The 221421-nt window shown below is 41.2% G+C and overlaps 8 protein-coding genes, 2 long non-coding RNA genes and 7 other non-coding genes across 18 annotated transcripts; 10 read left to right on the forward strand and 7 right to left on the reverse strand.

Moving 5' to 3' along the window:
* Positions 1 to 38872: 38872 nt before the first annotated feature.
* LOC130162659 (calponin homology domain-containing protein DDB_G0272472-like) lies at positions 38873 to 40523 on the forward strand. Its single transcript, XM_056366430.1, has 2 exons — positions 38873 to 39947; positions 40069 to 40523. The coding sequence occupies exons 1-2, from the start codon at positions 38913 to 38915 to the stop codon at positions 40297 to 40299; spliced, it is 1266 nt and encodes a 421-aa protein (XP_056222405.1). The 5' UTR covers positions 38873 to 38912; the 3' UTR covers positions 40300 to 40523.
* A 42135-nt stretch (positions 40524 to 82658) lies between these two features.
* On the reverse strand, positions 82659 to 82731 carry trnar-ucg (transfer RNA arginine (anticodon UCG)). Its single transcript has one exon. It is a non-coding gene; the product is annotated as a tRNA-Arg (tRNA).
* A 1884-nt stretch (positions 82732 to 84615) lies between these two features.
* On the reverse strand, positions 84616 to 84689 carry trnai-aau (transfer RNA isoleucine (anticodon AAU)). Its single transcript has one exon. It is a non-coding gene; the product is annotated as a tRNA-Ile (tRNA).
* A 327-nt stretch (positions 84690 to 85016) lies between these two features.
* Positions 85017 to 85089, reverse strand: trnar-ucg (transfer RNA arginine (anticodon UCG)). Its single transcript has one exon. It is a non-coding gene; the product is annotated as a tRNA-Arg (tRNA).
* A 13864-nt stretch (positions 85090 to 98953) lies between these two features.
* LOC130162968 (uncharacterized) lies at positions 98954 to 123157 on the reverse strand. The gene is made up of 4 exons (XR_008826331.1): positions 122602 to 123157; positions 111728 to 111872; positions 104443 to 104593; positions 98954 to 101337 (listed from the first exon to the last, which is right to left on the reverse strand). It is a non-coding gene; the product is annotated as an uncharacterized LOC130162968 (long non-coding RNA).
* Positions 105177 to 109180, forward strand: LOC130162967 (uncharacterized). The gene is made up of 2 exons (XR_008826330.1): positions 105177 to 105697; positions 105922 to 109180. It is a non-coding gene; the product is annotated as an uncharacterized LOC130162967 (long non-coding RNA).
* A 16874-nt stretch (positions 123158 to 140031) lies between the features above and the next one.
* Positions 140032 to 143233, reverse strand: LOC130162025 (solute carrier family 2, facilitated glucose transporter member 11-like). Its single transcript, XM_056365456.1, has one exon. It carries the CDS (start codon positions 143142 to 143144, stop codon positions 141537 to 141539), a length of 1608 nt encoding a protein of 535 aa, XP_056221431.1. The 5' UTR covers positions 143145 to 143233; the 3' UTR covers positions 140032 to 141536.
* A 456-nt stretch (positions 143234 to 143689) lies between these two features.
* Positions 143690 to 147784, forward strand: LOC130161853 (RNA-binding protein with serine-rich domain 1-like). The gene is made up of 7 exons (XM_056365176.1): positions 143690 to 143785; positions 144293 to 144439; positions 144685 to 144864; positions 145242 to 145344; positions 145491 to 145644; positions 145789 to 145930; positions 146143 to 147784. Coding segments are annotated over exons 1-7 (828 nt in total). The 5' UTR covers positions 143690 to 143783; the 3' UTR covers positions 146243 to 147784.
* Positions 147785 to 147929: 145 nt separating this feature from the next.
* Positions 147930 to 149876, reverse strand: LOC130161854 (cytochrome c oxidase assembly protein COX19). Its single transcript, XM_056365177.1, has 3 exons — positions 149701 to 149876; positions 149445 to 149556; positions 147930 to 149309 (listed from the first exon to the last, which is right to left on the reverse strand). The coding sequence occupies exons 1-3, from the start codon at positions 149780 to 149782 to the stop codon at positions 149216 to 149218; spliced, it is 288 nt and encodes a 95-aa protein (XP_056221152.1). The 5' UTR covers positions 149783 to 149876; the 3' UTR covers positions 147930 to 149215.
* Positions 149877 to 151280: 1404 nt separating this feature from the next.
* On the forward strand, positions 151281 to 176862 carry LOC130161852 (arf-GAP with dual PH domain-containing protein 1). Its single transcript, XM_056365174.1, has 11 exons — positions 151281 to 151598; positions 161997 to 162124; positions 165880 to 165971; positions 168820 to 168902; positions 171941 to 172053; positions 172187 to 172333; positions 174352 to 174435; positions 174646 to 174708; positions 174908 to 174979; positions 175068 to 175296; positions 175861 to 176862. The coding sequence occupies exons 1-11, from the start codon at positions 151508 to 151510 to the stop codon at positions 175887 to 175889; spliced, it is 1131 nt and encodes a 376-aa protein (XP_056221149.1). The 5' UTR covers positions 151281 to 151507; the 3' UTR covers positions 175890 to 176862.
* Positions 176863 to 179955: 3093 nt separating this feature from the next.
* LOC130161851 (transcription factor Sox-8-like) lies at positions 179956 to 184022 on the reverse strand. Its single transcript, XM_056365173.1, has 3 exons — positions 182479 to 184022; positions 181079 to 181332; positions 179956 to 180972 (listed from the first exon to the last, which is right to left on the reverse strand). The coding sequence occupies exons 1-3, from the start codon at positions 182880 to 182882 to the stop codon at positions 180194 to 180196; spliced, it is 1437 nt and encodes a 478-aa protein (XP_056221148.1). The 5' UTR covers positions 182883 to 184022; the 3' UTR covers positions 179956 to 180193.
* A 165-nt stretch (positions 184023 to 184187) lies between these two features.
* Positions 184188 to 202584, forward strand: lmf1 (lipase maturation factor 1). Of its 2 annotated transcripts, XM_056365171.1 has the most exons (11): positions 184188 to 184422; positions 185137 to 185446; positions 186065 to 186075; positions 188834 to 188982; positions 192262 to 192327; positions 197072 to 197239; positions 198599 to 198779; positions 199975 to 200128; positions 200513 to 200696; positions 201076 to 201188; positions 202135 to 202584. In XM_056365171.1, the coding sequence occupies exons 1-11, from the start codon at positions 184206 to 184208 to the stop codon at positions 202319 to 202321; spliced, it is 1740 nt and encodes a 579-aa protein (XP_056221146.1). In that variant the 5' UTR covers positions 184188 to 184205; the 3' UTR covers positions 202322 to 202584. The 2 variants fall into 2 exon arrangements, with proteins under 2 accessions (XP_056221146.1, XP_056221147.1); XM_056365172.1 differs by lacking the exons at positions 184188 to 184422; positions 185137 to 185446; positions 186065 to 186075 and adding an exon at positions 186166 to 187655 and having other exon boundaries at positions 202135 to 202539.
* A 428-nt stretch (positions 202585 to 203012) lies between these two features.
* On the forward strand, positions 203013 to 203086 carry trnai-aau (transfer RNA isoleucine (anticodon AAU)). Its single transcript has one exon. It is a non-coding gene; the product is annotated as a tRNA-Ile (tRNA).
* Positions 203087 to 203436: 350 nt separating this feature from the next.
* On the forward strand, positions 203437 to 203510 carry trnai-aau (transfer RNA isoleucine (anticodon AAU)). Its single transcript has one exon. It is a non-coding gene; the product is annotated as a tRNA-Ile (tRNA).
* Positions 203511 to 204397: 887 nt separating this feature from the next.
* Positions 204398 to 204470, forward strand: trnar-ucg (transfer RNA arginine (anticodon UCG)). The gene has a single exon. It is a non-coding gene; the product is annotated as a tRNA-Arg (tRNA).
* A 344-nt stretch (positions 204471 to 204814) lies between these two features.
* On the forward strand, positions 204815 to 204888 carry trnai-aau (transfer RNA isoleucine (anticodon AAU)). Its single transcript has one exon. It is a non-coding gene; the product is annotated as a tRNA-Ile (tRNA).
* Positions 204889 to 206368: 1480 nt separating this feature from the next.
* On the forward strand, positions 206369 to 219506 carry LOC130161962 (sterile alpha motif domain-containing protein 9-like). Its single transcript, XM_056365366.1, has 5 exons — positions 206369 to 206518; positions 208815 to 208970; positions 210487 to 210624; positions 210924 to 210969; positions 211079 to 219506. Exons 2-5 carry the CDS (start codon positions 208870 to 208872, stop codon positions 215885 to 215887), a joined length of 5094 nt encoding a protein of 1697 aa, XP_056221341.1. The 5' UTR covers positions 206369 to 206518; positions 208815 to 208869; the 3' UTR covers positions 215888 to 219506.
* The last annotated feature ends 1915 nt before the right edge of the window (positions 219507 to 221421 follow it).

A 221421-nucleotide genomic window follows, 5' to 3' on the forward strand; every position in this document is an offset into this window, starting at 1 on the left:
TGAGGTCCGTGCTGCTGTTTTAAATCGGACCAAACGGCACCAGAACAAAACGAGGCCAAGACCTATCAAAAACTTTCCACTGCAGTGCCTGGGTCAATGAAGTCCAGTGACATAGCAAATAAATGTTCTCTGTTTGCTAAGAAAACTAGAATGACATAATAATAATCTTAACATACACTACTTGTTCAAAGAAGTTTAATATTTCACCAGGTCCCTGAGCGTTTGTCTTTCTAGCTTAGTTTTGTAAAGCTGATTTATTTCAAGGATTCAAGTGTGTTTATTGTGAGGTGAAATGTACAGAGTTGTGTCATCAAACACCAAGTACTGTAATGTGAACAGCAAAGTGACACCTCACAGTGACACAGTGATATTTTACAGGAAAACACTCCAAAGAAACCAAATCCTGCACGGCTGGATTCTGGGTCCGGACAGACCAAGCTCGGGGCATGGCTGATGGCATTGCCTGCTTTGTTGTGACATCACAAAGTTACACAAATGCAGACCGCTCGCTTTAGGGATCAGTTTCTGAATACAGGCTCTGTGCATTTCTCTGTGGACTGAGCGCTTTGATAATTTCACAGTATTAATGTAGAACCTAGACCTGCTTTATAATCAGAGAAGACAAGGAAATCTCACATTATTCAATATGGGACCTTTAATGTTTGTCTAACTTTAGCATGAGATTCCCTGAACTTTATCTATATGGTTTAGTTACCTAACCTTAACCATAGTTTTCACATATCCAGGCCTTAACCGTGGGATTTAGTTGCTTAATTTGAACAAGGGATTCCCCAATTTGCATTGGCGCCAATACTGACCTGATTAAGAAGATCAGGTATCGCAGGTGATCAACATTAGTTACAAATTCCTCATCAATGTTATTATTAAAAGTCAGTGTTTCCAAAAATAACCACAGCTATGCCTGACATCATGTTACCTTATGTATAAATGATGGCCTCAATGCAGTGAGGTATACAGTATACAGATGAAGAAAGACCTGGTATTTAATGGGTAGCCTGTATTAGCAGATATTCTGACTTGAGGTGTAGGAATTGGTTCCTGGAGAAAAAGTTGCTTCAGTGCATCCCTAACCTTAAAGTATTTGCCATGCAAAGATGACTGAAGAAAGTGAAGCACACAGTGTTTATACTAAAAACAAAAGAATGTGGTCACTGACCGTAACCAAGGGTTTTGCAGAATCGTCCAAAATCAGCGTTCTTGTCTGGTGATAGGGTTGTTGCAATAACAAGCCAATATTAATGTGTAACAGTAACCCACATTTGGAAACCCTTGAAAGCTTGCTGGAAGATTTATTATATAAATCCAAAGTCTCTAAAAAGCCCTAAAGGGCTACTAATTAACCTACTTCGAAGGTTCTTAAAATTCAGCTGAAATTGACTGTACTATGTGAAACCGCAAAGGTGAAGGAAAACTTCCCTTCATCCATAATTTGACCAAAACAGGGGGATATTTGTTGTAGCAGTCTGCTCTATCAGGTTGCTGAGCTCCAAGGCATCAACACCGGGATCAGTGAGGATGGGCCATGACAGGCAAAAGTGACTCAAGAGCAACTGGGAGATGAGAAAGCTCTGGAACAATTGAGCTTAAATGAGGTCATTGATATGCTCCTACATTGTCATAGGTTATGACCGGTGTGTGAGTAAAGTAATTGCAGACATTGCAGTGCATTACATAGCAAACTTATCAGTTTACATTACAAAGGAAAGCACTTCACAATGGAAGGCACCGTCACGTTTAGTACTGTTGACAGTCGTGCTGACGGTTGTACTGTAAAACCATGAGTACATTCTCAGTTAGCTCAATTAGATATAGAACGTATTTTAACCTAAACAAACTACTATAAGTCTGGAAGAAATAAGACAATCTCCCGCCTGAAGAGAAGAAGTCTATTCTGTTTTAGGGTTTGTCCCAAGTTCAGATCTCAAACACCCCCTCAATCTGTCATGCCTCAGTTTAAGGCCATGCTGTTAACTGTGACATCAGATGATAAGCAAACATGCATGCTGAGTATGATTCAGAGTATTCAGTGCGAGTCCAAGGTGGAAAATCCTGTAGCACTTGTTTTGTGTATCAAAATTAAGGTTAACCAAGCAAGCTGTTCAAACATGTCCCTGGCCAAATTCAAATTAAAAAAAAGAGGTGATGCACAAAATACATCCAAAGTGTGAAAGGCTTTTGACCCAGAAAAAGCAAGTGATACCATATATTACCGAATCCACAAACCTGTCAAAGACTGTAACTCTCCAAAATTATTAGTCCATGCATGTTTAGCACACGTTGCTACAGAGAAACCAAAAACTTGAACCCTAGCAGCAGGGGTGTGCACTGGGGGGAGCCAGGAGGGCAAATGCCTCTTCCTGTTTTGTTGGGGGTCCTGCAACCACCAGCAACAAAAGCTGGGTCTATGGATTTGTGTTGTTGACAACACATTCTCACCCTACCATCTGCATGCCAGATCCATCAGGCCATGCTACGTTTTTCCAGTCTTCAACTGTCCAGTTTTGGTGAGCCTGTGTTCAGATTTCTGTTCCTGGCTGATGTGGTCTTCTGTTGTTGTAGCCCACTCACCTCGTGGTTCGACATGTTGTGTATTCTGAGATGCTTTTCTGCTACTAAAAAAAATGCCTGGATGTCTTTTTTTCCCCAAATCTTTAGGCTGATGTGGTGGTCTGATTTTTGCCATGTTGGTTAGTTTGAAAAAGCAGAACTGAGAGATTTCACATGGTAGCTCTATACTGAGAGACTGCTTTTACAACACAGCAATCTTTTGAAAATGATCAAAATGACAGAAAAGATAAGAGTCTGTTTTATATTACAGTTTTATAGTTGTGTAACATTTAATAGTACTAACAGTCTCCTCTCCAGGACACTTCTATGTCCTAATGGAACACATCCAACAGTCCCTCAAGCCATTTTCAAGTACTCAATGTCTTTCTAGTGTGGTAATAATGAACATTCAGCAGCGCTGATGCCATGCTTAACTTTTCATGACTACAATTTTTAACTAGCTATCAGACAATTTGGGGAACTTGGCACTATATTTGTCTGGTTTTGATCTGGCAATTTCCCCCCGCCTCATATATTAGTAATTTAATTATCTGTTTTTGATATTGTGGCCTTTACTGTTCTGTTTCTGCTGGCCACTTTAACAGGAACTGATCCAAAACCAGCTCCACAAAAACGACTTTCAACCTGTCATGTAAAAGTGCACAATTGAGGGAAAAATTCTGTGATCTGTGATTTAAAAGAAATAGTAAATTATCTTAGCAGTCATTTTTCACCCACCTTGTTGATCCCTAGAACTTAAACCCTTGGCCTGGCAGAGGTGGGTCATGGCCGACTCTGACTAAGTGCCATTGTTCATAGGGTGGGAAAGAGGAATAAGTGAGGTACGGAGTGGAAAACAAATGGAAAGTTTCTTTTTTAAGAGAGTCATTTTCATCCTCATCCTATTTATCTTCTTCTTTCAGACTGCTGCAGAGAGGCATCTCATATATCTTAATGATGAATATGAATTTGTTGTGGAGCTACATGGAGCTTTGAAGCCAAGTGGCGCAGTGGACTGACAGCGAGACTGACCCAGACAGACAGATAGACAGACAGTCATCCTTGCCCGCCAATCTCACCTTGTCCTTTGAGAGGCTAAAGTTTCTGGGAAAATCCCACTCCGCTTGCTGCCCTGTCAGTTCCTTACAGCTGGCATGGGCATATGGATGGCTGACAGAATGAGGGAAAATGGGATCCAGTGAACTGGTAAGACAATGAGAGCGGGAAGGATGTGGGTGAAGGAGTGGATATGGTTTATTCCACGAGTGTCTCTGTGATTGGATATAATCTCCCACCTCTGGTTCTTTCTCACCTCCTCTAATTGCATCCTTTTGCCCTCGATGTTTACGACACAGACACAGAGACTCAATTAAAGCAGTTCGGACACTTCCCTGGCAAACAACAGCTCCTGAATGTCACTGTCTTTCAGCAACACTTAAATCACCACAAGTGTGAGGGTCCAAGAACAAAAAAAGAAAAGAAAAAAACACACCAACATATAACTACAGGATGCAAGCCTGGGGAAGTAAGGTGGCTGGAGAAAGCACTTGTTTTTCAGATTTTGCTTTACAATGATTTCTCTCGACTTCCGTACAAATTAGGTGCCATTATTGAGCCGACAAACCTGGGCATTTGCTCCAAAGGGGAGGGTCAGACTTGGACAGGCTGTCTAAACAAACGCAACAATGGTTTTTATTGTCGCTCTGGCTCAAACTCACCCACACACCCCTGGCAGGGAGCGCAGCTTTCAGTGGAGCAGCCCGTCAGTAAGCATAAACTTGATCTGGCTGATTATGAACCTGAGCAGTACTCTTACTGAGACATGGCTTCACTTTTTCTCTCTTTTTCTTCCACTCCAGTGTGTTCCCAGCTTTGTTGGGTGGAGAGATAAAGTAAAAGGGGGCTGTCAGAGACACAAAAGTGGTGGAAAAAGGGAGTTTTTTGTTTGTCCTTGAGTGTTTCCCAACTGTGTTTTCTTTAATATCACTCAATAATAGATTTCCTTGGAGCTGTCCATTCCCTTATGCCTTTCATATGTGTGAACAATGAATATTGGTGGCTGCCCAGCTAACACAGCCCTCCCGGCTGGCACCATACATCCATCACTGTGCTGGCAAAGTGGCTGTTTAAAGCGCAGCATGGTCGGTACTGGAAAGCCTCTGGTTGTTAGTGGTTAACCCAGGGCTCCCCACGGGGCTTGCTGCTCACTCATCATCCTGCCAGCCTCCCAGTGAATTGCATAAAGTTTCCGGTGTTAATGACGTAGGAGTGATCATTGAAAAATATAGGATGGCATATATACTTAATGGTGAGAAAAGACCATATTTTCCATGTTTTGATATTACCAGAAGAAAAACAGATTTTCTTGTAACACAAAAAAGTTTCCTCATATGAAGCTATCCTACACTGGTCCTGTGTTAATACCGTGGGAAATTCTGTCTTAAAGACCCCCTCCAATGAAAATCAACCTCATAGGGAACCACTTTTTATTGAAGCCCAGGAGCTCCTCTGTTTAGCTATACTGAAAATACTGTGCAACAGGTGTTTATTAGAGGAATCCAAAAAAAACTAACAAACAAAATACTATTGTTTGAAATCCATGCATCCTGGTGGTACAAGCTTCGTAACGTAGTGAGTTTTTGCAGGGATAGTAGGCTAGATAGCTAGTCTGGCACACTAGCTGATTGTAGCTTTCTACTTGACTAAGGAGACATTAAGTCTAAACAATATTTTTATAGGTGCTGTTTGAAAGTTTTCTCTGCTGCCAAACATGGTTCAGGCTGGGGCTAGCTGGTTAGCGTGCTAACTTCAGTAGAAGAAAAGAGGTGATAGAGACAAGAGTTAACATTGGCATTGCTTTCGACCGCTGTAGGCAGCTCTTGGCGAGTAAAGGAATGAACTTTGATGCTGAACTCTTAACGTTTCTTCTACACTGATAAGTAAGCGTTAATGCTAATGCTATATAGCAATAGCAAAACTACAAATAGCTCCTTTAAGATACTCTTCAACTCTTGTCTCGTAATTGCTACAGTGACTTTCTTGTGGAGCAGTTTATACTCTAACACTGCAGGATTAAATGCAAGTGGATGGTGTGACAAAGCTGATAAGCTGTGATAGCTTCTTCAATCGCCTCAGACGGATAGCTATTAGTGGTCAACAGTGTAGATTTGGATGTCACCAAAGTTGAATGAATGTTCACCGTTTTCAATGCTGACGTGACTAGGTCCAAAGTTACAAAACATGATTGTGTATGCAGCATATTACTGTTTTAGGCTGTCGAGCTACAGCTAGCTTGAACTATTGTATACACTCTTTCTGGGTTCGAGTCCGACCCACGGCCCTTTGCTGCATTTCATCCCCCTCTGTCCAAGAAATATGACTTAATAAAATAAATACATGAATATAGTGGAGTAAAAGGAAGAGTGGGGGGGCCAGATGAGTAAGTCCATTGAGTCCAAATAGTGGTGATGACAAAATGAAAGGTAAGGAAGGTTAACTCCTGCCCTGGATAAGATCTCATGCCAAGGTCACACAAATCCCTGCTCCTGACTAACAGATAGAAGTGTTTCCTCTCCTTCCTCTATCTGTCTGTCCTTGACTCCATTTGGACTTCCCTCCCTGCACTCCTCTTTCCTGACTGAGCTGCTTTATCTGTTGTTTTCCACCGGTTATGATTTTGTCTTTATGTAAAAGCTGTGAGCAGGAGTTTAGATCACTGACATTTATTACGAAGTGATAAGAGTCAATTGAGAAGGAAGGTTATAGAGCAGACATGTACCCACGCACGGTACAAACAAGTGAATACAGGCTGTTTAATACACCTGACCAGTGGAGCCTTGTGATGAAAAACCCAGAAAGAGAGAGTAAGAGTCTCATTGTACCACATGGAACCACAAAATAACAGACACAACCCACAAAGTGTGCCACAGAGAGCCACAAAATTCCTCAAAGTACCATATAAAATCATAAAATACCGCGAGGTATTGTACCAAAAAAATCCCCAAAGCGCCAAACTTATTTTTGAACCACGAAATAATGTAATAGCCCTTGCGGCTGTTGTAGTTTGTGGTAGTTTATGGTTCTTTATAGAAGTTTATGTTTATCAAGAGGGATAACAAGTGGGAAAAAAGTTATATCCTATCATGATCCATGAAGGCTCAGCGTACTCCCACCTTATCATCAGGATCCGACCCAGTGATGCTACATCAAGCCTAGCGCTCACGAAATGCTCACTGAATTTATTTTCAGTGCCTATACCTCAGCCTAACCACAAGTCCTGGCTGCGACACCAGGCTTCGGCTTTATTACTTCTCTCATCTCCTCCAATTCCCTCTTCTCTTTCTCTGATGATTATTTCTCCATGCCACTCTCCTGCATAAGACTGGTCTTGGGTATCGCTCTTTTCCTGAGACTTTCTGGCAAATGCAGAGCTGGAGGGTAAATGTTGCATGGTGTTTTGGTTACTGTGGCAAAGCCCGGTGCCATTTAGCACTTGAACAGTTATATTTCAATATGTTCTATGCCCATCTTGGGGACAGAATCATTACATAAAGTACACCATGCCATATTTCTTAATTATTGATGATTTGGTTTGCATAAGTGTTTGCCATTTTGTCAACCAAGCACTTACAGTAAGTTACTGAATGGGTGCCATTTTCTGTTCTAATTATGTGCTATCAATCATTTTGGAAGAGTACATGTTGCTTTTTGCCAGTGGTGTGTATATCTCTCTCTCTCTCTCTCTCTCTCTCTCTCTCTCACTCACTCACTCACTGTCTCTCTCTCTCTCTCTCTCTCTCTCTGTGTGTGTCAGAAGAGCTGCCATCAAACATCGGAGCAGAGGTAGATTGTCTAAAGGGCACGACTCCCAAAACCACAGCGCCATCAGAGGAGAAAACCACAGACGCAGCTGTTCAGACAGAACAGAGCGAAGGATATGTTTCTCTCACTCTCCTTCTCCGTCTCTCATTTTTAAAGACGGGCCTCATTAAATGGAAGTAAGGCCGCTCAGGTCCAAAACCAAAGAGAGTCATGCCCCTCGAGAGCGCTCTGCTGCTAACCATAGCGCTGGCAGAGTGCAATGTGGAAAACAAGTGAATCAAATGCAACCGCTGAGCTACAGCGGGCATACAGAGACATAATATTACATGGTATTACGTGGGTTCAGTAACAAGGGGATCAGCTGTAGCAACAGCAGTGCTGCCTCACAAAACAGTGGCGAAACACTGCGTGACACTGGCTTTTATTGGCACTGGAGGAAGTCATGTACCAGCCTGTGGAAGCACACAGTCAAGGAGAGGGGATAATACAGTCATCTCAGGCTCACTTCTTTCTTTTTTTTCAGACACACTAACAAGCGTGACTTCTAGGGATGACAATATCGATTCATCAGTACACTACTGTGTTACAGGCTGAAATATCTCCACACCTATTAAATGGATTGCCATGATATTTGGTGCAGACATTTGTTGTTCCCAGGAGATGAATCCTGATCATCATCAACATCTTGACCAAACCAAAAGGTAGTATGTCTTTTGTTTGATTTTCACAGACAGGACTGAGCTGTGTGGAGTCTAATAGGTACATTTGATACACTGTTATTGTAGAATACGAGTTATAGCTGCTTTAAAAATTATATAGCAACTATCTATTATATGTTTTTCTTTGCAAGATATCATGGGGAAAGTTATATAAAAAGTAATACAAGTCAATGACCCTGAGAATATATTAGAATTACATTTATATCATATGTATGAGAGTACTATGAGCAGAGGAACAAACTATTACACAGCAGCTCAAAGTCTCCCCATTCTGATTTGCTCTTGTTGGCAAAAAGCTGAATGACGACATTTTTTTTTTTTTATTAGTCTTAGTCTTATTATTATTTGCAATATTTGTATGAGATCACAACCTCAATTGTAGCTGTAGCCATGACAAAACATAAACCTTGCATCATTTATTTGAGTAAGTCGTCATATTTGACATACCACGGCAGCTTTAACTGCATAAACCTGACGGACAAGGAGACATAACAGGGAGACTTGATATGTTCTTGTACCACAATGTAGCAGTGGAACAGTGTTTTGTGCTACTTTATGCTTTGGGTATGCTTTGTGGTTTGAAATGGTAGCCGTCACTGTAATTTGTGCCTGTGTGATGTCCAACTGGAAAAAACAGACAGGTCTTTTATTTATTCTTTTTTGTCCTGTCAGTTATTGTTTCAGATATTGGTTATGTCCTGCAATAGATGTAAATAGTCACTGATCAGGCATGTGCAGCAGTTCAGAACTGAGTATCAAGTCCGGCGATGTGGATGTAGTGATTTGCCAGAGAGAGACGGACTTGCTGAGACTGTCAGCGGGGGGGGGGAGACACGACATAAAAAGACAGAGAAAGGGATGTGGTTAAGAGTCTGTTTGGTCAAGCTCCATAACCAACAGCCTTAAACAAACATGCATTCTTCTCCTTCTATAATCCATTGCTACCTGAGTCTGCAGGTCCTTCATGCCTTGGCTTATTCCTATTTTTTTTTTTTTTTTTTTACTTAATACTCTGTCCAATGTACACATGTCTAATGATTTCTTTTTTGGTAATGGCTAACTTGTAATCTCCAATGGTACTTTATCATGCGCTGGAACTGAAGAAGATTTACAAAAGGCCAGACTTTTGTCCGTCTTATTCTATATTAAGGTAAACTACTGCTATACCTTATTGACATAAAGTAATTATAAGTAATTCTGTGTGGATTAATACGTCTGATAGGCTTCAACATTGACAAACATAACTGTCTGGAAGGTCCCATATTTTACACTCTTTTCTGGTGTTTTATTTGAAGTGTTGATATCCATAAAAAGATATATTCAGTGTAGTTGTACATCTCCTCTCTGGAGCTCTTGCTCTTTTCTGAGTGAGTGAATAAAAATGTAGCAGATTTCAAGTGAACACTCAGAGAAATCAAATCCCGCAAGGTTGGATGGGGGGGGGTCCAGGTGGGCTGGGCATGGGGCACGCCTGAGAGTGGTGACTGCTTTGTTGTGACATCACAAAGTTACAGGAGTCCTGACGGCTTGTTTTAAGGCTCAGTTTCTGAATACAGGCTGTGTGCATTTCTCTGTGGACTGAGCGCTTTGATAGTTTTATAGTATTAATATAGAACCCAGACCCGCTTTATGATCTAAAAAAGGCATGTATACAATATGGGACCTTTAGAAGGAAATATTGCTATATAGTAAAACACATTTCACCATGAGAAAACCTCTCAATGAATAACAAGACTAAGAGTCTACAACCATGTTAGCTGCTCTGTGATGCTGCAATTAAGCACAGCAGTGGTCCGAGCTAAACATTAACATCAGGTTCGCAAACACTGATACACTAACAATGCCAACATGCTGATGTCTAGAAGGTATAATATTTACCATGTTAGCATGCCAATATCTACTCATTAACACAAAACAGAGCAGGTATGAAGTTTAGCTTGTTCGCTATCTTTGGTTAGCATGTTAGAGATGTTATATTTGTGTATTTGTGTAAGTGCAGATAGGGATGATGAGAATGTTGTAGGTATTTCTTCAAAGTTATTTGGCAAATTAAAACTGTGACAAGATGATGAAGCCAGATATATATAAAAAAGAAAGTGGTGATCACTGATCATCCAAAAGGGCATAGTAACGTACCAAATTTCATTGTAATCAATCCAGTTGTTGTGATGCTACCGAAAAGGTTGGGGGATCAGTTATTAGGATTAATCATCTGATAACCATAAATGTGTGTGCTAAACTTTATGCCAGTTCTTAAAGTGGATGTTGAGGTATTTTACTGGATAAGTGAAAACTTTGATCTGCTAGATGAAAAGTCAAGCAGATTCATTCTCAGGGGACCAAACACATCTGTACATGCCATTTCATAGTAAACCATCAAATAGTTGTTGAGATATTTCACTCTGGACCAAAGTATTTCCATCACTAGAACCACGCTTTGGTTTAAAAGAAAATGTAGTTTGATTGCCTACATAAATAATGACGTGGTGAAAGTTTAGCTGATCTTGGCAAGCTTGTAATCTTTTCTCAGTCCAAATGTAGTTTCCACCTAATTTCCCCCAGATCTCAACCAGTGAATTTCATTTCCATTTTGCCATCCTCAATTTTTTATGTTACTTTAATTTCATAAATATGACAGTGTAAAGAAAATAATATACTGTAGCTGGCAATGTCCCTTTTCTTTCAGACATTGAGTCCTCGCCGTGTGTGGTTGGGATACCTCAGTCAAGCTGAACAGCATTCCCCCCCTCCACCACAGATCGAGATCAGATAACGTCTGAGTGGCTGGTTAACACAGCCTGTTTGGCTTCTCCTGCAAACAGAGGATCAGGTTTACACGTGGATGTTCCATCACACGACTCCCTTGACAGGTTTGTTTGGTCAGTGTGTTGCCCCACGCACAAATACCTGGAAATGGAAAGCACGTACACACAGCACACCCAAAACACGGGCATGCACACACACACAACAGTGCACATGCAAGTACACACACTCTCTAGCAACAAAGAAAGAAAAAGCTGGAAACCCACAATGTTGTCTTTAATGAAAACATCTCCTGATTGTCATGGCAACTGCTGTAGTCAGCCAAGGAAATTCAAACCACAGATTTCACCATCTATCCCGTAAAGATGACAACTATTTATCTTGTCCCATATTCAACAGCAAAATGATATGGTATCAAATCTGGTCCACGAGTACATAAAAGACTCAGAAACCTCAGCTAAGCTGCTGTGAAATACATAATGTCATGGCGGGTGGAAAGTCAATTTTTGATCACCACTTAAATAAAGCTCATGGTTACAGGACTACGGGTCTAATACACAGGTAACAGTAACTACAGACAAGCGCAGAGTGCTCTCACACAGCGTGAATTTAGCAAATTAGGGCACAGTCACATTTCACTTCTGTCCCACGTTCTCCCACTTACTTAACTGAAGCCTGTACAGCTGACAAATTCAGTGTGATCGCCTGGCAAACTTCCATGTCAGAGTTCACCTTTGTTTAACTTTGTTTTGTGAGTTCACACAGTCGGCCAACACAAACATCGGTGCACTGTGTCTGAGAACTGGGAAGTCATTATTATAGGGATGAGTCATCATTACAAAGTGCAGCTTTGCTCTCATACACTTTTTATAACTTGTGATCACTCTGCTCAGTGTTTATTTGGACCTGTGACATCACACAACATCCTTTTCTGGTCTGAGTGTGGGCCAGTTTAGCGATGAAGACAAATGTGACCGTTCCCTTATGCAGATCCATCAAGGTGATGGTGAAGGTGATTGGTTCAATGTAGTTCAAGTACCTTGATTTGTTTTTGATTCATGGTACTTATTCATGTTACCCGTATTGCTAGGTGCGTAGCCTCAGCCTTGATGAATGAACAAAATGTATGCTGCTCTCTAGGAAACAGTCTAAGAGTACCATGTAGGTCAATATTACCACATTAAATGGAATATGAATGAGTATCCTTTTATAAATACCTTGGGTTCTGGAAAGATGACAAGCTGCGCTTCAAGAAACATATTGACGAAATGACTAAGTCTTTAAAAGCAAAACTGGCATTCTCTTATGAAAATAAGATATGTATTCCCAGAAATTACAAAAAGCTAATTGTTCAGTCAACCTATGTATCAGTTATGGATTATGGTGATGTAATTTATATGCACTCTCGTGCTTCTACTCTTAAACCTCTAGATGCAGTTCATCATTTCACATCATTTAAGGGCGAAGTCAGTGTAATGGCACATGTAGTGAAAAATGTCAACCCTTACCTAAGTACTGTCAAACTAATTATATTTAAATTTAGGTTGTCTTATGTTAATCAACATTTGAATGAAGTGCTCAACACTTGCAAGGTCATTTTTTACAGTAACATAAGCTTTGAACACAAATCAGTCAACATTAATGTTGGAAGGCTGTCACGAGACATACAGTGCAGTACCACTCCAGTGACATGTGTTAAGCCTTCGAGCTTATTCATCTCAACGCTGGGTATAATGTGTGTTTTTCCCCCACCTCAGGTTTAAAAGAAGTAGCTTGCATCATTGTACAGAAGTAGTGACACCATGGGGACTGAGGAATTATATAAACAACCGACTGTTCACACCTTCGTACACCATACACAACACACTTGCGTCATCCGTTTATTAACAAAACGCAGTAGCAGCAGCATTTGGAAAGGAGAAGCACTCCGGTGTTCAAGCCCCATGCCATGCAGGTGAAAATTTGCCAGTAAAAGATATGAGCTCTCATTAACTTTAACAGGGCAACAACCCCCTACCCAGGGTCCCGCCCCCGCAACAGCCAGGGTGGGATTTTACTGGCTTGTTAATGTGACTGACAGCTCAACAAGGTTCGGTCTGTTTGTCTGCTGCGATGCAACAGCTTCCATACTTCATAAAGAGGATGACGACAGCGGGTCAGTAGTGCCAGTGAATTACTGGCTGCAGATATTACAGCATACAGGTTTGTGCCAGCTGGTTGGCTATAAGCTCTGCGGTCATTAGACACGCATAGCTCACTCTCTCCCTTCTATCATCCACCATGCTTGTTAAGTCTTGACGAAAAAGAAACCAGTCGGCCATCACATAGACAAACAGCTAATGAAGTTACATTCAGAGCTTAATGCCAAACCAAACCGGGTTCTCTCATCTTTTCCACCACAACAATCAATTCCCGACAAAATATTTGTCGGTTGCTTCACGGTACAACTGCGTCCGTCTCATCTGCATTACGAAGCTTTAGTCTTGTCGCTCACTTGTAAGTCGCTTTGGATAAAAGCGTCTGCAAATTTGTAAATGTCAATGTAAATCTGCATGGCTGTGGTTCTCCTCTGCACATCTAACAGGACAGTGGACATTACAAAACACGATACAACAGATACGAAAATGCACCTAAAGCTGTTTTCAACGTGTTCAAATATGTTATTTGAAAAAAATAAATAAATACTTGTTTTATGTTTGTTTGTTGTAAACTTATGGTTTACGTGAGGATGCATGTTTTGTAATCCAGATGTTTAGCATGACACAGACATAAAACTAAATTCTTCTATTAATTCTTCTATTACATCGAAGGTTGTCTGTCGTCAGGATTTGATCTTATAATAACATGCATTTGAATTGCAGGTCAGTTCGTAGTCAGCAATCAATGACCCAATGTTATAACGCCCTAAATGCAAATTCAAAATGAGTCTCTGTGGGCGACTCTGTGAATGATATCTACTCAGGACAAACTGGTTAAGAAACTTTTGAATGAGAAGAGATCCAGAGATTTTGGAAAAGAGTAAAAATGTGTTAAGACTGAAGTTTTAAGCCATGATGTTTTGCAATAGTAAACTGCACATTATTAATAGCTACATTATTTGTGCTGTGTAATAAATGAATACCAAATCAATTTAAATATTTGAATATGTAATACTATCAATAAATAGCTGCTATTTGTAATTCCAAATATCCTACAGCCATAGACAGATTATGAGACAGCAAAACTCTGAATATGGGCATGTAAAAGGTCCACCACCCCTCCTGCAGGATGCATCATTTCTAGTCATCTCTTCATTCAGTCACTCCATACAGAGGTTCTGATGTTAACAAGACAACTATCACCTTCTTACTCTTGTAAGGACCAAGGGTGGCCAATCAGATGCCAGGCAGGGCTTGGCCACCCCTCTGGACCTGCCTGAATATTCTTGGCAAAAAAAAAGTCCTCCTCCCCAACACACTGCAGAATATTTGCAGATGTCATTAAAAAGAGATTAACACTTTAATCTGTACTTCATTGCATTGAGCACCAAGGGATTTAATATCCAAGTGCATTTGTATAAACAGACCAAGGGCAACAAATATATTTTGCTGATTTCTGTCATTCTCAATTTCAGATCTATTTCCACTAATGTCCAAACCATACAACATGTCATGAACTTTGTAATTTCACATTCAGTGTTGACAGGACAGTACTGAGTGTAAAATCAATCAAATATCGGCAAACAGTTTTGTTATTCATATTTCATAATACCATAATGTGTGCCAAATGCTGTCAACATCACAAGCTGTTCCTTTGTTGTTCCTGTTTCCTTCCAGGCTGAATGAATGCTTTGCTACAGTACACATAGACTCTGCAATTGAAGGTTTTGTTCCCTCCCAAAAAGCTAGTCAAATAAGCAAATGTCACCGGTGCCTTCGCTGGTCTTGTGACCTCTCAGTCAGTGACACTAAAAGGCTTAACATGGCCCCAATAACTGCAATGTTTATTACACAAATAAAGTTTGTAATGAAGATGCCAAAGTAAGAAGAAAAGCAGGTCAGCAGAGTGAATCAGAGAGCTGCGTAATATAGTGCGCTCTGTAGGTAGCTCAGAGGTTGAAAAATATAGTGCCAAAGCAAAGTGCTGTTTTCACAGGAAGATAAACCGCTGAAAATATATCTGCATGAAGCCTATATTTAAACCAATATTTGCTTTCCTAAATGGGAGTGCGCTGAGCAGAATCTACTGTGGGTAATGTACCAACTATTCATGAGTACCTCACACAACCCCACGTCAGACAACCAAAACTAACCCTTGAATTACATTTCATGAACATCCCCTCCATTGGATTTTGGTCCAATAGGAGCAGCATAGGAAAGCACAAGGAGTCACCAGAGCATTAGGATTTGACAGCTCAATAACATGGATATCAACAATTTCCACATCATAGCAATGAAAGGAAATGATATACACTGCCAAGTCTTTTAGTGCCACGCCAGCATGACTCAGCAGTTCATTTTGGTGCAGGTGAAACTCGCTCTCACAAAACAAGAGTATTTTTTTCTGGTTAAATTATGGTGGGGCTAACCAATATAGCGGTGTCGCTCAAATCAATGTCAGAATTTCAATGTAAATGCATAACCAATCGAATAGCACATCCCCACAGCTAGAAACACACACACACACACACACACACACACACACACAGACCAGCAGCTATAGCAGATACAGTCAAGATCAGAATGGGCCAACAAGACAAACCTGGACACACAGATCACCCAATTCAACACTGCACATTTTTCAGAGTTGTCCTACATGTAGACTACCCAGACCACAACAGAGTCAACGCACATCACCAACTAATCAAATATAGGCAAATTGGGCAACCAAGAAAAATACGCAACAACAAAGTCACCACAGCTTCCAAAAGTAATAAAAATTCTTATTCACTCACCGTTGAAGTCTTCAGAGGAGTTCAATCCGCCGGTTGTTGCGATTGGGGGCAAACATGTCAAATCAAAGCCTTCCATCCAAAGCCTTTGTTGATGGCGAACAGGGCCGAGTTGCTGTTCCGGGCATCGCCGCTGCTGTTATCCGTAGATGGTTCTTAATGCGACGGAGGCAGGAGAAGCAGAGGTCACGTGCAGCACATCTGGGGATGTTACAGATGTGAGCTCAAACTCTGGAAGAGGCTGTGCCCGTCTCCTCTCGGGTGTCCCGTCCTGGCTCACACTGGCTTTGGTGCACAGGTATACCAGTATAACGTAGGAACAAAACCACAGCCCTCACGTACTCCCTGTTTTCCTGCACGATTTTTATATGACCCGCATCCATCATATTTCCTAATCTCGAGCCATCTGTCGCTTTGCTGCGAAGCAAAAAGTTGCGTCCATCTCCACTGAATATTCAAGCCAGCTGTATGTGTAAAACCAGGCAGCATTAAGAGATATCTGCTGGTTACCTATTGGCCGTGAAGGGTAACTTTTCCTGATTGGGCGCCGAGGTCCATCTCCAGGTCGTTAGCTAATGTCAGTGGTAGCATTAGCATCATGGCTAGTGGTGCCGGTCCCTTCCCTGCTCCTCCTGTTGCTGCTCCATCTCCTCTTCTCCTGGCTCGTCCTCGTCTTCGTCCGCCCGAGCCTGGCAGGTGGGTGAAGTGGGGTGGTCCTCTTCCCCCGCAGGTGTCAATGAAGTGTGGACTCGGTAGTGACCATGACTTTTATCCAAACGCCCGCCAGTCGCGGCCGCCACCGGCATCTCTTCTTCCGCCCGACGGCGTTTGAAAATAAATCTATCCACGATACAATTTCCGCTAATGCTAACTGAATAAAACTATAAGCTACTAGCTTCAACATCCAGCTAGCTTCTTGCCTCTAGTATACTCGCAAAGCACGCTCACAAGAGTGACGTACGAACGTCACGAACGACAGGTCCCCGCAATAGCAGCACCTGAGGCTGCAGTTTCAGGACCGCATTTCTAGGACCCTAGTTTCTCGAGACAGCGCCACCTAGCGATGAGGAGTCCGGGAGGCTGCAGTTTCTGGACCGTATTTAACTGGCATAAAGGTTTATTTCACCGAAATGCTTTTTATCCAAGTAATTGGAGTTTCAAAGGTGTATTACACCCAAAATACTACAAATAAAAATGGAATCATATGCTATGAACTTTGCAGTCATCAAGATTACACACACACACATATATATATATATATATATATATATATATTATATATTATTTATATAGCCAAACCAAGCCATACCCTGGCACCGCCCATGCTCACAAACACTGTTAGACACTCACAGATAGACCTTTCTCATGTCTCAGTAGGATAATGATTAATGATGGCTGAATTCCACTTAGTTGCCATAGTTTCAGGGTCCATATTGTGTGTGCTGGCTCACTATCGCACTGTCATGGTTAATGTCATTAGTAACACCTGTGCTTTTCCTACTACAATATAATTGTACTTCAATTTGTCATTTTCTACATTTTCCAGAACGCCTTTTGGCAATTTTCATAGAAAAAAACAAAAAGCAAATGAGCATTCAGCTGTGGGTTGCATGTTCTTATGTATACTAAGACAGAGTGAAAGCCCTTTGAATGAATGGGATGCAACCAGCCTTGCCACTGCATTGCATTCCGGTCTCTTTTCTACTACTGTGGGTGAAGAAAGTTTTCTCTGTTCCCCTTCTGCCACTCTACATGACTGTTGAGCGCTAGTGCAAAATAGCAGCCCTAGAGACCACCTCTTTGTTTCTAATAGACCGATACCAACACCTGACATTTATTGCACTATTAATGGTTCAAGTCCCTCAGTTATCTACAGAAGATGTAGCATATTAAATAGCGTTAAATCGCATAAGCTGATTTTTTTTTTTTTTTTAGGTACATTGTCTTTGTCCACTATGTATGTACGTGTCTACAGATGTGTACAGAGTGTTATCTGCAAAGACAGTATCCAGCCAAAAACAAAGAAAAAAGTCTGGCTCAGACGGAGCCTGGGGACAGATTTACACAGAGGAGATTTGGATGATTACACACCATGAAAGTTCTCAGTGATTGAGATTGGAAAATCACACCGGCCAATAAATCAACTGTGGGACACAGTAGCCAGTGCTTAAAGTCTGGAACTCGCAATGCAATGTAATATAAAAGTAATCTTCTATTAATGGTACAAGCAAATAGAGACGTCCAGATGTGGAACTGTACTCATTGTTACAAAGTTCTGTTATATGTTCATGGAAATAATGCTGTATTGTTTCCAGGAGGAACCACCTGATCGTTGAAACATTAGGAGATGTAAGAGTCAATCCAGAGGTCTTTCACAAGACTAAGTCAAAACGGATAGTTGGCATTTCACTTCCTGTCTCCCAAAACAGAAACAGTAGAGTAAGGGTGGAGGGATGGATGGGTCAACAGATGGATGGATGGATGGATGGATGGCTGTTTCCAATTCTCAGTCATATCTGAAAAATACACTAGAGCACGCAATGGCATAAATTACAAAATATTTAGTCTACCATGGCTGAATGTGTAATAACTATACCAGCAGCGTACACATCCATCTGCTGTGAGTTGCTTTAGATTGAACAATTTGTTAAGTTACATATATTAAAATGTATTTTTTCCACTGCATGAAGTCATTCTAGATGCTCATTGATTGCAAATAAGCTGTTATATTACCAGCTTTGCATGAGCTGAGTTTATCATTATATTTTCCTCAGTTTATGTAAATATTGGTGCATTGTGCCAACATAAACATTGTTGTGCATATGCACCATTTTACTGCATTTGCCATCTTTATCTCAACTTACACCAGTGGACGGTGGCTGCCTGTATGTTCTCCTTCTCTGATTAAATCCTTACACAAGCTATTATTTCAACTCAGCAATATTTGCTCAGATGCTCCCGTTCACGTTACAGGTCTCAGTGATTCCTTCCTGTGTCTGTCTGAAGAGGCCGATTGTCTCCTCTGTGCGCTGGTCAGAGGCCAGCTGGCAGAGAGTTAAACAGCAGCAGCAGCAGTGCAGGACTGATCCTGGAGAGCATTAACTGAACCCAGATGACCTGATTGGCCCACCTGTGTGTGTGTGTGTGCTCGCGCAGCGGTGTAAGTGTGCTGATTAGCACTGCTCCTCGTTATCTCTCTTCACTGGAAGCTGCTTGCTATTTTATGAATCTTTCTCTCCAGGGATGTGTGTGTGTGTGTGTGTGTGTGTGTGTCTGATTGCATCTTTCTAAGATTAGTTGCTTAGTTGCTTTCATCTCAACATAGCACACACACACACACACACAGACACACACATACATACATGGCCAGAGAAGAAGACTCATAAAGAAGCAAGCCATTGCTTAACCAGTACAATTTGTCTGGGAAACACAAGCAAACATGTACATGTTCTCTGCCACACAAAACACACAGTTTGCCTCCAGGAATCTTGCACCAAACACCTTTCAGCACACATGGTATAATTATCAGTCCAACATACTGTATACCACACACCATAATGCCTTGGCACACAGCTCACATCCCCCAGTCTCTTTACAGGGCACCCTACAGCCACTGTCATGCACCGAGGGCAGTTTACGATGCATGGGAAAACGCAGCCTTGGCACCGCAGCCAACACACTGAACACAGTTCGGTTACAAGTGGGAAATGGTGGCACACACTGAAGTGTGCAAACAAAAGCAAAGCTTGTAATGTGTGTTGCTTTGGAATGTGACACAAAAACACAAGAGTTATGATTTTGCTAACAAGCTAAACTAAACTGTAGCATCACAGAGCCACTAGCTTGGCTTTAAACTCTTCGTCATCAATGTTATTAATCGATTGTATCTTTATTGTGACTTGTCTGTCAATTCTGTCTTATTGGAAACAATAACTTAATGTTCACCTCATCGCATCACGTGTATACATGTATGTATTTTGGCATCGGTATCCATGGTGAACATGTCTGACTTTCAATTTTGACCATCACATTCAAGACTAATGGAGAGTTAGCTATTTAGACATTAAGTAGATGTTCAACCATTTTGTGATGCTGAGAAAAGTTTGCCACAGCTGACCTTTTAAGTGCAAACAGATTTAATTTGCAGCCAGTTTTGAATTTCCAAATTCTTGTGGTCTCTCTTTTTTTAATTCCTTCCTTATTAATAATGTTCACTCCCTTTCCCCTCCAGTTATCTTTTCCTCTTAGTTATTGCACATTTGGAGCACAGACATTAGTAACCGCATGTGTCAGGATCCCAATGATAATAATAATAATGAAAAGAAACCACTAATTGGAGTGTGTAGCACTTTGGAAAAAGTGTACCAAATTATGTGTATTTTTGCTTTTTTTTTTTTTAATCACTCTGATATCATCTGTCCAATAAAAGCATGGTGACTCATGTGTCCCTTGTAGCCTCCTGTAGCTCATCCTCATCACCAGGAACTATAAAGAGCGTGAAGGTTGACAGACGGGGTTAAATAACATCATCGGCCATACATCATAAAATAAGATCTGTGATTATTTACCAGGCTTTGTTACCATGCTGGCTTTTTTATAATTTCTGTTATGATGAACCAGCATAAGTAACTGTTTCCTGTTTGGACGCTCACTGATGATGTCATAGTCTGAGAGTTTAGAGGTCGATAAGCACTGTGAGGCAAGGAGGTGAATGTGTGTTTGTTGTCATGCTGGCATAAGAACATAAGGTAACAGCAGGATTGATTGTGTGGCGTTAAGCCGTCAGTAGAACTGGGCTGGAAATTTGTGGGTTGTGAACAAAGAGAAAATGTTTGAAAGGCATTTTGCAAGGGAACATAGGTTGCTAAGGAAAGAAGGTAAATGGACCACACACACACACACACACACACACAAATGTGCACATCAATATTAACAGGGTAGGAGTGTTAAATAGATGTAAGTCTTAAATTTTTAAGGATAAAGTTGGTGAGTGCATTGTCCAACAGCAGTCGAGGGGAAGTCAGGGGTTTTATGAAGAATCCAGCCTGAAATAAAACTAAATGTTATAGAAAGCAGCTACTTTCAGCCAAGAACATGTTCTAATCACACCTATAATTCTTATAAAGTGAACAGTGATTTAACCTGACTTGGCTGTTGTGCTAGCTCTTGTGGTAAGTAATAACTTGGCATTCTTCCTTATTTTCCTCTGTTTTACTCTTGGATATGCAAAAGTAAAGAAAGAAAAAAAACAAAAACCTTTACAATCAGTCAACCATGAAGCCAAAAATAGTGACTTTAGTATTTATTTGTGTAAAAAAAACAAAAGTTTTGTGTTAAACTGATGGGCAGAAGCATTCAAACCAAAGCATTAACTGAAAAACGTATATGTGCAAACAATACAAATAGAAAATGTATTAAATGCTGTTTACTGTAGCTTGCATGGAAACTGGGGCCCTTCCAGGTGCCATGGATCCAACTCTGCCATTTTATTGATGATTTTCTAAAGCCCTCCCTCAACCGGCAACTGTCCAATCACAGCAGGGGCACAGCAGGCCTGTCAAGCCACATGTTGAAGAGGGGTACATGGGGCTGTAGTGAGTGATACTCTGTGTCTGAAAAGTACGGAAGGTGGAGTCTGTTGTCCTCTCCAAAGCAAAACACGCAAGTGCAAAGGGAATGGTTTAAAAAAGTGTCTTTATCTGCTCTAACAGTTAACTGGCTTACTGTTCTCTAACCCAGGGTCACTTATAAGAGCATTACTACGTTATTGTAACTTTGGTAAGAAGCCATGTAATACAGTGTTCCTCATTCTCAGGTCACACTGCTTCTTGTTAATTAGTTCATTTCATTCAGGTGTGACACGGTTCCTAGTCAGATCGTCTGGTTGCTATGGAGATTTAGTTAGCCCGTACATAAAATTCTTTTTCCATTTCTTTTTCCGGTGTGTTTTGACATCACTGAACTGTTTGATTTTATACCATGTGGTCTAAAAGGCGAGCATTGACAGACTAAGCACTGAAGATACTGATGGATATTTGATAAAAACCGTCACAAACTGATGAAGAATATGTTTACAGCAGTTCCGTTTCCTTGTCCGTCTGTGTGACATTTGATGAGACTGAAACATTCTTCACAGGACAGAGGCAAACAACAGATCAGCTGATCAAGGTCTAATAGATTTAGACGATCTTGTGGTAAGCTCAGGACTAATAGGCAACAAGCACGCAAAGGAGGAAAAATGAGTGAGGTGAAGCTCATGTCTCTTATTTCACATGTGCTGTGTCATCTATCCTCACGTGACCTGGAAACTGGTTGCATCATTCAGGACGGCGTGGGCAGAGCCGTAGTACCAGGAGAAAAACAAATGAAGAAGATTGAAAAATGAAACGGAATTTCTTGAAATGTGTATGTCTTTATATATACTGTGTTTATTACAGTATAATACTAATATAATTCACTTTTGTAAGAAACAGTCCCAAAGTCAGTCATACAGTGTACAATGGTGATATTATGAAGCTTAAAGACTGGGACTTTCTCTTTTTCAAACCTCACACTATTAGAAAAACACTACAGTTTTCCTCTTCGTGTGAGGGTTACAGGCCAACAAGAGTAATTTGACATACAACCAATTTCAACAATTTTATGAAATTTAGTGCCAATTAAAGCTTTTATAAATTTGCAATGGTTGAGATAATGCTTTTGCTTTGAAGGAGTTTTAACGTTATTGCTGCTGGCAGAGCACATGCACAGCACAAGATTTTTAGGCTCATCAAATTCATTCATGCTTCAGATCGTATTCTGGTCGTCTGTGAATAGGACATTTGAAGTTGATTACATGCTTCAAGCTGAACCCACAGCTGCATTTGGAGCGAGTCCTGGCAATATCAAACATGCATGCTTGATATTTTGTGACCCAGAGAGACCAACAGTATCACTCCGCACTACATTTCAGCCTACATGTCGCCATTTGCATATTCAGATATGCATTTTACATGCAGTTGAATGACAATTTACTTTGTTTGCAATCCAGGCATCAAAAAAATGTTGAAAGCCAACCTCATTTAACCAGGACTCCTGGAGATCTTCTGTGCTGTACATCACTGATTAGTGCTATAATCAAATTCACAGTATAAAGGTAAAAAAACAAACAAAAAAAAAAGTCGTCAGTTCACATCATGCAAATTGCACTGCTGTGCTCACGTACAAACATTCTTACTTCAGCAGAAGAAGTGACTGTGAAAAAACACTGAGATGAACAAAACAACCCCACTGCCTGTTAGCAGGTAACAGCCCGTGACAGCTGTCCTGTGACACGGACATTAAGTGAGTCACTGTAGCAGAGTAGTCAGACCATTAACCCTGCAGCAGAAACCTGTTTGTGGGGAGCTAGGATACGGTGGCATTTCCTCTACACCTTTGTACAAACATTAACTAATGATGTCATCTACAGTGTTGTATGATGGCGGCGGGGGGGGGGGGGCAGAAAATGATTAGCTTCTTTAAGAGTTTCGCCATCGGCACGCACAGAGGTAGATGCAGACAGTTGATCTGGCCCAACAAGTTAGCAGAGCTCTCAGTTCCAGTAACTAGCGGAGCAAGTCAGCAAACAAGAGTCTGTATTTCACCGAGCCTGGAGGTTAATGACAAGCACGAGCCAGACATTTCAACCCTGCCAGACAGCTCCCATCACTCTTGCCCACAGCTGTTTGACCTCTGGATGACCTCAAGGGGAAGGGTCAAACTCCCAGGGTCAAGTCCTACATTAATGTTCCTCATGACACACACTTACAAACATGTCGGTGCTCAGTCACACATGAGTAGACTCGAGTAGGGTTGGACACACACACACACACATACACACACACACACACACACACACACACTCTGGAGGGTCCAACGTGAACTGTCATCCTAAACATCACCCACTGAACTCTGTTCACCCCCATGAGATAATTACCTCACACATTTATTTATTTATTTTTAAATTTATGACTTTTTGTGACTGCCCTGCTTTAATTTTCTCCATAAATAATGAGTTTTAACCCCAGTGGGACACACATCATTTTACAAACATTCTAGGTAAACTCAAATTGATGCTTTTACACATAGTAACAACATATTTATACTTTTCATAGCTTAAAATATGAAGTAAAGTCTTAATCAAGAGCTGACTTTTTGTTCTGGGCAAAGATTGGGAAATCAAGAGACAGAATAATAAACACTTATTAACATTAGCATATCTAGGTCAGTTCCACAACAATAAAATCCCGCTTTATTGCTATTCTCATGATGACAGGACTGTGGTTCAGGGGATTTCATTTTCTCAAAGCCTGGTGCCAGTTCCTTTACTGTAGGCTATATGTGATCATTCCAAAAACAAAAAAAAAAGTCTGTGGTTGGCAGGATTTTGAACTTAAAACATTGAGGTTTGGGAATAAGACAAGAGGAAGCAAGACATAAAAATCAACCCAGAGATAAATTAGATGGAACAGAAGGGGGGAGGAGGGTGAACAAAGGGGTAACGAGGAGGTGTAAGGCCTTCGTTTGCAAAACTGTTCCCGCTTGCTGTCTGTTTACCTGACTAAGTTTTAAAAAAAAAAGGTGCATGACTTATTTCATCCAGCCCAGAACGTTACGTTCATTTGATCAGGCTTGAAAGCAGAAAAGAGACACAGTGGAAACAACTGAGAAACCGGTCGGAGGAGGATGTAACTTGCTCTTCTTTTTAATAATCCTGTTGATCTTTATCTCCTGTTTCCTAACGAGCTCCTCCTGCGTCAGGTTACAGCAGCAGAAAAGATGCCGCAGTTCAAGCAGCTTCAGGACGGAGCTAGTGACGGAGCATGTTGGCTTTCTTTCAGCTCGGTTTCAGCTGGTCCGTCTAAGCTCCTTCACTTGGAGGGTAATTACAGAGAAATCCTTGTTTCTTCTTTATTACAAACAGGGTCACTGCCTTGGGATGAAGTGTGTGTGTGTGTGTGTGTGTGTGGTTTTCTACTGTGCATTTGTGCAAAATCCACACACTGATCCGTCTCATATGTCGACCCTAAGCATCTGACCAAGGCCTGTAAAATATGAACCAGTGTGGATAAGGTCCCAGTGTTGCTATCATGTATTTGTATATTACTCAGTTACAAACCGATAAAGACGTAAGCAAGTAGCTCATTTACTGGGATGGAGCTCTCCGTCCGGTGTCCCGCCGCTGCCATGTTAGCTTAACATCCCATCAGGTTGCTGCAACGAGCTAACTGTTACATTGGCTAACATGTAAGTAGCTGGCTAGCTATCATTTTTAGGTGTGGCCCATCACAGATTAGCATGAAAAAAATGAAGTGTATTAAATTGATACACGAGCTCCCGCCCTAAGGAGGACATCGGTCTATTTCCTCCACGACCACAAACAACACATCGGCATTGTGTCCCAATGTCCAGTGTAACAGTGACACCACTGTCAGGGTTGTTAAGGAAGGTCGCTTGTAAAGCTTCCACTTTAAGTCGAGTGGAGGCAGAACACCTCAGTTGGAGTGTGTAGAACAGATCAGGGATTATTGGTTGTGGCCACAGTCCCTCAGCACTGAGTAACCTGACACCTGAGCCTGACCCTGGGCAGAGACAGATCATTGCATGATGTCAGATGGTAACACTGGTAAACTAGCAGGAGAAATACTATCTCCTCCTTTACAAGCTTCTGATAATCCTGTGCATGTGCTTCCCACCAGAGACCTCATCAGACCCAACGGAAGAGTTTGAAGGGATGGAGTGGGGGAGAAACAAAAACACATGAAGGAAAGAAACAGTGAATAAAATAAAGTGAATAAAAAGAAAAACCAAAAGAAATAAAAGAAAAAAAAACTGATTTAGTGTACGTGTGGCTGTGTGTGTGAGTATGTGTGTGGCTGAGTGTGTAAAACCGCACGCCCGGGTCCCACTGGTCTGATTGCTATGGGGGAATGAATTTGAAACGCGAAACACACAGACTGGATGATGTGGTTTAATCGTCTATTAAACTTTTTAATTAGAGGCTTTTTTAAAAGATTGGACCGAGTCGCTGAGACGTTCTCTAACACACAAAACTTGATGTAACTTCTCTTGTCGTCTCTCTGCTGTTTGGGCCGAGCGCCTAGAGAGCTGGCCTGGATGCTGGATGCTGCTGGAAGAGGGGTGGAGGCGTGGGCGGAGGCATGTTGAGTTTCAGTTTATACTTGATCCATTGAACCTTTGCTGCTCAAAACACTTACTCAGTCACTCAGATAGCAACACAGATACAGACAGCCCATTGCCACCAAACTTGTTTTGAAGAGCATCTGCGCATGGCAACTACAGTATGGTTGAGTAATAATAATAATAAGGTTAAAACATAATGGCAATAAATTACATTGTGAGGATCTCAGGCTGCATTCGGGTCATAAGGGATTAGCATGTCAGAGTTATAAGAGTTGTGTTATGGCAAATGAACTATGGCAAATGTATGGTCACGCTTGATTAAGGTTGTGCAACACTTGTTTGGGACTGTCTCGTCCACTGCATGGGAGACAGTCTGGTTAACCAGACATGCATTAGCCTAACTGACCAGTTAGTTCTCACCTTTGAAGTCTTTGCTCTTGGAAAACTGAACTATACTGTTGAGAAACACTTAAGTTAAAGACTTAAAGGAACTATTTGTAAGTTGTAATTTGCTTGTTGGTACATAGCGAGCGTTAGCATTAACGGCTCTTCCCTTACCAGTCTAGAAGAAACATTGTTCAGCATCAAACTTCATTCATTTACTCAACAACAGCTGTTTCCCGTGGTGGAAAGCAACACCAACCCATTTGCACATCAGCCAAAGACAAGACACAGCAGAGGATATCTCAGTGTTACAAGTGTTACAGTGTCTTTCGAGGATGAGGACAAACTGGTTGGTTTTGCAAATTGCGTGTTTGCGTTAGACATCAATCGTCCACTATGGATGTAATTCCTAGAGAAGCTTCCTCTGTTGCCTCCACACACCTGTCCACTAGTTGTCCCCAGAGCTCCTGCCTTTGTCACATCACCTGATACAGTAGCTCACCTGCCTGCACGCCTGTTCCCCATGACCACATTAGTCTCAGCATGCAGAGCGCCAAGCTAATTGTCAAGCTAATTGTCACTTTGTGCTAGACTTTTCAACTTTGTTGCAGTGTTTTGTCCTGCCTCGTCCCCTTCTGTCCTTCCTTCCTTCCTTGAGAGGCAAAGTAATAGCCTGCAGCTGACAAAGGCTTTAAAGTTAGAAACTCAGGAAAGAACAGCAAAAAGACCAAATCGATGGCAGCATCAAACCAAAGACTGACACATAACTTTTTAAAGCCCCATCGGGGGTATTATGGATGTTACCAACACCTCTGCAACCAAGCAACATGTGACATCTAGAGGGAAGATGCCAAACTATGCAAAGGTGTGAAACCTAACTCAAGGTCTCTGCTGTGTTTACACACTCCCGCTGTTTTCATCATGCCTCTGCAGATACATGTGCTCTCCCTCCGGACAGGCTCTGTGGACTGCTTCTAATCTGTGGATCTGGTGGGAAGTCACACTGGTCAATATTTGTCAGGCCGGCAGGTAGTGATCAATATGAACTCTGTTTTCACACAATCAATAGGAGGCTCTGTTTCATGTGAGAGCTGTGTGTGACGACCTGTTAGCTGTGACCGGGCATGTGAAGAAATATGAACCTGTGTGTTCTCCTCCTGTGAGCTGACGGGTAGATTTCAAGAGAGCGAACACAGACGGAGATGATGGATAAAATGTGCAACAAGAAGTTTTGGCAGCTAAATCACGATCTGTTCTATAGGTGTAAATCACAAAGTGGGGCCACAATGGAGGTGAATGCTATCGCTGTATATGAGACACCCCCAGGTAACCCAGAAGCCTCAGGTACACTGGTATCAGTTTGTTTTTTTACATGTTCAAAAGTGCTGCAATATTAATCAAATTAATTAAATCTAATATAATAATATACATTTTTAATAATGTTTAACTCGTTAAATAAAAAGTTTTCTAGCTTTTAGCAGTTTTATGTTTTCAAATATATCCAAACACAGGAAATAAGCAATGAATATCAGATCTATCAGATCTTTATATGCAGTTATCCTGCAGCAACTGACATGACAGCTCATGGTTGCTAGTTGTCATGGTAATGCAACAACCTTTTCAGCTCATACGAGTCAGAAACTGCGACTGTCCAAGTGAGAGACAGATACATCTCAGTCATTACAGTTGAAAAAAAAAATTGGGGTAAAATAATTCCAGCATTGGGGTAAAGCTTCCGGGGTCTCTGTCCTCATAATGAACTATCATGTATAATCTTCTGTGTGCTCTGTACATGATGAGAACTTGGAGGCATACATACATGTACATCTACACAGTCCGCAGAGTGTGTGTGTGATGCCTTCAACAGAAAACGTTTGCCCTTGTACCTGCAGAAAGGTTCATCTGGCAGTGATTTAATCCACTCGTTTCCTGTTCCTGCTCCTCACCATTTGGGGCCGTGAAAGGCTGGATCACTCCCAGCATGCATTTGGCAACAGGTAGGGTACACCCATGTCTGTTTGCCAGTGTATCACACACACATAAACACACACAAGCACATTTACGCGAATTTCGTCTCAGTTCGCCAAGAAACACGCGGAGAACAAACTCAACACAAAGTGCTTCATCCAGGAAACACCCTGGACCTTATTGCTGTGAGGCGGCAGCGCTAACCACTGAGCCACTGTGCCACCCTCTGCTGATGTCAGCTTCCAGGATCTATGAGTACTGCAGTCAAGTAGTTTCCTCCAACTGCCATTTGGCCGTCACACTTCGCCTTCCATACAGAAAAAAGAAAAAGAAAAAGAACTTGTCGCAGTAACCAGGAGACGAACACATTCAAAAACCCGGCTGCATTTCCTCTGAGTGTCTCATCCTCATTCTGTTCATCCTCTGCATGCACACATAGGCGTGTTTGTGGAAGCTACAGACACACGTGCACACACACATGCACACACGCACACACACACAAGCTTCATCTTCCCATTCATACACATACACATGAAGTACAAACACCCATACTGTACACATTTATACACACGCACACCTCATAAAAGGTCAAACCACAAAACACTGCACTGTGTTGAGTCATCACCAAAAATGGAAAGTTTTAATCTTTTCAGTCTTTTTTTTTTTTTTCATTTCATTATTTTTTTTTTTTCTCAACACAAAGAACAAACTGAGAAATAGGAAGAAAAAACAGCAATAAAAACCAGGCCATTTGTCATAGTTTCCCGCTGCCGGTAGCTGTGGACAGAATGAGAAAGTGGCGGCGGTAGCTCAGGGCATGATGGTGCATCTTAAACAGGGGAGTTCCAAAGCAAAAGGGGGGGCGGGGGGGTGGGGGGCGGGGTGGGGGGTGGCCCTGGTGTGGCCCAAAACAACGCACAGGTCCAAGACTGGAGGGACCGAGGTGGCCCCCTGATGTGAAGCGTCGAGTGGACGTGGAGGTGATAGATGGAGCTGGAGGCAGGATATCTGCGTAGTGTTGAGGTGTGTGTGTGTGTGTGTGTGTGTGTGTGTGTGTGTGTGTGTGGGTGTGTGTGTGGGTGTGGGTGTGTGTCTGGTCAGTGTATAGAGGGGCTTGTAATGATGTTGGTCTGGCTGGACTCACGGCCGTAGAACACAAGCCATTCGTTACACAGAGACAGTTACACACCAGGCTAAATGAGGCTTGTCCAACAGTCTGGCTGGAGGTGTGTTTAAGGGTGTGTGTGTGTAGGTGTGTCTTAAGAGTGTTACTGTTTTTAAGTATGAGTGTGAAGTGTGTGGTTCTGTGTGTGTGCTAATGCTCCACTGTGCCATGTCACCGAGCTCATAAAAGCCATCACAACGGACGCTAACCTCAGAACCCGCATGAAACAAAAAAGGAAAAGAAAGTGGCCCTTGATGTGAGAGGAATCAGAATTGAGCTCATTACTTTTTCCACAATGAGAAAGTTGTTTGTGTGACACTCCTAATTCTAATACTTGTGCATAGCCCGCTTTTATTTGGAAATTTCTCTGGCTGTCCTCTTTACTCTTCTCAACACGCTAGGTCTGCTCACTTTTTCTGAGCCGCATTTTCCAGAAAAGGCAATAAGTTTGACATAATTGACAATAAACAGAGCATAAGCAGATTAATTAAATCAGCTCAAGACAAACATTGTAAAATGAGCTTTCTTTTGGATCCGAGCAAAGAGACCAAAGACTTTAAAATCCTGCCTGTGTGCCAGTGACAGAAGAAGAAGAAAAAAAAAGCCCTCAAGTAGTTAGAGGACAAAATTGATAACATAATGAAAGACTGTATTCCAAAACAATAATCTGTATGGTCCTGGCTTTACAGCCGCTTTGGGCTGCAAACAAATTAACTTCTTGCCATTGATTTACTCACAAAGAAAAAGAAAAGAAAAAAAGGCTGATGCTGCAAACATCGTTTCTTTTTACGTCTGTGTCCAATCTCTCCTCTTGTCTTAGTGTTCGCTTTCTGAAGGATCATTTTCAGAAACACTTGGCTTCACGTTCAGGAAGTTATATTCACACTTGGGAGCTGCCAGTTTAACCAAAGTCGACCATCTAACAGCCCCCCCCACCCCACACACACACACACACGCACACAAACACACACACAAACACACAGTGGTCTGATCCTTTCCTCTGAACTCATTCAGTAGCCTCTAATAAAATTCTTTCATACATTACATTTGGCTTGGTGCAGGAATGTTCAGGTAATTTGGCACGAAGGTCCAAGTGTAAGTGACAATTTGGAGCGAACATAACACAGATACGGGTGAGAGGATTAAACATGATCCGGAGCATCCACATTTCATTCATTTTAAAAGGCAGTTGTCAGTTAAGAAAACCTTCGGCAGCTGGATATAATACTATGAGACAGGATTTCACAGCTCCAGAACATTATCATGGAAGCAATCGGTTTATTCTCTTTCTGGACAATCACAAAGTAAACAGTAGAAAATAGACTGTTCACTTTACCAGTGTGCACTTGTGAGCGTTTGTTGCGCCGGTGCAGCGCGATGATGGATGACACTTTTTATTTTTTTTGCCACACAAGCCTGAATCAGCTGCTGCTGGAGCCCCGTATGTTGCAGTGTGGTGGTCTCATCTAAATGATTGAGAGCGCTGTATTTTTTTCCCCATGCAGTGCTAATGTCCGACTTTAACAAGTTTTTTTTTCTTTTTCAAGATTATTTTTTGGGCATTTGCACCTTTTATTTTTAATTTTTTTGGGCAGCTGACAGTGGAGAGACAATCATGACATACAGCACAGGTTCCCGCCTGGAATCGAACCATGGATGTTGCAGTGATGTGACACGTGCTGTAATTGTTTTAACCGATCTCCGCGCTCTGTCGCTGTGAATGAATGAACTTAAACACGGCTGCTGTATATTCACTAACGACAGAGGAACCTTCCAGTGTTTGTTTCATATCACAGAAAGAATAAAAGAATGTAAACACGGATTTTGTGTCAAAAAACGCACCGTGAAAACCCAATAAAACAGCACACATTAAGTAATATATATAGTAATATTAAGTATATAAAGTAATATACACCTACACCCCACTGGAAAATTCCCCATCATCCATTCATTTTCTATAACCGCTCTTTTGGAGTACGGTGGCCCTGAAGCTCAACACACGCAAATAGACAAAACACAAGCAGATTCAGAAGATTCATCATTCATGTCACACACACACACACACACACACACGCACACACACACACACACACACACACACGTTGCAAATACACACAACCAATAAACACAAGCTGCAAATAGCAAATACAGAAACACGCTGCAAGTAGCACAGATGACACAGATGAGACGGTGTTTCCAGTGTTTAGTGCAGAGCAGTCAACATGTGCTCCTTGCATTGTGTTTGTTTGTGTCGTGTGTATTTGCAGTGTATTGATGGTTTTCTTAATTTGCTTTTGTTTTGTCTCTTTACATGTGTTTTCCTGAGTTGCAGTGCGTTGAGCTGGCACTTTTCAACGCATGCTACATCCTCCTTAAAGTGGTTTAGAGGGGGATCAATATTACATCAGGCTTAGATTAACCTACATGTGTCTCTCTCTCTCTCTCTCTCTCTCTCTCTGTAACCTCTCATCATTGATTTGTTTTCACTCGCTGAATGAAATCAACCTTCTGCTCTCTCTCTCTCTCTCTCTCTCCCTCGCTCTCAGCCCACAATTCATTTAGCTGTCTTGCCATTCCTCCTACCTTACATTCCTCCGCTGCGCCCCTCTCCCTTCTCTCTGTTTCCTCCATAATGATGTTAATAAAGTGAGCAGAATGGATTATCCAGATTCCCATGGCAGCTGGCCTGCCCTCTGCTCCGTCTCCTGCTCCCCCGTCTGTTTACTGCAGGGAATCATTCACTTAGTCTTATCGCTTTGCACCCGCGCTATCTGAGCACACACAACGAACACACACACTCACACACACACACACAAACACACAGGCCATGCAAACACATATATACTGATTAGTGGCCTGTTTACACGGCTGTGATGGGAACACAAGGCAACGTGAAGAGATGGGAAACACAGACGGGATTTGATGGAAGATTTTGGAAACTAAAGACACAGATTGAACCTGCTTGTAATGTAGAGGATCAGAAAGAAAGAAAGAAAGAAAGAAAGGCAGCATCATCTAAATGTTTTCCAAATGTTTCCTCCCTAAAACACTAAGGAGACATCAGTGCACAGAAACAGGCCCATATTCCCACCATTGGTCACGGTGTAATTGCTCTAGCAAACCTCTCCCGAATCTAATATAAACTAACGAGGCAGATCACTCCATCAGACGTTAGCAGACAGTGGACAGTGAGCAGAGAAACATGCTGTAGTTCCATTAGGACCAAGGTTTCTCAGGGCTGTGGGGGGAGGAAGAAAAGGAGGGGGGGCGGGGGGGTTGCCTGGATGTGGTATTTGTCCAGTTTTAATAAGTTAAGCTTCTACATACCGCATGCTTGTTCTTCATTACTCTCTCCCTCTGTCCCTTGTTGGTTGTTACCACAGTTACTCTTCCTGTAAAACAAGAGAAGAAAAACCAGCGTCGAAATAAAATCATATCGGGCGATGAGGATTAGAGGAGTATTAAGTGAGAAGCAGCTGTGAGAGGTGATTTACTGGCGCTGACCAGGATGCACCTCTCCCTTCCATCATTGCCCTGAATGGGAAAAGGAATCTGAAAACTACTGACAAAGGCCAGGCCAGCTGTTGTTGTCTTACAGTGAGAGATCGGGCACATCTGGAGGATATCAAAAGGAACAGGTAGTGTGATTTTCCCAGACATGCTACCCGGCGCAGCGATGCCTCCGTAGAGCAGTGGAGGAATGTACAGTAAGGACTCGAGCACTTGACCTAAGTATACACTCTACGTACTTGTACTTTTACTTTTCACAAAGTGTATCCATCATACTTGGACCTCACATTTCAGAGGTAAATATTGTATAGTTACTCATCAATTTTACACACACTCAGTTTATGAAGAGCTTGTAAAATATGATGCACTGATATAAATTGAAGAACCCACCTGTCTATAAAAGTTTAAATGAGCCTCAACTCAAACATTTACAACAGTAAAATGCTACGCAGCCAATTATCTAGTAACATTTAGAGCAAAACTTGTTGGGTTGTTTTGCTTGTATTGGCAGCTACTGTCAATCAAATCTGATCAAACCACACCCACAATGACTTCACAAAGCAGATTAGCTTCTAAGACCCAATGTTTTATTTTTTTTCAAAAGTTGGACTGTGATTGTTCCTTGTTTATCGATTGCACTTAATTTGGAAAGTCCGCCAACACAGAGTTTGTCTAATCTTTGTTTAAGATTCTAATGTTCAACAGCGCTGAATGAATGAATGTTGGACATTAGCTGAGATGTTGAAATGTTGCAAATACTCTGTAAACTGTATAAAATAGGAGCCAAATATCTAATGTCTTTAAGCAAATACTGAGGACTTCGAAATATCTTATTTTCAAATGAGTCTTCAAACATTACTCACGTGTCTATGAACACGTTTACTGCAATTGTTCCATCACGCTGACTGTGAAGAGAACTGTTTTCTTAATGCAATTCCTGTGCAAGCGATTAAGGCTAAAATCCACAGTTTGAATTAATTAAATTAAGTGGGGTTCAAGCATATTATTGTCTTTTTATAGAACCAAAAATCCCTCATTTTCTTTCTCCTTCTTTCTGTATTTGCCACTAAAAAGACTGTAAATCTGTAAATCTTCTCCCCCCCCATCATTAAAATCAATATAGGACTTTTATATTTAGTGGAGCGTTTTCACTGTGTGGTGTTGCTACTTTTACTTAAGCAGAGGAACTGAATTCTTCTGCCGGTGAGAAGTTAAATAAAACTTCTCAGACCTGTCCGACAGCTGACGAGAGAGCTGAGGCAGGAAAAGAAAACCTTCCTTTCTTTCGTGAGGATGGAGTCAGACGAAGCGGCCGTCTACCTGCGGGGGAATAACCAACACAACGGCAGAAAACAGGGTGAAACAGGGAGCAATAAGTAAGAGGGGAAAAAAGATTTGTGAAAGTAAACGCAGTAAAGAGGAATGAAGGGGGAAGAGAAGGAAACAGAGGTGAGATTGTGGCAAAGGGGTGAGAGGGAAGACGGGGGGGAGAGGAGGGGTGGGGGGGCAGGAAGAGAGGCACCAGCCAATTGGTGGAAATGGGATGAAGACTATACCTGAGAATGAATAAACACATTGCAATTCCTTAACACAGTTAGCCAGTTAGCTAAGAGGTGTGCACATGCCAGCTCCGAAGATTCGTTACGGCCTCAATCAAGTCATCCACAGTCGAATGTGCTGGCAGTCGATACGGAATCGAAATGGAAAAGTGCTTGATTGAGTTTAGAAAGGAATAGTTCTTAAAGAATTAGGAATAGGAATACTTCTGTCTTTGTGTTGGTCGCGGTACAACACTTGGATGTTAGAGCTCTTTTCACTTTGCTCTCGGAGGTCAGGATGACGCAGCAACTGAGGAGACCAATTAAATTTAAGCAAAACGGGAGGAACAACTCTTCCCTAATCCTCCCCCATCCTCCACGCCCCCCCGACAACTCTCCGGCCTTTTCCTTCCCTTCATTCATTCAGTCCCGCTCCTCTCGTCTTTCAGACATCATCCATACGTCCATATATCTTTTTCCATTAGTCAGCGACTCTATCCATCTATCAAAATATCTAAATCTCTTATCCCTGTCCTCATCGCCCCCATCTCGCTCCGCAGCGGGGCTCAGCAGAGCGCCACCGGGCTCAAGGCAAACCTAATTTGGGCTCTTAATTTCTGTCAGCCCTGTTGGACGCAGTCATGAGGAGGAGGAGGAGGAGGAGGAGGAGGGGGAGGGGGAGGGGTCTGTATGCAGCCTCGAGCGAGAAGAGGGAACAGTGCAAAATGTTCTTGCTCCTCTTTTTTTTTTTTTCTACCTCTCTCGTCACTTTTCTTTATTGTCCCCCTTCGTCTCTCTCCAAATATGTTTGCACTCCTCTCTCTCTCTCTCTGCCGCCCCCTCCTCCCCAAGCCCCCCCCCCACCCCACCCCCCCACCCCCTCCCATTCTAATTAATTCTGCTGTGAATTAATTATCAGGAGGAATCTTCCCAAAACAGAGGAGAGAGGGGCGAGAGCGGGGAGTAATAGAGAGGGGATCTGCATTAATCACCCCTCTATTCCTCAGCAACAGAAAAATGAAAAGCTTGAAACAAAAGAGGCCACGAAATGAAAGAACAGCACAACAAAAACACGATAAACAAAATTGTTTACTTCGCCCTCACCTCCGCAGCTGAAACCCCATGGGGATGTGATTAGGAAAACAGAGCTCTTTCTCTCCCTCTTCTTCTTCTCTTGTTTTTTTTTTTTTTTTTTTCCCTGCCCCTCCTTTGCTCCGCTCGCTCTTCTTTGATGAAGTTGTGGGAGTTCAGAGGGAAGCGGCGCGGCTGGGATATCGCCCGAGCACAAAGCACCATGGGAAGAGCAAACTTTGGCTCATCTGAGGAGGAGAGGGCTGGGAAGGAAGAGGTGTCTGCATTTGTGTGTGTGTGTGTGTGTGTGCGCGCTGTGACGGCTCTGTGCATGCTTATACTCAGGAGTGCTGTCATACTCGGCTGATTAAAACTTCCAAAGTGAGGAATGTGAAGTCGAAGCCGTTCACTGATGTGTTACCTCGTGCCAGATCACCTCACCGTGTCCTGCATGCTAATCAAGACGTTTGTTTAGCAGAAAACACAGAGGCTTGTCAAACTTCAGGGGGCCCAACAAACCCATGACTCAGTCTTGCTTATGTGCGTGTTGCTGAGGTAACCCAGACTCCCAGAAAGAGTGACAACGAGGGGATATGATGTCAGGAAGGCACAACCTGATTGGACACATCTACGTTGAACAATATCGCACTTTTCACATGTCGGATTTCTCAATTCTCAGCTCGGGCGGGAGACAGAAGACGTTTTAATTCTTCTCTCCCAGATGGATGGCATGTGAGTAAAATCCCTCTATCTGTGTGTATGGGGGGGGGGGGGGGGGTTGCTAGTCTCACTCACAATGAAGATGTCATCAAACCAAGCTTAGCCCCCCCCCCCCCCCTCCTCTCCTCCTCTCCCCGCAGACACATGTCCACACAGCAACTTGCCAACCCCACCCAGAACCGAACACACATTGCATTCACACACACACACACACACACACACACACACTTCGGTCTCCACGTCTGCGCCAAGCCCAGATCATCAACACAATGGCTGTTCCCCTTCGCAATAAAAGGGGGATTTGAATGAAATCCTAAACTGTGGTGCACCACATAGGAAGTGTCTTGACCCACTGTCAGAAGGAATAAAACTTGTCTGCTCAGATATCTTGACGCACATGCAAAACAAAACGGCCCCCCTCCCGCTCTGCTCCCAGGGTGGGACGACACCTTCGGGTTTCTCTCAAAGTCACACGGACTCACGGGAAGCTGCTTTATTAGTCAGGCTTCCATCCCCGGTAGCACTGAAGAAAATATGAAGCTGAATATGAGCAACCATCCAGACTGCGGTTTCCCTTTAGTTCATTTTGTTATGACCAGCTTTCCAAGCTGGAATAACTGCTGGCTATCACATGTCAACATCCGTCTCCTCATCCCCATAAAATTAAGTGATTCGGAGTTTGTTTCCTGTTGTTGGTTCAGATTACGGTTGTAATGAGAGTCAGTGTCGTTTGCGCGGCGGCGGAGTGAAAGCCCACATTTTCTGTCATCACTTGATGCAATTATTTTCATGCGGACGACAGTTCAAATGCCATCTTTACTTCACCTGGCCAAATGAAACACACTAATGGAGTAAAAAGCTCCAGAGGGTGGAGTAACACACTCCAAACGTTGCTCTGAGAGTGCGCTGAAGCTTTCCTACATGGCACCCCCTCACAACCTGACACCTTCCTGCAGAGACTAAATGAGTGGCCAGTTATTATCATAGAACAGGAGCCAAATCTTGTTATGATTCGTGTTTGCGAGGTGATGCTTGGATAAACACGGCTTGAAAAGGATTTTGGATGAAGAGTTTCTGTGGGAATAAAATGCTAAAGTGTTGCCAGCACATTACAGTAAATGACACTGCATGGGAATGAAAAATGCAGACATGTTACATAACTTCTGGTAAAGTTTGTACTTTTAACTCCAGCCTGCTTCAAAAGGGTAATCGTGTTTTGCCATGCTGGTTTGAGTGAGAGGGATAAATACTGCTGGATGTTTTTTCTTTTCTCTAAATGTCAAAATATCAGCTGCACCAGCTGAGATTAAAATTTGAGTAGTGTTAATGCCTTGCACTCTTTGTTAACCCTTTGATTCCAGCCAGGAATCTCTGCTGCCCATTGAAGATAATTGTCTGTAAATATTTTAAAGGGCCTGTATTTTACACTTTTACAGAGTTTAATTTGAAGTGTTGGTATTCATAAAAAAGATATATTTGTGGTTTTAAGAACCAAAAAACATCTAAATGTAGTTTTACATCTCCTCCCTCAGGATTCTCTCTGGAGCTCTAGTCGGCGAGCCACTTCAGAAGAGAGGCTCAGATCCTCTCTTCTGATTGGCTGACTGTTTTCTGAGTGATTGAATAAAAACTTAGAAGATTTCAGGTAAACACTCGGAGAAATGAGATCCTGCGTCCATCTCCTTGACTCTAGCACACTCTTGCATCCACTGGACTTAAATTTTATTATACCACTCACTGTAGGATTTCTTTTCGATTGATGTTTATTTATTATCAACTGTTATTATTATTATTATTATTATTATTATTATTATTATTATTATTATTATCATCAACAATGAGCTAATGGACACATGAATTTCCCCTGAGGGATAAATAAGATAAAGTATCTATCTATCTATCTATCAATCAAGTCCAGGTCATGTGACCCAGCCAACACTCTGGGTTGCCATGACGTCGTCACATTCCGAACCCCATTGTGATGTCTTATGGAACTTTGTGATGTATCAAAGCCAAAAGGAATTTCAGGCAGTTCCAATGTATCTGTATATACAAGCGCAGGAGCACAAGAAGATCATTCCACTTCGACCACACCCACGAGAACAGCACTATAAATATAACGCTATTAGGATTTCTGTGTACGGCGAAATGGAGAACGTTAGCACTTGGAGAAATGAGGTAAGACTTTCTAAGCAGAAAACACTAGTCAGTAGATCACTGCACTATTGTGCCGTACAATATAATTTCATGTGATTACACTCAAAGTTTTGAGAATTTTAACAAGGAGGGAAAATGTATTGATGGAAGAAAAATTCATTTGGTTTCATGAAAATGATGTAATTTATTGTTGGTTAAAGCCACTGAATAAAAATAGTTTTACAGTGTCTTTAAAAGCAGATGTACGTAAATGGCTAAAATTCATTCAGCTGTGTGCAAAAGAAAAAAGAGCTCCTGTTTCTTTTTGTGTATCCAAAGTTAGGATGGGACTGTATTTTTACTTGTTGCATGTGCTGTGTGTTTGTGTCTTTCAGTCACCTGGACGAGAGCAGCCTGGGGATGCTGCCCCAAAAAAACCCCTTCATCAAAGTAAGATGCTGCAGGCCCTCAGACGGGCCCTTCTGGATGCCAAGAGGCAAAACCAAGAACTGGAAGCAGAAAATGCAGCTCTGAAGCAAGAGGCAGCGACCAAGGTCGTCAGCTGGGAAGAAGAGAAGAAGAGGCTCCTGGAAGAGAAGGAGTCGTTACAGTCAAATCTGCTCATGGCCCAAAGTGAAAAGGTCAGCATGAGTAAGATAGTAGAGTCAGAAAGAGCGGCAAAGAAACACCTGGAGGCAGAGATCAAAGAGAAGGACAACCGAATGAGAAAGGAGGAGAGAGAGGTCCGCTCCTTGAAGGAACGCCTGTGTTTGCAACAAGCAGAGAAAGAGAAATTCAAAGTCCAGTGGATGCAAGAGTGTGCTAGAGTCCAGGAGATGGACGCTGGCTTTGACCAAAGTATAATCCAGTTCACTGCAGCGTGGGAGAGCCGGCTGGCTGCCAGGGAGCGTAGGGCGGTCGCCGAGCTCAAAGCGCTGCAGGAGAGCTGCGAAAAGAGGGTCGCACACATCGACCGGGAACGAGAGGAGGCCAGGGCTGAAAACCTGGTCCTGGTAGAACTAAATTTTAAGTACCAGGCCACCATCAAAACCATCAACTCTGAGATCCAGCGCAAAGAGACTGAGTGGCAAAAAGATATCAAGAGCCTGGAGGAGACGCTCAGGTGTGAGATGTCAAGAAAGGAGGAGGAGCTGCAGGAGCAGAATAGAAAAATCACCCAGGAACGAGACGAAGCCGTCGCCAGTGCCAGGGCTGAAAACATGGTCCTGGTAGACCAAAATCTTAAGTACCTGGCCAATATGAAAACTGCTGAGGCTGAGATCCAGCACAAAGAGACTGAGAGGCAGAAAGACATCAGCGCCCTGCAGGAGAAGCTCAGGTGTGAGCTGACCAGAAAGGAGGAGGAGCTGCAGGAGCAGAGAAGACTAACAGAGGAGAGCTGGCTCACCAGGCAGGCGGACTGGATGAAGAAGGCCAGCGGCACGGAGGAGGAGATCCAGCGCCTCATTTTGCAGAATGTGGAGCTGCAGGTACGCCACATCAACCCATCGCTTTGATTGGAATTCTAACTTGTTAGATTGTAAATTTCTTCCAGATTGAACCTTTGAAAGAGAAAATACTGCAACATGTGCTGTGTCTGCATCTTTTCAGGAGCTCGCATTAAAGTCAGACAAAGACAAAGCCAAGATCAGAAAGAAGGAGGAAAAGAGGCTGAAGAAGGAGAGGAAGGAGAAGAAAGAGCAGGAGAAGAAAGAGGAGATGGAGAGAGAGAAGAAGGAGAGGAAAGCGATGAAGGAGAAAAAGGAGAAAGAGAGGATGGAGACGAAGGAGCGGAAGAAGAGAGAGAAGGAAAAGGAGAGGAGAGAGGCGACATTCTTTTAACTCCTCCAACCCTCTCCCTCACCCACCTCCCAACACCCCCCCACACACACACACCTTTTACCCCATTACCCCTCCATCCTCTTAACCCCTTTCACCCCTCCCTCTCCCTCACCCACCCCACTACCCCCCCTTTACCCCTCTATTCTCTTTACCCCGTTCACCCCTCCTTATCCTCTCTCCTATCTTTTCTCTCCCTCCACCCCTCACCCCCTAACCTTTAAACATCCCCCCCTTTACCCCTCAATCCTCTTACCCCCTTCACCCCTCACTCTCCCCTCTTTCCTGTCTCATCTTTTCTCTCCCTCAACCTTCACCCCTTAACCTTTAAACATTCCCCCTTTTAAAATGAAAAATAATTAAATATAAAAAATAACGGTCCTTCATTTTCATCTTGACACAATATGTAGTGATTGTGGAGTCTGTAGGTTTTACTGCAGCTGATGCTTTTCATACAGCAAACACCATCAAGTCATTAACATTCAGCCTGACAGGAGCACACATTCACAAAGGTTGCACAATTCCTCCAATTTTGTTATTTTAACAACAGAAAGACGCATTTGCACACAGTCATAGACAGATGTGTCAGTCAGTCAGTCAGTCAGTCAGTCAGGGACGTTCACCATTATAGGGCTGGCCCTGCTGCTGCGGTTCCAGCTAAAAATGTAATATCATCTTTAAAGGTCCCATATAGTATAAAGGCAGATGTCCACGTCTTCTTTGATTAAGGATCAGGTCTAGGTTTTTTATTAATACTGTGAAACTATCAAAGCGCTCGGCCACTAGAGCTCCAGAGAGAATCCTGAGAGAGGAGATGTAAAACTACATTTAGATGGTTTTTGGTTCTTAACACCACAAATATATCTTTTTATGAATATCAACACTTCAATTTAAACACTGTAAAAGAGAATATGAAGTGAGTTTTAGAGTTTTAGAGTTAACGTGAGGATAAGATTTGACACGAATTGGCCTGGGATGATGCAAACCGATGAGAGCTGAAAATGTTTCAATATTGAGAGAAAATGTTTACGTGTGTTCCAGTTCTGCTTCATAAACTAACGGAGACAAGAGGAAAAAAGGAGACTGTGTGGGAGTTTGTGGCGAGTTCTGAGCTCAGTCACGGGCCGAGCTGAACACGACACACACCCTCTGCAGGCACGGGTGATGTCTCTGCAGCTAGCTAGCTTGGCCATTGGCTTTGCGATGGTCAAAGTCACATGAAAATCTTCTGTCTGAACACACCTTCAGGAGAAGAGGTTCAACATTTGACACAAAAAGCATCAGTCAGGTGTCAAGCTGCAAATGGTTAAAAGTAAGACAATTCCAGACCAGTGCTTTTCTCAGCCCAAGTAAATTACACAAGACCATAGATTTCCCAGACTGCCGCCATTCATCATTGCAGACACACTCCATCACACTCAGTGACGCTTCTTTCTGGTGTTTAGCGAAGAGGCTTCAACTTAGTCTGGGCTTCTGTCCTCCACACAGAGGCCTATCGACACCGTTTGGAAGCGCGGATGATCGATGAGCTACTGCGTCATTCCCCAGAGTACGTCAGAACTGTCACCGTGCGCCTCGTGCCAAGCCCGCCGACGTCCAAACACAATGTGATGCATCCGTCATCGAGCCAGATCTTTTCCCCGGACAAGAGGATCTGAGCCCAAGTTAGAGGGCGGTACATTTTCCCCTTGCTCTAATCCCAGCTACAGCCATGAACCATCAGCTGCTATCCCAACGTAGGCCACATAGAATTTAGCTCACTTTATCACCCTGGTAATCAGACCACTGCTCCTACACAGAACAAGATGTCCTGTTCCTTCCAGATTTACGCCAACACTCTGTCCAGTCCGGTGTATCTCAACGTCCCGGCTCCTGGGTCAGTAGAGACCGACATGTTTCTACCTTATGTCCAGGGAACCTCTTGTTGTCTCGGTCCTGAGCTGGCAGCCGCAGCATGTCTGGGAGGGGTAGCGGAGGAGCTGCAGGATGAGAGACATCCACACAAACGCAAACCAGATGGAGGGATAGAGCGATGGATGAGTAGGGAGGAGAGCCTGAGTCATCATCTCTCTCTCTCTCTCTTCCTCTCATTCTGTTTGTTTGAGAGGAGACGATGTGTACTGTGTTTGTCATTTCAATTGATTGGTCAAAGCTATTAGAATTGGTTCAGCTACGCAACAATCTCTGTTATTTATTCTTGCACAAACAAACATATGTTTGCAACCTCTTATCCTCTGCTCACGTTCAGCTTCTTCAGGTCCCCGTCAGTCGCTTGGATGCTTGATGGAAGTATTTCAATGCACTTTGTCTCTTTCAGTTCGAGGAGGTTGTCGTATATTTGTGATTGATTATTGGGATTTTGTGCTTTATAAATGAAAGTGAGTCGACTCTTGTCTTTTCTTTAGTCAATCAAGTTTGCATTTGTACCATTACATCTTTGAGTAGCAGAGAATTGATGTTTCAACCATTAGTCAGTATTACTTTATCCTTTTATGGCTTTTAGCGAGTTTCCATGCCGACCAGCTGCCCTGAGCCCTGACCTGAGCAATCAGACTACCATTTGTGCATATTATCACGACATCATTTCTATTTTTGTCTAATTAGTTGAGCTACTCCACAATCTTTCCAAACTCCCACCTTGTACCTGCAGAAGCACCACTAAGAGGTAGAACTACCCGTGATCTGAAATCACTGACGTAGACCTGGACTAGCTTAGCCATAAATATGAAAGTCACCATGTACTTGAACCCATTTCTCCAACCCTGTCTCCTGGAAAAATTAAGTTTCCATAAAACTAAATTGCAACAGCAAAAACAAGTTGTAGGAAACGTAATCGCTGGCTGGGTTATGTTCGGCAGCAACATATTTTCTAAATGAATGAAGCGCTACATTTATTAAAGCCAGCGGAGTCAGTAGGAGGTGGCTGGGGTGACGGCAGCATACAGCACACCATTATCACTCCAGAATCCCATCTGGGCAACAAAAGCTCTCTGGTTGGTTGGTTAGGGAAAATATGGTGGTTTTGGTTAAATGTAGATAAACACATTGAAGATTGTCTGAAGTCACTGTGAACTTGTTTTCTGTATTAAACCAGACCATGATCTGTCAGTATCCGTCTATTTGCAACTTACACAAATATGTAAATTCACATTACCGAATTAAACTTAATCTGGTTAACACCAACAAAACATATTTTCCGCTGCGGTTTAAATGTACAGGAACGTAGTTTTTAGGAGATACGGGTTGTATTTCTGATACCTTGTATGTGATCAGTATTTTCGAGTCACTGTTAACAGCACATGTAACAGTCCCTGTATTGATATGTTGCACAAATCAGATCCTGAGCCACTGAGCTGACATGGCCCTTGTACTCACTCACATTTCCATGACAACAAGTAAATCTTGCGTCATTCACGTCTGAGACAACTGTCGAAGCTTTGGCAGCTTTTTCATGGACAACAACAAGATACAACAATGAAAAGAGCCAAATCGCTGACACCACTGGAACTTGGGGAGACGCCTCATTTCAGGAGTAACTTCGATGATAGGCTACACCATGACTGAGATGTGTTTGAAACACGTGTTGTTAATGTTTGTATGGTTTTCTTTATAAAAAAACAAAAATCACTGTCAGTTCATGTAGGTATTGGCTGGTATCAGTTCTGGCGGGAAGGCCTGTGGTGTGAGCCGTCATATTTTCCCTTCTCCTCTCCTGTCTTTTCTTCTTCTGACACACAGTTTTCATTTCTCCTCCACCCAGAGAAGAAGGAGGCAGACGGAGGCAGGTACAGGACTGCGCTGCGCAACGCCACTCCATTTGTCAGACTCTCCTCCATCCTCCTAAATCTATCAGCGCACAGGCCAAGAGAGGCTGAGGGCTGCAGCGGTCCACATACAGACCCATACGCTTCACCTCGGAGAGAGTTAAGGAGTGACAGAGAGTCCGGGGCTGAATTGAAAGAGAAGAAGTGAAACATGACAGCTCTGATGTCATTCACCATTAGAAACCATTAGTGAGTTTGAATGTTCCATTGAACGGTTTTAAGTCAGTGTAGTGTGGGTGAAAGCCCATTGACATCTTACTATCACCCCATAAGTAACTTCACACACACTTGCGTGGATATTTAGTGGTAAATTGGGAGTAATGAAGCAGAAGTGGGGTCACAGTAGCTCTTTGACGAGCGTAGCCTCCACTACACCTACAGAATCCCACGTGAACACACAGCACATACACGGGCCATCACTCCGCCGCCACCTTAGCAGCCGATGGCGTGATGTCGTCAGCAGTGGCCCATCCTGTTTTTCCCTTGGCAGTTGTGTTTGGTGTGTCAGGCTGAGGTGGCGCTGACCTGAGGAATGAAAGATGAAAGAGAGAGGGTGAAAAGAGAAATGAGGAGGGCTGCAGGAGAAGACAGACGCGCACACAGAGGCCTGTCACCGCCTCCACGCGGCACTATTTCCAACCACTTGACCACTCAGGATTTCTCCCTTCTTTCCATCCAACTTACCTGTGACTCTCTCGTCTTATTCTGCACTGCTTTGAACGTAGCTGTATTTCTTTTCGTTCTTTTTGAATTGAAATGTGGAAAAGAGAGAAATTAAAAATCTCAGTTCTGTTCATTTGTTTTCATGCTGTGGTTTCAGGGAGACAAGAGGAAGCCAAGCCCTGACTTAAACTGCATCTGACTGGCCAGTGGGACCGCTCATCCCGCCATCCCTGCTCTCTTTCATCACTCCTGACAATCACGGCTGGTTACATGGACCATTTGAGGTAAATGAGTTGCACAATAGACAGAGAGACAATTTCACCATGGACAACAATAACAAACAGTCAGGGAGTCTGGCTTGATTTGCAACAGTCAAGGCACATTGGCATTCACGCATTTAGCTCTTTGTTGATGTGTGTATGCTAAAAGGAGGGCGCTGCAAAACAAAACAGTTATCCAAAACTGACCAGTGGTTCCAGTCCAACCGGTCCTTGATGAAGGCTTCTGACAACATTGTCCATGTTGCATGCAGCTCCTGAATGCAGAAAACATGCTACATTCGTTTTAACCTTTTACTACCAGCTTAGAACTCACATATAACTTTCCTTGATTGCAAGTACCGCTGGTGCCGATACGGTCCATATTGGGATGATAACAGTTTCCTGATGTGCTGAGTTCATGTGCTGACTTTGATGCAAAAATTCTACAGCTGCCTCTTCACTTTTGAGGCAGTTATTTGTACCTTTTGCTAATGCTACATAGCTAACGTTAGCATTAACAGCTGTTTACATATCAGTCAGAAAAGAAACACCTTGTTTTACAAACCGGGTTCAATGCACAGCAGACTATACAACTAAAGCCAGGTAGACCACAGGTGCTGCTGTGTTAAGAAAACCTAATGGCTGGCACCATATGGGTGCAGGGGAGCAGATGTGGGTCACCTTGGGCTCAGATTCACATCCAGAACCGGCACCAAGACCAGAGCAAGCTGAGCAGAGCGGAGCCCAGCAGATATGCAAGCAGCCTGCCAGGACCGCAGCCCAGCCAGGGAGCTTTATAGGAGCTGGGTCTGGTTATAATAGGAGGGAGAGGGAGGATAGGGGGAGTATGGTAGGGTGGAGGAGTTGGACAGCGGGGGTTATGTTTCCATGCCCCTGTGAGTGTGGATGATCCAAAACCCCATGTCTGTAAATGTCAGAGTTAGGAAGCATAATCCAAGTCTGAAATCTCTATAAGCTGTCCTGTAAGAAGCAGTAAACCCAGACTCCAATGGAACTGAGATCTTTATCAAACCATGGACCAACACACTGTGCTGCAAAAGGCGCTGCTGCGCCACAGTGGCTGCTTTTGTGCGAGTCCTTCATTCTGCTATCCTCCATCTACCTATGCCGTTAATTGATGCCCAGACTGTTAGAACAAAACTCTTGTGTTTCTATACAATGTACTTAACAGACCAGTCCTTCAAGCTTCTGACAGAAAAAAGGGAAAAACAGTTATCTCATTTGGCCTCTTCGAAACTTTGAGGGACCCGTTTGGCATCAGACCTGCTGTTTGTTTCCAAAATTTGACACAGTTTTCATGGTCAATGAACACTTAGACGGGAGATAACTTTACTCCAGTCATTACCATTCGAGCGTTTCTCACAAAATGTGACGCATGGGGACATGGCGATAAATGTAAGAGAAACACGAGATTTATTGTATGACTCAACAAATACAATAAGAACAGATGAGTCATTTGCAAATGTTACTGCTGAGTTTGGATGCTGCAGGTCACCTCTCGAATCTGCGCTTGGTGTACAGTGGAAATCTGTCTTCACAGCGCTAGCTTCTGGTTCTCATTATTCTGAGGAGAGTGGATCTCCTCTGCGAGCCCTGCACTGTTAAACGCTTAGCACATTTTGTGAAATCTGAGCACAAACACTGACTGGAACCTCTAGAAAGGTGATCAAACAAACTGATTGAACTGATGCTCTGTTGAGTGCCCAGTCACGTTGGAGCTCCCAAAGCCCTTGAGCAACAGTGAATGTGAATGGATGATGGCATTCAGAAATGTACAAATTGGCCTTTACAATGCCTCTCAGACTGTGGCACTTAAACCTGCAAAAACAGATGGTTTTTTTTCCCCACTTTGGGGGCAGCAGAACCAATTTGTGAACACAAAATTGACTGGTCACCTTTTGAACCTTTTTAGCAAACTTAATTTTAACATCCATAATTCATTTTGAGTCGTGTTTCTGTCCGTCTGATACATTAAATCCCATATTTACTCTCTTTTAGCTCCGTTTTTGGTCTCTACCAACCCCTAAGAGAAATATCTGGTTCTTTAGCTGCTAACTGTGTCTGTTTGCTGTTTGGTGTTGAGTGGGGAAACTAAGGGGAGCTACAGATTTGGCCGTTCATCTGTCATCACTTTCAACCGTATCACACAGTCTTCATCAGCATATGGAGCTCACTCATTTGTCATGGAAATGGATCTGATGACCTCGAGCTGGGATCGTTATCTTAGCAGTGTTTTTTAGGTGAGAGCCACCGATGTCCAGATTACAACAATAAAACCCAAGTTGTAATAAAAATGCAGGTCAGGAAGGCAAAACCCGTTATCAGAAATAGGTTTTCTATATTTTTTCAGCAGTTTCAGCCTGCAAAAAATTTTTTAACGTTGCGATTCAGTCAACGGCTAATGACCTGAGCGAGGGGAGCGATACTGAAGCAGATTACAGTTACTTGGATGAAAACAACAAAAACACTGATTTCAACTTGCTAAGATGCTAACCAGCTAACAAATGCTAAGGGTGAGACATGTCGGAGGAGGAGGGGGAGAAGGACGATCAGCTAGCTGGTAGCATCGCTAGCTAGAGGTAAAGATCCACCTGATGCAATGCTCTCACTTAAACCTTTATTTCTCGGCCCCTGAAGCAGATAGGAACATGAAATAAAACCATTTGTGCATTTAAACCTTTGGCTTCCATTGTAAATCATTGGTTTTACCCTAAAGTTCATTAACATAAAAAAACAAACAACACAATAAACATTATAAAGAGTTGAACAGAACTGAGAATGTTAGCAAATGTGCTTCTTTTTCCAGCCAAATCCAGTTTCAAAGGCAATGATTTACAATAAAAGTTAGAGGTTTAAGCTCTCAGATGGTTTTTATTTCATGTTTCTATCTGATTCAGAGGCTGGTTTTAATGAATGTCAAGTTTTCAGAAATCCCTCAGGTTTTAGTAGGTAGTTTCCAAATGACCCTATTTAGAGGGCGCCTGAGGTCTTAATGGGTTAATCAAATTAAGCCAGATTTGATTTTCACTGTATCACTACATTACTTAACTGTGTTTTTGTATCAGATCACAGACCATGTAAGAGTCACAGATACACATTGCTTTAACTACACTTTACACTGTAAAATCTGACAAGTTGATTTTACTTGAAAGGAATCTAGGAAACAAACTGCCTTGAAAAGGGTCAATAAATATAACTATTACTCTTAAGTTGTGTTGACTTTTTTTCCACTTGTTAAAATCTACATAAATTTTAGGTGTGTTTACTTAATATTGTGAAATTGTTCCAACTTAAAAAGGCCAAGTAAAATGAACTTGCTCTAAGTGTATATGTTCATGTTCCAATATTGGAAATTATTATCAATGTTATTGTAAAATATATTATATTAAAATATCCATCACATGCTAAGAAAGCAAAGCAAACCAGCTGCTCTCGAACTAGAGAGAGAGTATGGGGGGTGGGTGGGTGGGGTGGAGAGTTGATCTCAGGAATCCCCAGCAAGGTTTTTCAACCCTGCAGCCTTTTAGGAAGACCAGGGAGAACAAACAACATAACAACATGGGGTAAAACACAGTCAGACCGGGAGATGACTTCAATGTCTACATCTATTTACTATACAAGGACTGCAGTGATTCTGCGGGGGATCAGCTGGATGTAATAAAATGATGAAAATGACATGATGGTTTGTAATATGAACCAGATTTTAGAAAGTGCTTTCCAAATGGCTTTACATAAGAAAAAATATTAAAAAATATGAAAATAGAGAATGATGTGAAAGAAGCGATTATTAGAAACACAAGAAACCACACAGCATGACAAAGTGGGCGAAAAACATTCTACAAAAGCAAGTCTGTGAAGAGCAAACCTGGTGACTCCTTCTGCCCCAGGTGGTCAAACAGGTGGCAACAAAATGCCCCCCTACTCGCTTTCCTTACAATAAAAGCACCTGCAAATGTTATAATTAATCTTTGAACTTTCGGATGAAAAAGCATATGAAGACATTTTGTATATTCCTGTCAGCATTTGTTGCAGCAGTCATGGTGTGAATGGGTTTCCAAACCGACATCAACTGTTTCCTGTGCAGAGATCAGATACTGTTGGGGATTTCTTCCCTGTATGGACGAATTAAGAAGTGCATTGGGGGACGTGTGCAACTAGTGGACTATGTTGAAGTTAGACCATCACTGACAGGATAACATTCTGTCATGTGTGCTGCTAACAGCGGATAGGAGATCATAAAGATGACGGTTCTCATAAAAGTGACAACAATCTGAATTCACTTCTTCTCTGTCATTTTTTGTTGCATTTGAAAAAAAATACAGCGTGTTGTTTTGTTAACTGCCACTTCAATGTGTTTTTACTTTGGTGCAGCTCTCTTCAGTTTAATGCCTCACACAAGGCTTTTCTTTGACGGTCAGTTCAGCTCATTTGAGTGCTGACTGATCAGTGCCATTTTGCAATTACCAGTGAGTTTTACCAAGCTACAGTAGTGAGCTACAATCTGTAGATAAAACACAGGAAAATTCTGAAGTATGGGACCTTTAAGTAAAAGTACCAATTTAAGTTAAAAGACCCCATTACAAGTTTAGGTCCTGCATTTTTAATCTTACTTGAATAAAGGGGCAAAGTATTATGATAAAAAATGTACTCGAGTATCAAAAGTGAAAGCACTCATTCGCAGAACAATTGTCCTATTGACTTATATAGTTTCTTAGCAACTAGTTTGACTACTTCATATATGCTACTTATTCTGGAGAGTAACTAGTGGCTATTGGAATGTAATGGAGTAGAAGTATAAAGTAGGGATGGGAAAAATAAAGTACAAATACCTGAAACTGCTCTTCAGTGTTGCCTTACAGACAGCAGGATCATCGTGTCTGAAACAGGGTTTACAGTAATATGACAGGAACAAGGCAGAAAAGACATGACCTGGGTTTCATCTGTTTGTAACAGTAGTTAGAACATGGTTTGTTTGACAATTATTGGTTAAAGATGTAACATAGCACTTACAAGAGTATAAAAGAAAACATTATGTAAACTCAAGCAAATAAAGCACACACACACACACACACACACACACACACACACACATAGACACTGTCCAGCTGAACACATTATGCATTTTTTGGCTAATGGCTCACGTGGCTGGTGGTTAACCGGGCAGGCGTCTCCACCACCCCCAGTAGTGTCTGAGGAAAGACCACAACCACCATGTCCTCTCCTCAGCCAAACCTCCAGCAGCCTCAGGAGAGGGTGAATATTCATACGTGTGTGTGTGTGTGTGTGTGTGTGTCCATGTATACGGCGTGTTTAAAAGGCCTCCAGAACCTCCAGCACCTCCCTCCTCTCAGCCAAGCCCCAATCACAACAAACCAGAAACAAACTCTAAATGGGGTTGCAACACGCTGCATGTTTGGATCTCACTCCTCCTAAAGATCTTCTGTTTTTTTTTTTTTTTTTCCTCCCAGGGGCAAAACTGAGTTACAGAGACCATCTGCTGCCATGCAAGTTAGATAACATTCCTAGTAAAAGTGAACCCCTGGCGATCCTAAACTCAGCCAGAAGATATACTGTACATGCCAAGCTGAAGTAGCAGAGAGAGTGTGTGTGTGTGTGTGTGTGTGTGTGTGTGTGGGAAACAGAGACAATGCGAGAGGGAATGTGGTGGGGTTTGTGTATTACCAGTCGCTGTTGCAGTTAATGGGCTTGATCAGTCACTTACCGGGGAGATTTGTAGCCCGTACAGTAGCTGCCAGGAAAAATCCAAAGCAACAAACATATAAAACAAACTTAGAGCAAAGTTTATTATTCCATATACAAACATACAAATCTTCCCTCAGCATCACTCTGTCATGAGACTTCTTCTGCTATCATTTAGCAGTCTTTTTGCTCGACCTATCCAAATCTTCTCTGACATTTCCTCCAAGCTAGCCATCTGGCTGAACCAAGAGCTTGTCACCACCTTCACAGTAGAAGACCTTTAATCTAGCTTTAGCCTGCAACTCCACCCTCAAGACACAAGTTTTCCCTATGTGCCTCTTTCTTTGTAAACTCAGTTATGTGAGACAATCTGTGGTTAAATACACAATCAAATCCTTTGGCTCAGAGAGGTAAGGTAGGTCATTCAATTGTCTGCGGTGTTTGGAAAGCTCCCTCTGAACCTCGCTCTCCCTGTGCGGTTCACACAATGAAGGAGATGGACGTTCTTTGAAACGACGCTGCATTTTTAGCACATACAGTATATGTAGCACTCTAGCCCTGTCGTAACCACTTAGCACTTAAAATACCCAAATTCTATGGAAAAATTCATTTCAGTGGAATCAGTGTAATCGTTGGTAAGCTGTTGACCAGAAGACAGGGCTGACCTTTGAGGGAAAGAAGAGCCATTAACACTAGCTAAAGCAGTTCACCTACAAGCTAAACTGAGGGGCGTGTGTTGGGCTGATGCTGGATTGTTGCAAGGATACACTTACCCACCTGTCACTCAAAGCGACAAGCCATCAATTATTCATAACTTTAAGCCTTAATAAATTGTAAACGGATGAATTTTATAAAAATTCACCCCCGCGAACAGTTGTCATGAAGAGGGAAATTAGCTATACAGACCAAAACTGTTTTTTGTACCAGGCTGCAAACATGTTTATTTGTGCTGTAAAGTTGGGTATTTTAACATGGGGCTCTATGGGGATTGACTCGCTTTCGGAGCAAACCTCAAGTGGACATTCAGGGAACTGCAGCTATTGGCACTTCATCTTTCAGCCCTGGAGGTTAGCGCTTGGTCTTACCTGGTCAATATGCACTCAGAATGCCTTTATCTCGTCTCTCTGTGGTGAACGTAGGTAGAAAGCGAAAGCTGAATGAAACTGCCCAGCAGTAAATTAATAAAAATTGTCTTACAAATTGCAAGAAATGTGATCTTATTGTTTTAACATTTATTCATTTGTTGGAGCATGTGTTTCTGAACAAACATTTAGTTGTTTATATTGTGTTGAACGATTATAAAAATCTATTCTTTCCCAAACTAAACACAGATGTGCTGAAAATGCCACGTCCCGGTGCGCCAACAAGTCTTCTTTTTTTAATTAAAATTTAGAAAGTGAGTTTGGTTTTTTTGTGCTCCACCCTCAGCGTCCACAGTTCGGCGGATTTAACGAACTAAACCGGTGTCCATGTTAACATTAATATCTGATTCAGAGTTCCTAAACTCGACCTGGTTCCCTAAGTTAACTGGGCTCTACAGAGGTCGCCTCAGCTCGGTCCAGCGGTGTGAAAAAGTCCTGCATGTGGTACTACAGTGGTATTGGTCTTAATTATGTTACAGCAATGGAGCTTTCTCTGACCGCAGCACCAAAAGTTTACAGGGCTCTCATTATACACTTAGCTTCTACTGTAAACCAGGAAACAAGGAGCCTGTGAGCTGCTGCTCCAAAACCACAACGCTTCCTCGTTCGTTCAAAAAAAACACTTTGTTCTTTTTCTTTGTTGTCCGCTGTGATCACTGTCAAAAATCAAATGAATGTTTGACCCGTTTGCCAACTGGCACACACGCACAATCAAAATTGTGTTGTGATACTCTAAACTCTGCATTTGCATTTGTTTTGATTTGGTTTGATGTTTCGCTGATGGTTGCGTTACATGATACTTCAGCGATTTCCAATTCCTCTGACATCTTTTTTAAAGTATATTCCTGTGCTAATGGTCACAGCTGTCTTATGAGCGAGGATGCATGTCTCAAACAAACACATTTTTCTCTGTTTCAAAAATGTAGTAAAGAGTGAAACATACTCGGACAGTCCTGTTGAACTGCTCAGTGTTATTTCAAAGGACTGGTTCTGAAAATACAACACATTCCAGTTAAGTACATATTGAACCATTAATCCTTTTGGACTTATAGTACAGTATAACACATCATTTGCAGAACTCTTTCTCAAAGAGCCTTACAGCACTTTTTGAGTGCATATATTTTTAGCAAAAGATTGTCCCTGTGGGAATCAAACCCCCAACCCCGTCACTGTTAGGGCCTTTCTGTGTGCGTTGACTCCTAAAAGACATGATTATGGATTTATGTATCATAATTTCCATTTGTCATAATATACAGTAGCTTATCAGCATCACAATTGCTTTAGTACCGTTGATAAAGAATAAATAAAAATGTAATAATGATAATAAAAATGAACAAACTGGCATAAAGTTTGTCTGAGCAGATCACCGAGCCAAGGCCTTGCATTAGTAGAATTAGAGGGTATTTGAGAGCGGCTCAGGCTAAGCCAAGAGTATTGGGCATACTGTTGAAGATTATAACCCGGTCTGCAGCCCTCTGCAGTTCTGTTTCCAGCTCATTTCTGCAAAAGATGATAGTCTATTGGCTGAGTACCGCTGCACTAAGTGCCATGGAGGGAGAGAGTCGTACTCAGCCAAGTACACTGGTCCACTGGCAGCAGAGGCTGGCAGGAGAAAGTCCCAGCTCCATAGTTTAAACAGCCAACAGTAGATGATTGGTCTGGCAAAACAGACCCTCTCTGCCTAGCAAAACACATGGCAGTGCTTATGTTCTTAACCCTTACTCAGGTCCTACACTATAGCACAGCTTATACATGCTAGCAAAGTAGAGTGGATGGCTCAGACAATTGTCCCTTACATCAGTACGGCCCATTTCTGACAGTGACTTCAAAATGTGTGCGTGTGTCAGGCTGCAGGCTGAAGTAGAAGACCTTTAATCAAACAAATGGTTAAAATCTGATCCCAGAAAATCTGAAAAGTGAATCAGGAGTGTGCTGCCAGCTCGCTGCTAGTAGCGTCAAGCTGTGTTTAAGCAAAGCACAAAATGCACAACTCCGCTGGAGCTGCTCAGTGGAGCTGTGAACGTTCTGTTGCAGTGATTTAAAGTGTTAACATTAACAGAGTCATCAATAAGTTCAATGATATGCATCTTTCATGTATATCTTGCTATATCGATCAGGATTGAGGTAATCGCATCTGATCTGATGATAATAGGAGAGGAGGTTGCCGTGGTTGTTCACCATGACCTTGAACTTTGACCTTTGCCCACCAAAATCTGATCAGTTCATCTTTCGAGTCAAAGTGAATGTTTGTGCCAAATATGGAGAAAATCTCTTCAAAGAAGTCTTGAGATGCATCATTCAAACCAAGATTTATTTGCCTTTTTCCTGATGAGTTTGCAAGTTTCTAATGATTATGATTCTAACATAAAAAAAAAAGCAGAACATATATGTGGACTGGATGAAACAGTATAGTGTCTTTCACACACCAACAAACACACATAGTAGCGACAAGCACATATTAACGTGGCATCTGTGATGTCTGATGTGGAGTTGCCACAATCCTGAAACTGGAGCCAGAAAGTTCTAATTTGGCCAAAGAGGTTGGAGCCTGGACGAGTGAAAAAGCAAGCAGCAAACACTGAGATAAATATAACATCTTCCTTTAAGGTTTAATGCCTTCTTGATGATGTTAGAGGAAAGGTAGGAGGATCACCAAAAGTCAGACACATCGTTTAGACACTTGGAACACACCGGCTCATTTTAGAAATGTAGTCGCAAGTCACGTTGTCCATTACTTAAACCTGCAAAAACTGATTTTTTTTTTTTGTAAGAAACAAGTTGTGAACAAAACTTTTTTTTTTTTTTTACCCCTGAACATCTGCTGGGGTCAAAAACAATGCTATGTGTGTAACAAAGCTATGAGTGGTTCGACTCAACCAAATCTGTAGAGTTGTGAAACTCATAAAACTCCATAAAGCATCACTACGAGAGATCCCATGCACATTGTCATTTGATACATTGTTATTATACAAATATTGATTATAGATGATCTGATGTCCATTCGTTCTTGCTGAACAGTGCAGAAAACTTAATCTGCAGAAAACTGAAGGTCAAGCCTCTTCGTATGCGTTTTTCCCTCATATGTACGGACTAATCACTTGCAGTTACCAATGATACGGTTTGAACATGCATATTCACGGAACCTTTGAGTCATTAATGAAGTGCTTCAATGATAACATCACAGTGAAGGGGGTAAAACTTTCAGCGTAGTTTATGGAAACACAATCAATAGTATAATAAACCCTACGCATGAATGCAAAGCATCTGCGGCGCAATCGATCCGTCATCCGAGAGGAACAGACTTCCATGTGAGAGCAACACCTTCAACAAATTAAATGTGAGCGAGGGGTGCAAGTGAAGTGTTCATTCAGCCATTAACTGGGAACATAAATCTACACCTCTGGGTTAACTGCGACAGCGATGGCAGCTGCAGCACGAAGCTTCACGTCTACTACAAACCTAATGTTCAAAAGCACAACGAACACTGCCAGATACACAAGAGTCTCAGTAAACAGCACGCTGCGACTGGAGTCCAAAACCTCAAGCCCCAGACCTCAGACCTTAAGGCTTGCTCGTGGCCTTAACATCTCTTAACATGCCGTCTTGAGACACAGGCAGAGTGAGTGAGTGAGTGCCAGACAATAAGAGACAGACAGACTGACAGGAAGGCAAATTGGTCTAAAAAATCCCCTAAAGCCGATTGTTACACAGAAGGAAGAAAAAGTCACAAGGAGAGGTATAAGAATAGATAGAGCCCGCAGCCTGTTTCACTGTGTCTTTTTGGCGCTGTGTGTTGGATGGAGGGGATCGGATTGCAGCGCTGAGCCGGGCCAGCCAGATTTCTTGGAGCGACCGACGCCGCGTTCTGCCAGGATTGTGTCAATAATCTGAGGCGGTGGACTCCTTCCACCTCCCAACCCACTGCCTGTTTATCAGTCATGCCAACCCCACACACACACACACACACACACACACACAAAATACAGCAGTGCACAAACATATGGAGACACAGACTCGTACATAAGCTTGTTCATACTACAAACAAAACCAAGTGGCATGTTTTTTGTTTTTACATTAACTAGGCAGGAAAAGAAGAGAATGCAGAAATGCATACAGTACATAGTCTATACTTTCCTCCCGCGCTTGCTAACATGCATGGAGCACATATGGCCCATAATTCAATACTACACATTAGGTGTTGAAGATTTGCCATAAATTAAATTGCACAGATGTAGTCATTGTAAATTATTGTCGGTTGCATATGTTTATACAACCCCCATTTAGTCTGTTCGTATTTATATCCTATTTTTCTTTGATGTATCCTATTACTTATGGCTGCTGCAATAACCATATTTCTCAAAGGAGATGATTAAAGTTTCATCTAATCTAAAGTAAAAGCTCCATTTTTACCCCATGCGGCACCTCGGCTCTCTGTCCAAGTGGAATTGTTTGGAAAAAGTTTTTGAGTTCTCGCTCTTTCTCAAGCTGCCAGGAGTTGCAAGAAATGGTCTGGTTGGTCGAGATACAGCAAAAGTTTTATGTAACAATATACTAATCTGCTCAGCTGTATAACATTCAGAAAATAACCTCCTGCAGTAGTTATGAAAGAGGGATGCTAAGTAAATGCATGAATGGGGACTTACTCAATAACACACATTAGATGTTTTCGATTTAAGTGTAACTGTAGCGGGGATATTCATGCAATCAGTGCGGCTGAACTGTGAAAAGGTACACACGACAAGCTGTGAACTCCGAGATAATGTTAGATTGTATTACATAAGATCCACAGAGAGGCTAATTTGAGATCCTGCAAGATTCTCTCACACCCTGTTTTCTCTGCGATCGCCGAGGTCTGAGAGTCCGCAGAGGGCCAAATCTGGTCAGAGGCGAACCTCCAATATGAACCGATGGGAGAGGAAACGCTGAATAACTCTCATCATAATAATAATAAGACTCTCCATTTCTCACTTCCTCTCCCTCCATCTGTCTCCCTTTCTCGCTTCACTGTCTTCCAATCATGCTTTTCACTCTCATCTGTGGTGAGTTTAATGTCTTTTCTCTTTTCTCCAAATCTTTCACAACACATTATACTTAGTTCTTCTCACATTTATACGTGGCATGTATAGAAACTAAAACTTCAGAACACCCATAAACTACCTTTGAAACTGATTATGTTAGTTTAAACCTCGAGCATCTGGGGCTGGGCAGCACACAGTCTTTTGACACAAGATTATCATTTCCAGACATTGAACACATCACACAGTGGATGTTATATTTAATGTAACCCCCTGACCCCACAAACTGATGTAGTGAATAATGTTAAAGACGTGCTCCTTGGCCTTGGAATAATGCTGGCATAGGTTTTTACTACTGTAGTTGTAGTAGTAAAACGAGCCCATAGGTCAATTGAGCAGCAGGCTTTGTTGCTAGGCGACATCTCGCAGTCGCAAAAGTGCGGTGACGTAGTATAAAGAGAGACAAAGTCCTCGTCAGGATGAGGTTGGTGTGGACGGATGGGTCAACAAAACACAGGAATATGACACGGGAGAGTTCGGTGTGAAACCAGCAGTTTATGTCGTTTCTATCATCCATGACCGTTCGACAAATTAACCACGTTGTTATCATTGTAACCATGACAACAAAGATGGTCTAATGCGGAGAAAAGTTCTAATTCGAACCGAAATCGCCATCTTTTTCCTAAACCTAACCAAGTAGCTTTATGTGCCTAAACCTAACCGTCATTCGAGTAACCATGTCAACGATAAGCCACTCTAGGTACGAGGACATTATTGTAACCATGACAACCAAGGTATCAGAGGGTTGAAAAAAACAACTAGCAACAAAGATAGGGACAAAAAAAAAAAAAGATGACAAAAATGGTAGTTCGCCAAACCCAGATACTCTCTCGTTTCTCCCTTTCGCTCCCTGTTTCTTTGCTGTCTAAACAGTGAAAGGATATAACGTTGGGAAAAACACAAACACAGAACCAAATGGTAACAAGCTGAAGTAGTTATGATTCATCCTTGCCGAGACATCTGGATCAAGGCGGCAGATGGGATGGCGGGTGGGGACACAGACCCATGGACCCAAGCCTTCTGTCACGTCCTCGCACAGGCGAGGGATGTCACATGTAGCCCCCCGGTCCTGTGGACTGCCCTGGACCCCTCTGAGCTCTATCATCTCCAGCACCTTAGATAATACGCTGATTTAGAAATGCACTAACTTCATACAACCGGGGGAAACACACTGAGAGAGAATGTTTTGAGGCGTGAAAGACAGATACAGCGTTAAATGCCTAATTTTGTATGACACTGTGTATCAAGAAAAACAGTGAGACAAGTTATCATCTATGACATGAGATAATAGCACGTTTCCAAAGCACTTTCACTTATTTCAAGAACTTCCAAGTAAGTGTGTCAAAGCAAGAGAGATTAAGGCATCCAGTAGAATCGAGGCAATGGCACCATTTCAAGGAAATTCTTCAAACTGACTTACATTGGCAACAGATGAGGTTATATCACCCTACTTGCAGTTTTGTTTCACTTGTTAAAAGGAAAATTACTTGTTTTTGTTGTTTTAAGACAAATAAGATGTGAAGACTGTGACCTTGATGGCTATTATGCTCTGTACAAGCGCCCACACTCAAACAGCTCAGAGACCCGAGCAGATGGAGTGTAAGACTGGCGTCCAAACCTCAATCCCCAGACCTCAGCTTACACTTGGCCTTAAACTCCTTTAACGTACCATCATGAAAGGGGAAGGGAAGGAGAAGGAGTGTCGAGGAGGGAAAGGAAGGAGTAAAAGTGGAGAAGAAAGAATGAGAAAACAAAAGTTATCAAACACTCGAGAGTGAGAGGAAATGGAAACGCAGGCCAAATCACACCAGGCACCTGATACAGTCCAATTCCATTCAACATCCAACTCTGTTTCAACATATCCTTTCAATCCTGTAAGTCCAGATCCAAAGCCGTTGCTGTGTTGATATCTACACAATCCAGGTCGTGAGGGTCTCCCAGAGCGAGAGCCACCGTCAAGCCCCGATACGAACTAAAGTCCTGGTTCTATTTTTATTTTTACCATATGAAATCCTGTGTATGACGGGGGATAATGAACAGCTACAGAGAGTCAATCCGCTGAAAGATGTGTTACCATTTCAGTTCGCCTGCTGGCTGCCGTTAAACACAGTTCTTCTGCTTCTGATGTTTAGTTAACGTTCATTAGATGCAAAGGGATTTTTTCTCTTCGCCACTCACAAGAAACGTGAGTATGTTCAATGAACAGGTGAGCAGCTGAAAGAAAAGGCTAAAACTGTCATACACAAGTTCACCACTTAAGATGATTGCAGTTAGGCATTGAGGAAAAAGCTGGGCAGTTTCAGACCTGTGTCACAGGCACACTGGAGTCATGTTAGTCACATGATGTTGACCCGTTCCAATCAAATAGCAAACAGGTTCTTCCTGGGACCTCACTGTGCTCTGAAAGTAGTTGAGTCCCAGGCTTAATACCACTTGTAACCCGACTGCCAACCCAGTTTCCATCCTCAGTCCCTCAGGACAGGTCCTCCTCTTCTACTTCCACCCCCCACTCCAAACCGGTGCACCATCCGCATCCCCACTCCCAGTTCCAGCCCTAATCCAAGTCTCAGTTCCAGCTCCTGTGCTGAGCTCCAGAGTATCCAAACCCCAGGCACAGTCTAGGGCTGGGGTGGGCCCACTGGTTCGCCCGCATCTGGATCCAATCATGGGTGTTTGTCGTCGGGAATTGAATCAAATTAAAAAGTTTAATATTTAATGCGACACCAGATGGAAGCGGAGAGGGGAAAGAGGCCCTGCGGTCAGCACTAATATCCCCTTCTGAAGAGCCATGCTGCATTCCTGGAGGGAGAACCGCTGGAAATATGTACACACACACATAGACACACGCACGCACACAATTAGTGCATCGGCACTGGCAGATATAATGACAGGCATACACAGACACACACAGACACAGACACACACACACACACATAAGAAATGCACAAAGGGTGAAAAGGTACAGCACGTGTGACAACATTACAAACCTACTGGACGCAAGAAACAGTGGCTCTGCAGGCTGGACGGGCAATCGAACTGACAGGATGTGAGATACACAGGTGATGAGTTCAAGAACACACACACACACACACACACACTTAAGAAAACAATTGGTGAGTCATTTAACACAGCAGCTCTTCAGCTCCATCACTTACTGTCATATGAAAGTATTAATCATGAAAACTACAAAGAAAAAGAAAAAACTACAAGCTCATATATCACTGATATTTCTGACAATTATTAATAGTTGCATGTTACTGTATATTCCCCCTATATGCCTCATTTACTGAAAACATAGCATCCGTCAGAATCCAGTCACTCTCATGACGTAGCTTTGTGTAAATGTGTCTTTAATTTGACTCTCAGACACCAACAGAATCTGGGTTCACTCGTTTTGTGAACTCAGGATATAAATCTTTCTGACACTGTTCAAAAAGTGTCCAAAATGTCTTTTAATATAAGCTTTTATATTTGGGCGTGTCCAATTTTATGCTTATTTAGGTTGATATGAAATGCTCCGAGGACAGCATGGCACCAGTATTCAAAAGTAAAGTCATGGTAGATTTGGTTTCCGTCATTTGTTACTGATGCATTATATTATTTGTTGGGTTTTGATGTCTTTAGTGTCAATACACAGCACAGTATGTGCGTCTGACGTGTCTTAATTCTCTTGAGTGCGAGTGGTTTTTATGATTCTCTCTGGGGTCTATAAAACTGAAATAGACCTGACCTACACTCAATCGAATTAAAGTAAACTAAATTAGTTTATACCTACAAAGGCTTAAGGCCCAGAGCTGCCCGTTCTAATCCTGTGGTCTCCCACCGTCATAAAATAACTTGTGAGGCTCTGCCACTGATTAGGTTCCATAGTGCTGTTCTGCTATAGGGCATGTTGGATTTAACATCTGCTTGTATCAAACCGGGTGAAAATCTGATTTTAACCATTATTTTTTATTGCCAGTTTGTGATAAGTTAGTAACAGTAATAAACTGGACAAATAGCATTGAGTAAAGCGACTGTCTATACTGACTGAGGATGTAAATTTACTACGGTCATGTGACTGCATTTACTCACCATTATAACCCTTCTCAGAAGCTGTTGCTAATTTTAAAGCTGGGTAGAGCTGGGCTATTTGACAAACCAAAGAGAAAGATGTACACTATATTCTGTATGTGCTCAGATAGTCCTAGAGAAGATCTCTGAGTGGAAACATCTGTGCAGATGTACCATCCCATGCAGAAATGTAATCTGTGACATGTGTCCCTATATCGAGCGTTGAAGTATGTCACTTGTAAAGTTGTATATGAACAGATATAATCAAAAAATATCTATATGATGATTGTTTTTACATGGTTTAACATGTGACCATATATTAATTAAATATATATTGTTACCTAAAATAACCTTAAATTATAGAGGCCTCTGCTTGTACCATTTTGGGAAAGTGTTCTCAGACTTTTGGACCCTACTGTTTAACATCAACATGTACTGACAGGCTTTGGGATGGATATATTTTTATGTAACATATGTCTACAATATAAGCATACATACATAAACATACATATTTGTAAAGTCCGGACATATATGTCAATATATGAAGTTGTTTTGAATTTTTACATATATGCTTTTCTTTTATATGTACATATATTTCATAGGTGCAAATTCAATATATGTACATATGTTACAATTGCAAGTGATTTGTTAATCCTTCAGTATTTTATCTTTACACCACCCTGTGTGTTCGGTGGTAGTGCTTTGCCTTTAACATATAAAAGTCTTTTTTTTCAGATTTGTAGGATATATATGAGACGTCAGTGTGATTAATACACAGAAATAATACAAGAAAAGAGTTTAAGATGAAATGTAGATTTTTTTGCAGCATATGTGTGAGATGTCTCCAGTTATACCAGGAAATGTGAAGTGTACTGCAACACACATGCTTTGTGATTAAATTGGCTCATTGTGCATGTGTGTGTATGTGAGCCTGATTAATGTAATGAGGATTAATTTCAGCCCTTCACAGAGGACCACCCTGAGAGAGACACAAGACTGGGCACCACCTGGTTAGCTTTCTCTCTCTCCCTCACACACACACAGCAACACTTTGTTCATGATGCAGGAATTTGCATAGCAAATCACTGTTACCATTACCAAGCCATCTTGCCTCAGTGTGTGTCTGTGTGTGTGTGTGTGAGTGTGTGTTCCCAAGCTCATACATAACAGAGCAACTCATCACAAGTTACAACCCAAACTTCTGTCACCACCGGCTAATACATGCGCAAAAAGCACACACACATGCAAAATCCTCTGTTGCATTATCTCATTGTCATATGTTGTGTCAGCATCTGTCCAGCCGCTCACACACACACACACACACACACTGGGAAACCCCATCAAGCAGTGAGGAATCTATAGGAGTGGTGTGGAAAGAGAGAGGCTGGGCTGCTGGGGAGAAATCCAGCAGAAGTGATTTCCATCCCGAAACGGTTCACTGGTGCCCGACTGCTCTCTGATCCCCTGGCGGTAACAATATTCAGCTGACATTTCACTGGAGAAACTTAATCCCACCTTCCCCTGCCAGCGATACCTTATTGCAGGGCTGGCATGCACGCACACGCACGTCTCGATGTAAACCATCCACACATGCTTGTACACAACTGGAAAAACACAGCTACGGCTGATTCTCATCCAAGTCACACCCTCTGACCACCAATATTTTCCCCAATCATACATGTGATATGTTCCGTGGGTCTTATTGTGGATTTGGTTGATACACAGACAAAACAAGAGCAGACCATGTTACAAATGTTGGGAAACCACTCACTTGAGTCGTGGTAAGAAGAGTTGAAATGCAAGATAGAACGGCTGTAAAAGCAAACATAAGGGAAGAATGAGATGTCTGCACGTTTACTACTCATATAAAATAAGTAACGATGCAACACCAGACTAAATAGAGAGTTGATGATGAAAAGGTAAATCTACATTGAGCAAGTTACATATCTAAGTCCATCAGACTGAGTGCTGCAAGTGAGAGAAGCATTTCATTTCATTTCATTTGCATTCAATTCAATTTAAGTGAGAGATCGAGCTACAGCAATAAGAAATAATAGATTGCAGCAAAAGAAAGATTCTTAAAGACAATTCTTAGATAGTGAAATCTTACAGTTTTTATAAATTTATTGATGATATTTAGAATACCATGCATAGCAAAGAACGCTGTTATTTGTGGAACATTTGAGCCTGGTGAGAACAAGTGCAGCTTAATACAAATGTTGTAACAGTTTTTCTTCACTTTGTCTTATTGTTGAAGTTTGTGACTGTCGAGTTTCCATCCAAATTTAGTGCAAAATTTATCAAAACTTTCAGAAAACCAGGCAACCACGCAAACCAGCATTATATTAGGCGTTTCAGTCGGACTCTGGTGTGTTTGTGGTGTGAAAGCAAAGTAGACAAGCCACAGCAGCAAGCTGTGAGAGATCTATAAGTAGTAAACTGTCAAGAAATCAACCTTGTAAGCAACCTGTATGAGCAATGAATATATTTCTGCAAGATCATCACATCACCATGGTAACGGGGATTTTTTTTTGCTGATCAATCAGAAAGTCTGAAGGAGTTGAAACAGTCTTGTGTCCCACTCCCTGATTTTCAACACGTCTCTATACATTATTTCACCAGACGCTTGTTTTTCATCCAGCTTCCACTTCTCTGTCACTTTTAATGCTGTCACAGTCTCAACCTAATTTTAGAGATGTCAGAGAAGATAAATGAACAGATAAAGCACAGTAAAGTGCTCCATTACTCCCAGTCACTGAGTTTTACTTGTTTCAAAAAAAAAAAGAAAAGAAAACTGTCCAAAGAATGACCGTATATTTATACATTGTTAAATTGTAATTAGAAAGTGTGTACTAGGAATTGATGAAAACTAAACGGCAAATATCAGTCAGAAATGATTTCTTTCCTCTGGTCGGACCAGATGCAGCTGTGAAAGCAATTACACTCTGGAGTTACAAAGTGTGAAACAGGTGTTCTTTAGGACAAAGTCAGTTTTGATTCTCTAGACCTGTGAGATAAAAGTTGCTTTTTTACTCCTAAGGCCAGAAACAAACTGGCTGCGTGGCGTGTGCATGACTGCTGAGGACCCTCTTGGTTTTCATTCCGGAGCACATGTTAACATGATATGTGAGATGCCTCACGGCTGTGTCACGAGAGATTTGGCTTCTCGCATATTTTTCAAGTGTGACGCGCCAGCAAAGTTGCTTAAAGTTGATACCGTTCTCTATAGTTTTTCTATGTCTAGGCTTACATGAAAAAATATAAATATATCTTTTAACCATTTTAACAGCTGCATGTGAAGACAGTGGCAAACATAAATCAGAAATGAATTTAGAATTAAAATAAAGCCAATATTTGAGTCGCCTGCAAACGACGGAGAGAGATCGACCTGGCAGTAGCAGCGACACAGCAGACGCACAGTCGGTGTGAACGCACGCATGCGAGCTGCAGCAGTAGCGCAACTCAGCCGCCACGCACACGCAGCACAGGCAGTGTGTTCCCTGCTTGAGGTACATACAAAGTTTCGACTGTACACAGGTCTGATTTGATGTGCACATCTGGGACAATTTGGTGCAAAAAAAATGCAAGAGTGTGACCAAAAGTAGTAAATCTGTGTGACTGAATCAGACAAGCAGGGCACAGCTGACAAGGATCCAATATGCACAGTCAACTTTCCCCAGATAAATAAAGGTTAAAGGAAAAATCAAACAGACCTGCAGGTTTTCATTCCTAAAATTTGGGGTGCGTGATTTGGGCCTGGCATCTCAGCATTTTCCAATGTTTTCCACTTTGGGAAATACTGATGAATAAGTTCCAATGTGTGAAATTGGGAATATTTAACAACTTGAGTGGTAAAGGCAACTACTACTGTTGGAAACAGTAATCCTGATTTTTTGGATTTTGTCGGCTGGTGTGTGATTCACCAGCTGGTCCTCTGATTGCTACATGACTCCCAGGCCTAGAGCTGGGTGTCACATTCAAGTCCTACTGTTTACATTGGAGTGTGGACTTAGCCATGTGGGCTTCACTGCCACTGTTATAGAAGAAGCAGTAAAATAATGGAAAAGGTTTAACACAAGTGGGTGGTTGTATATATTTAAATGTGTGCGTGCTTGTGTGTGTGCTTGTGTGTGTATGTGTACGTCTGCACGCTCTTAAACGTGCATATGCGCAGCTCACGTGTGTGTAAAGGCATGTGTGAGTGTGGAGAGGCATGTGCGTGCATGTGTGTGTGTGTGTGTGTGTGTATGCGTAGGCGTTCGGTATGCCTGCCAGTCTGGGGTTCTCCTGGCAATGAAGGCTTCCCGCTGCAGCATCAGAGGTGACGAGGTGCGAGGGCGTACACACACACACGTACACACACACGTACACACACACAGACACACACTGAGGGTTTTCCTCAGTCTCATGCCAAAGCAGAGAGAGGAAAAGACCAGTGTGAGGTGCTGGGAAATAAGCAGCATTAAAATAGTGAGGGCTTTTTCCACTGGCACAGTACCACATATGGCGAATACACAGAAGTGACAGGTGACTAGGCCTGGCGTGACTTCTGTCTACACACACACACACACACACACACACACACACACACACACTGAAGCCACACAAACACATGATCCTCGTACACATACAAGCAGTAAAAAACACATTAAAAAACACATAAACATAAGCATGCATTGCAGACACTCTATACACAACGCGTGCATCGCTCTGGATGCCCGCATACTGATACACACGTACTGAAGCTGTTCAAATACCTTTAAATACATCATTAATACAGTTAAATCCACTATTAAGGAGGAAAAAAAGTGATGTTTTTCCTTGCCATGTGCTTGGGGTTTTGGCTGGTGTGTTTGTGTGAAGTGTTCCACCATGAACTTGATTTATTCATTTGTTCAAGGAGACTCTCTGGACCATGTTGTCTTTCTTGCAGCTTTCTTACTGCTTCCATTTTATAGTCTGGATGGTTCCGGTAAGCAATAACAGGCCATCATGTTCTTATTGCTCTCCAGTGTGTCTTCTTAGCTTGGCAGCTACTAGCAAGCTAGTCGCACACAAACACAAGACTGTGCTCACATACACTTACAGGCACATGGGCCCTTAAAACACACATCATGCATCGAGGTTTACAGAGTCAGATTTACTGACATGCGTCACTGAACTCAGGAACTGAGCGAAGTGAATGTTAAGGAGCCTTATACTGTCTTGTAATCAGTGTTGTGCAACTTCACACCTCACAGGCGCCAGCTCAAAGGTCAGTTCACACAGATTAAAACGAACTAGTTCGCACTCATTTCTTGTTTTTTTTGAATGAGCTGCTCTGAACTATTCTTTTTCCAGAAGAACCTTCCGAACATCCATCCCCAACTCCCAATCATTGCCACATTACTGTATGTGACAGACATTAGTTTTAAAAGCCAAGAAAAACCAATGTGAGTATATACTTTATGTGTACATGCTGTGAGTTTGACTTAGGTGGAGGAACTTTGCAGCTGTTGGCTCACGGTCCTTCAACCTTTCTTAATGATTTCTAGTGATCATCATTCACTCAGATATTTCCAAATGATTGGATTGGATGATTCAACTCAATTTGTCGTTTTAAATTAGTTGCTGATGTTGGCTGATGTTCTGACTTGTTTTTTTCAGACCCATTAAAATGTGAGATTTTTTTCCCGTCAGAATCTGCACTGATTTGTCCATAAAAGTCCTTCAAATGTTCATATGAATTGCCTTCAGAACGACCAGCAAATCCTTGGATGCCACTGTTCTTCTTCTGATGATGTTTTTTTGGCGGTTGGCAAACAGCTTTATGGTGCATTCCCGCCACCTTCTGGCGCGTGAGCTCTGGCGAGAGTTAACAAGGCTCACGTTCACGTTCATGAGTTGAAAACATATGTTCAGTTCACCATTGACCAAAAAAGGAGCATGTTCAAAGATCAGCGCTCATATATATATATATATATATATATTTAGCAGCGAAACAAGCTGAGAACACAACAGTGACCTAAAGTTGATATGGCAAACATGGAAGCAAACATTTACACATCCAGCGCACAGAGAACAATATTAGCAAGCGTTTGGAGTTGTGTGTCTGGTTACCAAACAAACCTAATATTTTGCTGTGCACCAGCATCTGAGGGAAATATTCGGCTCTTTAGCTGCTAAATGCTACAGTACAGCACACACACCAGCTCACCACTGACTGTTTCAGAGGGCCATTCGGTGCTGGCCAGGTGGTGTACTTGTACATGGCTTATCAGTGCTTTGTTGTAAAAAACTACAACAGGTGAAAATGACACCAAAACAATGAGCTGAAAGATGTTAAAACGCTCCACAGAGCTGCAGAGTGAAGTGATAATTCCCTGCGACTACGTCACTACGAGCGACCCGTTTAATCACTAAACACTTATTATTGCAAAAGTTCTGGCAGGATTAAGACTTCAGGATCAAGCTTTTACAAAGTGAAATAATTTACACCAAACCAGACAGACTGAACACTTGAATTGGCAACGATAAGTCTTGGCTTTCATTATTCCTGCACTGGACCACCCAGCTAATAAAGTGAATGTCATGCTTGGCAGCAAAAAAAGGTCAGCAACTTAGCTAGCGGCTATAGTGGTTCAGATAACCACCACTTTTTCCTCCTTGGCTGAAGTGACCCTCTGGATGAAACAGATAAATATTAGTTGTATTATTTATAAGAAATATTTGTGTTGCTATTGCTGACATGAGTGGAGGCGTGTGCCTGTGTAACTCAGCCACTCATCGTCAAAATGTCTCCATACATCCCTGGATGGTTGTATATTTTGAGTTCCTAACTTCCCATTACCTTACCCCATTTGCCTGCGGCTGTGGCTCTTGTGGCTCGGTCCGCTGAGAACTGACTCAAGCAGTGAGTTAATTTCTGCCTCTGGGAAAATGTTTCAATATAAATCCAGTGTATTTAACCGATACGCTCTTACACAAACGTGTAGCCCTGATGTGAATAGTAGTGGACATCATACACACATAAAAAAAAAGGTGTCAGCTTTGCGTGTGAAAAGCCAGCAGCGGACAGTGGCACAGTGGCTGTTCATCATTCACCCAGCACATAAAGTAATCAGCACCAGCAGATTACGAGTACCTGAGCGTTCCCACTTAATACCCCACTGTTATGACGATGAAACAATAAAACCGACGGATACATTGATGTAATGTATACCATCTTCATCGTACCGTGAAATACACTATAACCTGCCATAAGTTTCCATACGTTACGGGGAGGGAGGTGATGCATCAGGGGGAAAAAAGTCACGGAAAAGATGGAGGGAAGGGGACAGGGAGAACCGTGAGAGCGTGAGCCGTGTCGCACAGACAGCCGGGCAACACCAGGGAAAATTCTGCAGACTGTAAAAAAGTTCAACAGAAGTCTATTAATAATGTTTTTAGTGTAGACAGACCTAAAAGTTACCATCATTCTAATTTGTTTGACATGTTTGTTAAAGAATGAAAAAAAAAAAGTTTTTATGTTGCAAGTTAATTTTCCATCCGTCCATTTTTTGCCACTCATCCGAGGTCGGGTCGCAGTGTCAGCCGGTCCAGCAGCAAGTCCCCAGCTCCTCCTGGGGGATCCTCAGGCGCTCCCAGATCATTTCAAGAAATCAAAACGTCTCATAAACTTTGCTAATACAGTGTAATCTGTGAAAAATGACAGAGGCTGCATCGGTCAGGTGTCATAAATACTCAAAGCTCTAAGCTGCTTGTTGTAATGTAAGATTTATAAGCTTTCACATGTAAGTGGAATCATTTAAAATTTCTGCAAAAACCTGCCACAGTTTCTCAGACAGTTAACTCAGAGAAACTCACAGACTCAGCTACCACAGACTAGATGTGGTTTCCAGAGGTCAGCCTGTATATAAATACTGGTGATGATGCGACATGGCCAAGTTACATGACCCTCAGCTGTGTGTTCTTCTCTTGGCCTTTTATCTCGTCACTGATCTACATGAGGCATTTCCTTCAGGGACTGTGCCACACTGCTGTAATGTGTGTCAGTCCACTACCACATGTGGCCTGGAAGTCTGCGAACAGAGAGAGAGAGAGAGAGAGAGAGAGAGAGGGGGAGAGAGAGAGCTCATGAGCTCATCAGGTGTCAGGGACTTCCCACACAGCAAACCGGTTTAACATTAACTAGGAATGACTGCGGCAGGTAGAAGTGAAGCAGTCAAAGTCAGAAGCGGTGATGTGAGATACTCAGCAGTCATAATGCGCAGTGTTGGGCAGTAATATATAATATACAGGGCCACGTCGCGTAAAGGATGACAATTAAAAATAGATATGAATTGTGCCTGTGTACCTTCAGGAGAAAGACTGGATATGTTAGCTTGGTGCAGGAGCCTCTCCCAAATTATATAATAATATTTGCACCTTTTCAATTAGAAGTAATTATTGGGTATTGGATTTTTCAAGTAACTTTCCCAACACCGTTAATTACATTAACATCAGCCCAACTCACTGCATGCTAGCTCACCAGTTGTAAATGCAACATTGTCGTATCATCACCTTTTAAGTTGATACGGCTAACATGCTGGTAAAGTCTCACGTTTCTGGCTCTTTTATCGCTCTTTTTGGTCTCTACCAGCTCCTGAGAAAAATATTTTGCAGTTTAAGCAGCTACGTGCTTCACCATGTTCATCAGCTCATCGCTAACTTTGTCCGCCTGCTGCAGAGACAGTGAACGAAAACAGTAGAGGGGCCGGACTACGATCAAGCCCTTTTACTGAGGCACATTGTTTGCAATTTGTCATTTGATAAATTGTAAAATATCGCAGCCACTTTAAAAGGGAACCTGCTAATTTAATTGTCAACACATTTTAATGGACCCGGTATTATTGCAAAATGTAGCAAGCTTTGTATTCACCTAACGAGCATCATTCATGGTGGTGCAGGGTGGCCCGTGAGATCCCTCAGCGGTAAAGGGAATAATTGCTGTGTGATGCAGAGCGGTGAGGGTGATAGAGCGGTGAATATGAGTCACGCTGGTTTCCCCCTCGGTCATTATTCTGTCATTGAGATTTCACTTGAAACTCAGGCGCACTCGCGAAACAGTCCAGACACTCATTCACATACAAGTTAATACATTACTAATTATGGTCTACGCCCACTGTACGGACAGCTGAAGTCACAGACAGGCCGTAAATGCAACATGTCCAGCAGCAGCCATTGTTAGTCCTCCTTTATATATGTATCCTGCATCTGTGAAGTTTCAAAGCATATGAATTTCTGAAGGCAGAGACTGACATTGCATTAGAGTTGCCAATGAAGAGTATTCAATATCTTCAAATTTGAACATTCTTATGCCAAAGTATCATGCTATTTTCTGTATTTCTGTCCACTCAGAGTTTCTTGGCAGGATGGAAAAGCCTCTGAAACTGCATTTATGCCATTACGCACTAAAATCCTCACTGATATGAAAATAATAATGCCTATATTTATAATAACAGTCTTGTACATTTGTGAGGATCAGTTTAGTTAAGTGCTTCCCATGGGCTAGATAAAATTGTACATCATGCCGTTGGCAAAGAAGCAAATTAATGGCTTCATCTTTATGCACGGAATATGAAATGCACAGTGTGTGGACATGCCAGTGGTGTAAGCGGCCACGCTGCAGCCGGGACACTGCACCGGGGCCCAGTAGCTGTCAGGGTCATAGTCTTTTATATTTTCATTTGCCTTATTGAAATGTTACAAAACTGCATGTTTTATTAATAATGAATATTATTATTTAATTTGGTTACTTTCTTCTCAAAAGGCTTGCTGGGAAATCCTAATATGACCAGTGAGCATGCTCGTTGTCATTTCAGAAAACTTGCGTGAGTGTACGTTAGTTTTTTATCTTAATCTTTTAGGAAGAAGCTAGTCAGTCTCTCCGTCAGCAAATTGAAGATTCAGTTCAGCAAAATGTTTATTAAGTCCAAACAAGAAAACGGCGTCAGCAGATGAAGGATAAAAGAGAACAGGAGGAGTTTACTGCTAAACTAAAGATATGAGATAAGTTTTTACTCACTATGCTTCAAGTCCATTGAGTGCTAGCAAAGCTGATGTGCAGCCGGAGGCTAGCGCTAGCTGGATTAGCTATACTCTCTATAGAGAAAAGCAGAGGCAGGATGTTGGACTTGAGCAGTGTTGTTAACGACTTTGCTGAGCGTGAGGCCCGGCAGATGAACTTCTCACGGGTGAGTACAGGTTTCTCTGTTTATGGAGCAGGATCAGGGATTTAAATCTATAGCGGTGTCATTGTCACCTACAGGGACATGCCAAAGCCGGCCCACGTCCATTCAGGTATATTCTCAAGTCTAAGTCTCCTGTAACTTTCCTGGTTGTTGTGATCTCCTCTCCCGTGTCTGCAGTCCAACGCAAACAGCAAGACCTGTTGTTTGACTTTGAATTTATATAGTGTTTGATTTTTTTTTCCCCCCTTCACAGGAAGCACATGTCAAGATCACTCAACACGATATTGCAAACCCAAACATCCCATACTCCACTCTTGGAATTTTAGGAATTAAAATTTTCCTCTGCACGCTTTGCAGGAAGCTATGACCTCGTCTCTCAGTGGTTGCAAAGAGGAGTTTGTGGCTTCAACTTTGACCTCTGCTGATAGTCTGACGGACTGTCAACCTGTCATGAAAGCACACAGATGAGTGTTGAGATGCTGTATGCTATGCACACTATGCACTGTAACTTCAGATCGAAAGAAAATGTGCAAAACGACAAAGGACAAATATTGAAGACAGAGATGCGGAAAAGTGAATGGGAATGAAATGTACGAGGGAAAAACAAAGGAATAGACATTAGGGGGCATTTTCTCTGCAGCTTGATTGAAGAGACTTTTCTTGGAGAACCTTCAGAAAAGCTCTCATTCCCTTTCCTCTGAGAACTTCTCACTAACTCCCAGTTGTTTTCTTAAAGAAGTGATCCGCCAAAATACTTCATCGCAGCAATAACAGAATTATGGCTGACGTCAACAAGAATTGCACTTGAAGTGTAGCTGGTGTGAGTTATTCGGGGTGTCGAAAGATTTGATTCTTAAACTCAGTTTCCGTTTAGGTTTTTTTTTTTTTAATACTTGACGTTAATGAAGGACATAAAACCAGTTGGAAATGAAAAAGGGGTGTCTGTTATTATTTCTGAGCAAATCCATTAATTTCTTCAAGCTCTGTGCATTTTACTATCTCAGCGTCTCACTTGGTGCTAAGACTAACTTCAGCAAATCATGAAGTGATTTCAGATGAACTTCAGTGCAGTGGGCACAAACATTTTTTACCTGCCGCCTTGGAGTCTTTAAATGTTCAACATAAACCCGGAGAGAAATAGCGATGTATTACACAATGTGAGTATATTGTTCAAGCTGATTTTAAGTTGAGGCTTTTGCGTTGCAAGAATGTGGTTAATGCTTTACAACAACGCTCAGGCAGATAAGCCTCTCTTTGCCTCCTTTTATGTCTTTTCCACTCACTCAGTTGTGCATCCATGCCGCCTACATTTGGCATGATGATGAGGTCCCACACTTCGAACCCTGCTGCTCTCTGAAGCAGCAGAATATTACAGCATGGACTTGGAATGCCCTTCATATCACATAGTGATAAAAACACCAGACATCTTAAGAACCAGGCCAGAACCATGGCAGACAAGGCAGTTTACCCAACTAAAAGACGTCATCCATACTGTAGTAATATCAGGGGAAAACAGTTATAAAGAAAGGGATAACGTGTAATGTAATGCAATAAGTCATTAGAATTTCAATTACAGTCCATTAACAACCTCGTTACTGGCTCTTTGCATAGCAATGTTAGTCAGTCATCTATGGGATGTTCCACCACCTATTTCGTCCAAACTGAAATATCAACTATTTGATGAATCGCTATGTATTTTTGTTGAACCATTCATGCTCCTCAGAAACTGTCATATGGTTGATTTTAAATGTCTCATTATCTATTAGATGGATTTCCCTTGAATTTTCATCCCGTAATTTCAAGTTCATGACTAAAGCTAATGACATTGCAATTAGCCTCAGATGTACTTTTGCTAATGTTGACATTATTCCACACACCAATTGTGATACTTGATAAACAACAGCAATGTTACCATTGTCACTGTTAGCATGTTATCATAGCACTTAGCTCTGTCCCTAAGTACAACATTACAGTTGTGCTAGCATGGCTGTAACTTCCCTCTCCCTTAAGCATCCACTTTTCCAGTCATCCCTTGTCTTCCCTGTGATCTGCCCCATACACCCCTCCCTCCATCCATCCATCCCTTCCTTCCTCTAGCCCTTCTTTTCTATTCTTCTCTTCCCCTCCATCTGCATCGCCCCAATTAGTATTACCAGTCAAGCATTTGGCCATCTCAGTGGTAATAACCTCTGAGCCAAACAGACCCAAAAAGCACGGCTTTACGAGCTGTGACTCTGTCCGTCTCCATCTCCAAGCCTGTTTAAGCTGTGATCAAGTACATGCAAGTGATGCTGCGAATGCCACTAAACAAACTCTTTATGTTGGAGAGCAGCGGTTGGAACATTGGGGTGGGGGGGTGGAGGGGGGGTGAACAACTTGGTTGCTGATTGGAAAAAGCTTAAATAATACAATCGCCTGCACTTTGATGAGCTTCCATACCATGGAAAGAAGCAGGATTGTAATGTTCGACTTCTCAGACTGGCTCCAGAAACATCAGAATCAGGATTTGTTTCACTGTAAAATGACTCCACAATGAGAGACAACAGAAATCAAAACCTTTTACTAATTCCCATCTGGAAGTTGCCACTTTTTCCGCTATTATTCTTCCTAGCAGCCGGGGATGGGGGCGGTTTGGGATCCACCAGGATATGCCCTGGGAGAGGGTTGTGTTGTACCTGGGATGCGGCGCATGTAGTACACTGGTGGTCCCAGTGAATATCAATAGATATTAAAAATCTATCAAACTTAATGTTAGCTTAAATCTATCTTTATCTGTTCTCTTTCTTTCTTTCTTTCTCTCGCTCTCTCCCTCTTTCAAATTAAAAGCCCTCTTCTGTCTTGTAATTGTGACATCATGACATTGCAGCAGTGGCAATTAAGTTGCAGTGCAGCGTATAGTAGACATCTTCAAACTTTTCAAGTGTTTCCCATAAAGTTTGAAATTTATTATCATCAGCAGCAGCAGCAAAAAAAAAAACCAAAAAAAAAACCACTCAATGGAAACACAGACCACTCCAATTGTGTTTTGTCGACTTTTCTAAAAGAAAATCGCTTCCATGTTGCACAAAGCTGCAATGGAAACCCGGCTACTGACTGACTTTGACTTGACTGTGATGACTGATAACGACATCCGTGACATTGGTCCCAGGGCTACAGTGATGCAACAGCGAACATGGTGACAGACTGGTGCAAAGAGCCACCTATTGAAATACTTTGCTGCCAGCACCTGTCGGGGAGGGACGGAGGAGTGATAGAACGTAGACGAGGGCTCGGGTGAAATCACGGCAAGCTTTTCAGTGATGCGGTGGTGATGGATAAGCCTGCGAAAGCTTCTTCGCGCCTTCTCGTGACTGTCAGGGCAGAGAGGTGATGAAGAAAACAAACGCACTCAAACACACATGAACAGAAGAAAAAGATTCATCTTGTGCAGCATACACTCAATTTTTGTGTGTATGTGTGAGTGTGTTTTTGGCGTGCTGATCGTGTTTGCACTTGCATCTCCAGATGCAGCTGAGTCCAGGGTAATAACACTGATTAATGTGTGTATATGTGTGCATGTTTATGTGTATGTGTGTGTTTCCATTTGCATCCAGATGCAGCTGAGCGAACAGGAAATGTGGTGTTAACTAGAGTCTCACTGCAGCGGCCCACAGGTTAAATGGTGTCACACTCAAAGGAAGGGGTTAAATGGAACCACATGGATGCGCACACACACACACACACACACACACACACACACACACACACACACACACACACGAAAAGACACAAACAGATGCACATATGAACACATTGTACACAAGAAAGAATATACACAGACGCCTTCTCTCTGCAGGTTTTGGATCATACTGTGTACACGCTCAACACGTGTGCATGTACATGTGTGAAAATGCAGATGTTTTCCCTATCTCTCTCACTCTCTGTCTTTCTTTTAGTTTCACACACCTCAACACACACACACACACACACACACACACACACACACACACACACACACACACACACACACACACACACACACGTAGCATTCCAGCATTATATTCTGTCACTTGGCCTCTTCCTGCGTCTCTCTATTGTCTGCTTGACAGGCTGGCTCAAGACCGTGCGAGTGTTGTGTGTGGGTGTGAGAGTACGAGTTGGCCTCTCTGTGTGTGTGTGTGTGTGTGTGCGGGCGGGTGTGTGTGTGTGCATGTGTGCGTGTGCATGCACTACAGCCCGGCAGCTGAAAAACCTCTTCTGCTATGTATTAGCGGTTTTGTCAGAGCTGTGTGTTTGGCCCTGTTGCCACGGTGACAGACCCTGCAGACAAGCTCCAGGGCTACTCTGTTAGCGTTAGCACTGTTTATGATGGCACAGAGAGAGGGAGGGAACCAGAGGGAGAAAAAAAGAAAAGAAAAGCAAAGAGCAAGATACTGAGAGATAGAAAGAGAACGTCAGACATGGTTTTCATCAATCACCTCTTATTTTTATAATTTGTTTCTTCCTTTTTGTCATTTCTTTCCCACCCTTTCCCCTCACTATAAACATCTATTAACAACTATTAACTTTCTTGACTGGATCAGTTGCTACTTTTCTCTCCTCCTCTTCTCATTTTCGTCTGTGTTTTCTCTCATAGGTGTAAAGTGGTGTACGTGCAGACGGACTTGTTGCTGTGAGGGCATAAAGCAACACTGGTGACTTTTTTTTAATTATTTTTTTTAAATATCATACCAATCAAAAATATTAAAAGATCCATAATGGTTTCATCCATCAACAAGCTGAAAAATGTAGTTTTTCCAGTCCATTTGCCACTTCTTGGAGTTGTCCGTGTGCGCTCCAAGCCTATTAGTGATATTTCCAACAACAAATGAAGGATTCAACTTAGATTTAACTTGGACTCAACTTTGGATTTTGGCACCATAGTGTTTTTTCAAGGACGTTTTTCATCCCTCAAGGGAAAAAAAAACACAAGTTTCCTCTATTTAGCAGGATTTAACATTGCCAGGATGGTGCAGTCGAGTAACAGGTGGGCCACAAAACACACACACATGTAGTTTGGTAAATATTTTCCTGGCTTACAGCCAGTTATGGCTGATTTTTAAAAAAGGACCACAAAGTCATATTTTTAGGTTTAAACAGATGAATCAAAAACAGTAGCGTATATGCATTAAATGTATTTAAAAGGAGTCGATACGATTGTTACTACAGTTGTAGGGTTTTGTCGGGCGTAAAACACCCTAAAGTATCATTTCTTGTGTGGTTCTGGGGGAGCTTTGTCAGAGCTGCGTAAGAGCGTCAACCCCTGATGATGTCATTAGGGTTTTCTCAGTAAAAGTTAAGTTAAAGGACGAGGAAATTCAGCCTCTGCTATATTAAATCTAACCGGTGTTTTTATATATATATATATATATATATATATATATATATACACATATATATATAGTGTACAGCATTTACAGCATATCAAGAATCCTCCCTCCTCCAGATATGTAAGATCATTGTCACCTCCAATCATAACTGCACGGTTTGAAAAAAGTTGCTCCAAAAATGAGTCAAACTCCATAGGCTCCGATGTTAAAACACCCAACATCACAGCATAAATAAACATGAGCTAATCAGCTGGAGCTAATTTCCCTCTTCATGACAACGGGGGGGGGGGTTAACATAACTCATCAGTTAAAATTTTCTGAAGGCTTAATGTAATGCATAATTGAGGGTGTGAACGTGGATGAGTGTATTGCTTGTCACAAACCGGCACGCAGCGAAGTCTCGGCTCCACAAACGCCCCACCTCGTTGGATTAGCCAGGAGTCCGGCGGAGTCAGGCCGCACACAGCTTCAAAACAGTCTTTGGTTTGAAATCATTCGGCCTGAAACAAAACAAAGAAGCAACAGACATTGAGAGAGCAGCAATGGCAAAAAACAACCATTATGTTCTGCTAGACGACGGTGACCAATCAATAATTACGAGCAGGGAAGAACTTGGTATAATAAAGTAATTTTGTACATTTTAAGATAAATATTTCTCCAAGCTGATAAAGACAAGCTAAATCTAAAAACAGGAATGTGACAGTAAAGGAGAGCAAGTCCTTTCTGCAAGACTATTTCTTAGATTTAGTCCTAAGGGAGTCATTAACAGGAGGCACAGCGTAATGTAAAGCAGAGCTGGTATGAGAACTTTATTTTCTCTAAAAAGAGGGAACTGAGCCCTAATACCTCCAGCTGTACTGACTGTGTCATATCACAGGCTGGGCCGTTAAAGGGGCGAGCTCTAAACTGGCGCAAACTCTGCAGCTCTTCTCCAGAGCTCTCATCTGTAATTAGTTGCTTCACTCGTCACACTGCTAAACGACACATTTCCATTTGTTTATTTCTGTTTAGGTCAAAAGGAATAAATCACAGATTAGTTTGGCCACTGGTGACCATTCATTTCACAACAGGTATTAAAAAAACGTCAACATGCAAGTCATCCATCACGGTAAAAAACTGAGCAGCTTTAGCTTTTTGTCAAAGTTTAATGCAGTGGCAAGCTTCAGCTGCTCTGAAAAACTCCTTACTGGTGCATTCAAGGACGAGTTGGCAACAGCCAACAATAAGCAAACATGGATCATGTAAAATTGACAGCTGGCTCTCTTAAATGTCAGAATCACAAAATAGTCCCAAAACAGTCTCTGTCTGCAACTCAGCACACAAAAACTACGTGACAATGTCTCCCTGACAAACATTTTTTTGATATAATGTAATTTACACATTCATTTTTACTTTAAACCTACTTACCTATAAGTTCTATAATGGTGTATGTTTCTAATAATTACACAAAGGGGAAAGTAACAAAGTTTTGAGCTGTATGTATGTTATTTTGTTATTTTGTGCTGCTGTACATTTCTACACCACATCTTCGACCGAAATGCATTTGACTGTTGCAGTGAAGGTAGTTTAACGATCATAAATAAAAGTCCGAATCTTACAGGTAAGCAGAGGCACTGGGAAAAAAAAACACTTGGGAAATATGAACTGGAATCAGGCGGCAACAAAAAAACAGGAACCTCCACACGAGGAGCACGAAGGAAAACAACCAGGAGCTGACAAAGAGAAGAGGAGCAGGTAACAAGACACAGGTGCAACTGATTGGGGTGTGGCAGGAAGTAAAATCAACAGGCACCTAAGGAAAATGGTTTCAAAATAAAACAGGAAATAAGGAAGTCACTCAGAGGCAGGTTATGACATAAGACGGCTGTACAAGTTAGTTGACTTTGTAATAAAAGCTTACAAAGATGCATCACTGTAAACTACCCAACAGTAACAATTAACTTATAGGCTCAACACAACCTGCAGCTAAATTAATGTCAACATCAATAATTAAATTCTCTCTCTCACACACACACACACACACACACACACACACACACACACAAACACACATATACACAGAGTTATAAAAATGTATATTGAACGCACACACATGAATATTCTTGTGTACATGCACAAAAACACAAACACAAATATGCTTAGTCATTCTATGCATGTGTGCACATACTCAACACATTCAAATTAACTACAAACACACACACACAGGCACACATTCACATGCACACACCATGGGATCCTTGTTGCACATATCCAAAACACTAACCACAATGTTTACCCACCTACGCTCAACTGTAGCTTGTTACCACGACAACGTCAGCAGCCATAACTCCCTATATTGACTGAAACGATCATTAATCTTTTCAAGTCTCTCCCAATGGACCAGTAATGATATGTTAGTATTCCAACCTCCTAGTACCACAGCTTTGGTGGACTATCACCCACCAAATGAAAATATGAGGCAATGGCATGTTGGAGACGCAGAGACACACAGAGAGAGAGAGACAGAGAGAGAGAGAGAGGCTTGTGACCAGAAGGTTGCCAGTTTGAATCCCGGAGAAGCAGGGAAAGTTTGAGTGGGGATAGAACATGTCCTCCAGTCCCTCAAAGACTCCCACTGGGACAGAGTGGAAATAGTGAGCCTGGATCAATAGTCATTTTAGTGACTACTGGTGATGAGAGAGACAGGGCGCCATGATTAATCATCATGTGATGAGTCTCTGTCTTCACCAAAGCGAAAGTGAGGGGCCGTTCTTAGCTCAACAGAACATTCATTTTGTAACGTACATGTAAGTCTTTTGTTGATACGCTCAGAATGTTTTTGGCCACAACATGAACAGTAGTGAATGTCGTAGTTTTTTCAGTGACAAAGATTATCTAAGAACATGCTGCTTCTCTTCTTACAGCTACTTTGTTATTTCAACAGCAGTAACAAGCAGCAGCCCCTGAGTTTGTGTGAGTTCTCATCTGTGTAGTTCGTACACAGTGAAGTTGTTGTATGCTGCAGGTCATGTTGGTGTAGATCATTTGTAAAGAGCAGACTGAAATTGAAAAATGTTATTGATTGCAAAAGTTTTTTGAAGAACATGGATCTGGGAAGACACGCAAACAACTTCCTGGTTCGGCCACAAAGACAGGATGTCCCTCGGTCCTCGCCTCCAGTTGCTTATCTTCTTATTAGCTTTGCGGTCAGTAGCTGAAGTCACTAAAGTGTCTGAAGTCACAATTTAAAAAAAGTATCTTCATTCTGTATGTGTAAAGTTACATAGGGGAAATAGACAGGTGACAGATTAAAGGAAAATCCTAAAAAAAAATTTAAAAAATGAGTGGAGAAGCAGGATGAAAAGGAATCATATCCTATGGCCTTCACAGTCTTCACTAGATCTCAATACAACTGAACACCTATGGGAGTTTTTGACAATTAATGGCATCCACCAAAATAACAGTTATTTCCACCGACTTGACAAGATTACAAAATAAGGGTGATTTCGCAACTTAATATCATAAAATTAATTTGTAAAATCGCTTAAATTCGATGCACTCATGATGGCGACAACTACGCCTAAAGAACTTAAATACTCAGGCCTCAACCTCGTCCATTTCTGAAGCTCCAAGCCACATAGCGCCTGAGCATCACTAACAGTAGCATTGCCATGGAAACATAATCTACTCTTGCATTTTCCGTACATTAATAATATCAGGGCGAATAAATCCACTTTGACTCCAAAGATCGCTAACGTTGCCGTTAAGGAATCTGTCAAGTCACTCTGGCAGAGGTTTATTCCAGCACTTGATTTTACCGCTCCAATCTTGCAACTCAAAACAAACCACTTACGGCATATCGAACATACCCGAGGCTGCATTCTCCATTCTCCCGCTCCGCCCGATCGACCGCAGTGGCGTGTTTGTTTTGCTTGCACGCTATGCAAAAGCTAAGATAAATATACAGCATTGGGAAAGCTACATGTGATTGGTTATTAATGCGGCATTTTATGATGCACAAATATGTCTTGATGCAGGGTGGAGGTGTCGGCTGGGGTTGGGGCGGGTTGTGTAATAAGCACATTTTCATCTAACCATAATGGCTTTGGGCTGAGCGAAGAGGAGAGCAGAGAGAAGGCGAAGGGCAGGCACCGGCAGTAACTCAAAACCTCCATCTCAGTTCCAGATCTTGGAGTGTAAGTAAAACTGATTGTTACATGTTTATCTAAGACCAAAGACAATATACACCGAGTGATGGAGATGCATTGGAATTGCTTTGGACGATATTGTGAAGCCTGATGGATATTTTTTTTTTTTTTACACACTGCCTCTCTGTGCTTTCTCTCTCAGCATCCCCTCCTCCCCTATTCTTTTCTCTCTTTTTTGGCTTTATCAAACACAAAAAAAAAAAGTATAAAAGAGCAAGGAAGTCAAATCCTCAACTCAAACTGTGTGTGATATTAGCTATTAGCCTGTGGGGGCCTGTAATCTCAGTGTCCATATGACTTCACAGGCTAGGAACTTGCTGTTTCTGCAGCTCATGCGCTTTCACGGAGCCGATGTAAATGATGAAAGGATAAACAGGGTGAGTCTGTTGCCTGTGTCTACACACATGCACATGAAGTGGATGGTCAGGCCCAGTGAGGTCAAGTGAGTTTTGAAAGGATTGATGAGTATTTAAAAGAAAACAGAGACGCAGAAGGAAGACAGCGCGTTTTAGAAGGAAATTAAAGGATTAAGTTCTTTGTTTCCACACAGTTACACCTGCCTGCTGCCACTTAAACACCCATAGGCCTCTAATTCTACCAGTCCTTTTTAGTATGACTATATAAATTCTGTTGATTTTACCATTTTTATTTGATAAGCTAGCATTTGGGGCTGATATTGGGCTTTCCATATTCATATTCTACAATAAATGGCTTTAATAATGGCCATTTTTGATTTGTGACACAACTGTAGAGGTCTATAACACAAGTAATTGTCAGTTTAAACCTGCATAATTGATTTTTTTTAGCCACCACCAAGTTCACTAGCTAGTTGCTAATGTTGCTGCTGTTAGGTGCTGGCCAGCTAGCATACGCAGTCATCTGTCAGAGCATTTTCACTGACAGCTGCTGCTACTGGAAACAAAGTTGAAAAGAGCAGTGAAAGACAACAAAGGAGAAAAACTTCAGGCTGCGAAACCAAGACAGTGAGCTGAAAGATGCTAAAATGCCAGATAGGTCTGTGGTTTTGTCATCATGAATGTCGCCTTTCACTTGCACATAGTCAGTTGGCCAGTTCTCTGTATAAAAATGTATAATCCTGCAGCTTTAAAATCCAAACTTTAGGCAGCTTTAATATTATTGTATGTAGTAGTTGATTTATGCAATACACACACACACACACATTACGACACTTGCATGTGCTCACATGCAGACACACTATCAACATTACCTGGTACAAATAGCCTACGTGACAAAGACCGAGACAGCGACAGAAATGAAGAGGGGAAGGAGAGAAACGGAGCAACAGTACCTCTTTCCATCCTGTCATTATTTTCTCTATTGCAACTGGAGCTCAGTGAAAATACAAGGTCTCGTTTTTTTTTTCTCTCCTCTATCCTCCCACTCCCTCCTTCTCCCTCTGACGTCAAACTCAACGGCAGCAAAAACACGCTGCCTGGATGTGCCTGCCTTACAAAACTTATTAACACATGTCAAGAGTCCCCTACCCATAGCCAGTTGTGTAACACCGGTGGATTATGTTATGTTTCTATTTTTGCACTGCTTTGGCCACAGTCAGTCTATTACACAATAAAAACCCACCCTTATTTTCATTTTTGCTCAAGTCTTACCTCCATATACTACAGTACATACTGACAGACGCCATGTCCTGACGCAGTGTGTGTTAGTGTTGTTTGAACCTGTGGAATATAATCACATACACGAGTTACATAAATGTGCGGTGAGACGATGCAGAGTGTGTGTGAGTGACAGTTTTCCAAAGCTGTTGCAACATACCTTTAACTTCTTCCATCAAAACATCACTGAGTGTCACAATTTATTACGCTTTTAATTCATTTGACCGAACAGCGATGCAACATCCAACCATGAAGGGACTCGAACCCTCAGTCTTCTGATCCGAAGTCAGACGCCTTGTCCATTAGGCCACATGGTCACGAGAACACACCTCCTACCTGAACATCATAGAAAATAAGACATTAAACATTGATTGAGCACAAAGAGAAGAAAACATATTTTTTGATAGTATGTAGGCAGGAAGTAGCCAGATAGGCTGAACAATTGTTTAACAACAGCAACAGTTAACGTTCACATAAAGATGCATAGAAAATATATATATATGATATAGATTTCAAGAAAGGTAGGTAGGTAAATGATAATGTGGGTTAATGTTTAACCAAATTTTGACATCAGACTCATATTTAATATTTTATTTTTTCATTACCTGTAAAAAAACAGTGCACTTGTGACCCTGGTTTGTACCTGAGACATCGTCTCATCATCTCTGCCCCTCTTCAACCTGCTGTACACCGAAGACAGGAAGTGAGCACTTCAAAGGCGAGAACTAAAAGGAGGAGCATTTCCAGAGCTTTCCAGGATGCTCACTGGGTGACAGGTTTTTCCTTTTCATCCCAGAAATAGAAGAGATAACCAGCAATGTGCCAGGAGAAGCTTTGAGGGTCTTGCCAAGGTACACAGAGATCAGAGAGAGATGAGTCTTGTTTCAGAGGAAAGAGAGAGGAACCTCCATGGTGAGATATGACCTAAACCTCCTCGTTGACTCATGTTACTTCTTGCTAAACCAAAATGCCTCTGTAGCAGATGGTTTCCCTCAAAGCACAGAAAGATGAGGACAGTTCAGTTTTCATTTCCTCCAACACTATAATCACATTTTGAAGAAATTGACATATGATAATATTACATTTCCCAGTTATATTTACCAATTTAACATTTTGGCGGAGACTTCGGGGAGAGGGAACCGGAAGTGCTAACTCATTTCCACATTTAGGACTCACTTCTGCGGCACTCTATTCTCCTATTTATTTCATTATGATGCAGAAACAGTAAACCTTTAAGTGGATTCAGATCCTCCGAGCAAAAAGAAAAAACTAGTTTGAGAGGAGCCATGAAGCTGTTGTTTCCTTTGCTTTCGTGGGACCTGGGGATTTCTGGGTTCACTTGAGTCTCTGTGTGTTTGCATGTACTGTATAAGTGCATGCATATTGTTGTCCCTTTTTTTATATTGAAAACATAAAGAAAATTGTAATGAAAAATAAAGTGGTGCTACGATCAAAGTCAATAATACAAAAGTCACCCTTGTTTTTCAGAGGGATAAGCATGACTGCTTATGTAACTGCTGGCCACATACAAACATGAAGACAAACACTGGCTCTCTTAAATCCCACTCTGCTCATTTGTTCATCCAAAGGTCCTTTCTTTTTATTTTCCCCTCCTGCTCCCTGATCCTCACTCATCTACTCTGGTAAAAAGAAAACAGGTGCACGTAGCTCAACAGTTCCTACACACTGTGCAGATCCAACAGGATGTGACAAGGCCAATCTATACGCAACATTTCCTGAACGCAGTGTGTAGGAACGCACACACACACACGGTGGAGCGTCCACGTGACTTTCGATGTCTCCCCGGTGTAATACTCAGGATGAGACTCATAGCTTGTGCTGCAGGGTTATATGTCCTTCGTGGTGGATGTCAATCAGCTGCCCGAATACACAGAGATGCAGGGATTTGCACGGGGGGGTGGAGGGTTGGGGGTGGGGGTCTGTAGTTAATACCCAATACTGTAGGACTCTGGTGCCTGGTCATCTCCAGCTCCATGATACTTGGAGCTGCTTGTGGGCAGAATAGATCAGGGGAGCTCTGGAGACATGCTGCACAGGGGGTTTGCTGAAGAGATCAGACATTCGTCACAGAATGAAGGAAAATACAAACACTGAACCAGGAGCTAATATTTGCAGATAACTCAAAGAAAACAAACAGACTAAGACATCTGTAAATATTAGGATCTAAGTTTTAACACTATTGGCCAGTATGGGGATTGAACCCATGACCTTGGCGTTATTAGCACCACGCTCTAACCAGCTGAGCTAACCGGCCTGACTGCTGAACAAGCTGCTCTAGAATCAAGCGGAGACAGAACAAACCACACCACACTCTATAGTGCATGTTTAGTTTGGTGCGATCACCTCCACCTTCTGTGGAAGAGAAATAAAAAGAGAGACAGCTTTGTTAATGTGCGAGAGGTTGTTCCTTTCTCCAGTAAATAATGTTTGTGTGGAGCAAAGTCAGAAGGATTTTCTCAAGCTTTGCATCAACACCTTAAACTTCAGTTGACAACTGTAGCTGAAGGATTCGCTCCAGTGTCGTTGGCTCCTTTGATTCCTTCAAACACATTAGATAGAGCAACAGGTAGGATACAACTTTCAACCATGAAGGGACTTGAACCCTCAATCTTCTGATCCGAAGTCAGACGCCTTGTCCATTAGGCCACATGGTCACGAGAACATATCTCGCACTTCGACCACAGATCGCTCCCAGTTTGGAGCAGCAGCAGCACAGAAGCAGAGCGATGAGCTGCTGGGAACAGGGTCAGCCAAAACACCTGTTTCATCCACAGGAAAAAGTAAATTCAGTTTAAGTGTACGTTTTATTTTGAACCACTTTATCTTGCCGTCAAACAGCCCTTTCTTTTGGAACTACAGTTTGTGAACCATTGAACTACTGTATTACTACGCACAAGCCACCCGCCGCGCGCAGTGTGTTACTCCGCAGATCAGCTGTTTGAGTCAGACAGAGCGAAGCGTAGGTGCGTTTGTGCGTAGGAACTTTCTGCAGAGGAAGTGATTCTGTGGGAAACTGCTGCTGCCATGACGGATATCTATTTTAGCACCAGGCGCTGTGCACCGCCTGCAGCGATGCCCGACTGTTTGCCGTGTGACTGTCCACTCTCACCATGGATAAAAGTATAATAAACATTCTTCAGGTGTAGGGTAGAGTATCTGTTTGGACATTATAGCTTATTGTGGGACTGTCGGTCTGATATCAAAATAACCTGGTGGGCCACTTTTGTCCAGTGTAGGCCCTTAGTGGATAGACCCAGCAACACTCACTGGGTCTGACAGCTCTGAATGTTAAATTACTAAACTTTTTGAACCTCGTTTCTAGTGCCTTCCCCTTAAAGCCAGAGTAGTGATGTTGTATTTAGTGCTCAGGTGGCAGGAGAGAGTTAATGTACAGCTGAGGGTCTGAAACAACAGAGGACCGTCCCACTCTGAGCCGTCCAAACTCTGACTTATCGCACTCCAGCGTCTAACAATGCAGGAAACGAGCCCAAGCCGGATCCAGCTGCCTCTGTTACATTAGCCACTTATGCCATGGACTCTAATACCACTCTCTGTGTGTGTGTGTGTGTGTGTGTGTGTGTGTGTGTGTGTGTGTGTGTGTGTGTGCGATGCAGGGAATTTGAGAGTGGGGTTTTAGAGACCTAAATCTCTTACTGCTCTCGCTCTTATGACCAAACTGTGCTTTGTCCTATTTACTCGCCGCACACACTGGCACAGGTCTTTGCGCACACCTTACACAAAATGTACTTCTACTACACACTACGTAGAACTTCATCAGCATTGCACACACAGTCAGTAGATACAGCTAAAGTGTGTGTTTGAGTTGGCTTCAGAACAGAAGAGCACAGAGCAGAGCAACACACCAGTTGCTAAAACAACCCAACATTCCTGTCAGGAACCCACAGGGAAAGATGGATGAGTTGATTTAGCATGGAGGCTTTTTTTTTTTTTTTATTTCACATTAACTATTAACAACAACTATCATTAACAGCATTAATGATTTCTTTAACTGCTACTCGTGATTCTTCAGCGATGTGGGGTGAACAGAAACACCCCCCCCCCCCCCCCCCCGACGCCGGGCAACGCTGACATCTTATCACATTATGAAGTTGATATGAAAAGATGTTAGCAAACAGATGTCGGTTTAGACGTCCAGCACTGTTAGCATGTTAACCAGTGTTCACACTCTGCAGTCCAGGCAGCAGCGGGGGAGATTTGTCGTCGCTACAGAGTAAGAGGCAGCTGTGCTTCTCAGATACTTCAGCGATTATCCGATTGACACAACTGCTCACTAACGACCTCCCGCAATTTTATTTATTAGCTTTGTTTGCTGATACATCAGTAAAGCATGCAGCAGGTCCCGATTACAGCGAATTAAACTTTCAGACCACAAGGCAAACAGTCTGTTGTGCTTTTGGACTGTAAATTTTGAATTCAAACAAATCATTACAGTTTGAATATTTCGTCTTTTCCCACAGTCAAACAATTTCAAATTAAAAGTGACAGGCCTACCCACTCCTGAGGCAAATATCTGGCTCTTTAGCAGCTAAATGCTCCGCCGTGTTCACCAGCTGCTCTCTAACTGTCTCTGTTACAGCCAGAAATGACGAGAGCAGTGAGAGCGAACTAAACATGCAGAGACGTCCTGTAGAGCTTCGTAGAGAGCTGGTAATAATTGTTACTCATAATCATTGAATTTATTGTCAATGTAAAATCAAATAAAGCATTGATTAGAGCAGCTTTAACTTTTTGTGTTCATGTATTTTTGCAGCTACAGCTTTATACAGTAAAAGGCAAGATGCCAAACATGAGTGATGTTTGGTATCTGACATTTGGATTGATGGAGTTGTCAATTCATCAGTTTACGTTGCATAATTAAAAGCTAAGACAGTAGGTATTTTATCAGCTGAATCCAGATGTTGTATGTTACATATGTTTCCTATTATCAGTTAAATATGATAACTTCTTAGTATATCTCTCGGCAGTGTAAAAAAGGCTTTGAAACAACATTTACACCTGCATGTTGGGACGAAGCAGAAAGCACAAGTGAACAGAACACGTAATCAAATCTGTAGATGGTGGGGGGTGGGGGGTGGGGGGCAGGGGGGGGGTGCATTGGGGAGACCTATGACCTAAGTATGTTTACAATCCTGGCTACAGCCCTGTTGACAGTTATTACTGCTGTGTCATTTCAACTGCATGAGGAATTTCACCGCAGGGGTAATAATGGCCTATTTTATTATAAGAAAAATGGAATACACTCAGAAGTCCATAAATTTGTCATTTACACTAGAAAAGCACAAAAAAAATGAGATTGTCATAGTGTTTGTTCATGATTTTCCTTTCTGCGCTTGCGGTTTGGCGTTTGGCGTCCGTCCCTCCACATATATTCCACTGAAGCAAACGGCCTGATGCGATGTGTGTGACAGATATTGTTTTAAAAAAGAAAAGAATCTACACAAACACTTTAATGGTAACCAAATGGCAACACATCAGCAGGCTGTCCTCTGCGCCTTTGATGATCGCTCTCACAGCTCCGCCGGTGTCATTAACGCACTGAGTCAGTGTAAAAGGCAACATCAGCGGCGGGGATTTGTGGTGAGGGGAGGAGGCGCCATTAGCGAGGTGACACGGGAGGGGACGACCATATGGGTGATAGAAGGACAGGAGGGCTTCAAAGAGGGAGTTGGTTACAGTTAAGTCATCGGTCGACCCCCTCGGGGCCCATGTTCGAATGTGAGATAAAACGTGAGACGGAGGCAGAGTTCGGCAACTAAAGGCTGCGTTGTAAACATGTCATACAAGGACGTGTGTGTGTGTGTGTGTGTGTGAAGTGAGCAGGGAGCTGAGGACTGCAGCCCTCTGTAATGTTTGTTATTGTAGCACATTGTGCTTTTTTTCCTCTCCCCTCCTTCCATCTCTGTTCTCACTCTCTCTTGATGCTTCATAATGAAATCCATCCATCCCAATTAGGAGGTGTCGCAGTTTGTTGTGGTGTGGGAGCACTAAGGATGACTGTGTGCGTGCATGTGTGTGTGTGTGTATGTGTGCACGCACGTGGGTGGCGGTTAGTCTTTTGAATTGGGGCTTTACATATGACAAACAACTGTACTAATGTGTATACAAAACGGAATCAAATCAGGTCAAAAGCCTTGTGTGCATATATGGCACTGAATGTATGCATGTGTCTGCCCACGCATGTTAGCATTCACACACACACACACACACACACATACGCACAGCCAGATCAATCACCCCCAACACATGCTCCAGGAGAGTGTTTTTGTTTTGAGAGGAAGAGGGGTTAATTACTTACATTCTTCAATCGGAAACATCTTTCCACCTTCCCCCTCCTCCGACTCCTCCGCGTAGTTTTTGTTCTACACTCTAAAAACACGAGGTCCGGCCTGGAAAATGTTTCTTAGAAAGCAAATGTTTTCAGGGTTTCCCTTCTGGTCAATGCATCTTTGAATGATACGCCCAAAACCTTCTTAATTGGATCTTTCCTTTTCACATGAAGATAAAAAAAGAAACTGCAAATCAATGATCCTGGACTCATTTTGATTGTTCATGAAGCCCCTGTGGGGGAAAAATGTTCTTTAGAAAAAAGGTGTTTGATGGGGATTTGGTGACAATTTAAAGAGTGGAAAAAAATTTCCTAAGCTCTTTTTTTTTTCCATTTAAGTTTTTAGAGTGCAACTAATGGCGGGGGAGAGAAAAAAGGGGGGATGAAAAGGAGATGAGGGGGTTAAAGTCCCAGGGAGGCTCAATGGGGACCAGCTGCAGGGTACTGGGCAAAGGCCAGGGAACGTTCTGGACGGATAAAAAGAAGACGAGATACCCCCAGGAGAGGAGAGAAAGAAGAAATGATTGGAGATTAGATTAAGAGAAAGATTGAGGAAGCAACACAAACGGGCAAGAAGTGGCCGAAGAGGAAAAGAGATAAGCAATACATATACTGTAATTAGTAGTGCAATAAATCAACTTTAACAGGAGGAGAAGTGAAAGAGGCAGGGATATGAAGAAGCAGTGAGTGATGACCACAGTGGAGAGATGTTGGTTCAGATCAACCAGAGTAATGATGTATTCAGACAGAAAACAGCTCTGCGTTAAAGAAACTTGTGGGTAGAGGTGTGTTGATTTCTGTACAGCTCAGAAGTGAAGTTTCAGTGGTACATCCACTCATCTGAAGGAGCCTTAGCAGATGCTTAAAACGCTGCACAGTGGGTTTAAATATTGAGAGTACCGTGGCGTAATGGATTAAAAACCAAAAATCAATTTCCAGAACTGCACGTCTCTAAGTTGACCTGATATCACAACCAGAGAAAAACGGTTTTTGTGGTTTGGTGAACGGCGAAAAGACCCTTGTTTTTCCACCGTGACGTAGTGTTCAGATAATAAAACAGCCCAGTCTGCACCGGTGAGGACGTGTTGCTCTGGTGCTGCTGAAACATCGTCCCGTCTGAGAAACAGATCTGTGAGACTGAAGGCTTATCAGATAGTACAACACTGACATTAGCTGGGAAAACACTAGAAATATGACCTTTACGTTACAAAGTAATCTACCAGGAATGTGTCCTTGCACATTTGTGACTGGCCGGTGCACGTAGTACCTACAGTACTGTTCAGGCTTTGAGCTCTTACCTTCCAGCTAATTCAGTGGAGCTGCCCAGATGCCAAGAGGAAAGGACTTGAGCTTTACTTTGCACATTCCAGTGTGGGGTGACAGGAAAGTTGGAAGAACAGTTTGGTTTGGCTTAAGAAACAAAGATAGGTGTATTTTTTGTGAACTGAATAAAGATATCTTAGATATAGTAAACAGCAAACACAGCCAGTCATCTCGCAGCTCGAACCATGTATTATCCTAGCAGCAACAAAGCACTGGAGCAATATGTTCTGACAAAAAAAAAGAAAAAAGGGGATTGTGGGTATCTAAATAAACACCTATCAGGGTGGTTCACCAAAGGCAGACTTACGCTGAGTGGCTCTGTGGCTAATGTCAGTGCTGTCAGTAGCAACATCATTAACAACCACACATTCACTGAGAGAAACATTCACTGCTCAGTGTTCAGAAGAACACTAGAGTTTTCTGTGTGGACAAGAAGCCTCAGCTTGTGTTGTGCCCTTACGGCACATTAAAGCTCTGATATGGGTTAAATTTGGGTTCAGTAGCCAGCAACACTTACGAACACCTTAGTGGAGCGTTGCTGCCACCATGTGCCAGCAACGCTCCATGAACATGGACGTTTACGCTCGGGGTAACTGGACCCAAACAATCAAAGCATGGCGGACATTTAGTAATCGTATACACTGGGGGATTGTATAGAGAAGATAACACCCACTGCAGAGACATCTACTCTACACTGTATGTGTCCCAAATGATAAATAAGGATAATTGAAATAGTTTACAGTGTACTTTTAGTACTCAGCAGTTCAGTTCAGTTCAGACAACTTTATTAATCCCCCATGGGCAGTTCATTTGTAGCTTCCCAGTTTCAGAACTTCACATTCAGTCACAACAGACAACCAACCAACAAACCAGATATGGTTAAAATGTCAGAGGAAACATATTAAAAGGCATGGGACAGTTACAATAAGTAAAACAACAACTAGAACAACATATCTTATGTTATTACTCCAAAATAACAATCATTTAAAATGAGTATTGTCTGTGTTGAGCAGCCTAACAGCAGTGACTGCATAGCGACATGAACTCATTCCCCATATGTGTCTTTCACGAATAAGTATAGCAAAAACACACTTATAGAACAGCACCACGGTGTGCATCTGTAGGACTCTTGAGGCTGATATGGTGCTGTAATGGTGGATTAAATTATATTGCATCATATTGCCGACTTGCAGTAACTGAACTTTTAAAGTTTTTAAATTGATGTAGCTAACTCATTGCCTAATTATACATTCACAGAGTTGCCCTATGAATGCTCATGTCTCTTGAAAGTTGCCTTTCGCCATCATTTGTTGTTAGATTGTTTGGACGCATGAATATTATTCAAGTGGATTTTCAGAAAAAGTAAAAATGCCGTTACTGTACATCAGTAAAGAGATTTGAATCTCATTAGATCAGGAACATTGAACTTGTATGCATGTCGTGATGAAAATAACAGATCGTAAAATGGTTGTATCAAATATTTTTACACTTTTAAAACTCAATAAAAATGTTCATTGATCTTATCTGATGCTGATTTATGTTGTAAAGGTCAATCAAATGTGATGAATCGTTCTGCAAAGTAATGACTGGATTTCTATGCTATCACCACCAACCACAAAATCAAACACTGGGCACTGCTGCCATCTAGTGACTCCTTTCTGTATTACACGTATGGAAGTGATGGTAAAAGATGTCAGGGTAGCGTTTAGGATGCCGTGTCTCCTTTTATCCCTCCTTGTGTCGCATGGGTGCATGGAAGAGCCTCAGATGAAATATTAGCAGTTACTACTGAAAGTTGTTATTTCTGTAAATCATGAAAAATCAAACGACGACAGTGTTCTTTCTCTTAATCGTGCGATGGACCCTTAATAGCTCATTGTCAGCTCACCAGTGGGTCCATCTCATTTCTTTCTGTAACTACCAATCTCTCTGACACATGATTTAGCTAAGACTAAAAAAAAAATATATATATATATTTAGGTGTGAGGTTCTTTCAAATAAAACACGTGCATGATTGTAGATGAAAAAACCAGCGGTTATGTAGGCAGGCTGGACTGAGTGCTTTTTATTTTCTAAACAGCTCAATCTGTATCTAAGAGACAACCCACTCGTCACATCTGTTACTATTTCAGCAAGGAGGGGATCTACTTATATCACTGACTCACTCCATTTGTGAGCGTGTAGAAAACTACAGAGACACTGGATACTGACGAAGGATGCATTCACTGCTGTCAAGATGCAAGTATGTTTTTGAGAAACATAGGGAGGAAGCTTGGAAAACAGGGTGAGACAACAAGACTGATAATGAAGAAAAAGAGAAAATGATGAACTGTACAGAGCCAACCATGAAGTCGTATTATTAGTCTTATCATTATCCCTTCACATCTTCCTCAAGTAACACTGGGAAAATACTTACCTAATATTTATAGTGTCAATCTCATGTTCAGTATCTGTTGGTAATTGAAGCAATAAGATACTGACGATTGGGTTGAATTTCAAACCCAAGAAAGCATCAGATACAGTAATCTGAAATGTCTTGTGTTTAATTTTGGAACAGATTTCTAAAATGTAGGTAAGCTGCGATAATCAGTTTCAATGCTCTCATCAACATGGTTTTCACATACAGCAAAAGTTTCTGATAAACCGACCGTTCGCTACCTGCCCAGAACCAAACAGCAGACAGATAGCGACCAGCTAGCGGGGCATTTAGCCATCAACGGGCCAGATATTTTTCGTCAGGAGTTGATTGAGACGAAAGCAGAGCTAAAAGTAGAGTAAATATGGTGGCCAGAAATGTGACTTAAAATACACGATAATGTTGCTCCATGACTGCTGGATGTGGAAACAGTACGGTTACCAGACATTTGTCAGGGATCGTCCTGCTTTCAGTTTGCTAACATGTTAGCCATATCAACTTTAGGAGATTTAAGTCTTGAGTTTTAAGTCTGTAGTATTTGACAGGCTTACAAGTCCAGTCTGATTGAAAAGGTTGGAGAATATCAACACAGAGTTGAAAACCACTTAAGTTTTACTTCCATCAGGTTTACATTTCCCCCCCGTCACTTCTAGCACATGCTAACTCTAGCTGCTTTCCAAAGACACCCTTAACCAAAAGGGATTTGACAGTAAAGTTGGCGATGTGTCACTGGCAGATCTGTGACTGTCAAGAAGCAAAGCAATACTCAGAATGTTTAAATTACCATAAATAACAGCCTCTAACCGAAGCCAATGATGGCATTATCTTTACTGAGATGGATTACAGCTTTCAGTGAAATCTGTTTTTCATAGTGCAGGAATTAGCAGCAGCAACTGGCTGATTCCTCAGTTTGAAAAACGAGTCCTGATTTTTCCAACTACTGCTCTGAGCTTTAAAAATAACGTGAAGGAAAAAGGAAGAATTAATTTATTTATTTATTACAGCGTAAAAAGATAATTATCCCTTACATCCAGTTAATTTTGTTTTAAAGCATTATGAACACGCAGTGATGTTGACGCTTTAGACATGGAGCTTAGTGCTGACAAACTGATTTCACACACTTCTCACCACGTAATTGAAGACGACCTGGAAAGACAGCACATCGCACATAACCAATCACAACCAATCATCCCTCCACAGTGCACAGCATGGTAATCAGCCAGGAGACACAGTCAGGATTGATGAACGCTGAATCCAAGGGGATGACGCTACAAAATCCAGTAAACACCACAAGACACGCTTCTGAGGTGACGTTAAAGTATATGGAGAAACACATATGAGTAAAAAACACACATGTACAGTATGAGAACATTGCATGTTTAATTAATGGGATGAATTAGTCTTAGTAAACAAGAGGTAAAAAAAAACAATCTGACATCACTTTCACATATTAAAGTGATTAAAAATTCACCCACATACAGTATAAACACATGTATCCTTCCATTTTCCTTCCATTTGAAATCCACTCCATTTTTATTTTGTGGGTTACACGGGATCCAATTCTTAATCACACTCCCTGTACTGTTATAGCTTTCACATCACCACGTTTTAATATCAAGGCTTAGTGTTAGTGCACTCAGTTGTTTTCTGGCACCAGAGGACCAACTGTGGGCCAGCTGTGGCCTGTACTGTATACGACTGCCAAACCTGGTTAGGTTTGGGTGGTGCGTGTTTGTGTTGAGTATGTTCCAGTTATCAGCATTTTGGTTTTGCACTTGGTCAACGGATCTATTTGAAACATCATACCTGGGCCCGTCCTGGGGCGTCGTTTGATACGAAGAACAAAAGACAAACTGGCACAGGACACAGGGAGCACGCAGACTAAATACACAAGGAGGGGAAGACAGTGAGACACAGGTGCAACACATTAGGGCCGGGGTCGACAATCACAGGTAGCGGGAAACACATGATGGCAGAAAGTATAAATCTAGAACGAGAGGAGAGGTTAGACACACACCAAAAAAGGAACTGAAAAGCAAAAGAGTATTACAGTATTATAATAACGTTTGATGCTGTGTCTTTCACCCAGTGCAGCATGGGATAAGCTGCAGCCTCAGTTGATTCTGTATGAAGAAAAAGCTGGTAAATGGCTGGAGGCAGATTTTTAGTGCTTTTCTATTTCCAGGGGAACAACCAACGATAAGACAAGCGAGAAGGAGGTCACAGAGAATTTATGGAGAGCTCAAACCGCAGCAACACATGATCCTTTAATGGAGGAAGTGGCATTATTGGTGTAATGGGCCCTTTTACAAAATGGTCTACTTTATCTTTTTTTAACTATTGTATTTCACAGGCTTCTGCCCAGAACAGTAGTTATGGCTTTAATTATTCAGCAGAGGCCCTCAGGCACCCACTGTGACACCTAATTAGATTTGGTACCACTTAAGTAAATGTTAAAGTGTCCCACAGTGTCATGTTGCTCTGTTTGTTATACTGTTATCTACACTGTAGATTTCAAAGCCGTTTCCAACCCATGATAAAAGCAAGTATTTAAACATCGCCATGCTATTTTTCAGAGCTTTAAAGAGGAGCAGGAAACATCTCTGAAAAGCTCTTCATGCTCTATTATTATTTTCATATTTTTTAAATCAATACTGTATGTGTTGTGGTTTACTAACAGTGTGAATGCAGAACGCTGACCAGAAACGGAGCCACTCAGCCTATCTGTAATAGACTGCTCTCTGCGAGTGTGACTCATCATCCGACCTGCGGCCCCTCGCTCTCTCTTGTTTCATCAGATTCTTATCAGTCATGATAACCTGCCATCACCCGGTTTTTCAGCCGCTGTGTTTTGAAGAGGGTTGATTTGTGCGGGCGGACCTGTCGGCTAACCTTCCCGTAGCTGGGGTGGAATAAATTGCCACAGTGCAAATGGAAAAAGCCTGAGCGTATGCATATTTAGACATCCATAAAGACAAACAAACACAAAATGTGCAGGTATTGGCAGTTTGTTAAAGGGGTAATGCAATCTATAATCAGCTGAGACAGTAGAGCTTTTTTAAGTGGCTCTGACCAGAGCAGATATTGTATTTGTCCTCAACGTGTCCTTGGCCAGAAAGCAAACTTTTTGTTAAAAATAAGCACCACAAAAGGATCCCGTCTGAAAGTGTCTCTGATTCTCTGCGCTGGAAGCTCCTTGCATTCCTTTCACACAATATCACGCTACTGGGCTGCAGTTTTATTCCTCAAGGGCACTTTAAGTTCTACATGTTGAGAAGAATAGAGAATCTCTGCTCATACACTTTTTTTCTTGCTGAAAACCTCTCAACCAAACACCCACGATCTGTATCTCCACGCCCACACACACCTACACTCACACTCACAGTATAAACTCTTTAGGTCCCAGCTTTTTTTTCCCGCCAGCAAGAGGTGCTGTTCTCTTTCTATTCTCCCCCCTGCACAGGCTTTGGTGAAGGGTAAATGGTAAATAGACTGTATTTATTTCACATTAACAAAGCGCATCACACACTTTGCAGTGACAGGATTACAAAAGGAGAACAGAACAACAAAACAGCATATATGTGTATTGCCAATAGACATGTTCTTTATTTGTGTTTAGCGATCACAATGATTCATGCCTGTGACACCACGACCGGTTGTCTAATGCCTTGAGGAAAAATTGTAGCCAGACAGTCTATGATTTATAGTGGTGCCATGCTGGGGAATGTCCGTCATTAAATAGAGACAGACTCTCAGAGGTCAGATCAGATCAGAGATTATTAATGGAGGTGAGGTAAGACATTATTAATCAAATTAACTTAAGCTTTCTATTGTGTTTAGGTGTATTAATATGCCTATTTCATTAATGTATTCATTTATATTTTGGGGGGGGGGGTTGCACTGATGCACTTTTATTTTTAAGATTCTACAGTTAGATTTCTATTGTTCAGTTTAATGTCACATGATTAACTGCATCTCTAGCCTAATGTATTTAAACACCCAGGGACCATGTTGGAAATAACTGTTTTCACTTTCATGTGTTATCCCTTGAAGTGTTTTTGTAGATCAAAAAATATAAATCTTTAAAAAGAGCTGTGCGTCCGGCACGGCTCGTGTTTGCATGAATGCCTGAATGTGTATTTATTGTCACGGATTAATTTGTATTGTGTGTTTAGTTTAGTTTTGTTCCAATCACGACTTACACAAACATCGGAATAATTGGAAAGTATCCAAGTCTCTCGTGTATTTGTTCACGTACAGTGTTTTTTTTCCATGTCTAAGGTCTGTTGCATGTTTTATACTATGGTGATTTTACTCTGCTGTAGGAATAAACAATCGAATGACTGTTTCATGCGAAAGGAGTCTCGTTGTGAGAAACCCACAGAGAATTATCACATAACTCTAGTTTATCTTAGCTCTATGGACCTTTTCTGCATGTTTCAGCTCACTGCTCATCTCTCAGTGCTGTTTCCAGCTGCAGCAGCTGTTTTCAGTGAAAAAGCTATGATGAACCCACTGAACTCAGCAGTTGGTAGAGACCAAAACAGAGCTAAAAAGGAAAAATGAATATTGTACTTACATTTTTCTGGTGGCTAGCAACGCAACTCTCATTGAATGCTAATGTTACTCTGTATCTGATGGATGTGTAAGTAAGCCACTGTTTGCAAAGACGTTATTATCATACGTTATACGTAATAAGTAAGCATTATATACACAGCTTGTTATGCTGCTATCTGGTGTCCAACAAAAAGTTACTTGAAGCCACTTTAAGTTTAACTTGACGTATATGTTGAATAATTCTTTTACAACATGAGCTGGGTACAGTTTTCATTTTTAGTAGCGCTTCATTGAGTCTAATTACTGTAATAATCAGCCGGTGTGTTGAGAGGGTCATACAGCTCTTTTACTGTAAGTACAAGTGGGCTGATGTGAACCAACAGCTTTCTGTTCATGATTCATAACAGATATTTTAACCACTGGATCATGTGTCAGAATGAACAGTCTCAGCCCCTACTCAATTTGGTTTTTGTGTTTTTAAGAGAAAAGTCACCAGTAACTTTATGTCAAATAAGGTCTAATAAGGTAGATCCTATTTTATCAGGCTGCTGCAACTCTGGGCTTATGATGTTTATGGTTTAGATAATGAAGCTTCTTCCGCCGCTGCACTGTCTGAAAGTATCAGCTAAAAGCTAAAAGCCTGAAACAGAAAAAATAAAACGACAGAAAAACCCAGCCAATTAGTCCAAAGCACAAGCAGCAGCATCCAGGCGGTGATGGCCTTAGTATCACTTCCTCACAGGCTGTCTGACCTGTGTGGCCAGGGTGTGTGTGTGTGGTGGAGGGACATGCTGCATTTTTATGAATGTGTGTGTCTGCCTGCAGCAGACTGCTCTCACACACCCCCGGCTTCTCTTCATCTCAATCGTGACCATTTGTCTGCTTAAAATTTAGAGTACTACATGAGTCACATTGAGCGTGTGTGTAACAGAGTGTGTGAGAGGAACAGAGATGGACTGATCATGGGCTGCTATGTCTGTGTGTAATATGTTTGTGCTTTGCCTGTTTTGTTTGAGCCTCATTTAAAACCACAAGATATTGCTCAATAAGTAAAGCTTTAATCAAGTGCAGGCAGCAGAACCGGTCCATTATTCCATTATGGCTTTGACACAGAATACTAATAAGTATGTGGAGTTTTTAATCTGCTCTGTCAATAGCACTATCCAAAGAGGACTGACCTTTTAGAAAGAGCTAACAATGACTACAGAGGTCTCTAAAAGGCCTGTAGATTCATGCTTTTCAAAATGTAATCACTGTTTTTTTTTTAAACAAGTGTAACATTAATTATTGTACACATTTACATTATTTTAATTATAAGCTTACCATATTAATTTGTGTTCTATTTGAGTTTATTGTATTAAATAATATTACTTCAATGAGTTTATTATATAATGTTATAATATATTATATAAAAGAAAAATGGAGCCTGCATGTCACCCACAGCCCAGAGAGCTTGGAGAACGCTATCGACCAAGAAATAAGCGTTACAGAAGGAAGTAAATCCCTGCTGAATGTTATAATGTATCTCACTCCTCCAGTCCACTTTATAAAACTGCTACACATCAAACCAAATTTCCTTCTATGTATGGGGTCAGTATGTTTCAACCTGTTCAAGTGTCGAACAGTGTGACATTCTGACATGCAGTGATTGCCCACCTCAAGAAGTGGGAAAGTAAGCACTTTTCATGTGTACAGACGAGCGCCGAGGAGAGACTGAAAAACTCTTATTCCCATTTGTAGGATTACTGCGTCTCGGCCCTCTGTATGACGTCAGGCTTTTTGGCCGCACCAGGCTTGTTCAGAACGGCTGTAAAATGTTTTGCCTTTAAAAGTGGTCAGAGCGCACTTCATGCAAACTAGTTTGTTTGAAGCAGATTCTCAGTTTTTAGCATTACGACATAGAGCTGTGACAGATGAGAATAAGAACCTTTAATTTTTAGAGAAGTGCTGGTCAGAATATGCAGCAGGACGATGCAGGTTGAAATATTATTCACAAGTAAGATTTCATGTTGTACAACAATTAGTAAAAAAGATTATTTGATCATTTAGAAAAGGGTAAAAATGATCAATGTACATTTTTCTTTCCATTTTTTACGATTAACACTCAATACAGAAGAATGAGGATGAGAGTTGCGTGCTGGGTTCTTACAGTCAAAGTAATGCTATAGATGCAATCAATCACTTAACATGTTGTCGTGCTTAAGTGTTAGTTAGCACGATTATATTGGTAGCCCAGAACAAACAGAGCACAGGTGTATATGCTCTATGCTTAGCCCTGTGATAGACTGGCGTCCTGTCCGGGGCGTACCCGGCCCTCAGCCAATGTCGGCGGGGGTTTGGCTCCAGCCCCCCCTGCAACCCTAAAAGCGGATGAATTAATGAATGTTTTACACCATGATGTAAAAGTTGCATCATGGTGTATTGGACGCTGTATATTTAATTTGATATTGATTGATTAAGAAATCTGTTTATGAGGCATGATGACAGAGTAATGAGATCCAATCTGTCCAACTTTGGAACTGCCTGCAAAGAAAAAAAACACTTCAGTAAATTGTCGTCCTTTAGAGGCTGTTAATGGAAATTAGACACTTTGGTTAATCAATGAAATCTAAATTTTACAAGACGTGAGTTGTAATTTGTTTGAAGAAGTTCAGCTCTGGTGAAAGTGGCTTCGAAGTATCACAGGTGACATGTGCAGGTGTTGTTGGCACTCACGGTATATCAGTATATGACAGGTGTTGCGATGGCAACAATGTTCCACTGACACCGCAGATGAAACTGCAGCTCTCAACAGCTTCACATGTGGATTTATATAAAGATTTCAACTAATTGAAACTTTTTTTTTTTTCCTTCAGTAACACAACACCCACAAAACTCCCACACAAGCTTTGTCATCTATCTTTATCTCCTGGCAGAAACTCACTGAAAACTCAACACACTCTTACCAACAACAGGCTCCCTGCCAATATTCATCTTCCCTGCATCAGGATTATTTAATGTCAAGTCTATTTTAATTTATTCTCTTCTTCATTTAGTTTTTTGTGTGAATATCTTCTCCAGACTGAGCGTTGTAATTTTCTTCCTGTGCCAACTTCATTAATGTCTAATTATTTATTGGGGAGAGTTTTTTTTTTTTTTCCTTTGGCTCTCTCTGATAGCTTGCATTTTTTATAACTTCTCTCTTTATAGTCATTTGTCTCTTACAAGTGAAGCATTACAGTTACAGCGGCTGTGGAGGTGGAGGGAATGTCAACCTTACAAATAGATGAAGGGGAACTTCATAGACACATTGTTCCCTGGTGAGCATGAGTGGGTGACAAGAGGAGACAAAGTTTAAAGAGCTAATCTACAGACTTTGTTTTCTCCATTTTTGGTGCCATTGTATTGCTGCACTTGTTAAACAGTGTGGGCTGTGCTGTGATGCTCTTTTCCTTTGACTTACGGTTGCAGTAAATCAAGTAGGAGAAGCTGCCACCTAACATTTTGTAAGATTATTCTGTATAGCTTTGTAAATGTGTAAATCATTTTTGCAACATGGTTCTGTGTCGACACAAGATGTTGTATCATGAATACTCTTTGATTTACTTTGGTCTACAAGTAGCTTTAAAGGCCCCATATTTTAACACTTATATTTATAAATAACTGATGCCAACGTTAATCTTACAAGTCTCAATCGTCAGGGTTCCTTTTTAAGAAACTTGTTTTCTTAAACACTTTTAAACACAACAACAGTCACAACATTGGCGTTATCTAATGAAAAAGGAGATGATCACAGGAACTGAGAGGAGCAAGACGGGGACAGTGGACAGGTTACGTCCTGGAGGTGTTCATAAGGATGTAGGTGGACGGCAGCATAACCAAGGCTGACAGGGCATGATTTGGCACTGGCCGCAGCCAGATGGGCTTGACAGCATGAACCTCGAGGCAATAGTCAACCTGCCAAGGCTCATATCAGCTTTCCTGAGCTGCGCAAGAGCAACACCACAGGTGCATTTGTTTTTTTTTCATGTCGTGATGGCCACTTGGGAGTTTGTACAGACTGTGCGCTGGCTCGTTCCCAGAGCGGCGGATCAGAAAAAAAGAGAAAGATGATGGTCACTGCATGACTAAATAAACAACCACATGGACCCATGCATGCAGACACTCATCGTGACACACACTAACACATATGCATACCTACTTAATGTCGTCTTCACTCCCTAATTTTCTCCTCAAGCGTCTTCTCTTAAAGCGATAAAGCCACAATGGAGAAACAGTGAACTAGAAGAGAAGTATTCAGAGTTCTACATAATTACAAAATGACACATGACTGTACGTATACATTAACACAGTCTATTTATAAGTATCCCAACAGTTTATCCAACTTATGAGTTGTATAGGTATGTTGTTTTTTTTGTAAGCGCATAGACACAATGTACACACATTAATACATGTACACTTAATGTTTCCTCCACCTCTTTAAATGCTCTTTCATTAAAGCCACAATAGGCAAGCTGTTTCATGAATTTACATTCAAGTTATACTAATTGGGAAAGAGCAACAATAACAGCCAATTCCCACTAAAACATTATATTCGTAACCTTTGGAACTAGAGTAATACAGCGCACGCCGTAGGTGCGCTTGTGCGTAGTAATATGGCAGTTCAACGGTTCACAAACTAGTTTCAAAGGGCGGTTTGACAGGAAGATGAAGCGGTGCAAGCGGTCAAATAACCCGAACTATCATTTTAATGGCTCTGACATTGGAGATAACAACAAGCAAAACAAACATTTATCACCTACATAAAGGCTGTAACTATGTGCCTCATGTAAACATTCAGTATTACACAGTATATACAAATATTACCCGCATGTGTGTATTTAGTGTAAATGAGTTGACATTGTGCATGTGAACATGCTGATTAAGTAGTAATGAGGATCCCATCACAGCTTTCTTCTTCTGCTCTTTGACATTTATATCAAACCTTCTAATGTCAAAGCTTTACAACACAAAGTTCTGTCCCACTGCAACTGTTTCATACATAATTTCAATAAAGTATGTAAACTCTTGTTTCCATTGCCGCTGTTGACCATGAATAATTCACACACATGCACACACCCCACATTTATATCTCAGCTTTCTGCACTGAGATATTCTCACTTTGTTCATCTCACCTCCTGATAAACAAACACCAGCTCCACTGACCGACAAGGAATCTGCCTTTATGTATCTGTGTTTTACAGTGGGTGGTGTTTTTGTGTGTGTGTGTGTGTGTGTGTGTGTGTGTGTGTGTGTGTGTGTGCACATGCCTATCTTCGGCACAAAGCTCCTCATTGTTACCAAGCGTGAACGTGTGACGGCAGCACAGCGGACAGTAGCGTGTAAGATCTTTCTATAGCTCTCATCTATTCCTCCTCCGCCTCCTCCTCCTCCTCCTCTGCCCTCCCTCTACGCTTTCACTTTCCCCACTGTGTGTGTCGAACCACTCACACTATCCATTATTGAAGGCTGCCTTCAGTTATTAGAATGACCTTCTTCTTCAAATGGAGAAAAACACTCACAGCAACCTGCCCTACGCAAATAAGCCTTTATGCTACACCGAGGTAACAGCACGATATCACTGTCACCGCAAGTGCTCTCACAAGTGATCATGTCTCCAGATTAAGAAGGGTTATCTCAGCCTTTGCTCTACTCCTTAGTGGCTGTGACACTACGAAAAACATCATAATGCAGCGCCAGAGGACATTCAGTGTAGCAGAGAGTAAACAGCTGATGTCTGGAAAAGGGTAGTAGGTCATTTTGGGACATTTACTACTGTGTTCCTTGTGGTAAAATGAACTAAACAAGCATCAGACAAGGGCCATAAAACCAGCATTTTACTGCAGATTGGCTGCATTTCCCTCTGCTTCTTTAACACCTGGAGAGGCTTCATGCAGGCTGGTTACCAGACAAGACGTCATCAAGACATGAGACAACAAACACTTCATAGCCAGGAAAGAAATGTATAGCTGATGTACATGGCTCTAAAATTGAGCATAGGCTATTATTATGATGCAAAAGAAAACATCTAATTAGCAAAAAGGATAAAATGGAAAAAGTAGTACTTGTTAACTTCAGTTAAATTGCTTTGAATCCAACAACAAGGGTGCTTTCCACTTCACTAGCTGCATATCGCTAATTATCACTGAGGCAGTCACCCGTCAAGTATCCACTGACACATAGAGTCATTTTATATCAGGTAGAAAAACTTTCAAATTAAACTTGCAGCTTTGATAAAAACACAATTTGATCATTTGAATCACAGACCAGGAAAGCGCAGGTGTAGCTAACGGCATTAATGAGGGTTCCAGTCCCCACACCTGGTGGGGACTGGAACCCTCGTTAATGTCAGCTGTGAACCAGTGTGAACACGACCAAAGTCCTAGACTTTTCAGGTTCCCATTATGTGCCATGTAAATCTGGGGAACATAGGAGGAGAATTGATATTAAGTAAATTATTAACAGTGACTCCTATAAACATCAAATAAAATTCTGCACTTGACTTTTCAAATGACGAGCAACCCTTTAGTTCCCTATTTAAAACTGCATCTCCTCTTGTAGCATTAAACTATTTAGCTGCACCTGGTAATTCAAGTTCGATTGATCATTTTTACTGCCATCAATCTGACGTGATGTCGTAGCAGGAAACATAAGAATGCAATTATTTATGCATTTTTAACGGTTGCATTATGTTTTGTTGTGCCTGGTGTTGTCCATGCTGACATGGCATACTGGGACATTTCTTAGGAAATTAACCATTAATAATGCAACGCCTGTCCACATATCCTGCCATGACAAGTCAAAATGTCTGCTATGAAAAACACCTGTTAGCAGCACTGACTGAAAACAGGTGTGAAGTTGAAGAGTATCTTTCATATGAAGGACAAGGGAAGGATTTCTAGCATTTTGTTGGAAAAACACTTCTCTCTTCTACCTGTTTACTGAGGCCACAGGCAGTGGAAGGCGAGGGAGATAAAGAGCTCCCATTCAATGGACTGGGTGTTATTTCCCACCAATTTATTATTGTCATTACTGTCATTTTGGTGTCTAGGTTACACTGACATTCAAACAATTGTAGCTTGCAGTTCAAAATGACCTATCAAATAATATTTTAAATCAATCTGAGAACTATAACCCAATGCCCTTGACAACTTTCAGATAAAACCAATGATGATGTGCACTGCTTACATGTCAAACTCAAAGACATATGACTAAAGCCTTTTGTGTAGTGGTGAGTGTAGTTGTTGTTTCTGAGTCGTCATTAGAAGAACTTCATGTTAAACCAGTTACATCTTCGATTCAGTTATCGGCTACTATGATTTCGACTTGAATATTAGCTGCTCTTACCCTCGCTGTGGTTCTGTGGTTCCATCGCTTGAGGTTGAACTCAACCAATGAGATTAGTGCTGCCTCCTGAGCAGCCGTGCCTCTGAGATATCAGCCAAAATCGGACATGGGATAATTACAGCAGATACCGTGGACTGGAACATTTCACCGCCTCAAGAAAAGAAGAAAATCATGGAGAATATAGATCAACGCACACACACACACGTGCATGCACTTACACATAACGCGCTGTATGACCTATTACCGGTGATACGTGAGCCGTCCCCAGGGATGCAGTTGGCTCATGTGTCCCACTGTCATTGTCTGAGAGGAGAGAGGGGAGTGTGAACAACAAGGGGACATATAGGGGGGGAATTTAACAAGGACAGTGACCGTGACGAGGCTGGCTGTTATGTCTTTGTGGAGGGGAACACGCATGACGCACATGATGTGGGACAGGAAGAAAGAGAGAGAGAGAGAGGAGAGGAGAGCCGTGTTTTAAATAACGTGGACGTTCTCACTGAAGTCCTGAATCACATATCACCGATGTCATTTGCTTGGTATATTTGTCAAATCTCAGGCTAATGAATATTCTTGCAATTTTAGTAGTCAGGCTAGGGATGCGCATAGTTTTCATGATGAACAGGAGACACTCTGGAGATACAAGGTTTCCACCTAACAGTAATGAGATTCCATCATCACCCTTGAGGTTGAAATCTGCACAGCCTTATAGGAAAATGGAGATATTGGTGGTTTTCACATAACAACAATGTGTGTGACAGCAACTGTGAAAAACGTGGAGAGATGAGAGACTGACATGCAGAAGGTGCTGCACACACACTGTGTGCGTGTCCAGCCAAACCTGGAACGACAACAAATCAGTGCTGGGGGCATGACAGAACTGGACGGTGAACCGACGCTCTTTGAAGCTGCAGCCTGCAGCAGAACGGGAACAAGGCACTACCTTCGGAACATCTCAAATTCCTCGTCACACTAAATAATGAATTAATATCAGTGAATGAGACCGCTGAACACTTTACCTCACTCCCTCCCCTCCTCCCTGAAATCTCTCTGCTAGAGGAGCCAATCAGAGCCCCGCATCCTTTCCACCACTCCCCTAGGCCCCTCCTCCTCCTCTCTGTGATTATATAGTCTATGGACATCGGCATCACAACACACACACGCACTCACCGTGCTGCTGCTGCAAGCAGCTCGGGAGACGAGGCTATTTTAAAAAAAAAAAAAAAAACCCATTCATGGACACTGAAAATACGAGGTGAGTGGATCCTTTCTGAAGCTCGTCACTGTAAAAAGGACATTTTCTATTTTGCATTCCTTTTTCTCTAACCTTTTTTTCATGTTACCCTTTTCTTTGTGAATGTTTGAGTCTGTAGCTCAGCTGACATGTTCCCCCAGTAGTTGTTTTTTCTTCTACGTCTTGCCCTATTTTGCTCCTGCTCTCTATTTTCAGCTCTTCTCTTTCTTTCTCTGCAAACGCAGGCACATGCTGGCAAGTGTTGAGAGCAACAACGGCAGCACCCTTCCTGGCATTGACAGCCCCAGAAGCAGCTTTAGAGAAACCCCCTATAGCGTCATAAGCACCAATACCAATCACTGGACGCACACTGAGAGGACTGCCGCCGCCAGCCTTTCTTGCATCGTTATCCAAGGAGAGCAGCTCCAGGATGGGCTGCTCCTCGGGCCGCCAGCCCCCGGCCCCAGTCCTTCATCCGGACCTGGACTGCGGCAACAACAGCGAGGCCAACACTTTACCCCAAGACTTTGAAAACCAGGGTTTGAATGGGCTTGGAGAGGGAGGAGAAGAGGAGAGGAGAGTTGGAAGAGAACCAGCCAAACCTCCGGAGTCTCTCCCCACGCTGGAGCGACTCGCTCAGGCTACAGGCGGGACAGAGAAGTCCTGGTATCGCTGCGTGTTTCCATTCGGTGTGATATCACTAGTGATTGGCATGGCGGGCACCGGAGTGACATTCAACTTTAACACACTGCTCCAGACCAAAGTGGTGTCGGTGGCGTTGCTGTGCACTGGCATACTGATGCTGCTCGTGGCAGCCGTTTGCTGGAGGGCCCACAGACTGAGGAGAAAGAAAAAGAAGGAAGGTGGATTCTTCACCGCTGATCAGGGCACTTTGTGATGGTGGGTGGACTGACAGTCAGATCCTTGTTAGCACTTCAAGTTGGACTTTTTGAATGAGAAGGACAAACTGAACAAGTAGACTTAGGGACATCAGTGCTTTTCTGCTCTGCACAAGGGCAGAGGGTAGAAGAGCTTGATAATACTGGAAACATTATTGAGCCAGGGAAACTTTATGATATGAGTCAGTATTCAGAAAATGCCAGTTTAGCAAAAGCATCATCGCACATCCCGAGCAGATAGACAGGGTAAAGTATGCGTCACACCAACAACTCCCCCTCTCCTCTCTTGTTCCATCCTGTTATGGATTTACCTGGGGATCCAGCGGAGCACAGAGCCCAGAGCACATTATAGATCATTGCTCCAAGAATGGCCTCTTTGTGTCAAGGAAATGTATGAGAGATAGGTACCTCAGGAATAGTTATTAAACACCTCCTGATCCTATATCTGCGGCTCAACAGCGCTCAGTCACCCTAAAGAGGTGTGTGTGCGCCTGTCAGGAAGATCTGGATCAGCCTGTTTTAGAAGTGATCAAAGCAACACTCAACAGTGTTTGTGCTTGCGCATGCTAGTTTAAGTGTGCAGTTGGTTTATAGAGGGACAATAGTTCTGTTCTTCCAGGGGATCTGTAATTGAAAGAGAAGCGCACGACCACAAGTATAAAACCTAGCCTGTCTGGAGGTAAATGAAACATGATTTCCCCTCCTTACAAAACCACTGTTGAGGTGCCCTTTTGCACGTACGCCACTTAGTCTCCGACTGCTCCAGTGCGGCTGCTTATTAGGCAAAAGTACAAGCAGCAGTGAGAGGTTGTATCTGGAGAGGAAGTGGGGAATCAGGCAAAAAGAGTTAACATGCTGAAGAATTTTTTTTTTTTTTTTTTTTCCCCAGGGTGACTAATCCTGTACACATGCAGCCACTATTCCTCATGTTTCTGTCTCCAGTCCAATTGAGTGTTATCATGTACAAAGGTCAACCCTTTTCCTTCCCGATAGTTTTCCTTCCTCTTCGTGTTGGGTAACCACAATCCAGCTGTGCCAGATCAATAGAAATCAGCACTCTGTGAAGTATTAAGCTTTTGGAGGTAATGGTCTGCATTTGCAGGACCTGCAGATGAAATTGCTTTCTCCCATCACTTCTAGATGACTTGTGCATTGTATGACAGGAAAATCCCATTACAGACATGCCTGAGTGAACACAGACCAACAAAGACAAAGTGAATAAAGCCCCTCATCCTTGCCCACCTGATTCCTCTGATCCTCGCCTCCTGCTGAAGTAAACAGAGGCGACACCATTGGACATTTAGGTCTGAGCAGTGGGGAAAAATCAATTCTTCCTTTCTTTGTACCCTGCATTCTCCAGCTCTGCGAGGAAGGATTTACACTATTGTTCACACAGGCGACCAGATGTGAGAAATGGACATTAAGTTAACTTCTCCCTGGGCGCAGTCTTAACCAGGTTTAACCTGTCATTCCTCATAGATCAAGTTAGTTCTCTTCCCTCTTAGTTGAGGAGCCAAAATGTAGCATTAAGTTAGCCACATTAGCTATAGCAGTGTGTGGTGTTTAGCAGCAGGCGATGTGATTCTAAGGAAGACCCAGCAGCTTCTTGTCAGCTGTAGCGACGTTCTCGTGTCTGACTGATGATCGGTCTAATTTTTTGTGTATGGAGTTACTACAGTTTCCATGTGGAGCAGCAGCTGTAGAAGTGTGTGTATGAGTGTGTATGTGTGGGTACGCACACACCAAAGCTACACTTAATCTTTTTTTTTTTTTTCCCGTTTGGTTTGCCTCACAACACCTGAGATGATCTGAGGTAATCCCTTTCAGTATTGATGTGTTCATTTGTGTGCGCACAGATTTATTCTGAAATACTGAGTATTCTTCTAAGTGACATATCAAAAATACTGTGTCCAACTAAGAGTGTAGCCACATTTCTGAATGTACCTCCAACAGTGAGTGTCTTACAAACATCCTTCAGTGAACTGTAAATTATTTATTAATCTTCTGTTTTGTCTAGACAGCAAATTTAGACATAGCCTAACATGTGCGTCAGTTTTACACAGTTGCCTACACTATTGTTTCTCTGGTTGTAATGATTTCAAGTGTGTAGCAGTGAGTTTAAATTGTAATCGTTTCACATTTTTGACCAGTAAATTTCCGAATGTACTTTTTTTTTTTTTAATCCAAACTTGATAAATATCCACGGTTTTGGAATGAAACTGTTCAGTTGCTTTTAAGTGATTGTTGTCAATTTGCTTTGAGTCCATTGGCATGGCCCAGCTTTTCTCTGAGTGCCTTTTACTTGCAACATCAGTATTTCTTGGTAAAGGTGCGGTTCATGTAAGCTGAGGAGGCCAGTATTAGAGCGAACTAGAAAGGGGCAGAAATATTTCTGTTCACTGCTGTTGCGAGTGTTTGGTGTGCATGAAGTTACCTTAAGTCACAGTTTGAGACAGTTCCTTAAGTAAATACCCAGAAATACCAAATATATATATTTATCAAGAAGCTTTTTTTGTCTCTCTTAAATGTGTGTAAGATTGTACTTTTTTTTTTTGTTGTTGTTTACAATAATCTGAAAAAGCGCTGGATTAAATGCAAAAATAGATTTTTGAAACAAGCTCTATGGTTTTTATTTCCTTTCACCATGCTGGGAAGGTGCTGCTGAAATGTAATTTAGTGTAATTAGTGAAAGAGTTCCTGCGGAGAGTTTGGAAAGCAGGAAGCAGCAGTTCTGATATGACCACCATTTCCTTCTCTCTGACCTTTTTACTCACTCTGTAGTACATCACAGCAGCAGCCACGATGTTATCTACTGCACAGATCTGACAGGCTGAAGTGAAGTTTTAGTTTTAGAATAGTGTAGAGCAGCACGTGAATGGAAAGATCAAAAATCTAAAGTAACAATATTACACATATTTAAAAATATATATATTATCTTTTTACCACATAGTTTCATTTTTTCTAAAGATTGGCTTCTGCCCTTTTGAGCTCCTGGTATCAGTCGAATGTTATATATAGTGGGCTTTTTCAGTCCTTCAATTGAATAATTATAATAATAATAATTTTGTTTAAAAGTTAATGCTTACTTCACATTAATCTTACTAAGCAAGTATCTTACTGAGTTACTACCATTTATAACTGGTAAAAGAAGCGTTATTGTTTCACACTTTACAATAAGGCGCCTTTTACCAGTTATAAATAGTAACTCAGTAAGATACTTACTAAGATTAATGAGTAGTAAGCATTAACATGAGCTTGCCAAATAGTAAGCCTGCATCAATATATGAAAACTGTGGTACAACTTGTTTATAATTGTTTATTTATGATTTATAAAGTGTTAACAACCAAAGTAATAACCTCATTGAACCATTTATAAATCCTTTATAATGGTAGTCTTATTGTAAAGTGGTATCTCAGAAAATGCGAAAATGCAGGAATGTGATTAAACAGATTACTTTGCTTCTCTGGAATACCCTCCAGTTACTAAAATAAACAAGTTGATAATATTTGTAACAAATTTAGATGTACCAGTAATAAGATCTGTCGTCAGAAACCACACATTCACTGTTTAAGAGTCATTTTTATAACTGGGGGCAACTGTTCAGTGAGATTTCCCTAGCCAGAGAGCCAAGAACCTTATACGGTTGTTGAGTACAACGCCACATAAAATCTCCTTTCTTCTGTCACTCAGGCCGAGACAAATCATGCCTCGCCTTCATAAGTCATTGCTCCGTCACATCGGCGTGTCCCACGTAACTTACTCATTAGTATGATCCACTTATTAGTCAAGCCTATCATCCAAACTCTCAGCGGCGGGGGCCTATATTGATTTTTTTAGCAGTGCATGCGTGCCCATCTCCATCTCAACACCTTTGTGAGCACAGCTGTTTCTATGAATATTCAGATAAGCACCCATCCTGAATGCGCCCACGCATTCTCCTCTAGCTTCCTCCTCCTCCTCCTCCTCCTCCTACTACTCTTCTCATCCACCCATCTATAAGGGAGTGTGTCGGTCTCTCTCCCGCTCCCCTTAGATGGAGCTAAAAATAAACCTGGGCTGATGTCAAAAGCAAAGGAGACAACGAGAGGGCTGCTGGTTGACAGAGGAATGTGTAAGAAAATGAAAATGGGAAAGCAGTTCAATTGCACTTCACGATTTTCAGTGGAGTTAATTGCCAGTAGGTGGATGTTGGAAATATTTAGACCAAGTGAAGATATAATCTCACACAGCCATATCAAACTGCATGTTCAAAGAAAATCATTCATTATAAAATACATGTGCATTTATATTGGATTTCTCTTACTACTTTTCAGCAAAAAAGCTCTAAAAATTCACTGTATGCTACCTACACAGCACCAAACAACATAGGAGTTTGACAAGTACGAATAGTTAGCGAATAGTTGATGAGCACATTTAAGCAGCCTAAGAGTCAAATGTTTTTCTCAAGGATTTCTCAAGAATTCTCAAGAATTTTTCTCAAGAATTTCTCAAGAACAAACCAGAGCTAAAAGGAGACTGAATATTGGACTTTCATTATCCCCTAAAGTGATAATTAGTCATTTTTACATTTATGTTACTGCATGTTAAACAAGCAAGACGCATTGTGCAAATCTTTAAATGTCTAATTTTTTGCTTTAGCCAAAGCTGTGCTAGCCTTCTGCCCCCATTTCCACTCTTTAACCTAAACAAGGCTAAACATGCACTTAACGTGCACATGAGATCGATAGCAATATTCTGATCTCTCTCTGACGAAATGCAAATGATTGATAAAATTTCACAACATATTAAATACCCTTTCAAACTAATTTGTTGTTATACAGATAGTACTGCTGAAAAAAGGTACAGTGCTACAAGTGCTGTTTGCTCAGTGTCGTTTACTTAAATAATTACACTATTTCCTCATGATTTCCACCTGCAATTGAGCAGATCACCATGGCGATGGCTAAGCTTCGATAAATTAGTTCTAATCACCCCTTAAATATCATTTTCCGCACTTCCATGCTGATTGCTTCTTTCCTCTCCTCCTCTCTTGCCCTTCCCCTTTTATCATTTCCTCTTCTGTGGTTACAGCAGTGTCATGGACAAATCATCTCATTAGCATGTTCTGTTAATTAGCCTGCTACGGATACCTTCTGTGTAGTTGCTACTTACTTGTGACGGGTCCAGTGTCAGAGGTTGCCAAATACCACGGAGTGAAGACAGCTCACATCTTCTGATCTGTCACCACGATCTCTCATCCCCTCTGCCATTTAAGCTGTCTGCTTCCTCTGCTGGGTTCATTTCAGCCGCTCAGTCGCTGTATTTAGAACAGGGCAAGAAAATACCAGGTGTTATCACTATTAAAGGTGAGTGGTGTCTCTCATTTTCAAAGAAAGCGCCTGGAAAATAAATTATAATTATACTAACAAGGCCAAAGGCACTACTTGGTACAAGCTCAGCTCGAGGAGCAAGGGCTGAGGTTGCCTTATGCATGAGGCGTTGTGTAATTATGTACCTGTGAATGCCTGTATCACATGTTGTAAGTTCAGTAGTAAGTTATTTATAATGGGTCTGTGTGTGATGTACGTAAAACCTGAGAAGAAATACAAGGTCAAAGAGATAAAATTATTCATATTCAGCCAAAAAAAAAAGTTTTCAGTAAAAAAAATAAGACAATTGCAGTGCCGTGTTCTGGAGTGTTATCATATGTGAGTGGAAACAAGTGCCAAATAAATAGTAGGGAGCTGTAAGGTGACAGATGATACAGATGCACGCATCCATTAGATTTGAGACACCGTCGAATACTGTCCGCATCCCTGAAGTGATCAGAAACTGCCGCTTGGATACTGTACATGATCTTCATACATACATCTTTTTTGTTTTGAAAAGCATAATGTTGTAAATCAGCCTCCCGGTCAACAGATGATCCATTTCCTCCCCATTTGCCTGGCAGCATGCGTACTAACTACGGTGCCACAATAGGCTTGAGCAGTGACATGATTGAAACCACTCTTTGTTGTCATGGTTTCTTTTGCTGCCAGCTCTTCAGGTTATAGACACTGCCACTCGTCACCTGTCTAGTGATCACACGCACTGACTCCGTTTGAACCTCACTTGTAAATGCAGAATCCATTGTGATTGGGATGTGATCAAAACGGCCAGACCACATCTGGAGACGGTGGCTTGCATTCAGATCAGATTTCAGCCGGGTGTAAAATGTAATCTATACAGCAAGACCAAAGAGTGTGGTTGAAGTTTAATATAAGGCATCCTTAACCTCCTGAGCAGCCTGCTTCTCCCAGCCCCATATTGTGCAGTATTGATGACTGATATCATTACCCAGATACATATCACATTTTAATTCCAGGTTTAAATGGGGCAGTGTGTTCCCACCTCAGCTCATCACAGACCACCTACTCAACTGACATCCTGTGCCACAGTGAAAAAAGTCCCGCCACAGTTTCACAATGAACTGAAAATAATTTCCCATTTCAAACGGCTGAAATCTTATTTCATTGTAGAGCTATGACTCGCTCAGTCCCACACACGAACACACTGCCAACGGACAGATCGGCTACAAACAACAAGTGTCTATCTCTGTAACTGCTCCACTGTCGGTGTATTTTAGTTCAGACTGTCATCAAGTTTCCACATGTAACACCTCAACAAAGACGTAGTAAAGATAGTTTTCTCCCCATCTGCCGAGGAACCCGACTCATTTTTCCCTTACCATGACACTTTCATACCTGAATATGTCACATCTTAGATCCTCTCGCACTGTTATATCTCATCAATGTGACACTTACTGTCATCATCTCGTCAAGTTTTGTGAATTACTTTTCCCTGTACCCTCTAAACCCCTCGCTCTCCCTCATTCTTCACTTCATTCTTCATTCTGCATTTTCCATAATGCTTTAATGATTCAATCTTGACAACAGGCATTCAACATTCTTACTTCTAATTAAGATGCTTATAATACTACTAATACTATTTACTTATATTATACTTAGAAGTGATGTAGTGACGTTCATATGTCATCGTATAAAAGCCAATACAGACATAATCTTGCATGTCTGGAAAGTCAGAGTTTGAGGGAAGCTTTCCATTTGGCTAACATGGCTTCTCCCATCTCCCACTCACGTCTCTTCTTTATCAGGGCTTCATGGAAAGTGACTGATAACATCAATCTTCTTTTTCTTTTCTCAGCTGCTCATGTGAGAGGTTCCCACAGCAGCAAATCATCCACATTTTTACGCCTGATGCTCTTCGTGACTTAAATCTCCTATATCCAGGCTTCAGTCCAGCAATTAAAATAACATCAATAGAATAGTTTTCCTCATCTACAGTATTGCAATTAAATAGTCATATTAATAGTACAGTAATGTTTCCATACCAGCCAGACCTGAGACACATTTAAATAACAGTCTTGATAATATTGGACCTTGACTGAATTGTAGGTCACGGGCTGGAGGACAAAAGGAAGCATAATCAGCTAAATGGAAGGAACCCTGAGGTCGGGTGCAATGTGGAAAGCTGTGAAAGGTCAGCAGGGAACAGGGTTAAAGTTCAGATAATAAGGGTATAATTTTGAGCACAGAGTGAGCGCTGATGACAGGTTCATCATCATCATGAAATACCTCAAGTCGTCAAAAACCAATTCAGCTGGTAATCACATGCGGACAGCCATAATGTCACTGTAATGCTGTAGACTGAGAAATTAGCTTCTCCAAGTGATTTTCTAATGAACAAAAAAAAAAAAAAAAAGATACTTGGCTTTCAGCTACATTTTTCTTTTCAAAATTGCTATGGAATCTTTTTACTCTATTACAAGGTGATCAATGATTACACCATGCATTGATATGAATACAAATTAAATTTCTATATGGATGATTTGAATACAGCTTATTATTTGTCAGTGTTAAATGCCCATGGTATAAACCAAGGCCAGGAGTAAATACAGAACAAGATATCCCAGTTCTTCTTTTATTCTACATTAACATGGCAACATTTTCACCACCAGTGGTCTGACTATGACTGTGAAAATGACTGCATGCTAAAGTTTGGGAACCCCTGGGAAAGTTACATATTTTGCTGATATTTGAAATGACAACAACTAAATACAACCCCTGCGGCAAACACATTAAAATGAGCCTCACTTCAAATGTTAATGGACTGTTAATGAACTGAAAAATATTTATCCAGTAATTGTGGGTTTGGACACCCTTCTTGTAAAACACTCCTCTTCCTCCTCCATCTTAAGTGACTCGTGACTTTTAAGACACGTCGAACCTCGACATTTCTCGAACCTGAAATGTCATTAAGAAACAGCAGTTGAGGGAAACTGTGGAAGTCGAGATCTGGAGGTCCAAGAAAGCTTTCAGATAAAACTCCACGTCTGCCTGGCAGAAATGCAAAGTAAATCTGACTGCAAACAAGCTGAAGGAAGGTTTATCTGACACAGGAGTGGTGGTGCACCATTCCACTGTGCAGCGTTGATGCACAAACCTCATCAAAAAAGTCAACATCCAAAGTATGCAGAGCAAGATCTGAATCAGAGTTGTTTTGGCTTTGAATAAAAATCACCAAAAGGTATGCTTGGAGGAAAAAAAAAAAAACAGGAGCAACATTTGATGAAAAGAACACCTTGCCAACTGTTAAGCATGTGGGTGGAAATATTCTGCATCGGGGTTGTGTGGCAGCCAGTGGCACAGGAAACACTGAAGGGACAGAGGGACGCAGATGTCCTGCAGTCAGTCAAGAAAGTGAAGCTGAAAAGAGGTTGACTTCCACAACAGCACAATGACCTAAAATAAACTTCACCATGAACTAGAGTACTTCAGGATAAACAAGCTAATGCCTTTAAAAGGGCTTTCACAGTGCCCTGACCTGAACATCACTGAGAAGTCTGTGGGTGGATCTTAAACACGCTGTGTGCACAAGACAGACAAAAATATCTCAGAACTTGACCAGAAAGGGAGAGAAGATGAAAAACAGAAAGACTCTTATAATAGCTAAAAAAATTTTTTTGCAAACTGTGTATCTGCAAAGAGGGACTTATAAGTACTGTCTTAATTGGGTGCCCAAACTTTTTGCACATGCTACAATTACTGCATTTCCATTTGAAGAAAAGACGCAAGAAAGAACGCAAGGAGCTATTTGTAAGTTTTGCTAATGGTACATAGCCATCGGTAACTGAGAAGTTCTTCTCAACTTCTGAAGCCCCCAGGGGTGGCGTCAACAGGCCACACCGACTCCCCAGAAAAGCCCAATAACACACTTATAATAGGCCTCTCAGAGCAGACATTTTGACTTGTCATAGCAGGAGAACCACAGGTGTTACCAATAAGATTAACGATGAACCGGCAAGCGCAAATTAATACCAGACCCCTGAAACTCAAATTCAGCCATGTTAAGCAAGTTTTATTCTTTCATCTATACCTCTTTCTTTACCTCGTAAATTCTGTGTTTTTTTTCTTAAGATCTCTGTGGCTCCAACACAAGACATTTCATTTTAAATTAGTAAGTGCTTTGTTAAGTGTGACTACTACTAGTAATGACTTAATTTAGGCAAAGAACATGTGTTAATCTCTCATCAATTTCTTTGCTTAAAGAGAAGAGGCCCATTTGCAAAAACTGCTGCAATTTTATCATTTATTTATTTATTTTAAATCGACATGGGGTAACTGGTGACAGACAACAATATGTGAACCTTTCTTCTCTATTTCTGTCACTGGTGTTATCTTTATAGTCTCTTCAGGTTTTCCTGTGAGCTCTCTGGTGTTTTCTATGTAGGCCTCTTTTCCCTAATCTTTTGAATTTATACATCGCGAGTAAGCCATGTGTATTTGTTCCCCTCTGAGATGAATCAGCTGTGAATGGCAGGAGAGCAAATTAGATCTCCTTGACTCTGTTTTGTGTGTGTGTGTGTGCGCGTGTGTGTGTTATGTTTGCGTAGGAAACACTAATAATAGGATGACCGTGCCATGTGAGAGTGGCTAAGTCTGACTCACTAATCAATAAACATCCCTGCAGACTGCTATGGACACTTCAGTTACACACACACATACTCTAACACACACAAACACAGACACACACACACAAGCACATGGGGACCACTCAATTACAGACAAACACAACACGCTCACTCACAAACTGGACAGTTCAATTACAGGGCGGCTTTGCCTTGTCACCACTTACAATTGATGCTATTTCTTCTCTGGTTGAGAAGCAATGTTGTGCAGATGGCCACACAGATGTATACAAGCACATAACACAGGGACAGGAAGTAATAACATTACACAATTACAATCCTGTGCAGTGGCCCCGGTAACTAATAGGATACTAATTTTGTTAAGTTAACACTGTGGTCATTTATGAGACTGTGGTTTGTCCTGTTGCACTGGAGTCAGTAGTGTAGTCTACTTGATACGCAGGTATACGCCGTATACCCACTAGAAAAGGTCCCGACTTACCGTACAACCACTAAAAAATGCGCAAAGATACGTATCAGTATGGGGTTTTTGACATAACGTTCAATTTCCCTTTAAAATCTGTGTCGCGAACGGTCGCGAAGCGCGCTCTTTTGGACCACAGGGGCTTCCGTCAGGCGTGACGCGAAACCTAGAAGTTGAAATTTTCCTGGCGGGAAAAAAAGTCAGAGTATACCCACTAGAAAAAAACTAGACTACACCACTGACTGGATTGTATTATATTGTTAGGCATACCTAATATTTTGTCCCAGTGGGTGAATAAATCTGTTGTGAGGAGTCTTACAAAGACTCGATAGCAATGTCCTGGCTGATAAGAGTTTTCTCCACTGTGTTACACACTAAATGCTTAAAAAAAATGGTTTGTTTCCAAAGGTTTTTGCCCGTCAAGACTACAATGCATATCCAGTGTTTCCTCTAGGATTTTTTCAGCAGTGGCAGCATGCTCTCCAAGTGGTGGTGGTGGAGGGGGGGGTGTCAGTTGAAAATGGCTTTTATCGCTACCATTGAACTTTTACAATATATAGCTCAGCCATATACAATGTCAAGAAAAATAAATACCTTTGGTTTGTGAAAAATAAATGTTACTTCAACTCTAACCAGTTGAAAATGTAAAAAATAAATATAACAATAACATTAAATAGATAAAAATAATAAATAAACATATAAAGATCAGCTAGATGGGGCTGTAGAGTCAGTGGCAAAGTTTGCACCCAGGCTCATCTCTCTCTCCTGCACCTTCACCCAGCTCTCCCGCTGCTGTGCTCTGCTCTCCTCCACTTTGTTTAACAACTCCTCCCTGTCTAATGTTACTTGTCTAATAAGATTACATTAAAAGTGTGAGTAACGTAACGCTAACAGCGTTATATAGTTTACACTCACATCACATCTAATTACAAGTGTGAACATTAAAATACAATTTTTTACCTAACCATCATCATTTACGAGTCAGTAAAAGGCTTATGATGCTACCTGACTAGCGTACTAATTATGGAGATTTAATAAAGTAAAATAAGAATAAAAAAAGTTGTTATTGTAAAGTTAGAGCAAGTGTTCAAAAACTTTTTTTTAACAGTAAAATAATAATGCTTTCTGCTATGAAAAATCAAGGTAGAGGAATTTTTCAGCACTTCCAGACTTTTCATATGCACAACAAACATCCACGTAGGCTTCTGTTCTATGTCACAAAAGGAGGCACTTCTCCAGAAGTTAATGGCAGCCATCTCTCAGCCACCGTAATCACACTTAATAATTGATACCTTTTCTGATAGCTGTCTTCAATTTTCCGTGACTTGTTAAGTGCCTGCCTGAGAACACAATGCACTCCTCTCGTCGCAGATATATATTATTTTTTTGTGTGCCAGAGTGGAAAAAATATACGGTTTATTATATTGGAAAGAAATTCTGGGGAGAATGAATAACCAGCACCATCTGCCATTATTACAGATTTGTCTTGTTTTTCGAAAGAGCAGACATCTGTCACTGTCGGGTAGTTAGCTTAGCTTTTTCTTTTTTCTTACAGGCAGCGTTCTCGTTTTCTCGAGATTTGTCGTTCTCATTTGGAGTAAGATGTCTTCTTATTCCCCTTGAGCCTGATCTAGCCCACACATTTTGTGATCCTTCTCTCTTCTCTCGTGCATTTGAAAGAGGATAGATGACAACTGAAACTAAAAGCCTATTATGTGTGATGCAAGTGTCTAGTTTTCATTAGCGGGACAATTTAAATGACATGTGATATCCAAATTACATGTGCATATCAGGATCAAATGTTTGTCTATATTGTTTGTTTTTTTTCATTAGCAAATTTGTGAATTCAAAACACCAGGATTTCAAAATATCAGGCCAAAAATCGCTTCATTCTTAGATAAATTTGGCCATGCACGACAGCCCTGACCTTGCAGTTTCAGTAATTAAGGAACTGGATTATCCGTTGCACTCACTGATACCTGTTCTGCAGACGTACAGTGTATACATGCCTACAATGTGAAAGTGTTACTACCTTATTGACTTTCTCTAGGGTAAATGCATATAACGCAGCCAGCTTATCCTGAGTGAAATGTCAAAACTTCCAGGGTAGAATCAATATTCATCTGATTTAATGTCATTTATTAAATGGCTTCGCTGAAGCCACCAAATTGTAAATGGATTAGCTGTTAGCTCTGGCAAACACAGAAAGTGTTCGCTCATAATGAAACTGTCGTCTTGACATTTCCCTGATATTAATTTTTCCATATTCACTTTCAAATATTCAAAACAGTAGAACACGTGATAAAGTTCAATGGTTTAACTTGTCTGTTTCTCGTGCTGGGGCCAGAAAAGAACCTGCAGAGCTGCAAACATAATCAATGGGGATTTTTCGAAAGCTTGTTTTATGTTTACAATTTTACTCATTCAATTCTGAGCCCTGTTCAGTACTACTACTTTTCTTTAAAGCAGCAATTTACGGTTTTAAAAAAAATCCTCTGACTGAGCATCAACCAATTGCCCACACTCCGCCATCTTGTTCCTCTTCATGATTGAGACAATGTCCACCTGAGGAACCATTTGTGGCTAAAACCTCATCATGTGCAAGAATTAAAGAAAACTTGAGAATAAAGCAGTGAGGGGATTTTTTTGTTGTATTTTTAAATTACTTTTATTTTTGTGTTTTTTATTTGTGGGTTGTTACCCATGTGCCACTTTTTTTATTTTTTTTATTTATCTAATTCAATAGGGAAAGTGAAGAGGCCAGCTGGGAATCAAATCTGGGATCTGCTGCTTCAGGCTCAGTAAACCCACATGGTATCCGCCCTAATTCATTCAGCCATCAGCATTCCCATCTGTGTGTGCCTCTTGATTGCATGATTCAACTGCTTGTTGTCTTGTGTCTGGCAAGTCAAAACAGTGAGCGAAATGTGGCTTAAAGAATCAAAGCCCTTTAGACCTTGATGCTGATTCTCTGTGAGAATGGTAGCACTAACAACACTTTCAGCATTTGACCCTATAAAGATTCACATCAGTCCCTGCTCATGAAAAATGAAAGAAAATCACTACATGGAGCTTTAAAGTTGGTAACTGTCATGAAAATGTTGTATAAACCACATACTGAGCCACAGTAATGCTTTCTTTGACTCACTGGTGTGGCAAATCCAGTGTACAAGCCAGGTTGCACTAAAACCTTTAGTACATTACAATAGCTAAAAATGCCTTGTACTCTAAATCGTTGGAGTGGGAAGATTATACTGTAGGAGTGAGACAGTGGAGATTGTCTGATCTGTTAGACAGATCACAGAAAACTTATCCTTTCACATCCCACCTTTCACTCAATGACATCTACAGTCTCTGTAAAAAGGCAGAGGAACCTTCCTATCTACCTTTCAGGTAAGACACATTTTGCCTCAAGCTGATAAATAGTCAGCCTGAGGGTTGTGAAATAACAATAGTTATATATTATTATATGTGAAATTACCCACAAAAGGTTTGCTGAGAGATCAGAGATCATAACACACCTTTCCGAAACTTGTGGGTTATAGATTGGCTATTGATATGCAACTGTCTATGCTATCTATCACAACAAAGGACATAATGATTTTGCCACAAATCATTTGATGCCTTCTTTCTCTTTAAGCTGGAGAGTTTAGGGTGGATGGAAATCTTTAATTCAATTGAAGTCTCAGTCCAAACATTTGAATTCCAGCTTCCTTCATTACATGCAGCAGAGGGAAGAGCATATCAATGCGAGTTTCAAAGAATGAATGTATGCTGTACGTTTGTGATCCCTGACTCAAAACATGTCATTGTGAACAAATGTACTTTCCAACTCTAGAAAAACTGTTTTTTTTTTGCCTACACAAGATAAAACAATCCATTTATGTGAAAGTCATAAAACATAAAGTGTTTAAATTAATTGCTTGAGTTATTTGAGACTAAATTTCCACTACAAAGGATTTGAATCAGCACCCTCCTAGCCTCAAGCGTACTTCATGACGACACTGATGGGGATGGAGGTGATTTCACACTGTCAAAAGGAATTCAGAAATACAACTGCCTGCTTGTGTCAAATATTAGTCCCGTGTCGACCATCTGCTGCCTCTCTGTTTAAGAGCTGTTCAGAAGGCTGAAGTAGGAAGGTTGCCATGGATCCTTCAGTGGCTGAAGATAGTATGTCTTTTTTCAGACTTCTCTCCCCCACTTCTTCTCCCTTTATATCTTCCTCTGATTCACAAAAACTTCTCTGCATGCCTGGCCGGGGAGGCCAATCTCTCCATATTTGGTCACTTCCTGTTCCCCTTTTCTGCCCATGACTTTGAAATACTCCCCTCCTCTCCTCTTCTGCTCTGGAGATGACACTTTACAAGGGAAGAGGCCACTGGGGTCAGCGTCTGGTGGCTGTTATCTGTGCTGTCTGGCGGACACTTACACACATTTTGGCAGATAGGCCAAGTGTGGTTTTGACAGTATATTGTCTCTTAGGCTGGCTTCCATGATGAGCAAAAAACACACCAGATGCAACCATAACTTAACCTGATTGCATTAGCTATGACTGCGACTGGACCAGTAAAGCTATAGCTAGAACCCCCCCCCCCCCCTTTATAATGTAGGTTGAACACAGTAGCTGCCACCGACCAAACAGGTGTTGAAATAACAAGAATGAGAAGTAACGGAAGTGAGAAATCTACGGTGGCCCTGAGAACTCAATGCACTGCAGCTTAAGTAAACACAAGGAAATAAACAAACGCACAGCAAATTCAGAAGACATCTTCATCAATTTCACAACACATGTGCTGCAAAAAAATAAAAATTAAAAATCACAACACATGTTCAATGCCCAATTGTGACTTTTAAAGTTAAAAGCATTGAATAACAAGTGCATCCCATGCATCAAAATTTGTAGACTGTCAGTGGAGCACCACGAAAGTTAAAAGTGTGTTCATAGAAACACTGGCTCTCTGATGTTAGTCAACTGCTGTCTTAGGAAACATTCACCCAGAGACTTGAATTTTCAATCGACCATCGTTTCCAGAAATATGTCCTTATAAAAACCAAGATTCAGATTAGATTTATTAACCATCTGCACAGGTACAGTGCAGTACAGGTACACTGGGATTCTTTGTAAATGTCACCACAGGCTCATAATGTGAAGAACACTTTATGCAGAACTTAATAAAGTATTAAACTCCTTTAAACTCATTCAATAATAAACGCATCTATGGTAAAGTATGATTCTCACTCTCTCTATTAACTACTGAGAGGCTAAGGGAACAATCCTGGTTTTAATAACCCAGTGTGATGTTACTACAGAAATATGTGAATTATCTCATCCATTATTCAGCATATACTGTGAAAAAACACAAACACATGTCCCAGTTTAAACTAAATGAAAAACATAAAAGAAACAGAACCAAAAGACCAGGGTAGTTTTAGTCTCTTTAGTTTTTTTTTTTTGAGTTTGTTTTAACCTCAGTGTTCTTGTTAGTTTAGTTTGTCCTTTAAGCAAGTTTGTATTGAGGCTCGTTGGCGCGCTTAATGGTGGAGGCCATGGAAAAACAAACCGTTGCATGGAGTGAGAATGAATCTTACCGTGTCTGGAGAAAACACCTGTGGTCACACTCATCTAGGTCCGCAGTTGCGGCAGCTACAAACAGCCGGAACCACTTAACAGGAATTACATCCTGTCTTAATAGCGGGCCGTCTTCAGTGACGGGCAAATCCTCCGCGAAGGCCGCTGAAGCTCCTCCACTCTCGCGCAGGTGAAGAAGGCGGTTGTTTCTCCCACAATGGCGGCGGTTCAGCCAATCAAGCTAGCTCTAGCTAGTTCAGTGAAAAAATAAAAAACATATCTCGTTGACCGCTAACAGTCCCAAACTAACACACACACACACACGGACGAGCGAGTTAACTAGCAAACAGTCCACAGTTCAGCATTACAAAATTACACGGTAAACACTTAATAGTCCGTGGCGTCTCTTCGTCACCATGGTACCTCCTCCAACCAACTTCTTTCTCCCGTGATCACCCACCAGAGGTCAACCGGAAATCACACTCCTTCAGATGAACTCTACAAATTGTTAATTTGAAATAAACCCCTTTTTCTATTTTCTTTCTTTTTATATATTGTACCTTTTGTTTGTTTAATGTGCTTATGCCCAATATCAATTCTTATTCTTTTCTGTGACAAAGATATATGCCTTGTTTGTTGGTCTTGATATGTTTTTGAACAATAAATACTTGTTTTTATTTTTTTATTAAACCTTCTCAGTAATGAACAAGCCTTAGAAACATCTTATAGAATATATATCAACTTTAAATCAAATCACTTTCTAAACAATTATGAAAAATCAAATGGTAAATCTAATTATAGATGCTCAAAAATATATTCAATAAATTCTAATCCACCTTAACATCAACCAAACGGAAATTGTATCTTATCAATAATTGGCAATAATACTAATTTTCCTTTTAAGATAAAAAAAGAAAGAAAGAAAAGAAATTAAAAAAACCCACTGATGATGTAAACCAGGTCATTACACAAAAATATACACATACATAATGACTTTAAAGAAATAGTAAAGTTATTGCGCAGAAATTATAAAATTATCAGACAGGAAATTATAAAATTACTGCACATAAATAAAGGACTGGTGTAAATACTGTGTATAACAGAGAAATGGGGAAACCAGGAGAGTGAGAGTGAGTGTGTGAGCTTGTTATATACAGGCACATGGTCTGTGGGAGGTTTTGTGTGGTGTTAACTGTCCATGGTGTGAATTAGGTGGGAGGTTGTGGTACTTCCTTCCAGCCTCAATGACCTTTGACATTGTCTGGAAAAAAAACTGTTGTGGGAGCCTGCCCTGTGAGTGTCGATGCTCTCTTGCCTATTATGTCTCAGGTTGTATCCTGAGCTCTTCCACCTGAACAGAGAGTGAGCTGGGTGATGGTGGACACTGAGGATGTTCTGCGCTTTCCTCCTGCAGTGTTGTGTGTGGAAGAAATCAAATTTCACTTCAGCTTCTCAAAGTTTTTCAAATTCTCTTCGGCATCTGCTGCACCATTGGTGTGACATTTCTTTTTAAATAAAACTTTCTCAGACGGATGACGCATCCTGTTCTGTATCAACCCCTGCAGACTTGTAGGTAATGTCACTGTTCGATGTCAATGAAAACATTGTTTTACAAAACCTCTTTCAGCCTCTACATCTAGAAAAGTTGGTTATAATTAGACTGGATTGCAGCTCTCCATTTTCAAACTGATCAAATGCTCACAGGAATGTACGTTTATTCATCCATTTCTCTGTCCCGAGGGTTTGTGTTATTCTTTCTGGTTTCTTAATGGGCACTTTTTCAAAATAACTCCCCAATGCTGCATGTCTAATGACAGCTCATATGACAATAAGAAGCAAAACAGACATCTCGTTCCTATGAAAATGTCACACTTTATTACTTTAATTGCACTTTTTCTTTGCCGTAGATCCCCTTACACACTCGCGCTTGTGTGTGTGCGTGGGTTGGATGAGCATTCCTGGATTGTCTGGGAAAAGGAGAAAGAACGAGAAATGGAGAGGAGGAAGCAGTGCCATGGTTAACATCGATCTTCCCTTTATACGGTTGCATATTGCATGACTCACTCATTTGCCAAGCGGCATGTGCAAGCGTGGGTGCACAGACATGTGTGTGTCCTGTGGTGTGTGGTCTTGTATGCTTCTCTGTGTACCCACGGTACATATGTGTAAATGCTAAACCTAATTTGTTGCACAGTTTATATCCAATTTGCTTTGAGAAGCCTCTTTTTTAATTATCTCAAGTGTCTCCCCTGAGCTTATACTTATATTATATTTGTTCCATCTCCTGCGGAAATTGGTTTACCCACATGGCTTGGCTGTCTTTTTCACCTCAAGTCTCGGGTGGGAAATGACAGCCTTGTGAATTCCCAAAATAAAGCAAAAATAAACGTGGGGAAATTTGCTGGGAAAAAAATGAAGACAAGTCAATAACCTCCCTTTATTTATCTGGAATTCACACAAATTTAATTGAGCTTCAGCATTCGCAGCCTCCGGGATCCTTCCACATGTTGATCTGGAAAGACAAATTGTAAGTTAAATTACGATATAAAAACCCAAAACTAAACTGTACAGGCCGTTAGCTCCCCAGCTAAAATAAACCACTGTTGCTCATTAATACAACAGAGTTTGTGTAGGCTCCATCTCATGTGTAATGACAAAAATCTAGTATGGTACAACATTTACCACTGTTTTCCTTGTCTGTCATGAAGCACCGTCTTCTCTTTTTTGCACCAACACTCTCTCTCTCCGCATCGTCTCATGCGGGAGAGGGAATGGCTCCCCACATGGTCCCAAAGTGCTCTTAGCTTCTTCACTGGTCCACCCACAGCCGCTGAGAGCAAGGTGTGAATTAACATGAACAGTCATTACCACCCTGGTCCCATTCTGCCTGGCCAGCATATGTGTCAGATGGTGCCTCCATATGCGGAGTGTGAGCAACATGGTGGTTGTCTCATTTGGGTGTGACAAAGAAGAAGATTGGATTTTCCAGTTTTAAAAGTTGAATTGTTGAGATGTTTGGTAACTGGTTATCCTAATTCTAATAAATCCCCATTTTCTTTGGAAATACTTATCATGAGTCATTAGTGGCTGCTTGTTTATCCATTTAGCCTCATTTTGTTTTTTATACATGTTAAATACAAACAATAACATATGTGGAGGCTTAAAGGCATCTTTACCGGAGCTCGGATGAGTAACCAAAGTAATAACTATGGAAGCCTACAGGGACTATATTCAAATGATAATGTAATTCAACAATAGCATTTTAATTTTCCACATATGTATGTGTTATTTGAGTAAAAATGAAAATGAAAATGCAATAAACCAATTAGCATTTTCATGTTCACATACTTGGAAAAGCTGTTTGACATATCATTTTCAAAGTCTTAACCTGGTTTACAATGGACAATATAGCTAAATGCAATTTGCAAAACATCTATTGCGTTTTCATTTACATGTCACCACGCTCTTTTGCGGTTAAAATGAAAATGAAAATGCAATTTTATAACAATCTGAAAATGAAAATGGCACTTGACATTTCATTTTCAAAGTCTTAAGCTGCTCTTTTCAATCTTTTCGAACTTTGATAAGAAATTGTAATAATTCTACATATTATTCTTTCAGTAACAACTTGGTATGTAAAATCCCAGCATAATCTTAGTCCTTTTTATATTACAATTCTCAAGTATCTTGCACAACTCAGCTTGTATGTAATATGATATACCTATGTTTATTCCAGGAAAAGGTGTTCTGTGTACACATGCTCTTTTTCAACATTCAGTCTGTTAACCTTTTGTAAACTACTCACTAACAAATGGCTCCCAGCTACCATCTCTCTCCATCTCATCCTGCCTCCTCCCCACCTTCGCCCTCTGTTCTCTGGGACACCTTAAGTATCCGTCATAAATGTTGCAAGGCAGGATCACTTTTCTAAATGGTAAAAAGATGTGTAGGAGGTTACTCATGGGAGGGCAGGGAATCATTGAAACCTTCTTTATGTGGTTTCATTACACTAACTGCTGAATCATACTTATCTTATAGGCCTCAGTTGCTTTCACTGTCTCTTTTCATTCCGTCAGCAACGACATAAATGTACTTATTGCCTCTAATGGGCATAAACAAGCGAGAATCAACTTTCTCTATTTCTTTGTATATTAGTACATTAGTGACAAAGTTTGCAACCTTTTGAATGGCATTTTCCCATTATGCATAATGCTCTCCTCTTTACCTAGAACACAAATTATGCTGTTATTTTACTCTGTGACCACTTTTGATCTTTCTTGCAGCCACGTAGCTTCTGCCCTTGGAAGAGCAATAACAGCACAAAATTAATACCTAACCAGAAAGTAGCAGAACAGATAGAAACTGGCAAACTACCCTTTGGACTACTGTACTTCACTTCATGACGCTTAAATTCGCAGCAAGTTGCAGCTGCTGATTAATGCCAGTAAACTTCTAAATATAGTTCTCGGCTGCAACTAACACAATTATATGTTGATTTAGAGACATTTGTGTTAAAGAACTCACCAGTTCTTGCAGATAATTATACAGTAAGATACGGTGGAGAAGTCTGTGAGGGAGATCTCAATAGAGATGGGAGATGATGTACTCACATGACAAAGACATACGTGGACATTAGCTCAAGAACGCCACAAGCTTCGGCACATAAGAAGGAGGAGGGGCGAGATGAAGGGAGCGTTGATGAGAGAGTATTAGCAGCAGTGTGTCAAGTTACAAAGGCAGCACAGAAGAATGAACATGACTGGAATGACAGTCATCTAGGCTAACAGCTGCTGTATGAGCCGCTGATTGGGAAATATAAATGGAGTAGCTGATGCAGATTAGCAGAGCGCATCATCAGGTGAACCTTCACATCAAGGTTTACCTTTTTTTTTCAGGTTTCTTTCTAAATGACACCAAGAAAATGCAAAGGAGCTGCAACCAAACGGTCCCTCTGGTGTCCCGGAGAGAAGGCAGGTGGCCTTGTTAATCACACCTCCTGTCAATGAGATGGATGTACACGCAGCCAGGCTCAGCCTCTTTTAAGGACTGCTTCTTCTCTCTCCATCATCTCTGCCCCTATGGTGTCTGAAGCTCTCTCTCTCTCTGCCTCTCACCTGCCCCTCATGTTCCATCCACAAGTAGTGCAACCCACTTTCACTCGACGCATGAGCTAGTCATCCGCCCAGGCTCTCATGTATGAGGAGACACGCACACAGGTTTGTATTAGTGTACTTGTAAGGGCCCCTGTCGACTCCATCTTCTCGACAGCAACTCCAAGAATTAATATCAAAACACTTCCTATCAGTTTTTATCAGAAACACAGAGGTAGTATGTTGTTTATACAGGTTAGTTAAATTCACTTCATGTGATGCATATTTAATTAATGATCATAATGATATAAAGAATCAAGGGCAGCGGTTCCTGCAGTGTTTTCCTCAGATTTCTAGCGTTGTCAGGACGTTTCATTTGCTCCATGAATATATAGACAGACTGACAGACAAAAACACACACACACACACACACACACACACACACATCCACATCCACAAACAACCTCCCTCCTTGCTATTATTAACTTCCTCATTTTGTCTGTTGCAAGAATTGGCTTTGGGAATAAATTTCCTTCTAGAGAGAGGGAGAGAGAGAGAGAGAGAGAGAGAGAGACAAAGCAAATGAAAAATTCACAATCTCAGTGATTTTATGTGTATGTGCGTGTGTGTGTGTGTGTGTGTGTGTGTGTGTGTGTGTGTGTGTGTGTGTGTGTGTGTGTGTGTGAGTTACAGCGAGAGATAGGAAAGAGTTTCCGCAATTGCACCCACAGTGATGGATGACTCATACATGGAACCAGCTGATGGACTGGGGCTGAATTTTTTATTTATTTTTTTTTCTCATTCACAGAATTTCTTTTCTGCGCGTCACTTTCCAGATGTCATGAATAATTCAGGACAACGTGTGTGGTTCTGTGTGTGGAGGAGAGATGAGGCTCAAGAGGGGAAATAGCTCCATATATCTGGTAACCTCCCCCTTCTTATGAAAATGTGAAATCAACCCTGGGATTGGAGATAGTCGTAGTGTGTGTGCATGTACTATATGTGTGTGTGCACAGGAAGTAATGAGGATCACTACTCTGCTCTACAAACGTGCGCTTCGCTCTGCATTACATGCCTGAGGTTGCAGCCGCAGGTGAGTGCTGACAGATTTCACTGCCTCTTCGTGTTTGTGTTCTTCTAGTTTCCACTCCCCGACCTCTAAACAGAGACGTCCAAAGAAATGCATCCAGGGTGAGTCGTTTGTGCCTGTCTGCGCCAAACTGTGTGTAGAATGAGGCAAAAGACTAACAAACATTTTTCATAGGAGATGCAAAGAAAGTCCTTTGTTGTTGATGAAGAAGTAAAATCAACAGAAATGCATTTGCTGAAAAATGAATGAAACAGTAACCTTTGGAGTCAAAGGCTGCCCATCCACTGAGATATCCCTCAAATGCCATTTGTGCTGTGGCTCAGATAAAAGCTCCCATCATGGCTGTCCGATCAAGAGATTATGTATTACTGCAAAATGCATTTCTTTGTTGATCTTTGGACAGAGTTTCAAGGAAATACAGAAGCCTATAGTTTGTATAGAAAAACAGTGCTTCAGTATGAATAACTGAGATACCATAATAATAATGCAATATACTGGATCTAATATGTTACATCCTGCACATTTAATCCATTCATTCAAAAAAGTGGTAAACAACCATAGACTGTATATGAAAGTAGGAAACAGACGGCTTCCTTCAAACCAGTGAAACAATGAAATGTTTAATTTTAAATAGATTAAAATAAATGGATGTTGGAATTTTATGCTGGTGTAACAACATTTTTAAAAAGTTCACTCATCTTTCATAATTGCCACTTGTTGTTTTTTTTTTGCTTCCCAGCATCAGATTTGAGCATGTCGAGTTGAACCAGCACTAAACACTCAATGCCTCGCTGTTTCGCAACCACTAAACCCGACACTCACGCACTCCACTCTCTTCTGACTCCATTAGAAAGAACACACTGGGAATTGAATTTTGCTCAGTGGTCACAAATGTGAATGTATCCAGAAGTTTGGCAACATAATCATCATGGTAACTGCAGGCAGTAGCATTTTCTAAGGGATAGAAATGAACCTCGATTAAACACAAAGGTGCTGATGCCTTCGTTTTCTCTGATCTGTTAATTAAAAATGTCTGGAACCAAATCTAAACTCGCAAAACCACAAGCATTAATATGATGCTGTTGTTGTTATGAGCTAACATCAGGCCCCGGCTTGCAGTCGGTTTGGAATAGAGTGGAACAGTTCATTAAAAATCCATCCCTTAAGTGTTGAACGGGGTAGTGGTCAGGGCTCTGTGGACACCAGTGAAGTGGCCAAAAAAAAATCTATTGATGCCCGTTCAATCCACCAGCTAATTTCGTTTTCCACATCACTCAGTGTTTTGCTGGCTTTCGCATTAAAAACAGATCCGCTGCCATGTTTTACATCAGCTATTCATGAGAATTACATATTACAAGAAGCAGCCTTTATGTCTATTTAACTCATACTCCAACAGGTTTGCACACATTTAGTGTCAGTTTCTCATACATGTTATGAATATATTTCCTGCTAGTGTCTTACAACAGGTTAACTTGTCTGTATAGTAAAATAACAAACAGCTAGGCGCTGGAGAGGGAGGAAACCCTGGTGACAGTCCTCTCCTAAAATACCAGGTGAGTGGGTGAATCTTCAGATAGTCTGTGAGATTTTTTTCCTACCTGCCTCTAAGATTTGCTTCAGTGTGTTGCCCTGACTGACTGAACCACAGTAACAGAGATCATGTTGTATAGAGAGTGATGAATGTCGCTCCGCTCTGTTCAGTGTGTCAGGTGGAAGGCCAACAAATCTGCCCCGAAATGCTGAAGGGCCTCCTCTTTCAAAATATATAGTGTTTGAATCAGTCCCTTTATAAAAGCCTTCTAAGTGTTATTGATTTAGTAATGAATCCGCAATCTGTCTTTTCCGTCTCCTCTCGCTCTTCTTTGTCCCACTCTCTTGCTTCCTCTTCTCCTATTGCACAGAAATTCAATCAATTCAGCGACTTATTCCACCAATGGGAGTGATGCAAATCGGCGCTACGGTGACGCTAGTTTGTCTACTTTTGTCAATACAATCAAATAATCAATACAACAGCAGATGTAGAATTACATAATCACGAGTTGCAGAACCTTCAAATGCGGATCTTATATCTGAACTAGGTGTTTGGTGTCCGCTGCTTTATTCATGCTTCACCATCAGCGGCTCATTCATCAGCTGCTTGGCTTCCAGCTGACATGTGTGACTCCAATCAGATTTATGCGTGCAGCCATTAATGCTCCAATGCACCAACCTTATACACACCTCGCACAGGTTTATTGTTGCTTTGGCTATATAAAGCTTCAACGCGTATGTGTGTTTTCGCCGCAGTGGATTAGCTCTCTCAGCAGTCCTTGTTGTTGCTAAGCTTCTTCAAGAGCCCCCCCTCAGAGGCCAGATGTAACTGCGTAAAGATTTTCTATAATGGATCGATGCCTTGATGTGTTTTTGGACTCAACGGACAAAAGCTGCTAATTGGAAATTCAAGCTAATTTGCCACACCTTTCTAATAGTGTTTACCACTGTAATGAAGTTAAGTAGCTTTTTTTTTTGTCTTCCTGCTGCTTTCTGTTTCCCTTGCAGCAGCACATTACTGTAACTGTAGTTTGTTTTTTGTTTTGTTTTATCGGGACAGTTTATCATGACAGCAGACCCAAAAGTATTCCTTTTTCCATCATTTGCATCTCTGCGTTTACAGTAGTGCTAAAGGATGGCACTGAAGATTGAAACTAGAGAAGAGCTTGGTGACTCATCCCAGGACCCTGCAAGCCCCCCCCCCCCCCCCCCCCCCCACACACACACACACACACACACACACAAACTGTGTCATCCCCTCCCTTTTTTCTACGTCGATGCCCAAAGCACAGGCTAATTTCTCATCTTATCTCACCCCCAGCCCTCTCTAGTCATTACGTTATCTCCTCATCCCTCCTTCCCCTCTACCTCTGCCTCCCAGTCCTACTCAAACCCTCACTCGTTCATTTTCCCATCTCCTCCCGAGTCTGGTGGTCTGTCAGCCCAGGAGAAATGCTTTCAAAGGGTGCAGAATGACTCAGCTCATGTTCCTCCTGAAGGTCACTGCTAACACATACCAATGGTAGTGTGGCCAGACGGCCGGTGTCTGGACTGGGAGGATGACACGAGGGCAACAGCATTACAGGGAACCAGCAGACAGCCTCGCTCTTCCTGCGGCCGGTGAGGGCAGGTGGCAGCTGGTGGAACAGATACTTGTGGCACGCACAAACACTCAGGGAGCGATGGCTGACATATACAATACATTGTGTACATACTGTGTATGCTTGTATATGTTTACACATTTCTAATGCCTGCAATGAATGAAAAGAGTAGGGTGCACCACACTGATGCAATCCAAGAGTAAAAGGTCATTTTTGTGATGAGATCAGTTCACTTGAGCCAGATGTATTTACTGACATAGATATATTATGATCCTTAAATAAGACTGATGTAAACTGTGTTATGTCTGCCCCGTTCAGGCCATAACAAATCACCACAGTGACATTTCAATTCAGGAAGAAATGTATAATGGAAAACTCGACATAAACCAACCATGATGTGTGAGGTCAGCGTGCAGTGGTGAAGTGTGGGTATGAAACCAGCATTTAGGTGTCATAGTTAGCTGGTATCAGCTCAGGTAGGAGAGGTGGACCCGTATACAGACACTGGCCTTGTAGCTCTGAGTACAGGCGTGAACACACGTTTCAGAGCCGGTCTGGACCACACTGAAGGACCGCCCACTCAAACTGACAGTTTCATTATGAACCTAAAATACTTTGACACTTCTCACATTGTTTCCCACACACTGATATATTTGTTGCGGCCCACCATAACATCAACACTGACCCCCACATATTGACTCGCCCCCACTCTCTCTCTCACACACACAGACACATTGACAACACACCCATCTGTAATAGTCAGACTGACTAATAACAACAGCGTGTTTGGTCTTTGCAGCGTGTTTGGTCTTTGCAGACAGAAATGATGCACATGTTCATCTGTATATAGAGCGGGGAGGTGAGATCTGATCACGAGTGGTCATTCATGTGGAGACTCATTCTAATGCCAGGTGTGAACTGAGGCACTTATAGCTTACCACCTGTGATTGAATCACCCAAGATGCCAGGTGTGAACAAGGCCACTGAGGCAGGGTGGTGGCGTCAAGGCTGGGAGGCTGGCTGGGAATCAAGGGTGTCCTTCGAAAGACTCTGCTGGGTCTTTTATTCGGTCGGATCATTCAGTTACGGTTTGCTGATATCAGCGCAGGCAGGGTGGAACCCAAATTGTTTGATTGATGAAAACGCAGAACAAACAGGAACAGGAACGAAAGCAGATGATCGGACACTGAGTGGGGAAAAAAAGGGCTGATGTTAGTAGCGGCCTGGGTAATGAGGGGACTGGGCTCAGATGTGTGAGTGGGAGGAGAAGGCGAGATGAGTGAAGATGAGAAACAGGTGAGCAGGTGAATATGGAGACAGGAAATAAGTCATAAGACATCTGGGGGGGTGAAGGGGAAAACATCCTCGATAGCAAAATGTAACTGAGTCTGGCCAATATATTTTCACATCTGGGTTTGTTATCCTCCAGTGTTGACAGCCAAGAAGATTTTCTGTGTGCATCAGGATTGGTCCAGATGTGCAAGTAACATCTGTCAGTCATGCTGTTTGTGGGCCAGACTTCTGGGACGGCCAGGGAGAAATGAAAAGGAGCTCAGATAATGGGCCGAGGATGAACCGAGGGGCAGACAGTGATACTAAGACTACATGTGGCATGAACAAAGGATGAACTAAATACAATCAGTGCCTGAAACCCACCAGCCTGTGAGGCGGGAAAGAGAAGCAAACCGGCTCAGATGAACTGCCAGACACGAGGCCGATCTGTGAGTGAGGTCGGAGGGACTAAGGTGTCAGAGAGGACCTAAAAGAGGGAAGCAGAAGAAGAGCAGAACAGCAGGTGTTGTCACACAGCCCGGGGGCCATCATAACTGAGAAATGTTTGAGCTGGTAATCATACTAACCACAGCTTTCTGCTTTAACAGCCTTGTAGAAATCTTTACTCTTTGGGAAATAGAATTATTCTCTTTCTTGCCAAGAGTTAGATGAGAGGAAAACAAAACATGAAAAACAAAATTATCAGTCCTTTGAGCAAAACGCCTACAAATGACAACAACAACAAAAAAAGGCTAAAGATGGAAGAGCTCCAATGATGATGGAGTTGTTGACGAAATTTTGGTTTTATCTGCTGGACACATTTTTTGCTCACACACGCATACTGACTTCCTGGAGGATGTCACTGCACACGATTTAAAAAGGTTTTATAATGAGTAAAAAAAACTAAGCAAGATAAAATGTGTTCATGTGTGAGTTTTATAGAGGCGTCGACGGCCAGACAGGCGAGCCCAAAATCAAGGTGAGGCACCGCGCCGCTCCAGAACATTCCCAAAAAACATGTCGACAGCTTCTGTATGCAACATTATTACCTCAGTGACAGTTCCTAACAAGTAACAGGAGTTTTACCCACTATAACTTTTAACAAGACTCCAGACCTCTCCTCTGCGTATCTTCCAATTAATGCAAATTAAGGGGGGGCCGAGCAGTGGCCAGGTGCTGGAAACCTCAACACCACTATTTCCTTTCCTTTCTTTCCCTCTTACAAGACGCTCATTATCAAGCAGAAACCAAATGTCTCATGAAAAAAGGTTATTAGCTGTATTGCATGCACATTCACTCACTCACCACATCCTGTATAACAGATAGTAGTGAGTAGTTAATTGAAATTTCAGATAATCATCATCTCAAGGTGGATTATATAGTAAATATGGAGCCATTTTGGAAACAGCCATGATGAACGGCGTTTTAGGGCAATTGTAAGTGAAAAAAGGTAATAAATGGTGGATCCAATGGAGGGGGGTTAATCTTCTGTGAAATAATCCTGACATTAAATGTCTGAGAAAAAAACTCACAATTTCATTAGAATCCATCCACTGAGACTTCCAGTGCGCTGAAGAGTATCTCTCCTCCTGATTAGTAAAGTAGGAGTAACTCCCACTTCATAGTTACTGTTGCTTCACCACATTTAAAAAAAAAAAAAAAGATTTCTAAAGGAATGGATCCTTGTTTCCATACGGATGTGCAGAATCAGGCTTATAGTTTTAATTCTATCCAGCAACCTTCACTTTGCGTCACTTCAAAATGACAACCGTTGCTAGCAGAGTTTAATTAAGCTAATGTCAGCTGTTGAAAACCCCCCTGTCTCTGACTGAAGAAACTGGCTTTAAAAGAAAAGATGCAAACATGCACTTGATCACATTAAAAGAGGAAAAGCTTTCAGGAGGAGGACCAATTTGTTTGGTGAATATTTCTGCAGCAGCTCAGACTGGGGTTGAGTGGAAATTGTTTTGTTTTGTTTTGGGTTTTTTTTTCAAGGCCCTTTGAAATGAAAAATACTTTCCAGCTTTGAATCCTGTGTCCCTGTGTTGTTCATTAATCTCTTGTTATATGCCAAATATAGATATAGGCTATGTAAAAAATAAATAATAACATCTTTTTTTCCTCTTCTAAAACAGTTTTAAATGTTTGATAACTCATCCTGCACTCAGACGCCGGCTTTGGATCTCAGCATAGAGCCTCACTCCTAAACATCATGGTACTTCTTCTTCTTCAGCCGTTCGATCGGATTCATCAGTAAAATCCACAGGTGTAGGAGAAGGTCAGCGCTACATGCTGCTGTAAACGCCAATCAATACCTCCTTGGCAAACATGTAAATATGCATGAATCAAATAACACTCTGACATCTGTGTCATGGTGACTCTAATGTAACCCTACCCCCGCAAAATAATGTAGTATCGAATGCTCCTCGGCCTTTGAAGCCGGGGCACTAGTGGCCGACCTGTAGTTCACACATGAATCATGTATGAGACCAGCTGACAATGCATTATGGCAAGCTCATAAATAAATTAATTAAACTGCTACAACGAGGTGAAACAGCAATAAGGACATGATATTCCACATGAATTGTTTCAATAAAACCTCATTTACATCCAAAGTTTGGACAAATCAGTCGCTTTTAACTTTGACGACATGAGCAGTGTTATTCATGATGTATTATATATTCTTCACCGCTGGCAACAATATGAGCAAAATTAGATAATTAAATTCTTGTTTCCTTGCATGAACATAAGTTACACTTCTTAATATTAATGTTAACAATCAATGTTTCCGTCCCTCGTTCCATTTACCAGGGGCACCAGATCAAAAGTCTAGGACATCAGCTCATCTCTCCTTGCTAGCTTGCTTTCTAACAGATACATACATGTATTTTTATGGTTATATTTGACTTTTTGCCGCTGTATGCTGACACGTTTTACCTAAGATTTTAAAGTCGGTGATCTGGGAATGAAACCTTTTTGCTACAGAGTTCTGGCTCGGAATCTGAGCTACATGATAAAAGCTGTGTAAATGCAAAAATATTGCCTCTGCACCTTTACAATGTCATAGTGCAGAGACAAACACGTTTGGTCCCAGCAGAAAACCACCTCTCCCAGCTGGTGCAGATGGGCCAAATCCCCATTATGTTGCGCTGATGAGCGCTATGGCCAATTTGGATGAAAATCAGCTATTATAGTGCTTGCCAGGTGCCTCATTCTCTTCACAATGACTATCATTCACCGCTAAATCCATTCTCTCCCATTGAGGGGTGATGAGGAGACAGATGGGGGTGATTTTTCCTCCATCATCCTGTCAGAGTATCCAGAGGAACCTGCAGAGGTGCCGCCCTGGGAGCTGCACACCTGCTGTAAGTTCCCTGTCCCTGGACACATAGCATTAGTCATATCCCTCGAAATGCCCTGGGCTTCCCCTGGGTGCCAGTCATTTTGTGAGCATGAGTAAGCATCCATTTACCCAACAGCACACACAACATATTCAAAGTATTCAGCGACATGACATTTTTTTTTTTATCATTCCATTTACTTCTTAATTTTTTCTTCCTCTGTTTATCTGTTTTCATCTTGTTCTTATTAGAGCGCCAATAAGGCCATCAGGAAATCAGTGCTCCGGTTAAATCACATTACTTTCTCCCTAAAGTCCCTGAGTGATGCACGCTGACATTACCGCCGTCAGACACACAGATCAGGGCCCCGAGGGAAGAGAGCTGTTAATGAAAGTTACCCCCCCCCCCTCAGCTCTCTCTCTCTCTCCTCTCTCTCTCTCTCTCTCACACACACACACACAGACAGTTTTTAAGGGGTGTAGAGCGGTGCGCCTGATCCAGTTTCAAAATTCCTACCTGCTATAAAACAGCACTTTTTATCTTGCAATCATTGAATTATGTGAGGACTTTATTAGTGCTTACAGAATAAAAAAAAAGGATCATGAATACATTCATAGTGGGGGGGGGGGGGGGTTACATTATATTTACGTTATACCCCGGCCACGGTTTGGGCAGGTGTCCACCTACATAATCATACATCAAGACAGACGTAGCTCCGATTACTTTTATAACTGCTCTAAATCAGTGGCTGGTGGTCCGGCCTGTGAGTCTGCTGAAGTAAGAGACACATAAAGCAAAGACACTCGCTGCGCTGTCCAAAAGAAAAACAATCAGGAGGTTTTTCTCCCTTGGTTGGAGGCCGTGGTATGAAGCACTTTTCTCTCCACTCATTTTGAGTTGGCTCCCAAGTTGGTGAAATGCTCCTTCAATAAGTTTCCAGACGACAAATCTCCTTTCAAACTTTTCACTCACAGTCTCTCACAGAGATGACACTGACAAACTGGTGGCATATACAGTTAATTAATTCAGTTAGTTAATGAGTTAATTAACTTATCAGTTGGTGTTCTGTGACCTGTTAGAGCGCAACCACCACTTCTCTTTCAGGTAACATTAAGTGAACTGCGCTTGAAGAAATATAAGCGATTTATTTTACTGAGTTGCTTCAATAAAGATAAATATTCATTCAAATGCAAAACGCTTTAACAAATGTTGTTTTTTATTTACAATTCAGATTTGATTTGATCTTGAACAGCTGCTCATTAAGCAGAAGCGCAGTGAGGCAGATTGTGGTGATGATGTCATCTGATGACAAATCCTGTAGTCGCTCCCCACTGACGAAATATAATGCAATTATCTGATTCACTGCCGGGAGGCCTCCATTCAAATGAAACTCATTCTAGGTATAATGTTGAAAACACAATCTCTTTTAAGTAGCTACATTTGAAAAAGTAAGTATCACCTGTTGACGTCATCATGTGAATGTGTTGCTCCAATTTCTGTCAAGAGTTAAAAGGACTGTTATTGTGTTGATTTTGTTTACTAGAAATGCATCCGACAAAAACTGCAAACCAAAACTACTGTAGTTAGATAATAAATCTGATCGAATCTGTTGAATCTTCTGTTGATCAGTTATCAGACTTAATGATTTATGTTGTGCAGCTCCTGGACGAGGCCTCCTGCTGTGGGAGGACACATAAAGCCGGTTATGGCTCCGACTCAACACCAAGCTCTTCAGGAGACACACTGGTGTTGTTAATGAGAGGCACAATCATGTGCCCCCCCCCAGACAGATTGAGATTGATATTGATCTGCTAATTTCTTTCTTGGACAGATCACAAATAAATGCATTTTTCAAACTGAAATTGAATTATTTCTTGAAGTGACTTTAAGTGAGATTTTCCCTTTAAACCTTCAGACTTATCATTTGTAAAAAACATTAAAATTATGCATGAGTTTGTTTTTCCTAAACCATCATGTGGCAACTAAATCCCAGCATTCAGCAACTGATAACAATTAAAATAATAACCATGGAACCATGTTTAGTTTGTCCCCGGCTGATGGTTTAATATACTGAGCTGTGTGTTCTGAGCCCCCCCCCCCCGTTCCCAAGACAAAAGGTCAAACAGTAATAATGACTCAATTTCTCCCCGCTATCTGCTCACAGACGTTCAGGTCGGCCTGTGTCGCTGCTGACGATCAGGCTCTGTGGCAGGTCCACTGTGACCCGCTGTCTGCTTCATAATAGCATCATCAGCCAGTGTTGTTGTGAAGGGGCGCAGACAGACTGCGGCTCTTCCACAGCTTTTATGATACAAACTATTCTTGTCCACGGCATACGCGTGTAGGCGCGTCCTCAAAAACACTCCAAAAGGCACAAAGACATCAGCATCTGATATTGATTTTATTTTCGGCCTATAAAACGATGTTATGCTTCAGTTTTCATGTCTTCTGCTCTCTCTCGGGTGATGGGCAACATCTTCCCGTGTTTTCATAGAAACAGACAGGAATTGCAATTAAAAGGTAAGACTCTTACCTCCCCCGGTACATCTACACAGCCACTTCTGGTTGCCAAAGGAAACCTGCACTCTACAGTCAAACAGGAAGACGCAAACAAACGCATCAGGCTTAAACATTATGACTTCCTTTAAGCAACCAGAAAAGACTCCGGAGCACCACTTAGTACCAGAAAAAACATGAACAGGTACACCTCTTTGAATAGGTACATCAAGTATACATGAATACAACGTACGTCTTTCATGAAAACAAAACATAATACAGTATCGTCTCCCATCCCTGATTCAATCACAGAAAAAAGGCATCTTCAGAACTACGTGTTAGGGACTGAATACTGAGTTCTGGATCAGTTTTGGCTAAAGGTCACTCATAGGAAGTGACATTCAAAGAAGCAGCAACTATTGGCTCACAGTGGGCTGGTACCTTTTGGGGATTTTACTGTAGTTTGAGTTTAGTTTGTTATTTTCCATTTCCCCTTGCTGATCTAAGGGTCTCCTGGCTGAAGCCTCTGAGAGTGGCATCAAACTTATGGTCTGACTCTTGGAAAGCAAACACATGAGCACATTTCTATTTTTTATCAGTTTAGTATATATCCTGTTTCCTGTTGTGATTTAAAAAACAGTTTCAGACAAGATTGCTATTGTTTTTATAGCCACGCTCTCAAACACACGAAAAACCCACTTGTTTGGGCACATGATTAAATATTAATCCAATTCCTCTGCCATCTATTTACAATTTTACCAGCCTGGGAGGCTTTGCTCAATTATGCTGAAATGATGTAACAGAGTCCAGTGAAACAGCACACTTGAACCTTTCCTCACTTCAGAGTGAGATGCTCTCAAACAGCACTTGTTTCCACAAATAAACACTATTACGCTAACAGATTTAAAGGGGAGCGGCTGGATTAAAGTACCAGAGGGAGACCAAGTAATGTGATTAAACGTAATTAAGAAAGCAGTTCGATCTGACAGGCAGAATCAGTCAAACTGCCCAAATCAGGAAGACAATGGTGTAGATCAGCACTTTTATGTTTTATTATTGTTCCCATTGAATAAATATAATGTATTTTTGCAGCCAATAACTAAAAACACAGCCTGAACATTACACATTTTTATCACATGCTTACTATCATAACATTCTTTGGATTGACAGTGTCATACAGTAACTAGTAAATTCATTCAGTCAGTGCACAGCGTCTTCAACATGCTACGTGTGTTTTCCTCCCTGAAATCCAGGAAAGTTTCCAGGAAAATGATTGAAACGGTGATTTAGATTACCATTTAAAAAAAAAAAAAAGAAAGAATAAATAATGTTTTACTAAGAAATTATACAGAAGCCATGACAGATTGGTCGACAGACGGCCTGGAGAGGTTGTTGAGCTGACAGCTGCTGAATGTGTCCTCTTCACTCGGCTGAAATACATCTGTGATTCATTTTTGATATCATACAGCTTTATATTTCCAGTATGTGAAGGAGAGCACGCAAACAACAGTGACAGTGCAACACCTACTGGACCGTTTGCAGCGCTGCAGCCGTCCACTCAGTGCCTCAGATGATGTTTCATACGTTTGTTAAATTGCGAGCAGCACCACAGGTTTGTTGATAAATTACAGAGGCATGATATCCTGCGAAATGAACCGGGTAGAACATGACACCAAAGCTGCCAGAGTTTGGAGTCAATATTTCCACTTGGATCTTTGATTGTGGGGGAAAAAGGTGCACAAACATGGATCACTGAACTAGACAGACATGTCAACAAAACAGTCAGATTACATAATAAACAAGCACCATTATCTACCCAGTGCAGATGTGTTGAATTAGGGTGAGTAATCCTTTAATACAGGCGATTCAAACGATTACCCACTCTACTGGAAAGAGTTGGAGTGGGTATGAGTGAGGACTATGAGGCTTCATGTGAGGTATATTATTGTCTTGACTCCTTCCTTCAGTTAGAAACACACATTACGACTCAAGACAGTGACTTACTACAGGTTTCACAAGCTCTTTATCTGTTCCCCAGCCGTTCAGATTGTTTCTTGTGACGTGAATTTCCTTCTTATACCTTAAACTTATAAAGGGTGAAGTCATTCAAAACGTTGATCAAACTTAAACATGAAGTCATGTTTATGATAAAAAAAAACTATAAACAGTAGCAGATTAGCTGATTAGTAGTAGTAGCTGATTGAGGTTATTAGGATGCTTCCTCTGTGCGAGCGTACTGTATGTAATTGCCACAACAGAGATCACAACAGAAGAGTATCTTACCACTCTCTTGCCTGAGTAGTGAGATAAGGACAGCACATCTGTTACATACTTCACACATCCAGTGAATGGCTACAGAATCTTAAAGCTCATAATTAAATTATGAATTATCAGTCATTATGCAGAGATCGTCTTTCATCAATAAGGAATTTAGATTATATCTCTGGAGTAATCTACCCGACAGTGAAAGTGCATTTAGCGACCACAAAAGGCACAGCCTGGTTTGTTCCCACTTTCACTGGAGCATGTCAAATTTCAGTCCCTATTCTTTTGGTTGCAGCCAGGATCTTGTGTCAGGCTAGTGAAGGAACAGGCCGTATGGAGCTGGGGCTGATCTGTGTTGGACTCATCCACCTGCCTCCCTGGCCTGTCATTCTTCGTTTCATTTTTTCTATGAAACTCTGCGGTAATCTCAGCCAGCGTCTTGTCTTTAGTCTCTGGTAATGTGAGCCCCAAAAACAAAGCAGACACCAAACAAACAGCCAAGAAAGGCAAGAAGCAGAAGTCCCCCAAGCTGTTGACAATGAAAGGGAACAACATTCCCACCAAGAACAGGCTGATCCACATGAGCGAGCCGGCGACCATGTACGCTGCCGGGCGAGCCGCCTGGTCAAAGATCTCAGCAGGTAGGATCCCGGTCACTCCTGCGGGGCCCAAGCCAAAGCTGAGGATGTACGAGAAAACACATGCCATGCTGAGGTAGGGCATCCCCGCCACCCCGCGACTCTGGAGGTTAAGAGCTACAGTGAAGACTACAGTCCAGCAAGACATAAGACTGTACCCTCCGACGAGAAGGTACCTGCGGCCCACACGTTCAATCAGGAAATTACTCAGTATAGAAGCGGTAAGCTCAGATGCCCCGGTGCCAATGGTGACATACTGGACTTTCTCTGGAGGGATCCCTGCTTCGAGAAAGATGTAAGAAGCATAGAAGTAGAAGGAGTCATTGCCACAGAGCATCATAGCACTACTGGCAGCCATGACTGTCCTGAGCTGGGGTAGCAGGTCGCGATCCTTAAACAAGGCCCAGGGCGTCTTGGCAGAAGCTGCACCTCCAGAACTTAAGGCTATTGATTGTTGCTGCTGCTGCTCCTGAAGCATCTCCTCCATCTCCGAGACAGGAGCCTCCCCACCGCGGAGTCTCCCAAGTGCCCGGACACACGCTTCCCTATCCCCCCGGTCAATGAGTAGGTACCTGGGGCTTTCAGGGAACCAAGGTAAGGTAAGCAGCTGGATCGATGCCGGCAAAGCGTTGCTAGCTAGTAAGTAGGGCCAAAGAGGCTCTGTGCCCAGCAGCTCAGTGAGTCCCACAACCTGACCCAAGAAAATCCCAAATGCAGTGAAAACAGCTGAGGAAAAAGCCACAGCACCTCGGAGGTGTTTGGGGGCGCTCTCCCCAAAATACATAGGCTGAATGTTCATACTTACGCCTGAGTTCATTCCCACCAGAAATCGAGCGAGGATGATCATCTCAAAAGACTTTGCCACCCTGCACGTTAGCACCAGCACAGCGCCAACAAACAGGAAAGAATTGTTCAGAAGCAGCGAGTTCTTCCTCCCAAAGTGGACTGCCATAGGACCTGCTAAAAGCGCACCCACCAAACCTCCCAGTGAGAAGGCTGATACAATAACAGTCCACAGTATGGTCACCTGAGGGATGTCCAAGCTTGTGCCCCACCGCTCCATGTAGGTATCGTTGATGAAACCCTGAATGTAGCTGGTAGGAGCGTTGATGATTGAGATGTTGTAGCCATACTGGAAGGTGCCTCCAATGGCTGCAGAGCACACAGTCAAAGCAAGGATCCTGGCACTGCCTGGCGTTTCGCTGGTTTCCTCCGGGTCAGTATCATGTGTGGAGTTCATCTTAAGCTCAGCTGTTCCAGAGGAAGAAAACGTGCATGCCCTTCACTCCGTGTTGCTCCACTTTAAAACTACCGTTAGCCATCAGGCAAACTTCCTACCTTCAGATGATGTATTAAATGTCCTCAGTGTAACCTGTCAGGCATCACACCGGTTTTTTTTTTTTCAATCTTTATTGTAAAACATTCAAATATACAGGCAATACAGAGAGAGAGGAATAAAAAAAAAAAACCAAAATAGTTCAGAAGATACAAGAAGAAAAAACAAAAAAGTCAAAGGCAATATAACATAACATAATAATGATGAACTACACTATTTTAAAACAACTCACACCTGTAGGATCAACAAATTTACAATGAATTCGGTGTATCACGTTCATAATATGTAATTATATTTTACACTCAATATTGATTGTGTTTTTGCTTTCAGCTATTATCATTAAACTTCTAAAAGGAGACAACAAGGGCTACATAACTAGCGAAAATAGGATAAAATAACCTGGCAGCCCATGTTGAGGGAAATAGTTTCACATAGCCATCGCAGGTCACCGCCTATGTGCGCACAATGTTGTGATTGGTTTACAGCAAGCTAAAGCGTTACGTCATCTTTCTGCGACTATAACTGTCGCGAGTAGGCGAAAAGATGTAAGTAAACGTTACAATTTCAGTTAGTGTTTCTTTGTTATTTTCATGTATGACTAATTAATAACAACGCTGTAACGCCAGAGTCGAATAACCACAATGTTTTGGTTTAAAAAGCGCACACCTGAATACCAGCACAGCATAATAAACTGATATTAGCTCACTAGCTAATGGTAATGCTAATGCCGTTTGAATTAGCGCTATTAATTGTGAAATCGTAATGGATTTTTACCAAACAATTTGACATCTTATTTATTTGCTTCAAAAGTGCAGTCATATTTGCAGTATTTTTACTAACGTATATGGATACCTGTGAATTTAAAATTTAGAAACCCGTTTATAAGTTTACTCATTAAACAACAGTCAGCTTGAAAGTTTGATGTTACAGTTCGCAAACACCAGATCCAATAGACATCTGTTCTTGCTTCTAGTGAAAGCGATTTAATATCTGCCAGGTGACATTCAGAGCCTTGAAGCCTGATTCGTGTTTGCTTTCCTCTCCTCCATCAGGGCGCCTTCCCCAACGAAGAGGAAGGAGGATGACAAGAGCAAACAGCGAGTGAAGGAGAAGTCAGGAGCCACAAAAGACGGGGCCGACAAAGACCGGGGCCGAGAGAAGAACCGTACACGGCGCAGTGCTTCCAGTGGGAGCAGCAGGTCAGGGGCTAATTTTACAAAATAAAACTGGATGCAGCTGTCAGGTTCTGTTTTTGTTATGTTCATTTGTTTTCCATTTCATTGTCAGGTTAGAGGGAAATGTTAGACACAGGGTGGTTTAATTACAACGATTCTCTGTCAGTATTGAGCTGGTCTGTGTTGACTTTGACACAGTCACATGTAATGTCACAGCACATGCTGGTTCAGCCACTTCCTCCCCATCCTGAAACCTGCTGTTGTTTTAGGTCCAGCTCCAGCTCCAGCAGCAGCTCAGGCTCCAGCTCTGGATCCTCCAGCGGCTCCAGCTCCTCTGCCTCCAGCCACTCGGGCTCGTCCAGCTCCCGCTCCTCTTCTTCTTCCTCCTCATCCTCCTCGCCGAGCCCCAGCCGCCAGCGCCACAACAACAGACGACGCTCACGCTCAAAGTATGGAATTGGTCATTTTTAAATATTGTAATGTATTAAGCAAGCAGTTAAACCTTATTTCTTCTGTGTATAAATTAAGATTGTCTGAGTCTCTCACAGTACAGTCAGGCGTTATTGGTGATGTCGGTGAAAAATGTTTTAAAGTTGCTACATTAAAGTGCTACATGAATGAATGCATATCAATAATTATATTCTGTCAATATGCCATTTTTAATTTTGGTACTTTAAGTATATTTTGATGCTTATATTTTTATACTTTTACTCAAGTACAATTGAATGAATGCATGTATTTTTACACTGTGATCTTGCTACTTGAGTAACAGATCTGAGTACCACTTCCACCACTGATAATAACTGCAATGCAAATGTCACTGAAGGTCAAAATCAGCAAAGAAGGATGACAGAGACCGACGACGTAGGAGCCCCACACCCAAACCCACCAAGGTGTACCTGGGCCGGCTGACGAGAAACGTCATCAAGGTGAACGCTTAACCATGCTGCCGACTGCGTGGCACATCTCTCTGACATCTCATCATCTCTCTGCCGATTACTTTAAAAATATAAATATACCTCGATGTAGATGTTGGTGCAAATGTTCAAGTGTCCTCTTTTGTGCCTTTTTGCAGGAACACATCCAGGAGATTTTCTCCACCTATGGCAAGATCAAGATGATTGACATGCCCATGAACCGCATCCACCCTCACCTGTCCAAAGGTTACGCCTACGTGGAGTTTGAGACACCCGAGGAGGCGGAGAAGGCCCTGAAACACATGGACGGAGGTAAGAGGATGTGGGGGAACACTGATTGTATAAGAGCAATGTTCTAAGTCATGTATAATACAGTGTAAGTGACACTGACACGGTGGCACTTATACTAATGTGCAGAAATTAATGTGTAGATTTTGCTGGATTTTCTTTTTTCAGGTCAGATTGACGGTCAGGAAATCACAGTCACGGCCGTGCTGACTCCGACTGTGCGCCCTCCTCCTCGCAGGCTGTCCCCTCCCCGCAGGATGCCTCCTCCACCCCCGATGTGGCGACGCACGCCGCCTCGAATGAGGAGAAGGTAAGCAGCATGTGATCAGCTGCTGGAGCGGCTGATACAATCTCTATATTTACAGTTTGTTGCTGTGGCATTGAGATGAGTAGGATTTACCTTCTTACCCTTGTCCAGTCAGATTTTGCTTTTGGTCTTTCACTCTCAAACATTTTTTCTTACTTTGTCTTACTTTTTTTTTTTTTTTTTTTTTTTTTTTTTTTTTTTTTTTTGTCTCTTAGGTCTCGGTCTCCACGGCGACGCTCTCCAGTACGACGCAGGTCTCGATCCCCTGGCCGCCGCCGTCACCGGTCACGTTCCAGTTCCAACTCCTCCCGCTAATGATTATTGAACCCCCACCCCCCCCTCGTCTTGATCTGCTCCTCTACTGTGTCCTTTTGATCAGTGTCGGTGTGACCATGCGAACATGAAGGAGATACAGGTTTTTCTAGTTAGTTTGAACCAGTGTTTCGTGCTAACATCAGAGTATGCACTGTATAATATGAGAAGCAGCAGCTCTATCTGATGGAGCTAAATGGTGATAGTAATCTTACAGTAAATAATACGTTATTGGTGGAGAGTGGAGAAACTGAATTATAGTTATGTAAATAACTTCCTGTATGTAAATGCTAGATCTGCTTTACATGTTCCAGCTAGAACTGATGAACATGAGGTGCTGATAACAATTTTTAGGAGTTTAAAATATTTGATAAAGACATATGTGCAGATAATATTTTTTAAACATTAACACATAATCAAACAGTGTCACCAAAACACACACTAAGTGGGACGAATTACAGTGTAAAAATAAACTTGTCAGCGCTCTCTGGTGGATAAACTACGACAGACTGTCTGTAAATGACCTAAAATCTACTTTGGCCATTCTGTACTGCAATTTCTTGTTATTTATGGGCAGACATATACACTGTTACCAGTTCACCTGCAATGAGCTAATATTGCTCAGGTATATGACAAATATGCACAGGTGAAGGCTAAAAATACATTTTCATTAGAAGTGCTAAAATGTTGTGCTTTAGTGTCATTGCTTTACTGAGTCAGACCTAAAACTATATCTTGTGCTGTAAACACACCAGTATGTAGTTGATATGTCATTTAAAAAAATGTAAAAGCCATGTATCAAACCCTGAACACAATAGTCAAGTTTCCACGAAAATCTTAAAAACATTTCCTGAAATTCTGCAAAAAAAACCAAAACAAATTAATGCACATTTCCATCCAATTCAGCCGAGTCCAAAAACGCACTAAATGTTTTATCACCCACCATCACATGCACAGAGCAAATTATCTGCTGGGTAAACATGATTGAATCTCATGTCACTGCTGTCATCACCGAAACAGTAAACCCACCAATGACTTTAAAACATTCTTAAAGTAAATCTACAGTTTAATACGTCAACCAGTGTTCTCTGAAATCCATCTGGCAGGACCAAGATGTTCACTTTTATTTCTGTCCAGTGGCATTTTAATATAATAATAATAATAATAATATAATATAATATAATCTTATAAGATGTTAAATTGTGCTACTGGTCATATTTTAACTATACATCAATACTGAGTTTTAAAACAAGCTGTACTGTAACCCTCCTCCTCAGTTAATTTGCCTATATGGAATAAGGGATCTAGAGGGGGTGGGACAAAATAACATCTGGACCATATATTTCACTGCGGTGAATGAGAGTCTGGTGGCTCCCACACTCTTAATTCTTGGGTTGGGATTGTATTAAAACACCTATGTTTAACATACTGTATGATGTCATAGCAGAGTTTGTAACTGCATCACCGTTTACAGTAAATCATTACAAAGGCAGCTATACATGCGAGTTATATTCAGTAGAGTACCAGTTAGCAATATGTGTCCGTTCTAATATACAGTAAGTTAAAAAATGATATAGTCATCATTAGATTGTCAATAGAAAGAGGTAAGAGTGTCACTCGCTGAATTACTGATGCATCAGGAATTTTTGTTCCTTTTCCCACTTGTTTTTTTTTTATATATATATATATATATATATATATATATATATATATATATATGTCACACTGTGAACTTCTGATCCAGATGTTTGTGGTTTTAGTTTAGGGAGCAACAGTTGTGTTTAATCGTTGCCTCTGTGGTGGACTGATGCAATCTGCATGACGTGGTGTGTGTACGTGTGCCTCATTTTGTATTGCTGGCTTAATGTGCCGTTCAACTTGCGACTTGACAATAAATGTCATTGTTTTAACTTAAAAAAAAAAAAAAACATTTAAGTGTGATTCATTGATTTTTTTTTTATGATTCACACGATCGTTTTGGGAGGAACCAGTCACAACAACATTTGCTGATTTCTACATTATAAACCCCCTTAAACCTCCCATAAAGACACTGCAGTTTCCCCAGAGTCTAGGATCACCGCTGCACACAGCTCACTAATCATTATGTTATGTCTCGTTCGTTTAATCCATACAAAAACCAAAGTGTCTGCACTGGTTGCCTGGTAACCTTACAGTGATGAAAAGACTGCAGGAACTGTGCCCAGTAAAGAAATAGTCTGGCACACAACCCCCTGTAAAACTACAACATGTCGCTTTTATATTGAAGTTTTTGTTTTCTTTCTTTAATGTTTAATGGGGGTTACATATTTACATATTTATATCCTATCTGCCTTTTGTGATTTCTGCTTGTATTTCTTGGTATATACTGAAAAGGGAATGAATATATTTTCCTCTTATAGACTTATTAATAAGAAAAATACTTGTCTAAAGGCTCTAGTATCAATCTGAGTCTAGATAGCAGATTCCCCCCCCCAGTGCGTTGTTAGGAATTCCAGGTTTTGAACTTCAAATAAAATACAGTATACAGTAAATGGACAATATTTGAATCCCTATTATATGGGACCATACAAATGCAATGCCAACAGCAGCTGCCACCGTATTAACTGTATCATATGCTTTGAAACAACGAACCATTTTTGACACAGAGCTCAAACTGTTGAGCCTCCAGCAGCTGAGAAGAATAAAAGAATCTAGGTCGATCAACACAAAGTTTAGTTTAAATACAAAGAATTTATTGACACACCACAAAACAACATCTCTATATATTATGCATAATAATCTTATGTACACAAGTGATTGAGAAAATTACATTGTTCTCTGTGACCTCAAACTAAGGCGGCAAGTCAAACCAGTGTCCTCCTCAGCTTCACACTCACAGCAGTCTTTGCCTCATCCTATCCCCAGCTAATTGTTGAATCTTTCAAGTTCAGAGAAACACCATCCTTGTATTTCTGAAACAGCAGCTTTGGTGTAAAGTCACGGTTTAGTGTTACTGTCCGCTTGGCTGGGAGGAGGATCCATCAGATCCTTGAATCCCAGTTTCTCCAGAGGCTCCTTGGCCATCAGCTGACTGGAAAACACAAAACAACAAGGACATTATGCAGCTCTGATTAAAACATGACATTTTTTGTTTAGAAGTATGAGCACACTGTTAAACTTAACTGAGTCACCACCGCATGTTAGTATTTGTAATAATGGTTCTTACTGCTCCATCCGGCACTCCAGGTAATCTTTGGACTGCAGTCGACACTGGGAGTTGTCGTAGCTGCTGTCTCTCAGACATTTCATGAACTTGTCCTTAAAGTCTTTACACTCTCCTGAAATAAAAAAGCAACCTCACATAAGTCAAGGCTTGTCATGTTCATGTTAATGGCAAAATAAAAATAAAGTGCGTGTTGTGCACGTCGGAATGTTTCAATGTTATTCACCCTTCCTGGACACAGCCGAGTGTCTTCACTCACCGAAATGATCCAGAGGGAAAGATCCTTTATCCGGAGCCCGAGGTTTAAAAGACTTCGAGCCAAAATTCATGGCAGTAGACATGTTTATCTGAGTTTAAGTAGCTTTACTTAAAAAGCTGCGAGTCCTCTGAACTACAGGAAACTGTCACTGTGCGTGACTCCGCTGTCGCGTAAATATGACGTTCTGTTTTGGGGCCGTCACTAGGCGACGACATTAGTAATAGAGCACGGATGTAATAGAGTGGATCACATCGATGATAAAAAAAAAAAAGAAAAAAAAACTCGGGTTTAATTTTATTCTTTAAAAACTTATAAACTGGACACAATCTCATTTCCACCAACCATACAAACAATTAGCTTCATATTGTTATAAAATCAAGGGGATCCAAACATTTAGACGTTGCACAAAATGGCTTAATATGGCCCAATGATTAAATAGAAACAAATACTGAGACCATAGAAATAAATAAAAATGCTTACTATTAAATCCAATACTGTGTTGAGAATAATAAAATGGGCTTATTATAAAACAAACACACTCCAGAGTAATAAAAGTGTCACGGTATCTCCAGGTGGTTTTCCCTCTGTCCTGTCCCTGTGTACGTGTGTGGGCGTGGCTTCCCAAATGATGTACAAATGGCTTGATACAGTAAACAGCTTGTAGCTTCTGTGAATGGGGAAAGAAATTTCCTTGGGGAGCATGTCCCCCTGAATATCGACTTTAATTGCGATTAATCCCCGAATGTTTATAATGTCTGGCTCCGCCCCTGGTGCTCAGTTGCAGTTTTGCTAACTTCTTCTCTCCTGTGTTCAGTGCAGCCAGCATCTGCCTGTCACACCACCTCACCAGTGGATCCTCCAGCCTCCAGTCCAGCCACACCACCAGCCGAGCCCTGCCACTGCCTTCAACCCCCCCTCTGCCGGTCTCCAGCCCACACCAGCCTCCAGCTTCCCCTTCCCTCATCGTTGTTTTCATTAAAACAGGAAACCGACAAAACCGTCAAAAAGGGGCTTTATTTATTTTTATGTATTTTTAAAATTTTATTATTTATTCATTTTTAAAAACGAATAACTTTTTCGAACTGATGGACACAATCTAACGAGAGAGATGGATAAAAAAAAAAGCCTTTAAATAATTCTATATAAATTACGAAGTGAAAAAATGTAGGCCTATTGGTGCAACACTAACTACAAAATAAAAGTAGTAAAATAAATAAATAATACGATTTCTTTAATTTAAATCTAACATCCATAGGGTATTTTCCTCTTGTGCATTAGTTTCCAAGTAGACACTTGGAAATACCTGGGAATTGCACAAAAGGTGCAGTGGCCGTCAGGTAAACATTCATTGGAAACTTTTAGGGGATTCTATACAAATAGTCGATATAAGTATTGTGTCGTTAGAGATGATGACTGACTTTTCAATGGTCCAGTTTTAGATTTTTGGGGATGTGCAGTGCGTTCAGTTCATCCACCGCTGGATGTCACACTTTCATAAAATATAAGACTGGATGGAGGGAGAGAAGACAGACAGACAGGGAGGGAGGAGGTGATGGTAACATCGGCTATAGGCTTGATTATTATGCAGTCAGTGAGACTAGGTAATAGAGCTATCAGAGAGAGAGAGTGAGAGAGAGAGAGAGAGAGAGAGAGAGAGAAAGCACCTCGGATCGTCCAGTCTTTTCTCTCCTCCAGCTCATATCGGAGGTGGCAGGTGATCGAACAGTCAGTCTGTCTGTGGATGTTCAGCGGATGTTCTTGTGCAGGCTTCTTCCCACCGCGGTGAGGCTGGACGGATAAACTCACCATGGCGCTGGAACCGGAGGGAAACAACCGGCTCCTGCAAGACGTGCTGGTGAGACCCGGCAACGAAACGTGCGCGGACTGCGGCAATCCAGGTAAGAAACACCCCAAAGCATTGGCTCCGGTGTCCGCTGGAGCCCGTACATGCACTAATGCATGTCAAGCTGCTGTGCACAAGGTGGGAAGATGAGGGAACCGGTGTCTCCAAACCCAACAAGTCTGGGTGAATTGGGTCCACATATGATGACATGAAAGGCCTGGCTACCTGAAAACACCCTTTCTGCAGGTAGAAAAAGGCCTAATAAACACAGACTGGACTCTGGACTTAAGTCTGAGCCATAAACACATAAACATTCCTGTGTGTGTCTGTTCTGGTGTGTGAGGGTGTACAAAGACATGCCAACTGACATCATGTTTGTCCACAGAGTGTGTGTGTGTGTGTGTGTGTGTGTGTGTGTGTGTGTGTGTGTGTGTGTGTTTGCTGGTGTTTTGGTCTGGTGTTATCATGTTCTCCAGTGTCAGCAGCCTCCATACAGCCTGCTCAGTAATTATTGGTGTGTGTATTTTTTTTTTTTTTTTTGTGCTTTACATGTTTGTTTTTCATTCAGAGAAGTGGTATCCATCCATTTGGCACAGGGCACTACTTTCACCTGGGTTATGTTATTTCCTCAGAGGCAGCTAAAGCATATTTGTCTTCATTCCATTCTTCATCTCTCCATCCTCTCCCAATTCCCCTTTTTATCCCCTCTCTTCCGCTCCATCCCCTCCCTCCTCCTCCTCCTCCTCCTCGTCCTCCTCCTCCTCCCTCTCCTCACTGAAATGGCAATAAACCAGTGAGTGGCCACCGAGGCTCCAGTACGGGCCGTACGCCCAGTGCTTGGAGCTGAGCCCGCACAGGATGCCTGTTCCTTGGCCCTGGTTACAGCTCCTTTGAGGACTGGCTGTATCGAAGCAGCTTTTGGAGCCAGCAGTGCTCTCGCAAAATTAGATAGCTTTGTCTGAGAGGTGGACACTTGAAGAGGGATTTCATCTTGACCGGAGGGTGTTATCTGGTCGAAAACTAAGCAGAGACACACTATCTCTGCTTATTTTTCTTATCGTGGTTGGTACCGTATGTGTGTTCACTATAGCAGCTTTAAAGTATCTGAAATTTTTATGTGGCCTTTTGCTTCTCTGTAACACCAACTTACATAATGCAATTCAGCCTATAGCCAGGCTATAAAAGCTTTCACATATACTGTTGGTCTAAAACATGGTTTAATCTGCTGATTTTTAGTCACACTTGCAGCAGCTCTAGCAATGGACATGTCTGTCAGGCAGTCATTGCATCACTTTGGTCCAGACTGAAAAATCTCACCAACTATTGGATGGATTGGAATGAACAAAGTGGTATAGATTCTCACGCCCCATCTTAATGACTTTGATCCTCTGACTTTGGTTTATTGTTGGCAATTCAAACAACACAAGCTTGCCGTCCGATGCTACGCAGAGGGCAGGTTGGAGGGGATTGGCTACCGCGTTTGGCACGGGCCACTCTGGATGTGCGTGGGGCCCCCCAAATATGGCACCCATTGCGTCCCGTTTGTGGTGCCCCATTCCCCTGGTGCAGACCAGAGGAAACTGACTGTTATATTAAAACAAAGGTGTTTTATAGTAGTATACAGTAAATCATTTAGTTTGGGAAGTGGCGGTGATTGGGGGCTGGGGGTGGATGGTTCGGAGGAGGTTCTACTGAATAAAAATTAGCTCAGAATAGCTCATTTAAAAAAAGAAAAAAAAAAAACATAAAAAATGATTGTGAACTAGGTCGTGTTTTGGGACTATGAACTTAGTTCTAAATTCAAAATTGTGATCTGCAAACTTGAACTAGTTCATTTTAATCTGTCTGATGTTGAGCTAGCTCTTGTGAGGTGTGAACTTTCAGACAGTCTCTCCTGGAAGATATTCATCGTGTTGCATTCGGCTCTGAACGCGGAAATTGCTGGAAATAGTTGAAAAAAAGAACTTTAAAGAGGAGTTCAAACCAACCTCGGCTCCTTTCTCACCTCCACACCCCTGGCCGATGACCGTGTGAAATGGGTGTGAATGTCAGATTGTCAATTGTCAATTAAATTCCCGTTTGACCATGAGATGTTGAACATGGTTGACATCATAAATGCTAATCATCAGCATTGTCACTGCAAGCATGTTGCTGTAGTAGCATTAGCTGTGTCTTATGTCCTGGCTGTAGACTCGTAGTCCTATGTGGGGAAGATGGCACACAGACCGAAACCCACAGAGCTTTATTTGACTCTGACAAATGTTTTATGTTGTTTCTCTAAACTGCTCTGCAGTGATCCACTGTGCTGAGAGAAAACATCGGCTCTGAATATTCCCATGCTGAGATTGTTAGTACATCGCTAACACATATGTAATCATGCAATCAAATTTAGCCTCTGTCAAGCAAAGGAGGGACAGATGTTATGTGTTCAACACCTGTCAAAAGAACATCTGGGATATCGTATAACAGTTCTGGCTGGAGGGCAGCAGTAGCTGAACAGTCAGAGGAGCAGGTAATTACAGGGTGACTGACTCAGATCACAGCTGGTGAAGTGACTCGTGTTTCTTATTCCCACACAAGTGCTGAGATTCCCTTGAGCAAGGCATTTCAAACACAACTGCTGGTGATGCTGCTTACTCAGCAGAATTACTTGAGCTGAATTCAAATAGCTTTCTTCCATATTTGCATTCATACTCAACTGGCTCATTTCATGAACTTTCAGAAGAGCTGGCTACACAGATAAAAGCTGTTAGGATACCCATCCATCAACCAAACCATCACCCCACAAAGATATGAATTATTGATGCTGGTTCGGTGGCTCCGTCCTGGATGGGGACGGGATTTTATCTGACTGGCTTTTTTGGAAAAATATTAGTTTCACAAGAGCTCAAATTATCACAAATGATCTAATGTTACTGAGGAGGACATGAGGAGAATGGTTGAGTAGGCTGTAACAGGAAGTGTAGGCCTACAGCTATATACTGTAGACTGATACATAAGACAGATAGATAACTAGGAAGCTAGTCTGATATATGATTGATAAGTGATGGATGTCTTTTTTTCTAGTATGCGTATACTAGGGCTGTGTGTTGGCAATAGTCTGGCCGATACCATATGTATCATGATACAGGGGTTACGGGTCAATATATCGCGTTATCTTGCGATACTGTAAGTAAGGTGATATATTGCGATTTTTAAAAAACTGTCATAGTATAAAGAGCCCTCCACCATATGCATAAAATGTGAGTAAAAAAAGTTTGCTTTTTAGTGCAATCAGAAGAGTGGGATTTACATTCATCACAGTTCCTGTAACATGCAATATCATTGCACTTCTTTTTGTTCAGTCTGAGCAAATGAATTAACATGTTCTCAGATTCACTGTGTTGCCTGAATGTTTGCTTTGGCTTTTGTTGATTTTCCTTAGTGCCTTTTTTTTATCGTCAAAGTCGGTCTAACTTTTGGATTCGGCCATCGGTGTCAATGTTACCAGTCAGCTGGGTTTGCTAATGCTAACGCTAGCAGTGCACCCTACTTCCTGTCTCAGTTTACATTAAGTGGAGGAGTCAAATGGCTTAAGATTGATTACAACACTGATACCTAGCCGTTGGGGGGTTTAAACATAAAACAAAATGAACCACTGTCTGTCACAAATCAATATTTTCTTATTCCTCTGGTTTATAACCAGTTAGGGGAATAGCAATGACCAATTGAAATGCTTTGCAATAGTCTTATCTCGACTAACAAACACTAAAACTCCTATATGCAAAGCACTGTTTTCCTGTGAAGACGACTTGTCCACACCTGTGTTTCCAGGTGGTTTTAATAAAGAACTCTGTCCACAGTGAAATGTGAGAAATCTCTTCAATATCAACAGCTGTATGATTCTCCGTGTTGACATTTATTATTTATTTGACGTGCGTCTGCGATGAATCAGAGACAAGAGAAAGGTGTCTTCTTAACTTTGCCGCCACATAGCCGACTGACTGGGCAGCAACACACAAAGCCGGTTACTCTGCTGCGCGTCGGCCCATTACACCTGCGCTCACTCAGTAATACAGCTGAAATCACAATTGAGTTGTTCTCATTTACATATGTACATAGTCGCTTCCTTTTGTGTGCTGATAAACTTATTATTTTATAATTGAGACCCTCACTAAGCCAGCTTACACCATTGTTTTGTGAAAGCTAGATTTTCCTTGTACACACTAGAGACAGCAAGACTGAACGTAGAGTACAAAAAGAAAGCGCTGTAATGGTTTGGCTGTGGCTAACAAGATGACATGATCTTGGCACAAATTCAGTCAGATAAATGGGTGATTAAATGTTTAGATCCGGGTCCAGTTTTACATATTTATATACGCAGTGGAAAGCTGAGGATACGGCTGCCGCATTACATCACACGAAATCCCTTTATTGTCTGTAAATCTTCAGGGTTAGGGTAAAGACGGACCATCACTTCATCAGCAGTGACCTGGCTGTCCTCCCTCGCCCCTGTCTTATCTCACCATCGCAGATAGAACATCCATTAACCTGACAGGAAGCCTGCTGGAATTGGTCTGAAAACACACAAATTGGCAACACTGCTTGTGCATTTTTTATGCTTAGTCATTCTTACTCTGCCCTTCCTTACCTTTGCGCCCCCCCCACCTCCCCCCTATCTTCTCTCTGCTGGTGTGCTCAGATGAGAGGCTGAGCTGGGAGCTTATACGGCAGGGTTTCTCTATAGCTCAGCAGCGTTGTGGCTATGCCCTTCGCTAAGGACGCACAAACGAGTTTATTCCCTCCGGAGAGAAGCCTCAGCAGTCCTCTGAGCGGCGAGAAAAGGTGTTTGTTGAACAGTGAAAACAGCAGGAACTCTGACGAAATAGGAGGAAGTTCAGCTGGCCCACGGCTTTCCTGAAAAGAAAGCTGGAGAAAAACAGCTTTTTGCATTTCCCATTGCAACCTAAGGTTATTATTTTCACTGAACCTGTGTCTGTAAGAGTTGGTGGTATGCTACAGGTGTGTTCCCTTTTCCGAGAGCATCTTGGGAAATAGTAATGATGTGGGAACGCAAGCTGTCACACCTTCAACAGGATAATGTGACCTTACCTCTGCCTCCTACAGCAGAGGGAGAACAACCTGAACAAGTGTCCTTGGATAGCAGTAACAAGCTATGTTAGATTAGTGTTAGCTAAAATATTACAGAGCCCATGAACAACATCTGCTGTTGGCAGCTGCACCGACGATCAAGCTAAACTAAATTCGTGGCTTCGACAACCGTGTATCAAACATGAAGCGAAATCGAAGAGGGAATCGCTCCTGTCAGCAGTGGTGCAGTTTCCTGTCCAAAAGACCCAGAGTGACTCAAGGTTTGCTTTTCAAGTTCTTCATCATTTCCCCGTCAGTAGTTAACTCTCTCAGACCCCAAACTAAGTGACAGGAATAACTGCAAATCCAGCCCTTACTTCATGCAAGGAAGGAATAATAATGTAGAAAAGAGACGAAAAACAAGGGAATGAGGAAGGATTTCACTTTTTTCAATTATATTCTGCTTTGTTAAATTGTAATCAAATTTCATTTCTTTGGTAGCCATCTTTCCACCATGATTCGAGGGAATTTTAGCCATCAGACGTATCTGGTGAGCTTTCCAATCATTATATCATTATATTTAGGTTTCCGACAGTTTCAATATTCCAGCCGGTTACTTAGTAACAACAAGCCTCGAGCCACAAAACCGTCGGTTTAAGCAACCTGCTTCACTCAGAGGCGCTTACATTATACAGTTATACCAGAAAAAGCTTCAGTCTTTGAAGGAGCTCTAAAAGAATCTGAGCAGCAACAAGGATTCTGCTGTGAGAACAAATCCCCCCTCAGCAAATACGAGCATAAATAAAAGCCAAAAGAGGAGGACGGCGCGTCGGTGAGAAGTGTCAGAACGGAGGAAACGTACGCTGCATGTTTCCAGTCAGCCGGCAGAAGAGGGAGTGAGTCTGTGCTTTTTAAAACATTTTACCCCCCAAAAATATTTTCACTCAGTAAACAAACTGTTTGCAGTCAAGGGTTACAGGCATATTAAGCAATTACACATCTTGATTATTGTGCTGCGACAAACACTGACATGTCTCATCAGGAGCCTTAGTCTAGATGTTCGACAGATGAACCAGGAAGAAAGCTGGGACACAGACATCACCGGCTCACAGAGGATCGTTTGAATGACGTTTTCCGAGTAGATCTATAGATCTGTAGCCTATAGATCCACTGTCTCCATGGCAGAGAGTAGTGAATTAGACATACAATGTTTTTAACCAACAAGAACTGATGCATGTATGTTTGACCTTTGTGTACTGTATTATGTTATTGATTTAATTTCCATTAATGGGTATATTATTACTTTATCTGACAGGGACCATGCACAACATGGACTAGAGTTAGCTATATCGCTCATTTATATCTGCAGTCCAGTTTTATGAGTTAGTCCTGGGACATTATATGAAAGCTTGTCAGTCAGATGCTGGTGAGTGTAAACACCAGGATGTTTGTTTGAATTTAAAACACAAATCACAGCCACATAGACTGATTCAACATATTCAGGGAATGCTTTATACATCTAATGTGAGAAGTCAGCCTTTTAGAAGTGAAGTAAACCTTGATGATGTTCTTACAAAAGCCATTTTTACCATTTTTAACAGAGCCAGGGTCAAACTGAAGTTTAGTTCTAGTAAAAATCTAAGACCAACTCCTGCTGTAGAAATAAATCGCTGTGCTGTTGCCTGAGGGGTTTGGCTGAGACATGAGAGGGTCACAACCTCAGCTGGCCCCTCTGTTTAGTCATTATCTCTCACCATGACACAGCCACTGACGGACTGATGTGTATGTGTGCGGACGTAGAAATAAACTCATGCAGATGCAGAAAAGTGCCTGCAAACACGCACAGGCACAGGGGCTGCTATTGTACAAATGCCCCTTCATTCATTTACCCTGCATCTGCCCTGCAGTAACGCCACAGGCACTTCTTTCTTCAACCTTGTGTGGTTGGATCAATAGCTCTGTTGTCTCTCCACCCAACAGGCCCTGTAACTACAGCAAGAAACTTGACGTTTTTTTTTTTCCTAAACAATTCCTTGGAGATGGAGCGAGGACGCAGCTCTTTAACAAACACGCCTCAAACAGCTTATGCACTGTGGAGAGGAAAAAAAAGAAAAGGAAAAAACACAGACACAGCAGTCACACTACATCAGGAGTTTTCCACCTCCTGTTCGCTACGACTGTGCATCTGTTGTTCACAGTAATCCTGTTGAGAAACATCTTCTATGTACATGTGGAGGAGGAAGCCCCTGTGTGTGTGCATCTGCATGTTGTGTGTGTGTGTGTGTGTGTGTGTGTGTGTGTGTGTGTGTGTGTGTGTGTGTGTGTGTGTGTGTGTGTGTGTGTGTGGTTAGTTAGTCAGTCATGCAGCCACAGTAATCTCCATGAGTGCTGTCTGCATCTCTGTGAGGCCTGACTCAGACAGTGGTGACCTCACCGCTGAATGGCTGGTAGTGCGTTTTGGTGTCAGCAGGGTTGTGTGTGTGTGTGTGTGTGTGTGTGTGTGTATGTGTGTGTGTGTGTGTGTGTGTGTGTGTGTGTGTGTACATGTGTGTGTGTGTGTGTGTGTGTGTGTGTGTTGTTGGCAAAAAGGAGACATAATAGAAATAGAATGGAAGAGGTTTGATTGCTTCACATCAAAGCGCCATCTCCAGTGCTTTGTGCTTGATCACAATCCAGAGTGATTCAAGGATGAGTTGACATTTGTAAAAAAAAAAAAAAAAAAAAAAAAAATATTGCCGACTCGTCACTGGTTAAAAGAGATAAATCAAAGGGGGATTATCGTAGATGCCACATAACACCCTCTGGGGATTTTGTGAGCTCACATCATCTCTCTGCATGATTAAGAAACCCACACACTTCCTCCCTCTCCCTTGTCCATGTCTCATACCGTATCCCTCCTACCTCTCCTCCTCTCTCCATCACTTCCTCATCATCTGAACCCTCTCCTCTCCCCCCCCCGCTGACGCCCAGTCAGGCTCTGTGGCATCTCCGTCTATGCTTTTTCCAGCCTCAAGAGGACGGAGAAATGCAAGAATAGTATTTCTTGCCCTCTTCTACCCTCCTCTCTCCTGTAGCTCTCATGTGACTCCCTTGAGTATTACACACTCTCACTATGTGAGTGTGTGTGTGTGTGTGCGTGCATGTGTGTATTCACGTGGTCCTGGTGCACCACGCTGAGGGTCCTTGTGTGAGAAATGGCAGCTGCAGAGAGACTGAGATGGAGAGAGAATGTGGTGACTTTTGAGTGCTGCCTGTTGAGGACACGGCGTTCTCAGTCGCTAGTGGCCATGAATATGTTGTGGTGTTGAGGTGTTAAAGGTCTTAAATAACCACATTAAGGGGATTCTTATCAAAAATGTTTATATTAGAGTTTTAAGTAAAAAAAAAAACAACACATTTCATTTCATTTATTTATTTATTTGAAAAGGACAGTGCACATTAATGAACCTTTCTGTAAATGTGCCAGTGTTAGCCAACAGGCTAATTTTCAACTGCAGTCCTCTGGCAGGATGTCTAAAAACCACATATTGGCCAGATGTTCATCAGTCAGATTAATAAATAACACATATTAAAAACAACATATATCAAACAACAACAAGTTAGCATAATACCATTTAAGAGTGTTCACATGTCTGACCGCTTAAGAGCCAGTCCTTAACATCGTGGCTAAATTTAAAATAGGAAGTGCAGTTTCTTAGCTCTGCTGGCAATGTGTTCCATAACAGAGAAACATAACTGACCAAAAGTAGTCGACCTATGAGGGACTACACAGTCACCTCATTAAGCCGATCTTGTGGTTCTATCATTTTAGAGTTCAATGGATCATTTTAGAGCTCAATGGATCTGATCAAGATAAAATCAAGATAAAAATCCAGATAATAATCTGGAGCTGACAGACATGGAGGATCGTTCGGCCTTGACGGAGGTATGTGCTCTACTGAGTGCCATTAGTTGCTAATGGAATAATAATTAGCCATTAGCTCTATACTTTCTAGTATTATTAATACCCCATTGTGAACAAGAAGAATGTGTTTATAGTGTTTCTGTTTTACTGAATCAGGATGCACATAATTGATTCACCTGTTAATTATTGGTTTGATTGACCGATTGATTTTTCAGAAAAATGGTTAAAAAATTTAAGTGTAAGTGGACGTCCAACGATGTGTCTAAAAACCAACAGTGTGACAAACAAACATGAATTCATCATATTTGAGGAACTGAAACAAGCAAATATTTCACCTTTTTTCTTGATGCATGACTTAAAAGAATTAATGGATAATCAAAGATGACCGACTAACGGTGATTTACATTTTGAGCAGGATTGTGTATCTATTTATTTATTCTAACCAGTTTGCCAACTCGCTCTCTAAACATGTTTCTTTGGTTCTGCCGACTGAGCTTTACATTTGATTACGCACATTCTGTCTGGCGCTCGCTCACTGTCTTTCTCTCCCTGACACCGTCTCTGGCACACTGCATCTCTGACTTTGACGATGTCAATTACATCCAATCAAGGTCTGTGTGATACGGTGACTCAGACAAACCTCGTCTGTCTCAACACCCTCTGATGCTGCGTCTGTGTCACGTTGCAGAGAAAAACTTCTTCTCTCTTTTTTTCTTTTTTTTTTTTCCTGCTGTCTGCTGAGTCTGGTCATTTTCTAGAGCTGTATTCAAAGTAATCACATGATCATATTGGCACTAAGCAACAAATGGTCTGTCTAGAGATGATGCATATGTATGTGTGTGTATGTGTGCATGCATGCCAGGACCTTTTAAGTATAAAACACTGCATGTGGTGTTTTCGGGTGTATGCACATGCATATGTGTGATGATGTTATCACAGTGTATTTAGGAGTCTGGTGATGTAACTAACATGATCAGATCTCAGGCTGTCTGTTTCCTGTCAGTAAGCTAAACAGGATTTCCCCAAAATCATATTTAGCTGCCTTGCTCTCGTTGATGTGCAGGGACACACTCAACCAAACTCCCTTGTAATATTTGCTTCATTTACTTTGCTGCTATTACCTCCTAACAGCGCCAGCATCAGCACTTTCAGTATTTATAGCCTGAACCGTGAGCTGCTAGTCTCTTTGTTGCAGCGCCTTTATGACAAGACCTTCTCACACCTCCTCTTTTATCTCTCCTCGATCTCTTCCTATCATCCTCCTGTATCGCTTTGCCCAATTTCATTTCCTTCCTCCCTTCGTTTTCTCTCTCTTCCTCTCTCTCTCTCTCTCTCCCCCCAAACTCACATCCTCTCCTTTCACCCCCATGCTTGTTCTCCCTACGTCATCTCTCTTTCTCACCCCCCCCCCTGCACCCCCCTCCCGGCTCTCCTTCTTTCTCTCTCCTCTCTCTCTCTCTCTCTCTCTCTCTCCTGCAGAGCCGGACTGGGCGTCACTGACTTTGGGCGTGTTTGTTTGCCAGGCCTGCTCGCTCCTTCACCGGAGCATCCCCCACATCAGCCGGGTGAAGTCTGTCCAGGACACGTGGGATGCCAGTGAGGTGGAGGTAGGGCAGCAATGGCAAATAAACATGATTAATGCAACGTCCCAAACTTCATTGATATCAAATATCAAAAATTAAAAAATGTAAACATCACTTCCCCTTATCTGAGTTGACAGCTGACATTTGATATTTGCTGGAATAGATATGACTAAATTTTAGACAATGGGCGTCATGGAAGAACATTGCTCATTAGCATAAACAAAAACCCAACAAGGCTCTATTCCTTTTGTGGGCAAACTTCATTCACAAAAACGCCATATAAAGGTAAAAAGCAGAATTTCATACCACAGAGACTCAAGCTCTTTTTTTTTCACAGTTAAAAAAATATGTGTCATTAGAGCAGTTTTGTACTGTGGCAGAAATAAACAATTAATGGTTTTTACATGAAGTCACATTATAAAAGATATCTCGCATAAGGAAGTGGTCAATGGGACATGCTAACCAGCTACTGAAGAGGAGAGTGGTGTCAATCTTCTCATCTACCTCCGGGCAAGAAAGCAAATAAGTGAATTGTTCAATAAAGTATTATTCCATTAGTGAGACCGTGTACACTTTTCTCCTGGGTGTGAAAAGAAGCTGAGCTGTTGCGTGCCTTGCAGACATACCCCCTTCAGAAATATGTCAACAGGAAATATGAGTTCTGTGCAAAAACTGTTCAAAACACAGAAATGCAAAACTTTGTCATAGGTGAGACTGATTTGAGTCTTTGGCTCTGCAGTTGAAGTGTGAAGTTGTCCCTTGAATGTATCATGTCAGCGCTAAAACGCCACCACTGGGTGACAAAACGGACTTTGTGGGGAGGTGATGCTGACGCGAGTGATGCGGAAAAAACCAGGAGGCTGGAGATGTGGGAGGACAATGATTGGGATTTAATGGAGATTTAACTAAAGAGGAGAGAGGGGAGGTGGTATGAAGCAAAATGCAAGAATAATACAGTAGGGTGTTGGGAGGTATTTGGGGATAAAAACCCAAACAGAAGCAAGAGAATTAGACGAATGGATGAACAGTTTGGATTGCAACAAAGCTCTGTGAGGGTTTCGTGTGTTGGTTCGTGTTACATTTCCACCAATGTAATTGTAGCACTGGGAGAGTTTAGGGTTGATTTTGAGATGCCAGAGTTTATTGTTGAGACCTTTGGAGCTGTTGCAGTCCCATTCCAATAAAACATCCTCAATCAAAGGACACACTTCTGTCGAACAGACACACAATATTCACTTCATTAGCTGAACTTAGCTAATACAGGGTACGACCATCATGGGTTTAATGAGCTACCACAAATGTCCCACAGGGGGTCTTCCTTCATGTCGACTAGCAATATAAACGTCACTAAGCGTCTGCAAAATGTTTCCAGTTCCCGCTCATACCAAAGGTGTCTGATACGTGATGACTGACTTAAAGTCAGGTCTTTGGAACTATCTTGAGAACACCTTTTCTGAAAATAGATAAGCATTTTATTCTGAAAAAAAAATGTCTTTATGGTTTGAGGAAGTGTTACAGACAGAGGGGATAATATTATCTTCAGTGTGAGGTGAAGGAGAACAATGGAAAAGAACAGTTTGGAGAAGTTAAAACACTTTAAAGTGACACTACAAAAAAAAAAAAATTTAAATAATAATATGAGATAATTTAGGGGCATATTTATAAAAATAACGATGAGATGGCACATATTTACACGTAGAAGAAAGTTGGAAAATCGTGATCGTTATAATTGCATATTCTAGGATGTAGTGTTGAATTTCTTTTGGAAATGTAATGTGAACACTATGAATGACCAATAAAAGCTTAAAATCAGGGACCTCATTAATGAACCACTTTGTTCTTAAACTGTACATACGCTCATTTCTATGCACAGAATCCAATTTATCATTTTCTTCTTCTTGTGCTTGAGAATATGCACACATTTAGAGCTGCTCCTAATCAGGCCTGGAACTGCAGGCAAAGAAATTCATTAATAACAGATAGAGAATCCCCAACTCTTATATTTTGAGAAGCTTCATCTTTTTATTGTTGATTCAGATAATCTATTGATGAACATTCACTTGTAATCATTCTATATTAATAAAGAACTGCTACATTTTTGATACCATTCATTTTAAATGATTTGATACTGTGGAAAGTTTGTGTTCTCAGCTATGACGTGTTAATGAAAAGCGGGTGTTGTATATTATATTTGCACACTATGTCACTCTTGGTCGAACGAGATGCTAATTCTGTGACAACAAATAAAGTAAGGGAATAGTGGAAACATTCAACACAATGTAAAGTACAAAAACACCAATAACAATGCAGGAGGACACATGAAATGACACTAATGTCCAGAAGTCTGTAAGATGAATGCTTCGGAGCTTCACCTCAGTGTCGTTGCATCATGTTTCATCTTTATCTTTTTGGCCCACTTGGATGTGGTTGACAATATTTGGCACATTTCTATATTTAAATGAGCTTCTACGTTCATGTACAGATGGATGTAGAACAAATGAGGTAAATGAGATGTTATTGTGTGAAGGTGGGAGTATGCTTATTTTGACAAATGAGGCCCCAGCTCTTCCTTTTATATGATGCCATTGTAGAGAGGAAAAATCAGACTTATGTGGTCTCATTTGTGTTGCCATTTATGCCGCGTTATTATGAAGATTTGGTTATTTTATTGAACAGTAACTGAATGTTATGCTCTGTAGATGCTTGTGATTCAGTTTTAAGTAGTGAGCACTTCACATAAAGGGGAGACGTACCAAATAAATTGGATATTGTGCAGAGGAGGTTATGCTAAATGGCTGAAAAAAAGGTTCTTGATCTTTTGCTTTGATGGTATTGATATCATGTTCCAAATGTCACATCTGAGGTGTCAAATGCTTCACATTTTTGCCAGCAGATATGTCACATATCGCAATTGCCATGAATTCTTTAGAGCTTTGTCTTTTGGCTGCATTTTGTGCTGTTATGTGACCTTCACAATAAAAAGCCACAGTGCTGCATCCCTTCCAGAGCCCCTCAGAGGATAAGAGAGGCGTGTTGAGGGATTCAGCCAGCTGGATTGGGCTCAGGGATTATCATTGGATGAAACACAGGATGGAGGGAACGCCGGGCGGGAGGCAGACACGTCCCAATGCAGTGAAGCCATTTCCACAATTAATCCCATAGACAAGCAGGGGACTCATTGTCAACTGAGTGAGGTCTATCATACCTCAGTTTTCCTCTGCTTCAGCCAATTTTTGTCACATTATTCAAAGTGAATGTTATTTTCTTCTGCCTCTTGTTATTTTGTTGTCACCATTTTCTAGGCCCTTGAAATGTCATGACTGCTATTATATGGATCTGCTAATTGCATTTAATTTGTAGTAAGGAACAAAGATGTTTATCTTTTTTTAATTTTTTTTTTATCTTATCTTATTTTGAAGTCAAAGTGACAATACAAGAAGAAATATTCTGAATTAATAAAAATTGCACACTTTCTGTAATATTGGAAATTGTATATTATTACTACTATAATGTTTTAAATGTTTAATGTTGGTATGTCCACAAATCCTGAAATTCACACTCCAATATTTCACCTGAGAGACGGTTTTTCAGAATAAAATACCTAAACCTCGAAACGAACTGGTTAAATATGCTGTTATATAAAATTTGTCTGGCTTCTCATTCACCCTGGACATCTCGAATGCAGCAATGTGGAAACTGCAGTATAATACATTGAAGTATATATTGGACTGTGAGCAGTATGTAGATAACCAGATTGTGTTGTCCTGCCTCCCTTTCAGTTAATGGCTGCTATGGGAAACAATGCAGCCAAGGCCAAATATGAGCAGAAGGTTCCTGCTTTCTACTACAGACCTACACACACTGACTGCAAGTAAGTAGCCTGCTCTTTCTTTTGTCACACCCAAAACACAAGTACTGGAGGGGCAACCTTATATCATAACAGTCCTAATATGACTTATAGAAGTTTATGTATGTCGTCTTAAAAGAGAACATCTTTGCTAATGGAATTAGTCTATTTGCTACTTTAGCTAAGCGATAGCAGTTAGCTTATGCTAACGGAGCTAACTCCTCGTGCTACTAGTGTTTTTGGTGTACAGAATAGTTTTTAAGACGATATAGTTAATATAAATTTAGGAGCTGTAGATACAGAAACGTAGGCACCTCATTAGCCAATACTGTATGTGCCTCTATGCTATGCGGGAGAATCCACTTGTTTACTAGTAAACAAATTAAACGTGTAGTGAGATATGCAGATTTCAATACAAAAAAATCAAGTGTAACTTGTTTAATTCTGAACCAATATCCGTTAAATTGGACCTTTTGCATACCCACAACTTTGACTGGGACATGCAGGCTCCAATCTGTGGTTAGACAACATCGATAATGTTAATGCCAACACCTGTGCTTTTCAAACTATGATGAGTCAAAATGGCCGCTGTGAAAAACCGTTGTTTGCTCAGCAGTGAAAGGACAGTGTTCAGTTCAAACTCATGTTAAAGAAAAAGGGAAAGAAAACTATTTTCAAAAGAGGGTCGGAAACTGACGATCCGGAATTAAATTTCACTTTCTGTTTCCGACTGAGTATTAAATTGGCGCACCGCTGTGTTCCGGGGAAAACAAATCACAGAAAGGTGAAACACCTGTGTGGAGTCTCAGCAGGGAAAGACATAAACGTTCAGCTCGTGATACGACTTAAAGACGCTGCTGGTATGGATTAAATGGACATTATCAACCAGAAGCATTGCTTATAGTTTAGATGTAGACGTTTTTATATAATTTTGATTAAAACAAAATGATTGCTTGATTTATGTTGGGAGTGGTGTCATTAAAAGTGCGAAAAAGCTTAAGATATATTTCATTATAATGAGTTATGTTTTATAATTTATTGTAATTTCACGTCACTCATGACATATTATCACCTCATAAACGTGTTATGGAAAATGTGTCAGCTATTAGCTGCCTAGTTATACACCTAACAAAGGGCAAAGTTAGCTTTCATAGAGTGCCGTAGGGATGACGTATGTTTGTAGGCGAACCCGGAAGTTAGCATCACCATGGTTCTGTCAACAAAAAGCCAATGTGTTTTTTACATTGACTATTGGAGTTCTGTTGGGTAAGATAATCTCCATAAATGAACACCACCTTATATGATTTTTGAAGCCTAAATACAATCGCCAGAAGCAAAAAGCTAATGTTAGGCTGTAAACGAACTACACCACGGTCGCATGATTTCAGTGTCACCAACACTAAACTTTCAGCGTGTAGTTTTAATTAGCTCTTACCTTTTCTAAAAAAGCCCCTTTCCTTTTTTGCAATAGTTTGCAAAAAATGTGAAAATGTCCTGAGCTTTTGTTAATTTAGTCACCTAACCAAAAACCAATTCAAAAACCCATCAGACTTAGCACCGGACGTGCTAAAATGCTAACTCATTCCTGCACCACTTCATTTAGAGTCATATTTCTGGCCACCTGGTGAATGGAAGTCTGACATTCACGATTGATTCAGCTCTCTAACTACTCCTGAGGGAGATAACTGGCTCTTTAGCTGCTAAATGCTCCACTTTGTTCACCAGTTAATCACCATCTGCGTCTGTCTGAAGTTTGGTGCTGGGCAGGTAGAGTGCCTAAAATATCACATTCTCTTCCTCTTTGTATGTATAAATGATATTCTCACAGCCCCATGGACTGTTTCGTGTTTTACTGATAAACTTTCAATCACAGTGAATTATTTAAGGTTTTTATGACCGTGAACAACAGGAAAAAAAAAATCTTTAAAATTGCATTTTATCTGGCAACTGCAGTATGTGCAGTCATAGTTATTTTTATACTAATAGCAAATATTTTTGAGTATCCATCTGCCTCCAAACAAAATCTTTTAATTTTCTTAAATTCTTTTCTACCTTTTTTTTTTTTTTTTTTAATTCAGGACTTTAGTTGTCCATCTGTCTCTCTGTCAGCATCTGTCCAGGAGGATTTAATTAGAATAGAAACAGAAGAAAGATCGAGAAAACGCAGATGAAAGAGATGTGTCTTTCTCTGTGTCTGTGCCATGGTCTGTGGTAGTGTTCACACACCCTTCTCCCCTGAGAAGCAGAGTTTAGTGTTTAAGACCCAATGTCACCAGAAGGTGTCATTCAAAGAAATGTCTGCCAAGAGTAAGACATTCTACCTCTTTGTGCAGACAGAACAGTCATTTTTATTTCTGAGAGAAGCCAATAAAAAGAGAAAATGTGTGGCGAGAGAAAGGATGAAAGCAGTTTGGAGCCTGAAGGGGAGGCTGAAAGGTTGGAAGAAGTAGAGAAGGAAATGGTGAGAGAGACTGTTGGCATGGTGATGTGCAGACTGTTGCCATTTGTTTCTCCACGCACTGTAGAGGAAAAAGAGGTTGCTTCTTTTCAATGCAGCTTTGGTAGAAACTATTCAAAGCAAAGGCAGTGACAGTGAAGTCTTCATGCTTTAGTGTGATATGAATGTGTGTTTTCCATTCTGTTTAATCAGAGCTAGGTAACTATCTGCTTATCTGCTTGCTGGCTTTTTTATCTCCATGATATTCTTTTTGTGTAGTAAAAAGTATCAGAGTATAGTATCCAGCTTACTGAAAAATAACTGTGTGTGTGTGTGTGTGTGTGTGTGTGTGTGTGTGTGTGTGTGTGTGTGTGTGGCATGTGGTGGGTGTACAGTTGACGTGAAAGCTAACTGTGTTTTTCATCATGTCTCTAGGCTGCTGAGAGAGCAGTGGATCAGAGCCAAGTACGAAAGGAATGAGTTTGAGTTCATCGAGAAACAGGAGCCTTATTCTGCAGGTACGTTCATACTGACATGTTTGTATTATTTCACTTAGAAAGACCCCCATCGCTTATATTATTCCCCCAAAACTAACCCTTACATGGACCAAGCTGATACTGTCCCAGAACCAAAAAAAATATTGTCTGTATTGGCCATAGAACGCCATTGTCACTCATGACTGACTGTTACTATGAGCATGGGCTTTTTTTTTTTGTCAGTCTCACATACATTTTCCTACTGATGTCAACACCTGCACCAGATCTAGGACTGAAAATTGTTACCAGCAAATACACTTTTTACTGCTGGATGAGTAAGTAGTGTATGATTTTGCGTTGTAATTATGTCTCTGTCCAAATGCTCACCAGCCTGAGCACATGAGACTTTACTCCCCAAGACATCAGACTTAAGAAAAACCGATCAAGACTCAAGTTTTGACCAAGGCCACATGGATTGAATATTTAATGATAGCATATGCATTGAAAGGACTTGCTATCAGCTATTTAAAAAACAAAACAACTAGGCCACAGTAGATTCAGTGTGTGTGAATAGAAAGACTGGTGTCACCTTTCTGCTACCCTCAATGTCTTCTTATATCGCTACAATAGGAAACAACCAGCTTCCTCATCATGCTCAGTATATTTGTCACACTTGAGTTTCACCATCTAAAATAAAGCAAAAGTGGCTGTTCTGTTGTCGTGTTAGGCTTGCGTTGTTTACCCTTCGATAAGCAGAACCTTGAAAACCCCCCTTGGACAAACGTCCCAGTGGATGCCAGTAGCAGGAATTCAATTACCCTGAAACATCCATCGACGACTTTCAAACATTCATTTTCTTCCTTCCGCTCCTAAGTGGTTCTGTATATGTTTGCAGTTAAAAGCATATTCAAGCAGTGACACTGTAATTGTCACTGACGGAAAATAGAACTGCCATTAAACTGTGTGTGTGTGAGTGAACAATATTTGTGTGTGTTGGGTCCAGCAGTGTGTGTACACTCTAGTATACATTTCACGTCTTGTTGAAGATGGAGTTTTCTGATTGGCTTGCAGTGACCTCACCCGTTTATTGTTACAGTGGAGACACACACACACACACACACACACACACACACACACACACAAGCAGATAGAGTATAATAATATGAGTCATTCTGTCATCTCTGTGCATTCGTGCTCACTACATCACTGATTTTGAGGTGCATAACATCTGTGTGCAGTGTGTGTGGGTGTGGGTTTTTGTGTGTGTGTGTGTGTGGGGGTGTGGGTGGGTGGCTGAGACTGACTATTGGCAGTCTCAGTGGCCTCCACAGCGGCTAATGTTATGTATGCAAAGTATAGGACGAAGGGAAAAGAGTGTGAGGGAAGAAGGCGAGGGTGGGGACAGGGAGGGCTATTGATCGATGAGGTAATGCCAATGTAGGTGAATGTTTCATGTCAGAAAGTCACAGCCACAAAGTGCATGCTCACACACACACACACACACACACACACACACACACACACACACACACACACGATGGAGTGAAGTGAGTGCAGAGGACAAAAAGATAGAGGTAATCTATGGAAGTGAATAAGGAGAATGGAAAAGAGAGCAGGGTGATGCATCGTCTGACCCCACTGGGAAATCAAAAGTGCTTAAAGCCGTTCTAATCAAACACACTCAAAGACGTAGTGAAAAGCTGCTGTTATAGAGACGCGGGACATGCAGAATCCTCGAAGACGTTCATAGTGTTGCGCTTGTTTGCTCACATGAAAAGTGAAAGAAACAGTTACGTAAAGAATAAAAAAAGAGCTAGAGAGAAGGAGAGGTTCAAACTGTGGCTGCTTTCTCGCCTCCACACTGCTGGCTAATCTTGTTGTGGAGTGAGTGTGAATTGTCAGTTTTGGAAAGTTATGACATCAGAATGGTGTTGGTGGGGGGGGGGGTTTTGGTCATTCAACAACATGTTCTGATTAAGCATGCTGTCAGCTTCTTATTCATTCCACTACTTCCTGATCTGTTGATGGTGAGGTCTGTGGGTTTTCCACAGTAACTGACACTGTTTCTGTAAAGAGATGTTGCTGCAGACTTCTTTCATTCCTTTGAGCACTCAAATAAAATGCCATCCGCCTGCATTGTTTTGGGGTGGAGGCAAAAATCTTAAATCTTAAAACCCGGGTAAATAATACTAAGACTACCAGCGTCATTAGATTCAAATGCAATAAGTGAGATAATATCATGTATTTTGGGTGAACAAAATAAGAGTATAAGAATAATCTTCCGTTCATAGCTTCCTCTGCTACAAACGTACATGACAGAATACTTCCTATTTTTTTCTTTTACACTTCTCTACACAATCATTCAGGGCACATTAGCCCCATTTTCACCTCATACTCATCATTTTCGGTTCGAAAATTGTAGTTTATTTGACAATTAGCACTCATTTACAAAACACCCAGCATCAGGTAATGTAATGAATGTAAATTAGTCACTTCATTGGGATGCCAGCTGATCACTGATCTGCATTTTCCTGTCATTCAAGCTACAGAAATAGATCCAGATTAGAAAGAAAACACTTGACAGTGTGACAGAAATAGAAGAGAGAAATGGAGGCAGTGTAGGCAGAGCTTTTTAGCAAAACAGACTGAAGAAGAAGAAGAAGAAAACATTACAGGCTATAAATGGAGCAGCATATCATTAACATGGAAAAGGATGTTCTTTGGTACAGAGACAATAAAATCCCTCTCTGTGCTGTCTCATGCTGCTTCCCATGCTAAATGCTTTCCTCTCACGTCTGTTTGTTCCTTGAATGTTCTGCTGTGTTTTCTCACCCTCACACACCGTCTCCCTTTTTTTCCTCCTCTTCTTAATGAGATTAAGATCAAATGATGTTTGATTTCAGCTTGACTGAAGTATCATCTCGCTCCATGCAGCTACAACATCTCACCATTACTGTCATAAATGCCTCCTGTGTTTCATCTCTCATCTTCTCTGATGCCGTTTTTGATACCAGCTTCCCAACCACATACTTTTTTTTTTCTCTCTCTCTCTCTCTCTCTCTCTCTCTCTCTCTGCCCAGGGTACCGAGAGGGGTTTCTATGGAAACGAGGAAGAGACAATGGTCAGTTTCTCAGCCGAAAGTTCATCCTGTCGGAGAGGGAGGGAGCGTTAAAATACTTCAACAAGCAGGATGTAAGCAAGATGATGCAGCTGATTTTGAATTGTGTTTAGTTAAGGTGGCACAATTTCACTTCGGACTATAAACACTGGTAAATATGGGACTTTTGCAATGTATTATTTGTTGTTCATGTCTGCCTCCATCAAGGCCAGGGATCCCAAGGCGGTGATGAAAATTGAGACCCTCAATGCCACCTTCCAGCCGGCCAAGATCGGCAACCCCTGCGGCTTGCAGATCACCTACCTGAAAGACAACAGCACAAGGAACATCTTTGTCTACCACAGTGATGCTAAGGTACACTATCACACTGTGATTTACACTCATTCAATTCCTGTAATCGTTAATTCAATTACTATACTCCTTTCTTCTTAATTGTTTTCTACAATGCAGTGACATGCTTCTCATATAGATCGTAATACAGTGCTCTAATACAGAGATAGCAGTATAATATGCATGCTGTCTGCTTTACTAAATGCACTTGGACTCGGAAATGTCCCTTAATAATTAATCTCCTTTTGGCTTTTTCCAACCAGCTTCAGTAGCTACAGTGCAGTCAGAAAGTATTTAGAAAGTGACACATTTTGTGTCGGCTCGGAGACAGAGACTATGAGGTTAAAGTGCTAAGTTTTAACTTTAATTTGAGGATGTCTACATCTAGATTCTGTGAACAGTGTAGGAAGTGCCTTACTGTTTAACTATTGGGGGAATATGTTAAAAATAAAAAATAAAAAAGCTGTGAGGCAACATGAGGTTAAAGGGCTGAAAGTCACCTCATAGATACTGTTTCATTTCAAGTCCAATGTGCTGAAACTCAGACCAACAGCAACAGAGAATGCATCGCCGTTCTACTACATAAAGACGACACTTTATATCTGCTGTGAAATCAGCTGCATTTGTAAGTTTTTCTCATTATTTTGTCTTTGTTCTCATAAATGGTTGTGAATTTAATCCAGATTAGATAGAACTCAGGCCGTGTCCACTCTAGTGAAACGTAGCCTTTGAGCTAGGGAAGTCAGTCAGCTGTGTCACAGGCTGCCACCGCTGTTGCCATCCGTGCAGCAAACAAAAAAAGAAAAGAAACCCCAGTGCACCCCAGCATGTACGCTTCCCTAGTAGGGAAGTTATCATCATCAGTCGCCACTGCCCTGCTGTGCTGAGCACCGTGCTTTCTTGTGGGCAGCGATGAGGTTAGAGTTTAGATGCCAAATGTCAACGCCATACATGTCCTGCTTTCAAATAACAATGTATTTCGTAATTTTCACAATAAACTTTACACCTTTTGATTTCTGCATTCAACCACATTGCTGTGCTATGACTGAGAAAACAGCAACTGTTCATGTCATTTAAAACATCTCCTCTAAGTAGCACCAAATGACATGTCGTGCTTTCCAGGAACCTTCCTTAAAAAAAAAAAAACCACATAATTTCCTTTCTAGGCAATTGTAAGACTGCCGCGAGAACTATGAGACATAAAAAGAAAAAAACCCTCATTAAGCCGCATTCTCCATTTCAACCCTCACTGTTCTGGTTTTGAACCTCTTTATTTGAGAGGGGGGGTTTTGTTTTATTATATTTGTGGATTCTGAAAACCGAGAGCCTGGAAAACCAGACTTCAAGTGGCTGTTTCAGGGTTCAGATGTGGTTTTAGGGTTGGGCATAGAATGGTTGTGGTTAGGGTTAAGCATTCAGTTGTCATGGCAAAGGTCAGGGTAAGGGGCTGGATGGGTCTCCACAAATATAGTAAAACGAGGATGTGTGGGTGTGTGCCCTATGTGTCTCGTTGAGGGGCTCTATAGCACTGAGGACACAAATCATGGTTGCCTCACAGTTCGGGTAAATCTCTGGGATTTACTGTATGACTAATATAGAGAGAGAAACGGAGAGGGGTGGAGGGGGGGGGGGTGGGATGGGGACATAGTTAATCAAAAACAAGATTAGAGAGAAGAAAGAGGCAGATAATAATGTCCATTCAGGAGGGTGAATGGAGAACGAGAGGCTCAGATAGAGAAAGCACTGCGCCCTCTGCTGGTTGAGTCGTGTTACTGAAGGCCGTGTCAGAACGAGTTCATCGGGTTCATTCGGTGTCGCCGTCACTCTTGTTCTGTGGTGGAGTTATCGACAGTGCTGCAGCAAGGACTGATGCTCTTGACTACACCTTACTCTGTAGGAAAGACACCTTCACCGCTTGATAAAAGCTGCAAAAACAACACATTCTTCACTTGCAGCACAAAATAAATACTGTGAATTAGACTGTGATTGTGGGTTATGTTGCCACTGAGGGTGTTTACTTTCTATTTTGTTTTTTAAAACAGGAAATGGTCGACTGGTTCAATGCTATTAGAGCAGCAAGGTTCCACTACCTGCAGGTGGCTTTTCCTGGAGCAAGTGATGAGGAGGTGAGGATGACCGGACGTCCGATTTGTTAGTGAATTATCTTGTTCCTGTTATAGATGCATAGATGACCTTCCTGGGGTTCACATTTATGTCACATCCATCTTGGAGTCGAGCAAATGCATAATAATCTGATAATATAACAACTAATAATACCCATGCTAGAAGAAGCAATATTATTTAATATTTCTTTTGTCTTTTCCTTTATGTTCCAGCTGGTGCCCAAACTGACCAGAAACTTCATGAAGGAAGGATTTATGGAGAAAACAGGCCCAAAGGTTTGTGCAGTGATTACAGTTACACATGCCCAAATATGACCGAACTGTCTGCAGGCCCAGTGTAATACAGTGGTTCCAAAAACTGGCGTTTCAATTTTATTTTATTTTTAATGCTCTTTTAGTGGCCAAACATCCTTTAGACTTGTCATGACGACTCATACTCTCCTCATAACCTTCAGTCTCTTTTTGTTTTCTGCAGCACACAGAGGGCTTTAAGAAGAGGTGGTTTACTATGGATGACAGGAGACTCATGTATTTTAAAGACCCTCTGGTAAGAAGAGACCTGCCTTTTACTTTGTTCGGACCCATTACTCAGCGTCCGCATGTCTTATACTCGCCCTGTGTCCCTCGTCTCCCAGGATGCCTACGCCCGTGGTGAAGTGTTCATCGGCAGTAAGGAGAACAGCTACACCGTCTTGGCCGGTTTGCCCGCGTCTACTCAGGGCTACCACTGGAACCACGGCATCACCATCGTCACGCCGGACAGGAAGTTCCTGTTTGCCTGCGAGACAGAGGCCGAGCAACGGGATTGGATAGCGGCCTTCCAGAGGGTCATCAATCGACCAATGAGGCCACAGGAATATGCAGGTACCGGGACTAGATAAGCCATATCAGACCATTTTAGTAACTAAAATGACACTCAGTAGAGTGCATACCAAGGCCAAATCTTTTCTTACAGCAGTCCGGATTATTGTCTGGGTCTGCACCAAATTGTACAAAGTCATAAATGTGTCAGATTTTTTATTACATCAAGATCCAAACATTATTTTCTAGGAAACTGATGAAAATGTTGAAAAATGCCCTACCTCGCAATGTTATGGAAAATGATTTAAAAAATAATTGAATGGGTTCTTCTTTGGCCCCTGCCTCATGCCTCCACCAAGTTTAGTGTGAAATGGTTTTTGCTTAATCCTGCTGACAAACAAACAGTCACAGGTGAAAACATAATCTCCCTGGCGGAGGTAAAAAAAAGTTTTGGAAAATCATTTATTCTGCAGTTCAGTTTTTGTAGTCAAACTGTCTTCTTCTTGTGGTTCTCTCTGTAACTTTAATGCAAAAGCATCATTATTGCTGCTCAAAAAGAGCCGGTCGAAACCATAGTCTGTTACCTGCATCGCTGCATTACATCATTTTATGTTTCTGTCTCTGCAGTGGAGGCCCATTTCAAACACAAGCCTTGAAGCCTGCGGGAAAACCACAACCAACTCCAAAAAAACTCCAAAAGCCAGTCTCAGTCAGATCAGAGACAACCCCTGCGTGTGACCACAGACCATGGCGGGACGAGGTGGGGTGGGGTTGGGGGGACGGGTGGGCGTTTTGGGATGGGCCATGATGAGAAAAGATGATGAAGAAAGAGACAGAGGTACTGTCTCTATAAATGTGTAGGAAATTCTAATTCTAAAGGGACTCTTGGCCCCTCATGGGGTCAAATGCTGGTGATCTGAGGCCAAAGGGTAGGTGGTGTCATCCCTATTGCGCCTACCAACCTTGTGCTATACGTTACCAAGCCAACCACCCCCCTCTCCTCAGCCATGTGGGTCTTTCCCCTGCAGCAACTCCCCCTTTCCCCTGGTTTTCATCTTGTGAATGGTTCATTCTACCTGTAATCTAATGTAATTATGTAATCTAGTCATTTCACTGGTTGCTTAACAAAGACAATGCATTGTTAATTTATTGAATGTACAGTTTTGATGACAGTGGCTTACTGTGTGCGTGGAGTCGTGACATTTTCGTTGAGGACGCTGTGAGGTTGAACCTCTGGCACTGACACCCTGTTAAACCCAAATCTACAAAGTGCTGTTAACAACAAATATGCATAAAAACACACACAAACTCTCAGTGATCACCGTCGCTGTTAACGTAGCTGGAGGTGGCTGATCTGCATCCAGACAGGGTTCTTTTCAAACCTCAATCTGACAGCTGTTCTCTTATTTATTTGTACTGTTGAACATACTGAGTCATCGTAGAAAGTTATCGCTGCTTTAAAGGATTGTAATGTGACAGGATTGTAATTTATATAACACTTCAACAACTGTTTTATTTACTTTTTGCATCTTGTTTTGAAGACACATTGTTGTGTTGATCCTTAAATCACGGTGATAGGTTGTTTCATTATAAAAATCTTAACATCAATACAGATGAGTCTGAAATCAAGTGGCAGTGTCTGATTTGTGTTAACACCAGTGTGTCTGTGTCTTCAGTACACAAGGAATGCTGATTAATGGATAACTTTGGTTTATTAAAACTTGGGTCTTACTTTCATAGTGTTGGCTATCATTCCGATTTGCAACATTTATTATTTTTATTATTATTATTTATTTTTATTTTATTGCAGATTTATTGATTTAATGCTTATATTTATACGGACGACATATTGGGTATATAGTATGGAAAAATGTCACATCATAGCATTCAGAGCCTACGCTACTTTGAAATCCCTGTCCTTACTGAATGGCCTTTATACAAATACACAAAACCCAACAAAAATACACAAGACAAAATACCAAAAACAAGTGAATTGCTGAGATATGAAAATATGGCAAGAAACACAGATAAATAACAAGCCTATGTTAGCCTTGTGTTTCTTGCCTTGTTAGCAATGACTTTGATGAGCACAAGGTTTCAGAAAGAAATGACAGCCAAAGCTATAAAACTAAGACCCAAGTTGAAATAAACCAGAATTATGCTTAAAAGCCAAAACTCAAGTATTTCTTATCATTACATGCTCATGACTACATAACCAACTATTTCAGATGAAAAACATCTTATGGTATTAGTTCTTTTTATTCTGTGTGTACTGTGAAGGCATCTCTGTATTGAAAGTGCAGTATGCCCCTTTTGTCCAGCAGATGGCGCTCTTCTGTTGCTTTAAAAGGGAGATCACATTTTTGTCACTGAAATCATCAGAGTGAAGATTTTAAACAAACAAGATATGTGATAATTATTTTGCCTTAGAGGTATTGGTAGGTATAGTGATTAACTTTACCTTGCTTCCACCATTCTTTAAGCTAAGCTAGGCTAATTGCCTTGTGGCTCTACTTCCACACCTGCTGTGATGCACAGTCATGAGAGTGGTAACAATCTTTTCATCTAGCTGGCAGCAAGAAAGTGAATAGGCATATTTCCCAAACTTAACCTATACTTTTAAAGGAAAATGTTCTAAACAGCCAGATTTCAACCCACATAAACACCTTGCTCTCCATTACTATAATCAATGCACCAAATGAGGTAACATCTTTCAGATGCTGTGCTCAGGTGCTCCAGAGGAGTTCTGCAGACTTGAAAAATCCTAGATTTCTTTTTAAATTAATTTTTCATGGAACTATATGCAGATGGTCATTATGGAGGACGCAGCACTTCAGTACTTTCCTAAAGGCCTGAGGCTGTTCACTTGTTCCATATTACAGTAGATGGCGCTCATCAGTCACTGCAAGGGAAACTAAAGACGTGTAGAGTTGCACACTCACAGCAGGACAAAGTGTGGACTGAAAGGTCTGCTGGTGTAAATGTCACCTGATGTTCTCGCCACTCTTACACAAACTTCCACATGCACATGCTGGCTCCAGGGCCTTACGGAATTATGGGTAAATCAATGTTGCTTCTGTCTGGCTGCTGTGTTGTCGTTGGCAACCAGGTTGTCATGGTAAACTGCTCGGACAGTGAGCCACTGAGCTGCTGCAGCCAGATTGAACCCGCACAGGAAGCATTTAAAAGCGGGTGGGACTTCGGCTCAGCAGCCGCCGTGTTTGTTCTGAAGATAATATGGCCAGTGAGGCACTGGCACATGCAGCAAACATTTACGGTAGTTATGGTAAAATTTCTGCTTGAATATTATAAGAATAACCCTAATTTAATTTTCTGTGTTCTTATGTTCTAACCATTTGCTCTTTAAAAAAAAAAAATTTGTTTAGAACATCCTTTTAGTGTAGGACTTCCTCTTTTCGACCATTTAGATAAGCTTAAGAACACATTAACATCAGACTTGATCAATAAGATGAAGCGTTTACAGTGCCTCTGGAAAACCCAGTCCAGCTGTCCTGTCCATCAGGACCTGCTGTCAATAATCCAACCAGAGCTGGGACTGTGAAATTAGCTAATCCCCTCCCAGGAAAGCCAGCAGGAGCAGCTGTTGGACTGGAAACAAACTGAATATGAAGCAGCAGTCAGGGACAGGTCAACAGCAAGAGTAAAAAGTCCAGCCAGGGGAGAAAATACTTTAGTGATATGATCAGATTCGAATCTATTGATTCTGACCCTTTGGACCCTGCACCTAATGTCACCTTAAATGTGTGAGAAAGAAAAATGTATTGTGACTGGGATAGTTAAACTAAATGACATTTGATAATTACATGACATTTGATGGCCTTTTTTCTGGATACTGAAACAATCAAACACTAAATCTCACAAGAACTACAAGACGATTAAGTTCTTCAAGGGTTGTACTTCTATCTCTATCCTGTTTCTGTTTTATGCTCACAAAGCAGTCAACTTTATGTAAATAAGTTGTTTTGCAATAACATCTTTTTGCTGTTAAATTGAATATCTTGATATTTTAGGAAATTTCTTACCAAGAGACAAAAGAGAATCAAAAAACCCTCATACTTGTGTGCTAACAGCCAGGAGGTGGTTAGCATTAAGACTGGAAACAGCTACCATGGCTCTTCCTATTAGTAAGCTATAAGACTTTTTAACACATAACTAAACAAAAACATAAGAGCAGCAGGTTTTGGTTTTACAGGAGGTTATCACAAGACTCCAGGAAATAACTGGATGCTAGCCCAAGCTAACTGCCTGCTAGCTGTAGTTTTATATACAAGCAGGAGAGTGGAATTGATCTTCTCATATAACTCTCAGCAAGAATGCTAACATGAAATCAGGAACTCAGGAATTTGCTAAACAATCTCTCTGTCCCTATGGTTCATAAACTTTCTTGCTAGCTAAAGAATCTGTAGTGAAAAATGCAGAACCTTGACATATCTGCTGTATATTTTTTTTTAAAAAAGAAAGAAGAAAAAAAATACCTTGATCCCACCAATATGAAGGTGAAGGTGAGGAAACTATTTTTACTCCAGCCAGATTAAGTGTGGAAAAACTGCTATTAAATCTGCAACACCCTGCTGTACATATGAGCTACTCACACACCAAAATTTCATTAGTGTGGAGTTTTAATGGAACGTTTTAGTCTGCATAAGGGTTTAAATGACATTTCACAGACCTTTTTGCCCAGTAAAGAGACAAAACACTGAATCTTTGTTCTTTAGAATTTTTTTTCCATGAAAATGAACTAATTTAATAGTACATTGACGCACAATATGAGCCATTTGGCTGACAGCTGCTAGCACTGTCCCTCGCAAATCCAGACTGGTCTAAACCTTTGAAAAATAATTCTTAATAAGATAAAAATGTCAGCAAATCTCCAAAAATTGTCTTTAAGCTCCTTCACAAACTAAATTGAAAACTGACTAAATTTATTGTATCCTCTTCTTCAAGGCCTGGTGAGTGTTTTGTAGATAGGTTGCTCCCAGCCAGAGGGCGGACTGTGCGGAGGTGGTGCCAAGGCCAGGCTGTTGATAAGCGATGTGGCGTAGGGCCTTCTGGAGGAGTGGAAGTACGGGTATTGATACAGACCGGCAGGGTACCCAGAGAAGGCGCTGTAGAAAGTGGAGCTCTGAAGGTCAGTGTGGTCAGATTGGTTGGAGGAAGATGTGGAGGAGCTTGGGTAAGGGCAGGCACCCGAGCTGAGGGAGGTGTACTCTGGTTGTGGTGGCGGAGGAGTGGAGGAGGAGGAGCTGCTGTAGTGACCTGGGCTCATCTGCTCAGTTTTAATCTGAGGTTTGTTGCTGGTGTCCTCATGGGGCCCATGGGTGTCACGACTGGAAGAAGATGGTGGCATTCCAGTAGAAGACGCACCAGAAGTTTTGGGAGTCCAAGGGGGAATGCTGTGGGAGTGGATGCTGGGTAGGATGAATGATCCAGAGGGGTTGTTATGTGTGTGGCTGGTATCTGGCGGGGTTAGAACAGCGGAGCCGTGGTTGTTGGGAGGCAGGTACTGGTCGAACTCATGGACGTCAAATCCATCGATGGTGCTGATGACGTCAGTGCTGAGCTCGGAGATGTCCACGTTGCTGAAGTCAATGTTCTGACGGCTGGGAGGAGGAGCGGAGCCGGTGCTGCCGTCCACAAGCCGGTGGGCGTCATGTTTGTTTCCTATGTGGAGGTCGGTTTTAGGGGTAGTGGGAGGTGTTGGAGGTCCATGAGACTGACCTGGAAACCATAAATGAAGAAAGCACCAATCAATATTCCCACGCTGAAGCATAAAAGGGTAGAAGAGTATTAAACCGTATTAACATGGATGTGATCAGTGTCTCACCTGTCCTGTCTGGATGATAATGATGGTGTACATCCCCCGTTCCAGCCAGCCTGGCCACCCCCGGCTCTGTCTTATACAAGCCCTGTTGATGCTGCTGCTGCTGGACCAGTCCTGCTCCACAGTCCCCTTGACCCGGTTTGGTGCTCTTGCGTCTCCGAGGCTGGTACTTGTAGTCTGGGTAGTCCTTCTTGTGCTGTAGCCGCAGCCTCTCTGCCTCCTCGACGAAAGGACGCTTCTCTGTTTCAGAGAGAAGCCTGAAGGGGAGAGGGGGGTTTACTGGATTATTGGAAGTTAATTTAAATACCAGCATCCGACATGGGTACACGTTAGCACTTTTTCTTTCTAAATTCAGTATTGAAAAATGGAAAAAAGGAAATGATAAATTAGAATTATTTTTGGTGACATTTCTACACTTTGCATTCACCATATTTTTGATGTCAATAATGCCAAGTTATAATTTCACTGTGGGAATAATATTTTACTCTAAATATATTATATGCTGTAGTGGAATATAACTAGGTCACCCAAGTTGGCTACTGCACTTAACATTTGTACTTTATATGAGTATTTCCATTTCATGCCTCTTTGTACTTCTACTCCACTACATACCACCCAAAAGTATGTAACACAGTTCAAATTACCTCCACACTGACCAGCTACAACAAATGCAACTTGATGCATCTGTAAGAATCATCCAACAATATAATTCATAATGGTATAACACTCAGCACTTAAATACTTGCCTTAGTCCATTTTGCTAATAATACTTTTTACTTAATACTTAATCTAGACCTGACACTTAGTTTTACATGAGCAACATTTTAAATGCAGGACTTTCTGTGTGTGCACCAGAATTGGTCCAGATGTGGAAGTAGCATCTTACAATCATGCTGTATATGGGCCAGAGTCAGGCCGTGGAACTGGGTGTATACTGGGCCTGAAGAAAACAAATGTGATTTATTTTGCTATACTGTTATTTTTTTGTAAAGATACAAGGAAATATTCATTGAGGCTACTTACTTATTTTTTTCATGTTCTTCATACTTGCATTAGCAACTGACCATAGTCAACCACCAGTAAGGGAGAATGTTACTCGTCTTTCATTTGGTCTTTTATTAATATGTTATGTATTACACAGGGGATTTATATTTTACAACCAATATTTTACTTGTGTAATTCAGTAAGTCAGCAGCAAATTACTTGATCTAATTTTGTGCTTAATAACGTCAGTAATACTGTCTTAGGAGTTGTCATATTTTCATTCTCATTTTGGAATGAAATTCACCAGGATTTTGCAGTAGAAACACAAACTGTGGTGGTCTTCAAATTGAGTTGCATGCAGTAGGCTACTAACTGCTCATTGTCTGACTTTGAGTCTCCAGTTGAGTTCCAGTACTCACCGCCACAGTTTACCCAGCGTCTTACTGAGCTCAGCGTTGTGCAGATGAGGATACTGGTCCGCCAGCTTCCTGCGCGCTGCCTGCGCCCAAACCATGAAAGCGTTCATCGGTCGTTTAACATGAGGTTTGTTTTTCAGCCCTCTCTCCCCTTGACTGGGCATCGGTACCAGCGACCAGTCGTAACCTTTCAGCACCTGTGACACCGCGTCGCGAATGCAGGCTGGGAAGCGCTCATCCTCCGTGCTGCTCTCAACCTTATGCGTATTACCAGACGCAGTCCCTTGTGCGTCCGACCCTGCCGGAGAAACTAGAGACTCTGAATCCGAACCATGCGGGGACATGGAGCTGTCGCTGCCCACTGGACTGCATGGATGCTCCGTCAATGACTTGATCTCTTCTGTCATGTTTGCCCAGTAAAAAAGCTGCAAGAATTTACCGTCGCCGAAATTCCGTGCGTAAAGGCGCACGGCTCTGCAGGATGACTGTTTCACCACGAAGTCAAGTAAAATCCCACATTTCTTGTCTTGAACTTGCCATTCCTTTCCACACCCTCTTCCAAAGCGAGACAGAGTTTGACGAGCCACTATTTTCTTTTTTAGCTCTTTAACGCTCTTTAGAACTTGCACCTCTCCACCCCTCGTATGCTATTGGCTTGTGCAAAGTTTTACCAGAAGAGTACCTCCTAGTTTGGCAAGAAGAAGTAGGAGGAGGCAGAGTTGTTAGTAGTTAATATCAGATTTAGAATTTAAAACTTTAAAATTTTTATGATGCTTTGGATAGAAGCCTAGTCTGCTCAATAAAAGTTATGGCTGGATTTGATTTGTCCAAGTTCAGAGGCAGAAAATAATATTCTTTACGAGAGGATTTCCATTTATGCTGCATTTGAGGGACAAATGCACTCTTTAATCCACATCCAACATTTATCTGACACCAGTAACTATTTTGATATTAGATATACAAAAGATGATACAGACTATTGTTATCCATTAAACTGCCCACCAATATAAATATGTGCTTCAGTTTAGCTCAACAATGAGCAATTATAATACTAAAATACTGCTTTCACATTAATGCATGAGTAAAAACCCACCCGATGATATAATATATGATTAAATGATTATTTTATTCTTTATTGAAAGCAAATTCCCTCAGTTAAAGTGTTAGATTAGATTAGATTAGATTAGATTAGATTAACTTTATTTATCCTACAACTGGGAAATTCATTTACCACAGCAGAAAAATAAACATCTATAGAATAAACATCTATGGAAATATACAACAAAAATATACCAAATATACACTAATTAATACAATATACACAATACACACCAGTGCATCACACATTTCAATACTGCATCATCCTATTTATTTATTGTATTGTACTATCATTAGTAGTAGTATTGATAATAATGATAATAATAATCAAAGTATAAGGCTACTGCTACTACTACTAGGCTACTACTACTACTAATGATAATAATAATAATAATAATAATAATAATGATGATATTCATTCAGTTTTCATTATTGAGTCTTGGTAACATTGCATTTCTCTTTTGTGCTTACATTAAGAAAAAATAAAATATAATAATATTAATATTATATATATATATATATATATATAACAACAACAATACTACTACTACTAATAATAAATATAATAATAAAATAATCAAAATTGAAAAAAATGACTTCCGCGTCTGTTAAGTCACGTGACCGTCACCTCGATGAACATGGCGGCCAGCAGCGGCAGTTCAGAGAGCTCTGTGAGGAAAAGACGTGTCGACAGCAGAAAGACAGAGACAGAGTCCGCTGACAGCTGTAGACAACATGGAGCAGACACCGGCAAAGACACAGAGACCGGAAAGAGACCCGAGTCTCTACAGACCGGGACTTACTGGCTCACCCGGATCGTGCTGCTGCGCTCCGTCGCCTTTATTTACTGTAAGTGTCCTCAACTTCTCATTTAAGAAATACTTTGCAATACAGTCAGAAACAGATGTGGCATTAAACTGCGCGTCTGTATGCATTTGATATTTTAGTTTATATTGTAAATAAAGTTGTGTTTGATCAAATTATCACAAACTGAGTGACGTTCAGAAACCTGAGCGGTGGTCCAGTTCAGTTTTTCAGACACAGCAAAAACAGCATGAGCACAGGTGTGTGGTGTGGAACACAGACCAGGTGTTTTTTTACGGTGGCCCTGAGAGCTCAAAAGCTCTGCAGCTGAAGAAAACACAAACAAAATTCAGGAAAACATCTTCATCAGTTTGACAACACCTGGGCTGTAAATGAACACAACACAAACAAATACAGAAACCCTGCTGCACTGCACATTGAGCTCTCAGGGCCACAGTATGTTTTGCTCTTCAGATCTTGGTGTTTGCCTGATTTCACAATCACAAGAGGTGAACACACACACATCCCTGTCAAAGTCCTGTGCCCAAACCAAGCAATTTTAAAATGTGAAGACAACTCTCACTTGTGTAATTTGTTTTTTGCTGCTGTTAATTAAAATTCCTGCTGATGCAAAAGACCTTTCAAAATAAGGGTAACAAAAATACAGTGTTCATCTTCATAGCACTTTCCATTTAGGATAAAATTGAGACTTAAAAAGTTCAGTGTATTTGTTTGTGTCTCCATCATCTTCTTCTGTAGTGGTGGCGTTCGGCGTTGCTTACAACCAGAACAAGCAGCTGATCGGTGAGCACGGTTTGATGCCCTGCAAGAACTACCTCAACAGTGTCAAGCGCTACGTCGGGGGAAAGATAGGCCTGGCCGCCTTGGCCTATACGCCGTCCATCCTCTGGTTCTTGGACTGGGGCGACATGGACGCCAACCTGGACGGCATCGCCCTGGTGGGGATGGCTCTGTCGGCGTTCGTGCTGGTGACAGGAATGGCCAATATGATGATCATGGTGACGCTGTGGCTGCTTTACCACTCGCTGGTCAACGTGGGGCAGCTGTGGTGAGTCTGGGAGGGACAGATTTAGTCAAATGTAGTTAATTCCAGCAATTTTATTCTTCTCCTTTAGAGTAGTGCATTAAAAGAGTCGGAGTCCTCTGCTCATGTTTTCAAACATCATGGCCATAATTGTACAATACATTAATTTAACTTTATTTTATGCTTTTATACTTTTATTTACAAGTTCAGAATGAGTTTTATAGTTTTATAGTTAGAGCATAATCAATAGTAAAAAAAAAAGCTGCTGTTTTTCTTCAATCGTCATTGTAAAGTGAACAGCTTTGGGTTGTGGGACTTGGTTGCACAAAACACTTTGAAAGTGTCAGTTGGGGTTATGGGAAGTTGTCATTTCACACACAAGACAATGAATCAGTTACTTTGGAAAAATAAATCATCAGATGACTCAGTGATGAAAGTATCGTTAGTTGCGTTTTCAGCTTGTTCTGCTTCTTCCAAGTTAAATAAAGAAGAAAATAATAATAATAATAATAATAATGATACTGATAATAATAAAGAAAATAACCATTACATTTAGTTCATTCTAGCTATTTGATAATGTTAAAGAATGCATCAGAATTCTTATTTTGCTTTGTCCTCTCTGTTTTCTTTTCTTTTCCTCAGGTATTCCTTCGGTAAGTGAACTTCATCATCCACACCCAGTGACTCGCACAGTTTTCAGCCTTAAAACAGAATCCAGGAACTTTCTTCGATCCTCCTCGTCAGTTAGACGAAGTGGATCAGAGGCAAAACATTTATGTGAAACACTCACAGGTTTGGACACCGTTTCAGTTTGTTTATAGTGAAAGTCGTGTGATAAAGTCCCTCAATCTCATACATGCATACTTTAGACCTGCCTCTCTCAAAGATGACCAGAGGCTTGAAACCGGGTCAATTAAAAGAAAAGTTAAGTTAAGTTTTACTAGTACTGTAGTCACCACGACTGAGACTTGTGGTGCGTTTGATGACACCTGGCCAGTGTTCATATATGTGTGATAATTTGGTGCTACATAAACACTTGTTGGTGTTATTGATAACTAGAAACCGCAGTGGGATTTGCTGCTCCTGCACAAACCGAAGCTGAACTGCGTTGCTGCCTTGAGTTAGTATGAAGACAAAGTCGAAGTATGAAGAGATGGAAGAAAAGAAGAATGCAAACTGCAAGACTTCCAACTCTGTAAATCCCAATTTGCTCAATCAACTTAAAAGTTTACAGGAAACGGCCTGGGAAGACGATCTAGGAGCTATCAGAACCCCAGCAACAGCGAGCTGACAACGTGCCGACAAGTGTCCAGGAACACAAAAAACCCGCAGGAAGCACTTAAAGCTTGTGGAGACCCTGACTGGACCGTTGTGAAAACAACCACGAGATCCATGAAGAACATCGACACTGCGGGTGGTCGCTCATCGGCCAACACCGTCATTCCATATGTGTCTGGAGGAGCGGTGTTACCGTAACCGTGAGGACACTCATGACGTTTTTTTTGGAGTAGAAATGAACATATTTGTAAAGAGACGTTTAGCCAATTCTATTATTTCATTCAGAGAGGGTTGAAATGGGCACTCAGTGTGATTCTGGTGAGAATTGATCCCAAAGAATGAAAAGATCGTAAATTGTTTTATCCTTGGGAATCATGCAGACGTAGAGTCATGGATCATAACCATAATACAATATAATCACAGCTCATAAAACTACTCTACTTATACTTCTGTATCTCTCCACCAGCTTTCTCGTGATTGTTTCCCGAACTGTTTACAGCCAGTTATTGGGTTAAAACCCAGTCACTGACAGAATTAAGGTTTATTGACGTACAGTACATTAGCCCCTAACTCGGTGAACCCAGTACACCGTCACAAATGTAACAGTAGCGAGGGAGGACGGAGAGGAAAGAAGTAAGAAAGTATAAATAGGAGGCTACATGCAGGGCTCTGGCCCAGATAAGTGGCGAGGTCAGTGGCAGCTCTCTGACTGGTTAATGACACTTTGTAGTCGGAGACGCCAGGCTGATGTCTGTGGTTGGGAGCTGCGGCTTCTATTTCTCTTTTTTAAAAACATTTTTTTTTTTCTTTTTCTCTCACTCACACTGTCTTTCTCCCTCACTCCCTCTTTTCTTTTGGACCTATTATCACCCTATGGCTGACAGTGCAACTTTAAGTCTGCAGACTGAGCTCCTCCAATTGTTCCCAAGTCTAGACTGCAAACCAGAGGCCAGAGGTTTGTGCTGTTTGCGTCATTAGTGGCAGACACTGTTTTCACTCGCTTGAAAAAATTCAGAGCTGCAATATGGCATTTAGTAAGGTAAACTTGAATATAATCAAATTATATTGGATTTTTTTCAGTCCTGCTAGCAACGTGGTTCTAGGAATAGCAGCGCCGGTCCGTGGGTCAGCTGGGCCACTTTGGTCCACACTTAAATATCCCAACAACTGTTGAATGGATCACCATGAAATTGCTTCAGACATTCAAATACTCCTCAGCATGATTTGCATTTATTTTGGTGATTCCCCCCCCCTGATTTTCAGCTATTGTCGTCATCGATTTTCAGTTCATCCAGCACTTCACAGTTCATTACTAAATACATGCTAAACGAAGGCCATTCTCATCATATGTTTAAAATAAATTAGTAAGTAAGCACGACTAACACTGTTGGTTAATGTGTCTTAATCTCCACCAAGAAAAGATTTTGTATAAAAATGACAAAATGAGGCTGTTTACATTATTTATATTTATATATATATATATATGACAACAATACATGGAAAGAGCAGTTTATACATTAGTTTTTACAATGATAATAATAATGATAAAGATGAGAATAACTTTATTTATATAGCACCTTTCAAAAAAAAAGTTACAAATTGCTTTACAATAAAGACAGAAATACAAATAATAAAATCAAACTAAAACAGAATAAAAACAACAGTCAATAACTAAAAGTGAGTCTTTAAAAAAAGATTTATAAGATATAGTATATTTATAAGCTATAGTAGATTATAGTGGATCTGTCCATCGTTCACCCCCCTGGCTTCCTCTAAAGCAGCGCTTCTCAAACTCTCACATCAAGGACCCCCCATTTGATAAGATCATTTTTGCTTTGAGGTGTTTTATTACACAAACCTGTGACCAAAATAGTCATACATCCTGTTATTGTGTTACTTATGGATGGAATTATAGTGAAAATTAATTTTTCCCCTTTTTGCTGGGGACCCCCCAGGAACCCCTTCAGGGACCCCTGGGGATTCCACTTTGAGAAGCGCTGCTCTAACGCACCGCAGTCTGTCCTTTTGTTATAACCTGTGTGGCCTGTTGAATTTAGCGCTGTCTGTTCTTCTATGACCCGTTGAACCTTAAGAAAAGAACTTGACGTTTCAACATTGTGATGATTTGTCCAGGGTGGGAGAGCCAGCTGCTGGAGACGGGCTTCCTGGCCATTTTCTTGTGTCCAGTTTGGACTCTGTCCCAGGTCCCCCGCCGCTGCCCCCCCTCACTCATTTGCATCTGGACCTTCAGGTGGCTCATTGTCCGCATCATGCTGGGAGCTGTGAGTAAAACATTTTACTAATATATAGAATGGTTCCTGCAACTCCAAAGAGTCAGTGTGTGGACGCCTTAAAGTGAGGAAAATAACCTATAGGACAGAAAACACAAAAAGGAGTGATGCTTTACAGCTTCTATTATCCAATATTTAAAAGTATTTTTATTATTTAATAAACGTTTCCTTCATGCTTTTGCAAACCAATAACTTTTTATCGACTTTTTCTCTTCATAGAACTTCTCGTAGCGGTTATTGAACTTGTCAAACACAATAAAAACTAATCAAATGGAATTTACTCAGGGGCTCTCCCATTCCTGAAACCCCTTTACTGCCAGCAGCACCTTGACTAACACATTTCCTGTGGGGAGACCCTGCACAGACATGGATATTTCTGTCTAGGAAGGAAGCAAATACTGTAAATTCAAGCAGAAAGGCATGTTCACTACATACACACACATATACACACCTGGATACATCCAGCGAGCCAGTGTGAAGAAATGAAACTATTTCTCAACAGCATAATTCCCCGGGATATTCCAGTGTTTGTCCTCCTGATTTTAGACCGTTACTTTTGGAGCTGCGCTTTGCTATAAAACCCTGCCAGTATTTGGAAATCCAACCCAAATATATGGTCGGCTAAACAACATGTCTGGTTGTTTGACAGTTTCCATGGTGAATTTCAGACCACCGACTAGGTTTTATCTGCCAATCACTGCAGTCGCCACAAACCCAGTGGGGTTTTTCCTATTAAGACCATGAAGGGAGCTGCAGCCCAGGGGTCGCACCTCAGCTCCAGGTCGCTCCGAGGGGTTCTCAGCTGAAAAGACCTGACTTCTCTCACTATGCCCTGATGAGCTTTGTCAGACGTTACACACTCCCTGTTTGGAAACGCTTCATCTGCTCTGATTGTTACAGAATCATTCATTGTAGAAATGTAATGTTTTATCAGTGAATTATGGCGTGTTTTTGGATTATTTTGAACTATTGATACCACAAGTATACGCTTAACTGGAAGGTGAACTGATCACCATTAGTTAGTTCATGAGGTTATGATGGCAGAGATCTCATTGTTTGAAACTGCGGTGCTGGAGCAGAGCAAGGACTCGGTGACCACTGGCAAAACAGTCCTTCAGTGTTTGATCTGCCCTGGTCACAGTCGTTTGCCTGCCCGACCGCCTGTGGTTCACCGTAGCTCTGTGACTGCTGTGAAAGAGTTCCTGCCTGTGAGGACGATTTGGCTCAGCGTGCACTTCAAAGGACCCGTCAGTCATAGGACATGAGTGAAATGATTGTATTTTTAGAGCGTGACTAAGAAATGTCCCAAGTTGTCACACTGGTTACTGCTGACATGGTTTAATCTCTGATGTAAAGTTATGCCCCTTTATTTTGTCCCGACTGCACGGTGCATGCTGCAACTGTTCGGTATGAAACATTAAAGGTCCCGTATATTGCACTTTACTTTTCTGCTGTTTTATTTGAAGTGTCGAGAAGAAAAAGATTTATTTGTGGTTTTAAGAACCAAAAACCATCTGTGTAGTTTTACATCTCCTCTCTCAGGCTTCTCTCTAAACAAATGTAAAACTGTTTTTACAACACGACTTGAAAAAATATCAGTATTTTGCATATGTACCGTATATTTAACTTCAGGGCCGTAGATCTGACAAAGTTTCCTATGCAAATAAATATACTGTATATGCTGCTGGGAAACCCGGACGCTCTGTGTGTCCTTTTGTTTTTTTTAGCACAAGAAATAAACAGCTTGTCACCCTGAGACAAGACAGTAATTAACATTTTAAAATATTTTTAAAGTGATTTTTCACAGTCAGATTTCCTCATATCATATAAATATATATATATATATAGTTTGGTGTTTGTTTGTGGATTGGACATGGACATGATTTTGTAAACAATATAAACTACCCACAAATTGTCAAACACTTTTGAAAATCATTTGCACATTTTTTTATATTATATTGTATATTGTCTGCTCATTGTCTGTCGCTGTTTCCACTGTAAAAAAAAAGATCCATCACTGAGAGGGTTACAGAATATCTTTACCTTGGTATTTGGATAGACGACAAACTCGCATTCAAATATCATAGACTTTACATAGAATATACAACATAGAATTTGCAGCCAACGTGCTTACAGTACTCACTGCATTGTGTATGGAAAAGTTGCGATACCAAACTCGGTCTCACTGGCTTTTCCTGCATGTCCCGCACATCTGTACTGAACTTGAAAGAGCAGATTTTTGGTTTTTGGCTGCAAAAACAAAGAGAAACGTTAGATGGTCATATGTTATGCTAATCAAGCATGTTGACATTGATTACCTTTATTGTTGTCCCATTGGCATAGCTGGGTATGGTTAATATAACACGTTGTGGTGGGACATTAAGCTGCTCGGATGCTTTTTTTAATTCGAGCTGCAGCAGCTTGTTTACAGCAGCAGCTGATTGTGAAGGTAATCAGGCGATAAGATACAAAAAGTGTCGCTAATTTGGTTTTAGTGCTTCATGAACACTGAATACAATTAGCCATGTTCACATAGGGGCAGGGCAAAAAAAAAAGCTGGATCATAATTGTGCAGAAATATATCTGTTAAAACTCTCAGTTTAAACTGCTGGTGCTTGTCTAGTGGTTCTCCTCAAGGAAACCTGTTGGATTCACACAGGTATTCTCTCCCCGGGGCTCTGGACAACTGGCAGACGTCTCTGTTTATGGCAGAGGTCTGGATATCAGGTTTTAATTGATGACATTTCAGGATCTCATGATTGAATTAGATTATCCGCAGCATCTTTGGCTGCAGCACCTCAACAGCCAGCAGCTGCAGCCAACAGCCAAGCTCATTATCAGTATGAAATGTCCTGTTTTTTTCCAAATCTGGTTAGAGAGGTTAGCGGCCGATTCATTCCACATTCCATGCCAACCACATGATGGGCTAATGTATCAGTATTGACAATCTCGTGTCCTTGATAACGCACTATTTACTTCATTTGGTTCGTTTGGTGAAGAACAGGCACAGGGCCGAGACACATTTCTCTGTATTTTTCGGTCCTGATTGAGTTTTATTTTCTCTTTTAAGATGGGAAAATCCTCTCTCTGACATTTTGTGAGCTAATTCGAAATGTGGTGCAAGCTTTCAACAGATGTGTGTGTGTGTGTTCTTTCATCTAAATTCTTATGTTTTTGCTTCCTCTGTGCTCATGTTTACCTTGTCTGGTTTTATTTCTTTGTGTAAAACACTTAAAGTTTATTATATTATTATTATTTTGTCTTTTCTAGGGTCTCATTAAAATCAGAGGGGACAAATGCTGGAGAGACCTCACCTGCATGGACTACCACTACGAGGTGTGTGTTATGTGTGTGTTATGTCTGTGTATTTAAAGTACACAATGTGTGTCTGTATGTTTCGTTGCAGTGCACTGGTTTCTCTGAACTGTTGTGCTATTGAGTTAGCCTGTTGCAGTACATAATCCTTCGAGATGTCCTGTTCTCCATCCATAAACTAATTAAAGTGACTAACGTTTTCATCAGCCGCTGAGCCGCTGAGCCTTGCTTTCTGTCTGCCTTAACTGCTGGTAGCTTTTTGAGCTTTCTTTATCGTGTTGCCATGAATTGAGACTTCAGATTTCATATGACAAGACTGGCCAAGAAAAGCATCAGAAAGACTCAAAATCGAAGCAATATTTCCTGCATTTTTTTTTTCTTTTCTACCTGTCACCTGAATTACCCACAGTGCAACTCAACAGCCAACATTTCATTCAAAGATTCGGGTATTCAGGTTTCAGACTTGTAGTCTTCAGCCTCAACAAATGCTGACTCAAGTGACATCACTTAGGGCAGTTTTCAAATTTTTTTGCTCAGCTCGCTCTTGAGCCGAAAGCTTAAACTCCCCCGAGAACACGCCATACAGCTGAGGGGAACTGCAGAGCTGGATCATAATTCTCTGTGGCTGTGTCATCTGACCCATTGTTAACATACCAATATACATACTTTTCATGAGAGCATTTACATTTTCTGGGTAGAACACTTAACGTACTTGGCTCTTCTTTCTTGGGAAAAATCCTCCGGTGCACAATTATGCATTTGACATTTCCAGATGCAACGGTGAAGGAGAAAAGAGAGTGGTTATCATGAGCAGTGACCAGAAAATAAGAGAATTTGAAATTTTCTCAACATGAAATCTCAAGGCTGTTTTGCTGACCTCTGAGAAAGTGCAGCAACACCACATCAATGAACTCTCAGAGCCAAAGATTTCAACAAAACTATCCAGTTCTGTGTCAGTATCAAGTTCAGATGACACTTGCAGTACAAGTTATTCCTGAGGCTGCATCACCAGCAGAAGTAAATTAATTCTCCGAAAGACTAGTTTCTAAATTTCCCAAAGGCCTGTTTTCTTTTGAAAAACTGAATATCGAAGACTGATCCAGATATACAAAAACACTGAGCCTTGGCTTTGTCTACTGACTGATGACAAGACGGCAATGAACTCACATCAGGCTAACCACACCAGGGCAACACATTACAGTAACCGCTGTCGAGGGTTTCAATAAATCAGCCTCTCACACAGAGCGCAAGGTTGTGCAAATCTAGTGTTTGTTTTTCCCCCTGTGGGATGCTCAACCACTCTGACCCACACTGCTCTGTGTTAGCAAGCCGCAGGGGGAGGAGGGCCATCGTCTGTAATTAATATAGACAGGAATACACTGGCTCCTATGGAACTGGATGACTGGAACTGACACACATCAAGAATACAATATACGACTCACACAGTCTTTAATATAATGGAAATGCCTCACAGACTGTAATACACTGGCTCCTGTGGGACTGGATAGCTAGTTCAGTTTGGGATTATAATGTGTGTGATTTATGGAAGAAAATATAAAATCCACACTTTTCATGTAGTTAGGCAAAATTTTTCATTTGGTTCTTTGGTACTCTGCGTTGTAAATCTGATTTATTCCTGTGTTTTCAGTTCCCATGGTCAGAACAATTTTAGCATTGCTAATGCCATGTAGAGCAATAGACCAATGGTTCTCAAACTGAAAAATTAGATACAGTAACTCTTATCCACTGTACACATTTATTATGTCAACTGTGTGCAAATAAATCTGCCACATCTGACAATTAATCACAAAATATCCTAAACAGGGAAAACCCATCTTTGGTTGAACCTCACCACTGTGCATATCCAGAATATGATGGTGGACCACGTGTATATTTGTTTTAAGGGGTTAAAGGCCAAATGATGATGAGGACCATGAAATATAAGGAATTTAATACAACAGAAACATTTCATATCATGCCAGCGAATTTTCGCCTTGGCAGTGAAAACATATATTGTTTTCAGTTTCAGCTGCAGTCAGTACTTTGTGCTTTTAAACGTTACGCACTATGACCAAATAGAACTATTTTAATAGGTAACATTAATTATCGGACATGAACAGTAGCAAATATTTTGTCCTGATATGAAATACCTGTATATATTTTTATAATTCAACCATGCTAGCAGCTGTGAGTGATAGCACCACAGTGCCTAAGTACAGAATGCTAACACGCTTCTGTTCAGGGTGTCAGCATGCTAACATTTGCTAATTAACACTAAACACAGTAGATTACACTTTTTAGAGTTCATCCTCGTAAAGGAGCTACATGTTAGTTTTGCTATTGCTACATAGCCACCGTTAGCGTTAACAGCTGTTTACGTAGCAGTCTTGCCAAGAGGAAACGTTATAAGGATTAATGGTCTGAGAAAGAGGAATATTTGTACAAAATTTGGTGCCAATCCGACAAATAAATATTGATTTCACAGAAGAAGTGAGAAGTTTGACCTGCTGATGGCACTAGAGATACAGACAGAGGCTCAGTAAAACCAGCAGGATTCATGGATAAAGAAAAAAATAAACCCTATAATGGTTGAGATATTTCAGTCTGGATGAAAGTGGTGGTCCGACCGACAAATATTGAATTTAATCTTCCTAATGTAGAAAAATATCAAACAGCAGAGGACATTCAATGTGCTCACTGAAACCAGGCTAAATGAGTATAATTCTTTAACGCAGAGTCACTTGCTATAATTATGCAGTGGTAAGGGAAACTCTTGGGTACGTGGAGCCTTTCAATGACAGTTTACAATAAAGAAAAATCGAAATATAATTGAGCAATTCAGTGACGCTTTGCTTCCAGATTCCAATGGCTAAAAGGAGCCATGGTCTTAATTACATCGTCTATGCAGTTCATATTTTAAATGGAGCACAAGAGCAGCAGCAGTTAAACAAAAACGCAGGAAAATGTGAGGAGAGATTTCATTTTTTTTAAAGGTTGTCCTAAGATACTTGGCTCTTAGAAGAGTAAAGCGTATTATATACCTGGTAACTCCACAGTCCACCACAAGTGTTTAACTAATGATACTATGTCTTCTATGGCGGCTGTGCGTCATGACACCTGCACAAATACCTTGAAAAGAGAAAATTATTGCTTATTATTTAATATAAGTGACAGTATTTTCTACTGTAGTGTGGCTTTTGAGCATTTATTCTTCTTATTATTATTATATTATTATGATTGAAACATTAGCATGTGCTGAGGCACATTGTGTTTGTCTACATTTGTGACTCTGATGGAGCTCAGATCACATTTTATGTCCAGTTAATACAGAAAACCAGGCGATTCCACAAGGTTTCCCAAAACTTTTTCTTGGCAGCTGTATCTTGCATGGAGAGCTGTCAAAGGCTTCTCTGACCCGGACTCAAGATATTCTCCTCTAAATGTTCTGAGTGAGTCAGGAGTGGGATCTCACGGCTTTCAATTCATGTGCTTCTGGTCTACTGCTCATCTCCCACCGAGGCTTCAAGCTAATATTAGCTGCTGGAAGACATCACTATGGCAGACTCAAAGGGTTGACTCTGATGCTAGCGCTAACTTGGTCTCCAGACTTTGCATATTGTAGCTTTAACTGAATTATGAATTAAAGTCTGAAATGGGAGGAACAAATACTCGCAAAGGAAATTCTTCTAGTTGCACGGTGACAGTCCATATTACAATATAGAGCTTATTCTATGCCGGGTCAGTTTACCTGCTCCAACCTCAACTGTCAACGGTCTTAGGGGTAATGTAGACACACACACACACACACACACACACACACACACACACACACACACACACACACACACACACACACAGAGGTAGCACTGGAAGCCACTGGCGCCAGGTGAAGCCTTATTAACCCCCTCTGACACACTGCTCTCTTTCAGACCTGCAGAGAAACTGCAGATCTCCTCCTGTCCTGACTCTCGGGGCTGCGTCGGTGTGTTTCGGCAGTTTTGTTTGCTTTAGTTTGTTTGTTGTAACGCAGCTAGTTTGCAGGCCAGCTGAGGTTGTTTGGTTGTCTGAGGTTGCAGGCTCTTTGCCCTTGGTTTTTCCGGGGGTATTTTGGTTAGCTATAGGTTAAATATCCCCCCTTTTTTTTATCTTCCATTCCATAAAAACAATAAGAGTACAGACGTGTGCTAACTACCTTTTCTTTTTTTAACACACCTTTCTCTGTGCTATATTTATTTTTCACCGCATCGCCTGACACTGTTTGCATGTTCAGTCATTACACGGTTTACATGCAACCACCTAATGCACACACACTTAATCATACGTACACAAACAGTGAACGGCTCTGTATGAAACCTCTGACTGTTTTTTTTGTGTGTAGGTGGGGTTGCCTTCATTTAAATAAAGTTCCATCTTTATTTAGACATGGAAATGTTTCTGTCAAGGTGTGGCACCATAACCTGCTCTCCATCCTGGGCTGAGACAAGAGATTAGTGCCAAAGTAAAGCAGAGAAACCGTCTGTCTATGTTTAGAAACTGCTGCAGCAAGTATTGGAGCAGAGCAGACACTGGACATAATCAAAGATTATTTTTCTAAAAAAAAATGTTTCTGTGCAGAAATTAATGGAAAGATCCATTAATTCAAATTCTTTATTATTTGGACAACTGCCCCCTGAAACTTTTCCTGCAACATAACACTGTCTCTGACATCAACAAAGATTCACCTGTTCTCCTCTCCATTCTCTGCCCCTCCATTTCTTTCTTACAGACCCAGCCAGTTCCTAACCCCATGTCCTACTACATGCACCGGTCCCCATGGTGGTTCCATCGCTTCGAGACATTGTCCAACCACTTCATTGAACTCATCGTCCCGCTCTTCACCTTCCTGGGCAGGCGGATGTGCATGGTCAACGGAGCACTCCAGATCCTGTTCCAGGTAATACAAACTATGCAACCATGAGTGTTAAAGCTACGCCTTCAACTCAACACTCACATGTATCTCTGCCAATAATTTTGGTGTTGTTGCTATTTTTCTAGCATTAACATCTGATTGCGTAGCAGTCTAGAAGAAACGTTGCAGCTTCAGCATCAAACTTCATTTAGCAGAAGAGAAAGCTTACAAATAGCCCCTTTAAAGCTCGTGCAAAGCAGCGTAGCAACACACATAAAGATACAATTACTATACTTTTTTTCAATGTTGATACATCGTTAGCTCGAATAGATTCTCCAAAATTCACCTGTTCAGTTTATATTTACAGTAACCACAAGTACAAAAGCATAATTAATTCATATTTACCAACATCATAAACCAGCCAGATGGCTCAACGGTGGTCTCTATCTTTGAAGCGGTCGTGATGTCCGATTGCCTGTCTATTCCTTGATTATTTATATTCCTTTAGTCCGTAAGGGTCCACAGGTCAAAAGAATCAAAAGCATTTTTCATAAATTATTCCCACTTGTGAATATTGTCATGTGAAGTCCATTGCAGACAGTTGGGCAACTTCTTCTTCTTCACTTCTTCCAACATAAAAAATAGTTTATTTATGTCCTCTTTTATTTTTAAGAAAACCACTTTGTATTTTTGTTGGTTCCTCCATTTTCTGTGTTTGTGCTGGGGTTGGACGGGAAACTGGGGAAGTTGTTAGTTTGGGAAATACAATTTTCTATGATGTTCTTGTTATATATCAAAAGAAAAAAAGAAAAAAGAAAACCAACTTTGTGACTTTCTTTTTTTCTTTTTTTACCTCTCGTAATTAATTTAAAAATAACATGATTTGTAAAACAGTTTGGTGATTGTACATGATGGCAAATGGCATGATTCCCATTAGATTTCGGGGCTAATGGAGTTACAGGAGCTGTATGTTAATCTTCATTTTGTGAGCAACTCAACAAGACTAGAGATGTAATTGATTTGTTCTCCACACGCGACAAATAATAGTTCATTTATGACTGAATGAAAGTACTGTTGTTGAGATAAATGTGTTCTGGTGAAAAAGGCCAAATTATATTATTTAGCAGTTATTTTATTGTAAGTTTATTAGACTTCTTTTCAATTAAATGTTTTTCAAATAGCATGTCTTTCAGGCAGTGTCAGAGGTCACAAGATGATCATTTCTGGGCTTTTCATGAGCCATGTATTTACATTGTTCTCTACAGTAAATATATAAAGGGTCTGGAAGTGATGCAGTATAATCATTCCACTGCTTGTTCAATGGTAAAGTTTTGGAGTGATATGTAGTTTCCTCTCTCTGCTAACTGCATATCTATTCAATGTCTTTTGTATTTTGTGCTCTAGATGGTTCTGATAGTGAGTGGGAACCTCAGTTTCCTCAACTGGCTGACCATTGTTCCCAGCCTTGCGTGTTTTGACGACGCATCCCTCGGCTTCTTGTTTCGCTCTGGAGGGGGAGCCAAGAAGGCAGCGCTGGAGATACAGAATGAGGATGCAGCTGGACACACCCAAAGCCCCACCAAAGGTATGTGGATTCACGACAGAATTAAATCCCACCTTCAGTATATATATTGAAATATATACTGAAAGTGGGATTTAATTCCGTCTTTTTTTCTCTTTGAAATGGTTGATATTTTATTTTGAAATTAAACCCAGCAGACGATGTGCAGGATATAACATTGGTAACATATAACATTACTTACAATAGAAGCTAATGGCAGGTAAAGGGTCTGGTCATACCAGAGAGGGAATTAAGGGAGGGCAAGGGATTAGCACTTGGACAGCTGAGTTGCTGGGAAAAGTCTGACATATGGTTTATTGGAATTTAATGTGATGTGGCTTACTTTTTTTTTTTTTTTTTTTACATTACAGACTTCTTAAAACGTAAAAGAATGAGAGTGGCCTCTCTAATTGGTCTCATTGGACCCATTAGTGTCTTTACTTTGTGGGAGGAAGTTGAATATAAAATGGGCTTTTACCTTAAGTGTGAGTGTGTTTTAATCATTTGAACAGACCCAGAAGGTCTTTGTTAAAAGTTTTAGTTGGATTGTGTTGATGTCTTTACCATGCGCAGGATAAGCAGGCCCACATAACAGGTAGGAAGGAACTGATGCAGACTTAGCCAACATTTGTCAATACCAAGCCGTCCCATGATCTAACAGGCCAAAGCTTTTCCACTGAGGAAGTGTTAAAGGGATCACACACACATAAACACACATAGACTTACTGTACACTCTCAGTAGCGTTGAGTCGGTCACGTCGGCCCCCTCCCAAATGATGAATCCCCTTCTCTGGCCAGACATTAACAAACATGTCACCCTGATTTAAGGTGTAATTACAGGTTTCCCTTGGGCTACTCAGTTTCATTTGGAAAACTGGGATTACACAGCTGTGAGACACTTTATTTCTCCAAAACTCAACAGAATTTAACAAGTAAACAAAAGCTGTAGCAACTCCTTTAGGCGAAACGGAGGCAGTGACATGGATCCCTGCAAATTCATCAAATGTGGCTAAGAGCGATGTAAATAGTGTCTAATGGATGGACGGACAGACGGACTGGAACTGATCCATAAAACTGTATCCAATTTCCCTTTAGTCAGAATAAATACAAACTAATACGATTTTTCATTCTTTTCCTTTCGTGTGTGTGTGTGTGTGTGTGTGTGTGTGTGTGTGTGTGTGTGTGTGTGTGTGTGTGTGTGTGTTTGTGCGCGTGTCAGGTGTATTGATACGTCGGGTGGTGAACATTTCTCTGGGCGTTCTGATTGGCTATCTGAGCATTCCTGTGGTGATGAACTTGTTCAGCCCCAGGCAGGTGATGAACACCTCCTTTGACCCACTGCGCATCGTCAACACCTACGGGGCCTTTGGCAGGTAGAGTTGGGGTGGGGGGTGGGGTGGGATGGGGGGGTCTGAATTTAAAACGAAATTAAGATTATTTACACAAGACCTCTAAATCTTGCTTTTCCACAGTGCAGTGTCAGGTTTTTCTCACTACAAGGTCCATTAGTTGTCTGTTCTGGAGCTTTCGATCATATCAAATAGTCTTCCTCAACAGATGTAGGTGTAATGGAAGTGCAGATGTTCACACTTTCATTTTTCTAAGCACATAAATAAATTCTAATCTTTTTCTGTAAATCTGCTGGTGTTATATCTTGTACTCTTGCACGTCAGTCATGCCATTTGTAAAAAAAAAAAATCAACTTTCTTGCAGCTTTATTAACTATTTAATCTTGTTTTCCAAATCTTTGTCCCCAGCATCACCAAGGAGCGTACCGAGGTGATTTTCCAGGGCACTCTGAGTCCTGACCCCAAGGACCCTCAGGCGGTTTGGGAGGAGTACCAGTTCCTGTGTAAGCCAGGGGATGTTTACCGGAGACCGTGCCTCATATCACCGTACCATTACCGGCTGGACTGGCTCATGTGGTTTGCCGCCTTCCAGGTACATGTTAACTTGTTTTTGTGATTTTGTGTTGTGTTTGCTTCTTGCATTTGAAGAGGTGAAATAAATTCAGAAGAATTTCCACGTGAATTTAATCTTGTCAAGTCAAAAACCTTCTGCATGCTGCCTCAAGTGGCCACTGACTGTGTCTAGACACTGGAGGGCAGGAGTTGCATTTACTTACTCCAACTTCAACTTAGTATCAGCTAAGTTGAAGCTGATTCTACTAATTATGACCCGATAGTGAGTATCCATCTGTTACTCTTTTGACCACTTTGTGGTTTTCTTTTCATTGTATTTTGTTTTCAATATATTTCTTTTTGTATTATCATACCCGTCCATCTTTTTTCACACCCAACCGTGTTCTCTTTTCATACAGACCTACGAGCAGAGTGAGTGGGTGATCCACATAGCAGGACGTCTGCTCTCCAACGACAGCACAGTCCTCTCCCTGCTCGACCACAACCCTTTCCAAGGCAGAGACCCCCCCAGGTAACAACAGCAGTGGATCTTTCCACCCGAACATTGTGTGATCTTTATCCTCTGCTTTGACGTAAGAGCTTTTATCAGCTTGAAGCACCTTCTGTCATCTCCCAGCCACATCACTTCCTGTTCTAAAATGCTCTTATTTTGAAGAAAAATCCCCTCTAACTTTTTAGTGGTTATTTCCTGAAATATGGTTATTATATGGTTATTTCCTGAAATATCTCATAATTGTGCTATTTATGATCAATCTTTCATTGAATGTATGAGCATGGATCAATTGAATGACTCTATTCTGTAGTTATTTTCTGTCCTATAGCTCCCTCTGGTGGGGCAAAGAGTATATAATGACTTTATCTTGCTAGAAATAATGCATTTGTGGTGAAATTATACCTGAAATTAATAATAATAATGATTGTAATAGTATGAAGATTGATTAATTAATAGATTATTTGCATATTATTTCAGTTGTCTGAATACTCAGCTTTCTGTTATCAGTGTAGAACACCGAAGTATTTCGACTGCTAGTGAATGTTATCAACTGAAACATTAGCAGACATGGCTTATAACATATAAAGCACACAGGAAATATGCAAAATATTGTCCCAGGTTGTGACTTATCATTAACCCCTGTCGGGTTTTTTACAAGCCCATTGTCTCGGTGTGAGGAAAAAAATTAGAGTTTGCTGCTTTTCGCTTCTAATATACAGGTTTTTTGCCAGGATGTTATTCATGAAACCAGGAAACACCATGTTATCATGTATGGTATGATAACGATATGAAAAGTGACAGATTGAAACTAATCTGAACACAAAGAGGATTATGGAAGATTTCTATTGTTAGTTATTGCTCATTAAAGAATGAAGCTTATCCAAATGAGTGAGGTGCCCAGGTAAAATCTCGGCTGCAGAAGGGGAGATTTTTAAAGTCTCTCCTGTGTTCTCCTCCCTCTCAGGTGGGTGCGAGGAGAACATTTCAAGTACAGATTCAGCCAGCCCGGCAGTGCAAGTGCAGCGCAGGGGAAGTGGTGGCTGAGAAAACGCATCGGAGCCTACTTCCCTCCAGTGGACCTGGAAGGACTCAGGGGCTACTTCCAGTCCAGGAACTGGCCCCACCCACATATACCACCAAACACGAACTAAAGGCACAACCTCAGGCAACAGCACCCAAAGGAAATCAGGGAACTACAGGAGCTGACATTTGACAGAGGTCAGGTTCAGCGTGACACTGCTGGTGTTGAACAAGTGTTACAAGGAGGAAAGATGCAATCAGGTTTTCCAGATATAAAGGTTTCATGAAGAACTGCTTAATAAAGCCTTTCCTGAAATCAAACATCCTGACATTTATTCCCAAACATTGTGATGACTTTTTAAGATTTCATTTAGGGATCTATCTTCAGTGATCACAAATAAGGTGTTTAGTTACTGCAGCATTGAATGTTAAAAAAAATAAAAAACAACCTCAGAGAATGCCCATACTGGTCAATAGAATTAACACTTTAGGGTCTCTCTGTTAATGCATCAGACAGAAAAATCCAAAACTATCAATGGGTACTTCAGAAATTTGCCGTTGATGTTAGGCTACCAATAAAACCATGATCATAATTTCTCTCTTCAACAAATCTCATGTTTAGTCCAACTTGTACTTTTGACGGTAGCCTAACATAAAGGTCAAAACAGTGAGAAAAGGCAAAGCCCTTTAAAAGCAGATGAGGTGTGACCATGTGACCGATCAGCAGATTGAGGCCTCAAGTCGCTTCATGGTTGCAGTTTGCGTCCTAGCTGTCTCCAGATGTAATGTGGTTGTTGAAGCATCAAAGTAACACCAACTACAGGCCGGTTAGCTCAGCTGGTTAGAGCGTGGTGCTAATAACGCCAAGGTCATGGGTTCGATCCCCATACTGGCCAATAGCATTAACACTTTAGGCTCTCTCTGTTAATGCATCAGACAGAAACAAACAATACTATCAATGCTATACTATCAAAACTTAAACCTACAATGGTCAGCTGTAGGTTAGGGTGGTGATGCAAAGCTTGAGAAAATCATGATGCAAAATCTATTTTCTCTGTTTTGCTATTTCTCCTCCATAAAAGGTGGAGGCGATCACATCAAGCTAAACATGGAAAATAGGATCCAAATTGTCCAACTTGTACTTTTGACCTTAGCCTAACGTAAAGCCTCAAGCCTCAAGTCCCTTCATGGTTGCAGTTTGCGTCCTAACTGTCTAGAGATGTAAAGAAAATTTTATTCAAAAGTAGGCCGGTTAGCTCAGCTGGTTAGAGCATGGTGCTAATAACGCCAAGGTCATGGGTTCAATCCCCATACTGGCCAATAGCATTAACACTTTAGGTTCTCTCTGTTAATGCATCAGACAGAAACAAACAATACTATCAATGGGTACTTCAGAAATTTGCCGTTGATTTTAGGCTACCAATAACACCATGATCATTCATTCTCTCTTCAAACAGTCTCATGTTTAGTCCAACTTTTACTTTTGACCTTAGCCTAACATAAAGGTCAAAAGAGTGAGAAATGGCAAGGACCTTTAATAGCAGCTGCTCTTTGACCATGTGGCCTAATGGACAACGCGTCTGACTTCAAATGAGAAGATTCAGGATTCGAGCCCCTTCATGGTTGGATGTTGCATCCTACGCGTTGCGGAATCAGTTTTGCTCGAAGGAACCAAGAAAGCATCTTTATTGGTGCAACACTTAAACCTACAGTGGTCAGCTGTAGGTTAGGGTGGTGATGCAAAGCTTGAGAAAATCATGATGCAAAATCTATTTTCTCTGTTTTGCTATTTCTCCTCCATAGAAGGTGGAGGCGATCACATCAAGCTAAACATGGAAAATAGGTCGAGTCGGTTTGTTCTGTCTCTCCTTCATTCTAAAGGAAATTTTATTTAAAAGTCAGCTGGTTAGTTTGGCTGGTTATAGCATAGTGCTAATAACGCCAAGGTCATGGGTTCAATCCCCATACTGGCCAATAGCATTAACACTTTAGGTTCTCTCTGTTAATGCATCAGACAGAAACAAACAATACTATCAATGGGTACTTCAGACATTTGTCGTTGATGGTAGGCTACCAATAAAACCATGATCATTCATTCTCTCTTCAAGCAGTGTCATGTTTAGTCCAACTTGTACTTTTGACCTTAGCCTAACATAAAGGTCAAAACGGTGAGAAATGAGAATGACCTTTGACATCAGGTGCTCTGTGACCATGTGGCCTAATGGACAAGGCGTCTGACTTCGAATCAGAAGATTGAGGGTTCGAGTCCCTTCGTGGTTGGATGTTGTATCCTGCGTGTTGCTGAAGCAGTTGTGCTTGAAGGAACCAAGAAAGCATCTTTATTGGTGCAACACTTAAACCTACAGTGGTCAGCTGTAGGTTAGGGTGGTGATGCAAAGCTTGAGAAAATCATGATGCAAAATCTATTTTCTCTGTTTTGCTATTTCTCCTCCATAGAAGGTGGAGGCAATCACATCAAGCTAAACATGGAAAAAAGGATCCAACTTGTCCAACTTGTGCTTTTGACCTTAGCCTAGCATAAAGCCCCAAGCCTCAAGTCCCTTCATGATTGCAGTTTGCGTCCTAACTGCCTCCAGATGTAAAGAAAATTTTATTCAAAAGTAGGCCGGTTAGCTCAGCTGGTTAGAGTGTGGTGCTAATAACGCCAAGGTCATGGGTTCGATCCCCATACTGGCCAATAGCATTAACACTTCGGGCTCTCTCTGTTAATGCATCAGATAGAAACAACCAATACTATCAATGGGTACTTCAGAAATTTGTTGTAGATGGTAGGCTACCAATAAAACCATGATCATTCATTCTCTCTTCAACAAGTCTTGAAATGTAGAATATCAGATTTTAAGACCATGTGGCCTAATGGACAAGGTTTGAGTCCCTTCATAGTTGGATGTTGCATCCTTTCCATCTGATGTATTTGAAGGAATCACACATGAAGTGTCTTTATGGCTTTAGTTGGCGTCACTGCACAAAATATGAGACGGCTGCAATGTGCTTGTTGAAGCATCAAAGAAACAACCTTTACAGGCCCGTTGGCTCAGCTGGTCAGAGCGTGGTGCTTATCATTTTTAGAGCGTTTGGAACATTTTTCAATCCTTGCTTTCTCCTCTCTTAAATCGTCCCTCTCTCTCACATGTTCCTCCCTCCACTCTGTGCATGCTCTTACATGTCTTGCTCTGTGCATGCTTTTACATGCCATGCGCATTCTGATCAGAATTCGATGCACCCCAAATTATTTCTAGCAGCTACGGTTACTCATGAGTCACATCCTTTGTGGAGAGCACTGTTAAAACTGGCTTTCCACTCATACAGAGAGCAGTAAGCACTCTTCTCTGTGACACATGGAGGAATTGCAGATCGTTTTTCATCCTTAGTCAATCTCTGGGATAAGAAAGGAAGCTTAATTCTTGGATAAACATCCCTGACCAAAGTGAAAGGCTCTGTTTTACTTCTTTCACAAACTGAAGACCTTTATTATTGATGTTTGAATCGAGGTTTGCTTAGAGCCATTTTAGTGCTATTTGTAATGCTTCTTGTGATAAACAGCTGTATTTCAGATTTTTATTGTGTGATATATAATCCTACGATACAATAGTCAGCATATGTTTGTTTATCTGGCATCAGGAATGTGCAGATGACTGTTTCTTAGTTAATTCTCCGCCAGGTGAACAGAGTGCTTTTGAAAAATTATTTTAAAAATAATTTAATTATCTGTATGGTTAACTCCAACAGTTAACCAACAACAATGTTCTCAACACATTTTAACAACTGAACAGCTTTAAGACTTTCTTTCCCTCTTCTATTCCACTTTCCGCACTTATTTCTCCAATGTCATCTCTCACCGTGTGTGTATTGCACTGACTGACTCAAGTTGCAATGATTGGTTGAGTAGCGTCACATGACCAGTGACATAAAGGCTAGAAATGCTGCACATCTTAAAATTGAAATACTCCATCAAACTTTAATCATTCTCAATTTCTGGATACAGACCATAGTCCACTTTTTAGAAAAAATCTGAATGGAATAATGCTTTCTCTTATCATTGGTTAACACACTACCATGTCTTTCAGGTTCTGATCCCTCTGACTGATGCTGACACACCCACATAAAGACACATAAACCAGCCACTCCCGGAAACAAAAACCTGCAGTGATCAGACGTCGTCTTCCAAGTAGAAATGAAACTGACTGTCACTCTGACAACTGACTGTTGTTTTTTAGACACACAATAAGAGATAACAAGATTTGTAAATTATACAAGATCTGCAAAATATCATAACAACACAAAGAAACACAAGAGGACACAAAGAGGTAAGAAACCCAGAGCAGTCCACAACTGTTTTACTGTTTTTACCGAGTAATAGTCTGTGTAGGGAAATGCCTGTTCCGCTTTCCTTTTGCATAATGTAGTTGAGGTAACAATTAGAAACTTAATCATTCCAGTGGTCAGGCTAATAACCAGCGTGCGGCATATAAAATGACAGTCAGGGGGGTCAACTTTTTCTCCAGGGCGAAAGGGAACCCAGTAGAGTGCAGATCCTTCAGTGAATTGTTGAAGTTTGTTCAGTATCTTGCTTGTTTAACTAAGGCTCTCAAATAAATGAAGTGGAGTAAGTGCATTTTTTTACAGTAGAGTGGAAGCATAAAGTCGCATAAAATGGAAATACTCAACACCTTAAAATGATACTTGAATTCCTGAGTATAAAAAAAAAAGACTATTATAAAAACTAATGTCAAAAAGGTAAAAGACTAACTAAACCACCACAGACATAAAAAGACTAAAATGAAATAATGAACTATATTGATGCCAAAATGTATCTCTACAACAACGAATCCTCCATTGTCTCACTGCTCATGAGCACTAGTGTTTGCTAACATTAGATAATGTATGGCATTTTGTATGGATAATGAAATGCAAAGCCTACATTGTGAAAGGCTAACATTAGTTAGCTAAACTGTAACTTAAAGCTAAAGTTAGGAACTAACTAACAGTAGCATGAATGTGAAACTCTGGAAAGAAAAGACTGGCAAAGGTGTGTCACACTTGAATCAATGGAAGTATTACCTAGAGGTGAAAATCACAATAGTGTTACAACCGTCTCTAAGCAGGCCTCTCTCGCTGCAGGAGTCTGATGGGTGGAGTCTGGTTGTCAGAGAGATTCAGCTCACCTGATCTGGCTGCATTACATAAGCTAAATATAAATTTCATGTATGTGCATTTAAAAAATATTTTTAGTTATAACTCCTGTCGTCTTCCCTACTTTGTCACAACCAGACCGGATGTGACAAAGGGGGGGGGGATTGGGGGCTTGTCAGGGATGAAATAGTTTGGTGAGATGAAGTTTAGCCTTTATGGTAATCTTGTCGTAATTTGGCCCGATTTAGTTTGTGTTGTGCTAGCTCCTGTGACAATGGGGGTTTGTCGGTTAGTATGTGGACATTTGGTCCTTTGGTATGTTTTTGAAACCGCAGACTCTGCCTACTTGTTAAGATTAATCTGGGAAGTATCATATGTGAATGTAGTGTTTTTCTTTTTTTTCTTTTTTTTTGGGGGGGGGACAATAGTCTAGATATTCTAAATATTCTAAAATTTGGTATGTGTTACTACATTGTGTATTTTGGTTTGGGAGTTGAGTTAAATGTAGTAGAGTGGTGCCATATTTCAGTGCTTAAATAGAATAATAGTTTCAGAAAATGTTAACACTCAAGTTAATTACAAAATGCATTAAAGTTGCACTTACTTTCAGCACTAGCACTAAATGTAGCCACTTAAATCTCTGAGTATTGTTTCATGTGCTGCAAGACTAAGAAAGGAGTTGATTAGACAGAGTTGTGACTGTGCATCATTACTCCTCAAATGAAACTGATATTGTTGTCAGGGGTAACAACAGTATCTATGATCTAGAGTAATCCAGAAAAGGCATTGGCAGGGAAATTTTGTATGCTATTTATGGAAATTTGCCAGTTGTATGCAACAGTGTTTCTGCACAGCTGTAATGATTATGCAATCCCACTTGTGTAATACACCACAAAATTACATTGATACATATTTTTCTTAAAGCCACAAATAATAAAACAAAATTAATAGTCAGCTGCCAATTTACTGTGGCTATAGAGCTGATGAAGTAAAGTACAGTCAAATCACTTTGGATTTTGATTGAGATTAAATCATTTTCTCCTCCAGAACAAAACTTAAATCTGTGGTGAACAAGGAAATCATGGCATTTAATCCTCCCTAACAAATGCCACTCCTAAACAAATGCACAAGCAGTGAGGTAAAACCAAAATAACAGGTTTTACAAGGCTCATAAAATGCTTTTTGGTTTTTTTTTAAAACAAGGTTATCTTACTATGTGTAATTCCGCCAGAGCCCAGGCAGACAGAAGTGTTTTTCTTGTTACTGATATATTTGGAGACTTCCTACCAAATCTACCGTGACAACTGAACACAGTATAACCATGTTAGCTCAATACAAACATTAGCATGCACAGCATGTTAAATGACATTTTACCAAAGTAAAATAAATGAAATTGGTCTGTCTTACAAAGGTATGGAATGATGTGTGTGTCCAGTATCAGTATTTACAGAATCATCCTGCTCCTTCTAGGAGATAATGAAAGAAAGTCAAGAAGGCCAGTCCACACCCTCATGACAGAGCAAAGATGGATGCCAAGCTGCAGAGGCAAGATAGTTGTTCAAGCCATCTCTCTATGATGAGCAACATGTCTAAAGAGGAGCCTCCATTTTTCGGCAACGAGAAAAGGTATGCTTAAAATTAATGTCATTATTTATCCCCTATACCATATTTCAAGAGCAGGTATGCTCTTTGAATTTATTCAGGCCCCATTTCTCTTTCATTTTCACTTGCAACACAGTGATTTCCATTTAGGCCTGTGAGAGCAGAACTTCACTCACCATCCTCCTAGTTGTGTCCATCCTGGTCTTAAGTGGGGGCGGGATTCTCACCATCCTCTCTTTGTAATTCTTGTTGGGGTTAGGGTTATAATCATACTACCGTCAAATCAATATAACAAATACAATGTGTATCATCAGCAATAAGATCAACAACACAAATCACCCCAGATCATACACTCAGCTGTAAACCTGCTTATTCATCCTGTTATCCAATCAGCCAATCACGTGACAGCGGTGCAATGCATAAAATCTTCCAGATATCGGTCAGGAGCTTTAGTTTCAGGTTCACACACATCATCCTTGAGTTTTTATTCAGAATGGTGCCAAAAACAAAAAAGGAGGAGAATGCCTTGTGTCAACAGTCCAGGCCGGTGGTGGTCTGAAGGTGTGGGGAGTGTTTCCATGGCAAACTTTGGGCCCTTGAATATTCAGTCATTTGAATGCCACAGCTTGAGTATTGTTGCAGACCATGTGTATCCCTTTATGGCCACAATTTACCATCTTCTAATGATCACTTCCAGCATCATAATGCGCCATTTCATAAAGCAAAAGTTGTCTCACACTGGTTTCATGAACATGACAAAGGATTCACCTTTGGGATGTGGTATAACAGGAAATTGGCAGCATGAATGTGCAGCTGACAGATTTTCACAACTGATGTTATGTAATCATGTCAACATGAACCACAATCTCAAATTAATGTTTCCAACATCCATTCATGAAGAATTGAAGCTGTTTGATAGCAAAGGGAAACCCTACCCAGAATTAGTAGTGGTTTTCCTAATAGAGTGCTCAGTGAGTGTATAACAATGACATGGTTACATATTTTTAATATGCAATGGTGACTTGTTCTGGTTTCTTGCACCACATAATCTAAAAGAACAAATATCCATGTTGGCATAGAACCTTCTCAAGCACAAGTCGGCAACACCGGCTCCAGTTTAATGGCCACAAGTTTACCTAACCCTGTAACCCTGTAACCCTGTGTGTAACCACAGACCTTGAAATCACAAACAGATTGAGAAGTCAAAACAACTAAAAACACAAGAATTGACTAACAACCTTAAACCTTCAAAAACAACCTGGTGTGCAAACAGTTCATTTCCGTAATTACTTACCACAATAGACCCACACTCAAGTAGCCCACTCCAAATTACTTATTACATAAATAATCATAAAAGGGACAAATGTAAATCCCTGTTAACCCTATAAAAACACATTAAATAGCACCCTATACAGATGATTTGATGTAACTGTAACAATTTTCTGTAAGGCATAAAAGCATTCTGGGTTATGAGTGTACATCCGGCGTAACACCAGTTTACAGCTCTAACATTTCATAATTTGTACTGTTTCACTTCCAGGAGCTCTCCATGTGCTGAGACAGACAGGATGGATGGAAACTACAAGAATAAACCTACAACACCGACTTGTGTGCCACTGAAGAGTGATGGGTCAATGCCCCGGAGTGTCAATTATAACTCTGGAGATGAAGAAGCAAGGTAAGAGTTTTTGTCCACTCTTAACTAAGATGAGACACAAAATCTAGATATGTCCACCTATTTTATTTTTGTACTTTAATGAATAGACACAAAGCATTTATTGTATATGCATGCATGTGTGTTGACTGATTATCACGCAGCTGAACCAAATGTTAGTTTTCATTAGTCACAACAATGAGTTTTAACTGTATTTATTGCCACAGACTGAGCAAAATTCTACAATATATTAGATCAAATATATTTTTTAGAAACAATATAATTTGCTATAATTAAGTGTATTTCTTATTTTTTGTTTACAGGAAAGTGGTACCAGTCCCAACACAGTCCCCTGCTGGTGGGCCACAGGTATGTTACAGCTGTTTTATCTTAATTATAGTCGTTTCTGTTTGGAAAGTAATTGCTGTCAAAATATCCAACATTGATTTTCCACTTATTAAACCTTCTTGGTGTACAGGCAGAGTATGACCTCAGTCTCCCCCCACTGATCGAGGACTGGACCAAAGAACACGTCAAAGACTGGCTGATCATTAGACTTAGAGTACCACAGAAAATTGCACAAAATCTTTATGAGCAAGAGTTTTCAGGAGCTTGCTTGGTCTCCTATGACAAAAACGACTTGTTAGAACTGGGTGTTCCACGAGCTCCAGCAATACTAATAATACGACAGGTTGAGAAGCTCAGGAGACATTTGGAGACTTTTGAGCCATGTGTGAGAACACCAAAGAGCCATTATGAACTCAGCAAACGTGAACTTGGTAAAAGGACAGAGATGGAGGTTGTGTCAGGAAATATGGATGAATCTATAGAAACTGAAACGGTGTCATCAGATTCAGGAATTCAAAGTCTAAGCTCCCTGCAGATGTTGCAGATGGCAAGAAACAGAATAAAATCTTTAATAGGTCAGAAGACAACAAATGACACACAATTACATGCTGAAATTACTGACAGTGCAACATTTCTACAATTAAAGAGGCCAATATGTCAGATCAGGCCCTTTGATAAAAGAAACTCCAACATCTTCTACAAAGAAAATTACATTCTTCCTCCTGTAGCCGGTCCAAGTGATCTCCTTGACCCTGTGCATGAGTACCAGTTTCTGCCTACTGCAAATGAAGCCAGTGAAAGAGAGATCCTTTATGAATTCACAAAAGAAGTATTCAGTTTTGCTGCGAGCTGCATGAATTCACGAACAAATGGCACAATTCATTTTGGAGTGCACAACCAGCCAGGACAGGGACACAGTAAAGTAGTTGGACACAAGATCACCTCTTTCGAGAAGTATAGTGAGGTGTTTGAATCATGTCTGAGTGAATACTTTGAAGAAAAGCATGTAAATGCTGCCAGAATGTGCATCAGGCCTCCAAATTTTATACAAGTTCTCTGCGAAGATGGAACAACTTCAAACAAATGGGTGATTGAGGTTGATGTAGTTCCAACATATTCAGAGACACAAGATCATATTTTCTATACCATGCTGAGTATTGCATCAGCAGAAAAAACGCAACAATGCAAAACTGAATGTCTCTTTGTGCGGGATGGCCTGAGGTCAATCAACATTTTAGCAGATACAAATCCTCGAATATTTCAAGAGAAGATAAAAGATTTGGCTGATAAAGTCCAGTGTTGGGCTTCAGCACGAAAGGCAGCAGAGGAAAAGGAAGAAAAACAACCCTCCGAAGGCCATCAGGGCCAAAGGTTAAAACAGCTGATAACTTGTGGAAGAGATGCATTCGAGAATTCCCTTCAAGTTATTGTTGTCACAGACAAATGTCATTCAAGCCAACTGGAGCACTTGGATTTTCTGAAAGAGATTAAGTTGTTTGCAGTACTTGATTTTGATCCAGAATCTGATGTAAATGGAACATGCAATTTTTACAGAAGAGATCGCATAGCCAATCTGCACTACCCATACATGTACACTACTCAGGACAGTGTTTCTGCAGTCATTGGAAAACTGAACTTGTTTAAACAAACAAGTTGGATTTTCTGCAATGGACGTGCGGATGAAGAGTGTGAAACAGACAAGCCACTAACACAAAGCGAATGGCTTAAAAAACGCTCTGGTGATGTTAACAACATGGTTTCATATCTTTGCAACCCAGATTTGCTTTCCAAAGATAGACTTGTGGTATTCATTCTTCACTCAGCAGTAACTGACATCTCAAGCCCTATTTTGGAGACCTTCTGTGCAATCTATCGCACGCTGGAAGGGGTTGACAATATGTTGTGCATCTGCAAAGACTCCAGTGTATTCAGGGACTGGCAGCAGCTGATTGAGAGTCGCTGTAGAGAGGACATCACTTGTAAATGCATCTATGAACTGAGTCTGAATGAAATATCAAGCACCATCAAAAAACTTAGAGGACCCCAAACACAATCTTCCAGGAGATTCTTGCCATCCACAGGCTCCAGCTCTGTCCTGCTGGCAAAAAAAGATGAAGAGCTTATGACTGTTTTGGATATCTTATGTGAAAATGAATGCCAAAACACAGAAATCGAAACAAATGATTCCTTTAAAGAGTTCAAAACGAAGACAGAGGAGGACTTTTACAGAGGAGGGCAAGTCTCATGGTGGAACTTTTACCTTTCTGAGATGAAAGGCAGCCTGCCATTCATCAAACGAGACAAATTCGATGAGCTATGTGATCTGATCACACCTGTGAACGGCTACACATCTCCATGTGTTATGATCAATCTCTTCCATCACCCCGGATGTGGGGGAACAACTCTAGCAATGCATGTTCTTTGGAGCTTGAGGCATAAATTCAGATGCGCTGTTGTTAAAAACGACATTGCGACAAATAATGAAGTTGCAGCCCAAGTCATGAAACTGCTGACATATGGCAAACAGGAGCAGTCAGGATACACACCTGTTCTCCTCTTGCTGGACAACTGGGATGATGTAGACGACCTAAAGCAGTGCATCCTTGCCAGTGATAGGAAGCGACATAACAGTGTAATGGTAATCATTCTGAACTGTGAGAGAACCCAGTTCCCTGATGATAGCTCCAAGAAGAGTCGCATTGCAAATGTGTTCATCACCAACAATCTGTCAAAGAAAGAGCAGAGTTTGTTTTCTGAGAAGCTTCAACAACTCAAGGACTACCATAAAAAGCCAGACACTTTCTATGCTTTCATGATCATGACAAATAATTTCAGTGAGACTTACATCATGAACCTGGTGAGCAACATTGTTAAACATCTTGACACCACTACCTCTCAAGGTAGGCTCTTCTCCTTCTTGGCTTTACTAAACACCTACATCAATGGATCCTACATGTCACTCTCTTTGTGTGAAGAGTTAGTGGGGATAAGGAACGCTCTGTGGAAGCAAGGAACTCTCGATGATGAAATGAATCCCTATTCCACACTGATGATCACTTTCACTGTCGAAGAAGATGGCACCTATCAAGCAGTACGATTCTTACACCAAATGATTGCTAAGAAGTGTCTTGAAGTTCTTCAGAAATACAAACTTTCTCTGGCTGAGATAACTACTAATGTTTTGCACTGTGACAAACTCTACAAATCACGCATGGGAAAGGGGATCCTGGTCCAAAACATCCACAGCATGCTCATCACACGTCACAGAAAAGTACAAGGAGATGACAAAGACACTTTGTTTTCTCCATTGATTGAAGACATACATGAGAAGGAAGGACCTGACAAAATCAAAGAAGTCTTAGAAAGAGCCACAGAGAGGTTTGACAGAAGTGCAACAATGCCACAAGCATTGGCAAGACATCTCTGCTTGAAAGAAAGAGACTTTAAATCTGCCCTCAAGTGGGCTTTGGATGCACAAGGGAAGAATTCAAATTCCTACATTGCAGATACAGTCGGACAAGTGTACAAGAGCCACCTCAAAAAGGAAATTGAAGATTCTAAGGATCTCACTCCCGAAGCACTTGACAAATGCCTCACATTAGGATTCAAGGCTGTAAAGGCATTCCAGGATTCACAGGAGCTAGCCAAGAAAGATGAACAAGTAGATCCGTTTGATCTTCGCAACAAAAGGAAATCAAAGTCCTACAATACATCAGGCTATGTTGGAGAGACAGAAGTCATGCTGATCCTTCTTGATGTCATTAAAGATCTTCCTCTTTTTGGCGTCAGTGACAGACATAAAAGAGATAAAATGCTGCAGTTTCTTAGAGATCGCCACCCAGTGAGCAGTTTACGTGATCACAACGACACGACTGTTAACCAGTTTGTGGATGTCCTGGCAGAACATGAGAGATTTCTGATGTCCTTGAAGACAAGGCTGAAGGAAATTTTCTTTTTTTTTGAGACCTATTTCCATTACCTAAAGCCTAGGTCAACGGAAAGGGAAGCATCTGATGAAAGACACAAACGAAAGGTGTCTGAGTACTTCAAAAAGTATATTGAAATATTCAGTTACTCGGAAGAGGAGAAAGCATCTGAAATAGCCAGTAAACCCAAACTGAGTCTCCATCAGACAATAGTGGACCATAGGAACACTCTGGAACTAGAGCGAGCAGACTCATTTGCTGGACTCCTGCAGTGGTTGAATGACAAGAGTGGAACGGAAATGGAGCACATTCTCAGAAAATGGCAGTTTATATTTGAAAACTCAACCAGAAGAAGTGTTAACGATACAGTCAACTTCATTCTGGCAAACATAATTCTGCACAAATTCAAGCCCTCTTCCACATTGCTGAAAAAATATGAAGTCTTGGTTGACCTTCTGAATGAGGAACTGCAAAAGGAGGGTACTCATTCAAAACAGACAGAGCTGTACTACCTCTCCATGCTGCTCATGTGGCCTACACAAAACCGAAGGCTTGAAAACTCTTCAACATATCAAAATATCTCCCTGTACGTCACATCAGCCAAGAAATCTTTTCATCGACGCTTCGCTTTCATGTTTCCAGCAAGAAGTTCTATTGCTCATTTCTTTCTTGGGAAATCCAGTGGACTCAAGCGAATAGTTTCCAAAGTGGAGCTCGATAGAATTTTGATCAGTGTTTCAGGGAAAAGTCAATCTCGTACCCTGCACCATCTCTGGCAGAGTGGTGCAGCATGGAACGAGCCAGAGGTCCAGAGTAAGCTATTGAGGGTTAAAGGGAAATCAGAAAATGGTGACATTTATGTCAACTATGGTGGAAACCTAAAAATGCCGGTGCGTCCCGTCTACCTGGGTGATATCCGCAGCGGATACAGTCGGGAAGACGTATCCTTCTACCTTGGATTCACCATGGAAGGTCCTGTGGCCTATAATATTAAGTACGAAATTGACCAATGAGAAAATTTTAACTGGCAGATGTGAATAGTTGTTTACTCGCACAAATTTACATAAAGAATAAAGAATAAGAGCCATGTTAAAAACTCCAAGGAATTGGTAAAACCATGTCATGATTATGAGCTCATTTTATAGTACCATGAACATATGGACATAAAAGCAGTGAATATTACAGATTGTAAACCTACACTCATAATCTTGTAGACCAAAAGTCATTAAAAAAAAAAGGAGTTGCATGATCTTCCAAACTAATAAGTGCAACCTTGGGTTTGTATTATTTGTCTTTGGTGGCATGATAGTGATATTTTCCACAGTTATAAAATGGATTACCAGCTAAGAGGCTAACACTGAACATTGAGGGTGACCAGCTGTGCGTTACCCTGACTGCCTTTTTTTCATGGCGTCCAAATGTTTTGGGATTGTAACATTTTAGTTTATTTTCATTACAGAGTTAAACATTACATCAAACAATGCTTAGTTGATAATAGATACACTGCACATTTGATTTTTTTTTTTTTTTTTGTCATTTTATATTCTTGTATCATTTTAACAGTTTTGGAAAAGTGGCCACACATTTAACATAAGTTATTCTATTACTTTCAGTTAGTCTGTGACGCAGATGCTGGCCACATAAGAGAAACTAGTTCCAGGTACTAGTCGGTCTATCACTGACATTGTTGTGTGATATTCAAGGTCATTTTTTAAATAATTTTTTACTGCATTATATTTGCCATTGAGAAAAACATTTTTTAACATTTAGAATCTGTGTATAGTATTTTCTCAGAGAGTCCTCAATTATGGTCTAATAAGTGTCTTTTACTAAAACTGAGAATAATGTGTTATGGTATTATGTCATGTTTATCTCTGCTGAGTCACAATTTGCTTAATATGTGTTTGATGTTCATTTTTTAAAGATTTTTGGATTTTAAATGGATATTTCTAGAAGTGCTATGTTTAGTGTCAATGATGTACATGTATACATTTGATGCCATGATATGATACAGATACTTAATGTGAAATTAAAATCCTGATATTTGAGCATAAGAAGATCATTTGTTGTAGCATATTACCCGAATACATATCACGCAAATGTCTATGCGTTTCTAGCTATTGATTTCTGCCAGTATGGTTGTAGGCATACAGGACAGTCACAGCTCTCCACCTCCCTCATCCAAAAAGCAGATGAACACCTGCATTGATATTTATGAGGCACCATTTATTCAAACACCCATTATCACAGTATATTGCTCTCTGCAGTTAGCTTGTAATAAAGCCTATTACCATTTTCCTCTTAGAGCGAAAGCTATTGTCAAGGAAAATCTAAGTGTTTCTCAAAGATTTAATACTTCAATGATGTCTCACCGTTCAAAATATGTTTGAATGCTTTTTTAGCTGCAAACAGTTCCAACAATTCCTCCGTGTACTGCCTGGAGTATATTGAATCACTGTAACAAATGTGATATTATATGTTGATTGCTGTGCAGGCTTCTCTTATCAAAATCAATTGGCACAAACAGTTTTTTATTAGGGGGGTGTTCAAAGGCTGCAGTGTTGCCAACTTAATACATTTGTCGCTAGATTTAGAGACTTTTTTTCAAAAAAGCACCTATTGACAAATCTAGTGACTTTTTGGACAAACCTTAGCTACTTTTTTGTAAAAGACAGTCGCCAGTAATGCCCCATGATTGACACACCTCTGTTCAGTGAGTGGCATTTAGACATTCATACATGTGATGTTAGATAGCTAAAGTGGCATGTAATAAATATATTGTGGAAGCAAGAGAAATACCAAATACAAATTTACCTCTAGAGAGTCGTTTTATTACTTTACAGAAAATATAATTTTTCTAAATTGTAGTGATGGCCAGATGACAACTTGTGAAGCTTTGGGGCTTTCTTTCTTAAGATTCAAATTCATGTGCCTTCAAATTTGCAGTCTTGTCTTGCAAAGGCATTGCCATACTTCTGACAAAGGAAGGTAAATAGAGGTTAGGTGTTGTACACTAAGCAGATACTCATTGTAGTGTTGGGGGATGACATTAACTCGTTTGACCACAAGGGGGCACTATGAGACCTAGTGTGAAGTCATGTAGACCACATTTCCACCTCTTTGACTGAGATAACTGTGACAGGAAAACAAAGGACAAAATCACTCAAAGTGAGGTTTAAAGGGGCAGATTGAAGTTGTTGTCAGCTGCATCCTGTGCGTTTTATTTGGGTTCTTAATGTAGAACGTTTCAGTTCAAAATCACACAGATATCAGCCACTGGAGCGTTTTATATGTGGTCCTCTTCACAAAAGGCTTATCAATAGTTCTCAGTACTGTGTTGCATTAATGAGTCATTCAGTCACAACAACAAGACAGGCCACTACACACAGAAATTTATCAAAAACAGTCTCGACAAGCCTTTGGTACCATTTAAAAAAAAAAAAAAAAAAAAAAAAAAACTCATTTAACTCTTTTACGTGTACTTTCTGTAAAAAGAGGCAAAGATTGTCTGATGTTACTATTTTGAATTTACATGACATAAGTGGGGAATAAATTTGGCATAAACAGCATCACTAATCTTGACTTGATCTTATTTTTGTTACACTATGCTGGAGTACAGTTCAAAGATTTAATGTTCAGATGACAAATCTACATTTAAATCCAAGCCAGTTGCGATGTTTATTTCCAGGTGAATCCCGCTCTGGGACACCGTAGTTTTGAGGTGTGTTATAACACTGAGCATGAGGAGTTTAATTTATCTTTATTTTAAGTCATCTCTGACTGGATATTTATAAAATTATATAAGGAGAAGTGCTAATTGCCGTTCCCTTTAGTCCACTTGAAAAAACAAAATTATATACTTTAAATGAGGTGAATAGATAAGATGTCATTAAAATAAAAATATTTTTAATGGTGGAGTCTCATCTTGTTATACAGCCCTGTGTCAAATGATAAAACCTTGTAACCTTTCTTTCAGTTATTTAGTATATATTGTGCATTATGAAATATTCCTCACCATTACCACCTGTAAGAGATGAATTGACTCTTCCAGTGATTGTACAGGACAAATTAAGATAACTGCCAACTGAGTATAGCCTACATGCAAAAAAATACCGATTATGCTGTAAACAGCAAATTGACTGAATGATTACAATAAACTCAATGTTAAAGAAGTGACACCAGTTATCTCTTTACATTACGTATGGGTATGAAATTTGGTCTATTTACAATGCATCAGTATGGGATGTCAGAACCCTGCTTTCATTCCCTCAGTCTGCAACATCACTGTTTACTGTCACCCTGGCAACGGGTTCCGGTTTAGTAGTTAACGTTAGCGTAGCCTGCAGATTAACAATGAACAATTAAATTGTAATATGTAATTTCTTAACAAAACAAATATTAACACCAATAGCCATACTATTAAACACCTTAACCACCTGTCACTTCATATCAACCGTTAATGTAGCGCACGTTACTTATCGCCGATAATTTGAGGAAACAAAACGGCTCATAATAGTTTGCGTGCTCTTACTTTGAAAAGCGGAAATGACGGCGTCAAAAGGCGATCACATGATTTCCGATGCAGGTCAATTTTCGATCAGACCATAGACTATACTATATAAAAAGGTTCAGACGGGCAGAAGGTTTGTCTCAAAACTATCTGTGTAAAACGCAAATCCACAAGCTTAGAGAAAAGAAAATTGCTACAAAAATGTTTGAAAGTTGTAAATGTTAGCAAGATATTCACTAGTGATTTTCATTCATAATTAATTGACTTTATTCATTCATGTTTTTATTCATGGAAATTGTTTTGTAGATCTGTTTTATATTTGCAATATATTTTTGTTAGTTTACGAATTTATATATATTTATATATATTATATATATATATATATATATATATATTTGTATTTGTGGAAGGTGCTCTATATTTACAGATCACACATTTACCACTGATTGTTTGTTTTGCTTAAATAATATTTAGGCAAATCTACCTCCATACCCATCCCTCTGTACGTAAGTAAGTTTTAAGTTGTAAGTTTTCACATCTCCTTCATTCTTTCCTCCCTTTCTCTTTCACTCCTCTTTCTACTCCTTTCTTCACTCTTCAAATCCAGACTTCCTCTTCTGTCTTCTTCTCACCCGCTCTCCACCCCTCTTCTCCTGGTTCTTCATCACATATTTTTCTCCTCTCTTCTTCTCTTAACTTCAGCTTTTCACTCCTTTCTCACTCCCTTCATCTCTTCTCCTTTTCTTGCTTCCTTTCCTGGTCCACAGGTTGTCCCGTCCTTTGCCTTGCTGTCTTACTCATTTTAACTCATGGCTCGCCCAGCTTGCCGAAAATGAAACCATCAAGTGTTTTGAGTCAAGCCCAAATGCTCCACAAGTTGTCGGATGACCTTTATATGGCTATTTCCCCAGTACAGTACTAATAGAGCTCCATTGATTTGCCGGTCCGGTCAGAGAGACTGAGAGGAAATGACACCAAGTTGAAGTTATAAATATAAATATTGTTATTATAAACTTCATATACGATTCAGGGCTTTTGGGGAAAACATCCGGGGCTGTAGCCCCATAAGCCGCACCCCTCGCTCCACCTATACCACAAAGCCAACCTCACTGAGGTGTCCTCATGTCACTCATATAATCAAGAATTCCTTTGTGGCACCTGTAGAGTGTGTCTGAATTCCTCACAGAACTTGATGCAGAATGTAGAAAGTCACATTACAAGGAGAAAGACTTCAGCATCTTTTTTAAAAATCCATTTGAGAGCAACATGGGAGAAACCATACAGCTGCAAAGCCTGCGGCAGAAAATTTTGTAAGCTCCACACAGGCGAGAAGCCCAACAAATTCCACATATGCTTCATCCAATTGAGCTGCAAGACTATGACAAGATGTACAGCTGCGGGGACTGTGGCAAAGAGCTCAGTGACCTAAATTTGTGTATGCACATGAGAGCTCACATAGGATGAACATGTGCTGCTGTGAGTTTTGCATCAAATATTTCATATATGTTCAAAAGTTTTACATTCACAAAAAAAGTCCACATGAAGGGTTTGTGTCTGTTATTTACGTGGAGGGGTTCTTGTAGCAAAAAGGTCTCAAACAATATCTTAAAGCTCAATACTGATATATTCCAAGTGATAAAGGTATACAGATCTATAGCTTTGATCCCACAGAGACAATGCATTTGATTCCTGATAGATGATTGCCTGAGTCATCTTACTTTTATCTGAGTCAGTTAGCCTATTTGAGTTTCATGCCATTGTGTAGCCTTGCTGTCAGCAGAAATGATGTGGGCTCAATTCCCAGACCTGGTGTTGTGCTAATGCTTGTTTCCCGTAAAATGTATTTCCGCTTTCATATTCATTCATGGCATTAAAATATTGCACACATAAATATTGAAAATAGCCACTCCAAAGAAACCTAATGGTTCTCTGTATATTTGGAATGGAAATCACTGTTTATTGTCTCTCAAGAAGCAAAGTGTCGAGAAAATGTTGGAAAAGGTCCACGCATACGCACACACACACACACACACACAC

This window comes from Seriola aureovittata, chromosome 21 (genome assembly GCF_021018895.1).
Source record: "Seriola aureovittata isolate HTS-2021-v1 ecotype China chromosome 21, ASM2101889v1, whole genome shotgun sequence".
Lineage (NCBI taxonomy): Eukaryota > Metazoa > Chordata > Actinopteri > Carangiformes > Carangidae > Seriola > Seriola aureovittata.

Coding starts and splice junctions, on each gene's coding strand:
- LOC130162659 (XM_056366430.1), top strand. CDS start 38,913: ATGCTGCAGGCCCTCAGACGGGCCCTTCTGGATGCCAAGAGGCAAAAC. Junction 39,948..40,068: donor TGCAGAATGTGGAGCTGCAG/GTACGCCACATC, acceptor GCATCTTTTCAG/GAGCTCGCATTAAAGTCAGA.
- LOC130162025 (XM_056365456.1), bottom strand. CDS start 143,144: ATGAACTCCACACATGATACTGACCCGGAGGAAACCAGCGAAACGCCA.
- LOC130161853 (XM_056365176.1), top strand. Junction 145,345..145,490: donor TGACGAGAAACGTCATCAAG/GTGAACGCTTAA, acceptor GCCTTTTTGCAG/GAACACATCCAGGAGATTTT. Junction 145,645..145,788: donor CCTGAAACACATGGACGGAG/GTAAGAGGATGT, acceptor TTCTTTTTTCAG/GTCAGATTGACGGTCAGGAA.
- LOC130161854 (XM_056365177.1), bottom strand. CDS start 149,782: ATGTCTACTGCCATGAATTTTGGCTCGAAGTCTTTTAAACCTCGGGCT. Junction 149,557..149,700: donor TTTCCCTCTGGATCATTTCG/GTGAGTGAAGAC, acceptor TTTTTATTTCAG/GAGAGTGTAAAGACTTTAAG. Junction 149,310..149,444: donor CTGGAGTGCCGGATGGAGCA/GTAAGAACCATT, acceptor TGTGTTTTCCAG/TCAGCTGATGGCCAAGGAGC.
- LOC130161852 (XM_056365174.1), top strand. CDS start 151,508: ATGGCGCTGGAACCGGAGGGAAACAACCGGCTCCTGCAAGACGTGCTG. Junction 168,903..171,940: donor ACAGGAGCCTTATTCTGCAG/GTACGTTCATAC, acceptor CTCTCTGCCCAG/GGTACCGAGAGGGGTTTCTA. Junction 174,709..174,907: donor TGGAGAAAACAGGCCCAAAG/GTTTGTGCAGTG, acceptor TGTTTTCTGCAG/CACACAGAGGGCTTTAAGAA.
- LOC130161851 (XM_056365173.1), bottom strand. CDS start 182,882: ATGACAGAAGAGATCAAGTCATTGACGGAGCATCCATGCAGTCCAGTG. Junction 181,333..182,478: donor ACGCTGGGTAAACTGTGGCG/GTGAGTACTGGA, acceptor TCTCCCCTTCAG/GCTTCTCTCTGAAACAGAGA. Junction 180,973..181,078: donor TTATCATCCAGACAGGACAG/GTGAGACACTGA, acceptor TATGGTTTCCAG/GTCAGTCTCATGGACCTCCA.
- lmf1 (XM_056365171.1), top strand. CDS start 184,206: ATGAACATGGCGGCCAGCAGCGGCAGTTCAGAGAGCTCTGTGAGGAAA. Junction 200,129..200,512: donor ACCTACGGGGCCTTTGGCAG/GTAGAGTTGGGG, acceptor CTTTGTCCCCAG/CATCACCAAGGAGCGTACCG. Junction 200,697..201,075: donor TGTGGTTTGCCGCCTTCCAG/GTACATGTTAAC, acceptor CTTTTCATACAG/ACCTACGAGCAGAGTGAGTG.
- LOC130161962 (XM_056365366.1), top strand. CDS start 208,870: ATGGATGCCAAGCTGCAGAGGCAAGATAGTTGTTCAAGCCATCTCTCT. Junction 208,971..210,486: donor TTTTTCGGCAACGAGAAAAG/GTATGCTTAAAA, acceptor TTTCACTTCCAG/GAGCTCTCCATGTGCTGAGA. Junction 210,625..210,923: donor TCTGGAGATGAAGAAGCAAG/GTAAGAGTTTTT, acceptor TTTTGTTTACAG/GAAAGTGGTACCAGTCCCAA.